At 42.4% G+C, this 253,531-nt stretch overlaps 1 protein-coding gene and 1 long non-coding RNA gene across 2 annotated transcripts; both read right to left on the reverse strand.

The window, feature by feature from the left end:
* Nucleotides 1-268: 268 nt before the first annotated feature.
* Nucleotides 269-160,922, reverse strand: LOC119647077. Its single transcript, XM_038047834.1, has 12 exons — nt 160,410-160,922; nt 129,048-129,072; nt 91,907-91,945; nt 73,608-73,658; nt 38,848-39,386; nt 30,551-30,634; nt 30,284-30,418; nt 13,182-13,292; nt 12,957-13,090; nt 4,763-4,952; nt 3,917-4,698; nt 269-3,855 (listed from the first exon to the last, which is right to left on the reverse strand). Exons 5-12 carry the CDS (start codon nt 39,065-39,067, stop codon nt 484-486), a joined length of 5,028 nt encoding a protein of 1,675 aa, XP_037903762.1. The 5' UTR covers nt 39,068-39,386; nt 73,608-73,658; nt 91,907-91,945; nt 129,048-129,072; nt 160,410-160,922; the 3' UTR covers nt 269-483.
* Nucleotides 160,923-181,024: 20,102 nt separating this feature from the next.
* Nucleotides 181,025-188,075, reverse strand: LOC119647194. The gene is made up of 3 exons (XR_005248809.1): nt 187,887-188,075; nt 181,406-181,566; nt 181,025-181,345 (listed from the first exon to the last, which is right to left on the reverse strand). It is a non-coding gene; the product is annotated as an uncharacterized LOC119647194 (long non-coding RNA).
* Nucleotides 188,076-253,531: the final 65,456 nt, after the last annotated feature.

A 253,531-nucleotide genomic window follows, 5' to 3' on the forward strand; every position in this document is an offset into this window, starting at 1 on the left:
TCACGCTGTTCCCAAGGCAGAGGTGAGACAGCGTCTAATAGGTTCCCGGTCTATATGCCAAAAGTTCCGCAATTTTTTGATGCCTCCATATCTGTTTCATCCAACATAACTTACTGACTTTTGAATGAGCTGTAATGAGGGTGATCCAGCCCGGAGAGTCTATAAGGGCAATACCTATGGTAGAAAAAGAAGACGAGGTAGACCCTGCCTAAGATGGAGCGATGGCGTAGGTCAGGACGCCAGACAGCTTTTAAGGATATCGCATTGGTGGACCTCGGCGCAAAACCGGGATGTCTGGAATTCCTTATTAAGGTAGACCTAGACCGCATACCGGTTGTTGCACCGTTGATGATGATGATGTAATGAGTTAGCACCCAAGCAGTATTAACGCCATCGAACGAAACCAAGAGATATCAGCAATATTTCAATTGATGCGCTGTATCAAACTAACTAAATAATTTCTGCCTCAACTTTCGCTTAATTTCAATGGGACTCATTCGGTCTCTGATTATATCGAATATTTTTAAATAAAACTGAATGCGTTTCGATGCTCTCCGCTCCTGATTCGCACATATCTTCAGTATTCCCTCCATCGTCTGAATCACTAAACGAGGTAGGACTCATATAAGGTTCATCATCACTCGAATAAACGCTAACCTCGATTGGACTCTTCAGATCAACTTGTATGTTATTATCGTTACTTTTAACAACAGTTGTAGGCACTTGTTGTCGCATACTACAGTGTTTCTTGGTTTTCGGGGTCTGAGGTCGTCGACGTGCCAAAAGCTGTCGACCCTGCATATCACTCGTTGTTTCTGGATTAGTGTTAATAATGTTTATACCATCAGAGCTACTATCCGATGGTAAGACTCCTAAACTATGCCTTTCATAGATATGCTCCGTATATGGTCTACATTCATCACCGCTTATATAGCCGCTATCCATTTCCTGCCTATAGTGCCCTCCACTGCTACCCTGTCTCATAAATATTCTATATGAATCCTGCGCGGTTGAATGTGATCGTGTAATTCCAAATTTACTTTGGTAAGACGTTTTGCGTAGATTATCCAGGCTTCCTCCTGAGGTTCTAGATCGCTTAATCCCTATTGTACTGGTATTAGTATTTTCATGAACCAAAGATGAAATTCCTTCATCACGATCGCGATCTATATACTCAGAGAAAACTGACTTATGATCGTATGGATCTTCGCAGTCTTTTGGTCCGTCTTTACCCAACGAATCGGGACCATTGAACTTTCCCCCGGTAGCCATGCTAACGAATTTCTTCCAGGCATTTTTCAAATCTTTGGATTTTTTCGCTCGATCGCGCAGTCCCATTGCGATTTGCATTCCGTTAGAGGGATGCGGAACCTCAACTCTATACACGCTTTGTATATTCAGAGAGGAATCACGATCGATTATCGGAGATTCAGTGCTGCGACTGCTGGAGTCCCGATGGTCTTCATTCGCCATGACTTGATTATTCTCAACAATTGTGTCCGGCACTGAATAAATATTGCTGTTGATACTATTGAAGTGATAAGTTTGGTATGACTTGTCATTTCCAATCTTAACAGATATAAAAGAATTGCTACTGCTTAAGCTCGGTTGTTTTTCCGGCTTTTGCTGATTGTACATGGCACTGTAGTCGATCTGAAGGATCCTATCGCCTCCAGAGTATTGTGAAGAAGAGACCTTCGGTTTCCTCGATGTATTCATCTTATCCGAATTTATTTGGGTATCTGAAACCCCAGTGATTTCAGTCGATTCACTATGATCGCTAATGGTGTCTGTTTGTTCAGGGGAAGGAGTATCTTCACGGTTGGTTCTTTTTGAATTCATGTCTCCACTGGAATCACTCGTGTTCCAACCCTCCAAGTTTTTTCGCATTAAAGTGTCCACCTTTTTAGGACTACGAGGAATATCGTAAAAATTATTATTATCCGCAGGGATTACATCGGGAGGTATGAGCTTCTTAAGCCGATCACTAACTATTTTTCGTTGACGCTTGGTATGCTTGGCGTCCAAGGTCAACAGACGCCCTGGTTCGTTAAAGTCCATTTTGAGCGACTGCGGTCTATTTGATTGCAGCTGGACTTTAGATTGGTAGATTTCACGGAGACTACCAAAGTTTTGCTTTGTAAGGTGATGATCATCTGTTTTTCCGGTTTTCACTGAATCCCAAAGTTGGCCGGAGCTACTTCGGAAGGAGCTACTTGATCGTAAAACAAGCTGCTCATTGCTGGATGATTTAGTAGTAAAATCAGGCAAGGACGTCATGTTTTCCAGGGAAGAGTAACTTACTTTATCGTTGCTGTTGACGAAGCTCTGTGACTTACTTAGATATTCAGTCCAGGCATTGAGGCTTCGGAAGCTTCCTGAATGTTGTTTCTTCGGCTTTCGATCGAGGGTGTCCGGTTCAAATTGATCACTATCTGTGGACACTTCATCACTATGCGGGTCATGGGCTACCTCAATAGTCATACTGCCTCGAAATGGTGTATCGTATTTGATCTTTGGTACTGAATCCTTTCTTTGTCGAGAATATTGCTCGTATTCACTAGCGATCATCTTCTTCGTATCACCATCCTTTCGAAATCCTTCTACTTTATCATAGACAGTGTGATGGACTTCAACTTCCTCCTCTAACGGCAACGCTGTGCTCAAGCTTGGACTAGGTTGCGAGCTGATATCCGAACTGTTGTTTGAATGAGGCGATGAGGAATTACATCCTTTTTTCAAAGACGACCCCCTTTCAAGACTGTCAGTTTCATAGTCAACAATCAAGTATTGAGGCGATCTTCTTCTGTAGATGGGAGAATCTGGCTGATATTGACGAAGCGACCGTCTGCTCATAGTGCTGTAATCCGGTGTTGGAACAAACGGACCACTTCCGGTACTATTATTATAAATGTCCTTCATTTTCTTACTGAAAGTACCATCGTAATCAGGCGTAGGGATGTTATATTGCTGTGCTGTAGTTTTTTCCGAAGCAGGAAAATTCCTTATGGAATAATCTTTAGCCAGTGCTTCGTAGACCATATCAGGCATATTTTGTATGCTTTTCAGCATTTCATAATGTCTATCCTTTCCTGGATTTGAGTATTGATCCAGGACTTCGACTTTTTTCTTTGATGATCTTGATCGTTTTGATGAAGACGTTCTGCTTCGGACCGAGAGTTGAGGTGATTCCAAGAACTTAGGATTGTTGTAAATCTCACTGCCACCAGTCTTTCTGAAACTATAAGGATCATCATCGCGTTTTGATGGTGAAACCGGTGATCCCGATTGACTTCCTCGAACACTAGAACTTTTTACATAAATAGGTCCTTCCGTAGTAACAGCAGGACTTTTCTGAACATGTGGTTTGAGTGAGTGGGAAATAATTTTCGGAGCAGTGAGCGGTAGCGGAGGTGGCACCTTCTTTTTAGGTTGCGGAGAGTCAATTGTTTCCTTCTCACTAACTTCCTCAATTTTATCAATCCTTTTATCGCTAGAGTTACATCCTCCAGTTGTGAGATCGTTGCTGCTTTCGTTGAAAGGAACTCCTTCCAGCCATTTCTGTATGCTTTCGTGTTTGTCGCCACAGTTGTCGCATTTTGTTGGTGTTTCAGGGTTGACACTACAGCCTGGACATCCAGAGCATACAAGACGACCAGAATTTTCAGTCTTAACTGACATGGTTCCCGTTTGAGGAGACATAGGTTTCGCACAAAGATCTGAATTGCTTCCTTGGTGCTCCTCTGGAATTATGTTTAATGATGGTTGGTATCGCTTGCTGGCCATTTTGTATTTTGCAATGGCTATGACTTCACGAATTTTTGTTAAAAATTCGATGGCTGCTGGCGGCGGAGACTGCAGGAGAAAAGTGTGTGACTTATATCTATCACAACATTAGAATCGAAAGTCGACTTACCATCAATAAATGTGGCTCAAAATAGGCTGGGTTAAAATATAACTTTTTCCTGACAGTACCATTAACGATTGCTTTCATAGTATCGAGCTTATCGTCTTGACTCGCCTCTTCGGTTATCGATACATTGGCTTCTGGAAGGCATTCATTTTCTTGGTTTCCAGACGATAAATCTGGGGAGTTGCTTTTGTCTTTGCCGTTGCTTTTATTATCGCCAGAAGGATGGACAATTGCTGAGGTCTGCAACTTGAATAAAAAAAAATTCCAGCATAACTTCCCATATATCTGAAAACATCTTACATTTTTAGTCCTGTCGCTTTTTTTACCATCATCACATTCGGAGTTTGAATTCGATCGATCACTTACGAATCCTGAATTATCACTCAAACTTGTGAAATGTCGTAGGAGAGGATTGTTTTTCACAATACCCATTTCGTCGTTGCCCATGCCATTCCCTCCTCCAAGAATTTGACTCCTGTTTGAACGTTGACTGTTTCGAGCTTCCGTTATTCCACTGTAGAAACTTTCTGTCCTTGAAAAGGGTACTCCATACGTGATTTGATCATTTTTTGGATTCTTGGAATCTGGTCCATGCTTGGCGTTATTCGCTTCGGCCAATTGTGTTTTCCGCTTTTTAACGTGGAGGTACAGAAATACTGATGCTATGTAGATGAGCCCAAGGATAAGGCTGCATATTCCAATAACAATGTATTCTTTGGTGTGGAAACCTTCAGGTGGTGCGGATAGGTTGGAGTTTTCAGATTGGAAAAGTACTTCAGGAACGTCTGAAAAGTGGTATAGATACGCACTTGACTAAATTTCAGACAAAAGGAAGTTGGCTGTACTCACTATTAAGATACCTTACAGGACTTCCGTTTACTCGGAATGCAACGCAAGGTGTGAACAGGTTTTTTGGAGTTAGTCCTAAGTGACCTGGTCCAGTGTGAGCGGCATGAGGAGCTGCCATATCTCGGCACATCATATGTACCAAGATGAGTCTTCCTTGCATCTTGTGTCGAAGATCGGATTCGCCCAACCACTGTAATGATAATAATAAATGCATAAATAACTAAATTATGGCGTGAAAGTTGCCAGAAGAGCATATTAAGAGCTAGTTGTTCTTTGTGACAAGATACCAAATTTTAGACCACGAGAAGATACCACCAAAAGAAAGATGGGCAATCTGTTTTTAGGGCAATCCATTTGCCAGGCATTTTTGAACCAATAAATGAGTTGTTGCCCTTTCTTTATGCATGACCTATCTTCTGATCAACACATATACCAACGTAAAGGTATCTGATCTGTATATGGGCATAGTTCTTCATTCAGAATTGCGCCGCGTTAGAGTGCCCCGACAATCGCGTTGAAATAAGTGCTGATCGAGGCTAGGAGGTACCGAGTAACGGAGGAAGAATATTTGTATTGGAATCCTGACCCTCATAATCTCATTCTTTTAATATCATTAGATGGTATCTTTGAGATGATAACTAGTTTCATTATTTTTGAAAGTAAATAGCCTTTGGCTAGTATAAAAAAAAAGTATGAACCCGTGCTTTTAATCCGAACCTGATATATATGGTTGCAATTCAGCCCTTGGTGGGGTATAGCACGTCAACCACACTTATGTATCATCATTCGCGGTTACCTGAAATGCGCTTTAGCACCCCCTGTTCAGCGAAAAGTGTCCTTGGCGCGACCATCTTGGGAGAGTGGATTCCACTGCATGGCGTAGCCCGCAATACGATTCTCGCCCTTCCTTAATGTGTGACCTATCCACTGCCATTTCCGTTTTCTGATCATAGTGCATACTAGTGGCAGACCTGTGTGTCGACCAACTTCTTCGTTTGAGATAATGTCAGGCCAGCGTACTACGATGATATGACGTAGATAAGTATTGACGAAAGCTTTGGAGATTTTAGGTAACAGAGATAATGTACTACGCAGCGCAGGACAAACATTAGCACAGAACAGTCTTAACTTAATCTTAGTGTTGACATAATTGCATTTCCAGATTTTAAACAGGGCAGCGAAAGCGGACTTAGTGCTGTTAATGCGTCAGGCAACATTTCGTTCGGTACTGTCGTCAAAATACTCTGGGATTTTATCTCGGTGCAGCATGTGACGTTTGGCGCCAGCATATGTCGTTCTAAGAATAGTTCTTAGTTTTTCCAGAATCTCTCTCCTGCGTAGAGCACTGAAGCGCGTCTTAGAAGAAAGCTACTCCATCACCAGGGGTAGCTTAACGATATTTAATAGGCTAGGGACGTAAAAAAATGGATGCATACCAGAGCCACTCGATCATTTAGAGAGAGTAGTAATCGCATACGAGGGCCTCTAAACTGGCTATAGAAGTGAAAGGGAATGAATGAAAAGTGAAATCCTTGGAACGAACGTTGTCTTTTCAACTTGATTCCTAGGATAATTAGTTGTTTAATAGAATTGAAAAGATAGCGATTTTTTATGGGGCTGAAGGCTAATCAGCATGCATGCTGGAGTAATTGCACGTGATATTGGAATGTGGAGTAGCGAAATAAGGAATACACGAAGTACCAGAACGCGATGTGGTAGAAATGTAGTCGTCTTGCTCGTAGAGTTGAAAATAGTGTCTTGTTGTTGACCTAGTGTTTCATTTATCAAAAATTAGGTCAGAAGTGATTCATTATGTTTCCAAATGCTCTTTTGCATAGCATACATAGTATTATTATAACGACGGGTGCGGTGGTCGATATGGTTGCATGTCAGCTTCTCGACCTCGTTGCCCCGGGTTCGAATCCCGATCCTTTTGGATATTTGTGTTCGTATTTGTGCTGTCCCGCCTTTATGGCGAGTCTTGCTTTGTGCTTTGTGTCCACTCCTTAATAGAAGTTTGGGGTATTTCTCATACTAAACCCTGGGAAGGATTACTATTCAAATCTGAAGAATGTCTGGAGTTCTTCTTAGCTTAATGTCATTCGCGTCAAAATATCTGGAGAGGCTGATTGAGCGGCACATGGGCGAGAAGATGCTAACGCCGTATCCGTTAAATGAAAACCTGCTCTCTATACCTTGCCCAACTGCCCAAAATTGGTTTATCAAGTTCAAAAATTGTATTTCGGCCTGAAGGACGCTGCTTAGACCGGAGGCCCATTGAGCTCGATAAAGGGCGATTGAATCACCTTATTTATGAGAGTGTGTGCGAAATGATAAGGGAATGCGCACAGTAGGTAGGATGTAGTAATTTAAGAGTAATTGAACATTTCCATTTCTTCTGATTGACGTTTCGTTCAATGTCGACACCTTGGATGGACGAGTTCTTCATACCGAGACTAGTTGATTTTGAGTGTAGAAGTACTGAGGAGCTTGTTGAGCAAAGGGAGTAGATCATAAACTACATAGATACATTGTATAAAAATTTGAAAAAAACGTCCATGACCTATCCAAAAACTCAATATAGAAGGCCTGATGAGACGATGTGGAAAGGTACGCGGAGTATTTCGTGGGCCTGGAATATAAAAATCTATCAAAAAAAGGGATAATATTCGGGTCAGCGTAATTTTCACCCCAGGCCTGTTTCTTTCCCATAATTTTCATCACGGGCCCAAATTTTCTCTCTATCGTCCTAAATATATGCGATCCAAATCCAAGACTGATGAGCGGCGTTGAGCAGCTCCTTTGATCATCTCAGAAATCGTTCAGAAATGTCGAACACGCAAGCGCAATCCTGACCACATTGCATCTTAGTGCAATATATTGCAAAGTTTATCCTGTCGGAAAGCAAGAAATCATACAGAAGTATTGTGGGTATTTCGACTGACCATAACTCACTAGTTAGGCATACGTTCAAAATAGAAGGATTACCAGGGGATACATATCCATCTTGCCCACTTCCCGGCTTCGGTCTAGTGGATAGTATCACGTTCGCTAATGGAAATCCTTTGGTACATACTCACGAATCTGGGCATTCTGTTAGACGGGGGTACCAAGCACAATGCACTACTAAAGTGTAAACACTCAGAGGGTTGGGACTCTCTCCCATTCACACATACGAACATACGGGGGAGGTAGGTTCTGAATGAAAATTCTGCGGTACTGGATAAACCCGGTTGAAAGGATGTTTTATTCAAACATCAAGGAAAGGTGTCGTTGCGATTATATTTAGAGAAAAGTTTTCTCTATTTGTTGCAGCATTGCAGTGTTTGTTGCCCATCAAGGATTCCGGTCTAATTTTTAACATGACCAAACACCAATTGACAGTATAAAGTATGTAAACTTTTGTATGAAGCCCTTAGGCTGAAGACGTGTTATTATAAAAATATTGTCTTCCTGGAAGTATCATAGCTGTCCTGTTTGTTAATGCGTAGAAACGGCAATCAGAATTTTTTTTCACCTTTTATTCAATATTAAAATTGTCTTAGCAAATATCTAGCTTGAACGAATAGTTATATAGTAGTATAGTTGGGTAGTTTCTGATAATGGATTCGTTAAAGAAATCATCAATTTTCACCCTCCGCACTCCTAGCCTTTCAACAAATGTAAAAAGTCAAGACTGGCGTCGAAAATCAAATCGAGACCTTTCATTTGGTCCGGATGGGACGCAAGTTTCACGTTTTTCCTCGGATGTCAGTTCGATTTTGGCGGTTGAGCTTTTTGCCGTGCTTCAGGCTTTCAGGATAGGTGAGGAGAAGGTTGCTACCATTATAGACTCTGTCCATACTGGTAAATAATTTAAACAAACTACACCTAGTGGGCAAAATTCATGCCCTTGCTTGTGATTCCCTTTTTAAGTCTTCAAATATTCACCCATTAACTGAACTCGCCCATGTAGATGCCCGTAAGGTTCTAGGCTCTAGTTTGGTCTACCCCTCGCTTGTGGATATTCTGAAGGCAATTCTGGAACACTAATATGGAGTTGGAGTTTGATTTTTTGGTGAAATCACGTGTCAAAGGACCATTTTTCATTAACATTCACACTGCTTTACCTATAATACAACCGGAGGCTACGCGATACTTTGGGTTCCAGACCATGCTGGGTTGGAAGGCAATGAGGTAGCGGACGAACTAGCCAAGAAGGGAGCAGGGACGCCTTTACACGGGCCAGAACCCTTCTGCGGAATCGGAAACGGTTTCATGGCTATGAATCTAAGAAATGAAGAGAGAGTTGAGGGAACTATACTGGGCGGGCCTACCAGGGATGGAGCAGTCCACGGTGCTTATTCGGGGCACCTGGGAGAACACTTAATACCAGATGCAAAGCTGAAAGATCTGGAAGTAGGGAACATACTAAAGTTCCTCACGGTTATAGGCCTGCTTGAGATACTATGATCAATAGGTACACTATAACCAGTAAAAGGGGCACAATAGTTCTTCAAGGAGCGGTGCGACTTTCCCTTAACAGAATAATAATAATAATCTGTTTGGATAGAGATCTTTCCATGATTGATGACCTTTTATACTTCTTGAAGAAGGTTCGACTCAGATGATAATACATATCGTTTCAGTTTCTTCGCGGTACGGCATTTCCTGCAATCCTTTTTCTTGTTTCATGCAATGATCTATCATTACCTCTCGGCGTTAGTCGTTAACGACTAAAAAGTACGTGTCCAGTTTGTTTAGGCAGGCTTTGATACGGTTAATAAATTAATAAAAGTTCATAAATTTGTGTTTGGCTGTTTTTGGTCATAAACGATAGTGTTATTTCTGGCAACATAAGCTAAGTGTCTGCCATCAGTCCTGTCGGTGTACTTCGTGGGTAGTATCAGACCCTGTTTGGACTGTTATCCTGTCGGGGTCACAGAGGATAAGCAAAAAACAACAACAACAACATTTGATACTCAATATGACTATATTAGGGGAAAAAAATTGACACCTCCCTTTTGTATGTATGAGGATCCCCTCCCCCTTAAACTTAATGTAGAAAGATATAACTTACTACATGTATGGGAGTTTACACGTCAGTTGGTATACCCGTTTCTGAGAAAAGTACGTGTGACAGATAGGCCGACTCCTCACTTCAAAGATGACCTTCGGCAGCGATCACCAGGCAATCATCTTTGAACTGAGGAGTGACAGGCCAGGGAAACAGGATATCTAAAGCCGAGAAGGGTATCAGGATGGTCCGCCAACGCATTAAACGTGGAAAACTTCTTGGGAGTGTGGATAGGCCAACCTACTAAGGCAGACGGTCCTACGGAGAGAGCTCTCTATGTCACACAATTCAAGAGGGAATGCTTATTACCCAGTAGAAGACCCAACTATTGGTGCAATAATGAATTGGGCAGCTTTCGATCAGCCTGTCACCGAGCCAGACGAACGGTTCAGAGGGCGGTAGCTAGAAGCGATCAGGGACAAAAGGAATATGATTACAAGGTAACTCGCAAACACCGGCAGACCATGTGCCCTACCCTCTTGTTGAAAATTATCCAGGGGTTATTCCCCCAGCAAGAAGAAATTTCTGAATGTGACGACAATTCGTGCAGTAACCACGGACGAGCTGTGGTAGATCTGCACCAGAATAGGTGACAACAAAGCTCCGAGCCGATACAAGCTCGCCATAAAAGAAGTAGCTGTGGGGATTAATTATAATTTCATCCAGTTTCTGACGGGGTATGGAGAATATTGCCAGTACGTCTACTGGATCAAATTGGACAATTCACCCAATTGTCCAAACTGCGAGGGAGTCCCGAAGGACCCAGAGCATTCTTTCACTCTCCGAGATTCAGGGACAAGAAAAGCCCAGAGAAAACCTATGATGAAGCACTGATACCGGTGGGTAGAATGCTAACATTGCAGGAGGATTGGGATACGATCAACTGATGATCGCATCAATCCAGAGCAAACTGCGAAAAGCGGAAGATGTGAGGAAGGCGCGGTTACGAACGTCGTGCATAGAAGACAGGAGAAATTGCTAAAGTGAGCTAGCTCCGCTCTGTGATGTAATACCTTTTGGTGGTTCCACGATCCAGGGGGAGCGGAAGGTGGTTTTAGTGGGTAAAAATCCTGAAATCCTGAAGATTTCCATCTCCTTACAAAAAAAAAAGACGCTTGAACCGGTCTTGTTTTGTAACCAAAACCTTAAACAAGTCGGGAAACCGGAAGCTGGACGCTTCAGGTACGAAACATGATAAGCTATGCTCTACATTATAGCCTACATTACTGCAAAATTTCGTGGTGTTAGGATGAACTTAAGGGGGATTTTGCAGCGAATTAATAAAAATTATAGTAATATACTATTAACTTTATTTGAACAGATATCGGTATGGAAGGTATTTCGGAGCCCAAGACCCATATAGTGGCAGCCTCCTGATTTTTTTTCAGATTTTTGGGTTGAGTAGTTTCTGAGAATGGCTCCCTTAAAGAAATGATCACTTTCAGCCCCCCGCACTCCCCACCTTTCCAACAAATGTCAAAATTAAGACCGGATTTGAAAAGTACTAACCAAGACTTTTATTTGATACCCCACATGACTATATTTGATGAAAAAAGTTTTTCACCCCACTTTTGCATGTATGGGGACACTGGACACTGTGGGGAAAATGCTAGAGCGGGTAATCTATAATAGATTACTCCCGGTTGTTGAGAGCCAAGGCGACCTTTCAGATCGGCAGTATGAGTTCCGTAAAGCCAGATCAACCATTGATGCCATCAAATTGGTTACTGGCTTAGCCGAAGATGCAATTCACGGAAAGGGTAGTACCAGCAAGTATTGCATGGAACCCTGGATGTGGAAAATGCATTCAATTCGGCCTCTAGCGAAGGTTTGTATTCCCCTTATCTCGCTGCTATCGACGGCAGTTATTTAACTGAAAGGAGGCTCTGGTATGACACTGATGACGGACCCCAGGAGTACGTTGTTTCATCACTAAGTGCCGGAAGAGAAATTACGCCTGTATTGGAATCGGGAATTATATCATCACTTCCAAGCCGACCATCAAATACTTGGGGGTTGTGATAGACAGGAAGCTCAGCTATAAGCAACACGTGCAGTATATTTGCGATAAATCATTCACTGCTATTATGGCCCTGGCGAGGATGATGCCGAACGTGGGAGGGCCACGGCATACCTCTAGGTTGCTTATAGCCAGGGTGGTGACCTCGATCATGCTCTCTGCAATCCCACTTTGGAGGGAGGCGTTGCAGATGTCAGGGAACGCTACCAAACTGAGTTCAGTCTACAGGAGGACAGCCCTGAGGGTATGCTCTGAATTCAGGACTGTCTCAGATGATGCAGCATTCGTCATCTCTGGAATGATGCCGATTAACATCTTGGCTGATGACATGGCAAACATATACAATGCGAAGCCGATCTCTCCCTTATCGCAGACGAACAACGCTGAGAGGGAGAGATCCATAAATAGATGGGAAGAGCGGTGGGAACGTTTGGGTCGGTGGACTCACTGACTCATTCCTGCCATCGAGGATTGGTTGGAGAGACGACACGGTGAGATTAATTATAATCTCATCCAGTTTCTTACGGGGCATGGAGGATATTGCCACTACCTGCACAGGTTTAAATTGAAGACCTCATCCGACTGTCCAAATTGCAGGGAGGGAGTCGGGGGTGGTTTTAGTCGGTAAAAGTCCCACACGTTGGTGTGTTCAGACCAGTGTCTTTTGAAGATTTCCTCCTCTTGACAAAAAAAAGGACAGACAGACAGAGAGTAAACCGATTTTAATAAGGTTTTGTTTTACACAAAAATAATAATAAAAAGGAGGTTTGGCAGATCAAATTTTTCAAAATATGAAAAAAATTGTTGAAATTTCCGAATTGGTTTTAAAAAAAATTATGCCAAAAATTCGGACTGTCTTAAAATTTTAAATTCTACGGATCCGATAATCGTCCAAACCTTCAAATCCCTTGTTTTCACAGGGTAGTATTTCCATGAGGTGGTTTGATGGGGTTCTTATTATATCTACGTGGGTTTAGGATTCAGTATACACTTTGGTTTTGAATTGACATTTTTATGGTACTTCAGACCTTCTCTACGCAACAGCTAAAGGAAATACCTCCTTCGCACTTAGGCATTGGAAATTTGTTCTTATTACTGCTATTATTTGTTTACTATACCTGTAAGAAAGTTCGACCCTCATCCCGAAATAATCTAAAAGGCACATCAGTATCCAGAGGGTTTCTTAGGTCTGACCATCCTTTTTGGGTGAGATATTGTGCACTTGTGACGGCACAAACCGGCGTCCTTACACCTGAAAAATTTCAAAAAAATTATATAAGCTCGTACATACGCTCTTACTTTCCAAAGATCATTCGTGGTCTTTTTATAAACAATTATCTTACCTGGAAAATTAATCTCTCTGCTAGGGTGAATGATCTGACCCCTCAATGGTAAGAAAACAAATGGAATCTTCTCGGAAGATGAGCCACTTACAAACGGAGACAATGTACACTCTGTAAAAGTTATGTAAAAAAACGGTAATAAAAACACATACCAAACAAAGACAATATGTATTTCGTAATATAATAGTAAAATGCAAATTTTAATAGTTAATTATGTTCTGCACCTGAGTCAGGTGAAAGTGAGCTTGGTAGAAATTTATATGTGAGATCTGCGGTTCAAAGTAGTCATTGTTACCCTCATTCATGAGCTTAAGAAATGACAAATGAGGATGATAACAAAACTGTGTTTGTTTCTATTGAAGAAAAGCATTTTTCCCGGGAAAACTTGCTCTGTCCGCCAGCTACCAAGCTGGGAGGAGTATGGCGGTCCGAAATTAACAAGTTTAATGAGTTTTCACTTTCCACTCAAAACACATCATCTCGGATCAGATAGGGAAGATACCTGCATGGGATGTGTTTCAATGAAATTCTGTAAAATGTGGAAATGTTGATGTTAACTAGGCATGGGTACAGGAAATTAAATAAAAGTTGATTGAGCGCCATTTTTCTAATGGCTGCACGTGGTATGCAGCTCTTATTGCATTGGTGAATGTTGATTATGTTATTGTTTTTCAATTTATGCTGTTCAATGAAAGTTTATACTCGTTCCGTAATCCAGTTAAGTGAAAGGCTTTTCTTCATATAATTTAGGCGAGACCATTTATTTCTATAGAATGCAATAACAATTTCATGAAAAATTCATTCAAAAATTCAAGAAAAATGTTACTTCCGTCTGCTACTTTCAGGAAGAACTAGATTTTTACATTTGCGATTGCTAAAGTGGTTACATTGTGTAATATTTTATGTGAAGTTTGATTTCTACTAAACTTGCTCTCTTGCTGTAATCAAAACCGAATTAAATACATTGGGTTGAATGGATTCAGACGCACAAAGATGCAAAGGAGTCTCATGAAGTCAAGAATAGCCGCAATGTCCATTTAACAGAGCAAAAACCATAAGTTGGCCGGACTGGATAAGACTCCAACCATTATCTTGAAAAGGTGCTCTGCAGCTATCAGATTTTCCTGTCCTTTCTGATAAACTACTTCTTGCTGTCCCAGATCTCGGCTGAACCAAAACCAAGTGGGCGAGGAGAATTTCCACAGTGGTGGCACCGGGAGACGCCGTATCGCATTGGCTTGCCGGCCGTGATGCAGTAGGCGAATGCTCCAAAGGTCTAATTACCCGAGTCTGCACGGGGACTCATCTGAAGTGGCAATCGTCACGAAACCTTACCAGGGGTATACTGGTACCATGGGAACCGGGATAGCCCTTGGACTCACATACTTCAGGAGAGTTCCTGTCGTATGTGCGTTCAACTCGGTTGTTTGCGGTTGGTCCCCTAGTGGGAGCTTCATGAGGGTTGTGGTTGCGTTCAACTTTCGGGTCTCAGCAACACGGGTGCCGTACTCCTTAGTTCGGTAGAGATTTAGGTAGGTCTTGCATCCGCCAGTATGAATGCTGAGCCATGCACTTGGTATAGACTGGTACCGTCGTAGCTTGCTCCGGCGGGGCTCTGATTGTGGTCACAAAATTAATTCGTGTCTTAAGAAGACCATGGGATTAAGTCCACGAGACAGGTACTCATGTTAAACCCCCTTGGACTCTCTCTCTCTCTCTCTGTTTTCCCAGATCGTACCGGGACCAAAAATGACTGGCGATCCTCTTCTTCATCACCGCCTGATTCTCCGGCAAAGTCTTCGTGTAGACCATTAAATTGCAAGCTCCCAGTACGCCAGGGGGCAGGTCATAATGTTGAACATGACCTTCTAGTTCTAAAAGTCGACATCTTTTCACATATTAAGATTCTCTTCTTGGCATAAGGAAAGCTATCAACATGATAAGGCAACTCGGACTAGTTCATATGCTAAGTACCATTATAAATGGGTATAAATGCCACACCATTTACACGCCAAGTCTTAGCTTCTAGATAGGTAACAACCCCATGTTTTAACATGGGGTTAAAAGCAATCGTCCTCCCTGTACACTAGCCGGCTGAAATCTCGCGAGGTTCCTTCCTCGCTTTTCCCAGCGAATATTGCTAAATCTGCACGTGGATCCAATCTAAGCAAAACCTTACAAAAGTTTTTTATTTATTCATAAAAGTAGACAATAGACAGAGAAAATCGAATTATACATTATCCCCAGAAGAAGAAGGAGAAAGCAAGAAACGTAATCAGTGCTTAAAACTATTGCTATACGAACCAGTGCGGTAGATAAAATCAGTAGATGAGGAAGAGTTGAATAGGGTCAAAGTGGAAAGAGGATCGAAATATAAAGTTTAGAATTGTAGGATCACGTCGTAACTATCAAGGTTGTGGCTGCTGTAGCGGAACCATCCAGGATGGAACTCAGATATGATAAAAATGATTTGCCAAGGAAGCTGGTGAGGATTTAAGCGAGTGGCCAGAGCCATAGAGAGAAATTGCGGGTCCGGGGTCAAAATCTTCGCACGGGACCTTAATAAAGTAATGCGTTGCGAGGCTGGATCAGCTTTTAACAGCGACTCATTACGGTTCTCTCCCTTCCTTGTTTTAGTCGTAGTTCTTTCTGCCTAAGGTGTTGGTGAATAGCTTGCAGTTCCTTTACAACCTGGTTTCAAGCATCCGTTGACTCCAGCATGAACTCCACAATGCTTTCGGGTGTTAAGCACCTGTCTACGACCGCCTCCATTCTTGTTCGGTGCGCGGTGACCCTGGGGCAATCAAATATGACATGCTCCGGATTCTCAGTCACGTTAAGACATTTTGGGCAGCATGGGGACTCGTCGTGTCTAAATCGATGTAAATAAGCACGATAATCTCCATGCCCACTGCAAAGTTCCTGATCGCCTGAAACCTGCCAAAGGCTAGTGATGATCTTTGTTCATGTCTGGATCAAGTCGACTCACACCTCTCAGTGGTTGCCCTGCATAACCATTAGACAACCGTGTGGTGAACAAACGAGAGCGACGTCCTAGCGCACACTCTAATACAGAGACCGCTGAATCTGGCAAGATGTGTAAATTGCACCCACTCATATGCAATGCAACCATTGTTTTGTTGCATTGCATATGAGTATATATCCGCAGGTGGCAGAACAGTTGTGCTGGAAAATTCACTCTCTCAGGAGGTTGGTTCTATGGATTATGCGGAGGATTTTGTATTGCATTTGATCGATCCTTTTAGTAGGAGTTCGAGTGTTACAAGATCCACGCAGATCAAAAACCCCTGCTGAACCAACATAAACAGCTCTACTACCAAATCCTATCTCCACCTCCATGTGGTGATCGCTGAGAGTTCTAGCTGCAGACAAAATGTACCAACTGGTCCCCCAGGTTGGGGGTTGGGTAGGGCTGACAACTCTACACGAAAAACCGATGTTACGAAGCCACGAAAGGAGCCTCGGACAGGATGGATTTCACAACGCATGGAACATGCGCTCCCTGTACACACCAAATGCTGCTGAGCAGCTAGCCGATACCCTGTCCCAATATAAGGCTGATGTAACAGCGTTGCAAGAGATGCGATGGACAGGGATCGGTTTCCTGGAGAAGAGCCGCTACACTATATATTATAGCAGCCATCGAGTAAACTAAGTGCTCGGAGTAGGTTCCGTAGTCAGCCAAAAAATGAAACCTGCTGTTATCGACGAAATTTAAGCGAAAAGCTATTCACTTTGCGTTTGCGATGCAAATTTAGAAATATAAGCCTCATAAACATTCACGCCCTTATAGAGGAGACTGCAGAGTCGGAGAAAGATACCTTCAACGAGGCAGTTGAGCGGACCCTCGAAGCCTGTCTCAAGTATGATATCAAAATCATACCTGGAAGTTTCAACATTCAAGTAGGGATGGAACCCGTATTCAGGCGATATGTCAGCTCGCATAGCTTACATAGAGATACCAATGATGACGGACTGCGGATTAGCTAGTTAGCAATATCGCACGAAATGGTTGTTGGAAGTACCTGGTTTGCGCGGAAAGTGGTCCAAAATCATACATGGGCTTCTCCAGACGGGACCACTTTCAACAAAATTGACTACATGCTGATTGAACGCCGGCACCAATCAGCCTTGATGAATGTCAGAACATATAGGGGGGCCAATATAGACTCGGATCATTATCTCGTTGGCATAGTGCTCCGGGCTCGAATTACAACACCACCCAGAATCCCCTCTGACAATCAGGTGGGAGTGAATACTGAAGCCATTCACATTACAGATCTCCGCAACACCTTTAAGGGGGAAATGGATGCCGCAACAACCGCAGTCAACAGAGATCCTGGAGATGAAACATCAACAAATGATCTTCACAATCACCTGAAGAATGTTATCATTGATACTTGGCCCCAGCCGCAAAAAAAGCCAGAACGGCTGCTAGCTACAGAACGGAAGAATGCAGTATACCGAGTAATGTTGCATTCTCAAAGAACGGGGGCACGCGCAGAGAGCGGAGAAGCGACTTCACAGACGGAAAAAGGAAGCCTGGGAGAACCAACAAGTCTGTGAACTCGAAAAGTATAGGAAGCAACCGAACTAGGCGTAGAAGTTTTATCAACAAGTCAGCAGAATGAAGCTTTATACACCTCGATGCTCACCCTGCCGAGGCAAAGAGGCAAATCTGATTTCCGACAGAATGGGTATATTGGAGCGATTGGTTGAGTACTTAGATGGCTACTGAACAAGCAGAACGACGGACAAATACTGCCACCACCAAGTAAGTTACACCATCTTCGCCTATGATAGCATAGCCAGGGTAAAACTGGACACGGCCATGAAAGAATTCAGTATCCCGACGAAATTGATAAGACTGACTAGGCTGACCCTGACCAATGGCGAGGCCAGATAAAAGCAACAGGATCACTCTTAAGACCATTCGACATCAATAACGATCTACGACAAGGGGATGCCCTATCTTGTGTCATCTTTAACCTGGATCTGGAGAAAGTGATCCGTGATGCTGAGGTAAATGCAAGAGATACGATCCACTGTAAGTCCACCCCACTACTGGCCTATGCTGAAAATATCAACATGGCGGGAAGAACGACCCGAGAAGTACAAACTGCTTTGATCTAGATCGAGCAGGCGGCGCGAGATCTTGGGCTGCACATCAATGAAGGCAAGACAAAATATATGGTAGCAACGTCAGCACCGAAAACCAACCAACAACATCAAACCGCACTGGTCAAACGGGAGGAATAAAGATGGGAGAATACAACTTTGAGACCGTTGACAATTTTTCCTGTCTAGGGTCGAAAATCACAACCGATAACAGCTACAATGATGAAATCCGCGCACGGTTGTTGTCAGCCAACATAGCCTATTTCAGCTTACAAAAACTGTTCCGCTGGAAACGTCTCACCATAGGGTACTGTACTGTACAAGACAATGATCTTTCCAGTCCTTATGTATTCCTCGGAGACTTGGGTTCTTAGCAAGAAAAATTGCGAACTCTTGGCCGCGTTCGAGAGAAGAATCCTCTGAAGAATTTTTGGCCCCCTTCATGAGGATGGACGACTCCGTAGCCTACATAACATCACCTTCAGGTTGTGGATAGAATCCGGGTCAATAGGTTACGATGGGCGGGTCACTTAATCTGTATGGATGAAGATGATCCCACCCGGAAAGTGTATAAGGGCAATATATATGATAGAAAAAGAAGATGAAGCAGACCCTGCCTGAGATGGAGAGATGGGGTAGTTCAGGACGCCAGGCAGCTTTTAGGGATATCGAATTGGTCGACCTAGGCGAAAAACCAGGATGTCTGAAGTTCTTTATTAAGGCAGGCCTAGACCGGATACCGATTGTTGTGCTGTTGATGATGATGATGATTTTGTAAGAAGAAAGAAGAAACCCTCGTTGTTATCAAGCGAGGTAAGTGGTCCATTAACCGTCCGATCCAGTTGCTGTCCCATACCATAAAGACGAATGTGTTCATCGTGACAACCGTATTCGCGAAATCGTTGAAATGACTGTGAATCAAGTCAGGTTTGTCATAAACTTCTACTGATGCAATATACGGTGCATGGTTACATTCCATTTCAGGATTTGGAGAAAACGTTCGAACTCATCTGGGAGGCTCTGCAACAGCACCTAGTGCCAGAAGAACTTGTACGTTGGATTAAATTGTAAGTTCAAAGTGTGGTTCATTAAGGAAGTGCCCTCTCACCATTGCTCTTTGTTGTTGATATGGACATTGTCACAAGAGACATCCAACGCCCTTCACGCTGCTTTATGCAGATGCAAAAATGATCTCGAGCAACTTATTCAAAAATGGAATGATCGCCTCATGCAACACGGTCTCAGATTAAATCTGAATAAAACTGAATTTTTGACGACTGATCCCCATGAAACAAGCACAATCACTATCAGTGGCAGTGATCTACCCAGAACTGGGGATTTTAAATCTCTCGGATCAAAGCTAACAGCCAAAGAACAACTGCGTTATGAAATTGTTGACGCATAGGCGCAACCTGGATGAAGTGACGATCCACAACTGTTGTTCTTTGTGATCGAGGTATTAACTAACGTCTCAAATCTAAAATTTACCTCAGTGTCGTCGGCCCGGTCACCCTCTACGGTTTTGAGTGTTGACCGACTATAAAAGACAATGAACGGCTTGATTACATCTGAAATAAGGGTATTCGTGATCGATATGGAATTGCAATCATGGTGGAAAAATTGCAAGAGAGATCTGCCTTCGATGGTATGGTCACGTAATTCGCGCTAACGAACATGGAAGCTGATGGTAAGTGACTAAGCCACCAGCAGAAACAATGGTGGGTTGATACGCAGGATAATAATTTGAAAGTCTCGAGACAGCATTCAGATCAGGCAGATAAAATAATATGGCGGAACCGATCACGACGAGCCGACTTCGCTTGTAAAAGGAACAAAGGCTAAAGAAAAAGACGATGATCGTTAAGTCAAGCGGGTTTACTTTAGCTTTAAGTATTGATAGCTGATGTGATTCCATAGTTGTTAGAAAGTATCCTTTACTGGCCCGATCATTTGCCGCTGGTACCCTCCTGAAAACTTTGTGCTGACTATGGTTAATGCCTAAATTGCGGGGAAAAGTCAATCGAATTTAGACAGGGATTTTACTTTCTTCCAACCGAGTATCGAAGCTCGATGCTTCTATCTGTGATGTGAATGTGAGGTTGTTGACAAACAACACTCTTTACCTATTTCAATTTTTTCCATGAGCGCTCGAACTAGGGCCCTTGTATAGGTTTCCACGAGAATCCTTTTCTCTACCAGGCTGTTATTAGGAGTATGCATCCCCGTCTACCACTTTCAATAATATCATCACCGTCGATAAACAGTTTTCGTTCTTAATCAGAACTTTGGTAAACCTACCAGCAGGGTCTTTGTGTTGAGATGTACGAGCTCAAAACCATTTTCATTTGTGGTTTAATAAAGGGAATAAATAAGGGGTTTGTATTTATTCCCCTTATTAAACCACACTCTATCCTATACTTCATGCTATGACAGGCTGTGCCCTTGAGCTTCGGGCGACCTTACTCGCGACCACCTAACAACCTCGCCAGTACGCGCGAACAAATTTCCAAACTAAAGTGTGGTATCGTTTATTCAAAAGTCAATGTTAGCATTCCTTCCGTTCCGTTTCCACCTCACCAAAGTCACCAAGATCATGCTTCCCAAGTACTTGTTTTCTGTCCCCCCGTCTCAATCTGGGTTGATATGATACCATTTTCCTCGTCTTGAGGTTGAGGATTCATTCAGAAAACCTTGGATGCGCTAGGTTCCTTATAAAAATCAGTCTTTTGGTTCTGGATGGGAGTTATGGGTCTGTACGTATTGTACAACTGTGATTGTTCTCAACCTGGAGCAAAATCTCGTAGTTAGAATCCTTTTTGGAGGCAGAAACATGTAGATAATAAAGGAGCTTAATAGAGTTCAATACGATTGGGCCGAATAATGAAAATAATGAAAATTTCATTCTCTTAGATCACTTAGGCCCATAATGTCCGGTGGTTATCTCCTCGACTTTGTTGTTTGTTGCTGTCCTTCCAGCAATCTTCACGACAACCAAGCAATACTTTGAATGAGGACCATAAATCTCGAAATCAAACTGGTCATATTCACAAGCAAATAGCCGAACAATGGCGTTAATTAAAACAACTTTTAGATTACACTAGGTATTGTCCGTATTGTAGCCAGTTCCAGTAGCCATTGTATGGTATCTTCAGCACGATTCCCATCGAGTATCACAATACCCGATCTGGCTGTAAGTATGTTTACAAGCTGGTTATTAACGATCTATGCGATCTCTTAATTAAACACGAATACGAGGGGAATGTCGGCGTTGCTAAAAGGGAAAGTATCTAATGGAAAACCGCTCGTTTAAGATATTAGCCTGCAAGTGATAAAAAAATCGACAGATACTCATAGAGTGATGAAAGTAATGGAATCTCGCTTCAATTAAACATTTATGAAGGAATATCGCTTGCAATGTATCACCGCGGTCATGACCTCCACGCCGGCATGAGGTTCGCACTGATTTTCACGAAAGAACAAAATCTTAGTCGATTCCAAGCACAAACGAACAAGATTTCGATTTCTTTTCGCGGCTTTTAATGCTGGCACAGTTTCAGATGAGTTTATTGAGATGACCCACATTTCCGTGGTTATGGATGATGCCATTAATCAATTAGTGCGGTCTGTGTATAATTTTGGAAATTAGAAATTCATTTTCGATGTACTGGTAACAGCGCAATTGAACAAATAATATAATTTATTGAATTATGGCAATTTATATTTCTGCACTGAAATTACAGCACATATGCGTGTTAACAGGTAGATTTGCGAAATAAATGATTCAACGCATTATTAAAAGTGTGTTGGCTGCAAATTTAAAAGTAATCAGAGTAAATGTTCGGATTTTTAAACAGCAGAGGAAACACACATTTTTGGAAGATTAGATGAGAAATTGGTTTTTATGAGGTAGAAATGAGGCTACTCATAAATCTACTATTGTTTGAACTACAAAGTTTCTGCAAAAGTATTCAGGAAATCAAAAAATGAGTGAAATGATTTGGAGCCGTGGTTTCTTTTCAGTGCAAAACAGGATTTGTCTTATGTTGGCAGTTATTTCATTTGGAATAACCGATTCAGTCCAATTTGCACCTTCCTGGTTGAAGAATTATTAATGCAAAATGAGTGGTCCCGTGTCGGAATTTTTGGGTTATAACATCTCTAGTTACACTGTCATGACCTCAGGGTAATACGATAAACTCCATTTGCTACGGGGTAAGATAGTTTGAGCCTGATTCTTATCACTTAGGACAGGTAAAAGCTAGTGTCAATACTCTCGGAATCGGACGTTTCAGTGTCCACGTTGAAAGGTGTGATTTTAAGAGGCATTGAGGTTCTGGCGGTTTAACATGAATACCTATCATGTAGGCACCATACCCCGGTTTTCTTCGGGCGCGGATTCATTTGCCCGCCCCGATGTGAGTAGCTGTAGTAGGTTTATACTGAATATAGGGAGTATTCATACTAGTGGATGCAGCCCCTTTTTAACACTGCCGCTATTAGAGGTACGGCTGTCAAGTGGTAAAGCCTAACCCTCTGTACATTGAGCTTACAAGAAGTTCTGCTTGCGATAAGGGAGTAACCGCAGTCATACTACCTATGTCTATACTGTAACCTACGCAGACAGAACGGGGATGGGATTGACTCATCTCTATCTGTACATACAGATGCAGGCATGGAGGGCGATCTTTAGAATGTCTAGAAGTACCAGTGAGGCGGGGAGTTGCCTAAATCGAAGAAAGATTGATATTCTTTGTGAGGGGAATCCCGAATTACTGATGCCAAGAAATAATATGACAACGTGGTTTCACTTTGATATGAAGTTTGAAAAACGTTGGAGCAGTAACAGGGCATGTTGGGAGAGCGTGGCAGTAATATACGGGTTAAACTTGCAACTGATTACCTGGTCATTTATCCCAGGAGAATATGATTTCAACCAATGGGTAAGCATTCCAGCATATTCCAGACGGAAATATACACCACAGATAGATCTGTCTCCATGAACCTCGAAAAGAACTATAGAGGGTAGAACACTGCTATTCTTACCAACAGCCAGGCTATTAAGGCACTTAAGTCTTACCAGGGTAAATTTCAAACTGGTCTGGGAATGCCTTAGCAGACTGAACACGCTCGGCTCGCGCAATAAGGTCTGTATATTCTGGGTTACAGGTGATATTGGGTTAGAGTAATAAGGCAGCGGACGAGCTCGCCATGGAAGGAGCAGTGACGTTGCTATACGGGCCATAGCCATTCTGTGGAGTCGGAAATGGGTTCATGGCTATTAAGCTAAAAAACGAAGAGCGACGGCTGCGGGAACTGTACTGGGCGAACTTATCAGGAATGAAATAGTCCATGGTGCTAATGGGGGCATACGAACGCAAGCTTTCGAAAGATTTTTGAAACCTCACCAAGAAGAGCTCCCGGATCATAGTCACTGGTCACTGCAAGCAAAATTATAACTTCGAGAAGAACGAAGCCTTGGAGAACCAACAGGTTTTTGAACTCGAAAAATACAGGGAGGAAACGCACAAGTTTCATTAACAAGTCAGCAGGATGAAGCCTTATGCACCTCGATGCTCATTCTGCCGAGATAAAGAGGGAAATCTGATTTCTGACAGGATGGGCATATTGGAGCCACAACAACCAGAACATCGGCGAGTTGGAGGTCCCGCCAACTGAAGACGATGGACAAATACTGGCACCACCAAGTATAGAAGAAACAATCCGTGCAATTGCTCGGCTTAAAAACCATAAGTCGCCTGGAGCCGATGGAATTACAGCCGAATTGGTTAAATATGGAGGTGACCAGCTACACCAAGTGGTTTATCAACTTGCGCTCAAGGTGTGGGACAACGAATCAATGCCTGACAACGGGCAAAGAGGCATTATCTGCCCCATACATAAATAGGGAGATATCAGGCAGTGTAGCAATTACAGAGGTATCACGTTGCAGAGTACCATCTATAAGATATTTTTCACTATTTTGCTATGTCGAATAGCTCCATATGCAGAGAACATCATTGGCCCATACTAAAGAGGCTTCACTCCAGACAAATCAGCATAATGTCAGATGGAATGTGGACATCAGTTGCACCATCTTTTCATCGACTTTAAAGTCGCCTATGATAGCATAGCAAGGGTAAAACTGTACACGATCATGAGAGAATTGGCTATCCTGACGAAATTAATAAGACTGGCTAGGTTGACCCTAGCCAATCTGCGAGGCCTGATAAAAGCAGCAGGATCACTCTCGAGACCATCCGACATCAACAATGGTCTAAGACAAGGGGATGCCCTATCATGCGTCCTCTTCAACCTGGCCCTGGAAGAAGTGATTTGCGATGCAGACGTAAATGCGGGAGGGACCATCATCTTCAAGTCCATCCAAATACTGGCCTACGCTGACGATATTGACATTATGAGAAGAATAAACCGAGTTCTACAATCCACCTTCATCCAGATCGAGCAGGCGGTACGAGATCTCGGGCTGCACATTAATGAAGGCAAGATGAAGTATATGGTGGGAACGTCAGGACCAAAAACCAAAGAACGAACAACGTCGAATCGTACTGGTGAAACGAAAGCAATAAGGATAGGAGACTACAACTTTGAAATCGTTGAAAATTTCTCCAATCTATGGTCGAAAATCACAACTGATAACAGCTATGTCGATGAAATCCGCGCACAGTTGTTGGCTGCTAATATATCCTATTTCAGCTTATAAAAACAGTTCCATTCGAAACCTCCCCCCATAGGGTACACTTACTCTACAAGACAATGATCTTAACAACACTCATGTAATCCTCGGAAACTTGGGTTTTTAGCAAGAAAAAATGCGAACTATTGGCCGTGTTCGAGAGAAGAATCCTCCGAAGAAATTTTGGCCTCCTACTTGGAATGGACGATTCCGTAGCCTACATAACGACGAAATCTATAAGCGATACCATGACCGTCAGGTTGTGGATAAAATCTGGCTCAACAGGTTGCGGGCCGGTCACTTAATCTGTATGGGTGAGGATGATCCAGCCCGCAAAGTTTATAAGGGCTATGGTAGAAAAAAAAAGACGAGGCAGACCCTGCCTGAGACAAAGCGATGGCGTAGGTCAGGACGCCAGACAACTTTTAGGGATATCGAATTGGTGGACCTCGGCGCAAAGCGGGATGTCTGGAGTTCCTTATTAAGGCGGGCCTAGAGCGGATAGCGGTTGTTCTGTCGAAATATCGTTGTTGGCAAAACAAAAGTCAACACTGGCGAATAGGAAAAACAAGTTTTATTATTTGAAACCCCTACCACGTTTAGCATGTCAGGTGTACACCAAATCCCTCATAACATTATCGAAAGCTTTCTCGAAATTAATGAAGAATAGGAGCAGACTGTTCTAAATGATTCGTAGGGTATTGATGTGATTATTGTAGGAGGATGGGGAGCGCTCTCTGCAGATTAAGTTTTCAAGATGTTCTTTGATGCGTCCCAGAGTTATTTTAGCTATAATCTTTGCGAGGCTATGGAATCTTAACCATCATTTCCTTCATCCACTCTCTCCTCCAGGATTTCCGTAGGTGTGAAAGTAGCAGATTTTCAAAAATTGCACGTACAGCAATTAGTGACTCCGCGGAGAGACCATCAAGCCCAGGGGCTTTACTCCGTTTGAGTGCATTGATGGCTGCAATGATTTCTCTTCTGTTTGGAGGATCAGTCCGTATCTGCATGTTACGGTGACTAGCCATTTCATCCACAAAAGGTGGAACTTCACTGGATGTGACATGGTTATTAATCCCGGTGAATTATTGCTTCCACCTTCTTCGTCTTCAGTTGCCCGTCATCATGGATGACCGTTAACATTCTTCATAGGACCTTTGAAACATTGGCTATCACATGCAAGTTCTATCGTGATGCGGTATATACTTCTGAAATCACTGCGATCATGCTAAATCTTCTGCTTCCGTCACGGCGCACACTATGTTGAACTTTCCGGGATTTCGCACTGCATTGAAGTTCGAGTACCTCACGTTCGCCGTAACTAACAGCGGTCAGCGGAGCCTTTAACCCCTTCTATTCATTGATCCGCTTCCAAAATTCCGCAATCAGTCAGATCTGATCACGTCCCTCCGGCACGTGTGGCGCCGAACTGTGTAGCACCTGAGACCGCTCATCCATATTCTCAGGCGGGGGTTACTCAATGTATCTGCATCTGCATCAAGAAGACAGCTGCCACTGTCGAAGAAGAGTTGGATCATACAAGCGGTCGATGTTGAGCTTAGGGGATCGGAGCTCTTCAACCCTGCAAGATGTGGCGGACGCAAGACCTCCTCTCGTAAGCAACCATCAGACGCCCGCCCCTCTTGTTACGCAAATCATGGAGACAACTCCTATATCTACTGCTGATCGATGAATGGTCAATCTGATTGCTCGTATGGAATCGATCAAATCAACTGACTTTATGGCTCTATGTAGGAACAATGTGCCACCAATGACGCGGTAGTGAAAGTTGCAGAAATTGAGGAACCCCGCCCCTCCATTACCGTTACGGATGCCAAGACCGTGTTTCCCACCGCATGTCCGAGAAATTTAGTGTCAGAGCCCAACATCATCCATCACGATCACGATGTGAACTTTGGGAAGCGTTTTCTGAGCTGCGTGTAATTTTTCATAGAAAGCATTCTTCTTCATTATATCGGAAATCGACACCGGCTTCCCAGCGCAAAAAAACCACATCGTTGCAAGATGGGAGGGAGCACTCTACAGGGTCCCACCATCTTACTTCGTTTAGTCCTATATTGTCTAGCTTAGATCGTGTAGCGATCGCGGCTTTGCGACGGGAGCGGAATTTCATTCGCCTCTTTCTGACTTAATTAGCTCAAATAATGCATTTCATAGTCTGCAATCACCCTAATGTTCGCCGCAGATTGCACATTATTGAATGCATTCGGGCGCGGACAGAGGGAAATGATTTGCTGCATCCGTAAGCTCACGCGCATGTTGCTGCAACATGAATTCAAGAGAGTTCAAGGCGAACATAGCAACATGGGGACCGGTTCTTGGGGGAACAGCTGAACTGGTGGGTGACAAGAGAAAGAAGTTTGGATGGAGGCAGAGGAGACAGCTGGAAGACAGAAGGTGAGATTGGAAAAATGTTCGCTCGAAAGCATCTGGAGAGGAAAAGTTTCGATTTTTTTCGCTGGGGGAGACAGCCGGGAAGACAACAGGTAACGTTCGGAAGATTTTTCGAGGAAGCATCTGGCGGTAAGGAGCAGCCTCCGTCCGGACTTTGGAAGCGCACTTTTTTCGAGATCGACAGAGGTAGGAGGGTAAAAAGGATTCGTTGGAGCAGAGGAAGTTGCGGATGGTTTTAAAGGCGCCGATGGAGTTGTTATCCGAGCGGGCGTGCCACGTAAACCTGAAAGGACTCGAAGTGATTGGTTCAACACCAATGCTAGTATCGTTCGCTATTTGCCTTCTGCTATTGCGGACAATTGTCCAAAGACATCAATCGTGATTATTACAACGCTTATGAACTCGTGTGTATCAATTGCCACAGAAGATCTAAAATCCCAAGGAAGGACTATATCCCCGTCGTCTCTACGGTGTTTCAATTTTGGATATTGCCCTTGCTCGAAAATTCATTTCGGATCCATGTAAATTTGATGTAAATACCGTTGTTATTCTGGCGATCGGTGGACATTCTGGGGTTACAATTATTCCGGTGATATCACAATGCAAAAGTGTCGTTTTCGCAGCCCGATCTTGAGAAAATCCCAGTGCGCAGCATAGATGATTTGAGGACTTCCTTCCTTTCTCGGGACATCCTATGAAATACTGGCTTGAAGATTTCAAGGAAGGGAGGGAACCTCAGGGGCCGGGCCTCAATCACGATCTGAGAAAAAACCATGATCGGGATTACCATCCATCTCCCACTCGATCGCGACACTCGGGTCCGGAGACTTACGGTTCAACGCGCGTGGTGGAGTCAATTTCGCCAACTCTTTAGGTTTCTGGGATAGCTCTTCCCTCTAGGTCATTTTCGGCTACTTAGGATGATCATCTGATCCTCCGATTCCCTCTAAGTTCATTACAATCGTTGAAATTCTCTCGAGTTGGAGACAGCGAGCATTCTGGAGACGCCCGATATCGTTGTTGAGGAGCGTGCACTCATTCCGATTTTTCGATAGCCTACCCGAGGCGTTGTTGACCTTTCGGTAGCGGTAAAGTTTCAAAATTTGTAAGTTGGTAGCCCACAGATTTCTATCACGTTTAGTCACCTTCTGAAGATTCTGTATTCTTAAGCCTCAAATTACAGGATGAAGGATAAGGAATAATTGTAGCCCAAGTCAAAAACTTGACTAGAATTTCAGGAGACAAGGTTTACTTTCTCTGAGAGTACCTTTATGATATGAAAGTGCATACACACCTAACAATATTGACTTCATATCCCTATGAAGAGGTGGCTTTGCAGAAAATCTTTAACGAATTATCATAGCTGTTGACTTAAAGGGCAGCAGTTACCGTAAACTACCATTCTGGCTCATCTGAGATTGCAGCTCTGATAATATTATGTGCCTCAACTTTTCAACCCTCTATGGTTTGTTGGTTTGATCTTCAAGTACTGGCACAACAAAATGTGATCTTGGAGCATTCATGACCTTTGAACTCCATTTATTTCCTTAATTCATCCCATATTTATTCAATAGCGAAGCATCTACTATAAACACTGAACAAAGATACTGTTTAAATGGAGGCTGGCCAATTGATCAAATGACCCACATGACCAACCTTAATGCGGCTATAAACTCCTAATTAATATTAATCGATTATGTCAAAACTTCTTTCAGCTACTACCTGGACAGGCTACCGAACAAGATTAGGTTTCCACGCACGCTTTTATCTAAAAACGCCCGCGGAACTGTGGCACGAGCCAGTAATTACGGGCAGGTGGTAAACTTTTAATGAATCATAGGCACAGGCATATTATCCGACAGTCCCCGTTCTGCCTCCAATTCCAAAAGATACATATGTATGTCCACAACTATTCGTTGGCCGTTGAAGATAAATCGGATACTTGTTTACCCTAATGCCGATCCAATTATATGCGTAACACCTGATGTCCGGTGCTTCATCTGGACAGGTAAGATGGTTTTGAGTTGATGTTGCCGTTGGTATCTAACGTGCAACCTCATCTTATTTGCATTTTAAAATCATTCGATTGCGACTGGACTTGAAGATGAGTAGATTTAGATAAAATTATCTAACTGTGCCAAAGGCTCCTATTGCAACTTGTTTTTGTAATATAATTATAACTTTTTCTGCTTAATGCATTTGCTCTGAGAAAGTGTTTAGATACCGTAATAATTTGACTGGAAAGTATTGGATATGAATAGGTGAAATTATGCTCATATCAAGCTATTAGATTCTGTAGATGTTAATCATAGATTTCTTTCACGGAAGTGCATCGACTTGTTCAGATTCCGGAAAGTAAGATTGCCAGGTATGCATCACGGAGCCTTTGCGTGCCGGGTTCCCTGGTTGGATGCGTATTGATAGTGAATCTTTATCTCCCTCTGGTGCTTAGGATTAAGTAGTGACGGAAAAAGTCTGTTTGTTAAAAGATCCATTCAACCGCGAGTTCAAATTCCGCCATTCTTACTTTGTTGCCAAAAGAATCTTTCTCTTATTTGCATCCTAACTGATTACAGATAAATAAATTGCTGACATGCTTCGCCACACCGCCTAAGGATTCATACAAGGTCCGGAGGTATTTCGTAACAACAAACGGTAATTGGCGGCATTTATAAAAAACACTCGAGCAGACCTTTAATGCAAAAATGCGCTGCATTCCGAAGTCAGTGTGTTACGTCTAATTCAACTGGCTAAGATGCAAAGAAAGAACTATTCAAACACCTATAATAGGGACAGGTCTACGTGCTGATCATATACTCATGTGTACAAAAGTAAGTTGGATAAAGCTTACCGTGTATATCATCAACACAAATCCCGAGGTCCTCGCGGTAGGTGTTCAAATGCTGAAGACATCGACACTGGCATTTTTCCATTTTGCCATTGCTGCCACTGTTGCTGTTGGTGAACTCGTGTCCGGGAAGTATCTCTGCAATGTTGGGTTTCGAGGACAAGCGGGAAGCAAAAAAGGAAAGATACGATTAAGTGAATTTTCACAGGTTGATTGCCGCTAACGACATCCATCCATCAGCTGTACCTACAAAAGGAGAAGATTACATACCTATTTCGCGTGAGGGTACAAATAGTCCTGCTGTTCCGCTGGATAGGCCCACGCAAGTGTCCATGGTACATGCCGGCAATAATTCTGTAAATGATAGAAATGAAATGAATAGATATGTAGATTTAACAATTGAAAGAAAAATGTCTTCGGCGTTGAAGATGCAGCCAGAAATGGAAGCCATGGGTGTGCTCAGACATTGAGAATCATGAATTATTGCATTAGGTGTCTGTCCCTGGGGGCTGGACATGTGTATTGACCATAGTAAAATGGATATAGCGGAGACCTACTGCATTTATGTGTATTAACTTAGGGGCATAGCGTGGACTTAAAAGACAGATACATGCACTATCCGGTGGTTGGATATTTTAACATTTTTGGTCCTAAATTGAAAAGGCATTGGTTGTCAGTTACCATATTTGGCTAACAATCAGCGAAAATTTTCTTTGGAGTGTGCGCACATTCCTCGATATTTGTATCAAAGGTTCCCGGAATATTCGTTTTTTCCCACTTGTGAAAGAATCCCAACATGAGTTTTCCAAGGCTGTCCTCTGTGACCGATACTGATTCTCTGTACACTGGGTGGCTTAGGCCATTTTGCTTTGATAAGAAAAGTACATTCACCGAGAGGGAAGAGCTAGCCCAGAAACCTAAAAAGTTGGTGAAATTGACCGTAAAGGTCCGTCCGCAAAGACTGAAGATCCATCAAAGTGCTCGGTTGACACGTTCTTGCACGCCTCTGTTTTTAGCCAGGCGGTTTTTAGGTGAGCGGGGGGGGGGTTCCTTTGAGCGCTTTGATGGAGTCTTTACGGGCGGACCTTCATGGTCAATTTCGCCAATTTTTTTAGGATAGCTCTTCTCTCTAGGTCATCTTCGGCCACTTAGGATGATCTTCTGATCCTCCTATTTCCCCTAGGTTCATTACAAATGGCGTCTAACGTGGGGCCCCAACATTTCCTGCATTCAGGCCTAATTTCTTATTTACAGGTTTTCTGAATCAGTGGAAGATAGCCTATTCCGGCTCACAACTTCGTTTGGTGGTGTCGGATAGAGAATCAATAGATTCTCATCTCAGTTCCCGGCTAGGCTCCACGAACACTTGCTTTCATATTTCTAGTTTTAGGTTTCACGCCTTTTCCCGGGAGGAAATAGTCCTAAGTCTCACTTTCCTTTCTCACCTTGTAACGTACACTTTCCTGCCCTATCCTTGGTAGAATACCGCAAGAGCTAGTCGTTTGTTGTGTTTGTCTATGAGACTTAATGTCTCGTAGATGATTGCCTTCCAGAAGTCTCGGGATATTCGGGTCTTTGCTACTATATACTGGAAGGTATTGACGTGCGACCTTCTGACAAGTTTCCTTCCCTACCTTTACGTGAAACGGCTATCTCTTCGCTTCAGAATTTGGAAAAAACTAAAGATTCTTTTTTCTTCGTAGGGATAAAATGACCGGTGAGATGAATGATGGAATACGGAGGTAGTCGACTATATGGTGTGTTGTTCTGTCCTCAATGATTCATCTTCACTTTGTTCTCTGACTTCAGACGAGGAAGATTGAATTCTTGCGATCTCTTTTGTTTGTTTTTTTATTTAATGCTCTGCGACGGGGTGCAACTTGATTGTTGTTTCTTCGTTAACAAGCACCGTGTATGGAAGTTTTCTGTACCCAGGCGAACTAATTTTTGAGGTTTGGATGGCATTTTGGCCATCCGAGATTTTTGCGGGAGTTGATTAAATAAATATTAAATATTTTTTTTATGGTTGGTTTTTTTTTCCATTTATTTAGATTTCCTTATTCCTGTTTGCTTGGTTTTCATTTCTTTTTCTTTCTGCCTTGAAAGTTTTGTTTGGTTTTTCTCGAGTGGAGAATTTTTCCCTTATTTTTCTTTGACATCAGCAGTATGTCTCATGGACGAGAACACCGGTCTCGCAACCATTATCGGCTTCCTTCCAAGCTACCTCCAGGTCAATGGAGCCCCGGTGAGCTTGACTTGCCAGCATGCCAGGTCCTGTGGGTTTGGTTAATCCTTCCACGCGTGATGCTAGAGCGACGAACGCATATATCGCTTCACGGGTTGAAGGATTGGTTCGAGAGCAATTTGACGATGACGATGACGATTCGCCTTATGGATGCCAGGCACGACCGCTTAATACCATGTCAACGGATCGTGTTTACATAATTTTGGCATCCTGGGACTTGGTTTATGATGGCACATCAAAAGCTTTGCCTATCCACCAGTTCCCCTTTCGTGTGGAGGGCTTGACCAACACAACCCTAGAGGGGGATTTCGGCTTGCTGTGTACTTATGTAAACACCCTACTCAGATATGGAGCAGCAGATTGGTATTGGCACTACCACCAGTCTGTCGGAAGAGTCGAGTGGACATCTTTTTGTGAGGCTCTTCGGCAACAGTTTAAGGATTCTCTAGATGACTGGAATCCTTAAACTGATGCGAGACCCAAAGCCTTTTGTTTCGGTTGCGGGTACCCTAACACTCATAAGCCCGTATGTCCAAATGTCGGGTTCCAGAACCCAGTCCTAGTCATCATAGCGTTCCTGCATCGGACGCACGTGACTGCGCAGACATTGCGACAACGTCTTCCACAGTAACTCCGAAAGTTATCATGTTGAAGCGGTCCGACAACTTAACTATGACTTACCCGGATTTGATCCCACCACTTATTATTTCAAGAAAACTGATGCTTTCGGTTTTGAGACCGTTGCACGTAAGACTGCAATAATACCAAGCGGCAAGATAACGGATCTTCGGAGTGGCAGAGATGGCAACGAAAAAGCCTAAGCGCTAATAATGCGGCATCGTCGTTTCTATTACTCTGCCGTTCTCATAAGTCGGCCCAGCAATGATATTCGCCCGTATGTGGATGTCAAGTCTTGGGTGAATTCTTGGTTTCAGGACTGATTGATACCGGAGCCACCGTAAGTTGCTTGGCTTCGGATTTCGCCCGGAAAATTATTAACGACGTTCGGTAATAGTGGGAGAGATTATGCATCGATCTCAGGACAGCCGACGGAACTAGCCACTCAACAGTAGGCAGAGTGTTGGCTGATATCACGTTTCGTGATCGGACGCAATCAATGTCGTTCCTCCTTATCCCGTTATTAACTCAAAATCTTTATCTTGGGGCTGATTTTGTGTGGGAGTTCGGACTTGCGCAGGACCTATTTGCACTTTTCATATGGTCCATCGAAAAAGCTGAGAACGTCAATCAACACCAGTTGGCGACACACCAGCGAGCAAGGCTCGACGCTGTCATTGGCAGTTTTCCGTCTTTCGAGTCGAAGGGCTTAGGACGTACAAGTGTAACGACACACGTCATCGATGTCGGGAATAATAAACCGATCAAACAGAGGCACTTCTCAGTCTCTCCCCCTCAACGGGATCTGTGGGTGGTATGAGAGATTTGTGCCAGATTACGATGCGCTGACTGCATCGTTGACAGACATACTTTAGAGGAAGCGTTAGTTCTGCTGGTCTGAGGAAGACATCTCGGCCTTCGACGCTCTGAAAGTAAGTCTCTCTTCGGCTCTAATCTTGCATAGCCCCGACTTTTCCAAGCCTTTTGCCATACATTGTTACGCAAGCCAACATCGCATGGGAGCGGTTCTGATGCAGAAGACAGAGAAGGGAGATGAAGTTCTTATAGCGTATATGTCGAAAAAGTTTACTCAGCCTCAGCGGAATTACACTGTCAGTGAGTAGGAATGTCTGGCAGCGATGGAGGCAGTACGCAAATTCCGAGCGTACATTGAAGGCACAACATTCGAACTGGTAACTGACCATGTTTCGCTCAAATGGCTAATGAACCAGTCTGACCTTGGGGACAGATGGGCATTGAAACTTGAAGAATTCTCATTCATCATCCAACACAGGAAAGGATCACAACATCTGGATTCTTTACTTCGAATGTATTCATCAGAGGAGATGGATGCTTTAGAGAGAAGTGGGAATCACCCAGACGTGGATTTCGATTCATCACATTTGCGGTCTGTAGACTATTTGCGACTTTTTGCGTTTTAGGGAGAATTCCAACAAACTCCCTGATCAGCAGGTGTGCGATGGATTGGTATACAAGCGAACCAATCATGTTTCAGGAGATGAACTGCAAGAACAACCGGCTTGGAAACTTTGGATTCCGGAGGAGCTGACGGCTGAGGTGATCAATCATCCTCCAAGTAAGAGAGACATATGAAAGGGGTTACAACTTGCTACCCCGAGCTCGTGAATTTCAGGTCGGAGATATCGTGTATAAGCGGCTCTTCAAGTTAAGCAATGCAGCAAAGCGGTATAATTCCAAACTGGATCTGAGGTTCGTGGAAGCGAAGGTCATCGGTAGAGTCGGAACAGTTCAATACGAGTTGGAGGACATGGAGGGTCGTAACCTGGGCGTCGTTCACGCGAAGGACCTCAAGGCCTAACTCACTGTCTGGATCTTTGGCTGCCTTTCCTCGTAGAGTACGCAGATACTCAGCCGCTTACCCAGCAGTGATTGTCTCACTGGTCTTCAACTGTTTTTCCTCGAGTGGGTATCGGAAACCCAGCCGCCTTGTATTGACCGCGGCTTCGCGACGGGAGGGGAATCTCATTCGCCTTTTTCTGAACTAATTTGCTCAAATAATGCATTCCATAATGTGCAATTACTCTAAAGTTCGCCGTAGATTGCACATTATTGAATGCATTCAGGCGAATTGATCTTGACAGAGGGGAATGATTTGCCACATCCGCATGTTGCTGCAACATGAACTCTCAGCGTTCAACAGAGTTCAAGGTGAGCGTAGCGGCATGGGACCGGTTCGTGGATGGATAGCTGATCAACGGCCGGTGGGATTTCAAAATTTGATTGTTTGCGCCGCAGCCGTAGAGAGTAGAGTTAGAGGTAATTCCGTGATCTCCCGAATTTCGGCTTGAGGCAAGGAGGAAGGTAATTTATATAAGACGAGAGTCGGATAACTCTGCAGATCGGAAGGAAAGTTGGCGGAAAAAAGGAATGATTGACGTAGAGGCGCAGTCGGAAGGTCGGGGAGTTGGTTTGTTGAGACAGCGGTGAAAAGTTTTGGATGTTATAACGACGTTGAATTTTGGGAATTTTGTGAATGGGGGTGAGGGGACAGGATAAAAAGCCACAGAAATCATAGTTTGCCAAGCGGACGTAATTCACGAACAGCAAAATGGTTGTCTAAGAGGAGCTTGCTTTGAGATAAACGTGAATTTCCTCAGTTTCTTGCGGGAACAATGGTTAAGTGATTTTGTGCTGAAATTTCAGTTTCGAGCCACGGAAGACGTTCCCCGTTGATTGTGCGACATCCATAGAAGACCGCATTTGTGGCTTCTAAAAATTTCTGGTCTCCTCTCCGCGTGTACGTCGCTGGGAGGACTCCCGGAAAGAAAATTAAGAAAGGAAAAACCAAAATACTTTCGGTATATTTTTTTGCATTCAATTCAGTAATATTTCTGTATACCTATTTTTTTCTTCTTTCGTTTCAGTTAAGAAATCTCCATATTAAACAGGAAGAAACGAAACAACAATAAATACACGCCAAGTTTTTTTTGCTTTAATTTCATTTTTTCGTTTTATATTTTTTTATTTTGATTTAATTTTTCTTTTGTAATTTGATTTAATTTCATTTTTCTTTTATAGATTTTTGGTGTTTTGATTTTATTTTATTTTTATATATTATTTTTTGCCTTGATTTGATTTCATTTCACTTTTATATTTTTATTTGATTGGATTTCTCATGAATATAACCTGAATTTGAGCTAATTTTTGTTTTATTTGAAGACTTCCTCCCTCTTTCTTTCTTCTTGACCCCCGCAAAACCTTATTACGGACATCCTCTAAATGATGGCCTGAGGATGTCAAGGATGGGAGGGAACCTCAGGGGCCGCGTTCCAATAACTATCTGAGGCAAAGTAAGCAATGATCGGGACTGTGATCCGTCGTGGATCTTCCCTCTAGATGGGGGGTCCGGGTCGCAGATTGAATCTCGCCCTTCACTAACGATACAGACGGTACGCCGCCGCTTTCAAGAGACAAAACCTCGTCAACAGGCATCAACTCATTATTCCTTTGACCGCGATGGCAGCCAGCCTTTCCGCAACATCGGGAAGTTAGAAAAATGCAACGAACAACAACTCAACTCGAATAAGACCAAGAACCCGCCGAAAGAAATGTTCTTTTTTTAAATCCTTAAGTGGAGGAAGAGGGGGCGGGGTTTGTTTATTTTGAAATGAATGCATAACATCCTAAGCATATTATGTCATAATTTCAAGTCGATCGGAATAAAATTGATGAAGTTAGGTGTATTTGAATGTTTGTTGCTCTAGGCTCGGTCCCTCAGTGCCCCAGTGTGCAAAATTTAAAATAGTTTTTTTGAAACTTGCTATTTTTGATGTCCGTGTACGCCATAACTCAAATTCGACTGCACCAATCGTTTTGAAATTTCCCACCATGCTTCTTCACGTAATTCTCCGGGTATCCCTCAGAGATTGTTTTTAAGGTTTTGTGTAAACACCAAACCTTATTAAAATTGGTTTACTGTCTGTCTGTCTGTCTGTCCGGTACATGCATTTTTTTGGAGACAATTATAGTGATTGACACCAAATTTGGTAGAATGGTAGGAACTGTGTACACTCATATAGTGAGTCACATCATTTTAACTCAAATTTAAGGAGAGGTCCCCATACAAGCAAAAGGGGGTGTACATTTTTTTTTATCAAATATAGTCATGTGGGGTGTCAAATTAAAGGTCTCAGTTAGTACTTTACGAAGCTGGCCTTAGTTTTGACATTTGTTGGAAAGGTGGAGATTGCGGGGGGTTGAAATTGATCATTTCTTTAACGAACCCATTCTCAGAAACTACTGAACCGAAAAATCTGCAAAAATGAAGAGGCTGCCACTGTATGGTGCCTAGGCTTCGAGGTACCTTCCTTACGGATACCTGTCCAAATAAAGTTAATAATAGTATATTACTATAATTTTTAGTAATTGGCAGGAAAACCCCCGTTAAGTTTACCTTACATCATAGAGCATAATGAAAATTGTGCTATTACTAATAAAGTTATAATAGATCAAAGCCGCCGCTTTAGTGCAAATTCAAGACTTTGAATATCACGTGAAAGTGGCTATTTTCACATTATATATATTACCTGCTACATACTAATGGGACAAAAGCACACTCAAATCTCTTTATAAAAGAAATACACCAAACCTTTTATACCTGAAACGTCTAGCTTCCAGTTTCCCGACTTGTTTCATTTTAAATTTGTTTAAATTAGCCGATTTTCAGCAAAGATCGGGTTTTTGGCTTCTAAGTGCTACGAAAAAATTGAAAATAGACCAATCAAAAAATCCTTCCGGGATTGCCTCGAGAGATATCTCCTTTAACGAATTCAATCTGATTTTTGTGTTTCAATTCAATTTTAAATTTCTTTGCATTAGAAATTTCGGGGAATATCGTTCGATTGTTTCATTATTATGTGGCGCAGCAGGATTGGCAGCATTCGAAATTTATTTCGAATGTTGCGAATGCGAGCATTTAGATGACGCCACCGGCGCTCTGCATGCGTTTTAGAACGTGCCACAGGAGCGACGGCCACCCAAAACGCAGAACCAGGTCGTCTAACGATTTTTGACCCCCTCAGCAGGCGCAACTGCCTCGTGGATACTGGCGCGGAGGTTTCGGTTCTTCCCGTACTCCGGCACCATCTATTGAGCGGAAAGAATTTGAACAACTTGTTTAATAGGTCATATGTGCATATGGTCCCTAAGCCAAACGGCGAATGGCACCCCTGTGGGGATTAGAGAAGGCGCACAGACTGTTCCTGACCGATATCCAATTATTATTATGGAAATTGATTAAATAAATTGGCACTACCTGCTCCCGCAGAAAAACCACAATTGTCTATGTTTAATCAAGCTATTGACAAAATTGTATGATGGCAATGATGACTATCGACTATTTAGGTGAAAGGAAATGAACTTCCATTGGCCAATTTTCAGGTATCTTCTACTTCTATTTCTACTGTAATTGTCTGGAACACCCTTTTATTCTTTTCTAATAAATATACTTAGTTCGTGATGTTTGCAATGTCGATATCAGCAAAATATCCAATTATGTTCATTTTCCTCTACAGTCGAGCCTAGTTATTCCGATAAGTTCTGTTGATAAACTTCATATAAGCCGTCTTATCTACAATGCAGATTCCTAGTTCTACACCACAATGTCTTCCTGGCTCACACATGCTATTTTAATGATAAATTATCTAAAAACATTTCCACTCACCGTTAGCTGTGAATATATCTCCTTCATGTTGCCTTGTAAGATTAACAATTTGCATTGTCTCTAAGCTTTCCAGTGTTCCATCGGCGAGTAAATGTGGCGTTGGGTCCGGCGACGCAGATACAACTCTTACCCAATTTGGCCAGGTGATAGTGAAGATTACCCATAAGAAAATTAATTGCGTTGGTCCAGCAGCAGAAGGAGCAGAGATGAGGGCCGGCATTGTGTTGGCTGAGTAGGCCAAGTCGGCGTTTGTCAGGGATTTTCGCAGTAGCAGTGCCCAAGGAATTTTTCACGGAAGATACCAGTATCCAAAAAAAGTAGATGCAGATGAAGAATGAAGTAGGCTTTTTCGAAGAGGAAGTGTGAGCATGCAGCAAGTGCATCGTAATCTACATAATTGGTTGCTCAAGGTTGTAGCAATCAATTCCATGTTATTGTTTCGTAATTTGATGACATCTCAATGGACCTGGCCATGCTACAGATGGGACGGGACGCTTACAGAACTTCCTCGGATGCTTCGTGGATTTCGGTATGGATTCCTGAAACGGGAAACAAAGGATAATAAAATGGTCAATGGCATGTACGAGTACTTCATGCAGAATAATGCTTATTTGTTAGTCCGCCTGGTTATATCTTACAATTTTTACAAAGGAGTCTCGCATTGGCAATCTTGCATAAAAACAAATTGCGTTTGCCACTTTGCTGCAGAATGCAAACATACATGACTCTGTGCATTCGAAATATGCAAATGGAAGTACCGTAAATTCTTTTGGAAGACTGCCATTTAGAGGCGTCCCCCGCAAAAAGAGATTTGTATTCGCAATGAAAGATAGGTTCTTGCATCACTGCCGGCTATTGGGGGAGGAGGATTGCATTTTGAGTAATACATTTTGGGTTAAGCATTTGAAGATACTTTTGAATAAACCATTTGGATATGGCTCGGTTTATGTAGATTTTTCAATGGTCGTGACCTTCTGCAAGAGTTCATGAAAATTAATGTATGGAGTTAGAACAATGAACCAATAATTCTTTAGGGCGACTTTAGGCGGATTAGATAAACCCAGCAATGATATATTCGTACTATGCGTCCATTGTAAACATTTTTACTACGTTATATTAGTATGTTTGTTACTGATATCTATAAACGTCATAGAAGCGCTTATTTGATTCTGTACAAGTTAACGGAAAAATTCGACTCATCGAAGGAGCTACTCTTTTATGCACATAATAAAGTTGTTGTTAAGCAACTTGAAGACGCTGTCATTTACGTCTAAGTAGGAAGAGCCCCATCAAATCATAACCTCGTCGAAAATAGACAACTTCAACTGTATGCCCGCGTGTGGCGTCTCGTTGTAACGGATATTGTAAATTGATTGACATTTAGTACAATAAATGTCCAATTATATCTACTGAGCACGTTTGCGATAGAATAATAAAAATAAACCAGACGAATGGGTAGCTTCTTTGGCGCCTTTCACTGCAGATTTTAAGTAACTACAGATCCATAATTTTTGATTAGTTTACTGGAGTTATAAAGTAATTGTAGTTGATTATTGATCAACGGTAGTTGCTTTCAGAATTTTATCTCCATTTGAAGAGATACCTATTTTCCTAAAGGTCTGTTCAAGCAAGTTTCGGATTCCAATTATTTATGATGCTTTGCAGTGTACTTAATTAAATTACTAACGATCCTACATCTTGACTGAGAAGGTTCCTTTTCGTGAATTTATATATGAGCTATGGGTAACAACATCCCTAGAGATAAGGACCGCGGGAGTTAACTCTGTTGTTCTTCTTATTAAGGAAAGCGAAGAGATGGGACCCAACACTGTGTCCCAGTGAATTCTTTAATCGGGTTATTCAGGAAGGAAGAACACCATCTGACAGGCAAGAAAGTACCACTGTTCCAATATGGAAAAAGAAAGGTATTCCAGCAGAATGTTCAAGTTACCGTCCGATCCGGTTACTTTCCAATACGATAAAGATTTTTGAACACATTCTTGACAATCGTATTCGCGAAATCGTTGAAATAACCATGAATCAAGCCAGATTTGTCAAAAACAGCGGGACTACTGACGCACTACACGCTGCGCGGTTACTTATGGAGAAACATCGTGAGAAACATTGCGTTTGACCGTGTGCCACACGAAATCATCTGGTATGCTTTACGACAACACTTAGTGCCAGAAGAACTCGTGCGCTGGGTTCAATTGCTCTACCACGATCCGAAAAGTAAAGTTCGAAGTATGGTGGGGGTATCAAAACCGCTTCGTGTCTCTGTTGGTGTTCATAAAGGAAGCGCCCTCTTACCATTCCTCTTTGTTCTTGTTATGGACACCGCCACACGGGATATCCAACGTCCAGTGCCCTACACACTGCTTTATACAGATGGTGTTTTCCTAGGATCATATAGCAAAAATGATCTCGAGCAACTTGCCCAAAAATGAAATGATCGTCTCAGATTCAACCTAAACAAAACTGAATTTTGGACGACCGATCCCCATGAAACAGGCCAAATCACTGTCAGCGGCGTCTTCGATGGTATGCTCATGTAATTCGTGCTAACGAGAATTCACTTGCCAAGATTGGGCTGAACATCGAACTCGATAGTAAACGACCAAATGGCAGGCTGAAACAACGGAGGTTTGATACGCTGCATGGGGATTTAAAAGCCTCAAGATTGCACCCAGATCAGGCATTCGATAGAGCTAAATGGCGAAACCGATCACGACGAGCCGGCCCTGCTTGCAAACGGGACGAAGGCTGAAGAAAAAGAAGAAGAAGCTAGTAGTCAGATGACTTCGTACCTCAAAGGGAACTTGAGACCATTATTGAACCGAAAACATGGTGGCAGAGAATTGTTTAGTTGGCAGTCTGAAGGCTGACTCTTGCGGGGGTCCAATACTGAGTACGTTAGGGCATACATCCACACTACCCAAAAAAGTCTGACTGCTTGCTTCACGTTTTGTGTAAAACAAAACCTTACGAAAATCGGTTCAATGTCTGTCTGTCTGGTTGTCACACGCACTTTTCCTAGCAAGGGCTGAGACGAACGTATCAACACCAAATTTAGTGAGAAGAGCAGAGTTGCAGTGAGGAACAGCGTTCTACGTTGAGTTTAAAAGGGGGGAGGGTGTAAAAAGGAGGGGTAATTTTATTCACTGAATATAATCATGTGGGGCATCAAATGAAAAGTATCGATTAGTAGTCTTCAAAGCTGTTATGTTTTTTTGATATTACATAAAAAGGGGGGACTGTGCGGGAAACTACCCTCCCGAAAATTCTGAAAAAAGTTACGAAATTGACACTATCCGGTACCTGGGGCTTGAAACAACCGCATAACGATAGTTAAATATAAATAAAATAAATAAATAGTATAACATTATTTATAAATTGTGTGGAAACCCCCAAATTGACTGCAGTCTAAGACTATCAGGATCACACTAAAATGAATAATCTGACATGCTAGGTGCATCAATATTGCGAGCTAGATACAAATGGGACAAATGTACATTCAAATATATAAGAAATACACAAAACCTTCCATACTTAAAGCGGCCAGCTTTCGGTTTGTCGACTTTTTTTTTGACTAATTTTGGATATGTAGATACATATAACTTCGATTTCTTAGTTGTTCCTTGATGTATTATCTCAAGTCAGATTATGGTTCTGTTCCATCATACGTTTGGTTATTGCCGACTCATTGTCCTTCGTAGTCAACGAAAGAAACAAATTGGAAGAAAATTTTCTCTTCTTGGGTAAAACTTTTATGTGATGTTACAAGTCTTGTTTTTCGGGAACCAACTATTTTTTTCATCAGGAGAAGAGAATATTTTGATAAAATGGACAGCTGGTTCCCGAAATACAGTGTTTGTGACTTCAAATAAAAACTGTAAGCAATAAGTTTAAATTTTCTCGAATTTATTTTTTTGTTGAACCCATTTTTTTGTACAGTTTCTCACACAATTCATGAGTCTTAACCCGCTCTTCGAATAAGTAGAGGGCTTCCTTCATAGGTTCCTTGGGAGCAACCCCTCTACATCGAAAGCCCTATCGTAATACTGTAGTAAACTATTTGTTACTGCACGTTTTCCTGTTTTTAGTCGGTGGCTTCCAAAGAAAGGTTATTTTTTCGGTCGCAATTATCCCTTTGATTTCATTGCCTTTTTTTTGCAAATTTTAAGAAAGTATTGGATTTAGGACAGAGAACGATTAGAAATTGTGAGTTCTGAGACTCTTATAATTACCAATATAGATAGAATACTGCGAAACTTGCCATCCTCACATTTTTTCTTACTTGATCATCATATGCATGCTTAGTCATAATGACAACCGCAGCAAGAAATCTCTTTGAGGTCCCCAAAGAATGGTACCCCCGTAGTTAGAACTGGACAGTCGCAAATTAAATGCCCCAGAGTTTCTCCCTCTTGTCCGCATCTTCGGCAATGCGAATTGTAAGGTATGCCGAGCTTGATGGCATGGTCCCTCCGCCCCCAAACTGTCTCCACAGATCTTTGATCCATCGGTGAAGAATACTGTGTCATAGCCTTGCAACAAGCAGCCGGTCTTCCACTTTGCCCTGGTTGCAAATTCCACAACAAAACTCTCGTGAAGTTCAGTACTATGTGGCATAGTACGTGGGGAATGCCCAGATTTCTCGAGGTACAACGTTTAGGAGGTTACTATGGCGTAGTATGACAATACTGCACACTACAACGTATTTAATGTGAAGGTCTAGGGAGAGGAGATGCAGAAGTACATTGAGAGCATCTGCCGGGTAGGACTGCAGAGTCCGGGTGGCACCTGCACACGTGGTTCTTTGAATGCTATTAAGCTCGTTCTATTGTAATTTTTGCTAGAAGCCTACAATAAAGCCGTACGTTAGGATGGAACGCACCACAGCTGTGTACATCCAGAGAACCCTCCTCGGCCGGAGGCTCCATTTCATTGCAAAGGTTCTCTTGCAGGCACATAAGGTTATACAGGCTTTCTTAACACTTAGTTCTATGTTCAATCTTCAATTTAGCTTTGGATCCAGGATTAAATTCAGATACTTTACATTCGAGGAAAGAACCAATCCTTGTTCATTCAGTCGCGGTAGGTGGAATTCAGGTACCCTAAGCTTGGTGGTGAATAGTATCAGTTCCGTTTTGGTCGGGTTTAAGCCGAGTACGCATCTTGCCGCCCACAGGCACACCTTTCTTACCGCTCCTTTCATCATGTCATTCATAATGGACGGACACATCCCTAATATCAATATCACCAAGTCATTGGCGAACGTCACAGCGTTCTCCCAGCTGTTGTCCAATATATGCAAAATTTTGTCCATCATCGTTAGCCAGAGCACCGGAGAAATGGTGCCACAATAGGGCGTACCTCTGCTCATAGGTCTGGTCAAGTGGTTGCCTCCTAGATCCGACTGGATTATCCTAGTCCTTAACATTCATGTAATCCAATGCGTGACATACCCCTCCTTTTCAATACTGTTCAAGGATTCCTTGATGGCATTGGTACTAATGCTGTTGAATGCTCCTTCTAGATCCAAGAAGACAGCTGGGGTATACTGCTTGTACTGCAGTGACCGCTCAACCGTGCCAATTACCTCGTGGAGAGCGGTTTATGTGGATTTTCCTTTGAGGTAGGCATACTGGGATTTGGAGAAAGGCGTTCACTCCATAATCACCTTTAAGTGGATGTTCAGGACGCACTCCAGCGTCTTCAACACGAAATGGATGAGGCTGATTGGTCGAAAGTCCTTCGTGCCTACCCACTTTCGGTATGAAAACTACTCGCACGTGTTTTCGAGACTGTGGCAGGTATCCCAAAGAGATACAGCTCCGCTAAATCTCGGCAAGCCACGGCATAACCCTTTTCCGCTGCTTGTGGCATGTGCATGACTGGCATTATGCAATTTGGACCCGAAGGCCCGCTTATGAATCAAACTGAGATATTGTCGATGATAATTGAGAATGACGCAATGACTTCTTGATATTTTATGAGACAAACTTGATACAAAGAACTGTAACGTGGTTGCTGACTACTTTAACCGATGGTAACGTTTGTGAAAAGGCAATGGCAGTTGGTGCCATGGGGTGAAGGGTATTGCACTGATAATGAAGGTGATGAGAGTATCGCTGATTTTGTTGACATTCATGAACGGGCGTTTGTAAATACAAAATATATTAAACAGTTTTGTCTTGTCTTCCTGAGCAATAAGACGCTGGTCCACTATATTTTCACAAGAGCAAAGTCATACCTTACAAAAATATCACACGTCCTGCTTTTGTCCGGCACACAATAGGGCAACATTAACTGTACTGATTGTTGAAGGCCAACACCATCGAAGCCAGTCTATTGAACATAAGTGTTCTGCGAATGAGAAGGATTCTATGTTGCTGACTGACTGGTGGGACATGCTGATGAATGGACGGAGTACTTCGTAAAGATGTTGTAGGAAGGATTAGTATATTCACCAATGCCGCGAACAAATCCACCATTTCAGACAATTTCAAATGTTATAATACCATAACAGATGTTGAAGAGTAGTGAAATCTGGAAGGCGAAGAGTTGGGATCCAACATTCTGGTTGGGTGAACTATCTGATTGCGTTACTGGCGAAGTAAGCGGGGTTTGTAAAGAACTGCGGAACTACTGACGGCATACACTTTGAGCGATTGTTTATGGTGGAACACCGTAGAGTATCACCATCTCCGTATTACTTTCCTGGATCTAGAGAAGGAGTTTGACCCCGTGCCATGAAAACTCAGAATTGAATCAACAACAGCTATGTTTGACGGTTTGCATAATTATTTACAAAAAAACTGGACAATTATTCACATAAAGCAGAATATATTTATTTCTTTTTGTTTCTACACAGAGACCTACAAATTAAGAACTTTAGAAAGACACATTCACTCAGCTGCATAAATGACAGGATTAGAGTTGGTACATGGGGAATTCGTACCCATGAAAAACCGATGTCTTCTTTCTAGCCTTGCTTCCATTTAGGTATTTCTTCAGCGATCCGTTCCGGCTTCTTTTTTCGTCCGTAAATCTCAGACAATGAACCAACACATGCCTCGATCTTCTGATAAGCGTCCGCGGATAATTCGGGTGGTTATGGAATCCAAAGCGGTGCAGATATTGTTTGTAGCAAGGAACCACCGTGGAAGGAGGAGCTGGCTAATGTGTAATGTGTTTTAAAGACATTAGAAGGTGAATCCTACTTACAGGGTTTCGACTCTGTGAGTTCACAATCGCTCCTGTTCACACAAGTGACGTAAATAATAGAATGGGTCGCATTACCAAAGCTTAGAACAATTTTTAACTGTCTTCTGATTAAGCTTCGATGGCGCTGCCCACTTAGCCTGACGTCAATTATTGCTCTTAAGTATTGTATTTCGTAGCTAAGTTGAAGATGATCAATTTCTACTTTGACAGACTTTTTCACTGTGATATGTATCGGGGTCATTGGACCCCTGCCCGCTTTCACTTCCTCTGACGCATAGATTCTCGTCTTTTCGTCACGTCTTCACTGTGATAAAACCCCCAATTAATATGCAAAGGCGACCAGCAAAGACAGCACATTACCCCGTCGCAGAGGCTTAGTGCCGAGTTTTCTGGTATCCCTGTTTTGATGATATACTTTTAGCAGTTTTCATCGTCATATACCACAAAGTCCTCTCCGAGATTCTTGACCATTTTCACCAAATATCCGAGAGCTTGAGAGTCAGGCAAGTCCCCGTCTCAATAGCTCCTGTGTCTGATTTGAATGTATTTTGACATCTGACCCCAACCCGTCTTCCGCTAGAAATCATCGCGTTCTTGCCAGGCTCGCACTATCTTTATTTCATCCATAAAGTCGCCAACGATGGATAATAGTGCCTTTTATGTGAATCTCTACATTTTCCCATTTTTTTCAAATTCAAATCAAATCAATCAGTAATCACCGCCAAATCGGGTAGCCTGAATTAAATTGGTTTAATGACGATATCGTTGAAGGATACGTTAGTCTCGAGCACCGTGTAAAATGTGCCTTTCCTAGATAACCTTGCCGTCTATACGTAACAGGGCGCCCACACACATGTTAGGCCCACTATAGATCCCAGGACTCTTTCTCCGAAAGTGCGCTCAACATCGCACCACGTTTAGGTCCTTGAATGCTTCGAGCAGAGCACACCTTCTAACCTTAATTATTCTGCTGTCTCGCCCAAAAGCTGACGCATCCTTAGGACGATCTAGGGCCTAGATGGATCTAAGGATCTGGAAAGTCAACCATTCTCTTCATAAACTTACCTGATTTGAATATAAAGAAGATGAAGGTAATTGACTGCCCTGACTGCCAAAGGAAAAGTTTAAACAGGAGGCTTGATTTTTCCGGAAATTCGGAAATAATTGTCAGGGAATGGTTGATAATCCTTTCACTTTCTGCAGTAATCGAAAAGATGCTTATGATGAAGGTGCTCAAAGAAGCCACTTCTCAAAGTGTTCTGTGCATTGCAATTACCGTAAAATCTTCCCACCAGGTATGACACTCATTTGCTGAAAACAAATATTAATAAATTTATTTTGACACGATTATTACACTTCTCAAATCCAACGACTTAATAGGCATTTATGTAAGTTGTATGTAAAACATGGAGAACTTGCTAATGCAAGCCTCATCGTATTACATAAATCTCTCAAGCCCCGCTGAACCTATAAATTCAAACGTATTGACTTTAAGTACCGCTGAATATGACAAGATTATCGAGTGTCTGACTACCTTCTCCGGACATTAATACTTGCCATTAATTAATTACGTATGTACATATATCGTAAAACCCTTAAACGGATCATTCCTGAGATAGCAACCGATATAGATGTTCTTTCACGTAAGTACCGTGCGCACTGCTATGTCGACAGCGTGATAACGATTCTCGGCTTACATAGTTGAAGATACAATGATGGCCATCCAGATAGTGTATGTAGATGGGATGGCGTCATCTAGAAAGAAAAGCAGCAATTTACCACTAAGGAAAACCATTTAGTACGATCCAGATTAAAAATTATCGATGAGTTACGGTCTTGTCGACTATCGTAGAACGTTTTCATTGCCTCCTTCGAGATATGGGAGTCGTTAGAATAAATGGCCCAAGAACCTGAAACACCTGCTCAGCGATGGACGTACGCAATGTTGGACAGCAAAGAAATGTGCACATGCATTGCAGTTAGAATATCTGTTACTCGATCAAGCTCCAGATATAAGATATTCTTTTGATAATAAATTTCTTGGGGTCTTTTTGAAGGAAGAGCAAGAAATAATGGTTAAGCGACAAAGTTGGGGCAATTGAAACGGTTGGTTTGCATGAAACAATGGAACTGGTTTTAGATAGATGGTTCTCTGATTTAGTGACGGGATATTGACGCGACCTGATTTAATTTAGATATACCCGTACACTCAAATTATGTAAGGGGTTTTCTGTGGTTCGTAATTCCGTCGAAAGTAATATAAGTGATGTTCCGATAATAGTACACATTGCTAATAACATATACTGTTAATATGGACCATTAATTCTTGGCATTTTCGGCTCATATTCTAGTATTTCCAGTCTTCAGTGACCTTCACCCTCTCTCTCAAGTTATCCGGATAATAAGCTGTAATCTCCGTGTACTGTCCTTTCCCTAATTTCTCCTGAAGGTACGAACATGTGGCTTGGAGAAGGGCCTTCCAGTATTGCAGAATACTGTGTTTAGATGAATAGTTGCAGGGAGGATAACATTCGTTCAATTGAAAATGTCGATAAAGTGGAACTACATAAGTTAATGAAACGATTCTGGAAACTAGAGAAATGAGAAAGTGATCATATACTGATCCTGTAAGAAAGGAATTGTAAAATTGTTTTTCTGGCAAGAGCCTCATTCACTTGAAGCATCTAGGAACATTTCAACGAAGCGCTTCCTCCAATTTGGAAAAAAGCCTCAGAGATGATTTTCAAAAGTCCATACACGAGTACCGGTAGCTTCGACATACACATATGCCGGTGATTTACCTGGAGACAATTCAATTTAATTCAATTCATTAAAATATGATTTCTAAGGCGCCAGAAGGCTATTATTAAAAATTAAGGTACTCCGAGGAGCTCAACATTCTTTTGGAACCGCGCGATAATGAATTAACTTTTATCACGGCGTACGTTACATTTCACGTCCCTGTAATAAAGGGGCTCAAGTGCATTATGTTCGCTGCCAATCGTAGTGGTAATAAGAACCTTCAGTTTCCCAAGCTCTTCAATTCGTTTTCCTATTCAGACCAGAGCCCCTGACGCCCTTTCGAGATGTGGTAACAACCTCACCACAAAGAAGGGCACTTCTGATGACGGCTCAGTGACCATCAATATCTCCCGGCGAGCTGTTCAAGATGTCTACCGTCAGCAATATAGTTTTCCCACTGTCGGGCAAAAACCAGGTCCCGTAAGCCAACCGTGTTGAGCTTCGTTCAATTGACAGCCATTTGACCCTTATAGTAGGCTTTGTTCTCGAAAAATATGACAATGACGAGGCGGTGGAAACTGATGAAAGGCAAAAAACCTGTCGCTATTATCGTTACGATCCTCAAAACTACGTTCGAGCAAGTTGTCATGAGAGCCTACCGTGGCATTCATATCTCCCATCAAGATCATAAAGTCCACTTTACGAAGCCCCGTCTGGATTGCATTGAATTGTGCACAGACAGCTTCATTTTCCTCTGCTTCGAAAGTCTCTGTTATTCAGTATTCTGTCTGATACCGAATAAAAATAAGCGCCTACCGGATGTAGCAAGCACTTTGCTGCAGGAGAGAAAGGAGTGCTCCCCAGAATCAAACCATCTAAATTCGCCTAGCCCCAGAATGTCCCGCTTGGACCAATGAAGTTTTCACTGAAGTTGGAGGAACGGAGCATTCTGGAGAGCCTCGATGCCGTCGTCGGGAAGTGCACATCCAAAATCCAGTCATAAACCATTGACGAAAACAAAAGGTAGTGGCCAAAAGATCCGAGGCATGGTAGCCGTTTCCAATCCATAATTGATTTCGAAATTTGCAGGTTTTTAGCCTTCAAATTTATATCCCTTTTAGCCGTTTTTTACGACAAGCAGGGAATATTTTGACTGAATTCTACAACCGCCAACTCACAAAGGAATCTCTACTTCAGCGGGACACCGAGTATCCACCGTAATAGAAAGTTCCATTCCATCCAGTCAAGGTGGAGTTGGTCTTCGCCTACTCCCTGAAATGCCACTCTTCGCTTCTCCTCTCTCAAACGGAATAGGGACACTCTATGGGGGAGTGCTAAAGGACAATGAATTTTGTTTATTTAAAGAGAAAAATGGTACGGAGGCAAGGGTATTTCAAAACATGCATTCGCAGATGCCTCTAAATAGACTAATGAAATACGCTGAGGAAAACCAGGCTGTACAGCTTATTCCAGAGTAGCACCACTAAAAAAGTCACTCTGCTCAGATTAGAGCTCTGTCTGAGCAAGCGACCTGCAGATTTTGTTCAGCGACTGAATCGCTATTTAAGGATATCTGACGAAGCATGTTTTTACTGGGGAAATTGAGAAATCGTCATACGGAAGCGATTTTATTCCGCATTTTCATAGAAAATTGAGTTGCATCCATTCAACAATTGTTCACATCGGAGGTGGAGGCATGTTAACTCCAAACAAAATCTGGAATACCTTGCAGCCAGAGGTATCGAAATGGAAAACGGAAAGCGATTGCGGTCATTGATTCTTTAAACCAATATTTCTTCATGGGACCTGCACATGAAGCAGGTGAAGTTAATATTGGCGGTGAAGACCGATCAACCTTCGTTAATTCATCGGAATGATTTTAGTAATCCTTTTCGTCGAATGCAGTGGATTGCGGGCTTATAGACTTCGATTGTGTATTAGTGTCATTTATTAACGCCAACGCTCTCGGGATTCATTTCAAAATCGGAGGTAAACAATCGTGACTTGACGAACGATTCGTTTAGGCGATTCATTGGAAGCAGATGAAACTTCATCGCTACTTATTGATCTATCGATTGCCTATTGATCCTTTTCTCTCGCCAAATCTGCCTCCTTCAGATGCTCGTTGAGGTGTGATTAACTCCTTTCTATAATAGCATTCCCGATGTACACTTTGTTGCAATGGGCGCAGGGAAATTTGTATATTTTTAGTTTAGCCATTTGGTCGATCCCAAAACAATTTGAAGGTAGGTATTCCTGCTACTGGAAGTGACGACCAAACCATGTCTTTACAGCCTTCGCTTTAGCAAAAGCGAGATTTGGTTACATTTCTATGTTATTCCTTAGTTGGGCTCTCGATAAGCAGGCAGTTTGGTGTGCGTATGTTGATGAAGGATTTATGTTTTTAACTATCAAAATGTAGATAGTCCAGTCGGTTTACCCGTTAAATTTGGGAATTTCTAGAATATGCTTGCATTCTTTACCAAAGCATCCGGTGGATCGTGTGGTTGAAGGTGGTGACCTTGTGCTGACGGGTATGATTAGATGCGTTGGGGATGCCTGGTTTGGTATCCGTCGGTTTTCCGTAGATCTCTAGTTTTATTAGTTTCTGTTTCTTCCTCAGTAATAGAGCGTAAAACGCTGCCTGTCCTTCTTTTTCTATTTCAAGGGCCTTCTATATTTTTTAATGTAGTCTGTTGGGAGAATTGAGAGTTTTTCAATGCCGTCTCTCCTAATAATGGCGTAAATATCATCACGGTATCTCTTCCAGAATCTTGGCCTCAGTCCTAGGTTACCATTTCATTCAGAAGAGATGAAACTTTACAGCATATTATAAGATTCATATTCATGTCGGCTTTTTGAAATAATGTATTTGAAGTCCACAACGCATATAACCGCGTTTGGCCACGTTTCTCCACAGGGTAGATGTGAGGGAGCATTTGAAGTCGTGATTTTTGTTTAAAAAGCTGCAAGGATCTCTAAAGGATCAAGTTGTAATCCGTTGTATGCTGACATGGTCTCGAAATCGGAAAGTGAAAATAGAGATTGAGCTCCGCGAAGGGAACCTCAAAAATGTTTACATTGCGTGTGCTATTAGAAGCGGTACGGTAGGCCATGGTGGCCAACGTGGAGCATCCCATTATCCCGGTAAACGATCTAAATAGAGCACATATATCTGTTCTGCGTTGTTGTAGGTATGGGCGATTGAAAGAGCGGAGACAGGTAGGTTTGTTCACGTAGGAAATTTCTTCTTCAAAAACATGGGTTTGGAGAATGTAGTAATCTGGTCTTAAGGATACTTCTAGTTAACGAACTAGAGAGTCTTTGGGAGGGTTGAACAGAGTCAAAATGAGAATAGAGGCTCAATGCAAAACCCAACAATTTGAGTGGTATTAAGACGGTGGCTGTTGAACCGACACTTATTGTTGAATGCTATGCTAAAGAGCATTACTTAAGTGAAGAGAGGAGGGATGTAGTTGTAAACGAATAGAACATCGAATAGTATTCCTCCACATTTAGTACCCACATATTAAAGACAGAGCCAGGCTGTCCCACAATAGCTCAGTGATACAGTCGGTTGGTCATTAGCCAAATAAGGATATGTGTGAGATAGGGAAAGTTAGTGAAGAAAAATAGAAGCATTAGGCTCCTCAAAATGAATACTTGTGCATCAAATCAATTTAATAATTAATATTAGAATTTATTTTCTAGGATTAGGACTGCAAAAATCAGGACAAAAATAGCTCTTACTTTTTTTGTTCTACGCACTGGAAATGATTGAGTGAGGTGAATTTGGATTTACCGAGTCCAAGGGTCGCGTTTACGTGTTGTTATTTAGTTATAATGTGAGCCAATAACCAAGTATTTTGGGGCAAGAGGAGAGGAGAGAGGTTGGGTGTTAATTCTGAAAAGGGAATATCTTTTCCTAGGCTCTTCATTATTCAATGCCCTTGTTAAAAAATATGTGAAGAGGAGGAAAATGTATTGATCGGATTTTAGTAGAAACAAATATATGAGACCATCACGGCTAGGGTCGTCAAGGTTGTCGATGAGGTACTTAACTAAGGGAAAGAGTGGGGTGGTATTGTAAACGGTATGAGGTAGATTGCAACCAGAAGGGAAAGAGAAAAAAGTGGAGGTAAGTTATGCGGCGAGGAAAAGTAATTGCCAATTGAGTAAGGCGAGTTAGCAGAGAAGCCGCAGGACGGACCAAAATAGTTTGAAGTTTTCACATAGCAATTGGGCTGCAAAACAGGTCAGATATTCCTTGCTAGATTCAGCTGTCAATAATTTGACCGGGGATCAAAGGGTTTTAAAGTGGACGAAGTTAGCATTTCAGACGAAGTTTTTTTATAAAATTAATTGGCGGTTGGGTAAGGGATAAGGATTCGGGAGATTAAGAATGAAACGGATCAAATGGAATAATATACAAAGTGTCATGTGCTTAGACGTACGTTAAGGGATTAAGGATGGGAGTTTCGATAATAATTGTTAGTGCTGATGTATGGAAGCTCCTACAGTTTTATTTTTAGAGTTCTACATAATAAAATGTAGGCCGATGGGGCCGGCAGGCAACGTGGAAATTTGTTCTTAGTTTACTGATTTGTTAAGGTGTGATTAAAACATCCTATGGACAAAATAAAGATTGGACATTGGCGTGGATATTGCGGAAATACATCGCCTTGAAGGAGGATTATATACGGTCGAGGATTCCATCCGACGTCAGCTTAATGCATGGGGATAAGCCGCCTTTGCTTTTGAGGTAATCGAGAATATCACCATAAGAAGTAGACCAAGCTATCTTGTTGCTTGCTTAGTGAAGTGACGAGCTTGGAATAATAGCAGGTGTAACTTACGGTTTTTGGATGAAGGCACCGGTGTGACGTTGGAGAGATCATGCATTTCAACATAACCAAGACGGTCCGTGGTGCTACGTAGCGTTTAACGTTTCGGTAGCTATTGGCCATTAAACTGTTTATCCTTTTTGGTCGCTTTTGATGACTGGCAGGAAATACTTTGAGCAAATGTAAGATGCATTGAGTTAATAGTGCCCCTTGAATTTGACTCCTACTCATTGAGAAGCCTGGGTGCTACACGACTAGAGAAATCTAAAGCGGCTTTGCCCTCTTCTTTACCTTAAAGGGCGTAGGGCTATCTCAGGCTAACGAATATGCAACAGAGATATCGGCAGAGGCGACTGTCAGCCACAAAGTCCTGCCGAAGGAAACAAGTGGGGATCGAAAGGTTTTGGGTGTTTATTATATAAAAATATTTGAGTGGACATTTATCCTAATGGTACCTAGCACGTAATGTATTTATGTTCATTTTCGCGTGCTACTAATATTCAAACTCTTAGAGTTTGCGCTGAAGCGACAACTTTGGCTTATTATGACTTTGTTAGAAATAGTGCGACTTCCCCCAAATTTGGTAAAATGATACTTTATTATGATGAACTTAAGGGAGGTTTTACAGTCAATTACTAAAAATTATTGTATTATGCTATTATTAAATTTATTTGAACCGATATTGCTACGGGGTATTTCAGAACTTTTTCACCTTATAATGGCAACTTCGTGATTTTTTTCCGATTTTACGGTAGGGTAGCTGAGAATGGGTCCATGAAAGAATTGATCAATTGCCGGCCCTCGCTCTACCCTCGCGTGCAATAAATAGTAAAACTGAGCAGCATTGAAAAGTACAAATCGAGACCTTTAATTTGATACGCCACGTGGCTATATTTGGTGAAAAAAAATCATCGAAGAACGATGTAATTCATGGGCGTTCACAGTTCGCACCTCTCCGCCAGGTTTGGTGCCAATCTCTATTGCCGTTTTTGCGAAAAATACGTGTGACAGACTGGTAGACAGACCGACGGACATATTGAATATTGAAGGTTAGAGAGGATATTGATGCCATTATTTTGGTTCTGGGACCATCGGAGCAGATATTGCAACAAGTGATAAGGAGGAAGTAATCCCTTTAAGCGAAGTGGACACATGCAACGCTCTCCACCCAGGTCCGTGATGATGGATGGATGACCAAGTATGGATAATGGCAAGGACTGTTCTCCACTGCAGTAGGTACCTATTGCTACTACAAGGATGGAACGAGTCACTCAAACAAATCCAAAGTGGAAAGTTATAGATGACGTAAAAAGGAGCAGAGAAGGAATGGAAGACACTGATGCAAATCTTCGAACCTTCGAATACCAGAAAAAAAAGCCGAGGGTTTAAAGAACCACAACGAAGCGAGTGCAACGCTTCGACTGGAAATCGACCTCACTAATGAAATCCCTGAAAATTGGAGCAAATGCTTGGATTAGTGTGAAGCTAAGGAAACAGCTAAAACCGTCCGGATGCAATTTTTATTGAAAGCAGAGGTTACCTCTCTTATGCTAAGATTCTGCGGACGGTCAAGGGAGATCCGACGCTAAACGGCCTGGGAGAGAATGTTACACCGATCTGAAGAACGCAGAAGGGAAAACTGCTTCTGGAGCTTCGGAAGACGTAGGAGAAAAGACGGTCAAGGTGAGGAGGTTCTGGTGTTGCACTTAATCCACGATATAACTGTGGAGTGCAGGGGCCTTGACGAGATCACAAAGAAGGAGGACATATGGAAAGAATTGGTGCCACAATTTGAAACTCCAGATGGTTATGTCGATGGAATAAATAACTTGCGGAAAGCATACAGTGGTACGCAGACGGCAATCATCAGCTTGCCATCTGTTTGCGCAAACAAGTTGTTAGTAAACGGCGAGATCAAGATCGGATAGGTTGTCTGTAGGATTCGGGAGAAAATATCTCCTGCCATGTGTTTTAAATGTCGGGAGTACGGTCATATCTTGCACAAGCAACCACGATGGATCTGACCGATATAGACGGAAAATGACCGCTGTCTAGGAAGGAACCAAAAGCAAAGAGTAAATTACGTTTATTGAGATAAACCTCAACCATTGTGAGGCCGCGCACGATCTTTTGAGCAAGTCAGCTCAATAGGTCGATGTGGACGTGACGGTTATTAGTGAATCATACAGATAAAATGATAACGCGGTATAGGTCACCGAAGAAAGTGGACAGTGCGCAATTTGGACGATACCCATTTGAAGAAATAACCGCAACTCCTGGTAATGGGTTTGTAAGAGTTAAAATTAACGGTGTTCATATCTATAGTTCCGCTACGTCAAGCACAGCAAGCGTGGAATACCGAGTGAGGAAGCAAGATTTCTAATAACAGGAGGCTGATATTGCTGAAGCTGTTTCTTTGTTGGATATTGTTCTTGTTAATATTGGAAGTACTTTTACCTTCCGTAAAGGAAGGATAGGTTCAGGGGTAGATATTACCTTCGTAAGCAGTGCGTTGATGAGTGACGTTACCTGGGGAGTTAGTGAACACTCCACGCATAGCGACCATAAACTATACTGTTTAGTATAATGGAGAGCAAGAGAGTGGTGCATCCTAGAGGCATGAAGTCATAGCGGACGGGGCGGTAGAGTTCAAAGACGTTTGGCGCTGAAATGCTTGCTGAGATAGTTCCACAGCGAGAGAAATTGTCAGAAACGTTGTCGTAGCCTATGATGCCTCTATGCCAAGGCGCAGAAAGAGCGCTCACAAATTACTGAAATAGTGGTGGAATGACCAGATCAGACGTCTGTCTGTGGTATGTCTGCAAATAAGAAGAAATTATCAATGCGCGAATGATTAGGAGGAAATTGTACAGGGAAAGTCGAGGTAAAACACCAGTATAAGAGAGCTGCGAAAGGTGGTCCGTGAAAGTAAAGGGAATGCCTTTAATGAAATCCGCGACGAGGCCGACATCAACTCGTAGCGAGGAACCTATTGAGCGGTAATGGCTATATTGAAAGGAGGCAGGGCAGGGCAGATTAAGTGCCCAGTTTCGTTGTGAAGAGTAGTGATCACTCAATTTCCACACCAAAGTAAATGTACTATTGCATTCGAAAGAGATCATTACCCAAAGGATATCCCAAATATAACAGAGAATGGGCTAACCGCATCCCGCACCCGAGCTGGAAGGAATACAGAACGTAGCGAAAGAAGTAAGACCGGGGTAGTTCATTTCCACTTTTAATGCCTTCCCGACTCAAGGGCAAATGCTGGTGCAGCTATCAAAGAGTGGTAAACCACGTGGTGAGCCATTGTCGTATCATTCCATTTGTTTACTGGACAATATGGGAAAATTGCTCGAGCGCATTATAAGCAATGGGCTGTTCCCAGTTGTAGAAGAAGCAGGAAACATGTTCACACAACAATACGGTTTTCACGTGGGCCGATCAACGGTGATTGATACTTTCAACTCAGCGCAATGGCAGCATATCCTTAAGTCAGCTGAATGTGAATCACTTTAACCATCAAGAATTGATCCATGGATAGGATGCTCCTCTATGATACCGATGACGTAAACCTAGTGGGATATTTGATAACCGACGAAGTGCTTCAATGATCGGTGCTGCACCCGTTACTATAGGAAGTGATACATGACCATATGCTACAAATCAAACTCTCGTGACAAACTAGCAAACTGAAAGCACTTTTACGGTCTCGTGTGGGATAGCAAGAAGAAAAAGGAGAAAATTACCTTCAGTATATAATCTGAGCGCGTTAAGAGTTGCTGGTGCTTTCTGAACAACGCAGATGAAGTAGCTTTCATCGTTGCGGGAATGGTGTCCATTTATATTTTAGTTGGAAAACACGCAGTGACTTGCCTCAGATCGACGACGGGAAGAGAGAACGCGCATAATCAGGGTGTGGTAGGAACGTTGGGATAATTACCACAAGGGGAGGTGGATGTACAGGCTGCTACCAAATATTCAGCTTTGGATTATGTGCAGCTATGGAGATGTCCAGTATCATTTGATTCAGTTTTCGACTGGGCATGGTGGATGCCGTAAGTATTTATGGTACATAGTTTTGCACGTGACAATTCTCCCTTTTGTCCTGATGTTTAAATAAATGCGAGAGCCAGGAGTGCATATTCTTTGTGTGTCCCAGATTTGTAATTGAGAGGGAAAAGCTTGAACTTCTTTTGACGAGACCCTTACAAATGAAGACGATGATTTCAGAAATGCTCGAATCCTTAAAAGGGTGGAATGCACTATAAGCGGTATTCAGCGGCAGGGAGGGAACAATTCTCACCGTGAGGGTAAGCCAGTAGGGCTTTTACCCGCCCCACGATGTAATGTTTCTAGACAGTTCCGTGGGGTATAGCGGGTGAGGAGGTAGTTTTTGTGAGTTAAAGTAGCACAGTGTGGCTTTCGATGCTTTTCACCTCTACTAAAAAAAAACTCGAATGCTCGGATTCACAGGGGCATCACTTTACTCTCCGCCGCGTTCAGAATGATGGAAAGTAGTAGTTTAAAATCGACCGTAATTTCAAAATGGGTATCAAAAAGCGAAATCAACCCCTGAGGACGTACGGCGGATGACGAATAAAACAACCGTGATTTGTTTCTATTATACGACGAACCAGAAGCCGTAATTCATATTGAAATTCGAATGCTGCAATGAGTTGGGCATGAACGACAGAAGAATTCCTAGGCTCCCATTCAAAGGCAAGGCGGAAGATAAACGACCATCCGGTAAATTCTGAAGTAAGTGGGAAGAATCAGTAAAAGATATTTTTGAAGTTGGAGGACTGTAGTATCATAGAAAAAGGAAGGAAGAAAAAGGAAATATTTGATCTAGAAAAAGAGAAGGAGACCCGGTCTCCACCATGAGTTCAGCTTCACGCTGAGCCTAATTGCTGACCTGTACAAAGGACAATGGTAGAATTACATGTTTGGCTTTGTAGGCGTAGGTTCGCTACGAGCATAGCAAAAGAAAGGATTGGGTGATGTACTGGATCGAAAAAGAGCAAAGTCGAAGACGGAATCTCTGTTTCAAATCTGAAAGTACAGATTATTAAAATTTAGCACGTATACCACATGAAGTCATTGAGAACACTGAGTAACGTGAAGGACCCGAAGTGGTTTACGAAGCTTCGTCGAGGTAGATCAACATTCCAGTATGACCCATTAATTTGTTTTAGGCAGTGGGGTGAGTGCAAATCTGGCAAGCACCATTACACTAAATGGATAGATGATCGAAACCCGTAGGTGTTAGGTTCGGCAATATAAAAATAAAAAAATGCTTCCTTGGCCTAATTAAAGGACATGCACTGATGTTAAAACTAACAGGTGAACCAAGGTCATCTCCATACGCCCTAAGGTGTTTTCAATCCTCAACTTGACAGTGTATTTTCATTTTAATATTTTTAAATAAATATTGGTTTCCAGTGTTAAATGAGTGAATGGTAAACTACCATATCATCTAAGCAATAGACAGCCCTACTGTGAGGTCCCCATTAAAAATTCTACTAATTAATTACTAATTGCCGCTTTGAAGGACCCAAGTGATGCAGACATTGTACTAAGAATAAGGCCGTAAATCGCATGTATGGAAACAAACAGGCAGAGTACAATGGAGATATTTGCCTTGGAAAGGATACAAGAATTTGAAAAAATATGTAGCATGTAGGATGTTAATATGGCCAAAGAATCCAATTCTAAGAGAGCAGTTGTTTACCTCCTGTGCATCCATACTGTCTATCTGTTACTGGTGGGTATTTTACATGGAATTCTGGTCAGCTTCAGAATCCAAGTAGTTTATCACGTTCCCAAGAGGTCGTTATTGGTGGTCTTGTTTACAACAATGTCACATTAGCTTACAAAGTGTGAGACTTATATGTCAACCAGGCTTCGGTATGCGCGATAAATGCTGCCTGTCCTTAATTATCTACTGGGAAAAAACATAGAAATCTTCTAATTACATCCTGCTCTCATCAAAAAGGTATGACATTCTCGAACCTGTTGAAACCGTACTGGATGTAGGATCGACAGGTTCACAGAGCACAGCTCGCTCGCATGAACGTTTACAGCTTATGACGGGTCCCAGTAGAAAATCATAATGGCCATAAGCCCAAATGGAACCAAGTGTGCACATAGCCGCCGCAATGTGGAAAATTGAGTAGATCCAGAAAAAAAAACTCCACTCATCTTTAATAGTCAAGTGTCGTTGGTTGAACAAGTTCTTCCAATAGTTATAACTTTAATTTGCTGGATTCCTAGAATATTGTGTAAAATCTTGTTCCACCAGCAGCGAGCATGGTCGTAGTCCTCGCGAACAAGGCGACCACAGCGCGGCGGAATGAGGAAAAACACATTCAGGCGACTTTTAAGTGATTACGGCAAAATGAGGAAAAAACAAGGAAAAACTGTAATGCACGTACAAGTTTGTAATAAAATGGAGAAAAACACTGAAACAAACAAATGAACAAATCTGTAATTCTAGGTGGATGGATGGCTAGCGTTCAGTGCCGATCTGCAGATGAAAGAAAATTGCTGTACACAGAAAACGGTTTTGTGGAAAAGCTGACTGGAAAATCCAGTAGAGCAGGAATTCAAATGGTAATTCGCAAGATTTAATAGAATTGATGGGCCTGGGATAAAGAGGAGCCAACATCCTAACAGTGGACTGTGAATGGTACAGGTCTCGCGAGCTCCAAGAGAAGAAACACGTACGTAACATTGAAATATGCCATTTTCCCGCGAAAATTGTGGGTACAGTGGATTGAGACGGGAATTTTACAGTTGAAAGATTCAAACTCCAACTTATCTAAAGATAGTTTCACCCGCTGAATATATGATCTTATAACTGAGTGCTGGACAAGTGACCTATCTACCACAAAGTCGAAGATTCTTTCTTAGGAAGTGGACAATTTCCTCTGGTACCCTCTGTAACTTCCTAGCAATCTGCAGCAAACTGGACTCTGTTCCTGCTCCAAACGCCAAGATAATTCCTCCGGAGATAAACGTACACCTATACGTGGATTTGATGCAATGAATAAACGATTATTATGCATGCATGCAATGCGGTAATGTGCCGCCTTTAGGACTGTAATCGCAGCTCTCTAAACTGCTCGCTATCTTCCCGTTCAACTGTGGATATCTTTAGGAGGCTCCGTGGTATCTTTGAAATTCTGTCTGTCGTAAATTTATGTAATTTAGACGCGATGTGCGCCAATAATGCATGGAATGGGCTCGTGCAAGACAGCGTAATGACCACCAAGCGGCCGAAATGCACTAAGGTTAAAGCTGATTAAGCATCTTTCTTTGAGCCATTCATTTTACGCGATAGTGGTAGCGCCAATATCTAATTTATATCACATTTGGATATGTTTGCTTGGACTTTCAACAGATTAATTAATTAGTAACTGGAGAGGGAGATTTGATTTATTTTGCGGAGCTGATGAATTGGAATGGCGGCCCGTTAAAGTTAATGGATGTGTTAAGTTTGAGCCTGATGAGGGCAGGTCCACATGGTTTATGATCGCCTTTACGGTATTAAGGAAGCAATAAATATTAGCACTAAGGACTTCGAGAAAAGTTGATTGTAGTTGATTGCGAGGTAATAACTTCAAATTGAAAGGAAACCGCAGTTGACATTAATTTGTTTCAAGTTTTATCTAATTATCTCGGATGTAGGTATCATTTATGGTTTGATTTTAGAATTACAGTCAACAGTCTATAGTATTACCGCAATGATTTGAATGTAGACGATTCCCATCAATCAAAGTGACGCCTACCTAACTGTTCTGCTGTAACTCAGAAAAGGTTACTCCATGCCGAGAAACTGCATGGGTGAAAACCATAGCTACCAAAAACATGCACAAAAGAGGGAAGAGAAGCAGAAAATGACTGACCTAAAAGTTGATTTCCAAAGGAGCTAATTATATAAGACTCAAGCTCTCGAAGAGTTTTGCCGGGGATGTGGTACCACATACTCACCTCAAAGGAGCAGAACATCTGAAAGAATTTTTCCTACCTTTTTTGCACTATTTTTGAAGGGAACTCATAACTGAGTGGAACACTAAAATTGCTTTCGGTTATGTTTGCGTTCATGTGAGAAGATTTGTAGGACCGAAGGATTGGTAGATCTTTCTTCTTGATAAACAACCTTTGATTTTAGATTTGGTCCTTGAAAAAAAAACCTCTTCACAACGGCCATCGAGAAGCTTTGGAGCGCCTTGATGCCATGAAAACGGTGCTCTCTGAGGGCCGTCTTAACCTATAGTGGTAAAAAAAGGTGTGCGGTATCCTGTTGTACATAGTATAGTTCTGTCAGTTGATGTGTAAAACGAGAAATGTTAGGCCACTGAATTTGGTAACACTGCGCACGGAAAGTACCTAACCATACCCCACTTCCGTCAGACTTTCAGGTTCCGAAGGTCAGTAGCGCGTGAACGACAGCACGAGGAATTCCGGTAACTAAGAAAAAAGAATCGCGATTATTGCTTTGCACCAATGTAGGAATGCACCGAAAAAGAGTCATAGTTTGTTAAAAGAGATGCCGGTAAATGAACAATTCGTTTTTAGGACATTTGCCCGATATCGGGAAACAGCTGATGGGATTGACAGGGAGTGGGAGGGGCGCCCGCGCTTCGCACCTCGCCTGAATGTCGTTCATGCTGCGCGTGACGGTGTTCGTCGCAATCCCCTCCATAAGTAAAAAAGAATGTCGGCGGAAATGGGCATTTCAACTCGAAGTATGCGTTGTATTTTACGAGAAGATCTCGGTCTCGGTGCGTACCGGTGATGCGTTAGCCATATGTTAACGCCAAAACTGAAAAAAATACGGCGACTCGATGCTCTTCTGTAAAGATTTCCTGGTAAAAAATATCGCAAAATTCTATTTTCTGATAAAAAAATTTTTACCATCGAGGAAAATTCAACCGACAAAATGATTGAGTATATGCTCACAATTGTTATGAAGTCAAAGAAAATGCTCCGCGAGTCCAACGTCGTCACCATCTAACTTCTGTCATAGTATGGTGGGGCGTCTCAATACGAGCGTGTACGAAAAGATGTTAGAGGATGTAGTCGAGCCATTGAGTGACTTTCTGTTCGCTGGAAAACCGTGGTGCTTCAAGCAGGACTCGGCCGCCGCAGTGGTTAGCGGCGCATGTTTCTGCCTTCATAATCACGGATGAATGGGCCTCAGGCAGCCCAGATTTGAATCCTCTAGACTACAGCTTTCGGGGTAAGTTAGAGGAGACTGCTTGCTATTGAACTTACACCGATTTGAAGAGTTTGAAGGCCAGCAGTGTGCGTGCAGCTCGAGAAAAGCCGCTTCATATCAGCGTGAAGCGATCGATGCATGGCCTCACAGACTTCGGGACTGTATTGCTGCTAGCGGCGGTCATTTTGAATAATTTTTTTTTTCGTTTGAAAGTTCTGTGTTACCCTTTTCTAATGGTGTATTTTTCGATTGATTTGGTTTATTACTTCGTGAGAAGTGAAGATTTGTTTGACTGACAGAACTTATATATGTATATCGGTCAGATACAGGAACACCCTTTTCGGGAATTTTGTTTGAAAAAGGGGGATTCCTAAGTGCCCCATCCACTTAATGGCGGACCGGATCAGTTGGAACGCAACTGCAAGTCATATTTTTTGCAACTTGGGTATTTGCCCAAGGGTTAGGGTTCCGTGAACCACAACCGAGGAAGTATGTTGCTTTCCAACTGGCGGGGTCTGCCAATAAGTGAAAGGCAGACTTAGGAATCCCTCCATTCTCAAACAAAATTCTAGTTTAGCTTCAGTCGGCTTAGGTCTGAATTTTATAAGGCGGTTTTGTCTTGATTGTAATTCATACACATGTTGTGTTTTTGAATTAATATAAGGGAGCAAATGCCAAGTTGCAACCACTTTGGTTACGCTGCTCCCAGGGTAGAGATGAGGCAGTATCTGATGAGTTGCCCCTGCTCTGGACGAAACCACAAGTCGTACCCTTTTCGAGGAGTCGATGACTAGGGGGAAATAAAATGAAGTTCGAAGCCGAAAATTGGCTGAGCGGAGCGTTGAAAACCCAGCCTGCCTGACTTGTCTAGAAATCAAAAACATATCCTTGGATAAGGCTGATTAAACAGCACTCGGTTACCAAAAATGGACTATGGAATATAGTATGCGGTCATAACCACGGTGTAATCACGTAATGCGACTATCGTCCAATCCCATCTTGCCATTATAACGCTTCAAACCCAGGGAAGGGGAAGGGTTTAAAGCGACGTGTCTAATACTACCCTTAATAACATTTAGACGAATGAGGGAAAGTGATAAAGAAAATATGTTAAGGTAAATGCTCGGCATAGCTAGGATAACTCTACCATACTAAATTCTATCTTACCATAACTTTTCGTCAAGAAGGCTGACAAAAGTCTTTCCAGTTTGGGGATAGATCAACCAAACAAATCTTTTTCTTTTCTTTTAGCCTTAGTCGATTCGTTTGAATGGAATTTGCCCCTTTAGGGTTGGGTGGAGTCAAGAGAAACTCAACTATCGTTGTTTTGTTGGGTTTTCGGGTGCTTTTGCATGGAATTGTATGTTCAGATCATACCTAACTAGCGAGTACGGATAACATGACCATCGCAGTGAAAATACTTCTCTCGCAATTTCTCCATGATGGAGCAATGCCTTAAAGATCGTGAATCTTCCCCTTTCGAGAGCACATATGAGCATAGCGAGTTATTTAACGTCTCCAAAACTCGGAGTCGTTGTACATTGTTTTTGGTGGACGACAATCACAAGCCCGTTTGAGAGAGGAGGGAGAGAGGCGGCGCAAACAGCATTTGCGGAAAGTTTTTTCACGCTATTGTTTCTTGAGGCAATCTGTCGCAGAAAGCCTTTAATTACTTATAAAAGCATACGAATAGTATGTTCTATGGAAAACTCAAGTTTACGAATGGCTTCATCGTTTTAAAGTGGCGGGGATTTTGAAATCGGTGACAAAAAGCCCCCCGGGCAGCCAAAAAAAGTTTTAAAATGCCGAATTAAAGGAAGCGCTTGCAGATCGAACAATCATTTTCAAGCGTTTACATGCACTTAGAATAATCCAGAAGGAAGAACATTGGGTGCCGTATGAGCTGAAACCGAGAGACGTGGACGTGTGTAAAGAGCTACTCGCCCGTCCAAAACGAAAAGGTTTCTTGCATCGTATTGAACGCCGTAGGCGGGAAACCATTGGATAGGCTATTTACGGGGATAGTACAATGGGCCTAACAATGGCCTGAGTGTTCGGAGTTGCGGTTGCCCCCAGTAAACTACACTAACTAACTGCATCGTATCATATTTGGCGACCAAAAAAGAATCTTCTACGATAACCCTGATGGTATAAAGTCGTGGGTAAATCCCGGTGAGCCATCGACTTCCACTCCAAGGCCGAATATTCACGCATCCAAGGACGAGAAGATCTCAGCTGATCTGCAGTGATCAATTGATGTGTTTGAAGCCAAGCATTGGAGAAAAGGCGGTCGCAATTTAAGCAGCCCGCAAGCAACGTCAACGTTTTCACCGTCAACTCAAAACAGCAATACGATGTCGTAATAACCGTTGGAGGGAAGCATTGCCCGTCGTGCTACTCGGCATTCGCTTGGCTTGGAAGAAAAACCTCGGCACAGCTGCGGTACAAATGGTCAACCAATACGCCCCCCCAGGTGAGTTTTTCGACTCACAGTCTAATAACGAGCAGGTATACATTTCTAATTTCGGCAATGATTTAAGACAGCGTTTCCAAATGTTACGTCTAGTTAATGAAAGTCAACATGACAGCAAAAAAGCCTTCATATTCAAAGACCTGGCGACAAAAAGCCATGTTTTCATCCCTCACGGTGGCCCAGAGAAAATAAGTTCTGTAACGGTTAAATTGTCGGACGTATGAACGCGCTTACGTGATAGTCGACGATATCGAAGACCAACAACCCCGGAAGCATTAGGCGCGGAAGTTTTACCAACAACTCAGCAGAATGAATCCTTATACACTTCGATGCTCATCCTGACGAGACAAAGAAGGAAATCTAATTACCGACAGAATGGGCATATTGGAGCGATGGGTTGAATACATGGATGAACTGCTCAACAATCAAAATATCGGCGAGTTGGAGTTCCCGCCAACTGAAGACGATGGACAAATACTGCCACCACCAAGTTTAGAAGAAACAGTCCGTGCAATACATCGGCTTAACCATAAGTCGCCAGCCAGGAGCCGATGAAATTACAGCCGAATTGGAAATATGGAGGCGACCAATTTCACCAACCAGTTCATCAACTGATGCTGAAAGTATGGGACAGCGAATCAATTCATTATCTGTCCCATACATAAAAAGGGGGATATAACGCAGTGCAGCAATTATAGAGCTATCACGTCGCTGAGTACCATCTATAAGAGATTCTCCTCTATCTTGCTAGGCCGGATAGCCCCATACGCTCAAAACATCATTGGCCCATACCAAGGAAAACTGTTGGAATATGGACATGAGTTGCACCATCTTTTCATCGACTTTAAAGCCGCCTATGTCAGCATAGGCAGCTTAGAACTGTAGACGGCCATGAGAGAATTCGATATCCCAACGAAATTGATAAGACTGACTAGGGTGACCCTGACCAATTTGCGAGGCCAGATAAAAGCAGCAGAATCATTTTCGAGACCGTTCAACATCCACAACGGTCTACTACAAGGGAATGCCCTCAAGAAAGTGATTCGAGATTTCGATGTAAATGCGATTGGCCTACACTGACGATATTGACGTCATAGGGAGAACAGCCTGAGATTTATAGGCTACCTTCATCCAGATGGAGCAGGCGGCGCGGAATCTTGGGCTGCACATTGATGATGGCAATACGAAGTACATCGTGGCAACGTCAGCGCCAAAACCGAAAGAACGAACAACATCGAATCGCACTAGTCAAACGAAAACAATGAATATTGGAGACTACAACTTTGACACCTCTGAAAATTTCTCCTATCTAGGGTCGAAAATCCTAACCGATAACAGCTAGGACTATGAAATCCGCGCACGGTTGTTGACTGCCAACAGAGCTTATTTCAGCTTACAAAAACTGTTCCACTCGAAACGTCTCACCATAGGGTCAAAGCTTTTACTGTACAAGACTAGGATCTTGCCAGTCCTTATGTAGTCCCTCGGAAACCTGGGTTCTTAGCAAAAAAATTGCAAACTCTTGACCGCGTTCGAGAGAAGAATCCTCCGATTCCGTAGCCTATATAACGACGACATTTCTGAGCAATACCACGACCGTCCGGTTGTCGATAAAATCCGGCTCAACAAGTTGAAGTGGGCGGGTCACTTAATCCGTATGGATGAGAATGATCCAGCTCGGAAAGCCTATAAGGTAGAAGCCTATATGGTAGAAAAAGAAGACAAGGCAAACCCTGTCTGAGATGGAGAGAAGACGTAGGTCAGGACGCCAGACAGCTTTTAGGGATATCGAATTGGTGGAGCTCGGCGCAAAACCAGGATGTCTGGAGTTCGTTATTAAGGCAGGTCTAGACCGGATACCCGTTGTTGTGCCATTGATGATGATGAATCGGAAGCCTCTGTGGCAATACCCACTCCCGAGAGAGACATTCGAAAAATTGTTCAAGCTTTAGTTAAACAGCTTGAAGTAGCAAACTAACCGAAATCTGGCAAATGGGTTACATTCCCTGATCGTTACCAGGCAGGCCTTCAGTAGTTCAACCATAACACCACAATAGATTCACAACGGGCGTCATGACACAGCCAGCTGAACCATCGTAATTACCTTGTACTCAGTCACCGGCAGGATAGTGCTGTGGCGGGGCTAATCATTTACACTTAGCTGGATTGAGAAACTCAGGTACTGCCAGAACTAATTTAATTACCTTTTTTCTCTACCGAAGTGCTCTACTTCCAAAAGAGGATTAAGTAAAACAGTCACTGGAAGGAAGGGAACCTCACGTGGTAATTCCCAAAGTTTGTTCTACCCTTTTATGCGTGAGGCTGGACAGGCCGGGGGGGAAACATTGGCGAATGAAATTAACTAGAGGAGGGTGGATCTGAGGTATGAGGGAGACAATGAACAATCTTTTGTTGGTAGCCACCAACGATAGTTATTCCCTAAGACTCCAAGGGATTTGATGGACATGGTCATAGGCGTAGTTTTTTTGGTTTAGGAATTTTCACTTAAGGGCTATACCTGTCGCACAGTCCCATTAAAAAGGAAATGATAATTATATTGTCAGGTATTCTCCTGGAATTTTTGTACAGTCAAACCATGCAGAAGTGCGCTATTCTTAAAACTTACGGGTTGCCCTAGGTGAATTTTCCGAACTACTCACCATTAGCCACGAACATCAGGGTTCTTCTAGGATGGTCTAACTGCTTGACAATTGGCGCTGGTATTAGGTCAAATCTGGGCAAAAATCGAGATTTTCCATCCATCCAAATTTGAATCTAGGCCTTCAAGTCTGCAAGTATTGCAACTCCCATTCCCATTCTTTCAATGGGATTTTATTACTATCCTTGCAATATCTCCAACCTACTTTTTCCTTCCACTCATCAATGTACTTCGGCTGTCTAAATGATTCAATGCTCTTCGTCACGCATCAGCCCGCCTTGTTTCCTTCCCCACTATCAAACCAAATTAATAGTAATTTACTTAAAGCACTCTGAAGGCCCAAATTATGGGCAGAGCGTTCTTAACCCAAAGTATGATACTTTAAATACATCTTATCATATCTAACCATAATCTTAACAGCGCAGACACACGACATCATTGTTTCCATCAAGAGGAGTTAAATTCATGGCATAATTTACACTAAATCATGACAACAATACCTGCTTGCATGGGTTATGGGGTATCCCATTACGGGCTCCATATTGAAGCCATGGATGCGTACGAACGTGTATGATAAGGAACTTATTCAAGACCTTGTTCGATGTTGAAAGGCGAATATTTGTGACCACGCGATAATTATTACCGCATATGTTGCCTGGTTGTAACGATCGGCTAATAGTAGGTAACGGAGATATCCCTTCATTTTGACTAGATCGTTTAGTTGGAGGAAGTTTCTCTTGACTCAGTAATATGTGTTGATTAGCACTTGGGATTTACGCTTCGCTAAGTTGGTACCATTCTGGGCTCAGCATGGCTGTTGATTACTTTTGGGGTAATAGTAACTATGACGGCAAATCGAATTGCTTTTTCAGTGTTTGCACCGCCTTTTTCAAATATAGAATTTCCTTGAGGCCATAAAAAACGGAACTGCCAAAGATAACTCCTTTGGCAATTTACTTAGAAACCTGAATGCAAATGAGAGGTCCCCTCAATCTCGCCTGTGCACGCTTTAGATCTCCGTCGTTTGCAGTTATCTCATTACACCAAAACGATGCCATATCGAATAATAGGAAGAAGCTACAGATCATAATGGATTCATAGAGGGATCGGCGAATGGGTCACTGCAGTCGTTCATGATGATGATGATGATAATGCATCCGGGCATCACTGCACTCTGTAGGAGTCATTGCGCTCCGATGCCATAATAGTCACGGACGAACTTGGAACAGATAGATCATCGTCGAGATTGATTACATCCAAGCATGGAATCATGTATCTTCATCACGGCATGGACGCGCTAGGAATATCAGCCTCGGCTACTGTTACCAGTCAGATCGTGTTAGCAATTATCATTCAGGTGATGAGCGACTTGGATACAACTTGGGCTGCTTGTTCTTGTACCTTTTTCATGTTCATTGCAGCCCTGACATTGGTAGGAAATTATTAGATTGACGTGGAAAGAGTTGCCGCTAGGTGATTGACAATATTTCTATTTACTAATAATTATGACGAAAGTAGGCACATTAGCTTACTGATTTGTAGGAATAAATTCGAATAATTAGGCAATTGTCGTTTGGTACAGAAATTAGGCTTACGCCTTTTCATATCTTATCCGAAAGCATCTGGTGGTCACAGGGTAGTATAAGTCCTAGGGAGAAATGTGGATTGGTACAAACGATGGAGTATAAAACCTGGGAAACGTCTGCTGAACAAACACCAACAGCTCTACTACCAAACCTTATCTCCACCTCCACGTGGTGACGCCTGGGAACTCTTTCTTAACCAAAAGCTGCAGACGGAAAAGGATGAAGGCGAGTCTCCCGCGCTTAGAATTGGGACAAATTGTACCAACTGGAGGGTTGGGGGTTGGGTAGAGTTGACAACCTTACATGGAAAACAACTTGTTAGGAAGCCACAACAGGAGCCTCGGACTGGACGGATAATATATTGACGAACCCGGCAACGACAAAGGAATAACGATTTGCGCATTTTCTAATGGAACATGCGCTCCCTGTACAGAGATGGAGCTGCCAAGCAGCTAGCCGATACCCTGTCCCAATATAGGACAGCGTAACAGCATTACATTAGATGCGTTGGACAGGGACCGGTTTCCTGGAGAAGAGTCGCTACACCATATATTATGGCGGCCATCGAGTAAACCATGTGCTCGGAGTAGGTTTCTTAGTCAGCCAAAAAATGAAACCTGCTGTTATCGGCTTTGAAAACATAAGCGAACGGTTATGCACTCTGCACTTGTGAGGCAAATTTAGAAATATAAGCCTTATTAACGTTCACCCCCCTACAGAGGAGACTGCAGAGTCGGAGAAGAACACCTTCGACGAGGCAGTAGAACGAACCCTCGCAGCCTGCCCCATATATGATATAAAAACCATACTTGGGGATTTTAACAGCCAAGTAGGGACGGAGCCCGTATTCAGGCGACACGTTGCTTACATCAAAATACAAATGCTAACGGGCTGCGGATTATCCAATTAGCAGTGTCATACGAAACGGTTGTTGGAAGTACTTGGTTTGGGCGGAAAGTGGACCAAAAACATACGTGGGCCTCTCCAGACGGGACCACTTTCAACCAAATTGACCACGTGTTGACCTCTCAGCCTTGATGAATGTCAGAATATATAGGGGGGCCAATATAACCTCGGATCACTATCGCGTTGGCATGGTGCTCCGACAATCAGGAGAGAGTTAATACAGAAGCCATCCACAGCACAGCCCTCCGCAACACCTATAAGAGAGAAAAGGATGCCGCAATAACGGCAGTCAATAGAGATAGAGAGATAGAGGCAAATCAGATTTTGTCTCTGCGGCAAACGATGGAAAAATTGGTGGAATATGGACATCAGTTGCATCATCTTTTCATCGACTTGAAAGCCGCGTATGATAGCATAGCCAGGGTAAAACTGTACACGTCAATGAGAGAATTCGGTGTCCCGACGAAATGGATAAGACTGACTAGGCTGACCCTGACCAATGTGCGAGGTCAGATAAAAGCAGCAGGATCACTCTCAAGACCATTTGACATCAACAACGGTCTACGACAAGGAGATTCCCTATCATGCGTCCTCTTTAATCTGGCCCTCGAGAAAGTGATTCGTGATGCTGAGCTAAATGCAAGAGGTACGATCCTCTTTACGTCTAAGATATTGACACCATGGGAAGAACCACCCGACACGTACAAACTGCCTTCATCCAGATCGAGCAGGTGGCACGAGACCTTGGGCGGCACATCAATGAAGGCGAGACAAAATATATGGTGGTAACGTCAGCACCGAAAACCAACCAACCAACAACATCAAACCACATTGGCCAACCGGGAGAATAAAGATAGGAGACAACAACTTGGAGACCGTTGATAGTTTCTCCTATCTAGGGTCGAAAATCACAACCGATAACAGCTACGATGATGAAATCCGCGCACGGTTGTTGTCAGCCAACAGAGCCTATTACATGACCGTCAGGTTGTGGATAAAATCCGGCTCAATAAGTTACGGTTGGCGGGTCACTTAATTCGTATGGATGAGGATGATCCAGCCCAAAAAGTCTATAAGGACGATATCTATGGTAGAAAAAGAAGACGAGGCAGACCCTGTCTAAGATGGAGCGATGGCGTAGGTCAGGATGCCAGAGAGCTTGTAGGGATATCGAATTGGTGGACCTCGGTGCAAAACCGGGATGTCTGCATTTCCTTATTAAGGCAGGCCTAGACCGGATACCGGTTGTTGGGCCGTTGATGATGATGATGAATCCATTTAAATTCACGGATGTTTGGTCCATACATCAACGCAGCTGTTCGTTTAAGATTTTTTCAGGCCAGAGTTTACGGACGACATGGCTGAGACAAGTGTTTAGGGAGTTTTAGAGCCTTTGAGTAACTGTGATGGCAATTTTCCATTTGCTGCCACATTAAACAGTATAAAGAGAATAATTACATACCCAGCTGAAAAAGCTCTCCTCCGCAATTTAGGGTATCAGTAGCAACTAGCGCAAATAATGTTGAACGCCAATGCGCTCTACCTTTTATTGGAAATTTCGTGGCCATCACTCGGTCCATTTTACCGAGTGTCGTGTAATTGATTGAATGCTGCTTTCCCTTGTCAAACGTCAATCTATCTATTTATATATGTGGACGAATTCGTCTCCGTTGAAGAATGACACTCTGACTAGATTGCTCAAGTACATGCGTTATTTAAAACTTCGTTTGCATGTGTCAATCTAGCACGCGAAGCAATGTCTTCTAGACTTTAGCGTCAATATTTTCATTTTCATAGATTATTACCCCGATTTGCCTCAGGTACTCATTCATAGCTGAGTCGACTGGTATCCAACATCCAGTCACGATAACAAATCCCTGTACCATCAGTGAGGTTCGAACCGCGACCTTCCGCTATGACAGCTCAGAACTCTAATCATTTCAGCATCCGGACACTACCGGAAACATTAAGTTGGGGAAAATAGCCAGATTTTACGGGAAAGGGACGCAAAGCGTTAAGCTGAAAAATGCATGACCCAAATGCCACAATCGTGAGGGAAGATTCGCGATGGATCACACCCTCAATCGATGTTTATCGTACCTCAGTTGTCAATAATGCGTAGCCATTTGGATTCCCTCTCTGCCTCTACCATTGATGGCAGAGATGCTCCTTGTGATTGATCATAGCCAATCTGGATAGTCATTTGGGTCGCCCTAATTCCTACGTCCAATATAAACGGACATTCGTTTGGTTTCTAGATTGTGAACCTGTAGAAGATACCCTCTCACGGCTCTTTGCTGCGCTTTGGTTATCGGAAGAAGATATATCAGTTTCTGAACTTTACTCCCGGCAAAACTCTACATGTCGCCTCATTTTCAAAGTTGCCAGTTACGCGTGGATTATTAAGCTTCTCCTCATGTTGACTATGGGGATTCTTATAACATATGGTTGCCATTTACCCTTTTGTGGGGTATATCGCGTCAACCACACCTCTACACCATTTCTCGCTGTTAGCTGAAATGCTCTTCAACTCTTAGCAGGACTTCCCGAGACGCCCGCACACCTCTTCAACTGTTCTGTGATAAGTGGTGACTCACTCGTTGGCCATCTTGGGAGGGTGGATTTCGCTGCATGGTGTAGCCACTGCCACTTCCGTCTTTCAATCACATCGCCTCTGGATGCCAGACTTGCGTGTCGGCCGAGTTAGGGCCCCATCTTCAGCTCTCTGGGAAAGGTCTCGGATTCTTAAGATTTCCGTACGAGTGAGTAAATCTGTTGTTTCAACCATTAAGGTCCTCCATAGGACAATTGAAAGATTTGCGAACTTTTTGTTAGCGGGGTGGAAAGTATTCTGTCGATTCATTTCTGTGAAAGATTCTATAAAATTCCATATTCTGCACGAATGCTAGCGTAAACAGAGCATTTTCTTGAAGACTTAAGTTGCCTTAAATATCCTTGAGGTAGAAGAAAAAAGGGTCAACTGGCAGCGTACAACATGGTTTGATTAATGCTACACTGCGCATCTTATTCTAATTCCATAACCATTACTGGTATTAATAAAATTTCCATAGCAATCACTGGTAAAGTTGCCTACCTTAAGTTCTTGTGCCAAACTATTCGTACATTCCCCTGCTGCCACACATTCCTGCAAAAAAAGTGAAAAAATAATTAACATCTAACTCTATATCTTATTTCAATGGCATATTTGTCTGAAAATTTCAAAGGAAAAATGCTGTTGAGAGCTTTTCTATGCAAGGATCCTTGCTTTCTTCCCCATTGGTGACCCAGTCCGAAAGTATAACTGGGTGGTAACCCATTCTTACTATAGATACATATGTATGTCGAACAATATCGATTGCAAGTGGCGCTTGCTTCATCCTCCATATTCCATGGTAGAAGACGCGTGCTGAAGGCGCAAGATCTAAATCGCACCGTTTCAAATGACGCATATCTTCTTAGGGACGTATCTTAAACGATCATCAACACAATAAGTATCTTTTCTTACACACTACTTTGGACCCCGTAAGTGACTTGTGATTTGAACGGGTTATGCGTTACTCACTTGTAAATTAGCAATGGTTAAATGAGCCGATAATTGTACACCTCAGATCCGTTTGCGGTTCATATTGTTTCAGAGATTTATTGTATCGAGTGCCGATGAGCCGTTATATTTAATGTCTCTAATTATTTTGATAACTACCTGTTGCTTGGAGTTTCGGTAATTAAGAGTTTTCTGGTACATGCTAGCCGTTGGATGCTGAACAGTGTTAAGAAAGAAAATAAGAATCAAAAGTGATTGATGCAACGTTAATGTGGGGATATGACGGTGAACAGATTAGGATGGCTTATTCTTATTTATCAAGTGGGCTTAAGATGGTCTCCCTGTTGTGGACGCAAATTAGTCATGCAATCTTTTAGTCAGCTTGAATAGAAGTTATTATGACTGATTTGTTACAATAGCCACATGTGTGTAGTTGGGTACTAGGAAGTGTTTATGTGAAAAGATTTTTTCCATTCTTGAACATACAATCCTGCCTTTAATTAAGGTCAATCTGTGTATTATGCTGGTTTTTAAGGAGGAGGCAACGATTAACAAAATTGCAGGGAAACAGTTTAATTTTCGTGAAATGGATTAATGATTTACGTTTTTACTAGGAACGTAATCTTCTAGATAGGGGTTAGATTATTCTGATGCATCCTTATGAACTGTTTATTATCAAGCAAGCGAGCCTTATGTATCATTCATCATCATCATCCGCGGCGCAACCGGTATCCGGTGTAGGCCTGCCTTAATAAGGAACTCCAGACACCCCGGTTTTGCGTCGAGGTCCAGCAATTTGATATCCCTAAAAGGTGTCTGGCGTTCTGGCGTACGCCATCCCTCCATCTCAGGGTCTGCCTCGTCTTCTTTTTCCCTGGAACGCCCTCATCCATACGAATTAAGTGACCCACCCACCGCAACCTGTTGAGCTGGATTTCATCGTGGTATCGCTCATAGATTTCATCGTTATGTAGGTTACGGAATTGTCCATCCTCATGTAGGGGGCCAAAAATTGTTCGGAGGGTTCTTCTCTCGAACGCGACCAAGAATTCGCAGTTTTTTTGCTAAGAACCCAGGTCTCCGAGGAATACACAAGAACTGGCAAGATCATAGTCTTGTACAGTAAGAGCTTTTACCCTATGGTGAGACCTTTCGAACGGAACAGTTTTTGTAAGCTGAAATAGGCTCTGTTGGCAGCCAACAACCGTGCGCGGATTTCATCGTCATAACTGTTATCGGTTGTGATTTTCGACCCCAGATGGGAGAAATTTTCAACGGTCTCAAAGTTGTAGTCTCCTATCTTCATTATTTTTATTGTAACCAGTGCGATTCGATGTTGTTCGTTCTTTGATTTTTGCCGCTGACATTGCGACCATACTTTGTCTTGCCATCATTAATTTGCAGCCCAAGATCTCGCGCCGCCTGCTCGATTTGGATGAAGGTAGATTGTACATTTCGGATTGTTCTTCCCATGATGTCAATATCGTCAGCGTAGGCTAGTAGTTGGGTGGACTTAAAGAGGATGGTGCCTCTCGCATTGACATCTGTATCGCGAATTATTTTTTCCAGGGTCCAGGTTAAAGAGGACGTATGATAGGGGATTCCCTTGTCATAGACCATTGTTGATATTGAATGGTCTCGAGAGTGATCCTGCTGCTTTTATCTGGCCTTGCACATTGGTCAGGGTCAGCCTAGTCAGTCTTATCGATTTCATCGGGATACCGAATTCTCTCATGGCCGTGTAGTGTTTTACTGTGGCTATGCTGTCATAGGAGGCTTTAAAGATGATTCAACTGATGGTCATATTCCAACAGTTTTTCATCGCTTGCCGCAGAGAGAAAATCTGATCTGTTGCGGGTTTGCTTGAAGTGAAGCCTCTTTGGTTTGGGTCAATGATATTCTCGGTGTATGGGGCTATTCGGCCTAGCAAAATAGCGAAGAATATCTTATAGATGGTACTCAGCAACGTGATACCGCTATAATTGCGGCACTGCGTGATATTCCCTTTTTATGTATAGGACAATTCGGCTGAAATTCCATCGGCTCCTGGCGGCTTACCGTTTTCAAGCACGGACTGTGATTATATAACATTGGCGACCTTCTGGCGGTCGGTTGTAATGCAAAAACATGCTATGAAATTGCTCCTATTACTGAACACTTTGTAGGGAATTCTCTTCAAAATCATACTGATAAATTAACAGAGACAAGGTGGGGTCGTGTACATTCTAAGGTGTTCGTAGGTGAAGGACTGAAGTATGCTTACATGTAAGGCTTCCATAATTTTTTTAAACGATTCTTAAAATTACCCGGGTCACATAGATTATAATGTTTCCCATAGCTAATAGTTGACTGGGAAAGGTTAACAATATGGTAATAAAAAGTTTATACAAGAGTTAACCTACAGATACGCCAACATTTAAACTTTGCTTGAGCAAGAATCGACAAGCATCCTAGGAACATCCCGAGAGTTGAGTTTCAAGTTCTCGTCCGTTGCTAAGAGATTCGGAACATAAATGTCTCCAAGAACGATTACCAATTTAGATAGTACAGAAATTGTTACTTTCAGGAAAATCTCGAACTGGATGGAAACCCATGTCGTCTGAATAGTCCTTATTAAAGGAATGATTTTCCTGCCCAGACACTTTGCGAAGACGTGCACAACTGATATTAATCGGTTCGATCAATGCAGAACATCCTGCAGAACATATGGCTAAAGAAGGAGTTCAACGGTGACCTCAAATGCAAGCTATGTGAAGGGGGCTCTTCGTCATTAACACATCAACAAACACCTCAAATCCAAAATCTATGTCGGGTCTTTCGCCCTGCCACCCTTTATAGTTCCAAATGTTAGGCAACCACCAATGGCAATCACGCCACCTCGCATTTATGGAACCCAAAATGTTGTACTGTGCTCCGTTAAACGGGATGAGGATATTTGCAATCAGTATGGGGTTGCAACCATCGCGAAGAGGATCTCAGAGAAATACCTTCGATGGTGTGGTCAGGCTTTATAATCATGATTCACCAGCTAAAATTGTCTGAACATTCAAATCTATGAAAAATGACCAAAGCGTTGGATGGTGATTTGAAATATTTTCGACTTGACCCGCTCCAAATTTACGGTCAACCTTATTGCCAAACGGAACGAAAGACAGAAGAAGAAGATCAAATATTGTGAAGTGGATTAGGGTCTGTTTGTATAGACAACAAGCTGGTTGGGAGCATCTTTATAATACTGCTACAGAATTCTTGGCTGGAAGTAGATTAGTGTAAACGGTGTGCGGTGAACAAACCAAACAAAACTGTGCGGGCCGAAATAATCAGGGTACATATGTGTACTTGATGCGATCTTAGATATATAAAACTGTGGAGATTTGATGACATGCTAGATCGGACAAAAAGCTGGGATGAGTGCTAATGATGGGAGGGTTGGCAAAATTGGGATTAGGATTAGTTACCCGTGTAGAAGACTACCCTACCTTGGGGATCGAAAAGCCGATTTTGGGATTGGAGTGTGAGGAGCAGTTGAGGGAACAGATGAGTTCGCAGCAGGTTATCTTCAGCGATCTTGATCTGAATGACCTGGGTAATGGGATGAAATTGGCTCTTGGTGAGGTATCACATGACGGGCTAGGACGACGTCGATGCGGGGGAATTGATAGGAGTTGTACCGGATTTGATTGGAGCTGTATTTGGACCGGTCTTCGTCTTTGAAGGTGTTTGAACAGTGCCTGAGAACTTTGCGCTCTTGGCGCCAGAATTGTTCCATTTGGAATGGGGAAGACCCGAACCAGCAAATAAAGCCGAAAATGAGGAGGGAATCGATAAGTTGTTTATGGCAAAACAATTCAACCTTCTGGGGCGTTGGGATATTGTATTTGATAATTGAGCATAGGGATCTGAAAGCACCGATTGCAATGAGTTACGTGGGACACATGGGAGTTCATGATCACCTCGAGATAAATGACTTTTTTGGCGGTTGGGATGGGGATGCTGTGGATTTTGATGGACATGGTAGAGATTTCCTTTCACAATTTCGTGTTAAGCGGAAGTTTCCATAAAATAGGACGGTTTCACATTTCTTGGGATCTAGTGACAGTTTTTATTTGGAGAAGTATTTGTGAAGCACGTCCAAATAAGGATTCAGGATAGCTTCACCTATCGAGATGTTTTTGGTGGAGGAATAGAGAATCAGGTCGTCCGCATATTGGAGGACTTGGGCGACGACGAACAAGGAGAGGAAGGCGGTAGAAAGGACTGATCTCTATGGGGTGCTAGGAGGATATGAGTAAAGTTCCGGATTGTGTGACTGTATGTGGACTTGGTATTTCCGTCCATGTAGGAAGTTAAGGTTTAGTTTGAAGAGGTGCAGATGAAAGTTTAGGACCCTGAAGAGCTTAAAGGCTAGTCGGTACTGCCAAACGGAGTTGAAAGGCTCCCTTAGATCGAGCAAACAGCCGCTTGTCGGGGGTTTCCGGTTAAGTCCCAAAAGAATGTCCGATTTCAGAATGTAGAGTGCGTGCTCCACCGAGTTTTTGCGTCAGTTGGCGAATTGGAAGTCAGGGATTGAGTTCTTGGCATCACAGTGCTCGTCTATGTACGATTTTATAGTCTGGTCAAAAATTTAGGCAGAGGCAGATAGGATCGAGATAGACATGAAGTTATTGGGATAAAGAACATTCTGACTTTTCTTGGGAATCCAGACAATGGGGACACTTTTCCAATCGGCGAAAAAGAGAGCGTTGTGGAGGCAATAGTTACTGATTGGATGCGTAAGGTGTATTTTTTGAGGACGATGGAAGATATTTAGTCGAATCCGGCGGAGTTTTTATTTTTTGATGCTCGCCGCATATTACACACATATTAAAGCTCATTTGGGGGTCAAGGAGTGGCTGGAAGAAGGACTTTGTGATGGGTTGTCGCGGTAGGAAGATTGGAGGTAGACTCGTTGACCTCGTCTTCAAAACGCTCGTCATGAACATGAAAAGTGCATCGGTGTGTCTGGAGGAAGTGACCTGCGAGGGTGTTCACTTAGGTTAGGGGTAGGTTTTTCTGAGTTCATTATATGTAGCAGGGTTTAGTTCGGAATTAGTGAGGGGGCTGCAGAGGTGGTAGATGTAGAGGGTCAGAACCCTCTCGTGTTGTAATGAGTTTGTGGCATATTCGTTGAAATCCTTTAGTGTATTGGCGAACTGTTAGGTCAATGGTATCGTTGTAGACCTGTTGAAGGAGAGTAGCACATATTGAAATTTGGATTTGAGGGTTGCATTTATACGTTTCCAGTTGGCTTGGAAGTCAGGGATTAAAGGGATAGGTGTGAGGCTCTATCGGGGAGGCGGATGTCGATGATTATGGCATCGTGATCGCTAATGCCTGGGACGGCTTCAAGCAAAGGGAACGTGTTGAGGTTGGTACTGTATGTAGCTTGTTGTTTGACAAAACGTGCAATTTATTAGGAGGTCTGGTTTAGTTGTGGATTAGACTTTAATTAGCGTTAAATTTTTAATGAAAATTTACTGGTAAATTAGCAAAGGTTACAGTAGTCGTCAAGTAATCGGCCTAGAATTAGCGATGAGTTGCAAAGGTTTATCTGTGAAACTGATATTTGAGCAAATATATATTGATACGTGGCTAAACTATTATAGTTTAGTATAATAGGTAACCCGAGGAAAAAAATTCTCAACATAATACGTCGCTTCTGGTCAGTATCGAAAAAAAAAATATAATTTGCCCAGCAGAATACCAAATTACTGGCGAAGTATTGAACTCACTGACCTTCGCTTGGATTGCAGCTAGAAAGAACCGCAACTTAAGCTAGCTATCAAGCGAAGTAAGAGAGAGTGTTTTAACGAATTCTACTTAAGGACATAGTTCTGTGTGGAAGCTGTGATAGAGTTGTTATGAGACGCAAAGACTACCTTTTTTAGCAGATCATGCCGAACAGCCGTCCTGGAAGTTATTGAAACGGGATCTGCGGTTTCGTCCAGGGTAGAGGCCACACATCAGACCCTGCCTCACTTCTGCCCAGGAAGCAGCATGATCGAAGTGCTGGTATTTGCTCCCTTATATTAACTCAAAAACATGACTTGTGTATGAAGTATATTTAGGACAAAGTTGCCGAATAATAAATCAGGCCTAAAGACGGTCGTTACCACCTCTTCCTCATTCGCTCCACCAGTGAGCGAATGGATACTCAAGAGCGGTGGACACTCTCGCCGACGTAGTCTTCAGGCGCTACTTGAAGATCAACTTGGCATTCATCATAGGTTCTAGAAATTTACTGACGAATTTTCAGTTGACTTCGTGACGGTTTCATTTCTATTTCATTTTGTCTTCAAAGTTTTGTTCGAAATCTAATGTAAAGCCTTGTTACCTTCAATTCTTTCACAAATTGCCCGTTGTCCCTCATCGGATATCCCAGGGTTTGAGAAGACGTTCTGTTGTTGTTGTTACCTTCAATTTGTTCGCAAATTGCCCGGTGTCCCTCTTCGGTTATCCGAGGGATTAAGAAGTCGTCCTGTTGTGTTACCTGAGGTACAACTACTTGATGTGACCCCACGAGTCAACTTCATTCCGACTTTGGGGATAGAACGCTATGGGTTCGTATTAACTGCAAGCCACAGCTGTCTTGTTGGCTCTTCCGTACGTCTTCCTTTAGGCTACTTTAGAGATCACAGCATTTTTGTTTCAGCTTTTGGTATTCTGACTCCCGCTGGCACTTTAGCAAAGCTTTCCCTCACACGCAAGCCCATCCCAACGTCGAGATTTCTAGTATTTGATTTTCCTCCTGTAGTGTAAATGCAGTATTGTAGCGTCAAATACTTGAGTTATATGTTGAGACAACAGACCCACTTTTTAAAGTGGCGGCCCCCTTAAGGCCGTGACTTCCGCTAGAGTCATTAAGAATGCCTTCCCCAGAAAAGTGATGGACGGTTTTAACTTGGATACCACATTTGCTATTTCGAAGGTCAAGAAAATTGCTTTTGTGGTTGTTATGAGTGTAGTACTCATTTACGTGCTAACGAGTGATTCACTTGTCAAGATTGGTCTGAACATCGAAGTCGATGGTAAACAATCAAAAGGCAGAACGAAACAACGGTGGCTTGATACGCTGGATGGGGATTTAAAAGCCTCGAGATTGCACCCAGATCAGGCATTCGATAGAGCCAAGCAGCGAAACCGATCAGAACCAGCCGACCCCGCTTGTGAACGGGACAAAGGCTGAAGAAAGAGAAGAAGGCTATTTCTATCACCAACAGAGCACTGAGGCATGCCAGAGCGTCTCCCTCGGAGGGTGGGCATGCATCCAATATTGAGTAGTATGATGCCCTGAACCGCAAAACTTTCAATTAGGATTTAGCTCTTGGCGGTTGTCAGTCTACTTTCCCACTCTAAGGCCGCTGTGCTGAATCCGCCATCAACTATTTTGAGGGTGTGATCTTTAGTGTTCAGTAAAAAACTATCTAACTTCTAACTTCTCCTCATACTGTGCCACTGATTCACTAGGAGAAGCTTCGTAGTTGAAGATGTGGACGTCGCTGATTTTGTCCCTGTAAAAGTGGGTCTCAAAAATACCATTACTTCCTTCCTCTTGCTCATGTAGCATCGCCAGGCTTTCCCCTCACTTAAGTACTGCAGCACGGCTTGCAAATTATCGCAGGCTTGTGCATGGAGTCGTATGAGGAGGTTGGGAAAAGTAACTCACAGAAAGTTTGGAGAAGACAAGATCAAGAGTATGATTTAAGTGATTTCTGAAAAGATTAAATTAGAGGGCGCGAAAGTGTTCACGGATAAAGGAAAAAAAGGAAGGATAGGAGGAGTTATTGGGAAGGGAAAGTCGCCGCAGAGGATGGAATGGTTAGAACTTCTGATAATCTGTCGAAGAATCTTCGTACAGGAAAGGTAGGCTGAGGCACGGAAAATATACATGAGATATGATAAAGAGACGTGCCTTTGATGGAATGACTCGTACGGTGTCATACCCCTAAATGGGAGAGGAGCAGGAAAATATGTTTTCGCCACAGAAAGGAGACTTAACAGTTATCACTGCATATCCGCCGGTTAACTTACCAAGTGCAGTGTAGTCTCTCCCCCAACAAAAGGCAGAGTAACCTGCGAGGAACTTGGATTCTACAAATCTGTCATTCATCCAGGATTCAGTAATGCAGACCCTTTACATTTTGGCAAGAATAGTCTTATATTTGGAAAGTCGTTCAAGGTTGGCGTAGCAGGCCGGCGGAATTCTTTCATAGATTCCTTGTAACCAAAAGGAGGATTAGGCAATGGCGTTGAAGTTGTGTGGATATGTCACTTTAAAGGCGGCTATCACTCGTTGGCTCCATAAGCTTCACATACGAAAGCGGTGACGGAGTTGAATTCACCTAGCTTCTGATGTATGTAGGTGGTGGAATAAGTCAACCTCGACACGAATATTTGTTGCGGTGGTAAGGCAACGTTCAGCAATAGGCCGCTGGAGTGACATGAGTCCGGAATGATGGCAGGTGTAACCTGCGGTTCAGCGGTGGCAAGCGTCGAAGGAGCGCTGGAGGTTCGGGTGACAGGATAATACCGATACAACCCAGTTGGGGTGAAGCAGAACGCAGGTGCTGGGTGACACGTAGTTAATATTTTTCTATGCAGTGCTACGAGTAATTTGGGAAAAGACACTACACAATATTTGCAAGGCCTACAGAAGGACTGCTTTGAAGTAAAGTGTATCCATGATGGGAATCCAGAATTGCAATGAAAAAGTATGGAAATGAATTAATTATTAAGTAAATGGGATCGCTCAAAGAAGGACAGTTAAGTCCTTGAGGGTTTAACGTGAGAATCTGTCTGGACGACTTAATCCCACGGTCTTCTTAAGACACGGATTGATTTTGTGACCACAATCAGAGCCCCGCTGTGACAAGCAACATTGGTACCAGTCTAGACCAAGTGCATGGCTTAGCATTCATACTGGTGGATGCAAGACTTACCTAAAATCAGAGCCCCTTGGTCGCAGCCAGTGTTCTAAAGGCGAAACATGTCCATGGTATATTGCCTCATGACGAGTTTTAATTTGGAGTTCAAGTTTCTCCGAAATTTAACCTCCATGCAACATAGGATTCTTCTGGTGTTTAGGTCACTCTCGTAATAGTTATGAGCTTGTTAGTGCAGGGAAATTTCAAGAGCAAAATACATCGCTATTTACAATAGATTTGGTGATAGTTTCTTATCAAATATGGGATAGTTTGAAAGCTATCTTTTCTTCTCCGGCGGGTATAGGATCAAGCATTTGCTTCATTCAGATGCGCTATATTTAACATGGGTCCGAATGGGCATGTATGCATCTAAGTCCAGCTGTACACTTTGTATAAAAATCAATCTTATATGCATGAATTATGTTTTACGAAGTTCTCATACGCATTTCGTGTCGTTCAGAATTTCTTGAAAAACCCTCCCAGCAATCAATCATTCTTACAAATATTTCACACATGCGCGTCCATTAACCATAACAAACACCAATTTATATAACAATTGAACTAGAAATTGTAAAATAATTACAATTCGAAAAAAATCAGGTATTCCTCCCAACGATACACCTTTTATCCAAACATTTAAGGGCTTTTTTAATGCAACTGTAATTTCACGAAAACATATTCAAGTACAGCGTGGGAATGGGTGCTCTATTTAAATTCGGATTTTTTTCACCATCCTCATTTCGAGTTCTTAAATTGTAAACCGGCTTCACACAGTTAATACCCAAATGAATTTCGTGAAGCACATTTCTGCCTTCTTAATTTCCATCATTACTTACTGAATCAGATGGTAACTTACGGTAATTCACGGCAGTAAGAAGTGATTAAAATTGTTTTTTATGCACATAAACCATAACAAAAGCGGACGGACTGTAAAAAGATTCAGATATGCACACGGTGAGTTCTAAGACCCTCAAGACTTTCTTCTAGTTGAAAAAGTAAATACGTAGATGCAGAGCACTCAATATATTACGGGCAAAGTATAATAAATTTTTGATCTGAACATGACTGACCACTACTGGACGCCAAGATACTTAGTTGCCTTAGGGAAGAGGTGCTCAACCTGATGGGCAGGAATGAATGCGTATCTAATAATCATAGCGTTTGGTGAGCTACCCGTGCTTGACTCGCCCATCGGCGTGAAGATCTGGTTGAAAACCGGCACCTCGTACACTCGGGGAGCATTGTGAGGATCGCCAGAAGAAAGGTTTAGGAATAGTCCAGTAATACGGTGCGCTGTAATTAAGTGCTGTATGATTATAATTGTTCACAGTGGCTGGTCATATTTATTATTATTTCAAGCTGACGTGACCGTTGCTGCAATAGAACATTCTCTGAACTGGCTCCGGAACCATAGATCGCAAAGGTGTTCGAGGCAATTATGAATCATTGCTAATAAGCAACTCTTCCATTTGATTCATATTCATCATGCTCATTTGCAAGTGAAACCAATCGTACCGAGAGAGAGCAGACTTTTGGACCGTTCGTACTTGGTCAGATCTGGTCTAGCGCAGCAGCCAAGAATAAGTGGCTGAAACGCGCATCTAACCATGACCTGAAGATCATCATCTTTACTCAATTAAGATTAAGAATTTGGCGGTAATGATATCTCCATGATACTGGAACGAGTAATACATGAAACATTGTTATTGAAAAAACATTCTGGGGAAATTTCTAAGCACATTAATGCGAAAACCTGTCTGTTAGGGGCTAAAAAACACGCATTTTGTTTACAGTAGTCACATATGCATTTATTGCCGACACAGGCTTGACTCTTCACTCGCTCCAACGGGTCACAACCTATTAAAGTTACTAACAGCCTTTCGTTTATGTCTAGTTTATTTATTACCACATTTCATAATAATGAACCGGAAACGAAGAGTGACTGCGAAAAACTGGATTGAATATTTGGGTTTGTAGGTTGTGCTGGCTTGCAAAATTCCCAGAACATTATTTCGGGTTTGGTATTGTGCTTTGTCGGTTGGTACTCAGATGGGGCTGGAGATAGAGTAAGCCAACTGCTGTGGATTTGCCAAGTTATTCTGGAATTACTTCACAGAAATAGTGTGGTGAGCCCTATTATAATGACATGCCTTACAGTTATCTGGTTTTTCATTTTTTTGAGTATATGACTTTGATGTATGTTGTTTGGCTCGGAAACTAATTTGGTTTCTTAAAAATAAATTGCTATTGTTGTCTGTGGTATACTTTCTTCCAAATATCAAACAAATTTAGCAAATTTTTGCTTCAAATTTCAGGTCTTAGAAGGGAGAAAGAGAGCAACACAAACGAAAGACTTAAGCCAGAAACCCTATTTAAGAAAACCTTCATATATTTGGTATTTGACAACTTATAATCATCAAATTGCTTAATTTTCTTAGAAATTAAATATTCAGAATCTAAATCTGTGGAAGAATGATTGACCTATAAAACCCATGGAATAATTGACCTATGAACTTCCAGTTTCAGCGTATGTTTTAGCCGGTCGTGCCACATGGGGGTGAGCATTGTCATGCACTTTGTCGTGCCTTTCCTCAGAGGCCGTTTTTCCTTCATTAATAATAATCGTTGGCGCAACAATCCAATTGAATCCTTCAGTGCCCGTCAAAAATGTATCAGTTGAGTTCGATATCGTTCGCCTGTAATGTTCTAATTCGGTAGTAAATTATACAAAGTTGGTCCCATGAAATACAATGCATAACCTTGGAGCCGTGAATATTGGGTCAGGCTGTCGATGTGCAAGCACGGAAGGGCAAATTCCATGATTTTCTGCATTTGGGATTATCATAGTGAACCCGTTTTTCGTCCCCAGTCACGGCACGGTGCAGAAATTCTTTCCGTTCTTGCCTTTGAAGCAACTGTTCACAAGCAAAGAAACGCCGTTCAAAGTCCTTTGGCTTCAACTCCACCTAATTTACTGGCTTGAACCGTTCCCATGGCTTTGAGGCGCTTGGAAATGCCTGGCTGAGTCACATGCAATAATTCCGGGTTCTTGGGTTTTTTTTTTGTTTTGGGGTAGGGTAGGTGAATGCATTTGCGCACACAGGGTTGGACTCCCGATTCGGTACGTTGTCGGACTACCAACTAAACACCTCCCCATCGTCAGAGAGCAAGCCTGGAACCGTTTGTTACATTACTTCGGGCTAGTCCCCGAACTCTCCCGTCTTGCGGTGCCTTCAAATCAGGGAATTCCTTTTACCAACTGGAGGGGAGAGGAGGAAGGGAATTGTCAGTTCAAGGAATGCCCTGCCAACCGGCTCCTCCATCGGTCGAGTTCTATCTTCTTAGCAACGAGAAGGGCCCGAACGTAATGGGCAACACGGTTCCACCTGTCAGCAGTCCTCAGCATCTATTCGACAATGTTGTCTGGAGAGAGATCCTGTGTTTAAATAGAGCTGCTGACGAACCCCATCTCACCTTCCACAAGAAAAAAAAGTGTGTTGGGCTTCGTCCATAACTCCATTGCAAAACACACAATCCGGAGAACGCGCCTTTCCAATCTTGTGCAGGTAAGACTGAAAAGTTCCATGCCCACTTAAAAATTGGGTAAGGAAATAGTCAGTCTCACCATGCTTCCGATTCAGCCATGCACCTAAGTTGCCGATGAGCTGCGCAGTCCATCTGCCTCTAGTTTCATTTTGCCAAGAGAGCTGCCACTCGTCTAGAGTGTACTGCCGTTCTTCGCGAGCAACCATCTCCCTTGGCTCATCTCCCTTGCGTTTGTATATGGCCTGACGCTCCCTAGCAAGGAGGGCAACGGGGATCACTCCCGCGATCACCATCACGGCCGGTTCAGGGACAGTGCGGTACACAGACGCCACCCGTAAAGCTCCCCGTCTCTGTACTTGCGCGAGGCATTTACGATATACCTCCTTCTTAAGAGCGCCAGCTCATACCTCTGGGGGTTCTTGGGCTTAGCACAAATCTTCGAAACTCGTAAAATCGTAACTCGTCATCTTCAAATACCTTTCCCCTTTCACCGCCATGCCAGTCTTTGACGTTGAAATCATCATTCTTGAAGCGTTGAAACCATTTACGATATGATTTTTCACTAATAGATGCCTTGCTAAGCGTATCTGAGAGCGTTTGATGAGCCTCAGCCGCAGATTTGTTTGAATTGAACGGGTAAAGTAAAACTTCCAGCAAATGACGAGAATGTGGCTCGTAAACTGATATTTTAAAGCGATTAAAAATATATGAAGCGAGTACAAAATGTTTTCCAAAAAAGTTGACTGACGGTTCCGTCCAGGGCAAAGGCAACTCATCAGACCCTGCCTTACCTCTGCCCTGGGAGCAGCGTGATCGAAAGTAATGACAAAAAAGTTGACTGACGGTTTCGTCCAGGGCAGACGCAACTCATCAAACCCTGCGTCACCTCTGCCGCGGGAGCAGCGTGACCGAAAGTAAGGACAGATGATAATTGCTCCATTTATCGTAAACATGTAATGAGTAAGAATTATATTGAAGTGAAATCCTTCATAAGGTCAGACCTAAACCTGAGCCCGCACCCACTTTATGACGGACCGGACCACTTGGGAAGCAACTTACTTCCTACCTTGTGGTCCATGGACTCCTCTTTTTTGGGTTAAACACCCAAGTCTTCTAAAAAAGTTGACTGACGGTTTCGTTTTGGAAAACTTGGGTGTTTAACCCAAAAAATAGGAGTCCCGGGACCACAAGAGAGGATGTAAGTTGCTTCCCCGCTGGTCCAGTCCACAATCAAGTGGGTGCGGACTCAGGACTCCCAGCATCCTTAACAAAAAAGTGCTGGAAGTGGTGCTTTCGACAGATATATAAAGTTGCCAAATGACACTTTAGACTCGACAGTCCTATTCACCACGTATCTCTAAAGCCATCAATTGAAAAACGGCGGAAGGAAACTGATACATCAAATAATATCGCATAATTTTCCATTGAACTATCGCCGGAAACTACCAGAGTGTGGTAATGTCTCCTGGTCTCGATTCGCATCACTGCAAGAGCATCGTTTGGTTATACTGATAATGTATTGATACTAGCGTATCTCTTCACAACTTTTGCAGCGTCGAGGTGGAACTGCAGAAAGCTAATCAGACGATCCCTAGCGTACAATTCCACGAATATGGATTCCTTAAACTGATAGACAATCTTGGTATTGTCGATCTAAATAAGTCCTCATATAGCGAGAACTTAGTCGAGTACGGTCCTGTAGTTCCTGCGCCTAACTTAGGTACCTATAGTAATATCATGGATGCAGCTGTAAAGGAAGCATAGTTCTACGTGAGAACGCTTGAAGAGTAGGGGAAAGGGACAGTTCCTTACGCAACTGATTAGTTTGGAGGTTGGCTAAGTCTTAATGGATGCTTTGTATGAAGCGTGAGTTGTTCTGGCTACGGACAAATATGTGGCAACCGTTTTTTTTCAAATTGGGAGGACAAGGAAAACAAACAAAAGACAAGGGAAATTTTTTTCCTCAAGTGCTTGGCGGGCAAGTCCTGCTCGCTCAATTTCTTGAACAAAATTTGAAGACATAAGTCGCTGCAAAATGACGCTAACATCATCCGAGACAGTGATAGCGGCGGATATTAATAATAATGTAATAACCTCAAAAACATTTAACTCTAACTAAATTCAGCTAATAGCTGGTAGAACTGGTGAATCCAATTCAAGTTCCCGCTATCAATCGGGACATGCATGCATACATAATAAAATACAACCCGGATAGGCATTACTTTTCATTTTAAGCTTTTTTATGATTTGACCGTTGTCCCCCGCTTTGCGCTACGCTCCAGCAATTCGATATCCCTAAAAATTGTCTGGCGTCCTGATCTAAGCCATCGCTCCATCTGAGACAGGGTCTGCCACGCTTTCTTCTTCTTTTTCTATTGTAGACATTGCCCTTATAGACTTTCCCGGCTGGATCATCTTTACCCATACGGATTAGGTGACCAGCCCACCGCAACCTGTTGAGCTGGATTTTATGCACAACTTGACGGTCGTGGTATTATAGATTTCATCGTTAAATAACCTACGAAATCGTCCGTTCTCTTGTAGAAAGTCGAAAGTCCTTCGGAGGATTGTTCTCTCGAACGCGACCAAGCATTCGCAATTTTTTTTGCTAAGAACCCCCCATCATAGTTTTGTACGCTAAGGGCTTTGACCCTTCAGTGAGACGTAGGGTCTCAGCCCTACACAACAGGACTTTGGGATCCAACAACCGTGCGCGGATTTCATCGTCATACCTGTTATCAGTTGTGATTTCCGACACTAGATAAGAGGAATTTTCAACGGTATCAAAATTTTAGTCTCCTATCTTAATTATTTTTGTTTGACGAGTGCGATTCGATGTTGTTCTTTCTCTGCTTTTTGGCGCTGACGTTGACACCATGTACTTCGTCTGGCTTTTATTAATATGCAGTTCAAGATCTCGCGCCGCCTGCTCGATTTTGATGAAGGTAGACTGTACATCTTGGGTTGTTCTTCCCATAACGTCAATATCGTCAGCGTAGGCAAGTAGCTAGGTGGACTTGAAGAGGATGGTGCCTCTTGCATTAACATCTGCATGGCGGACCACTTTCTCTAGGGCCAGGTTAAAGAGGGCGCATGATAGAGCATTCCCTTGGCTTAGCCGTTGTTGATTGGCCTCGAGAGTGATTCTGCTGCTTTTATCTGGCCTCGCACTTTGATCTTACTGTACAAGACAATGATTTTGCCAGTCCTAATGTATTCCTCGGAGGCTTGGGTTCGGGAATTGTGAATAATTATCGAGGCCCATATGTTATCCAAAATGATTTCCAGTTCATTTTTCTCCTGTAAATGCTTTCAAAAATATTTCCACCAATTTACATCCTTTTTAATATTTTTCAACCTAAACAAAATGACAGTCAGGGAATTCCAGGACGAATTTCAAAGTTTCACGGGACAAAACTCCTTTTTTGTCTGACTCACAACCACCACGTAGGAGGGCTAGGTATTTAATTGAATGTTGCGTTTTCCGCTTTTAGGATAGCTCTGCTTTCGTGGTTGACAATGATTAAGTCGGCCATTTTCGCCACGTCCAACTGCGACAACCATTACTTGTCTCAAAATGTAAGTATCATAAAGTGAAAAACTTACATTCTTAGTATGTATCTATTTAATCTAACAATACATAATACATGTTAACAGTAATTGAAAAGTTCCAATCAGCTGAAGCGGGGCTGAAAAAGAGAGACCGTCTTTATCCTTTCACCGAGGTTAAGCGTTATTGTGTATGGTTTGTTTTTGAAAGGGGGACCAAAAAAGGACAAGGACAAAAAATCTGCAAATTCAGTTGTGGGATTTCACGTTTTTAATATATTTGAATGTATAGGACTAATATATGAAATCTTTGAAGGTGGCACGTTTACTTGTGGTGAATGTGCTTCGGCGTTGAAGGTGATTTAGTTAAAAATAATTTATTTATTTATTTGATTAAGACAATATACAAGAAACGAATTCCTTGTTACATACTGCCTTCAGAGGGAAAAGCAAGTAAATGGCCAACCTAACGCTTAAAGCTGAAGAAAGGAAAGGACCCAAGCTGTAGGGTATTATTAGACGGGCATAACCTCGGAATCGGGGAGTGAAAGTAGATGTCGAGCTCCGCGAACAGTACTTCAAAAATGACCTCACTACGTGTATTACGAGAAGTGGTGCGGGAAATAATATCAGACTTGGCAGAGCAGTCCATCAGGGAATTACATGGTTTGAAAAGGGTACACATATCAAGGAAGATGTGGTGTTGCTGGAGGGCAGGGAGATTGAGGGTAGGGAGCCGAGATAGATAGTCAACCCGTGGAATGTTCTTTTTGAAAAAAAGGGTCCCGGTGAATTTACGTTGTACAACTTCAAGAGCGCGACAGTCATGGATGTTGATGGGGGACCAGACTACATAGCAATATTCAAGGATGTTTTTGACAAGGGAGTTGAAGAGTGTTAACAAGGGCGGAGTTGAGGCAGAGTCGAAGGAGGAACGTAGGATAAAACCAGACATTTTGGAAGCTGGATGATGCCAACGAAATGGGAATTAAACGAAGTTCGTCGTCAAATCTTACACTCTGGCCTTGGAAGGAGATCAGCAGCGAAAGGGGTTGTCTACTAAGAGAATAGGAAAAGGATGTTGGGGAGCCTTTAAGCATATCTAGTAGCATTTGCTGACATTCAGTGCCAGCTTGTTAACCAAACACCAACGGGCCAGAGTGTCAAGGTTGAACTGTAAGAGAGACTTCACAGTCCAGCCGAGAAAAAGCAAAGGCAAATAATTTAAGATCATCTTCGTAAAGCAAACACGAGAAGGTGACGATGGAGGTGAGGTCATTGATAAAAAACAGGAAGAATAAAATAGCCAAGTGATTAATTTCGAGGTGGGGGGAGGAAGTTGAATAGAGAGAGTTTGGAGAGGAGACCATTGCGTTCAACGCTATTAAAGGCTTTGGCGAACTCGGTATAAATAGTGCGGACCTCCTGTCGTGAATGAAAGCAATTTGCAACGAGGTTGGTAAAGACCAAAAGGTTTGAAGCAGTAGATCGGTGTTTCACAAAATCATGTTGTTCTATCGCAATAAGGTGACCGAAGTACGTCTCCAAACAGTCGATGACGTATCTCTCGAGGATTTTGGAGCAAGAGGAGAGATGGGGCGGTAGTTCATAGTAAGAGAAAGGTTTCCGCTCTTGATGATAGGGATGATAAGGCCCTCTTTCCAGAGATGGGGAAAGAAGCATACTTCTAGATTTTTATTGTAGATTATGCGCTGGGGGAGGGAAATATGAGGTTAGCAAGCCCATCGGGGTCAGGTTCGACATTGGTGTCAAAATTGCCTATGTTGTACTTACCAAAAGAAGTTGCATTTAAATCCCGAAATGGTGCAGCATCTGAAAAATGGAAAAAATACTTATTAGATTTGACGAGGTCTTTATTTTTTTGCTCCATTCATTATATTTTTAAGGGTAAAATTACCATTTTCGGCTGTTTTTTGTTTCAAAGTGGAATCATTGTATGTGATTCTTTCCGAATCAATAGTAAAGATACAAATATTTGTAATTTTATGAACGGAAAATTTGTTGGAAAATTTATTGAAGTTATTCTATTTTTAAAAATCTCCAGCTGTTTCTAAACCGTTTTAGTGCATTTAACATGGATTCAAAATGCCATGACAGCTATTTTCGTTCAATTATAGATATAAATATTTGCCAATCATACTTAATATATACAGTTTGGCAATTCATCTTAGCAGGAGACACGATTGATATTTGTTCAAAAACTTTATGAACATTTATGTGAATTTGGTGGTTAATATCACAAAGTCAACCAAATTGCATAGATATCAATTTATCATCTTTTACATGAAACCTCATCCTTGTCACGACATGAGTACATGGGTGGAGTATAAAACAAGTATAAAACGTCTTTGTTTCGGTGAAATCAATCCAGTGTCCATATTCGCTTAATCGACCTCGATGGAGGTATTTAAGTGAAGTCTGTGCAGCGTATGACCTTATTTTGTTACCAATAATGCTGGGCATAAAGTGGTGGCAATTGGTGAGCAATATGATGCGATGACAGCAATTTTCTTAAGAACAAACTTGAATAAACTACAATTTGAAGATGCGTTATTCCAACAAGATTATATTGTATGACATATGAATTATGGTTACCAAATCTTGGTGATTTCATAGTTTCTAGAAATTCTCCTTTATTGGCCACTAAGAAGCCATGATCTGACCCACTTTAAACACATCTATTGGGCACCTTTCATTGTAATGGTAATAATGATGATCCTGATCTATGATGAAGTCATTTAGGGCCATATTCTTTGATAATATTATTGTCAGAGATCTGATAGACATAAAACTGATGATAGTTTCCGGTTAAATAAAACTGATGATATATAATACCTCATTAGACCAGATTATTTTTCATTTAAATTTCAACAAAATATTGTGGCAATAACACTTTCTTTATTACCTAAAAATAGGTCTCAAAATGCGCTCTTTGCTTTTCTATTAATCAATAATATATATTAAATCAATAATACTACAACACAACCGAATATGCACATAACTAAATGCAACATCTACCTCAAAATAGAAACACTTTCTTGTTGCTTTATAGGAGCATTATACCAAAATTTACAACCAGCCTTCAACGCTTTCCCTATTCTGAATGCGTTTCCAAAACCAGTGATTCAACAGAGACCGTTCATTTTTTAGGAGGTCCGCCATTAGATACCGGGATCGTGCGTAATCAGATGATATTTAAATCAATTTGAATAATAAAATATATGGATTTGTGGAGACGCAATAAAAAAGGAAAACATATAGGTATTTCAGCGACATTTAAAAACTGGTTTCATTAGAATCTGTTGGAGAAACATAGATTCAAATTTGACCTAGATTTTTAGGTAATTTGATACTCTTCCATAAACAAGCAGTGGAGGTAGATATGGCTAGAAAAGTTGTTTCGACTACATGGAGATGGGTCCATACTGCACTAAATCTAGATTAATTACATTGTTCTTAGCTGTAAGAGAAGCTTTAATCAAGATCTTATCACAGCGGTCTATCACACAACAGACGAGCTAAGATAAAATTAAAATTCCAATGATAACAATCACATCTTCCAAAGGGTCTTCTCTCCATGGATAGATAAAATTAATTTTTCCCAAATTGAAAATGAAGGCACATGAACAGACAGCTTCGACGGTGCATCCGGTTCCGTCCTATCAGATGACATAGGGAGGGACCAAATGACATTCGTGAAAGCATGTCCCAAGCGGGAGGGATCGATCTTATATCAATGAAATTTCGCTCATTGCATTTATCTTATAGAAATCGGTGAAAAGGGGTATTGATCTCCCAAATCCACCCAACCCAACATGTTTATAAACCTGGGTAACACCAAGTTTTTATTAGGAGAATTATGCAACACGGTTCTTCCATCTTTTTCAAGAGAGTATGTGCCAGAAAGGACCTCGGTCTTATGAAACTAGTTTGTCTATTAACTTCGTACAATACTTCAGGATGGAAGGAAGAAAAGTACGCGATATGTCTTGAATTTCTCACTCCAAATCTAATGAAATTTAACAATCCTTATGGTAGTCCTTCTCCTTCTGTTCCAGCCTTCATTTCTTGGTGGTTGATCTTTTATTGATATCTTATCGGTGTGGTTAGGAGAGGCTTCTGGTGATAAGGAATATGAGACATTTTTGATGGGCCCGAGTATCAGCGCATTTTAATGTATGTCACCTTTTGCCGCACATTGGCTAGCAAGAAAGAGTGCGTCATCTTCTGTGGAAGCTGGTGGAAACACATGCGCGTCGACACGTCAGGAATTTGACAATAACTTACAATGGCTAGTGCAAGGCGAGGTTTGGGTTTACTACCCTCGTCCACGTCCAAGTTTGCTCTGCAGTCAACAAATTTAGAAGGTTGTGCAAAGCAACTGACTCGGAAGCTGTGTGCTTCGATTAGTCTAGCGGCTCCAGCTACGGGAAATTTCGACCGAAGTAGTCGTTGTAGGCATTAGCGCGGTCGTCGTAGGTAGCACTGGTGCGAACACTCCTTTTCAAAATGTTAGGCGATGACGACTTTACGGTTTCTTACCAAGGCTGAGGCAAATCGTCAGACATCAAGTGGATGCAGAGTTAGGACCCCGCAATTCTTAAAAAAAAATATGTTCAGCTCTGGCCAAGCTTTGCTCCAAAGTATGGGCGAATGTACGCTCAAAATAATTCGTAGCTATGTTGTGTTCTGCGAATTATATAAAGGAGCACTTAGTATCTGCGAGCCGGTTCCGTCACGCTACTCCCAGGGCAGAGGTGAGGCAGTGTCTGACGATTTGCCTCTGCCCTGGTAGGAAACCGTAAAGTCGTCATCGCTTAACATTTTGAAAGTTTGGGTGCTAAGCTCTAAACGAAGGGTCCGTGGACCAAAAAAAGGGGGGGGGGGTAAGTGGTCTCCCATTTGGTCCGGTCCGACATCAAGTGGATGCAAACTTAGGACCCCGAAATTCTTAAAAAAAATATGTTTCACTCCTTTTCACTTCTTTGGTATAGCGCCTTATTCCTTGTGCTCTCTGTATACTATGGTTACCTGGACACGATGGATATCTTGCGGCGTTTACGGCAATGCGGATCATCTAATCTCAGTGGTTTCAAACGCAAGGGCTTCGGTTGGCGAAATCAACCTTGGTTACACCTGTAGGTATCGATATCGTCCTCGAAGGGGATGAGATATTGCAGAACTCAGATTGCTCGACTGGTGACCCGTTTAACAAGAGACCCGATTTGACTGGGTCGTCTTTGACGGAGTATCAATAGCGTGATCTACCTTCTCACAGTCAGTTGTTGCATATTTTAGCAGTTATCAGTGGCTTTAACTGGATTACTTCGTTCACCGCTTTTGGTTATAGGAAAATCCAGGAAAATTGAAATCTAACCAATTCCATTTGAACTTTTTTCGATACCTAATAAATATTCAATGTTTCAACTAGTTAACCAAAAGTGTTTCGTTTTCTGGTAACCTTCCTTCTTCATCGAAAATTTTGCAAAAACTGTTGTTAATAATACTAATAATATATACTTTTAAATACTTTCTAAAACATTTCTATCAGCCCTAATGTATTTATTGCATAATTCGATATTTCGGGAACCGGTTGTAAGTTGCAAGCATTGAGGAAGGGTGCAACTGGCTCCTGAAATATTGTCTTTAATTAGTCTTCTTTTTCTGCGATGGCGCTACAACCCAAATCAAGCCTTGGCATACCGGATGCATCGCCTCGAATTATTTCGATTTCAAGGCCGCGTCCTTCAGTTAGAAAATCTTAGATTTGATCTGTAATCTGCGTCCACTGAGTCCTCCCAACGTTTCCTTGGCTTCTTTTTGGCCGGCTACCATCCGCTTCGCCTTTAAGCTCTTGTTTCGGAATTCTTCCCTCGTACATCTGTTCGATGTGGCCAGCTTATTGCAATTTCTGGATTTTGACTAGTGTCAAAGCCGGTGGGTCGTCAAATAATTCCTACAATGCATGATTGCATCTAATTCGTCAGGCATATCCTTTCATTTTAGCTCCGAAAATCTTTCGGAGGGGTTTTCTCTCAAAAGTACATCAAGGACATTTACATCAAGGTTCACGTCTCGCATCCGTGCAGAGGCATGGGACTTATTAATATGCTGTAGATGCATGTACTTTTCCCGATCTCATTATGGGGAGGACCGCATAATGATCTCGTTATGGGGAGGACCACATACAATCCTTCCACTTTTAGATTCCCTGTTTTTCGTGTCCGTCCTTCGAGAATAGTGCCTCTAGGTAGACGAATTGGTCCACTCATTCGAAATTATGCTCGCTCATTGCAATGTTCTGCATGCTCGCACCCGCCTTTCAAGTTTGGACCATGTATTTCGTTTTGGATTCATTGGCCCTGAGCCCAACTTCACTCCCTGCTGACTCGTGCTACTCGAATACTTCCTTGATACGAACCATCGATCTGGCAAGAATATCTATGCCATCTATGTACGCCGCCAGTTGCGCGGATTTTACTAGTAACATACCTCTGGTATCCACTGCGGCCACCTTCCTGACGACGTATTCGACCATCAAGTTAAAGAGTGTGAGCAGGGCACTATAGGAAAGCTTTGTGTCATTATATAGTCAGGAAAAACTAAAAGTTCAACACCAAAAATCGCTTAAGTTATGAAGGAGCATGAGGATCCAAGAAAAGCTCTAGCGTATGAGATTTCAGAAATTACAATGATTCTTAAATGTGGGGCGGACCAGACGCAGGTCCTCCGCAGGTCCATCCTCCAGCTAGTTATAAAAATGATACCATGCTCTTACCGACAAATCGAGGGAAATCTCTGTTGTGCGAAATTTTGTAAACACGAAAGGGATTTCACACTCTGTTAACCGAAGTTTATGGAGAAAAATGTGTCGCTGTTCAAGATGTCTGTAAATGTTGTACACAATTCAGGGATGGTCGCACGAAGGGAGGAGCGGAAGGCCATTAGTTTTAGATGAGATTTAAAAGGGTTGAGAGCATACTGCTTAGAGACCCATTAGCTAATGCTGTTGGGATTTGTGAGATTTCCAGCACCACAATTCACAAAACCTAAAAACTAGTCTATTAAAGTGTGTGTGCGCGGGTGTGAGGAGCGCTCATAGAAAACTATAAGCAGGAGCGTGTCAAATTTACCCATTAGTTTGTGTAATAATGAGTGGGAAACAATAAGGATCTATCGGACTCCATCGTAACGGGCGTCAAAATTTGGACATATCATTTCATTTGCGAATGGCGTTCCTCCACACGTGGAAGTTACAAAAGTTCAAATAAGTTCAGTCTACTAGCAAAGTCGTGGCAAGCGTCTTTTGGGAGAGGAAAGAGTCATTCTTGTCCGACTTTATGCCGCTTGGAACAACAATAAACTCTGACAGATACTGTGTCACACAAAAAAAACCGCTGGAAGGGAAGACTGTGCAAACGTGTAAGGCTGCACCATAACAAACCCTCGACCTTATGTCCCGGCTCAAACGCGGGAACTGCTAACAGATTTTGACTGGATTGTGATGGTTTTCGACAGCCCTAACCTAACTCCAAGTGATTTCCACAAAATTAAAGGAATTCTTGGGTAGAATGTGCTTAAACACCCAGAATAAAGTCAAGGAAAATCTTGCTCTATTTCTCAAAGGGTTGCAGCAGAATTTTAGGACATATGATATTCGAAAGTTGGTGCGTCGTATGCAAAAGTGATTGGATAAAAAAGGCAGTTAAATAAGCTTTTAAATTATATATATAATTAAAAAAATAAATAAAGTTGTTCAATTTGAAAACTACTCTTGACCTTATTTTGCCCTCATATATTGGAAATTTGAAAATCCACAGCGACCTCACAACTCAGATAATAATACAGCAGACCTTATTCCAGACAACGAAGTGTGAAGGGATGCTAGCACCCCACTCTAATTGCTTAGCCAAGAGCCTGTTTCAGCTGCTTAGTGTCAGCCGAACGAAAAATTGAACTAGATAAAAAACTGAAACAAAGAATCATGTAGACACCTCATAATTTTACATTGTAAAGCATAGAAGTGACGAGGAATACATCTCAAGCTTAGTTGTAAGATTTACAAACTTATTTTCTAGTTTCTATTTCAAAAAGATGCAATAATATAAATTAAATGTCCGTAAAGAAAAAAAATCAAGCCACTGATTGTTGGAGCCACTGGTCCTTGGGTCTTACTGAGAGCACCTCTTTTTACCCCCATCCTTCTTGCCAGGTTGCATTGCTTTCCGGGGCTCGCTAAGGTTCCTTTTTTCCTGATTTGTTACCTTAACTTCTCATGAATCAAAAAAGTTGACTGACGATTTCGTCCAGGGCAGAGGCAACTCATTTTTTTTTTAAAAAACTTGGGTGTTTAACATAAAAAAAGGAGTCCGTGGGCCACTAGAGAGGAAGTAAATTGGTTCCTAAGTGGTCCGGTCCGTCATCGAGTAGATGTGGACCAAGGACTCCCAACATCTTCAACAAAAAATTTTCATGAATATTTCGCAACTTTTTTTCGACTTGGTTCCGCTCTGTCGCCAGCATTATCAACCTAATATTTGAAGGTATTAAGCGGTTTTTTGCGACAACCTTCAATATTTTTGAGTGTACGGTAAACTTCTGGCAATCGAGTGCAACAGTTCTACATTATCAACCATAATAACAGATCTTGATCAGAATACTGAATCCTTGCCACTGAATTGACACATGATGATCTCTGTGTCCTCTGAAGAAGATAGAACATGATACCAGAAAGTTTAGTGGAAAATCTATTATTATTAGCAAAGTTATAGAGGATCAACGTCGCCTCTTTAGCGTGAATTTACCGCCCACAACGCCATCATACACAGCATGTCTACGTAGACATTAAGTGGATAGTCTAACATGCATATATGCTGTGAACCATGTATAAACCATTTTGCGAAGTTTGTTTTACTGTAGTATTATTTCCGCTTCAGTATTAGGCATCTTCTCAGCCTTGGTGAAGCAGCAGGTGGCTTAGTTCGCCTATATGACTCTAGGAAGAGCTCCCCAAGGATGAGAGAAGAGAGGAGGAAGAGAGACATGGGGTACTCTCTTGGTTTCAAACCCCGATCTTCAGAGAAATATGCAATGTTCATGGGTGATACCTCTTCTTTCTAGAGCAAACATTTCCTTCTGAGTCTTTCCACGCAACAATAGATTGTTCGTAACTTCTGCAGCATCCTTTCAAGAGAACATGCTGGTGTAAGCAATTCCTGTCGTTCCTCGGCCTCGAACGAAGTTTGCCCCTATCACAGTAAGATGGCGAGCTGCATTGGTTGGATTTCGTCGATTCCAGACACCACGACTCAAATGCAGGGTGTATTTTGCAGTAGCTTGAATTCCAAAATGATCAAATGGGGTTGTAGTTCTCATCATGGCTCTCCACATCTTGTGTGTACGAAGGTGCTCCTTATCAAGGTGACGCAGTGGATCAAGCCTCTCTAGGGTGGTTCTACGTTCCGTAAGTAGCAGAGTAGACTAACTGTGTGAAGATATTTCATTCTCTAATCTAGGGAAATCGGCGAAAAATGCAGCTTGCTATGTTAGTCGAGGTCTCTCAGTCACAGGGCATCTCGATCACTTTATTTAGCGGTAACTCCCCGTTTGGTTTACCTGACAGGTTATAACTCCCGACGCAGCGGTGGCAGCACCTTTTTCTGTGGAGTTGGAATAGACTAAACATGAGAAGAAGGCCGTAGTATCCATTGCTGTCCTCTAGATAATTATCGCTACATACCGAGTAATCAATTCATAAATGGACGATCAATAGGTGCTTCTAATGAGAGGACGACACCACTTGGTATTTTATCTCCCGTGCATGCTCCTAATCAGGCAGGATTATGGGAAGTGACGGCTGTGTCAGTCAGTCACTTGACTCGCCGGTTAGCAGATAATTACATTGGCTCGGGAAATTTTTTAGGTCCGCCGTTCAAAATTAGACTTGTTCCAATTTCATAGAAACAAGCTGCAAGGATAAATTTGTCTTTTCTGTGGCCAATCGCCTTCTTGGCCAATCAAATCTAGCAATACCAGAGCCCAAAGCCACGGATATCGCATTCAACAGTATTTTGGCAATACTCCAGGTTCGTAGGGATGTTATCATTATCAAGAGTACCTCATGTGGAGCCTCACCCTGGTAGCGAATAGTGTGCGCGGCTACTGTTGCGGTAAATTTAAATTATCTTTCACAACCGAAAAGTCTTCTCAATTTGGATCGGGTTTGCAACCTCATGGGATCATGGTAACCGAATAAAAAGGGCAGTAGGTAACGCATTTATTAAGATATATCACTCAGATTTCAGGTATGATTTTGTGTCTACAGAACTGGGTTATTCCCGCCAAACTTACTTATTTCCACGAACGTACTTCCCAAAATAATAAATCACGACTACTATCCTACTTCACGCAAAAAGATATCAAATCTGTGGAGCTATTAAGGTCTGAACTTCTTAATGGAAATGTTAAGGTTTTCGTCTGGAATCTCAGTGATAGTATGCGGCTAATTCCATTATTACTGTTCCGCAGATTTACGTAGTAGCAGACCAATAAAAACCAATTATTAAGGCAAACGAAATTTAGGCGTTCCAAAATTGATGGTAATATAAATCTGTTTTTATCGACTTTCTGCAAAAAAATTGGATCAGATGCGTGTGCGTGAATTTACCGGATTTATAGTTGTTAACGCCGAAATTTGTGCGTCTCTGAAAAAGTTGATTAAAGATGTAAATGCCAATTGTGTTAATTTGAATTCACTCTAATTTAATTTTCTTCGGAAAAAATTGTAAATTATGTTGATTAGGAATTCTATTGATTTTCATTTGGAAACAAACTTGTTGATGTTTTGGTAGGTCTAATCGTCAGTTGTGGTTTTACTGCGAGGCGAGAGTATCAGAGGTCAGAGTCTATTTTTTTAGATTATTGAAATAAACTATGCGTTCGAGAAAATGCTTGAAACGGTCTTCGTTACGGCGATGGTTTTTTGTGGCATTTGTAGCACTTTCTTGTTTGAAATCTCTAAGTCTCATAATTAGCAGAGCTAGATACATGTACATACTGTTCAGCGGCGTTGTCGATGTTTCTGTTACCAAAAACTTGTTGCTATCTTGCAAGCGTGGCGAAGGGTGGCATTCTCAAGAGAGTGAAGGTTCAACCTCATTGGACTTGGAAGGGTCAGAAGCAAATACGTTACGGAAAGCCTACGGTGGAGCTCAAACCGCCATCAACAGTCTACTAGTGGAGGCAGTACTAAAACTGTTGGCAGCAGGGAGAGTAATAATAGGCTGGGTTATGTGTCGTCTTAGAGAGCAGGTGCCGCTGAAACGGTGCCTTAAATGCCTTGGCTTAGGTCACATCGCGAAGACATGTTCCAGTGCCGATGACAGGTCGAAACAATATAGGAGATGCGGAGCGGAGGGCCATATCATCAAAGGCTGTGGAGCAGACCCAAATTGCCTACTGTGCAAAGAGAAGGAGGGGTTATACCATCGCCACATTGCAGGCAGCAACAGGTGCCCGGAATACAGAAGAGCTTTCATCACAAGTCGCAAATGAGGTTGATATAAATCAACCTTAATTACTACGAGGCGGCTCGGGATCTACTTTAGCAATCCATCCGCGAGAAAAATATCGACGTGGTCAGAAATAGTGAGCCATATCGAAATCACGGCGGTGGCATTTAGGTCAAGGATCAAACGGGCCAAGAAACGTTATGAAATTGTGGAGAACAAGCCTTCCAAGAAATAATGGAGAACACGGAGGAAGAATTTATCAGAGCGAAGGTGAAAGAAGTTCACATCTACAGCTGCTATGCTCCACCTAGCGTTATACTTTACGAGTATAAGCAAATGCTGAACTTGTTGGTTCTGGATGCAGGAGGACGTTGTCCGATAATCACAGCAGATGATCTTAATGCATGAGATCTTGAATGGGGCAGCCGGACAACGAGTGCTCGTGCCAATCGCGGAGCTAGACGAGGTGCTCGCGAATGTAGTAGCCTCATATACTTTCAGGGGAAGGGGACCTGACATAACATAGCTTTATTCAGAAGAGTTGCTTCGGAATTTAGTGAGGACTACGCTCGCAGTGATACCAGGCAATCTACATAGAGATCAAGGGCTTGAAGAAGAGCTCCCACAGATTACGGGGTGGCCTGCCGGGTTGGACGGCGAAAGCTTTCGAGGGGACACGTTTTCTGCGCACTTGAGCCTGATTGACACGGCCGTAGAAAACGCCACCCTGATTACCCAATGGATGTCGAAAGCATGCACTGCCAGTTACGTCCAAAAGGCGACTGTTCCTCAGTACGCAGACCAAATAATGGTGAAACAACGAAATAGTAAGATTTCGGGTCGCTCGTTTCCAGGCAGGGGGTTTCACCAAAGATTCACAGGAAAACTTGGTAGCGAAGATCGAGAGGGGACGCATAGACATTTGCGGGGCTGCTTAAAAGAAGTGATTCGCAAAAGTAAAAGGAACAGCTTCGAACGAGAGAGAAGATGCCGATTTAAACCTTTGGCGCAGGGCCTTCAGGATGGTAATGAGAAGACTGCCGAAGGCACCCCAGGTGACCTGTCCGCGTTTCCTGAAGCAGATTTTTATCACTCTATTTCCACGCCGCCAAGACATCGGAACACAAATGGTGACCCAGGTCAAAGAGTGCCTGATACCTCTAGTTACCGAGGATTAGCTCTGGGGAATATGTAGTAGGATTGGTGACAATAACGCCCCAGGTTTGGATAGCATCCCTAACCGAGCTCTGAAGCTGGCAGTGGAGAATAGGCTCGAACTTTTCGCTTCAAAGCTTGTCTAAAAGAAGGAATATTCCCCTCGCTGTGGAAGAAGCAAAAGCTGGTATTACTTCCCAAAACCCGGTAAGCCACCTGGAGATCCAGCATCATATCGTCCAATCTACAATTGGATACAATGGGGAAGATGATGGAAAGAGTTATATATAACGGACTTTTACCGATCATTGAAAGCGGCAGTGGCCTGTCACAGCGCCAGCACGGGTTTTGACGCGCTCACTCTACGGTGGATGCGATAAGCATGGTGGTGAGCCTGACGAAGGCCGTAGTGAATTCTGGTGGCTGCTATGCGGTGGTGGCGTTGAATGTTGAAAACGCATTAAATTCCGCTAACTGGGGCCAAATTGAAAAGGCATTGCCTGACATAGTGTTCCTGGATATTTGGAGTGTCTGGTGGAGAATTACCTCCCAGAGAGAACTCTCTGGTACGGGTGGACGATGGTCCCAAAGAATACATCGTCACAGCGGAGGTACCACAGGGCTCGGTACTGGGTCCTTTGCTGTGGAATGTCATACATGCTTGTGCTTCTCATCCCAGAGGAGGCTACGATTTTAGGCTTTGCCGATGACCTGGCTATATTTGTTGCAGCGAAACATCGAGAAGACGTGGAAGTTTACGTGACGGAGGTGGTGAAAAAGGTAAAAACCTGGCTAGAAGAGGCTAAATTAACCCTGGCGGATGAGAAAACGGAGGTGGGGTTAATGAACTATAGGAGAAGAAAAAACACCGTGAAGGTGGAAGTGGTGAATATATGGTGGTCTCTAAGCCGGCTGTCAAGTACCTAGGGGTGATAATTGACACCAAACTGAGCTTTAGGGAGCACCTGGAGTATTCATTTTAAAAGGCAGCTGGCGCCATCATGACATTTGCAAGAATGTTGCCGAATGTCAGTGGGCCGAAATACTGTAGAAGATTGCTTTTAACCGGAGTGGTACTATCCATTCTACTCTACGCGTCACCTGTGTTGGCGGAGGCGCTTAAAGGCGGATGCAGGTGAATTCGGTTTATCGTCTAATCGCTTTGAGGGTTTGGAGTGCCTTTAGAACCACATCAGATGAGGCAATACTGGTGGTGGCGGGCATGATTCCAGTCCATGCAAGACATATGGAGGAGTACACAGGACGTAGGGATACACTAAGTTCAGAGTCGTATGATCTCTGGCGACGCAGATGGGACGAGGCTTCGAGGGGCCGGTAAACGCACAAGCTTATTCCCAACATTATGGTATGCCTTGGGCGACAACACGGAGAAACCAACTACAACGTTACCCAGTTCCTCACGGAACACGGTGGTTGCTATAGGCAATATCTGCAGCGTTTTGGGTTGGATGACATTCCGAATTGCCCTAGATGCGTTGCAGAGCATGTCATTTTTCACTACCCAAGGTTCGCGATGGAAAGAAGTAGCCTGAACCAAGTGCTAGGAAAGAACATGAAGCCGGAGAAGTCAAAGGAAAACTGGCTTACGGTTTCCTCCGTAAATACAAATACGGAATGAGTTGGTGAAGGAAGAAAGGAGGAGGAAAGCTCAAAGGGCGAGAACCGTGAGTGCCTAAAGGCAAACTCATCCCGCAAAGTAATATCTAAATGGTGGCCCCGCGGGGCTGGGGCTGGAGAGATTGGCGATGGTTTTTAGTGGATGCGAATTCCACAGGCGTCGGCTGTGGTTCCGTAATTTGTGCGGCGGAGCTGGAGCGGACGTGTCTTCCTAAAATTTCCAAAACCATACATAACCACGTCAAAGACAAGATATAGCTTAAGTGGATCGATTATATCGATATAGTCACTATAAAAAAATGACAATAGGGGAAGCACTAAAGGAATTCCTGCGGTTTTTAGGATTTATTAAATTGAGAAGTTAGTGTAGTAGGTTGTGCAGAACCTTTTATTTTCAACAGTGGTTTTACCCATTACAATCAACAGCCAGGTGATCTTCAATGGAGCTACAACAAAACCTAATCATGAAGGAGTAAAAAGTAGCAAAACGAACTGTCAATAGTGAACATTAAAAAGAAATTACAAACGAAGTGTTTCTTAAACACAGAAACAGAAGGAATGTTCACATAACTATGCTGGCCCAAATTTTTAACTGTAACGATTAAAGTAGTAACCACTCTATTCTTGGTTTCAATAATTATTCAAGTCAACCCTGGTCGTAATGTGCAAAAGCTTCTAACTCAGCATTACGGTTGCATTTCGCATTAAAATTAAGAAACTATTATATTAAAAGTTTTAGAGCGCAAGCCAAATTACATTTTAGCCAGTATTTATAATGCACCCAGGTTTCACCCTCACACGAATCCTTCAGTCTTTGCCCAATCCCTAAGCAATAATCTCAGTAGACGATGAATGTAGGACACCACCTCAGAAAAAAACCATCAAAACGCCACCTGTTTCAACCAGTTTAACTAGATTGCTTCCAGTTGAAAACATGGAAGTCCACTTTTCGTACCTGCGCCTTCCATTGTTAATCCCGCGAGCTATGGCTTACTAAGAAGGCATTAGCTAAAGCGGTAAGCTATATTGAATAAGAAGAAGAAGAAGATACACGCCAGACTTCTAAACTGTCCAATTTCCACTAATTTCCTCTTAGACTTATAACCTGGTTCAAACTATGCAGAAGTGCAACATTCTGCAGTTGGGGGTTAGGTTGACTCGTGGGTATTTCCATTATGAAAATAATCCTGTTAGAGCAAGCTCATATTTTCAATTTACCAAGGTATTCCCATGCTAGCCTAGAATACATCTGGTTAGACCTAGGTGCATTGCAGTCAGTCGGTTAGGATTATAATATTTTGCCCTAAATTTTCTTCGAGGTCAAAGTAGACATATCTATCTACAGAGGATATTTCCTCCTGAAATAAGTTTGTATGCTTACCCATTGGTTCGAAGTACGTTTTACTTGGACCAATGACCGCTACGCCCACTTACTCTGCTATGAGGTCAGTATGCCAAATGAAACTTCATTGTCATCTCATCCATCTTCAAAAAAGCGACTATTCAGAAGCTTCCGGAATAGGGTGCCCTGGCCCTCATCTGTGTTATGTTTCAGACTTTCAACTTCGCAGGGGAGCGCTCCTTAAGTCTCTGGAATATGGGTTTTTTCGACTGGAAGCTAAAAGATCCGATCCGATCTTTAGGGAACTGTCTCTTCCTGTCTTTCTGTGAGTGATAATTGTCTCTAAATTTTGGCAGGCGCTTATTGATCCTTTCTCTGGTATGAAATGGGACATTGCCCTAGTCGTCGCCAATACTTTGCATTCGGTTAACTTTCTGAATCCAAGCAAGGAAGAGTTGTCGGTTGGAAACAAACGTATGTACCCTGAGGGTGTGCCAAATACTTTGTCCCCAACTTTAAACTTTCTGCCCATCTTCAACTCCCCAATTTCAAACAGCGAAAATTAGGAGAAGAAATGGTTGGTTGGATGGGCAACGGGGGTCGCAGCTAGGTTCTGGCTCCGCCCATCCCCATCTCGCCTTCTCATCTAGTTGTCAAATTCCAGACAAAGAAGAGTACATTTTCGGGTTATTCCCTTTTGATTTTGGCTAATTTTATTCTTCTATTCTACGATGGGGAGCGAGTATTTCGATGTTTTTCTTACTAGAGTGCATTTGGCATTTTACGTACAATTATGGAATTGTAATGGTACTTTGCCATCATTGAGTTCCCTGGAGATTTTGAAGTGTAATTTAGAGGAGTGTAGGGTCTTGAAAATTTTCAGTTTAGAGCTTCATGTCCCACTTAACTTTTATTTTTCATTTTCTCTTTCGACATAGATTCCTTTCCCTAAATTCTTTTTTTGTTTTTAATTTTTTGTTGGTCATAGGCTCATTTTTCCCTTTTTGTTGAGAAATTTAAAATTAAGAGATACTGAAATGTCTAAGAGGAGTTCCCTCCCTTCAATATTTACGGGACTATCCGTAAATTCACGGCTAATTTCGCAAAATTGTCAGATTTTTTGGAATAATTGTCCCTTCTAACTTGACTCCGATGATGATCTTTAGGCCATCGAAAAATTTAATTAGTCATTTCAAATTGGTCAAGAGTTTATCAACAAAAGCACTTCTGGCCGCTATCAAACGATTCACGTCAAAACGAGGGTTATGCTCAGAAATAGATAATGATCATGGAACTAATTTTGCGGGCACTAAAAACGAGCTTTGATATCAAGAATGGTGGTCTCCATTTCCCCAAAAATGGGGGTTCCCTTCAATTTATTTCCGCAGCAGCTTCTAACGTTCGTAGAATTTACGAAGCTACTATGTCAGATTGGGATTCCCAGCTGTTCATCCCACTATCATATCCTAAATCCGCATCCACTTCATGTCGGACCAGACTAAAATGGAGAGTAAGTTTTAGACCTTAGTATTCAAAAACCTACTAAGTCGACTGAGGGTTTCGGCCCAGGCAGCGGCAAATCAGCAGGCTCAGCGTCACCTCAGCCTTAGCACCGAATATGATGACAGATGGATGGTAGTCGCTAGTTTAAAAAAGTGGGAGTAGTTCTTTCCGTTTAGTCCGGTCCGGTTGGTGGGTACACGTGCTCCTGACTCAAACAATAATAATGATGGTATTGAGGGAGTGAGAGGGATGTTGCACCGCATCCTAGAAGAACTATTGTGCCCCTTTAAGAGTTATAGTATACCTATTGACTATTGCATGTCCGTCTAGCCTATAACTGACAGAACCTTAAGATGTTCTTCACTTCCAGATGTTTCAGCCTTTGGTAATAAGTATTCTCCCAGTTGCATTCCTAATTTACAATTCCAAGTCTTTTCAAACAGTGAATTTTGATGATTATTTAGTCCTTAAATGCCATTGAGTAACATTTGCACTGACAGGCGATTAGACATGAGTTGTAGTCGTTGGAATATGGAGGTTCCAAATTTCTACGATGACGATAGCACCTCCTTCGGCAAATATGATACATTCTACCCGAGTATAAACGCCATATACAAGTATAAAAAAATACGAAAAACAATAATCAAATATAAACCTGATGAAGGTAAACAACATCAAAAACTATCGATTATGTAAATTCAAATTTAGAATCTATTAAGATTAATGGACAATCTTTTCACTTCCTAGCAAAAAAGCAGGAGATGATGTACGAGTGTCTATTTGGATAATGCATGACTATAAACGGTGTTAGCTTCTATACTTTCCATGAAGGTCAAAATCTTGAGAGTTTGTTACATTGAATAAATTATGGCTTTTTGCGCTGTGGTTTCAGTTTTATCACTTTTTCAACACCGCCAAAGAAGCTGTAACTGCTACATTCCGACCATTATTGGCTTTTTGCTCATTTAGGGAGCAGATTGATATTTATGCCCACCATATGGGTAAAAAATTGCTACGCGTAATGATATTCAGTGAAAGTTTAATGCTTCCATTTATGAAGTTGACATTATGCATGATTTGGAGTAGCGAAAGTATTTGTTTTTCTTGTTTAGATAAATACAGTTGCCATAGACCTTATCTAGGACATGGTGCTTTGTTTTGGGTACAAGTGACACTGATATTTTTCATATTGCATATTCGGTAGATGTATGTATGTTAGTGGTGGAATAATGTTCCATTTTTATATGTAGGGCACAGCGCCTTAACTACTCCTAAACACTGTCGTTGTCGGCTCTTGACAATGTGGTTTAGCTTCGCCACGACTTTGTAAGAAGTTTGCATACTTCAGCCCTCTTCATTATCCAGAATTATAATATCAATGCCCATGATTCGAAAGGAATTTAAGTATATATCGTCAGTGCAGTTGAGAAGATTGGGAAAAGACTACATTTTCCATTAAACCTCTCCACGTTTTTCAGTTATAGCAGTATGAAGGACATCTCCGATAACGAGAAGGAAAAGTATTGATAAAACTTTGAGATTTTACCTCGATGCTCTGAGAACAGCTGTTAGTTTCTCTCAAATTCGCCTTCTGTGCAGAACATGACGTTGTCATATAAAAGGCTTACGACCTCCTGCAAGTATACAGTTCTAAAATTGCTTCTATTCGCCAGAGGTCTTGCTTCCCCTAGCAACATGGTGGTGGAATTGCTTTTACTATGGCTATGGAAATAGAGTTTTCACACGTCACGCTCACCTCCCACTTGCAGTCATCTACAGATCACTCCCCTCCTTACGTTCATCGATCCACGATGACCTTTCTGCCTTAGTCGGTTTTTGTGATGTCCTTTTGGAACATGATCGACCGAAGCAGATTTGTTCACTACTGGATGACAGCCAGAACCCAAAAACGCCTCGCATTGAATTTTGTGGCTAAAACTGTGATCGTCGGCTACCAGACGCTATAGTGATATGCAAGCAAAGATAAACAATCTTCAGATAATGATTTCTCCCAAAACCATTCCCCTTGCACATGTCTGGGTAAGGCGTTATCAGAACTCACCTTGGCCTTTAGATCACAGTCACGGCCATAATGTCTTCTTTAAAAAGCATCCTATAAGCTGTGCGTAGTTGTCCATAGAAAGCATTCCTCTCCACTATATCGAAAAACTTCACTGGTGCGTAGCATAGCATAATTCTGATGTTTTTACCCTCAACGGAAGCTTTGCAGTCAAGGTCCTGCCAGAAATCAACTCGCGCGTCAAGAGAGTGCAACAATTTGTGAGTTTCAGAGTGTATAACGTCAGTGCCGCAAGAAGGAGAAGAGTGTTGTGCAGCTGTTTTTGGTCAGGTTGGGGAAATTGGGCATTCTGGGGTTCTTCATACCATTGTCGAGGAGGCTGCATACATTCCAGAAACCAATGAAAAACTACTTTCGCTAGCCAAACATTATTATATGAGGTCAGTCTTTATTCAAAATGCTATTCACTTTGATAGTTGCTAGCGCACTGCGTGTCATTAATAAAGATGGTCAGCAACTTCAATGCGTACCTTCGAAAATTAAGCTTCTCATCTCCTTCTTCATTCAATTTTAGCTTCCACTCTGTGATTACGTTAACCCTCATCGGATGTTGGATGACAATATTCCCGCATATTAAATCGCAGTGGAATAAACAGGGACAAAATAGAGTAGACTTCGACACTTCTGAATTGGGGTTCCTGTTCCTGTTCCCCAAAAAAAACCTCGCACATTGTCCTTACAACTGGGAAAGTTTCGAGAAGCAGAAAAGTTGGAAGGTTGCCCATAACGATTTGGCTAGCAGCAAAAATTTGGATATAAACTCGATATATTTTCCACACCGGTTTCACCTTCAGATCACGTCCTAATTGAAAAAAGGACTGACCGAAGTGGTTCGTAAACGCTTCTTTATATAATGTGAGTGCCAATTATATTGAACGTAAGTACGTCCATGTTTCAAGTCAAAGTTTGACAGGATTATTTTTGTTTGGGATGGCCGGATGACCGCGACTAGAGTTTTTGTTTAAGGATTGAAGGATCCTAAGTCCGCATGAACCCCGTTTGACACTTGTGAACCGCTTCAGACACGCTATTTTCAGGGCAGAGGTGAGAAAGTGTCTGATGAGTTGCATCTACCCTGGTGCGAAACCATAACCCGTCTTCGTCTCTTTATTTTTGATCGTTTGAGTGCTAAGCCCGAAAAGAGGGGTCCGTAGAGCAAAACAAAAAAAAAAATGTGTGGAAATTGCTCCGAACTGGAGGAGGACACAAGAATCCCCAACAACACGTTGTTAGTTGAAGCTTGAGTCCCCCGCCCCCACCGGGGAAAACCACATGGGAGGACATTTTATAAGATTACAGCAGGTCGTCGTTTGAATTTGACGATCGGATGACACGGCAAGCGGCTCTAGTTGAGCAGTCCCACTATTGATGATGATAAATGTCTATCCCTTTAAATTATCTTTCGCGATTAGTAGGGAATACTTTCAGTGTATTCTGAAACTACAGCAGAATGGGAATCATAGTTCGATGAAAAGTTGCGAGGAACATCTGAAAGTTGCATAACAGGCCGCATTGTATATCAGAATCTATAATTTCTGGGAAAGGAATTCCGGAAAGCCTGCCGTAAACTTGGATCCGAGGAATAGCGCGAACAGTTTAAAAAATTGAGTCTCAATTGCAGGTAGTCATTTCAAAAAGCAAGCTCGGGCACTTCAGAAGATTGTGTAAGGGGGATGACCTTTGAGGTGGCATATATAAGGCAGTCCTGTGGAGAGAAAACGCTCATACCCGATCGCAAACCTTAATTTACAGCAGGATATAGTCACCATTTCTTTCGCCACTTTTCCTTTTTTCCGATATACATAGTTGCCATTCTAATCTATGAATTCAGGTAGACTCCAATGAAATTTCTGACGCAAACTTGTAAGAAGTAGTTGACGATGCGAGAAAAGTAAGTGAAAATTACAAGTTTGGATGGGATCCGCAACAAACTTTCATTTGTTTGCTTATCACGGCAGTGGCAGATCCACTCACTGAAGTCTCTGTAGTATGCCTGGAAAGATTTTTTATACAAAGTGCAAATAATAGAAGTTGGTACTTATTCCGAAGTCGAGTAACATACTTATATATATATATATATATATATATATATATATATATATATATATATATATATATATATATATGAAGATACCCTATGTGATAGAATCCAAACTGGATTAAGGGTTACTAGTGCCTGGTGCAGGAAGGTGGGACTGCGGATCAACCCAACCAAAACCACCATAGTACCATTCACTAGGAGGCGTAAGCTGGATCACCTGAAAGCCATAACATTACATGATATGGAGGTGAAACGAGAAACAGAGGTCAAATACTTGGGAATCACGCTAGACCAAAAATTACTCTGGAAGACACATGTCGGAAACACTTGTCGGAAAGCCACGAGGGATCTGATGACTTGCAGATCCATAGCAGGAAAAAAATGGGGTTGTAGCCCGAAGATACTACTTTGGATATATACTGCAATAGTAATACCAATGATTACCTATGGAGCGGTAATCTGGGCAGAAAGAACCCAACTCAGCAGACAAGCCAGAGAATTACATAAGCTCCAAAGGCTGGCTTGCGTGTGTATCAGTGGGGCAATGAGGACATGCCCAACGGCATCCCTGGAGGTCCTTCTGGGATTAACCCCTCTCCATCTGCACATACAGATGCAGGCAAGGAGATCAATATTCAGGATGGCCGGTAGCATGAGTGAGGCGGGGAGCTGTCTAAATCGAAGGAAGATTGATATCCTTTCTAGGCGGTATCCCGAATTACTGATACCGAGGGACAACATGACAACGAGGTTTCACTTCGATAAGAAGTTTGAAACACGTTGGAGTAACAAGACAAACTGGGAAAGCGGGGCTGTGACATACGGCTTAAACCAGCAACTGATTACTTGGTACACTGACGGATCCCTCACAGCAGAGGGAGCGGGTGCCGGTGTCATTGGTCCAAGGAAAATGTACTTTGAGCCAATGGGCAGGTACACTAGCATATTCCAGGCGGAAATTTACGCCATAGACAAATGTGCCTCCTTTAATCTGCAAAGGAACTACAGGGGGCAGAACATAGCTATTCTCACCGATAGCCAAGCAGCGATCAAGGCACTTAGGTCCAACCAGGTGAACTCTAAACTGGTATGGGAATGCCTTGAGAGACTGAATACACTCGGCTCGTCCAACAAGGTCTGGATACTTTGGGTTCCAGGCCATGCTGGGCTGGAAGGCAATGAGGCAGCGGATGAACTAGCCAAGAAGGGAGCAGGGAGGGATATCTACGGACACTGCCTGCAGGTTCTGTGAGGAGGAGGACGAAACCTCTATGCACGTCCTGGGACAGTGTCCGGCACTTGTGCAAAGTAGGTCGATACATCTGGGAGAACACTTAATACCAGATGCAAAGCTGAAACTTCTGGAAGTGGGGAACATACTAAAGTTCCTAACGGTTACTGGCCTGCTTGAGATACTATGATCAACAGGTACACTATAACCAGTAAAAGGGGCACAATAGTTCTTCAAGGACGCGGTGCGACTTTCCCTTAACAAAATAATAATAACATACTTATATGGTTCCGATTTAGTCCTTGGAGGGATATAGCGTGTCATCGACACCTATGAGACATCGCTCGCGGATACCCGAAATGCGCCGAGCACGCCTTTTTGCAATTTTCAGCCTACATGTTTGTCGTCCTTTATATACCATTATTATTTTCTTAAGGGAAAGTCCCGACATACGGCTTAAATCAGCAACTGATTACTTGGTACACTGACGGATCCCTTATCGGCAAACTATTCGAAAGGATAATTTTCAATAGACTTTTGTCGGTCATATAATATCAACACTTGACAAAATCAATGTAGAAACTTAAGTTGTAGAGGCTAGAATTGAAGCAAATAGATCTTGTGTAAAGATAGCTTCAGATATGTAGATCCATTTAATTCGAAAATATCTGTCGAGCGAATAGTCAATAAGACTGACTAGGCTGACCCTGACCAATGTGCGAGGCCAGATAAAAGCAGCAGGATCACTCTCAAGACCATTCGACATCAACAACGGTCTACGACAAGGGGATGCGCTATCATGCGTCCTCTTTAACCTGGCCCTCGAGAAAGTGATCCATGATGCTGAGGTGAATGCAAGAGGTACGATCCTCTTCAAGTCCACCCAACTACTGGCCTATGCTGACGATATCGACATCATGGGAAGAACCACCCGAGACGTTGAAACTGCCTTCATCTAGATCGAGCAGGCGGCGCGAGATCTTGGGCTGCACATCAATGTAGGCAAGACAAAATATATGGTGACAACGTCAGCACCGAAGACGAATCAACCAACAACATCAAACCGCACTGGTCAAACACAAACACGAACAAGAATAAGGATAGGGGAATACAACTTTGAGACCGTTGACAATTTCTCCTATCTAGGGTCGAAAATCACAACCGATAACAACTACGATGATGAAATCCGCGCACGGTTGTTGTCAGCCAACAGAGCCTATTTCAGCTTACAAAGACTGTTCCGCTCGAAACGTCTCACCATAGGGTCAAAGCTCTTACTGTACAAGACTATGATCTTGCCAGTCCTCATGTATTCCTCGGAAACTTGGGTTCTTAGCAAGAAACTCTTGGCCGCGTTCGAGAGAGGAATCCTCCGAAGAATTTTTGGCCCCCTACATGAGGATGGACGATTCCGTAGCCTACACAATGACGAAATCTATGAGCGATACCATGACCGTCCGGTTGTGGATAAAATCCGGCTCAATAGGTTACGGTGGGCGGGTCACTTAATCCATATGGATGAAGATGATCCCACCCGGAAAGTCTATAAGGGCAATATCTATGGCAGGAAAAGTAGACGAGGCAGACCCTGCCTAAGATGGAGCAATGGCGTGGGCCAGGACGCCAGACAGCTTTTAGGGATATCGAATTGGTGGACTTCGGCGCAAAACCGGGATGTCTGGAGTTCCTTATTAAGGCAGGCCTAGACCGGATACCGGTTGTTGCGCCGTTGATGATGATGATGAATAGTCAATCTCTTTAGTTTGGTTAAAACTTGAGCCCTTCGTATGCTATTCCCTAAGAATCCGTCTGCCCTCGAATCAATAGTAGTATCGCTGTACTTAGTGAACCATAGTTTAGGTAGATTTGGGCTTCGGGTAATGGTGAATCCTTGCGAATATGCTAAAAGTTCTTTCTCTGGTAAGCCGCAAATGTAAAATCTGCTCGAGTTTTTGTCGGTTAGGAGAATCGGGAGAGATTTTCATTTTTAAAAAATGTTTATTTGGGGACTGTGACCTTTCTTAATATCTGTACTCCCATCTCCACAGAGTTCAGAATATTTTCCTTTGTCTTCGATATCGTGACTTGACTGAATTGATATGATCGGATATTGGCAAAGAAAATTAAGTTTTCATGTCTCCACCAAGGGCGGTAAAACTTTGCCAAAGACGATGCTGAACTCACTCGAAGAAGGAGGAACAACGGATCACTACAATTTGAATGGTCATGTAACACCGAGACGTCTCAGGGAATAGGTGAAGCCTAGTATTCGCAAAGTATTTCCTGCTTGTCGTAAAATGTAACGAAATGTAACGAATACGGGCTAGCAATTTGCAGATTTCGAAATCCTCTTGCTATGAAAATAGCATCCATATCTAGGATAAGGGTGGACCTATTGATAACGACCTTTGGCTATCGTATCAAGAAATGGTTTTCGGAATGTGTATCGAAGGCTCCCGAAGTTTTCATTTTTCCAATTTGAGGTAGAGTTTCAGCGTTACAAGGTGGACATTCTGAGGTAAGTAAGGTTAGTTGCTGGAATTCTGAACAGCACCCCCGTGAATCTAGTATTGGATTGATGCTTACGACAACCACAAGCCGCTCATATTCTTGACTGCGAGATTCCGCTCCAGAATGAGGAACATTTCAATGGTACAATGTTATGCGCCAACGAAGTTTTCCGTTATAGAGGAGAAGGGAGTTTTCAATATGCAATTGACTGCAGTCTAGGAGCGGCCTTCAAAAGGTAACATTGTGATTGTGGTGGACGATCTGATTGCAAAGGTGGGCTCTGAGACCATAACGAGAAAGGTGGGAGGTTTGTGGATTTCTGAAGTTTCCACTACCTCAACATTTGTGCCACATTTTTTCGTGCATTGGCGTTGCCGTAAGGTTCGTTTCAACCGAGCCGAGCCGAATAATCAAGTAAACCACATTTCCGTTAACAAGAGATTTGGGAGCTGTCTTCTGGATGGGGGTAACAAGGGAGATGTTGACGTGGGCATCGGAAGGGATCGTTATCTAACAGCTGTTTGCATTCGCTTGCGCGTTGCACCTGTCGTTTCTCGCAGGGCTCTTGAGTTTTGACACCTCCCCTTCAATGCCGAATACTTATATGATCCAGTTGTCGTTTAGCAGTGGGAGAGCTATTCTACTGATCGGACGGCTGCTGCTTGAATTGTAGGTACCACCAGATATGCGGAACTATGAAGCGGATCGATGAAGAGACTAAAGGTCCTATTGTGAGTGGCGATGTGAGCATGATGTGCTGGAGAAACTGTATTATTGCGCTGGTCAGGGAAGCAGAAACTGTCGCAAATAGTAAATGATTTCAGAACCGTATAGTGAACCACAAAAGAACTTCTAGGTGATCATAAATCTTTTGATGGCCCTGTGAAGAACGTTAACGTTCGACTTCTCATTCATGATAATGAACAGTTGAATAGGTGGAAGGAGGAGGAGTTCATCATTGTTTTCAACCGTATCACATCCGAGATCTTTTCCAGAGAGTGGAGGGAGGAGATTCCGAAAGAAGCCACCGATCTTGAGTGAGACAATTGGACTGATATCTGCGTGCTCCCTGCCGTCGCAAAGGTAATAGTATATAATTGATTAGACAATTTGATCGACAGAAAGTACGCAGGTTTGTGCTCTAAATCCCCCTCCATTGACGACATGAACTACCTGAGGTTAATTTTTGAATAGCATTGCGGAGTTCAGATCTTCACAGCAAACGTTCTTCGGAAAGGCTTTGGTTGCTCTACACAGGAGGACAGTCCAAAAGAACTAATAATTATTATCAGGGCGACATATGAAGGTGTCAAATGCCTCGTGTTGTGTCGAAGCAAAATCTCAGGAATGCGAGGTCCAAAGCGGGGACCTAACGTCAACGTAATCATTTCTTGTTGTTAACGTCACCGTCATTCATGCTACCTTGTTTGGAGGTCGTGGAGAGGTTCAATGGACATAGCCAAATGGCTCTGGGTTTGGAAAGAGAGGCAACTAGAAGAACTTAGGATAAACACCAACAAAACTAAAGTTCTCGGTCTGCCTGGAACTCGCACTCTCTCTATCTATATTAATGGGCAGAACAATAATTGTGTTGTTCAATTTGTTTGCCTGGAAAGTTTCGCTTCTGTCGACAGCGGAAACCAACTTTATGTCATTCGACACATTGACAGGGCTGCACCCACCTTGATTGCTTTGTCTAAAATCTGAAAATGCATGCCAAGATAAAGTTGAAACTTTTCTATGCTAATCTTCTGTGTGTGTTGTTATACGGCAGCAGCACATGAAGAGTGACCACCACTGTTACCCGAAGGTCGTCAAGCCTTCGTAAACAGTTGTCTGCGTCGTGTTATTGGGGTACTCTGGAAGAAAGTACTTCGTTGACAGTCGAAGTGGCCGTGGGTAGATCACATATTGAGAGAGGTTGGCAACTGCATTGCTGACTATGTTAGTGCAGTGGAACTATTCCAGGATGAGCGAAGACTGGGTAGCTCCAAAAAAAGCTTAGCACAGAACAGTGAAATTGTGGTGCAAGCTTCTGGGGAAGTCTTGGGTTGAGCTGGAGCACCGCAAACCGTGAGCGGTTGCATGTAGGCTTGGTTGACATGCTGTGTTCCATTTAGGTGTAACTGGCGATCGTATTCGCCAGCCTTGATCAACTTTCTTTTTCTGAAGCATTACTATCATCCACGGTTAAGGTTTCTACGGACGACTGCTACTATAGGAAATTCCTTGCAAAATTTATAGGTTGATTTGTTGGCGAGGGTAAACAACCACCAGTTCTTTCCGTTTCTGTTGATTTACCAAATGTTATTTGATAGCTTTCGTTGGAACAGAAGGGGAGATAGATAATATTTGATATGATATAATTGGATTGAATAGGGAATTTTTTGGTTTCACCAACCGCTGATCGCTGCCAACGGTAATGTTTGGAAATTGGAGTTCCTATAAACTGTTGTAACCGTTTTTGGTGGGCGTTATTTTACTTTATATTAGGCATGGTGTTTGTCGGGTTACCCCATCTAATTTGGTAAATTATTACTTTTTTTAAAATTTAACTTCTATCTGCGGGTACCAACGCGTATATGGGGGTGAGCACAGAGCATCTGTTCATTGGGACTTTAGCTGCGTATTGGATTTTTGCAGATTATTTCGTCAAGAATAATTTCCAAAATTATTGCCCCAAAAAAGTAATACAACCGATGATGAATAACTCAGTCGAATAAATCCTAATTTTAACTTGGGACCTTAAAATATTGAGATTTCAATTGATTTACTTCTTGCGCTAGTTACTTTCAAATGTTTGTTAATCTTGCCTGTGCGTCTAGACATTTTTTAACAACCGCAGTATTATGATCAGATCAGTTCATTTTTATAAATGCAGGGCCAACACCTGTTTTGCTATTTTTAATTACATGATTGACTTTCTGTGCTAGTTTCAATCAAAACCACAATTAGATTCCAGACTTCATCTATTTTCAACACTCTAAGCTGTATTAAAAGAGTGTTAAGTTCTCTAGAATGTTCCATTAATCTACAATTGAAAACCATTTCCGCTGTGAAGGCATATTAGTTAAAGATACTAATTTCCTAAAAAAAAAGCGTAGTCTTCTTCTCAAAAATTCATAGGAGATATAAAAGCATGTATGTACTTGGAAGAACCCATGAATAAATCTTAATCACAACATACATTAGAAGCATCATTCAGTGCAAGATTTTTTTATGAATGAACATTCTTCGCTTTCTGGGTGGTACACACCTACTGATACCTCCAAATGCTCGTCCATTAAATCCCATAATGATGATAATGTTCAAACAATAGGTTTTCGTGTAATCAAGTAATTCGTTTATATGGTTTCATTACGGGAGCCCCAATTAACAATCTCCCATAATTACCTTCCTAAATAGAATTAGTACTAAGCAAACTATTATCCTTATCCGTAGAGGCTACTGGCATTAAACTGAAACGGCTCAAAGCAAGGTCTAAAAAAATTGGCAACTTCAACTTTTAGAAAAAATTAGCAAAAATCAACCTCATTCGCTTGCCTTGAATGAGAAGCTGAAACAAAGTTAAATTTAATTGGAGCATTTAGTTAATGTTGTAGCCAAATGAGTAATTTACCTTCCAAAGTAGCTAAATCTTGAGCATTGATTATTTTTTCAATGTTATTTACAATTATTAGAGTTGAGGATGATAGTAGTCAGTCAGGTGAGATGCACATTAGGTTCTCAATTCTTGAGAAAAACTATTGTAATTTTCACAAGTTCTTGAGAAGTCTTGAGAACATTCAAGATTAAATGGAGATGATTACCATCTTTACGTTCTCTTACTGTTTATTTGATTAATTTTTTTTGCACGAATTGATTCACCCTCCGCTCTTGGGAATAAATTTTGACTGTTTCGTGTTACGTGCAACTTAGCATAAATGGAATTACGTGTCCCGTTGAGTCTTATGGTGTAAGTTTCCACTTTGCTTCACTCTGAAGAAAGTGCGTCAATTGATAAAAGCAAGCTGAGGTTTTTCATTGCCTGTATTAGGTCCTAAGGACAAGGACAACATTTATCATTGAGGCTTACTGAAAGCAAATACTCGCCAAAGTGAGACATCACTTACCAAAGGATTAAATTCCCGATTCGAATCGAATATGCACTAACGAACTTAACTAAAGATATAATTGGTAACCCCTTTAAGGGAAGAAACTCATTGTGGCGATCGTAGCCACAGTGCGGTATCTCAAATATTTTCAGACAGTTTAGGGAAGTAAAATCAATTTGACTATTGTAGTGTCCGCGTCTGAACGGCGGGTGGAGTTCTTTCTACACCTTCTGCAAAGACGGTCAAAAAAAAAGAGAATTCATCCGCTAATAAATAATATTCTGCCTTTTTCTTCCATTTTTAACACCGCTTACCTCTCCTAATATACTTCTCACAATTTTTCCCTCCTCGACATTTATTTAAATCAATCATAGAAATTTTTAAAACAAAAATTACTCATTTAATTTCATCTATCAATCATCATCATTGGCGCAACAACTGGTATCCGGTCTAGGCCTGCTTTAATAAGGAACTCCAGACATCCCGGTTTTGCGTCGAGGTCCACCAACTCCATATCCCTAAAAGCTGTCTGGCGTCCTGGCCTACGCCATCGCTCCATCTTAGGCAGGGTCTGCCTCGTCTTCTTTTTCTACCATAGATATTGCCCTTATAGACTTTCCGGGTGGGATCATCCTCATCCATACGGATTAAGGGACCCGCCCACCGTAACCTGTTGAGCCGGATTTTATCCACAACCGGACGGTCATGGTATCGCTCAGACATTTAGTCGTTATGTAGGCTACGGAATCGTCCATCCTCATGTAAGGGGCGAAAAATTCTTCGGAGGATTCTCCTCTCGAACGCGGCCAAGAGTTCGCAATTTTTCTTGCTAAGAACCCAAGTTTCCGAGGAATACATGAGGACTGGCAAGATCATAGTCTTGTATAATAAGAGCTTTGACCCTATGGTGAGACGTTTCGAGCGGAGCTGCTTTTGTAAGCTGAAATAGGCTCTGTTGGCTGACAACAACCGTGCGCGGATTTCATCATCGTAACTGTTATTGGTTGTGATTTTCGACCCTAGAAAGGAGAAATTGTCAACGGTCTCAAAGTTGTATTCTCCTATCCTTATTCTTCCTGTTTGACCAGTGCGGTTTGATGTTGTTGGTTGATTCGTCTTCCGTGCTGACGTTGCCACCTTATATTTTGTCTTGCCTTCATTGATGTGCAACCCAAGATCTCGCACCAATCGCCGCCTGTTCGATCTGGATGAAGGCAGTTTGTACGTATCGGGTTGTTCTTCTCATGATGTCGATATCGTCAGCATAGGCCAGTAGTTGGGTGGACTTAAAGAGGATTGTACCTCTTGCATTTACTTCAGCATCACGGATCACTTTCTCGAGGGCCAGGCTAAAGAGGACGCATGATAGGGCATCCCTTTGTCGTAGACCGTTGTTGATGTCGAATGGTCTCGCGAGTGATCCTGCTGCTTTTCTCTGGCCTCGCACATTGGTCAGAGTCAGCCTAGTCTATCAATACCTCTCACTAAAAACATTTATGAATTTATATGCAAATTGTCAATCTATATATAATGACAAGGTGAATATTGCTTAACCGGTCAAAAGAGAAGATCGACCTTGGTTCCTTTGTTTGGAATGCGGGCCTAGCGGCTGTTCTGGTGGAGGCGAGTTGGAATGCATTTTTGCTGCATAGACTAGCGGAACAGGAGACCGGCTGATGAATTTACAGCTGACGAGCTTCATTCGTGCATTAACTCTCGAAAAGAAAAGTACATCAATAACGAAGCCCTTTGTAACATCTGCTTTAGAATAGAGGATTTCAAGTGCCAGTGATTGCTAACAGAGTTGATCTGAGGGAAACATGGAAAGAAATTACGTGCGTCATGATTTCGGATGTTAACATTGATCTTTTCTTAACTCTTCCTGGTGGCGGGAAGAGCTCAGTGCGCGGAAGTAAGAGCGAAAGATTCGCTTGATTTTCCGCACTCGTGATTGTGCAGCTGGCCAAGGTGGCCTTCGCCTTCTTGACGTTGCTCGGCTGTTCCGTGTATGGGGCGGTCCGCCCTCGCTCCGTCCAGGATCAGTACAGCCACAGAAGTAATCATCGGCACGGAACGACTAGCGACGAACAGTTCAGTTCTTCTAACCCCATCCAACGGTGTTGGTAGCTGGGTTGCTTTGATTCCACTAAGGCTCAGAATTACACCCCTTTGTCCGAAAAGACATTGGAAGTTTATTATGAACCGGATTTACGTTAATTCCCGGTTAACGAGCCGCCGATCCAGATGAAAATATCCCAGGCGGAAGAATTAACACACGTTAGTGTGTAGATGTTTATTGTAGTCAACATAAAAGTTCAAAGTAAGCACCCCCACCAATATCCAACAATTTCTTTTTTGAAAGAAAAACACGGAATTTTAAGAAAGTAGAAAGTTGAGGTTTGAGGTTGGTTGAGGGGTTGCGAAATTTTTGTTAGAATTCTTTTACAACGTAATATACATATTATTATTTTCTTTGTTTTTATTTTATTACTTTTATTTAAAATTTTTATTGCAAATTATTTCGGATCCTTTTTTTACAGGATTTATTTTACTAATTACTATTTGATTAATTTTTTTTTTTTCCTGAGTTATCACAATCTCGGCAGATGCCGGATTTTGCCTAATACTAGCATTAAGTGCCAATAATATACGCTCCATGACTGTCGTCAAAAACTTTATTAGTTTCGGATGAATGCGATACAGATGTAGGATATCGATTAGCCAGTTATGCGGAACGCTATCAAAAGCCTTGGCATAATCGATATAGCAACTAAAGAGGATTCTTTGGCCTCTAGTTGCTTGTCCTACAACTACCAAATCGATAATGAGTTGCTCTTTGCAACCCCTTGGCCCAACTCGGCAGCCCTTCTGCTCTTCGGACAGAATGTTGTTAGTCTCGAGGTGGGCATTGACCCTTCCACTAACAATGGACGTGATGAATTTGTAGAGGGTTGGTAAGCAAGTAATCGGTTTTGTGTCTGCGCGGTACTGCACTGTGTCCTAAGGTAGGTAATGCCCGCAGTGAGGAAGGATGGAAATTCCTCCGCCCGACTCATGACCTCATTTATATTGCGTGCCAACCGACTGTGTACGCTGGTAAATTTCTTATACCTGAAATTCTGCACCCAATCCAGACCTGGACCCCTCCAGTTCTTCGAGCTGTTTATGGCTCGTCGAACTTCCTCTTCGGTAACATCCGCAAAATTCATGCCAGGCGTATTGACATGACGGGTGTCTTCGGCGGTGATCCACTCAGCATGCTGGGCGAGTAACCCGCAAAGTCCACCCAAATATTCTTTCGCTTCCGTACTGTATCGTCTGGACGATTTGTTGGGATTCGTTGAGAGATCTGAAAAAGCTTCGCTGGTTCCTCGCGTATGTTGCATTCTGGACACGTCTGGAATAACTTTCGCCATACCGTCGTAACCGACTGCATATGACAGAAAGTTTCTACTTTAGTGTGTCCAGAATTTCAACTACGGGTGTCTCACTGGGGATGGCATAGTTCCGGTAAACTCTCTGAACTTTATTTCTCACTCGTCTGCTAGCATTGCCAGTGCTGATCTGAATCAGTCTAGCAATGTCCTGCCTTAGTGAGTCCCGCCGAAGTTTCAGACGAATTTTCCATGGTGGATCTCTTTGGTCACTCAAACCAATAACACGAAAGCGAATCTTCTGACCGTGCAGTCTGATAGCCGCAACTACATCACAATACACAAGTGATTCTAGTTGCAGCAGCGACATATCAGCACACAGCCGAGATGCAATCTCATCACTGATTTGAGATAGAATTCGCGGAGTTGCTGGAGATGCATAGAGCCTGGGAGTACCTGGTCTATGCAAAGGATCCATTTCCAAGAATTCTATACACACTCTTCGGAATTCACCCCGAACCTCAGCGGAAACCTCAGCTGGACGGTGGAGAAGAGTGCTTCGGCGAGTACTGAAGAGTGATAGAAGCGCTCAAATGACCCCGGCCACACATTCCCGAGCCTGGCTAGCACAGAGGCGTGCAAGCAACTGTCGAGAGAGCGTTTGATGGAACTTCATTATTTGCGGGTAGACCTTTACGATCAACGTAGCCAATTTCTTTTAGGTATTGGGATAGCTCTTCACTCTAGGTCGTCTTTGGTCACTCATGATGATGGTCTGATCATTTCAAAAAAGATTAGTCATTACAAATAAACGTCTTGATATCACGGAAGGAGGGAACCTCAGGGGTTGTGCCTCAATAAACATCTGAGGTAGAAAAAACTGGGATCGGAACTGTGATCTGTCGTGGATTGAAGCACTGAAAGGACCCAACTCCCACATTCCCGAGCCCGGCTAGACCAGGGGCGTGTAAGCACGTGTCCACCGAGCGCTCCGATGACATCACCTTAGTAGGTGTGTGATCACATCACTTTTCAAGAAAAATGATATTACGAAGTAATATTACAGGCATTTCAATAACCATATTCATATACGTGATGTTGTATCACCAACATCACATATTACTCTCGGCAGCCTATACTATCAAATACTACTTATCACTAGAATGATCCATATTTCCCTGCATTTTATCACATTTGCAGCGCAATGAAAGAAGAATGAACTTTCTTACATGTGAAAGAGGAAAAGAAAAAAATTCCCATGTATATAATAAGACATTCTTATATATAAGGAACAGAGAATAAGCAGTCGCCCAAATTTGATTAATAAAAGTTAGGTGTAAGTAAGTAAGTACCAGACCATTTTTTCAGGTTACGGCGAGTCAAGAGAAAAGTGAATAGCAAAACTAACAGATTCGTAAACAATAGTCGGCCACGGCATTCGGCAACGTCACTAGTGCAGTTTATTATATCGAACGGTACATAAGAGTGATGTCATACATCGGCACAGGCATAACAAAATATTGCTTATCAAAGAGTAATATCATCATCACTTTCCTATTTGGCGGCGAGAAATGATTTTGTGTTGTTAAGTGATGTGATGTTTGGTGATATTTTGATGTTAAGTGATGCTTCAAATTCATATCTACAAATTTGACAGCTGTCAGAAGGATATGGATTAAAAGGAATTTCATCATCATCAACGGCGCAACAACCGGTATCCGGTCTAGGCCTGCCTTAATAAGGAACTTGGATGACCGCAAAGTGAAGTTGATCGAAATAGCCGATGCTCTGAAGATATCAAAGGAATATGTTTAGGTATGCGAAAGCTCTGTTCAAAGCGGGTGCCGCGCAAGCTCACAATCGACCAAAAACAACAACGAGTTGCCGAGCAGTGATTGAAGCTCTGCCTCCATAAAAAACCCAAATTTATGTGTCGATATGTGACAATGAACGAAACATCCATTATTTCACTCCGCTCCTTTCCATGCCATAATCCACCAATAGTTCACCGTGCCCCTCAGTGCTGAAAGATTTACCAAAGAAAAAGAGTATATAATCGATATTGGAGTGACGAACGGCTTCCAACAGTCGATCATTGAGAAACTCATGTGGAAAAAGACGAAATGGCAAGAAATAAGGACAAAGACATTGCTCGTTTATAACTCGGAAGGGAAAAGAAGAATAGGGGTCACATACTCTGCGGCTTTGTCGGAACTGATAAAAACGATGAAACTCAAAAACAGGCTGAGAACCTCCAAGGACCGCAGATTAAAACATGATTCCAGTGGGATATACAAAGTAACATTTCTAGATTGTGAGAAGTGCTACATAGGACAAATTAAAATACTGGTTTGGGTATCCTGGGCACAGCATGAGAGAGAAGCGGAAACGACCAGGAGAGAGGAAAAGAAGAGCAAAACGCTGAAATCAATGACACCACGGCACATGATTGAAGACAGACATATCATCACATGGGACAACGTAGAAGTCATCAAGGAATGCGGACAGAGGAAGCTGGACGCGCTAGAGAGCTTGGTGATCCTAAGGGAACAGATTGAACCACGGTACGCGCAACGTGCAATCGGAACTGCTGAGAAAGGTGACAACGGTGACCCCGGGCAACATTAGTGTCTCCAGGATCTCTAATTAAGTGATGGGGTAGCAATTATAAGATCCAAATGTTAAAACTTAATATTTATAGGGTAGATTAGAAATTTTAATCTTATTTGATTAGGTACTGAAGAACTTGTGCTCAAAATACATGTATAATTTATTCCGTTTCAGGAAAAAATCAATTGCTTTTTATTTTATTTAAATTATTTTAGAAACTGTGGACAAAAGTGACAAAATTGATATTATTGGAGCCCTTGAAGGATAAAATCACGGAAAAACGAAATCACGAAAAAAGTGCTGTTTTATCAAGACAATGCATCTTGTGACAAATAAATGAAAACGTTAGCATAAATTGGGCTCCGAATTGCTTTTTCATCCACTCTATTCTCCAGATCTGTCCCCCGGGAATTTTTTCCTGTTCTCAGATCTCAAGAGAATGCTCGCTGGAAGGAAATTTAGTGCCAATGAAGAGATGGTCGCCGAAACTGAGGCTCTTTAGCAGCGTATTGTATGACCGCGTTTTACCACACTCGAAGGCAACCATATTGAATAATAAAATCAAATTTTATCAACATTTTTTTTTTCATATGTTAGACTAGCGAGCCCTGTTCAGCTCACTTGCTAGAATTTGTGAATCACTCGTAATGGAAAGGCTGATAAATGGTGGATGATATATAATATGGGTGTCAAAAGCCGCTATGTCGGGCATGGCGCATCAATAATACTTACACGGTATCACTGTCAATTCCTGGCAATGTGCTTCAACTCCCGTCATGATTTTCCGAGAAGTTTGTATTTTCCCTCCACTGTTCTATACCATATACTTCTAGGGCAACCGAATTCTTTCATGGTGAGCGAATTCGCAAGAATCAAACAGCCGAATTGGCTACTTAGCATGGTTGTCTTTAATAATAATAATCGTTGGCGCAACAACCCAATTGAATATGAACCTTTAAGGTGTTAGAGCAGTTCATTCAAGACCGTAATGGTTCACTACAAGATTTCTTTACCCTATAGGAGGTAATGTGGTTAGCAATGCGCTTGCCCGAAATTATTGTCCTGATTCGACTCAGGTACTCATTTACAGCTGAGTCGACTGGTATCTAACGTCAAATCACGATACAAATTCTACTGCCGCCAGTAAGATTTGAACCGCTCCCTTCCGCACGACAGCCTTTTGCTCCAGCCACTCAGTTACCCGGACATTGTTGTCTTTAGGCGCGAATAGATGTGAAGGAATCTGAAGGGATAAAGGTAAATTTCCATTGTCCGTCAAAAAGGGAGTATAAGAATCTTAGTAGGGTTTTTAAAGAGGCACTAGCTCCTAAACTTTTCTTGGAGAAAATTGTAAGATTGGTCAGTAAGGGAAGAACTAGAGATGACCATGCATTTCATATGCAACTGTTCGTTGTTCTTAGACTTGAACCCAAAATATCTCAAAATGTGCGCACTCTACAGTGGGCCCATTATGCCACCTACAATTATTTGCTTAAATTAAGGAGATATCAGCGAGTTGAGATGAGAGTAAGAAATTCAAATAGTCATAGTTGACACACATGAAGCGAACGGGCGAAAGAAAACACCTTTGGTTTAATGATCTAGAAGCAGATGTCGGGAAACTCTCTCAATCTTGCTGAACTTACTAGCTTAGCGGTATGGAAGCACGTGATAAGCATGAGGTTGACAGATCTACCCGATCATATCTATTGAATGTCCGATTGTGAAACTTTTCTCTACCTCCTATGCACCCTCGGAGGCTTAAGCCGATTATAGATACCAACAATTAAGGTGATAGATTCTGCAGTGGAAGGACCAAGCCTGGTCGAACGCGGGCTATGAGAAGTAAAAGTATCGCAGCTATTGTTGGGTTATTTCCACAGACGCCAGCATTCTAAACAGACATTTATCCATACTATTATAAGAAAAAATGGAGGAATAAGAGTATAAGTACAAAATAAAAGATTTGGGCAAAACTAACAACATGACATACCCAATTCTTGAATTATTATTGAAATTAATCGAATTTGTTAGATTGTAATGGTCATGGAGCAATGGAAAAATTATGCCTAAAATATATACATGTGTACATCTATATTTAAATAAATCTAATAAATGTGTCAAATACGTAAAGTATTCCATCCTATTATTGTATCACATGTAATCCTCTAATAGGCTCCCATTATCTTTAAAGATTCAATCTATTTATCTCCATGGATAATATATAATAATATTTCACTGGAGAAAAGAAGAAATCATTACGATCAATAGATGCTGTGGAAGTGATTAGCAGCATCTTATTCTGCAAGGTAATCATTACTCTAAGTGTTGCGGCAGGTGTAAGGCATTCGTAGGTTCTGCAGTTATTGTAGCCTCCACAGTTGTAAGAGATGAGCATCTTTTAGATTTACTGCCGTTGCTGGCGTTTATTATACTTAAGTAAGTGCTAAGCAGAATGTAACGAAGATGCTTACAATTGCTATTTAGAAAAGTTAAATGAAAATTAGAATAAATGGAAGTGCTAATATTCTCTTATGTTTATGGTATTGTTGGCACTAAGGAAATTGACGGAACAAAAGGTTAACTGTTCTGGGTAAGAACCACTGTGGAGGGCCGTTGGAAATTCTTGTTTTATGAATGTATCCTTAATTCAATTTTGTTTATGATAGTGTAAGCAAAGATTAAAGGGAGATTGGGCGACCATTGTTAGCTTTGAAAATTGAAATAATAATTCCGGCATATCCGGGATGGCGTTTTGAAAAAGTTAATTAAGGTTTTGTTTGTAAAACAAAACCTTATTAAAATCGGTTTACTGTCTGTCTGTCTGTCCGTCTGTCTGTCTGTCTGTCTGTCTGTCTGTCTGTCCGTCACACGCATTTTTCTCGGAGATGGTTATAGCGATTGACACCAAATTTGGTAGAAAGGTGGGAACAGTGAACGCTCACGCATACAGTGAATTACATCCTGTTACGTCGAATTTAAGGGGAGGTCCCCATACATGCAAAAGGGGGGTGTAAAATTTTTTTTCATCAAATATAGTCATGTGGGGTATCAAATTAAAGGTCTCGGTTAGTACTTTTCGAAGCCGGTATTAATTTTGACTTTTGTTGAAAAGGTGGGGAGTGCGGGGGGTTGAAAGTGGTCATTTTTTTAACGAACGCATTCTCAGGAACTACCCAACCGAAAAATCTGGAAAAAATCAGGGGGCTGCCACTATATGGTGCCTAGGCTCCGAAATACCTTTCATAACGATACCTGCTCAAATAAAGTTAATAATAGTATATTACTATAATTTTTAGTAATTGACAGGAAAACCCCCCTTAAGTTCACCCTAGGATCACAAAATTTTGCAACAATGTAGGCTATAGTATAGATCATGATTCTGCCAAATTTGGTGAAAATCGCACTATCACTATCAAAGTTATACTAGTTCAAATCTGTCGCTCCTCTGCAAATTCGAGACTATGAATGTCAACATCACTTGAAAGTGGTTATTTCACATAATATATGCATATTTTACTTGCTACATGCTAATGGGACAAATGCACACCAAAATCTCTTTATAAAAGAAATACACAAAACCTTTCATACCTGAAGCGTCTAGCTTCCGGTTTCCCGACTTGTTTTTAAGTTAATTACATGATGCAGCTGAACTCTTCCTATTTTAACTAAATTCGAAAAAGTATTCTAGAATACAAATTAAAATTATTTCCTGATTTTTTTAAAAGTTTTTAAGATTCGTTAAGTTTAAAATAGTTTTGAATAATCTGAAAGAAATATGGTTATGTGACAGCAGTCAGCTACTTTATACCGTCCAGAACATACCTTTATTACAGAATTGATGCTGAATCTGAAAAGAAAAGAAAGATCCAACATGAGTAATGTAAAAGTAAGTTGAAAACCGGAAGCTGAATAATACGAATATGAAAGTTTTGTACACATATCAAGAACGGAATTGTCGGAAGTTTGGCCAAACGAGCATTTTTCCGGACGAGACCGTAAGTCGTCTCTTTCCTTTTTGAAAAACTTGGGTGCGGATCAAAAAATGGAAAGAAATTGCTCTCTTGCTGGTTCGAAACGACATGAACCCCAAATCCTTAAACAGCCAAGGTTAGGCCTGAACAATGCGGGCATTGCCATTATTATAATTGGCGCTAATGTTGTATTTGCGAATGTTTATGAGGGCGCAATCAATATCCAAGATCCACTTTGGTCACTCTGTTCCCAAGCAGAGGTGTAGCAATAATCGCACCTCGTTTGTTGCTCTTTGCCAACCAGAAACGTAGGGTTATACCTCACGTTCAAAAAATTAGCGAATATTGACCGTGCAGGTATGATCGTAGTTAAGCTTACCAGAAGTCAGGAATGACATCTGCTTGCATGCCACTGCCGCAGATTTGGCCGCAGGAATCTAAAAAACGAAACCATGGAAACGTTATTGAACAAAATTGGAGGATCAGAAAATTTCGTTCATTTTGCGTTCAATATTTTTTATTGAATCACCACAGATACTATATTTCGGGAACCATTTATTCACCAATGCGAAATAGAATACATTCTGAAGTATTGATCTTGAATGATCGCATCGGGAAACCATACGAATCTATTGTTGGTGAATTCAATTCAGGTATGTTTCCCTGTCACACACAACCAATAACAGCTACGATAATGAAATCCGCACACGGTTGTTTGCCAACAGAGCCTATTTCAGCTTACAAAAACTGTTTCGCTCGAAACGTCTCAACATATGGTCAAAGCTCATACTGTACAAGACTATGATCTTGCCAGTCCTCATGTATTCCCCGAAGACTTGGGTTCTTAGCAAGAAGAATTGCGAACTCTTGGCCGCGTTCGGGAGAAGAATCCTCCGAAGAATTTTTGGCACACTACATGAGGATGTACGATTCCGTAGCCTACATAACGACGAAATCTATGAGCGATACCATGACCGTCATTTTGTGAATAAAATCCGGCTGAATAGGTTACGGTGGGCGCGTCACTTAATCCGTGCGGGTGAGGATGATTCAGCCCGGAAATTCTATAAGGGCAATATCTATGGTAGAAAAAGCAGACGAGGCAGACCCTGCCTGATATAGAGCGATGGCGTAGATCAGGACGCCAGACAGCTTTCAGGGAAATCAAATTAGTGGACTTCGGCGAAAAACCGGGGTGTCTGGAGTTCCTTATTAAGGCAGACCTAGACCGGATACCGGTTGTTGCGCCATGGATGATGATGATATTTCCCTGTATCTTAAATGGACTGTAACTAGCATGACATTGTTTCCATCGTTGGTGGGGTATTTATTTTTCGGAAATGCCAATATTTCAGGAGCAACTTATTCGATTGAACAGTGCTGGTCACATTAAGAACTTAGAAACACCCAAATTTTTTTACCGAGAATTCAAAGCATATGATTTGTTTCGTCCGGGGCTGATCAAGATTTTGCCGATGGTTCTCCTGTGAGTTTTGATACCTACTGGGCGACCATAACGTGGTAGTCCAAAATACATAACTGATCGAATTAAGGCAGTTTAGTGAAAGTTATTCGCAGCAGGCTGGTGTTGACTCTTTACTTGATACCGCTTTGATCAGTTTCCCGTCTCTTTCTAGGGTACGGTGACCACCAAACATCAATTTCTTGATATAGGCTGTAACTCACTGTATGCGTGAGCGTTACAGTTACAATTTGGTGTCAATCGCTGCTACAGTCTCCGAGAACAATGCATGTGACGGACCAACAGACAGACGGTAATTCCAAGCCAAACAAACCTTTGAGTGAAGCTTCGTCCTACAGGCCGATATGCCTTCCAAATGATACTGGCAAACTATTCGAGCGAGTAATCTGTAACAGATTACTTCCAATTGCCGAAAAGATGGCGGTCTCCCCGAGAATCAGTTCGGTTTTCGAAAGAGGAGGTCTACAACAGAGACAGTTGTCCTAGTAGCTAACACAGCTAAGATCGCACTTGACGAGGACAAATGTTGTGCAGTGATCACATTCGATGTGAAGAACGCCTTCAATGCCGCTAGATGGGGCAAGATACTTGAGTCCCTAATCAACTTAAGCGTGGCGAAGAACCTGGTGCGTACCGTTGCCGACTTCCTAATTGATAGTTCTGTGCTGCGAATCAGATGAAAAAATGAAATTATACCAAACGACATGCGGAGTTTCACAAGGGTCTGTCCTAGGGCCACTCTTGTCGATTATTATGTATAACGGAGTACTGACGCTAGACCTTCCTACTGGTGTGGCCTCCATTGGTTTCGCGGACGATATTGGAGTGACGGCTGTTGCACGCCTTCTCGATGAAGTCTAGCTTTATGCAAATGAAGCAGTCTATGAAATTAAATCATGGAGAATGCTGGTCTACAGTTCGCAGAACATAAGATGGAAGTAGAACTTATTACCAAACGGAGAAAGTGCACTTCCATGAAGATCAAAGTTGAAACCCAACAATTCATTCCAAGCCTGCACTTAAGTATTTAGGCGTAATGATTGACCAGAGGTTGAACTTCAGATTGCATGTGGAGGGTGCAGCAACCAAGGCATATAACATCGGAGCGCTGGTTGCAAGAATGCTACCAAACACAGGTGGCCTAAGGTCGAGCAGTCGACTCCTTATTTCGAAGGTGGTCAGTTTGATCCTACTGTATGTAGCACCAGTATGGGCAGATGCACTGAAAAATACAGCTAATACGAGAAAGATTGGAGCTGCGCATCGCATAAGTGTACTCCGAACATGTTGAGCTTACAGAACAATGAAGCCGCTTTCGCAATAGCAGGAATGGTCCCGATTGAGATTTTAGCGAAAGAAAGACAACGACTTTACGATCGAACGTATCTCACCGGATAGTCTCTTGCTCGTCGGCGAGAGTTCACACGAACTGAAACTGTCGCGGAATGGCAAGAGAAGTGGGACGAGTCAGAAAAAGGCTGCTGGACTCACAAAATCATATGGGATATCCGGAAATGGATTGAGCGACCCCACGGCGGGGTAGGTTTCGACCTAACTCAATTTTTGAGCGGACACGGAGGTTATCGAGCATATCTGTATCGATTTAAGCATGATGTTTCGCCACGTTTTTTCCATTGCCCAAGATTCGAAGCCCAAAGGGCTACATTATAAGCTACAACCGGGGAGCACTTTAAACACGAAGATATAATGGAACTTATGGTGAAAGCAAAGGGGATATGGACCGAAGTCGAAAAAATGATTGCAGCAATCGGAAAGAAGCTTAGGCAGGAAGAAGTCATCCGAAAGTATGAACGCGAAAGAAACACGAATGTTAACACGAGCCCAGAACAAATTCTTATCCAGCCCCGCGATGCAATACTAAATGGGAGTCCCGCGGGGAGAGTGGAAGAAGGAGGAGGTGGTTTTAATGGGTAAGAGTCCCACATAATCGCGTGGCAGGAGCCTGCGGTGGCTTTCGAAGCTTTCCACCTTCTATAGGCAAAAATAAAAAACAGACAGTAAACCGATTTTAATAAAAATGGGATCAAGTTTGAAAGCGTAAAGGGGGGGGGGGTGAGATAAAGACTATGGAGAAAAGTAGGATAAGACCGCGAGAGAAAAGGCTTGCGGAGAAAACTGAGCCTTGTGAGATTCCAACTGGATTAGTTTAACTGAAGTATGTTGCTGCTGAACTTATGCTTGGGGTTGCTGCCCTTCTTGGAAGTTAAGGACGCGCCTGAAGTGGTGCGGATGGAAGGGAAGCGTCTTTCCAAAGGTGAAGAAAGTAGCAGTGGTTGGGAAACCCATCGAGACCAGGTCCGATATTGATTGTCAAGGTTACCACTGAAGAACTCAACCGCGGAAGGAATAAGAAGAAGAGCGTTGAGCGACTCAAAATATTCTCTACATAGAAAGTGCACAGAGGGCAAGTGGCGAGGAAGCAAATACGAAAAGAAGTATAATAAAAGTAGAGCACATCAGAGGATTGTTGTAAAGGTGGAACAGCAGTGCTCTAACCACTGAGGTGTCCGACCAAATACTAGCCAATATATTATGTTCAAATTGACAATTCATCCCAACAGCAACAGTGTAAATTTCATCCCGTATGCAACTAGCTTTTCGTCTTTTTAGCCAAATTGAGGTAAATCCCCTTTATCCCTCTAAGCGAATTCACGCTTTACTTACAACGATGTTGGGAAGAAAGGATTTAATTCGTGTGGGACTTTCCAACTTAGTGACGATATATCCAATATGTTCATTAAGAGCTTTACTAGAATTCGAAAACTGATCAGCAATTAAAGCAGATTAAAATGTTGACCATGGTTCGGTTGATAACTTATCTATTACGGACCAAGCTTGCAACAGGAAAAAGTTACGAACTCGATCCAGATAAGGTGACTCCGCTGGCTACGGAGCTAGGTATTATATAGGACAACGGTTGTAGATTTATTTTTTCTAGGCATGTTTTTCAACAATTCCTTGCTCCCACATTCTGTTCACTTGTTCAAAACGGAGTCAGGACGTAAGGGTTTACACTAAGCTCAGGGGTAGGACCGTTCAGGTTAAAAAGCTTTCTCACAGCCAATTGTGGATACACTTATATTCACGGGCACAGATACATCTTCCGTGTTAACAGATTGCTCCAATTGCCGATCTGCCTTGACCTGCGGTTCTTTGTCGGATTTAAGTTGAGAAGTTTAATGGCAACAACCTTGTTAATTTTTTCAGTAGCCATTGGGTCTTAATTAAGATGTGTACCGGATTTCGGATACATTCTCTGATCAGATTCAAAGTGGAGCTCATTTTAGGAACTTGCACGCGCGCCTTTACATCGCATGACGCCCCCATTGTAGCCAAGTTACAAAAAAGAAAATGGTTTGTTGAAAAAGTTACTCACTAAAGGGTTATATGCCGCATTAAATATAATTGTTAATTTTCGATATATAAAAAAAAAAAGAAATTCCCCAGCTCACGTTTTCTTAGCTTGAACTGAATAATTAGCTGATTTGGTTTTTACTTTGAAAAGCGTACACAAATGTGCATCCCGAGGAAATTTGTAAAGAAAGCGGCTCACTTTGTGGGATCAAGAAATGTGGGGTCAAAAACAGTTTGATATAATTTAGCCCCATGGACGTACATGAATCTATAAGTGATTAACAAGTGTACATCAAGTAGATCTTGGAGGCGGCTATCTTTTAATTGAACTATTCATGAAAATCGAGTAATTATAAAAAAATTGACCGTTTGAAGGTGGAACATTCTTAGTCTGTTTCGCTTTGTTTCCATTTCTTTTTGGACAGATACTGCGTCCACTATTCAACTGGAGCATAATCATCTTTTTAAAATTACTATATTTCCTCATATTTAGTTCAATTAGCAGCGAATATTCTTTAAATTACCGAAAAAAATTCCAAAATGTATAATAAGAGAAATCTTCAATAACAAATAGATAATTTTTTAATATCTTCAACGTGAGTTCCAAACAATAGCTCGGCAGGTTGTGCTGACATACATTAATCAGCGTGTGTGCATATGGAATATTGAGCGCTGTATCTGCCTATGCGATAATTTCTTTATGTTTTTTTATCCGAAATGAATTCAGATTACTTTTTACGGCTCCGTCTTACAATCGAGAGCTATTCTTCTTTCTGGAAAACACTGAAATTTGAGGTAATTCATTGTAGCAAGCGAACTGGACTTGGCAAAGTTCAACAACAGCAGCCTCTTTCTGGTAAACTCGTAAAAAATTGGTAATCTCAATTCCGATGTAAATTTTTAATGCTGTCTATAGGTAAAATGGATAATACCTAAATATGCTGTAAAAAGCATTCGGCTTTATTCCAGAAATTACATATTTATGTATTTTCATGTAAATTTTCTTTGAATGTGCTGATTTGAGAGAAAAACAATGCCAAAGTGAAAATTATGTATTCGAGATGATTTCACTCAAAGAAAGTCAAAGTAGAATCGTTCGGAATTAGTGCCAGCCAAAGATAAAGCAATTTCTTTTAATCCATAACGATTTGCGGCAAAAAACGCGTCTCTCTGTCCAAATAATGGCCCAGAATCATCTTCATGTCAGAAACTAGGACATGTGTGCAGATCAAATAGTATCTTAACATTTTTCCTGTACCTACTACATGGGATTACTGCTGCAAGTCGCTTTACCATCAAAGCAGCTCTCCATATCCAGGTTGGCTTATTGTACCTTTTCTGATGAGATCAGGAGCAGAACCCTATCTTCTCCGATGACTTTCTCGTATGTTAAGCTGACGACGGTAGCCCCCCCCCCCGCGCATGTAGCTTTTTTTTTTTAAGGTGACGTAGCGCTACGACCTCGTCGTGGTTTTTTTTAACGCAAATCTTTCGAAAGGAACAAAGTATCCATACCCCCGCCTACCTTGCCAACAGGATTGAATCGTTTAGTGTCTGTCTTTCGTTGTGACTTTCATCAACTTTAAGTATTTCTTCATACAAGTTCATTTATTCCTTCTTGTGTAAATTTTCCCTGCCCCCTTGCCTGTGCGAGTAATTTTCACCTCTCTATTCATCAATGTGTGTATTTAATCTTCCTATGTTCACCTTGTCTCCTGGCCAGACCGTCGATCCCTCCATTTCTCTCTTACTTTGTGCATCTTGGACATGGACACCTGTGCTCTTTCTAATTTACATCTGCCTTATTTTTTCCAATTTCCATATCCTCCTGATGTTTGTCATCCGGGTATAAAATTCAATAAATAAATCTCTCGCCAACTCCCAAGTTGCGCGTAACTTTGATAAGTTTAACTTTCAAAAGACCAATTTCGATGGTCTGAATTCAAATCTGGTGACTATCAACAAAGATTTCTTCGCCAATCCCCTCACATGCGACATCCACTTTTACACCGTTCTTAGGCACTCTTCTCCCCTGAGAAACATAAAAAGTTCCTTCTGCAATTTGAAGAAACCAAGCTAATTTCGTCTTGTTTCGAAGCTCTGCGAACCTCTGTAAACTTACGGATAATGAAGTGCAGAAAGGAGTACTTGGCTAGTCTAGGGGCCGCACTGGCATGCAGGGACTTGAAGTAATTGTGATTAATGGAAATTGAGCTTGGTTACCGTGACGAAACTGAGCCAGATCGGAGGGGCTTGTTTTTGGGGGTTTCTGCTCGAAGCGATTTGTCAAACCTAGCGGATTTCTGAGATCTGAGAAAGACTTTTTATTCTGGACAACGAAGCATTCGATACAATAATACAAAACTGATAAATCGATGCCCTTCCTCTGGTGCATTTGCTATTAATTCTATAGGTTCATTTTAACGTTTTACGTATGGTTATGCCTAATTGTCCGGTCCTAATTAGAAAAACTTAATCAACTTTTTCGTCTGTCTGCTATACATCCAATTAAGCGGGAAGGACAATGTCCTTCATCACTGTTGAGTAGTTTGAGTCTTCTCGTCATATCCCCAAACTTTCCCATCTTTCTAGTGTATTTTTGCGTCACAAAACCTTATTAAAATTGGTTCATTGCCTGTCCGTCGGTCTTTTCTGAGTTAATCCCTATGTGTGAGATATTTACCCTCTAGAACCTTTTGAAGTTTCCTCCCTGCCTGTGTAATACCAGTTAGGTATTAGATCACAAAGCGGAGTTAGTTCACTTTAACTAGGTCTCTTTTCTTCTATTTACCATTCGTAATCGCGTTTTCTTAAACTCTTCCGCTTTTTGCAGTTTACACGGGGCGCTGCGATCATCGAGTTGACCACATCCAAATCCTCCTGCTAGCATTCTTGGTACAACATTTTCCGGTGGTAGCACTTCACCTAGAGTCTATATCATAGTCTTAGTAATCAGGTGAAGTGTTAATTTTAAATTGGTAGAGATACTGACGGTATCCTCCATCCTCCGTGATATTTTCCCGTGCTTCTCTCGGTTCTTTAAGTCAATCCGCAATAGTAGGGATTAACCTGCGTGTCCAATAACCCTTTTTTGAGCATCTATGATCATATCTACTTATTGAGTTCTCCGTTTCGATTTTTTTTCGCTTGGGATAAAGAAGAGATGAACTGGGCATTACATATGTTCGTCAAATAATAATAATCGTTGGCGCAACAATCCATATTAGATCAGGGTCTTGAAGTGTGTCAGAGCACTTCATTCAGGACCGTAACGGTGCACTACAGTAACACTGTAGGAGGCAGCATGGTGAGCATTGCGCTCGACCGAGACTGTTACCCTGATTTAGCTGAGGTACTCATTCAAAGTTTACTACTTACCACTTACTACTTGAGTCGACTGGTATCCGACGCCAAATCACGATACAAATTCCACTGCCACCAGTGAGATTTGAACCGGGACCTTTCGTACGACAGCCTTGTGTTCTAACCACTCAGCTTTCCGGACATTCGTTCGTCATATCATTTGCCAAAATGCAAGTGGGCGTCGTTCCTCAGATGACAAACGTCACATCTTCCAGGAGGCAGCACATCTCCTTCGGCAGACCGGCCTTAGTTTATTCAGCATCGTTCCCCAAACTGAGGCTGCATACACCAGGATATACTCTACATGCTGTTTAATACTGAGTTTTGCATCCATCATCGCTCCGAAGAATGATGACCGTTTTGAAAGTGATATGAATTCTGATTTTGATTCGAGCATAATTTCTCATACGGAGGGCGGCTTCCATTTTTTCCTCGACTCCAATCCTTAACAGCACTGGTAACTTCGCGTGAGTATAATTCAGCGTTTTCGAGACTCTTTGCGATCATAACCAGTGCTATGTCATCGGCGTAACCTACCCACTCTAACATTTTTCCCCTGTGTAGAAGATATATGGGTCAATTGGAAGATGGAGTTCTCCCCCCTCCCTCGCCGGTCCCCGCTTCGGGGCATATATACTTCGAATAACTTAGCGAACATGTGCGGTCTGGATTGCACTGCGACCTTAAGGGCCTAATTCGGAACCCGGGGGCTTATTGTCGTTTACCCTACCGAAGATTTCTATCAGTTCATCTCTCTCTTCTTCAGGGAATAACCCATTGGTTATTTTCAACAAGAGAGTAGGATGCATGGGACGGCAATGCGGGGTTACGTTTGTTGGGTGGTTAGCTTAAGGTTTTACCGGGTTTCTCTTTTTGTCCCTGGTCGATCCTATTGCCCACCATCACCATTTTTCCACCAGTAGTTTGGTCTTCTACTGGGCAACGTCCATTTTCTGGGTACATATATATATATGTATATATATATATCACATGTTTTGGTGACGCATTGCGTTATGTAGAGAGCCCTATTCGGATCTTTATAAAGATGCTTGTGTTATTAGGCAGCTCTTACCATACCGCCATGAATGTTTGCTCATCCACTGCTTCTGCAGATCAATTTGACGTTCTTTTTGCTCTTAGCTTTAGGTGTACGGGTCTCCTACTCGGTAACTCCCTCAATAGTCACCTGGTGGTCGCTGTAAGTCCTCATAAATTTGCCAGGGCATATTACATTGGCCGATACTGTATAAAACTGAGCAAAAGCTTCTAATAGACTGTTCTCCCACACTAAACGATAATCACCTTTGAACTTCATCCCCTTGCATTGAGAACGAGGCTGCCTAGAAAGCCTTCAAATTCAAAGAATGTGCAACTTGGACTACACAAGGCCATTGGCCGGCTGAATAGTGATATATTGTATGGCGAGCGCATATTCACATCGCCGCTTCACTAGTCAGATCTGTGACCCTTTCACACGTTTTTATAGGGTTTGCCTATGATGGCAATTTCTATCGCCGATTCGTAAGTCATGTGCGCAGGCAAATTCATAGCAGTATTCAAACTGAGTCTGCTGAGGGAATTAGATTCAATTTCTAGGAGAATCCATGTAGCCTAGTTGTATGACATTTCGTTTTAACGAAATTTATTTGTGCTATCGTTCATGAAAATTACTTCTTTTATCTTACTCGATGGATCTTCATTTAGAAATATTAATTGCAAAGTTTGTTGGCTGTTTAAGCGCAATCCGGATGAAGTGGCGAAGATCTTCCTGCATCAAGCGCGCACTCACTAAGATCGGCTTGAACATCCAAGTCAATAGGAAACGACCCAAATTGATTGGAACAATGCTGGCTTGATATGCTATATGATGATTTAAGAACAATGACAAATCGTATTTCGAAGTGCTAATCCCACCACAGGAAGAAGTCCGCCAGCTTTTCAGAATGAGTTAAAGAATTCGGAGTTTAAATTTCTTAACTATATATGGTTGGCTTTCACCTCATAGTAGAGTATAGTGCGTCAACCACAACTACGCGCCATCGTTCGTAGTTAGCCGAAATACCCTTCCGCATTCCCGACTACTTCCCGATATGCTCGTCCTCTACTCTTCTGCCCCAAGTGCCCTTGGAGTAACCCACCCTTCGGCCATCTTAGAAGATTGGGTTCCACTATATGACGCAGCTCGCCATGCAATTGTCGCCCCTCCTCAATGTCTGACCTATCCACTGCCAATTCCGTCTTCCGATTACATCGCATACGAGTGCACGCTTGTGCGCAGACCAGGTTCTTTGCTTGAGATAGCGTCAGGCCGGCGAATTCTGATGATACGACGCAAACAGGTATTGACGAAAACTTGGAGCTTTTGAATAATAGTGGGTTTCACTTTCCAATGTAGCAACACAGAAAGAACACTAGTACAGAACAGTCTTAACTTGATCTTGGTGCTGAGATAACTGCATTTCCGGGTTCAAGACAAGTAGCGCTGTTGATGCGTCGGGCAACATCCAGTTCGGTGCCACCGTTCGCAGAAACTACGCTTCCTAGATATATAAATTCATCGTCGCATTCGATTCTCTCTTCATAGGGAGAATGCGATGACCAATTACACTGAAAACCTTGGTTTTGTTGATGTTTATTTTCAGTCCAATTCTCTTATCTTTCTTTCCAAATCAAGAGCCATTAGGGTCAAGGTCCATGACTCGGTGAGGGAGCAAACCGATGTCATCAGAGTAGTCGAAGCGCATGAGGAAAGATGTCATAGTCCATTGAGTTCCTCCGCGTCCTCTGGATAAGGTAGTATGAAGAACGTCAATCATAACATTAAGAAATAATATCGGTGACAGGATGCAACCCTAGCAGACCCTTATTTGACATATTGCGTACCAGAGCAGGGCTGCCGTCACTTTCGTTGGCCGATATTGTATCAAATTGAGTGAATGCTTCCTCCAGTCGAGTGCCCACGCATTAAAGTAACCGATAATTACCTTTGGACTTCAACCCCTTGCATTGAAAACGAGGCTGTCTAGCCATATTTCAAATTCAGATAATGTGAAACTTGGTGAGACGTAGCAGTATTTCACGTATGCCCCACATATTTGGCCTAGGCAAAGCCACTGGCCGACTGAATCGTGTTATATTGTATGCCGAGCGCATACCAGCCAGTCGGATCTGTGATTCGTTTACCATCGTTATCGTTTCGGTTGGATACCCTTATGGTGGCGATTTTTATCTCGGATTCGTAAGTAATGTGCGCAAGGAAAATGTGAGCAATGGTGCAATTGAGGTTTATTTGAATAAACCTCATTTTCCCATTGAAAGGAAAAAGGGCGCTCAGGAAGGCGTAATATGTTCATAGCAGTACTCAAACTGGGTCTATTGAGGGAATTAGGTGGAATTTCAGAAAAATCTACATAGCATAGATTTTGGCTGTTATTGCTATTATCACATTCAATTTCAAAAAAATTTGTTTGTTTCATCGTTCTTGCAAATTACTTCCTTTAGCTTGACGGACCTTTATTAAGAAATATTAATTGGGAAGTTCGTCAGCTTTTCAAGCACAACCTATACAAAATGGCGCTTCATGATCGAAGCATCAATGAACGCCTAAAATTCTGTCGCGAAGTCACTTATTACAATCGGGCTGGACATCCAAGTCGATAGAAAGTGACCCAAGAAGAAGAAGATTTAAAAACTTCTTGAAACCAATCAAAACCAAGCCTAAGACCGAAAAAAATGGCGAAGTCTATTTCGACGTGCCAACCCCACTACCGAACAGGACAAAGGCTAAAACAGAAGAAAACCACCAAAATTTCAGAATGCCTTATGAAACTCGGAATTGAAACTTCTTAATTGGGGTAGGTGATTTGTTTGTTTTCTACTGACGAAAAGGACTAGTGAGGGGCTAGAATTTATTATTCCAAATATATAAATAAAAAGTGTAAAACAAAACCTTATTAAAATTTTTTCATTGCCTGGTTGTCTGTCTCTCACACGTGCTTTTCTTTCGCACTTCCCAGGTCGGAAACTGTGAAGTGCCACATATGCAGTGAGTCACATCCAATGTCGTTAGAAACAAGATGACCAGCCTCGGAAAACAGTGAGGTCTACCTCAGTCGACGGGGCAGGACGGGCCGCGGTCCTGTCGAATAGTGGGCAAGGGTTCTTGACGCATGAACGGCGTCAAGACGTAAGTAAGTTAGTCCGAGCAAAAGAAATACGTATATACATGCTAAATATTGGTACCCTACTTGAAAAGACAAAGGAACTCGCAAGAGCCCTTCGAAAAAGGTACATTGATATCTGCGCTCTGCAAGAAACTCGATGGTCTGGTGCCAAAAGCTGCGACTTAGAACACGAACGCGGTAAAAACGGCTATAAACTTCTCTATTTTGGTACACACACTCAATACGGTGTTGGTGTTGCCATCTCAGAGGGTTTCTGTGATGCTATTAAAGAAGTCGAACGATTTGATGATCGGCTCATAAAGCTCACATTATATCAGCTGATCGAACTATTCACTTCTTCACCGCGTACGCACCACAGACAGGTCGACCTGACGCCAAGAAAAATGCCTTCTGGAAACTTCTCGATGCAAAAACCTACAAGGTGTCTGCTTATGACTATATTATCATTGCTGGTGACCTTAATGGTCATGTGGGTGAAAAGACAGACGGTAACAGGTGCAACTGGGGATAGTATGGTCACGTAATCCGCGCCAACGAGAATTCACTTGCCAAGATTGGTCTGAACATCGAAGTCGTTGGTAAGCGACGAAAAGACCGGCGGAAACAACGGTAGCTTGATACGCTGGATGGAGATTCAAAAGCCTCGCCATTGCATCCAGATCAGACATTTGATAGAACCAAATGGCGAAACTGATCACGACGACTCGACTTCATTTATGGACGGGACAAAGGCTGAAGAAAAGGTGGAGGTGACGAACACTTCCTATTGAGCTAGGTGATACCACAAAATTATTGAATTGGGAGCACTCAATCGACGAATCGATGATACTGCGTGGCGGGGATTAAGGCCTTTAAGCCCTTGTGAGAGGCTTTTAAATTGAAATGTATTAAGGGGGAGAAACCACATTTGGCGATTTTCAGATTGGATTTTTTTATTGCATAGATTGTTTACTTAGCTATCCTAGAAAATACAGCATAGATTTCGAAGCGAAATTCGTATCCCTTTAGATTTTATGAGCATGAAACCGAGCACTTACTATGTAGTCACTTTATGTATTCATAAATACTTGACATCAGCCCTTTCTACGAGTGCATTTGTTGCAACTGCATTTTTTTTGGTAATTAAAGTGAGAAATGTCTTCATATCCCAACGGTGACTTTTCGAATATTTTCTTTTCAAACCCGTTTTTCTCAAAATGACATTTTTCACATTTTCGGGAAGTCTAACTTAAAAAGCAAAAATCTAATCATTACGAAATTTGGGGGATGATTCCTTATAAAATTGCCAACAAGATGAACCAATATTTGGGATGATCTCATTTTTTAAAGGTGCGCTGTTTGTAAAAAGGTGGCGAAAATTGATTTTTTTTTTGCTAAAGCTACAACATTTTAGGTTTTGATTATTTTCACCTGCATTCAGATTAATATTCTTAGAAAATTAGTTAGTAATGTAAAACTAAAAGCTTTTTGATTTCAGATAAGAAAATGGAATCGCTACACGTCCCACATTTGGCGAACTCTAGTTATCACCTTCAGCGGAATAATGTCGCGTAACTTTTTTATTCTTAGTTCAAATTGTTTAAATTTGATTGAATTGCAATTATTTTTTCCTACTAAAAAAACATTCAAAAACATACGTAAGAAAAGGCCTTTTAATGTGTTTTCTCCCCTTAAATGATTTCATGGATGTGAAAGTCATATTGTCTTTGAAACTTCCCCACTGCGGAACACGGCCATTCAACTGAGAAATCTAGATGCAAACCTTGCTGGAAGCCACTTAGAAATTCACTCTATCTCCGTTGACCAATAAGAGATAAAAGATACTCAAAGCATATGAATGCAGATGCGTTGTTACAACAACAAAAAGTCCTTAATCCAAGTTGCGCACTCATTAACAATGCCTACAATAGCAAGATCAAACTATCATCAACAAAACATTTCTTTTATATTATTTTCATATCTAAATCTATAGCCTTAATTGGGGAAAAGACAGATTGAAAAAAATGCAGTCTATGAATAATGAAACTCGTTTTATAAAACAAAACCCAAAAAGGTTGAATTTTTGACTAAAAAACTAGAAATGCGTGTTCGGATTATTCCAAAACTCGAAAACCAGTCATGCAGTCATCTTAGTAATCTGGATTCAGATATCACGTCTCGTCTCGGATTCTTTACAATTGATTGCAACAAAGAATTCATTTTTGCTTTTTCGAAAGTTTTTTTTAACCGATTATGAGATGCAAAATTATGACGGAGCTGTGGGTCATCAGAAATTCGATGCAAATTGGATGCTACTCGTAACAGTATTGAATTTCAACTGGGGTTTTGGTTGCACGAATTGAATCTAAACGACTGGATACGGGTGAAATTATCTATGAATATAACGCTTTTGTGTTCATAACTATGATGGACGGCTGTTACCATCATAACTTCTTCAGATTAGCATTGAGGGAAGATGTATGGTCAGGGGTCAGGCTTGAGAGGAGAATGGTCCAATGACGCAGCTGCACCAATAGTTATACTTCTATTGTCTAGAGCTCCATATGTTATATCCAATATAAAAATAGATACTTTCTCTAGAAAATTCATTGGAATAATATTTTTGAAGTCTTAAAACATTAGGAAAAGTGTTTATTTGTCCATGCAGCAATCGGTCTCACGGTCAGTATTTCTTTTCAAGAAACCGATTGATACTTTCCATTAAGTCTATGCATATGAAAAGACGAATCTTTTCTGAATTTTTAGTTTTTGTTTAGACTAGATAATATGAAATTTTAAGTAATTGACGTCACTAAATATCACCATAGTCCATCCTCCTTACAAATCTCAGATGCCTTGTCAAAGAACTCCTCATTTTTGAGGCGAAGTTGGACGAAACAGAAATAATTTTTTTAAGGATTGAGGAAGCTCTACGTCCAGATAAAATTGTTGACGTTTTGGTTAAATTGTAGAGAAACTTTCTTCCACATTTTGCTTTACAGGCTCCTCCTTGACTCTGGCTTAGACGAAATATTTCAGCTCTGACCTAAAGTATGGGCGTACGTTTTGACGGTTTGACGTTTAAAGATTTTAATCAAATTTCGTGTCAATTGATACAACTGATTCCGAATAAATCAAATGACAGATAAGGATTGAACCAATTTTACTAAGATTTAGTTTTATACAACCCCTTAAAAATGGAGCCAATTAGTAACTTGAGAGGACGCTTGGACCAGAAATTCTCTCCACCTGGATGACACGCTCAAGAAAGAGCACCTTTCCTGGTGGTCGCTAGTGCCTCCGATTGATTTGCGCCTATATCGCATGTAGCGCTCCTTTTGCGCTGAACTTCTTAATTGCGGTAGAGGTGTTAGATGGGTCTCGCATCTGCTGGTATGAATGCTGAGCGAAGATCCATCGTTTCTAAAGAGGCAGTGAATCAATAGAATAAGCACCAAAGTAGCTTTAGCTTGGCAAGAAGGAGATCTTATGGCCTCTGAGGAAATCTAGTGTTCGTTTAATGTTTTAGCTGCTTCGATTATAACCTTTTGACCAGAAAAATGATTACAATTATTTAAGTTGATGTATTCCGTATTTAAAAAAACTATTGGCACATTTTTGAAAACCATCGAGGTGCGCTCGAGAGAGTGCATACATATGTTATGGAAAGGGCACATTATGCCTGTCAAAAACAGTTAATGACACGAAGGCTCTTACAAAAATGTTGCCGGATATCCGGAGCGAGCCGGAGCGATTAAAATACCTCGGGTCAATGCTATCTGCCAATGGAGAACTGCTTAATGAAATTGCTTCACGCATTAATGCAACCTAGATGAAGTCTTCTTTTTTTTCTTCAGCCTTTCTCCCGTTCGCCTGTGAGCCTTTCTCCCGTTCACAAGCGGGGTCGGCTCGGCATGATCGGTTTCGCTATTTGGCTCTATCGAATGCCTGATCTGGGTGCAATTTCGAGGTTTTTAAATCCTGGATGAAGTGGCATTTCACAATTGGTGTTCTTCGTGATCGACGTATCAGCGAACCCATCAAATCTAAAATTTATCGCAATGTCCTCCGTCCTATCGTTCTCTATGATTCTGAGTGTTGGCCGGCTATAAAAGACAATGAACCGCGTCTTGCGGGTATGGAGACGAAGATTTTGTGTTGGACTAGTGGCGTGACACGTTTTGATCACATCCGAAATAAGGATATCTGCGATCGATATGGGGTTGAACCGATTGCGAAAAAACTGCGAGAGAGGCGTCTTCGATGGTAGGGTCATGTATTATAATTCGTGCTAACGAGAATTCACTTGCCAAGATTGGTTTGAGCGAAGTCGATAGTAAGCGACCAAAAGGCCGATAGAAACCTATCATTGGATAGATACGTAATCCACCTTCAGCCACTGTTGTGAATTAGCTGTCATTGGGAAGGGCAGAAGGCGTTTCGTTTGATTTTTCCGCTTACTTTAGTCATTTTTTGTGGCTGAAAATTGGGGCAGTTTGTTGTCATTAAAATATTACCAGCTGTTTGGAGCTTCAATAAAGCTAAGACTTTTTTTCGGTTGACACCTGGTGACGTAGGTGGCTAGTCTATATGATTTGGTTTCATTACTTAAAAAAAACATTAACATTTTAAAGAAACTCCATTAAAGCAGGTTTATATAATTGCATAATCTATGCTGTGCCCAAAATTGACGCAGAAAATCAATTAGCCGAGAAGCATCCACAATCATGAACTCAGGCAGTGGCTTTAATATAACCCAGGAGCTAGTCTAATTTAATAGAGGAGCCGTAGCTTCGAACAGTTACTCCTTTGTTAGGCCCATTCCCGTAAATCGCTTATTAAATGGTTTTCCGCTTACGGTGTTCACAGGCTTTTGCGAATTTGGGAACATTCGCCAGAAGCAGAGAATGCGCAAATTCTTCATTGAAGAAACGCTTACTGAGGTGTCTTCATCTGAGGAGGTTGGCAGCTGCATATGAAGTGCAGGATCGTTCTTCCTCCTCCTAACATTGCCTGTGTATAGCCAAAACCACCACCCCAGCCCTTTTCCATATGGTAGTTTAAGGAGCAGTGTCCCGCTAAAAGTTTACTAGAGTTTTCATGTCCCAGCTTTTAAGAGACACCAAATATGCCGCTCTAGCGGATTCCTTAACAAGGATTTTCTCCTGCCGGCAAGAATTCAAATTTCTCCGCTCGGCTATGAGAATCCTTGTAATTTCATTCTTCGGAGTAGATTTGACATTGGATGCTCGAATGCTAAAAGCTGGTTCTGACCCCACCATTGTAGATCCAGACCCATGGTGAGTGAGTCTGCCAGTTTCCTCATTACCAGTAATATTTCAATGCTCCGGCAATCATATCAGGAATGTTCCGCTAAGTCGGGCAAGTTTCAGCGGTACCTGATGGCAACTTCATACCAACTGACGTGATATGTCGTTGCTGTGTAGTGCTGATAATCTGCCCGAATATCGGAAAAGATTTGAATGGTGCGATCCCTCTATTTTTGCCTAAGATATTCTTTTGCTGTCAAGGAAATGGCGTAAATCCCCGCCTGAAATATGGTCATCATTTTTCTATGGGGTCGGATCCAAAATCGGGTTACTTGAGGACATCCTTGGTTGGCCGGAATCTGGTAGTTCTGATGTGTTTTTCAAGGAAATTCTAGATGGCGGTCCAATGGTATCGAGTCTATATGCGTCGTTGGCCGCTTTCCGTTTTGCCTCCAAATGAATGGAGGGTAGATTTAGGAAAACTTCGAGTACCGCAGTCGGCACTCGTTGCGCCAGTAATAATTAGGCAACCGAGCTTCTGAATCTGCATTAGTCGCTTCCTGCTGTTAGCAAAGTTCAGTCTTGGCCACCGGACGAAGCATGCATGCAGAATGGGTTTTATATGGATGTATACATCCAATGAATTCATTGCAGTGAAAGTCGCCAGGCCTTATCTATAGCCTAGTCCTACAAAACTAGAGCAATTTGCAAGATTTCTGATATTGTTCCTGAATATGGTACTTCCACGTTAGTTGGTTGTCGAGATGTACTCCTAAATACATGATCGTTTCTACCAGTTGGATTTCCGCCCCTGCTAAGGTGGATAGGGTAATAGGTACCCCACCTGACGTTCCTAGTCAACATAACTAGTCTAGTCATCTTAGCTTTCACCGCGGGTCCATTGCGGAAGCACCAACTGTGAATTTTAATTAGAATTCCATTCTAGCGGTCACATATAATGTTCGCGGGTGGTTCCTTTCACTTTTCTGTGGCAATTCATTTAATGAAACAATTTTTTTCGAGTTGATATTTTCTTGTACCTACTATAGTCTTGTTTAGTATCTGCTTTTCTAAGAGTAATGGTTTTTTCAAAGTATGTGGCGTTCTTATGGTCGAGTATAAACCTTCTGTAAAAATTGAATATGTCCAAATATGCTCAGAACTGCTTTACGTTAGTTAGTTGCAGGTATGACTGGATCGGTTTGATTTGGATTGACAACCTGGTATCCTAAGAAGTTGATCTGGTGATGACCAAAACGCATTTGCTTGGATTCACCACTGCTCCATATTGTTTCAACCTTTCGAGTAGAATTCTTGAATGGTTGGTGAGCTGAATGAAAATGAAGCGACTAATACGTTATTATTGTAGGTATAGCAAAAGTCCAAACGTCTCAAAGCCCCGAATCGTTGGAAAGTTTGCGTAGCATTTCGTGGGCCGAATGTCGTAAACGGAGACTCGTAAAGGACGAACGTTGTTGTGATGGCAGTTTTTCGTTTGTTTTCTTCAGCTACCGGGATCTGGTTAAAAGCTCTATTTGGTCTGTTGTTAAAAATACATTTTTGCATAAGAGTGTTTGGGAGGAATCTTCGATGTGTCCAACTGGGTACTTATCCACGCAAGTCCGACCGTTGAGTTCGCCTTAGGCACCATATGCAGGGGTGAGGTCCACGGACTTCTTGGTAGACGCGCCAATCCTAGCTGGATCATAAAATTTCTTTTCTGGGATGTTCAGCTTGTCTCAAGCTAATCATCTAAAGCAACTGGTTGCTGGTGTTGTGACTATATTATGTTTAGTTCAGCGGCACACTGGAAACTCCTGTAGGATATCATAATAAGTTCCTTCAGCAATTGTTCTAATGCTCGGAATTCACAAGGTCATTGAAATTTTCAGTATGAAAAAAGGCATATATCAGCATCTGCATCTATGAGGGACCATACTCTCGTATTTTTGTCGAACATAAACAGGCGTCATGAAGGGGATGTTTACCACCTTTAATTCCATTAATTCCATTTGGTGGCTTCGGCATGAAACTTTCAGTGGTATCAGCATATAACTTCGGGGCGAAGACGTTTGGACCTGGGCTGTGAACACGATCGAGAATGTGAACGTCGACGTTTACGTTTCTGAAGGAATTCACGAGGTGACACTCCTGTTTCACTGTGCGTAGCTCCATAGGCTGCAAGTAAACTTGGTAATTGTGGGATTAGCTGCCTGGTTTCCATTGCTGAAGGCGAGGATGTTGTTGTATCTGATATTACTTCCGTGATACGCCGTAACCTTATCAGGTATATCAGTTTGTAGTCGTCATAATCGGTTGAAAAGAAGATGGCAGGCGTCTTAACCGCAGCGAATTTGGAACTGATATACCTCCGAAACACTGCTGGCGGCGGAGGAAATGGGAAGGTTTCTCGTCCCCCATGTAAGGGTTCCCCGCGAGCTGTCATATGATCTCCTCCTGGCTGGCCCACAACCGTTATATTAATTGCTCTCGTAAGCAGCTCTATAAGCTATCTATCATCGACTCTGTAATTATGTCGCGGACTTTGATGACACATCGTGGCGTGTGGTTTATGGACCTGCAATAATGAGGGAAGGAAAAGTGCGAAAATGAGACTTTAAAAAATATCGCACAAATGGGCACAATGAAGAGCGAAGTGGGAGGCCTACTATTCACATCAGAGCGAAGCTACGGGGGATTTACCTGTACTCGGGTTGACAAATGATGGCTATGGTTTATGAGGATGAAATATGTCATTTTCGTTAATTTCGTTGGTCAATAATTACACCCAGCGTATCTTGTGAAACGCTAAACAAATTGAGATGTTGGTATCCCAAATCTACGAGCGGGAAACTGTCGTCCGTCGTATTGTTCCTTCACGACAACGTGCATTCTATCATTGTCTCAATCAAGAAGAGGATTGAAGATTTTCGTTGAGAGCTTTTATAACACCCTCTAAACAGTCTCGACCTTGCATTTAGGCACTTTTCCTTTCTTGTCAACCAAGGGTTGAAAATGACAAAAAACTCAAGGATGCGGTCTTCTCCTCGGACACCACCTTGTCGTGGTGGGGGAGTTTGTGGTAGTTTACTACTACACTAAGGATGTCCAAAAACACCTGAAGATGGAAACAAAGGATTATAACTCTCCAAGTGGTAAGAAGTCACAGACTTCGAATCCTCCCGTGACTTTAAGAAATCAGGTCGTGACGAGGCACGGATTTTGAAGCCTCACCTAATTTATTTTCTCCCACAGAGAAATCTGTGGAAGACAGGCTCTCCACTTCAATGGAAAACCAACGCCCGGTGTTTACGGCGCATTCAGTCAAAAAGGATAAGTACAACAACCCCTTTAATGAGAGGCACTGGAAACCTGACTACAGCCGGCCTGTCGGTGACGCTGTTGCCTAACTCTTCTAAAATACGCCACAAAGAAGAAGGGACTGCAGGCTTGCCTGTCAGAACCTAGAAAGGCTAGAGCCGACTAATTCGATTGGATCTATGGGGAAACAATGGACATGGGGGGCACAGAACATTGGAAGAGTTATTGGGAGAACTGAATCCAGTTTTCGGAATACATTCTGATTCTCGTATCTCATACATTTGTTTGATATAAGATATGAATTATCTTGAAACGAAAGGGTTCACCCTGACCAGAAAAGTTTAAGCAAAACCCGTACTCACCGTCGGTGGAAAAATGATGGTTATGATTTTTGGGGATGAAACAGGTCATTTTGGTTAATTTCGTGGCACGTGGGTTGATAAGTACAGTTGACGTATATTGAAAAACAAATTTAGATGTGGTATCCAATCTCGACGATGATGAATTAATTCCTTTTTTAAAAAGGTAAAGGTCTCATAGTTTGTTTTTTTTTGGTTTTAAAGCAGGAAAACCAGATCAACGGTTGGACCCCATTATTGTAAAATATTGATAACATGTTTTCTAAAAATAATGAACTTGTTGGAATAGGATGGTTTTAATCTATTCAAATCTAGAGATATCAGTGGATTAATATTCAGTTACATTAAAAATATGTCTCCTCTCATTAGTTCGGCATTTCATTGAACTGGAACTTTATGTTTCCATCTAATGATATTTAACGATAAGTTCGCCTCAAATACTTAACATCACGCCACGCTCACATAACCTCCGCTAGGTGATATTACAACTAACTAAAATTTATGTGAATATATTGTAAATAAATAACTTCATGGTTCCAAGTTAATTTCCAAATTATGAAAATTCAATTGCAAACAGCTCCTTTGAATATTCATACCGACAAACAATTTTCGAAATGAATTCCAAACTTTCGTAATTTTCACGTCTTGTTTTTGTCTTTTCAAAGTTGTAAATGGGAATGAGTGTTGTGTTGAACTTTTGGAAAATGCATGCACAACGGTTGGGAAAATGATTCAGTTTTTTTTAACTGTACCGAAAGAGATTGCAAGTAGCTGCAGATTGCAAGCAGAAAAAGATACACTGTAACGAATAATCTGTTTATGATCATACTATTAGATATGTGTACACATTTCATGTTTTTATCTAAATTGTAGTTGCAAATTCATTTTAGATTGGTAGCAAATTTAATGGCTTCGTATTATGTTAGATAATGAACGCCTGCGAGTGTTTTTTCTTGAAATGATATAATTAAGGATGGAACATTATTCCAAAGTGAAATTGGGCGGTGTTGCTTGTGTTTTCGTGGTAATGGTCGAAAAAAAAGAAAAGAAAAAAAAGTTATAATATTTGAGCCACCGCTTGTTATGTAAAATTGTCTAATGAGAGATATTTCAATTAACTGCACTTTAATCAAGTTTTCGACACTTGACTCCAGTTGACCTAATGTAAACGAATCGAATATGTGCACACATATATCTCTTTGAGGTGCAATTGCTTCAATGAAATCAGGTTTTGAGACTCATAATTTTTAAATAGTTTAGTGACTTTCCATGAGCTTGGACTGAGTTGAAAAATTACATTTATTTTATTATTTTGACTCCAGATCAAGATAAAGGTTGCTTACAATTTATCCCTAGTTTCTGCAAATCATTATCACTAAATCCTCCAGTGTGTCTTTATGTAGAAAAATAACTGAGCGATTCCATCAGGCTGGCAATGAACCAAATGAGATACATTTTAATTGTCGGATTCTCTCTAATCCTGATACTGTTTTTAATGACCCACTGAATTTACCCCATCTTTATCAGCAGCAAATATAAGTTACCATACCTAAGAATTTTTATCAAGTCTGGGGAGTCTTTAGCTTAACTACTGACAGTTAGAACCATCGAGGGTCGTAAATTTTGTTTTAGAGTATTTTAAGAAGCTACGCCCACTTTAGATCGGTTCCTTTGATGGAGTAGGTTTCTCTGAGCCAAAGATCAGTTAATTAATGTATTTTTTCATGAACTTATTTTGAATAAATTCTTCATAAACTGATCTTCGTCAATGATGTTACAAATCGGTCGTTGACCTCCAGCAATGTCCTCCTCCACCTGTCTCAATTTGGCGACTGTATTCTCCTGTCTGCTGGATTTATGAATAATATCTTCTTTGCAACAGTAGAGGAACTTGCTGTGCAACACAACTACATCTGTCAGGAAGTGAGATACTTTGGTGGATGAAAGCACGGTCTGGGGACGATAATTTTGAGGTAAGGCATCATGTGTTTGGTAGCCGACAATCGTAGCTTTTCTTACTTTTACTCTACAGATAATGAGGAAAAAGAACAGTAGCGGAAAATCAAGAGGAAAGAAAAGGAAGAAATGGATTTCCACCATTAACTTTCAATGAGAAAAATCAAACTTAAAAATCCGTGAATTTAGAGAGTTAGAGACGTTTATAACTAAAGGCAAAAAAGAGCCACTAAACACCCAGTTGGACACATAAATTGCGTATATCTTTTACAATTTGAAGAATCCTAAAAATCCAAATGATTGCTAATGATAAAGGTCAAAATGATTATGAGAAGCTTGAATGCCATAAGTCAATTGTAAGTGACCAAACTACAATTGAACGTATAATCCTAAATCGTTTACTATTAAACGTAGCTACTGTATCCAGAGTTAGTTGCGCCCATACATATAACCACACCACCGTTCGCGGTTAGCTGAAATTTCCTTTAGCTCTCCGCACGACTTTCCGAGACACCGGCATTCCTCCTCTACTGTTCTGTGCAAAGTGCCTTTAGGGTGACCCACCAATCGGCTATTTTGGGAGTGTTGGTTCGACTGCATGTCGTCCCCGCAATACATTGCGGCACCTCGTTAACGAGTGACGTATCCAATCCCACTTCCGTCTTGCCATCACAGTGCATACAAATGCCAGGCCTGTGCGCCGGGATAATTCTTTTTCGATAATACGACGCAGACAGGTGTTGACGAAGATTTGGAGCCTTTGCGTAACAGCGGACTTCACCCTCCATGCCCTACTCCCACATAGCAACACAGAAAGAACACTAGTACAGAATAATCTCAACCTGACCTTAGCGTTGCATTTCCTGATTTTAGAGACAGCAACGAAAACGGATCTAGAGCTGTTAATGCGTCGGACAACATTCAGTTCAGTGCTACCGCCCGCATAACCTACGATTCTTAGATATACACATTGACCGATGCTTTCGATACTCTTCCAATTAATGCAGGTAGGGAGAATGTGATGCCCGATCAGAATAAAAACCTTGATTTTGCTGGTGTTTATATTTAGTCCAATACTATTTGTTTTTCGTTCCAAATCCAGAGCTAATCGGCCAAAGTCCATGGCCAAGTGAGAGAGCAAAAAGTTGTGATCAGCTCAGTCGAGGTGTTTGAGGCAAGATCTCATAGCCCATCAAATTCCTCGACATCTCCCGGACAAGATAGCATGAAGAATGTCACCGATAACAAGAAGAAATAATATCGGTGACAGGATGCAACTCTGACGGATTCGAGATTAGATCTCAAAATTATCCAAGGTTTCCTCGGTGCAACACGTCATTATTTACCACTTTGACATTGGCCATTAATTTCTCCAGAATGCCTTTCTTTCGTAGAGCACTCCAAATACACTCCCTGTTCACGCTATCGAAAGCTTTCTCGAAATCGATGAAGAGCAGGTGCAGCGAAGATCTAAACTATGCGCACTGTTCCAAAATGACCTGTAGGGTCTTGATGTGGTCAATGCAGGGATTAACAGAACGGAGACTAGCATGCCCACTGTCGATCAACCATTCTAGATGTTCTTTGGTGCATTTCAGGATTATTTTAGCCATTATTCTTGCGATGGCGGGAAGGTGTATCTGCTCCAATTGTCGCACTCAACACGGGTGGCCTCCTTTGGAATCTTCACCATAATCCCTTTCTTCCACTTTTCAGGAAAGTTCCCAGAGCAGCAAGCACCGGCTTTACTTCGTTTCAGTGCATTGATGACCGAAATGATTTCTCTTCTACTTGGAGGAGCAGTCCGTATCCACATGTTACGATGACTAGCCATTTTATCTACAAGAGGACGAACTTCACTGGATGTATAATAATTCGGTTAAATCCGTAATGAAGTGTTCTTTCCGCTTCTTCAGTTACTCACCCTCGTAGATGAGAAGTCGAACATTGATTTCCTTCATAGGACCATTGAAATATTTGCGACCACATATACGCTCTTTCATGATGCGATATACGGTTCTGCAATCATTGCGTTCTACGGCATCTTCCCGTTATCTGACCAGGGCAATAGCAAATTCTCTCCTGTTAAAGCGCGGTCAATAGAGCCTTCATCTCCTTCCAGCACATCTTATGACGCCATTTGGAGACACGTCCCACGACCTGTATAGCACCCGAGAGAAGAGAATTTTTTATGGCGGCTCAATGCGCATCGATCTTCCCAGCTGTCCGATCAGCAAGATAGCTCACTCACTGTCGAGCGATATGTCGGTCATACAAGCGGTCGATGTTGAACTTAACCCTGCGAGAAGTGGTGGATGTAACACACAAACGAACGTAAACGGTCTTCAGATGGTGATACCTTTCGACGCTGATGACGCTCTCTTGTCACGCACATCCTAAATCTATTATTGACCGCAAAGTGTCGATCTGATTGCTCGTACGGTGTCGATCAGTTGAAATCCAATTGACCTTATGGCAGGCTCTGTGCTCGAACAATATGTCACTAATGACGAGGTGGAAGTTGCAGAAATCCGGGAAAATCCCACCTTTATCATCACGGTAACCAAAACCATGCTTCCACCACGACCATGCATAGGAACCCTCCCCTGAACTGTGTTTAATTGCTCGTAGAAAGCGTACTTCTCTATTACCTTTGAGTTCTCCGTTGGTGCATAACATCGTCCAATTGTGATGCTGTTTAACCTGGACCGGAACCTTGCAGTTAGAAATCTGTCAGAAAGTGGCTCCCAGCTCAATATAGCGGGCCTTGCGGTAGAAGTTAGAAGCAATCCGACAAAGATTCGCGTCTATTACCACTTGGCTTTCCACAGTACAAAAGTACATTGCCATAAGTATGCCAAATGGAAAGAAGTACTCTCCAGAGCCCCTTCACCTTGCTTCTCTTAGGCCCAGAATGTCCAGCTTATATCTTTGGAATTCACCCCCAATTTGGAGAAAGCGAACATTCTGAGGACTGTGCCAGTAGCGGTGTGATGAGACCGGGTTTTTTAACGAATGTCACCAGTTCGTAGGTTAGGCTATAGAAATGAATGCACCTCCAAGCACTTCGTTCGCCGTTCTATCACTCAGGGCCTCTCAGTCTATTCAAACAATTTGCTGTTTACCACCTAGATTTTATTTATTTTGAGGACAGTGCCCAGTTTAAAGGGCTGCTAGGATTTATTGACCTTCCTAGGAATAAAAAGCGTGTCGGTCTACATAGCTGTGTTAAGTTCTTTCATAAAAAGTTTCACTGGGTGTCAAGACTTCAAATTTTTTCGTTTCCGTGAATCTCTGCGACCTCACCCTTCAGATGAGCCTTGGCAACAGATAACATCAGAAGTTGAATGTGTACTTTTGTACTCATATCACTCACTCGTCAATGCCAGGAAAGATAAATCTACAAACCTGGAGGGTTTTAGGTTGGTGTTCGAACTGGACCAAAAGAGTTTGAAGGTGCTCAGGGATAATCACCATATGATCTAAGTGTGCTTCTAGCGATTAAATTATTTGAAATAATTAAGACTTGCCGTTTCGTTTCCCTAGCAATATTTATTAACCTTGCAAATATCGATATTTCTGGGACTTATAGTACTGATTAAGAGAAGGGAAATGGTTCCTGAAATATCGGTTTTTGCAAGGTTGATAAATAATACTAGTAAAAATTACAGGTAAGTCTTAATTATTTCAAATACCATATAGTGCTCCACTTTTCCCTGAGAAGATTGAAATTCAATCCGAATATATGGTGAGATAATTGTGTTCCTAGGACTTACGGTCATTTTTTAATATTAGATTAACGGCGAAAGGAAAAACGTCATAGTTGTCTTTGCGTACTTACTATATCATTCCTTATGTCGTCCAGCGCCGCGAGAACTAGGGGATCTGGTAGCATATGCTGAATCACGTGGTCTCGCACTGTGATGTAATCGCTGACGATATTTGTTGCAGGAGTAAGCAAATAAAATCCCAGAAGAGAAAAGCTATTTGATTTCATCACTTCAGCAGATTTCATTGCTGCAAATGTAGGTTGCGTCCCTGAGGTGAACTGAAAACATCCGGGAGAACAGGTGACAGAAGTAAAAGGTGAAGAGTGGGCGATTTCTGCTTGACTGTGCGACTTTCTAAAAATTCCAGGTACCACCAGTGGCGATGGTTTTGCTCAAACTTTAATTAATCTATTCTATGCTAACGCAGGTGATCATCGTTACCTAACAATCAACTAAGGAGGTGTGCTATCGCTGCTTCTGTGATCGACTCATTACTATGCCAACTGCAAAATCTGCCAATACATTCTCAAGCTTATGCTAGGTCGGGATCTGGGGATGGCTTCTAGATATATGCAACGTGTCGTTAATTGGAGTGATAGCTGGTACCCTAGCAATGGACTTTCAGTAAATCACAACAAAATCACGCTGGCATCATTCACAAAAAGGAGAAAACTGGACGGACTTTGCCTCCCAGAGGTACAACCCTTCAACTCTCCGAAAGGGTGAAATATCTGAAAGTTATTCTAGACAAAAAACTTCCTTAGAAGAAACATTTGGCCCCAGAGCTCATTTCGATTCTTAACTTCCCTCAGTTCACTAATCGTTTTCTTGAATTCCCAGCCGATTTGGAATTATCAATTTTTCCTTTGATTACTCTTTTTGGTATTCTTGGGTAGTCGGCTATTCTTTCAATGTGGGCTCCATTGGAACTTACGCAATTTTATCACCTTAGTGGTTTATGAGTCGTCCCTGATGCAGCCCACTAGTGTACGATCCATCATACACCATTCTTTCGATCTGCCTTCTTGGAACCCTGAGACAAAGTTGAAGACAAGAGTCACAAACTAAGGCGATACGCCAAGGAGATCTGCAGACGAGAACGAAAGTTCAATAACAACAAAATTTTAACACTTGATGGCAACTTGCTACGTACGAGTAGCATTTAGCACAGTGAAATAGAGGAGAGGTTTTATACAGCGAACCACCCTCTGTAGATCTGAATATCATCAGTGACGCGACTCAAATAAAAGCAAGATGGGTTCGCCATTTTCAAGGCCTCTTGAACCCAATGACGAGACATTTCCACCCTTTTGTCATGGCAGATGACGCAAACGGCGAACAAGTAGCGACTCTGTACGAAATAGAGGCAGCTTTCCTTAAATTAAAATCACATAAAGTTCCCGGAATCGATGGCACCCCAGTTGCACTTTTAAAAGAAAGAGAATGTAATCGAACAACGGCTGAGTTCTCTCAGTCAAACAAGGTGGCTTCCGATCCAGACGATTGACAACGGACCAGATATTCGTAGTTAAGCAAGTGCTTGAAAAGTGCTGAAAATATGACATCGATGTGCACCAATTGTTCGTTGACTTCTGTCAAGCGCATGATAGTGTAAATCGTAATGCTCTGTACAGAGTAATGATCGAGCTAAAAGTCCCATCGAAGCTAGTTCCGCTAGTGAAAGCCACAATGATTATCAACGAAAGCCAGGTAAAATCCAAAATGAACTGACACAAGCTTTCCTATAGTGTCAACACTTAAGCAAGGAGATGGTCTAGCTTCCACTCTCTTTAACTTCGTGCTCGAATACGCGGTCAGGAACAGGTGGTCTCTGTTGATACCACAGGTACCTTACTGGTACAATCCGCGTAACTATTGGTCTACACAGACGATGTGGATCGATGCTTCGTTCGAAAGAAGCGTTCGAGCAGTTCGAGTCAGCAGGAACTGATGTGGGGCTCAGGGTAAATAAATTCAAAACGAAGTACATGACCCAAACTCGAAAGACGACTGCTAGTATGCAGAATATTGCAATGGGCGAGCAGCATTTCGAACAGGTTGACAAATTCGTCTACCTAGGAGCCCTACTCTTGCAGGATGGAAATGAAAAACACTAAATCCAGAGGCGAATTATTACTGCTCATAAAGCATTTTATGCGGTTCTCTCAATAGTGAGATCGATATTAATTCGTCCGGGGCTACTGTATGGGTACGAAACCTTGACCTTGACCCAAATGTCGGAAAAACAGAATAACATCTTCGAGAAAAAAGTCCCCCGAAAGGTTTTCGTAACCTTAAAGGAAGAAAATGCCTGGCGAATTAGATACAGCATCTGCACTAGTCAAAATCCGGTCACATCGAACGAATGCACGAGGGAAGGATCCCGAAACGTGTGCTGAAAGGTAGAGCTGATGGTAGCCGCCCAAAAGGGAAACCAAGGAAACGTCGAGAGAACACAGATGACGCAGGTTGCAGATCAATTCTAAGATTTTCTAACTGGAGGACGCGGTCCTTGGATCGATTTAATTGGAGAGGATGCATGCAAAAGCAAAGAATTTCACAATTTTACAAAAAAAGTGCAACACGAGGAGAAGGGAGTGGAATACTTCTCTTGGATTGGTATAAGTCCTATTTTCTGCGAAGGTAATAAATTTACTTTCATATTGTAAAGAAAGCATGACATGATGAAGGGTCTTTTAGCAGGATAATGACGCAAAATTCGCAGTTGGTCAAACAAATTTTGGAGTTAAATAATTTTGAGACTGAAAGTTGTGGGCTGAAATCTGGCTAGACAAATCTGCGTCAATTATGGAAATACATATGTGAAAAAAGCTTGGAACCGAGTTCCAGTCGAAACCTGCCTGTCCTTAATTCGTAACACGGCAAATAAAGTAAGAAAAGGCAATCAAAACAAGGACCAGGATGGTTACTAGCAAAGACAAAACAAGTCGGGAAACCGAAAGCTCGGCGCTTCAGGTATTTTGCTTATTCTGTGAGTATATTTGAGTGCAGAACTGTCCCATTTGTACGTACCCCATTATGAATATGAACTTCAGACTACACACATCAGTGTGATACTGATATTTAGTTGCAGTAAATTTACTGAGTAAAGTCAACTTTGAGCTACTGTAACTTTGTTAGTAATAGAATGATTTTGATCAAACTTGGAGATAACATGTTTCCTATTACTTTTATAACTCTGGGATGAACTGGGGGTTTTTATTCAATTTTCCCAAAAATATGGTATACACATATATTATTAACTTAATTTGAGCAGATATCGATATTGAGAGTATTTTGAGACCTAGACACCATATAAATTTTTCTGGTGGGTAGTTTCTGAGAATGGGTCCGTTAAAGAAATCATCACCTTCCACCCCTCTCACTGCTCGCCTTTCTAACACATATTAAAACTAGGACCGGCTTCGAAAAGCACTGATCGAGACCTTTCATTTGATACCCAACATGACTATATTTGGTGAAAAAGAATTTTACACCCCACATTTGCATGTATGGGGACCACTCCTAAATCTCAACGTAAAAGGATATCACTCACTGCATATCTGGGCGTTCCCACCTTCTCACCAAACTTCGTGTCAATCGGTATACCCGTTCTTGAGAAGAATGCGTGTGACAGACAGACAGACAGACATCCCAAGGTTGGACTTAAGGCGTAATGATACACCAGAGGTTAAACTTCAGATTGCATGTAGGATTACAGCAACCAAGGCAAACAAAACCTTAAAAAGACATTAAAAGATATAATAGCATCTCCTCACTTTACCACTTTGAATATTAAAGTTTTTTTTGGATATTTTAGAAGAATTTTCTGCAATGTTAACTGAAAGAAACTCATGTATCTATTATTTCTGTCACATGTGTGTAATAAATAGATAATTCCTAAAGGGTGAGTTTCCTAACGTATGTATGTTCGTTTATGCAATACCAATCTACATGGTTTCCACGACCCGGCTAATCATGTAAGCCGCTGCATTTTGAATTAAAAAAAGAATAATCTCAATAAATACCTCATCGCCATTATAAGTTTTTCAAATCCAATTTTCCCCCCAATTCTAACAGTACATCTCTATCTCATACTGTACAGAACAATTAGAAAGCCACAATATGAAGATACTTCCAAAATACACATTACCTTTCCGATTCGATACGATTATCTCTGCTTTATTATAAAGAACGGCAACTGTTTAGCGTTAATCACTCCACAATCAATACCGATTTCGGCAGCAGGAATACGATTCACACACACAATCCGAACACAGCGAATAATGCTTCCACATAATAGGCGATTTTTTTCTACACCAGTTAACGGTTTAATTACAATTTTGAAAAAATCGCAAAAAAAAAATATTTGATTCACCTGGTCTGGCCTACATTTCCAAATAATTATATCTCGATATGGACATATGGAGTTAGATATGGAAGCGAAGATATCTGAACACCCGGCAGTGGCTAATATTGAATTGAAATTCAAAAGATCGCGATAATTGAAAGTCCGATAGTTAGTGAAACTGTGTTTGCAAATAAGCCACTTAAGATTCACCGTAAACACTTTAAGATGAAGATGTTTCTTAGAAGATAGTCGAAAAGGTGGAAAAGATGCAGACGGACACGGATTCACATAGCACTTAGCACTGTCAGTATAAGACACGAGTATCCTTGATGACGCCTTGTCGAAATATTGGGGCAATATATTGCCTATGTAACGAACGCTATATCTTTAGTAATCGGTTGCATTTTTGAAAAAAAAAATTGAAGATATCGCGAACAGTATCTGATTTTTTCTATAATTTAAGGTCCTTCAGTGTATATGAACCACCCTCAGTTGCCACAAATATCTTTTAAACACTTTAGATACTGCTAAGAACGTTAAAGATATATTCTTAAGTCACACTATCGTAACAACAATTCTTCTAGTGGCCGCGAACCGACACACCAAACCACGCGTCCATCAAGGTCGCCGTCGAAGAACTAAATGCAATAGTGCAAACTGTTAAAAACTTTTTCCTATCATGCCGAGTCCATCCATCCTAACCAGCCGCGATCTTTTGGAAGCGATATGAAGAAGATACTCTGTCGAAGATTTCAGAGCTCCCAGAGCGTTAAAAGGTGTACGATGCGCCGAAGCCCCAAACCACTGCCCAAGACAGGCAAGTCTCTCTCGCGAGTCTAATTTGAAGAAGATAGTGAAAAAGCTATGCCTCAAAAGCTAATAGATACGAAAAGAAGACAGAGAAATGGAGGGATTTTCGTGAACGAGATAATCTATGGACATGAACTCAATAGTGGTAGCCGCATGGAGGCAAAGAGGAAGTGGAAAAAGCAGAAGATTCGTCTATCAAATACTCGAGCAAGATCGCAAGATGCACGGCAAGAAAGCTAATCTAGCATTCAGACCAGCTTCAGACACACACGTTCCACATGTGTAGCGCACTCGTGCAGACCGGAAGATAATAGTGGAATCATCGCATCTTGGCGAATTGTTGTTAAGATACTCTAGGACGGCAGCGCGAGATGGAAATAGTATGCAAATTAACGCTCGCGATAGTATGGAATTTAAAGACTAACTCGATTTGGCTTTGATGAGGAACTTCGGTCTGCGCACGATGTCTTCCTGGAGGTCTGCGCGATTTGCATTGACCCAAAAATTATAGTGAGCCAATGGGGTCATCTTATGTGACTGTAATTTTGCATTGGCCTCATAAATACATAGGAAAGGGTATCCGATTACGCTTGAGGAAGTATCTATGAGATGGAAGCAGGAAAGAACTTATGAAGTTTGTGTTAGTTGTTGTTATCAGAAATGCGATTTGGAAAACTTATAATATCTTTGAAGAATCCTTAGTTGAAGAAAGAATAGAGTTCGAAAATCCGATCAAGTATGAAGAGGTTCACAACGAAGAATGCAGAGGCTCAGACAGGAGCTGCATAAAGCAGAGTCGAGCTAACAACTCTCGAAATAACGAGCCGATGGGTTTGCTTTGGGTTGCCTATGTACATTCGGTAACATTTTCGCCAACAATATAGTAACCTCAGATGCTTTCGTTACTAAGCCTTCAAGATGTGGCTTGAAGTTTAGGTTTTTCTCAACCATGATTCCTAGGTAATTGAGCTTTCATTGCCAATGTATGGTTTATTTATCAATCCTAATTTTTATCGATCTTTTCTTCCTTCGTTTGATGATTGGAACTGCCTCGGTTTTATGCCCCGCAATCTCAATCTCTTTAATATCTTGTGCTACAATAATCACTCCGATATCATCTGTGAAGCCAATAATGGTCACTCCTTCGGGTAGCTGTAGCGTTAACAGTCTGCCGGATATCATTATCCACAGGAGACAACCGAGGACCAATCCCACAGTTTGTTCCACGCTTTTCAGGTCCATCGTCCGAATCGTAGCACAACTTCTATGGCGATGCGCACTAAATAACCTCAATGACTTAGCACCATTTTGCTGCTTCTTCCTTGCTTGTCGTGAAAGGCGACTAAAAGTTATCGAAATTTGTGGACTAGCAACCGAAATGCCATCAACGTCTCGGATAAGATTGGAAGCCTCCCCTGAACTACATGTCATTGCTCGTAGAAAGCATCCTTCTCCACTATATCGGAAGTCTCGTTGGTGCATAGTATTGTACAATTGTGATGCTCCTGAATTTGAACCAGAATCGTCTGCTACCACTTCGCTTTCCAGAGTACAAAAGCACCTTGCCGCAAAAGGGGAGAGACTACTCCCCAGACTCCCACCGTCTTACTTATAAGGAAGACGTGTATTCTTAAGCCCCACCTCACAGGGCAGATATTAAAGGACTTTTTCTTGGTACATATTAGGTAGATTCATTTATTAGGAAATAGATGACATCATCTGCTCTGCTTCCTTATTCTTTGCTTCTAGTGACGATAGTTTCAGATTGGTAATCATTAACTTTATTCTCGAGCTATCTCGTTTCGTAGAATGCGAGCATTTTATTGTTTTCATGGGACACTCTTGGAGAAGTTTTCACAATGAACTCGTTCAATAAAGGACCTGTGCCGAAATCGCTACTGTTTAATCCGTCCAATCCGAGGTTGTTTTCTGAGTTCAAAGGTAATATTGCTTTTTTGGGGAGGCATTGCTAGAATTTTGCCTAATCTCTAACCTAAAAGCCCGCCTTTTATTGTTTTTTCCTTTTGGGACGTGGAAACTTCCTTTCACCGTCATTAATCTGTTGTTTCAACAGTTAAATAACTCCATCCGCCTGAGCAGGGGTCAAGTTAAAACGCGGAAATTATTGGAGATATTTTCAGTGGGCTTCTAACAGGAAAGGCGGTGATAACTTACAGTTCCTTTCAGAGCGGAGGCAATTCATCAAAGCTGCCTCACCTCTATTGTAAGAGCAGCGTAACCAAAGTGATCCCTTCTTTTTGGGCTTAGCACTCAAGTTTTCCAAAATAAGCTAATCTAGTTTCGCCTAAGCTTAGGCCAGATTCGAACTAAGGATCATAGAATCCTTAAACAAAAATTTCACAGATCATCCGTTGTTAAGGGAACTTCCTTGAAGAACTATTGTGCCCCTTTTACTGACTATAATGTATCTATTAACTATAGTATGTCAAGCAAACCTATAGCCGTCAGGGATTTTAATACAGTTCCTACCTTCAAGTATTTCAACTTTGCAAGTATTCTCCTCGTAGGTTCTTCTTGGTCAGGTTTAAACAGTCCTTTGTGCGCTTGGTTTTGTGTCCCCACCGTAAGCACCCTGGACTGGTCCATTCCTAGTAGGTTCGCCCAGTGTAGTTCCGTCAACTGTTCCTATTCATAACCACGAACTTGGCTCCAATTCCACAGAGAAGTTCTGGCTCGTATAGAGGCATCCTTGCTCCCTTTCTGGCCAGTTCGTCTGCTACCCCATTGCCTTTCAACCCAACATGGGTAACCCAGAGTATTCCAGACATTATTGGGCGAGCCGAGCGTATTCCCATATCAGTTTAAAGTTCACCTGGTTGGACCCAAGTGCCTTGATCGTCGCTTGGTTGTCAGTCGAAATAGCAATGTTCTGCTCGCTGTAGTTCCTTTGGAAATTAATGGAGAACATCTATCTATGGCATATATTTCCTTGGACCAATGACCCCGGCACCTGCTTTTTCTGTGGGGGATCCGTCAGTGTACCAGTTGAAGTCGTATATCACAGCCACGCTCTCTCAGTGTGCTTTGTTGCTCCAACGTGTTTCAAACTTCTTATCAAAGTGTAGCCTAGTTGTAATGTTATCCCTTGGTGCCAATAATTCGGGGTACCGCTTAGAAAGAATATTAATTTTCCTTCGGTTTAGGCAGCTCCCCACCTCACTGATTCTCTCGACCATCCTGAACATTGCCCTCCTTGCTTGTGTCTGTATGTGCAAATGGAGAGGGGTTAATTCCAGAAAGACCTCCGGGGATGCCATTAGGTATGTCCATTGTTCCATACTTTTCAGGTCCATCGACCGAATCCTAGCACAACAACCATTCTAGGAGAAATTCTATGACGATGCGCACCAAATATTTCAAAGCCTCTCACTTAGCTAAAGCCTCAATTACTTAGCACCATCTTGCTCAATACTTCTCCCTTGCTTTGTCGTGAGAGGCGACTAAAAGGGATTGCAATTTGTGGGCTAGCAACCTCCAAAACTTTGAAACCTGATTGCTATCGAAATGTCAATAACGCTTCGGATAGGGACTGGCCTCAAGCCAAAGACTTTTGGTTATCGAAAAGGGACTATGGTTTTTTGGAAAGTACGTATGCTCCTCGACAATGGTAGCGAGGATCCTGAGAATACTCGTTTTCTCGAACTTGAACAGTAATTTCAACGACGTAAGCTGGACATTCTGGGCCTAAGCGAGGTAAGGTGATGGGACTCTCGAGAGTATTTCTCTTCTCGCGCTTATAGCATTGTGCTTTTGTATTGTGGAATGCCGAGTGGTAGCAGACGTGCATCCTTGTTGGGTTGTTTCTGACGGCTACATGGTGTCCTCGCTTGACTTGGAAACCGATTTCTGCCAGACCTCTAACTGCAAGATTCCGGTACAAGTTAAAGAGCATCACAATTGTACAATGCTACGCATCAACGGAGACTTCCGATATAGTGGAGAAGGATGCTTTTTACGAGCGATTAAATGCAGGTCAAAGAAGGCTTGCTAAAGGTAATATTTTGACCATGATGGGTGATCAGAGTGCCGTGGGAAACACGGGCTTGGCGACCGCAACGGCAATGATAAGAGGTTCGTGGATTTTTGCAACTTCCATCGCCACATTACTCGAGTACAGACCGTGCCATAAGGTCAGTTGGGTTTCAACTGACCGACGTCGTACGAGCAATCATCTGGCTGACAGGGGAATCATGGAAGCGGATTGATGAACGGAAAGAGTTGAAGGGGGGTGTTCAAACTACAGTACTGAGTGAAATCCTGAGAAATTGAGCGTAGTGTACACCGTGACATGGGAGAATTTGTTCTTGCGCTGATCAGGGAAGCGGAAGATGCCGCAAATCTCAATAATTTCATAAACGTATACCGCATCGCAAAAGAGCTTGCATGTAGTCGCAAATCTTTCGATGGTCCTGTAAAGGACGTCAACGTTCGACTTCGACTGAAGAGGTGGAAAAGATACTTTACCATGGCTTTTACCCGTATCACATCCCGTAAGGTTCCTCCTCCTGCGGCTAATTATCGTAAGATGCAGATACGGACTGTTCCTCCAAGCAGAACAGAAATCATTTCGGCCATTAATGCTGTCAAACGGACAGTCCCTTCGCAGAGGTGTTTATCCCTGCACTTGCAGTTATTACAAATCTGTTGCTTCCACTCGTACAGAAATCTCTGGAGGGCGATACCTTTCCCAGAGAGTGGAAGAAGGAGATGACCGTTAAAATTCCAAAGAACACCCGTTTTGACTGTGACAGTGGGAAGGGTATCAGCGTTCTCTCAGCCGTCACAAAGATACTACCTAAAATAACACAGGGACGCATCAAAGAATATCTCGAAAGCTTGATGGACAAAGCAAGCTGGTTTTCGTTCCGCATCCTTCTGCATTGACAACATCAACACCTTACGGATCATTTTGGATAAGTGCGCACAGTTCAGGTCTTCGCTTCACCTGCTATTCATCGACTTCGAGAAAGCTTTCGATAGCGTGAACAGGGAGTGTATCTGGAGGTGTTTCGGAAAAACTAATGGCTATTATCATGTAGCGACATATGAAGGCAAAACAAAATATATGGTGGCAACGTCAGCACCAAAAACCAACCAACCAACAACATCAAATCACACTGGTCAAACGGAAAGAATAAAGATAGGAGGCTACAACTTTGAGACCGTTAATAATTTCTCCTATCTAGGCTCGAAAATCACAACCGATAACAGCTACGATGATGAAATCCGCGCACGGTTGTTGTTAGCCAACAGAGCCTATTTCAGCTTACAAAAACTGTTCCGCTCGAAACGTCTCACCATAGGGTCAAAGCTCTTACTGTACAAGACAATGATCTTGCCAGTCCTCATGTATTCCTCGGAGACTTGGGTTCTTAGCAAGAAGAATTGTGAACTCTTGGCCGCGTTCGAGAGAAGAATCCTCGGGAGAATTTTTGGCTCCCTACATGAGGATGGACGATTCCGGAGCCTCTGTCACAAAAAATTGTTGAGCTATACCACTACCGTCAGGTTGTGGATAAAATCGAACTTAATAGGTTGCGATGGGCGGGTCACTTAATCCGTATGGATGAGGATGATCCAGGTGGGAAAGTCTATAAGGGCAATATCTATGGTAGAAAAAGAAGACGAAGCAGACCCTGCCTAAGATGGAGCGATGGCGTAGTTCAGTACACCAGACAGCTTTGAGGGATATCGAATTGGTGGACCTCGGCGCAAAACCGGGATGTGTGGAGTCCCTTATTAAGGCAGGCCTAGACCGGATACCGGTTGTTGCGCTGTTGATGATGATGATGACATATGATGGCACAAAATGTCGAGGTAAAATTTTGGCGGAATTTGAGGTTCAAAAAGGCAGGAGGGTTCCATTCAATCACCGATTTCTTCTTGTTATCGGGGACGTTCTTCATCTTGCTTTGCCTGGAGGACGTGAAGGAATTCAATGGACGATGACATCTTTCCTCAAATACCTAGACTATGCTGATGATATCTGTTTACTCTCTCGATGCGTCATGGACCTTAGCTAAATCGCTCTGCATTTGGAAAGGGGACTGAGTAGAGTTGAACTCAAGATAAACACGAACAAAACCAAAGTTCTCAGTTTGATGGGTGATTGTACTCTCCCTACGTGCATTAATGGACAAATCACCGAAGACATTGATCAATTTGGATATATAGGAAGCCGGATTTCTGCAGACGGTAGCATCGAACTGGATAGTGCCCTACCCATTAAGAGGGCTAGATTCGCCCTCGCCAACACCAAGACCAAGTTGCGACTGCTCTGCCCTAGTGTTCTTTCTGGGTTGCTATATGGGACGAGCGCATGGAAAGGGAACTCCAAAGTTACCGAAAAGCTCAAAGCTTTCGTTAATACCTATATGCGTCGTATCATCGGAGTACGCCGAAACGATACTATCTCAAATGAAAAACTTGGTCTGCGCACAGGCTTGGTACTCGTATGCTATGTGATCGGAAAGGGAAGTGGCAGTGGATAGGTCACACATTAAGGAGGAGCAGCGGCAATTGCTTTGCGGGCAAGGCATGCAATGTAATCCACTCTTCCAAGATGGCCAACGAGTGGGGCGCCCCAAGGGAACTTGGCGTGCTTGCCAGGGTCTCGAGAAGTCCTGGGGTTGACGCGAAGAGGTAAATGGCAACCAAATATGTAATATGAGACCTGAATAATTGGAATTAGATGCTTCTATTCATATCTGCTTATGTTTTCTAAGAACATGGAGGCATTTGTTATTGTTCAGGATGTAGCCAGTGACTTTCACCGACAACCTCACTCGACAGCCTCACTGTGACTTTTATTTAAGGTTTACCTAAAATATAATAATAATAGTAAGGATTAACGCACTGCACGTCATCGACATCACACTGGCATCCCCTGATATCGCGGGTCTGGTCGGAGAGTATCAAAAGATATCACACTCTTGGACCACAAGCGCATTGATTCTACTCTATTTCGAAATCCGCTGAAAAAAAATTCGGCGATGTATAAAATAGAACTGGGCGCCCGAGTCGCGCCCCTGGGAGGCGCCTCAAATCAATTGGTGAATTGAAAAGATAGTCCAGATGATACAATTAGAATAGGAGAGGCTTTCGACGAAAGATTCACACTCAGATGCCATGGTGGAACTCGGATTTGGCGAAACAAAGGAGCATGACAAGCGTGCTCCTCAGCCGAGCTCTAAGGTTAGATTCAGCCGCTGGCTGGATTTAGTATAAAGAGGCGCCGAAAGCTCTAAAGAAGAGCATAAGATTGGCTAAACACATCTACCAGAGAGGAGAACCCACGGAGGCGGAATGCTGAGCTCAGGGCAAAAATTAAAAAGGCCATGTTCGAAAAAAAATACGTTTTGGATACGTCTTGGCCGCATTCATGGGATCGAGGGTGCCTTCAATTATGCCTCTTTCGTGGCAATTTGTGACAGCATAGAATTGAACGGCTGTTAATCAGTACGATCTTTCACATGCTGGAGTGACGAAAAATCCACATGTTGGTCGGCCAGAAGTCAATTGAAGCAAGATATCTTAGGAGCTGTCCACAGGGAAGGTTCTCTCCCCTTTGTTATGGATCCTGAAATCGACACATTGCTATGGATCTTAGAAGTCCAAAAGTTTCCGCACATGCATTTGCGGACGATCTAGCCTCAATAATTACCGGCAAGTTTGCAAACGTAGTGTGTGACCGCTTGAGTGCAACTCTGCATGAAATCTACAGTTGGGGCCCGCGCAATGGATTGACGGTGAACGTTAGGTAGACTGGAGTAGTTATATTCACTAGGAACGTTAGGTGGGGCACCTATACGCTACCCAACTTAGCAGGGATGAAAATTCAGCTGATACAAACAGTCAAATATTTAGGAGTACACTTCGACTCCAATCTAACGTGGAACCATCATATGCAGGAACAATATCAGAAATTCTGCAGATTGCTTTAGTGTTGTAGGGCTGCGATAGGTAAGACCTGGAGAATTTCGCCGCAACAGATTCATTGCATGCATACATCCATAGTAAAACCCATTTAGATGTGTGCAAGCATCGTGTGGTGGCGGAGGAAGTTGCTAACTCTGATTCAGGGGCTCCATTGCCTAAATATTACTGGACCAATAAGTACTACGCCTAGCTATCCTAAATCTATACCCTCCCCCTCTTCCTCTATCAATTTGGAATTGAAACGGAAAGGAGCCAACTGCGCATGTAGGCTCGATACCATTGGAGCGTAGAAACGTGGCCCATTATTTGGTCCTGCGTTCATCTGAAAATTCCTTGACAAGCATCCAGTAGCTGCCGTCCGATGATATGGTTTCTAGATTCGTCTTTGAAAAGACATACACTGTCGTAATCACCAAAAAAAGAGAAGAATGGTCGATAAATGGCCACGAGTCTTTTCAGAATATAGACTTAATTATCTGAACCGACGGGTCAGTTACGGAAGACTGATCAAGGACAGAGTTGTTCTACGATAATTCGATTATTGAACTGGCGCGCCCCTCGGAAATATGATGACTGGTCCAGGTGGAGCTATATGCCATTTCATTGGCAGCAGGATGTCAGGCAGCATTATCAGCACAAATCAACAACGACATATCAAGCCAGTCGGTGTGGAGTTATCAACGGGTCCTGCTAAAACTTGGCCGACTCAACGAAACATTTCTGATGTGGGAGCCAGGGCACTCAAACATCGCTGGCAATGAGGAGGCTGGTAGACTGGCTCGCCAAAGGTCTGGATCCACAATGATGGGACCAGAGCCAGCTTTTGGCATCCGGCCATCCACTGTCAAGTTTACCCTGAAGGGTGAAATTGCAAGGATTCATGCAGCCCAGTGGAGAAATTTGAACTCTTGCCGGCAAGCGAAAATCCTTATGAATGAACCTGGGGCCGCTAGAGCAGCATTTTTGTTCTCCCTTAAGAAGTAAGACACGGAAACTCTAGTAGGGCTTTTAATGGGACACTGCTCCTTAAACTACAATGTGGAAAAGATCGGGGTGGTGGTTTCGGCTATGTGCATATGCATATGATGAAGAGACGGTCCTGCATTACATATGCGGCTCCCCGGCCTCCTCAGACCTCAGACGGTTGGAGAGCTACACCCCCCAGGTTCAGCATCGATTGCTCATATGATGCAGCTGCCGAAACGGGGAGAACTATCTTACTGTTCAAAGGGCGGATGCACTGAGTAGCTCGCCTGAGAATGTCGATGAGCATTCAATCACCATCTACAAATTTTCTTCCATCAAGTGTTACGCAAATTTACGAAATTGTTATTCCTGGAAGTTTACGTAGTGTGCGCTGTGATAAAAAGGAATTTGTAATTACGCGATGGTTTCTGAAGTGTATACCACATCACGAAAGAATTTGCATGAGGTCGCAAATCTTTCGATGGACCGGTGAAGGACGTTAACGGCCGACTTGTCATCCACATTGACGATGAGCTGAAGAGGTGGAAGGAACATTTCACCACAACTCTTAACCATACCACATGTGAGGTTCCACCTCTTGGGGGTAGGAACTGCTCCTTCCAACAGAAGAAATCTTCTCGGCATCAATAAAGCCGCTGGACTTGACGGACTTCCAGCAGAGTTATTCATCGATGCTCCAAAACGGAGTCTTTCATAGTTGCATCTTCTCATCGATAATATTTCTTCGTGTTGTCGGCGACGTTCTTTATTTTGCCTTGTCCGGAGGACGTGGAGGGCTTTAATGAACCATGGCATCTTTCCTCAAACAACTCGACTACGCAGACGAAATCTGTTTCTTTTTTCATCGATCTTGGCTCTGAAAGGATGCAAGCGTCTGGGAAGTCCTTAGAGAGTTGAAGCTCATTTTGACGCGAAGAGCGTGGGGGGTGGGAACGCCATCGATTAATTATTCAACCTCAAAATATTCGTAGCAAAATGGATGCAGTGGGTGTTTAACGTCTCCGCTGTGTCTCCACAATGTAATATGTGGCCTGAATGATTAGAACAAGGTGTTTATTTTCTTAGCTGCCATTAAGCTGTACAATAGTGTACACTTGAGACATTTGTCATTGGTTAGGATGGAACCAGGGACAATCCTCGACAACCTGCCTGATTATGACTTTTATTTAAGATTGCCTATGAATGAATCCTGTCCACCTGCACTGTTTCAAGTTGGCGTCTTCCCATTTCATTATTAGTTGCTTGCCATCTATACTTTTGTTGTAATTGTTGTACTTTATGGCTACGTTATACCGAAAGCAGTTTTGCAATTAAACTTCGTTTATAATGCTTCCCATATTGCACAAATTCATACGAGGTGGTACCGTTACTGATAAACCATTTTATTTCCACTTCAATTACTTAATCCCATTGGCTAATATCAGGCAAAACGATGTCCAATTCCGGGAGATCTAAAACTAGTTCCATAATTATCTCGACTATTAGCCGCTGCTGTGCAATCAATAAAAACCTGTGAACATTCTTGTAAATGCTAATTACAACGGTGGCTGGTGACAATCCCAATTAGCATTTTGCATATGGATACGCGACTTACTACATCACGCTGTTGGCATTACCTAACAGGAAGGTCGTGCATTGGAAGGCAGCAAATGAAGCGCGCCTATCATCATTTAATATAACGGAAGGTAAACGATTTTTTACGACCTTAGCCGCGTGAGGATTCTATATTTGCAACTGCATCTAAAAGCGTGAATTAAGTGAGGCTTCGCCTATTTCGTAATTGAGTGCATAAGTCAGTGGTTGGCATGATACGAGCGAAATGAGAGCTGTTCATGTGGAACAAATTAAGCGATAAAGTATCATTACGGGGAAGGTGGTATCTTTTGGGCTTAGGAAGAGCGGAACCAACGCGGCTCAATTTGTCTCAAAAGTTTGGATTGGATGAGTAATTGTTATGCATCTAGTGCTAGAGTCAAACCATTTGTGGCGTCGAAAAGATAGAGTGGAAGCGGAGCAGGGGTTCGTAGAAAGCTTCTTGTTTGCCATAAAGTACAAACGCTAAAAAAAACTCGATGGAAGAAGCGATTAGATATGGGAAAAACATGTTACACGACTATCGAAGGCCTTTCAACTTCTGAGTGCCGAGCTTGGCCTTAGAAGCAGATTCTCTAAACAGAAGCACTTGCTGGAGAAAAAGAAACCACCTCGGTTTGTCTACAAAGTCTCACTCGTCTCTATTATGGTTAGGAACACTTAAAAAATCGATTTCATAATTAATTACTCCTTACTTAGGTATTTACACAGACTTCATCCTTTTAAGCCGAAAATCGTCAATCCGGTTTTCACTGCGCCTTGGCTCTCTGGACCAAAACAAGAGCAGCGTTTTTCCACCTGAGCGAAAACGCTACATGCCCTCGCCTATGTGTACCACCTGAGTGGAATGCTTGTTTGATGTAACGCATCACTAGACGTTGATCGAATTATTAAGAAAGTCGTTGCGATTAAAAAATCATACCAACAAGACAAACAACATCTTTTGCAGCATCTACGGCATTACTAATGCTCATTGCAGCGGGATACCTTTCTTGTGCCGTGCGTAGTGTTCCAAGCAGACAATTTCCCTGAGCGTCTCCGCGGCCGACAGGTAAGAAGTCGCGGCGGAATGGACCAAAGCTATCAGATGAATGTGCATCTCCATTGTTGGGCAAGAAGACGGTACGCAAGTAATGTGTGCGCTGCGCAAAATAGGAAACTTGCACTTGGAGGAGCGATCGATTGGAAAATTTTCATATTGGCTGATTCTGCGAGGACGGGGGGATTCTGCGAAGACGGGAGTAGTGACGCTGGGTAAGGACCACGGTGGAAACTAGTTGCTCTTGTGCTTTTTCCAATCAATTTTACAGTTGTAACGAAAAATTTATTCTGTTGCATTTGAGCTAATGGGAACCATTAGAATATAATCGAAGGAATGTTGGGGAGCTCGGAATGCTTATTGATGACTTCAACGGATTCCCAGTTCTGAAGCAGACGACCGAGCGGATTTTATCTTTTGCAAGGTAGGTTGGGAAGATGGTCTATCTCACATCTTGCCATTGAGTTACGCTTCCTAAATTTTTCGTACTGATAAATAAAATTTGGTTACCTGGTAAGTAAATAAGTACTCAAAGAGGAGGACATGCTACTCTGGATAATCGATAAAATTCACGGCATTGCGGCAAGGTATCTGCACTGCGTTGAAAGAGGAATTCAATCTTAACAATATAAAATAAAGTGCCTGTGGACAAACTTCTCCTCGGGCACCAACTTGTCGTGGTGGGGGAGCCTGAATTAGTCTACTACTACACTAAGGGTATCCAAAACATGAATATGGAAACGAAGGATTTAAACTCTCCAAGTGGTAAGAAGCTACAGACTTCGAATCCACCCGCGACCAGGAGCACTCATTGGAGGCTTCACCACATTCATACCCCCTATAGATAAGTCTGTGGAAGGCATGCTTTCCGACTCAGTGGAAACCTTGCATTTAGTGCCTACGGCGAAGTTAGCCAGAAAGGAAAGTACGGTAACTCTCAATTCGCAAGAAACTGGAAATCCGACTATGCCCGGTCCGTCCGCGGTTCTACAGCCCAAATCTACCCGCAAATGGAAGAGGAACGCTTGGCAGAAGGGAACTTCGGCCACAAAGGAGGGGGGACTACAGGTTGAATCCTGCCTGTCAGAATCTTCTCTTCCACCCTTACCGGAAAGAGCGGAAGAAGGGGAAGCTGGTGACGTGGACGCTACTGGTTTAAAGTCGGTAAGTGGAAATGAATCCAAGCGGCCCGGACACCGTGAACCTGGAAAGGCCCCAAGCCGACGGCAGAAGAGAGCACTGCGAAAGAAGATGAAGCACCTTGGGAATGAGGACATGGACTTGGGTGTACTACTAGGTGCGGTAACGTCGAGAGAAATCGAACTGGAAACCTCGGTCAGATCCACACTGAACGCACTAGACTCTTCTGTCAGCGGTAATCCGCGCAAGAAACATAATACCAACACACCTGCTGTGGCCAACGCTTTATTGTGCTCCGCACAAGGGCTTACATCCACGCGTCCCGCGGGGATTAGGACCGGTGTGCCGGGAGGTGATCAAATCAGCGAGAGAGATCTCAATAAAGTTGGTCCCTCCCATAGGAATATGGACACGAAGACGGAAAGGAAGAGGACGTATGCGCAAGCCGTAACCTCAGTTCTGACTGCTGCCGTGGGAGTTCGTCCCTCTGACATTTTGCTTTCTTCTGGGAATGCCTGTGGAAAAAAAGGCTGGAGCCTGGTACGAAGCCACGATTTAACAATCAAGGTCTTCGCGAAGGGTTTCTCCATTCGGAGGGCAATTCCGGCTTTGAGTTCTGACGGTTGGCCCAAGTTCATTATTATGAACATCGAGCTACGCAGAAAAGAACATGTCTGACGTTGGTTACCGGACCTTCGAAGGAAGGCAGAGAACATCATTCGCATTTTGGGTGAACAGAATCCGTGTATGGACTTTGGACACTGGAAGGTAAATTCTATAAATGCCAGGAAGAACAAATCAAAAAATGTGGAGGGTTTCAACTTGGTATTCGAACTGAGTCGAAAAGAGTCCGAACGTGCTCAGGGGAAGTTACCATATTGAGCTCCACTTTTTCCTAGATAGATTGAAATTCAGTCATATCAGGAAACTGTAGAGCATCATCTCCATTTTGAGAGCGAAGAACAATGATGGTGTTCAATTCACAAAAGGCTGAGTATATTCCATGCGCTTTTCCACAATGCAGCTGCGCGGGTAGGATAGTGAATACAGTGGCAGAACCTTTGTATGAATGTTTGCACTGACGAAGGCACTACAGAGTGGATTTTACCTGCTAGCAACTTCACCATTTAGGGAACAGGTGGAAGAAAGGGAAGCCAGAGACGTGATCGAAACTGACCTGATGCCAATTTGTGTGATCGGATCTATGCAAATCAGACACTGCAAGCCAGTGAAGGTGTTAAGTGGAAAACAGACGAATACTCTGCATGATGAGATGAGACCTTTCATGGATGAGGACATGGGAACTGTTGTATCACAAAGTGAGGCTATTCTCAGAGAAATCAAACACGGAGATCAAGTCTCTGGCGGCATGGTGTGGGGGAAACTCGCTACACGCCATTTCTAACTATTTTTCATTGCACATTAAACTAAGTTTATGTCGAAAAACATAAAGATTGGTCAAACTAACCTCCAGCATGCCAAAACCTTCTCCTATCTGCTGGCAGCGAGGCTAAAAAGGCTGGATTCGATCGATTCGATTTAATAGAATCTGTGCATTGGATCAGTAAAGGGGGCTAGGATCTTTTATTGCGAACAATATATAAGACCGAGAGCTTCTGTCCTGATGTCAAGACGGTTAGAGCCAGCCATTCTGAGACAGCTCTGTTCCCAGGACCTAGCTACGGTCATCGTATAACTCCGCCATGCTATTAATATACTATGCTTGTCCCAAGCCCAGATAAATGATGAGGATTTGATGCAACGTACTTTGTATCCTCAGTAAAACCAAAATAAAATGCTGAGATAAGGGAAAGAGATAAATTAAGTATAGTTGGAGTTATTCGCCCTGCAATAAACCCGATGATCTGACTGATGCCAAAAGCTGTGACATACAAAAATGGCTATAAACTTCTCTATTTTGGTAGCTCACACACTCAATAAGGTGTTGGCATTGCCATCTCAGAGGGTTTCCGTGATGCCATTAAAGAAATCGAACGATTTGATGATCAGCTGATGAAACTTACCATTATATCAGCTGATCGCACTATTCACTTCTTCACCGAGAGAGAGGTCGACCTGATCCCGAGAAAGATGCCTTCTGGCAACTTCTCGATCCAAAGACTTGTCACGTGCCTGCTGATGACTATATCATCATTGCCGGCGATCTTAATGGTCATATGGGTGAAAAAGCAGACAGTAACAGGTACCATGGGAGAAAAGAGTTCAGAGCGCGCAATGAGGGTGACGAGCGTATAATCGATTTTGCGGACACCCATGGTTTTGTAGTTATGAATACAATTTATAGTGGGAACAGTAAAATGTAAATCGACGATATTCTCATAAAACGCACCATCATTGATGGCAAAGCCCCATCGCACCTCAACATCCGCCGTTGATTGCCGTTCTGCGAATTAAGCCACCGATAAAACAGCGTGAACCTGTCGCGCATCAAATAGTGGCGTTTTGGTGAGAAGAAAGAAGAAATGATTTCATTTACGCGATTACCAATCATTACAAATGTGGAAGAATCGTGGAACCAAATGAAAGACACGATCTATAAAGCGGCCTCTGCAACCCTCGAGGTCACCAAGTACATCATACGAGGTACTTAGCTTTGGAATGATGATGTGGAAATTAAGGTCCATGAGAAAAGGTAGGCACACAAGTTTCTCGACGATAAAACGCTGGCCAATTGGCAAATTTATAAGAATGCCAACCGGTAGCAAAGAAAGTGATCGCTTTCACCCGAGAGCCCCATTATAAAAACCTTTACGATAAACTGAACACTTGGGGCGTAAAATTTTTCCAGCAAAAGTTTGGCAACCTTCACTTACGTTTTTCTTCGAGTGGACTGGGTTCGCAAATCGCTAGTACCGCTATACTTCAGATCACGTAAGATCCTGAGCAGAATATCCTAAGCCTATTCTAATCCCTAACCTAAGGCAGGCCTAGGCAGTTGTTTATCTTAGGAACTCCAGACATTCCGGTTTTGTGCCGAGGTCGATATCTTTAAAACTTGTCTGGCGTCCTGGCCTATGTCATCGTTTCATCTCAGGCAGGCTTTGCCGCATCTTCTTTTTCTACCAGAGATATTGCCCTTATAGACTTTCCGGACTGGATTATCTTCACTGGTATGGATTAAATGACCTGGCCACCGCAACCTATTGAGCCGGATTTTATCTGCAAGGAGACGGTCGTGGTATCCCTTTTGCCGTTATATAGGCTACGGAATCGCATACCCTATTATACGGGACCAACAATTCTTCTTCTCTAGAACACTGTTAAGAGTTCGCAATTTTTGTTTGCTAAGAACCGAAGTCTCCGAAAAATACATGAGGATTGTTAAGATCCTTGTCTTGTAGAGTAAGTGTACCCTATGGGGGAAGGTTTCGAATGGAGCAGTTTTTGTACGCTGAAATTGACTCTGTTGGTTGTCAACAACCATGCGCGGATTTGATTGTCATAGCTACGATCGGTTGCCGGATTTTGACCCTAAATAGAAGAAAGTATCAACCGTCTCATAGTTGTAGCCTTTTATCTTTACTTTTCTCATTTGGTCAGTGCTATTTTATGTTGTTGGTTCTTTGGCTGTTTGTGTTGACGTTGCCACCATATATTTCAACTGCACGTTATAGTCATCGGATTTATTGTTAGTAGCCTTAAATCTAAAGTTTTATATTTACGGCACGAAGGTCATGCAATCTACTCTGGGCCCTAAAAGAAACTGCAAACGGTTAATACTATGTAAACGCATCTATCATCCTCCTATCCTCTGTATCAATGAAGTCGCTATTCGGGAGCGAGTCACCCCTCTTTTCTTTTTCTCAATAAAATGGGGAAATTGTGATACTAAGCCTTTAATTTACCCACGCTTTCGGGACAAGAAGCTAAGACTGGCTATAGGAAAAAAATATGTAGCAGGCGATAATGTCACGTCCCATATTATTTCTTTTCTTTTATCGGTCAGGTTTTTCGTCTGTGCCTTGTCCCGAGGACGTAGAGGAGTTTAATGAATCACATCTGTTGCCCTCTCACCAGGTCATGAAATGTTGCTGGATTTGGAAAGAAGTAAGTAGATTTGGACTAGAGATAAACACCAACAAACCAAGGTTCTGAGTCTAACAGGTCATCCCACCCTCCTTATCTGCGTTATGGGGTAGAAAGTCGAAGATGTTGATCAATTTGTATATCTAGGAAGAGTCAGTTCTGCCAACTTTAGCATTGAACTGAATGTCGCCCGATGCATTAACAGATACAATAAATCAGCTTTCACTGTGTTGTCTGAAATCTGGAAATGCAGTTATGTCAACACTAAGATCAAGTGCAGATTATTCTGCGCTCCAAGCCTCCGTGAAACTTGCGCCATATCATCGAAATACGCTGGCTTGATATTATTTTGAATAAGGAACTTGGTGGGCGCAATGGAACGTACTGTTTGAAGCAGACTTCCGTGTGGATCGTCCCAAGAACACTTGGCGGCGAACAGTGGAGGAGGAGTGCCGGCGTCTCGGAGAGTACTGCGAGGAACGGAAGCTCATTTCAGTGGACGGGTAGGCTGGGGCGTAGGTGTGGTTGATTCGCTATACCTCACTAAGGGGTGTATAGCGACGATATGTGTAGGCGATAATATGTGATCATTCAGTATTAATTATGTGATCATAAGGTATTAACTTGGGGAAATGTACAACGGTACTTTGAAGCATTACCACAAAGAAAATCGAACAACTCCTTAAAAATAAGAACTAAAAATCGAAAGATTCTTTGGAAGCAGATCCATTGAGAGAGGCAGGAGAAGGGTAATGATTCCTCCAAACTCGGAGTTTTCTTGGGCAGAAGAATAGACAGAGTGGTAAAATTAGATTGTTGGTGTGTGTCGGAGTGATGCCGACGTTTGGGAAGAGATCAGGCGCTCACGAGGCTGATGCAAAAATTTGAAGAGATGATCGTCATAAAAATGACATATTCTAATTGTGAGTTGGCTATGGAGTAAAAAAATGGGTTCATTTCCCGCACGTCACGAAGGTAAACATCGGGAAATTCGTCGAAACTCCTGGAGCAGGTAGAGCAGCTCAACTTGATAACGGCAGCCTGTGGAGCCTCCACACCACACAAAGTACCTAACCGTGGCAAGGCTTTTACGTATTGTTAGACAGAGTGTCATAAGCCCCCGCGTTTGGCAAAACTTTTAAGCGCCCGGGAGGAAGCGTGCACCACAATGCCAGAGTACAGACCAGCTTAAAAGAGACTCCACAGCGCGATAAACAAAGCATAGTTTGCTGCTGGTAGGATTTTGTCCACAGGATTTGGCACTCGGTCATAAATTTGTCACCCGGAAAATAGGGACTCCGCGAAACTCTGCATACGAGTACTTAATAATGATCGGGACAGAATTGTACCAGGATTATTCGCTAAATATTCCATACGGGTTTATGACAACGCGGAAAGGGGGGGGGGGGGTATTCTAAGGTCGGACCTCTGGAACGCTTTCTACGATAGTCTGCTAAGGCTCGATATGACAGAAGAGGTCTGTTATGCGGATGATGTTGCGGCACTTATTGCCGGACACACTTACGCGACGGCTAAGCAGATGGATGGCTGTTCATGGTTTCAGACTTGCGCTGATGGTAGTCATCATGACCAAAAACAGAATCCCGACCCTGTGTCCCATATAGATCAGCGAGTAGATTATAGAGCCAAAACCAACGCTTAAGTACCTTGGGTTAACGTTCTACTAGTGGATGGTTTTTTTTCTTCAGCAAATTAAAGAAGCAGTGGACAATGCTGCAACTAGAGGCTCAGCCTTGAATCGACTCATGACGAATGTTGGGGGCACTACGTCTTTCAGGAGACTTCTTCTTATTTGTGTAACGCAGTCTGTTCTATACTATGGCAAGGAGGTATGACTTGATATCCTCGGCAAAGAACTGTATCGCACTATCTCAGAACTAGTTGTAGTGGAAATTATGAGACTACAATTGTCCTCCTTGCTAGCGAGTGTAAAACCCGCACAAGTGTATGGGGAAAGCCCTAGAGGAGGTGGTAGCTCGTGAAAAATGGTAATGTACACTAAATGAGTGACAACTCCCTTCACAAAAGGAGTTAAAAGGCATATGGACTGCGCGCCTATTCGATAATTTAGATCCGTGGTTGAATCAAAAGCATGGTGATGTTGATTATTTCCTAACAAACTCTAAGTGGGTACGGAAGATTTCAGTTTTATCTGCACAAGATTGAGAAAGTATGATCCCTTGACTATGCGACGATAGAACGGTGGGCGACACCGTAACAGCTTTATGCAGACAGCTTTCTCCAGACAACTTAACAGAGAGATGCTGGCGCATCACCCGTCGTATATTACGATCTGATTTTTCCTGTTATGGTGAAGATTGATTGTTATGTGGGCGAATAGAATGGCAAAGGGTTCATTCAACTAAAAACTCCTCCCCCCTCTGATTACGGGGAGTGAATAGTTGGAAGTCCGACGGCGTACCGTTACGAGAGTACAACATTCTGTGCGTAAACGCATGCGACGACCCTGCCCCCAAAAAATCCGGACTCATATGGTCGCATGTGATATTTCACAATTTTCCGATAAATTAAATTGGTCTGTTAGTTTGTCTTATCTTTGGAAGCCTTTTTGGGCGTCACCTCTTAGAAGGATTCTAGGAGCATTAACGTTACGAACCTTGAAAATTGATTTAATATTGGACTAATTTAGTCATAAAACATTACTCCAGATTCTGCTGTTTGCTTTTTTTAGCCTGAGGTCCCGTTTTTACTTGAAGCTTTATTAATATTAATTTCCATTCGAAATTACATCTAAAAGAACACTCCTATTTATCTTTTTTCAAATGTTCCGCATTTTTTTATTAATAATCACACGTCCATACGTTTCTCAACTGGTATTAATGATCATAGATTACTCGCAGAAGGAGCTGCAACAGTTTTCTAAGTACAACAATTATGTAAATCCAGTTTGACCACCTGCAGCCGTTCCTGGCTAAGAATTCACGCAACACTGCTGCTATCTTTTGCATAAAGGTTTTTTCACTGCATCTCGATATCAGGTGAATAGTGATGCTCGCTGTCCATGGCGAATCTCCTAACTGTGCTTCCAGATCCTAAGGCACTAATGCATAGGAATTTATCACTTAAAGGTATCAATTTATCGTCGGTTATGTCCTGGGTTAATAGTGGAGACGTAAGGTAACTAGAAATGTTATTTAATATTGTCAGTGCTTTATATGTGGATATATTTACGGGAAATTACATGGTGATCATATTTGTTGGTTCTGATAAAATGCCTTGCGCCGACTGTTAATTGCACCGCATATCATGGGGGATAGAATTCAGTTAATTTTGGTCCAACGCTGCTGGAGTTTTGTCGTTAGTTTTATGTCGCAAAATATCTGGGACGAAAATTCTTAGATCCTAGAAATGCATAGAATTCGTAACTCACAAGAGTGGATGAAAAATGTTTATAGAGCGCTTCAATTTATGGAGGGCTAAGCCTTATATATGAGGGTCAAGCTTTGAGATAGATTATTCTCCCATGGAATTTGAGGGATACCGGGTGCTAAAAGATTTGCGGTCACCCCTTTTTGCTTGCAAGTTATAATTTGCATGAAAGGCATAGGGGCTGAAAAATAAAGCAAAGCAGAGAGAAGTAGTGAAACATTTTGATTGGTTTCCTTTTTGAGAGTAGGGAGTACTTTTTGACCGGTGTTTATTATCGGCCCGAGGTCCTTATTGGCCAAGTAATTCAATAAGCTCTGCAGACGTCACTAATATCCTCCAACTTGCAGTGTTGTCAAAGAATTTTACTCTCTTTGAATTTACCGGTAACTTTCAGAACTCAAATAGCATCCGAAGCGCTGATTTTGCAGGACTCATCAGATTCATGTTTAGGTAGAAGAAATTTGTAGATGATATGCTCTCCACGTTGGTTGAGTATATCAGATGCAGTCACTGCAAGAGGAGGTACAACAACTCCCATAATGATAAAAATAAACCCCCGAAGAGACATGGGTGTTACAACGCTATCAGGTAGAGAAATCACACACAAGAGTGGAACAATCGGCGGAAGTTGGGAACAAACTGGTAATCCAGGTTAGACCGAAAGGGATACGCCAGCGTCTCCAATCAGTCGCAGTTTTTCTTCACACGTAAGACTACATTTATGTCAAAAAACATAAGGGATGGTTAAATTAATTCGCCTCTGTCAGCTACAGTCATCTTACAGTGCCAGGTTAATGGCAAGGTGTAGATTCTTGATTGGTAATTCTCGACATTCTTCGCTGACACAAGAACCAAAGGATCTATTAACGTATGCATCGTTCATTATGACGAGGTTTAGTGAAGTAATTGACCTAATAAAAATGTTAGTGTTGTTAGAGACTGGGAGTTGCTAGATGAAATCTCACTGTTAGTTTGACTACTAACGGTTAATACAAAGATGGCAGCAAAGCAAAACGGATTAGGTGGTCTTTAAAAATCAATTTTAAATGGGGTTCTGATGGCAACAAATGACGTATAAACAAAGATTTTGATGATAATTCTGACTCTGATGGAAACTTTTTCTTGAGTTCTTTCGTTGCAACCTCTCTACCAAACTTCATGTCAATATGCAACATATGCAGCCAGATAGACAGGCAAACAGACAAACAGTAGGATAGACACACACATAGCAGCAGCAGATGTTCATCGGCAACTATGGTAGGTTAAAGAAGTGCTGAAAATAAGGAGGAAAGGTCCTATATTCAAGGGGTGCAAAGTTGACATTGAGTATGTGCATTGCAAAGAAAAAGCCACGTCGACTTTCAGCACCTCCTGGGCGGTAGCAAGTGCCCACTATTTAGGAGAGTCTTAGATGCGATGTAGAAATGAGGTTGATACAAATCCGTCTGAAGGATTATAAGACAGCACATGACCCTCGCAGTTCATCTATAAGAAGGGAGCCCAAGCGGCCATGATCAGTGAGCCTTACCCCAACAATAACAGTGGGCCTTGGGTCACAGATGTAACTAGTGAGGTCGTAGTATGGATTTGTGGAAATCAAATCATCCAAGAAGTGATGGAGTTTCCGCTAGTTGAATGTTTCAAAGCAAAAATAACTGGTATTTACATATACAATTGTTATATGCTCCACCAAGCACGACAATCTCACGGTACGACGAAATGCTAGATGCCAGTTTTGGGCGCAAGAAGAAACCCTAAAATCATAGCGAGTCATTTCAAAGTATAGGCTGTGAATTGAGGCAATCGAACTACTAACACTAGGGGTCGTATTTCACTCGAGGCTTTCGGAACTAAATTGGTATAAAAACCGCAAATGTATTAATTTTTTGAGAGACATACTCAGGGTCAATGACCGATTTGACATATATAAGTAAACATTGGCGAAGAGAATGATTTGATCGGCGAAAAGTTTCAAAAGGGAATGCATTCATTGAGATGTTTTTGAGAGGGCATGATCCCAATGGCACCTTTCAGAAAAGATGGTATAAATGATTAGAACGCGAGAGCAGTTTTCAAGATAGGTGCTCAAACAATTGATGGAACGAGAAAATGGAGAAGTTGCGGATTGCATACTTTCAAGCAAAAAGCGTGTGCAAACATTCTAGAGGAAGATCAGACTTAGGTTCATACGCGATCTGTTGACATAGACTTGAACATGCTAAGAGAAGGGAACAGAGTACACAATTGTTATGAAGAAAATGGTAGGCAGGGGCAAACACTTTTGCTATCCTGCCCGCAATCTTGATATATTCCGCGGTACAGAGGGGAGTGCAGGACATATAGATAAGCGTTGAACACCTTCGACATATCAGCGATATTTGAGAAAGAATTTGAGATTGCCGACGAAATGGTGATAATAGAGCTCTCCGTTTGGATGCCGTGCTCAATAGAGGCTTCAAACTCGCTGTTAAGATTAGACCTGACTGGTTTCTCAGTCTTTTTGAGGCTTGCATGGTAGAAGAAATTTCTCTGCTCAATGAGAAAGTCAAAAACTAGTTTTTCTATCGAATCCTGATAGGTAACACACTATATGGCCTTAATTACTTGATCGAGCTACTCGAAAGTTACCGCTTGGGAAGGACACTTTGGTACGATACGGATGAGGGGCCTAAGTAGGACGCCGTCCTGACAGAAGTACTACGGGGTTGAGTCCCCTCCTGTGGGATGTAATATAAAATGAAGCCCTTGTCCATCCGATGTTGAAGGAAGCCACTATAATTGTTTTTGCTAAAGGCAAATGATGGATTGAAAGGAGATCGCTGCCCGACTAAGGCGCTTTCAACACCCACCGCATTTGCCCAAGAGGGACGACCACAGAAGGTACTCTGAGAGCAAGAAATTGACCCATTCAAGAGAAGCTCCTTAATTCTTCGATCTCCACTAAATTCACAGAAGGCAAAATATAGAATGCGCAGAAGGAGCAATCCGGCCAAGACTCATCGAGAAAAAAGCCCCGACCCAGAGGAACTAACTTTCAAGTAACTTGGAGCAAAAATAATTGAACTGTCCGAGTTTATCATTAGGGTCGCAGGAGAAGGAAAGAGGTCCAAAGCAAAGCCAAAACCTGCCATTCCAACAGTATCATAGGCGATTCAAGTGACACCGAACCGTAGTGTTAGCGACCTGCCAGCAAAGAAAAGAGTCCGAGAGAAAGATGGTGATCTTCTAGGAAATCAGCAAGTGCCTAAGAGGAAAAACGTACAAAAGGAGCTCCGAAGAACGGTATTAAAAGCACGGAAGGCCTATGCCCCAAGTGCAGGGGGAACGAAAATGGTTGATGGACGAATGTCGTTAATAAAAAGGCGAAGAAAAAAGCAAAACTGCGAACTCGTCTAGAGGCAATCGTTATCTCCAGTAAGGGCAATTTGTCTTGTTTGAGCTAAAAAATCTAGTTTGGGCAAAACAGCCGGCTTTCGCACTCAAGTGAGAAGAACGCGCTTGGGGGGAATGTCACAATTTGAGCCTAAAGCATGAGATCTACATACAACATGCAAAGATCTTGACGGAGTCACATCAAGAGAAGAAATATGCACTGCGTTAAAAGAACAACTTAAGTTGTTGGAACTGTAAGGAGCTTCCTTCGTCAGTTTGAGAAAATGTAATACCCCAACATACAACAATGCGACTATCAGTGAAGGCAGCGCAGAGATTATAGTCAGCCAGAAAGGTTTGAATTGGATGGGATGTCTGAACTACCAATAAGTAACTCCCGAAATACGTATATACGAGTAATAAAAATATATTGTAGTAGGAAAACGTACATAGTTTCGTTAAGAGGGAATGCTTTAAAGAGATCTGCTCGGGAGCAGATGAAAATCTATGGGGAGCGCCTACAAAATTGTGATGGGACAGTTGCGAGGACGGCCATCTCCATAGACCACGTGCCCTATTCTCTTGTTGAAAATCATCCAGGGGGGTATTTCCCCAACAAGAGAGGGGTACCGGCACATTTCAGAGATCTCTGAATGTGACGGCAATTCCTGTAGTGACCACGGACGAGCTGTAGGAGATCCGCAGCAGAATAGGTGATAAGCAAGCTCCGGGCGTGAACGGTGTGGCGAACAGAGCCTTAAACTCGTCGTAAAATCCAAACCGGGCATGTTCGCTGAATTGTTCGAAACGTGCATGTCCGAGGGGCACGTTCAGTTGATTTGCATGACTTTGTGCCGTTTCACATGGGTGTATTTCCGCATAGTTCTCAAATTTATGAGTTGATTTACATAATATTAATTCATTTGTACTTATTATGTTAGTGAAAAATTCCATTTGGTGATGGTGTAGCCACCTGTGTATTTAGATCCATTTTTCTGACCTTCCTCATCAATAATTTATATTGATGAAATAGCTCCGTTTGGATTACGGGGTTTTCCTGACCCGAGGTTCCCTCAGGAGTCCGGAGTTAGGTCAATTATGCAATTTCTTGGGAACCCGCATAGTTTTCATCATGAACCTGGTTTTCCCTCTCTACGATCCTGTGGATAAACCTTGCTACCTTGAAAGCGCCGGAACACCTGCAAATCCGCATGACCTAAAGTTCGATTGTTCTAGTTTCAGGGAAGAAAGGGAGTCATCAAGAGGTCTCCTGAAGAACATAGGGCTCCATACTTTAAAACAAGAGGTGTTGGATTTTGAGCGCAATGCGATCACCGCAACTGTGATATTGGGGATACTATAAAAAGGATTGAAACGGTTGTTTCATTTGCCGAGGGCAAGATCAACCCGCAACAACATCAATGCGTTGCTTATATGAGGGCCTTTTTGGCGAAGCAATGCTTTCTGGTCGTTCTACAGGGCAAACCAGAAGGAAAGTGGGGATGGAGGGGGGAAGTAGTTTCTAGTATTTATGATTGCGGCCTCCTTTCGAACCTAAGGCCTAGGTGAGATCGCAAAATTGTCGAAATTGTCACCGAAACTACCTTGGCGATTGCTCCTTTTTCAGAATGCAATGTACTGAAGAACTGAATAGTTGGTTCCCGAAATACAATATCTGCAAGCAACAAAAATTGTTTCCGCCAAAAACGGAGCAAACATTCTTTTACTCCAAATTTGATAACTAGTTCAGTATTTCTTGCTTTACCCGGGAGTCTATTAAAGAAGTACCAGCTGAGAGGAGCATCGCGAAGACCACCCATTCCCGTCCCTTACCGCAGAGAACGTGGAAAAAGTCGAAGATGTCTTGATAGCTTGATGAGTGACAATCATGTATGTAGGCGAGGTCACAAGGACTTCATATGGTCAAAGAATCCTTGAGGACACAAAATGTTAACCGGCGTGCAGAAGAAAAAACGAACCGCAATTTGAATAGAAAATCTGGAAAAGTTCTAATCGGATTGGCGAGCTTTTTGTCATCTTTCGAGACCGTAGGTGAGACCTGAATTCACCAATTTGATCCTGTAACGAAACAACAATTCATGACTGAACGAGCCGTATCACCGAGGCCCAAGAACTCAAACCGTTGAAGTCGGCGGCAATGGTGATGCCATCCATTTTCTGGGATGCTGAAGGAATAATTATGGTGCAATACTTAGCCCACTACTGTAGAACATTATGTATAATGATGTAGTTAACTTTCCGATTCCGGAGGAGACCACGGTGGTCGGTTATGCCGATGATACAGCGTTGGTTGTAGTCTCAAAGCATCTAGAGGATGCTGACTTATACTCTTGCGAATGGTGGGCTGGCACTTGCCATCAAATACAAGTACTTGAACACCACGTTCAATATCCACGACGAATATGACCCTTCCAGGAATAATGCTGAACGTTGGAGGGCCACGGTATACTTGCAGACTACGTATTGTCAGGGTGGTGAGCTCGATCTTGCTTTATGCCACCCCTATTTGGAGAAAGGCATTTTGCATATCATGTAATGCTCATAAACTAAGTCCAGACTACAGGAGGATAGTCCCAAAGGTGTGTTCTTCTTTCGGAATCGCCTCTGATGAACCTCTGCAGGTTAAATTTGGATAATTCGCCCAATTGTCAAAACTGCGAGGGAGTCCCCGAGGACCCAGAGCACATATTCTTCCACTGTCCGAGATTCAGGTACGACAGGGGAAATCTGATACCGGAAAATGTGGTGAGGAGAATGTTAAAATTGCTGGGGATGCCGATACGATTAACTCAATGATCGTATCAATCCAGGGCAAACTACAAAATCGGAAGAGGTAAGGAAGGCGCGGTTACAAACGTCGCGCTAGAGAAGTGAACTAACTCCGCTCCATGATGTAATACCTTATGGTGGATCCACGAGACAGGAGGGAGAGTCGGCAGTGGTTTTCATGGTTAAAAATCCCACACTCGGTCGTGTCCAGGCCAGAGTCTTTTGAAGATTTCCACCTCCTTACAACAAAAAAAAAAGATGGACAGACAGTAAACTGATTTTAATAAGGTTTTGATTCATACAAAACTCAAAATGTCATACTTCAGTTTAAAACAAATTTGTTATTAAAAGTTTTGAATTGTTAATCAAATGTTGCTATTTGATTAATGAAATTTACACTGGAAATTTAAAATCTGATCCAAGAACACGATTTTAACGAATTCCATTGAATTGTCAATATTTCGAAAACCATAAACTTTTTAGTAAGGGCATTTGATATTTTGCTAGCTCCTTATAAGTTGCTTTAACAGCCCTTTAAGTATTATCGTTGACTTTTTTGACATCCAGTATAAGTGGAACCATCGTGTACCCAAATATTGTGTTGCCACTGCTAATTGAACTAAATGAGGACGCAACTATGAAACCCGCTGAGTAGTCGGAATTAATTAGGTCGACTGCGTGTATTTTCTAGGCAATATGGAAGCAGCCGAAAGGAATGCCACAGAACCACGCTAAGATGTGAAAACGGTAGACATTACAGACTCCCCGTCTATGTCCCTCGCGATGGTGTGGATTATCCAATTTTCCTGAAAGTATTGAACTCAGATTAAAAATTATTATTTGAAACTGTTAGGATGAAGACCGTGCCCTGGAGGGAACAGTTAGTTAGTTTAGGTAACTGGGGGGAGCCGCAGCTCCGAGCACTCAGGCCATTGTTAGGCCCATTGTACTATCCCCGTAAGTTGCCTATTCAATGACTTCCCGCCTACGGTGTTCGCAGGCTTTAGCGAATCTTAGAACATTCTCCCGAGGCAGAGAGTGTACAGATTCTTCATTGAAGAAAACCTTGCCAAGGTGTCTTCGTCTGAGATCTGAGGATGCCGGGCAGCTGCAAAAAAGTGCAGGGCCGTCTCCTCCTCCTCCTCATATTGGCTGCACACAGCCGAAACTACTACCCCAATCTTTTCCATATGATAAGGGGCAGTGTCCCGTCAAAAGCCCTACTAGGGTTTTCATGTCCCACTTCTTAAGGGACAACAAAAATGCCGCTCTAGTGGCCCTAGGCTCCTTCACAAGGCTTTTCGCTTGCCGACAAGAGTCCAAATTTCTCCACTCGGTTGCGTGAATCCTTGCAATTTCACCCTTCAGAGTAGACTTGACAGTAGATGGTCGGATTCCAAGAGCTCGTTCTGGCCCCAATATTGTGGATCCAGACCCTCTGCGAGCCAGTCTGTCAGCCTCCTCATTACCGGCGATGTTAGAGTGCCTCGGCACCCACATCAGGAATGTTTCGTTCAGTCGGACATCTTCAGCAGCACCTGATGACAACTCTACACCAACTGGCGTGATATGTTGTTGCCATTTAGTGCTGATAATGCCGCCCGACTGTCGGAACAGATTCGAATGGTGCGACCCCTCCATTTTTGTCGCAGATATCCTTCTGCTGCCAATGAAATGGCATATATCTCCGCCTGGAATATGGTCGTCATTTTTCCGAAGGGTTGGGCCAGTTCTATAATCGGATTCTCCGAGAACACTCCTGCGCCCGATCTATCCTCCATGACTGACCCGTCGGTGAACATTATTAGGTCTCTAATCTGAAAAGACTCATGGCCACTTGTCGACCATTCTTCTCTTTCGGTGATTACGACAGTGTATGTCTTTTCAAAGACGAATCTGGAAACCATATGATCGGTCGGCATCAGGACTAGCCGATGTTTTTCAAGAAATTTCCAGATAGACGCATGACCGTTTGATTGGCGCCTTTCCACGCACCGATGGTATCGAGCCTATATGCGTCATTGGCCGCTTCCCGTTTCACCTCCAAGTGAATGGGGGGTAAATTTAGGATAGCCATTAGGAGTGCTACAGTGTGCGTAGTACTCCCTCTCCTATTCCTACAGCACCAGAGCAATCTGCAGCATTTCTGATATTGTTCCTGGATGTGATGCTTCCACGTTAACTTGGAGTCGAAATTTACTTCTAAGTACTTAACTGTTTGCGCCAGCTAGATTTCGGCCCCTGCTAAGGTGGGTAGCGTATAGCTGCCCCACCTGACGTTCCTAGTGAACATAACTAGTCTAGTCTTCCTAGCGTTCACCGTGAGTCCATTGCGGAGGCACCAGCTGTGGATTACATGCAGAGTTGCATTCAAGCGGTCACATACTGTGTCCGCAAACTTGCCGGTAATTATTACGGCTAGGTCGTTCGCAAATGCTTGCGCGAAGACTTTTTTGTCCTCCAGGAGCCACAGCAGGGTATACATTACCAAGAGCCATAACAGTGGAGAGAGAACCCCTCCCTGTGGGCAGCCCCTGAGACATCCTGCTTCAATAGACGTCTGGTCGACCGATATGTGGATTTTTCTCCACTCTAGCATGTGAAGGATCCAACTGATAAGCAGCGGTTCGATTCCATGCTGTCTTGCCGCATCACAAATTGCCGCGAATGAGGCATAATTGAAGGCACCTTCGATGTCCATGAATGCGCCTAAGGCGTATTCTTTTTCGGACATGGCCTTTTCAATTTTTGCCGTAAGTTGATGGGGTGCTGTCTCCGTGGATTTGCCTTTCTGGTAGGCGTGTTGCCTATGGTGAAGTCGCCACTTAGGAATGTGTGTATCCCTTATGAACCGAGCTACTGGTCTTTCTGCCCTGGAGGGGATAACTGTCTCCCGAAATCCGGGTCACGGAAATAAAATGGAAATTTCTTCTATTTTTTAACATTTAATACCTGAAAACTACTCGATATCAGTTAGAAGTCTAACCCTAACCGGGATATTTTCTTAATTTTCACAACAATGTCAGCGTTATTTCACTAACAAAAATATTTATGAGTAAGTAACTCAATCAAAATTTCCATAGATTGAAGAATAATAGAGATAAGTTACATTCTACCTCTATAGGAACACCATAGCTACTTTCCCAATTCATCTGAATAAATTAGTTTGTAACCATATACACATCCATTCTGTAATAACAAAGCTATCTAAGGCTTAAGACTAAGATTTCCTATTGTATTGCCTAAACGAAAACCAAACAGAGAATGGGAGAACTTTCCGGTAAGGTTTGTAATCAAGTTGACAGTTTTAAAGTTCATGAATTCTCTTTATATCACAATCTAGAAGGTATGCAGATGTGGATCCACCTGGCCCGTAACATGAGAGGGAATCTCATGCCATAGTTTCGGAATTGATGCCACAAATTCCACGGCAAAAAATATGTAACATTGTAATGGTAATGGGCGTTAAGTATAGTGTTTCCCGTTTCTTAGAAATTGGTCACCACTTTACAGTTTTCAAAAGAAGGAACAAGACCTAACGCGGTTCAGAGATCTCAAAATTTAGAAGGTTCTTCTCCGATGATTTTCAGATAACTTTCAATCAACCACAGTACCACACGGTTGTGCTTGAACAATACGAGATGCAACCTAAGGATTATCACCAGCAAAGTAACCGCTTTTCAACCATTCAAATTTTCCCATCTGAATAAAAATTTATGGATATATTGCCACCACATTATCCCATTGCTTCAGATCTCGTCTTCAGTGCGTTGCCTTGAGCGGGGAGTGCATCTAATCGTAACTAACCGACAATCTTTCTAGACACGTCTTTATTGTTGACGGGGGGCTCATTTATTTTGAAAAGAGCTTAATAACGGCCCCAGCGTATAAAAATTGGATTAAATCCCAATCTCATCTAAAAGGTCCAGTTCAAGCGTGTAACAATGTGACGAATTTAACACTTAGCTGGTTTGTTAGCCCCTCAGGGCCACAGGTTGTTAGGTTTGTTTGTACAATGCTAGCAAGTGTTTTACGGATTATGGAATAATGGAATGTGATTTACTTTCATGAGAAAACACCTCCGTTGGAGATTATTAGGCTCAGGTATTAACTGTATTTAACACTCATTTACCATCTGGAACCCGTTCTTTTTATTTGGAAGAGAATTTCCATGGTAAATTAGTTCTAGTTCATCAGCTACTGGAGGGTCCAACTACATCAGGTGGGAGCAAAAGGTACTGCTTCTGTAATAAATACATTTGAAGAATTAGCAAGAGAGCGAATCATTTGTTCTGCCTGAAGGGAAGGGAAGGCAACTGATGTAAGGCGTTAGGGCCTTAATTATGATAAAAAGGTTACTGGTATACTGTACACTTGCCAATATAGAATAAAGGAGTTAAGGGGGTCATCCGATTTTTTTTTTGCATCAATTGTATCTAGATCTAGTGTAGAATATATGGGCAAAGTGACTTTTTGATATTCGGAGTCGTTCGGAAATTATAGTGTTAAATACGTAATAAGTCACATGCCAGATTTATGTCGATCACCGTAATAAAGCGCGTATTTATCGGTCCGAATGACGTTCGAATGACTTCACTAAAAGGACAAGAATTAAAGTCAAGGCTGTACATATGTTTCTTGAAGAAATCTAAGGTTTATGAATTAGATATAGCAGCTTAATGATCAAATAAGATTTTATGGCTAAAAATCACATTCTACTTTTTAAATCTCGAGACTGCATATTGAAAAACGGCTGCCAACATAGCTCAAAATCTATCCAACGAAATTCTTCGAAATTTTTATATGTGTACTTTTTTTTTTGGTGTAGGGTAGGTGAATGCATTTACGCACACAGTGTTGGACTCCCGGATCGGTACGTCTTCAGACAACCAACTAAACACCTCCCCATTGTCAGAGAGCTAGCCCGGAACCGTTTGTCACATTACTTCGGGCTAGTCCCCGAACTTTCCCGCCTTGCGGAGCCTTCAAATCAGGGAATTCCTTTCACCAACGGGAGGGTAGAGGAGAAAGGGAGCTATCAGTTCGAGGAACCCCCTGCCATCCGGTCGAGTTCTATCTTCTTAGTAACGGGAAGGGCCCGAACGTAATGGACAACACGGTTCCACCTGTCAGCAGTCCTCAGCATCTCTTCAACAATGTTGTCTGGAGAGAGATCCTCTGTGTTTAGATAGAGCTACTGACGAATCCCATCCCACCTTCCACAACAAAAAAAGTGTGGTGGGCGTCGTCCACAACTCCATTGCAAAATAGACAATCCGGAGAACGCGCCTTTCCAGTCTTGTGCAGGTAAGACTGAAAACTTCCATGCCCACTTAAAAATTGGGTAAGGAAATAGTCACTCTCACCATGCTTCCGATTCAGCCACGCACCTATGTTGCCGATGAGCCGCGCAGTCCATCTGCCTCTAGTTTCATTTTGCCACGAGAGCCGCCACTCGTCTAGAGTCCGTTGCCGTTCTTCGCGAGCAACCACCTCCCTTGGCTCATCTCCCTTGCGTTTATATATGGCCTGACGCTCCTTAGCAAGAATGGCAACGGGGATCACTCCCGCCATCACCATCACGGCCGGATCAGAGAGTGCGGTACGCAGACCCTACCCGCAAAGCTCCCCGTCTCTGTACCTCTGCGTCGTAGAGCAGGACAGACTGCGTTGAACTCATCAGGAGACTCGTCTGCTATATTTGCCATTAGTCTACTAAACTCCAGCTGCAGCCTTCCTCGCTGCTCCTTTGATTTGCTCAGAAAAGCTCATCTTTGAGTCAAGGGTCAACCCGAGTTACTTTATCGCTGATTTTGACTCGATTATCGACTCGCCGAACGATATGGGTGGGAATTCTCTTTTTAGTCAGGATTATTACTTCGGTTTTTTCCAGGGCAAGGTGGAAATCATGAGTAGTCATCCATCCGCTTATGCATGTTGCTGCAACATGAGCTGAACAGAGTCCAAGGCACCGTAAGGGGTGGGGAAGCGGTTCTGGCGAGAGGTCGAAGGCCTGGTGAGTTTTGATTTTTGGCGGGTGGATTGGAGCGGGAATTGAAGCGGGAATCGTTACGAGGAATGAATTAAGTTAAGTTAAGGACAGTGTGAGTCTCTACCTTATAAACTCGTGTGTATCAGTTGCCACAGAAGTGCTAAAATCCAAAGGAAAGGACTAACCTCGTCGTCTCCCCGGTGTTTCATTTTTGGATATTGTCCTTGCTCAAATTTCATTTCGGATCCATGTAAGGTTGATGTGAATACCGTTGTTATTCCGGTGATCGATGCACATTCTGGAGTTACAATTGTTCCGGTGATATCACAATGCAAACCAAAAGTGTCATTTTCGCAGCCCGATCTTGAAAATCCCCGCGCGCCGTATATGCAGAAGCCACCGAACTCGAAAAGGTTTCTTTTTATTTGAAAAAACTAAGCAGATGAAATGGTCAATTGTAAATTTTGTTTTAAAATTCACTTTGTAATGCTCTGAATATTTTCTTTTTAGCGCGGAATCATCCTCAACGTAGCTACACACCACGCCGAGCTCGGAGTGATTGCATGTGAACATTTTTTTTTAAAATTATTTTTGTTTGGAGCTAATTTTTTTCCTTTAGTTTTTTTATTATTTTTTTTCTTTCTACTTTCTTTGATTTTGATTAATTTTTTTTTTATTTATTTTTTTTTATTATTTACAATTTTTCTTTTATTTTTATGTATTTATTTTTTTAGAGTAAATAGTACATCATGATTTTTGAATAATTTTTGATTGATTTGAGGGCTTCCTCCCTCTCTCTTCCTCCTCGATCCCACAAAACCTGCAAGGGACATCCTCTAAAAGACGAAATTGCCTGAGGATGTCAAGGAAGGGTTGGAACCCCAGGGGCTGCCCCTCATTCAAGATCTGAGGCAAGAGAGGCAATAATCGGGACTTTGATCCGTCGTGGATGTTCCCCCCCCCCCCCCCTTGATGGCGGCACTCGGGTCCGGAGACTTACGGCTCCACGCGCGGTCGAGCCGTTTTTAAACACAAAACCTTATTAAAATCGGTTTACCGTCTGTCTGTCTGTCTGCCTGTCGGTCACACGCATTTTTCTCGGAGACGGTTGTAGCGATTGGCGCCAAATTTGGTAGAAATGTGGGAACTGTGAACGCTCACGCATATAGTGAGTTACATAGTTTTACGTCGAATTTAAGGGGGGTCCCCATACATGCGATTAATGCTTTTCAAGGCCAGTCTTAATTTTGACATTTGTTGAAAACGTGGGGAGTGCGGGGGGTTGAAAGCGATCATTTTTTTTAACGAACCCATTCTTAGAGACTACCCAACTGAAAAATCTGAAAAAAATCAGGGGGCTGCCACTATATGGTGCCTAGGTTCCGAAATACCCTCCATATCGATACCTGTTCAAATAAAGTTAATAATAGGACATTGCTATAACTTTTAGTAATTGACAGGAAACCCCACCCCCCTTCAGTTCACCTTAAAATCACAAAATTTTTCAGCAATGTAGGCTACAGCATAGAGCATGATCCTGCCAAATCGCATTATTACTAACAAAGTTATACTAAGTCAAAACTGTCGCTCCTCTGCAAATTCAAGACTATGAATGTCAATATCACTTGAAAGTGGATATTTTCACATAATATATGCATATTTTACGTGCTACATGATAATGGGACAAATGCACCCTCAAATCTCTTTATAAAAAAAATACACAAAACCTTTCATACCTAAAGCGTCTAGCTTCCGTTTTCACGACATGTTTTTTTTTATTTTCCAATTTTAGCCCGCGTTCTGGTTGTTAGGCTGTCGCGAATTCCTTGTGTTATCTATTTTGAAATCCGGTGCGGACCCACGTATATAGACACGTTGGTTTTGTATTCATGACAAATGAGGGATCAAAGAGCTCAAAGGACCCCCTCCCCCATATTCCCGAGCCTGGCTAGCACAGAGGGGTGCAAGAACGTGTCGACCGAGCACTTTGATGGAGGTTCAATCTTCGCGGGTGGACCTTCACGGTCAATTTCGCCAACTCTTTTGGTTTCTAGGATAGCTCTGCCCTCTAGATCATTGTCGGCCACTAAGGATGATCGTATGATCCTCCTGCTTCCCTGAAGATCATTACACCCTCTAGTGTGGCAGCAGAAAAACACCTTTTTATGGAGGTGGGTGTGTAAATTGCTCTGTATTTCAATAATGAACTATGCCATCAGGCTGGAAAAATTACGACGCATGCTCAAGATATTAGCAAATATTGTATATAGTGAAAAATTCGTATTTCTGTCTTTATCCAGTTCTTCACAAAAAATTTCTAAAAAAAGCGAAAAAAACGGCCTTCACACGGGATGACCCCCTTAAGAACAAACAGTCTCTAAACAGATTACTGAGCTTTGGAGCACCTTTAAAAAGCAATACTATGGTAATATACCCTCTCGGACTGTGAAAATGTTTCTTTTATCGTTGACAGTGGCGGTTTCACTAATCACAACGAACATGAATGGAATCTTGTTAATATGGAAACCCCCTTCGTATTGCCTGTTCTTATTAAGGTTTTCTGTAAAACAAAACTTTATTAAAATCGGTTTACTGTCTATCTGTCTGTCTATCTGTCCGTCACACGCATTTTTCTCGGAGACGGTTATAGCGATTGACACCAAATTTGGTAAAAAGGTAGGAACTGTGAACGCTCACGCATACAGTGATACATCCTTTTAGTCGAATTGGGGGGGGGGGGGGGGGGTCCCCATACATGCAAGAGGGCGGTGTAAATTTTTTTTTCATCAAAAATGGTCACGTGGGGCATCAAATGAAAGGTCTCGGTTAGTACTTTCCAAAGCCGGTCTTAGTTTTGACATTTGTTGAAAAGGTGGGGAGTACAGGGGGTTGAAAGTGATCATTTCTCAGAAACTATACCAACGAAAAATCAGGAGTCAGCCACTATATGGTGCCTAGGCGCCGAAATACCTTCCATACCGATATCTGTTCAAATATAGTTAATAATAGGACATTGCTATAACTTTTAGTAATTGACAGGAAAACCCTCCTTAAGTTTATCCCAGAAGAATGAAATTTTGCAGCAATATTGGCTACAGCACAGAGCATGATTCTACCGAATTTGGTGAAAATATCACTATTACTAACAAAGTTATAATAGGTCAAAGCTGTCCCTTCTGTGCAAATTTAAGACTTCGCAAGTCAATATCACTTGAAAGTGGATATTTTCACAGAATATATGCATATATTACGTGCTACGTAATAATGCGACAAATGCACTCTCAAATCTGTTTATAAAAAAAATATATATAACCTTTCATACCTGAAGCGTCTAGCTTCCGGTTTCCCGACTTGTTATGAAATATGTCAATGAGAAATTCTGCCAAGTGTGCGCGCTGTCATCAGGCTCACTGCTGAAGGTAAAACACTGACTGAATTTTTTTTAAATGTCAAAATTATTGCTGTTGCAAATCAAACCAACAGATTTACACCAGTTGAAGGAGGAGTTGAATGAGGAAGTTGAAGGCAAAGCCAATGCTCTTGACGGTAAGAAGGAAGTCCTTTCATTTTGAATGATAAGTTTTTGTGGAGAATTGAGCAAACCGTCTATGAAGATGGCGGGCATGAAGCAGTACACTGCAGGATAGACTGACGCGGAATATATTGTAGCTCCCTGGGGCTAACCTGTCTCTCTCTGAGGGTGGTATGCCTTTTTTCGAGGGTGATTTCTTATTATCCTCGAGCAAACCTCTTGTCTACTAAGACCATCAGAGATTGGTGTTCGACACACCCTGTATAAGGTGTTCCTACTATTAACAAAAACGCTACGGATCTAGACTAGGGAGTCGAAAAACACCCTCCCCCCCATCCAGGGTATCATCCGAACCATGCCCATTGACAGTATTCGAACGTCGCCTTAGTGAGTGAGTTTGACCTTACCATGTTACGGGAGGCTATGACACGACGGATCTTCTAGTTCCATACTCGTAACAACCAAATCAGTACACGAATGAGAATAAAAAAAGCTAAGACCAAATAAGCGTGACTTCGTACCGCACCCAAGCTGGCCCATAAGGCACGTCTGAGATCAGTACATCGGACGTCAGGAAGAAGAGAGTTCTCGATGACGCAGGTAATAAACGGTCAAAGGGCAGTAGAGGTCCCAGGGCGAAACATGGATTGGTACCCACGATGGAGTATAAAAGTTAGGAAACGCTTGATGAATCAACACCAACAGCTCTACTACCAAATCCTACCTCCACTTCCACGTGGTTGCTGCGGAGAGTCCTTTCTTAATAAAAAACTCTAGACGGAGAAGGATGAAGACGAGTCTCCCGCGCCTAAAAACGAGACAAAATGTGCCAACTGATCCTCCAGGATGGGGGCTGGGTAGGACCGACAACCCTAAATGGAAAACCAAAGTTACGAAGCCACGGAAGGAACCTGGGAAAAGATGGATTTCAAAACGACGGCAACGACAACGGAATACCGGCTTGCCCATTTTCTCATGGGACGTATTCTTCTTGTACAGACCGAATGCTACTCAGCGGCTAGCCGATGCCCAGTCCCAATATAACGCTGCTGTACCAGCGTTGCAAGAGATGCGATGGACAGGGACCAGTTTCCTGGAGGAGAGCCTTTACATCATATATTATAGCGGCCATCCAGTAAACCATGTCGTCGGAGTAGATTTCTTAGTCACGATGACCATTTTCGTAGTTCTTCATTTGAGATTTGACCGGCTAGAGAGCTCGTCCTACTAAGATTTTGATTTCGGTTAAGTTTTCTAGAAGTAAACACGAATTAGTTCGCTGCATAGATGAAAACGACATTGAAAATATGTGTGCTTATGACCTCCAAATTGATATCGGATAAAATTCTTAAAAAATATTCACCCTGATATAAAAACATAACGGAATACTATCTTTTATACCCGCAAAAGAAGAATTTCAACGAGAAAAACATTGAACACATGTGAGGCTGCCCAACGGTGACATTGTAATCAGAACGGAGATTTCAAATGGCAAGTAGAATCCATACCTTGTCTAAAAATATAACGTTGAGACATGATCTGAGCGAGTTTAATTGTTACTGAGAAAGCTGTAATTTGGCGGTGTAGAGATGGCTAGAATGACAAAACGGGTTTACGAAGGAGGGAAGGATCAGCTAGTCCAAAAACTTGAAAAGAAATGAAGCTGACTGTATAAGTCCATCATCATTTAAATGCAGCCTTATTAAAATATTCCGTGACACGCGTTTTCACAATTTTGTGCTAACCAGGTTTGGGAATATGGGGTGGAGAGGTCGTTTAGGAAGGGTCCTTCATTTAATTCACTAGGACCACACCAGGGAAGGAAATATAGAAAGGTGAATATCGTACGAAATTATGTTGAAAATGCGCAGTTTAAAAGTCGATTGGCATCCGACATCCAATTACAATACAAATCCCTCTGCAACCAGTATGATTTGAATTGCGACCTTCCGTGTAGACAGCCTATCGCTCTAATTACTGAGCCATCCGACAGTTCTTTATTACTCCCGATTAAAATTGAAAAATTGAATTTGGTACAGATTCCAACCCTGAACTAAACCTGCCTATTTTCTACGAAATCTAAAAGAAGACTCGCAGCACTGCAAATCCACTGCTCGAGATGGCAGGCCAGCTGTATTCCTCCAAAAAACTAGTTGCCTTCCATTACACTTAAGTCACTCAGCGTGAACGAGTTATTTATATACTAGGCAAAAGCAAAGGGCAGTTTCGTAATCTCGTTGACTTAAATGTTTCTATATTAGTAGAGGGGCAATGCTTAGAAAGAATCCATGTAATTGCGCGGTAGTGTGGGCATGTGAATGGCATGGAAATACTAATGACAATACGAAAATGTTCAATGGTTATTTTAGTTTTTAGGTTAAATAATAATATAATTAAGAAATAGGATTTAGGGTTGCGGAAGGTTTCCAGTTTGAGGTTTCGAGTGACAGCGGTCAAGAAAAATTAAAATGATAATTTCAAAACGAACATTTTGATTCACGTTAATTATTATTAAGGTGAAGTCGTAACAAGACGTAGAAAATTGAATATGGGATAATAGAAATTACGAAAGATGTTATGTAATGGAGAAAGAATTAAATAAATTTCTGCAGCAGCTCGACTCGAGGCAATAGCGAAACAAAATGATTTGCGGGTCGAGAAACAGTGGATACTACAAAGCTTTAAGTTTTACAAGTTTGTTTTGGGGTGGCAAATCGAACCAATTGGGGAGAAACTTTCTCTCTAATAGGTTCTCTTTTGGTCTCTCAGCCTCTCTGTTTATGGTAGCAACCAATTTTTAAGTTCGAAAAATTGTATGGTGGTCCAAAACCTGAGTCACCGGCAACAATTATTAAGTCAGGTGTTCCGTTTCATCAGCTTTAGATATAGAAATTTTTCCTGGATGTGTCCAATGCAAGGGAAGCGAGGGGAGTGATAGCCGAAATTTCTAGGGCAGACACCTGCTAAGAAGAGACTGGTTGCCATTCTAGATCCTCCAGCCATTCTAATCAACTCTTGTTATTATGATCAACTACTTATGCTGTGTAGACTGCAAGCTAGTTGTTAATTGGACCAGATATTGGGTTTCGAAATGGAATATAAGGATTTAGCTAATTTATGAAATGCTTTGGCTCAGAATCCGATGGCCATCAATATGATAAGAGAAATTAAAATCATAAATTACACTTTCATGAAACTTGTCTATCGAGCTAATCATCCCGCGAGTAAGATAAATGGATTCTATCTTTTTGTTTAGGGGTATTTGTGGCCAATGTTAATTCTAAAAGCTTATTAATTAGTACGAACACCATTAATTATTTAGTGTTGTAGGCAAGATCAATGTCCGAATAGGAAAAAAACCATCGATAGGAAAACTATCTGCATATGAACCTGATTAGCTTTTCCATTGCATAACAATAAACGCTCACGTAGGTAAGGTCCGGGATCAAACAAAACTAGGAGGTTAGCTATCCGTTAACTCACGGGCACTGAGTACAGTAAAAATATCAATTTTAATCCAGTAACTAGCTGTACTCTTATGCATTACCACCGAATAATATATTTACCGAAACCATGACCTGGAGTCAGAAAAACATCCAGAGTACGTTCAGATTTTTAACCGATTCCCCTCGTATCTTCAGCACCAAATCAGCCTCATCCAATATCTGCCCCGAACCTGCTGGTTCCGAAACATTCACTTTATTAATCAAATCACTGAAATGATTGGCAGGCGATAAATTACAGACAAGTCAAACATCATAATTCATCTGGGCATCATCATCGTCTAATCTCCTCAGAGTGATGAGAATAATTAGCGTCGTTTATGGCACTTGTTGTCAATTGAGCGTGGGTCGCACCTGGGGCCGGGTGCAGGTGAGGTAGCACCTCGAGCTGGAGTCGCTCGACGGACGGACAATCCAGGCGGGCCCACGACATGACTTCACGATTTGCTCTTCATCTCGATCTGGGCTTATTTCGAAATAGCTCTGATGGTGCCTTGAATCTGATCCCTCGAAAGCAATTGCACCCATAAGCGATCTTCTCACCTTTTTACAAATAAGATGTCAGATTACAACGGATGAGATTTGTTCACAAGAACCTCGCGTTTTTGTTGTCTTGGGTTTTTGTGAGGTAAGCAACGAGCAGGTTACGCGACAGGGGATCTGAAATCGGCTGGAATTTAATTGATTTGTCTGGCGAGAAGTTTTTCTGAAGTGATGGCAGTTTTAGCATTTTTGCTTGCTTTTTTGAACATATTCTAATAAAATGTAGTTATTTTATTAGTTACGCACCCATAGCTTGCTGAAAATCAGTTGGAAGAACTTTACCTCAGCAAACTACATTAAAGAGTAGCGTTTTTCGTATTAGTCTGTGCGATGGAGCTGAAACTCTACATACTGCATAAAATTGAGCAAACTGCAAAATTTTCATGTTTACAAAATTGTATCCACCTTGCAGAGTCAGAGAAGCCCCGGCGGTAGTATAGGTCCCAGGCGGCCGAAACGTGGATTGGTACCCGCAATGGAGCATAACACTTTGGAAACCCCTGCTGAGTCAACGCCAAAAGCTCTACTACCAAACCCTATTTCCGACTCCACGTGCTGGTGGCTGGGACTTCTTTCTTAATAGAACAATGAAGACGGAGCAGGATGAAAGCAAGTCTCCCGCACTTAAAAACGGGACAAATTGTAGCAACACGACCTCTAGGCTAGGGGTTGGGTAGGGCTGACAACCCTACACGGAAAAGTGAACTTACGAAGCACGACAGAAGCCTCGGATAGGATGGATTCTAAAACGATGAACCCGGCAACGACAACGGAATAAGGTTTTGGGCACAACGTTGCAAGAGATGTAATGGATAGGGATGGGTTTCATAGAGAAGAGCCACTACACCATATATTATAGCAGCCATCCAGTAAACCATGTACTCGGAGTAGGTCTCTTAGTCAGCCAAAAATGAAACCTGCTGTTATCGGCTTTGAAAATATATGCAAACGACTCTGTGCTTGCGAGGCAAATTTAGAAATATAAGCCTAATTAACGTTCACGTCCCTACAGCGAAGACTGCAGAGTCGGAGAAGGATACCTTCTACGAGGTAGTTGAGTGGACTCTCAAAGCCTGTCCCAAGTATGATATCAAAATCATACTTTGAGATTTCAACAGTCAAGTAGGCTCCCATAGCTTACATAGGGATACGAATGATAACGGACTGTTGATTATTCAGTTAGCAGTATCGCATGAAATGGTTGTTGGAAGTTCCTGGTTTGCGCGGCAAGCAGTCGAGAAATATACGTGGGCTTCTCCTGACGCGACCACTTTCAACCAAATTGACCACGCGTTGATTGAACGCCGCCATCTCTCAACTTTGATGAATATCAGAACATACAGGAGGGCCAATATAGACTCGGATCACTATCTCGTGGGTATGGTACTTCGAGCTCCAATTACAACACCACCTGCAATCCCCTCTGACAATTAGGTGAGAGTGAATACTGAAGACAATTCACAACACAGCCCTCTGTAACACCTAATGGATGTCGCAATAACCGAAGCGAACAGATGTCCTGGGGATGAAACATCAACAAATGATCATCACAATCACCTGAAGAACATTATCATTGATACGCCCACAAAGATACTTGGTCCTAGCCGCAAGAAAAGTCGGTTCGACGATGAACTAGCAACGGAACGGAAGAATGCTGCATACCGAGCAATGTTGCATTCTCACAGAAGGCGGACAAGCGCAGGGACTTATTTTCAACTCTGACGAGCGGAGAAGCGACTTCACAAACGAAAGAAGGAAGCCTGGGAGAACCAACAGGTCTGTGAACTCGATTAGTATAGGGAGCAACCGTACCAGGCGCGAAAATTTTACCAACAAGTCAGCAGAGTGAAGCCTCAATGCTCATCGTGCCGAGACAAAGAGGGAAATCTGATTTCCAACAGAATGGGCATATTGGAGCGATGGGTTGAGTATTTTGATGAACTGTCCAACAACCAAAATATCGGCGAGTCGGAGGTCTCGCCAACTGAAGACGAGGGACAAATGTTGCCACCAAGCCTAAAAAAACAGTCCGTGCAATCCACCGGCGTAAAAATTATAAGTCGCCAGGAGTCGATGGAATTTCAGCCGAATTGGTTAAATATGAAGGCGACCGATTACACCAAGTGGCTCATCAACTACAGAGAATTAAAGCATAACGACTGGTAACGAGGCATTATCTGTCCCATACGTAAAAACGGGGATATCACGCAGTGTAGCAATTATAGAGGTATCACGTTGTTGGGTACCATTTATAAGATATTCTCCGCTATCTTGCTAGGCTGGATAGCCCCATACGCCCAGAACATCATGGGGTCATACCAAAGAGGCTTCACTTCAGGTTGTTGACAGCCAACAGAGCTTATTTCAGCGTACAAAAGCTGCTTCGCTCGAAACGTCTTACCATAGGGTCAAAGCTCTAGAGAATAATCCTCCGAAAAATTTGTGGCCGCCTAGATGGGGATGGTCGATTCCGTAGCCTACATAACGACGAAATCTTTGAGCGATAATACGACCTTCAGATTGTGAATAAAATCTAGCTCAGTAGGTTGCGGTGGGCAGGTTACCTAATCCATATGGGTGAGGATGATCCAGCCCGGTAGGAAAAGAAGACGAGGCAGAGCCTGTTTGAGATGGAGCAATGGCGTAAGTGAGGACGCCAGACAGCTTTAGGGATATCGAATTGGTGGACCACGGTGCAAAATCGGAGTATCTGGAGTTCCTTATTAAGGCAGGCCTAGACCGGATACCGTTTGTTGCGTCGTTTATGATGATGATGATTTAGGGCTACGCCAGATTTCTTGCCTGTGGTACCGGTAATATCTAGACACCCATTTCTTTCCAATGTGGATAGTTTACAACGAAAATTATTTTGTTTCACCCCGACACTATGAGTGCATAAGCAAATGTATATTCACATTACTACCTGAGGCCTAAGTCCCAATGTCGAGGTAAAGGTCTGCTTACACAACCTAGAAGCTGTGGGAGCTTGTTTCATATTTACTTCTAAATGTTTGTTCCAAAGAAGCTTCTTGTTCAGAATAAGTCCTAGATATTTCACTTCTTTGGAGAGTTGAAGGGTTGTACCCCACATATCTGGAGGGCAAATATCATTCACTTTCTCCCTTTTTGTAAATAATGCCATTATGGTTTTATTTGGATTTACTGAAAGTCCATTCCTAGGGCACCAACTGTCAGTTAAATCAACGGCGCATTGTGTTCTTCTACACACTATTCCGCGATCTCGAGCAACAATTTGCATAGCGACGTCATCCGCATAGGCTTGAAGGTCTATTGGCAGATTTTGCAGTTCGCATAATAGTGGTTCCATTAACATACCCTAGAAAAGTGGCGAAAAAAAACTTGCTTGGAGATTGCTGTCAGGTAGCGATCAACACTCACTTCAGTACACAGCAATTTCTGCGTTCGCAAAGCGTAGATCCACTTCATTAAAGTTTCGTCAACACCATGCTGTCTGGAGGCATGAACGGTCTTTTGAAAAGGCACATAGTCAACCAGTCTCTCCACATTTCACATTTCAAATTAGGCTGAGTTCTTTGCATTTGAGAGTTATCTTTCTCAGGCTTGAGTATGAAAACTGTCTTAACCTTCTCGCAAGAGAGCCCGGAGTAAGACATCCTCGAAAAGTATCTCTTGGATTTTGTTCTAAGTGCTCTATAGCCTCCTTTAGCATCGTTCAATAGATGTCATTTATGCCAGGTGCTTTAAACTATTCAAAGGAAGCTGCTATTTCCACTTTTTCATTGGTGACAATCGCTCTCGCAATGTCCCAATTTCATATGCAATACCTTCAGTTTCTCTCCCTCCCACTTGTGATAACTGTTCTCTGGAAGAGTGTACTTCCAAGAGAGCCTGTACGGACTCAACTGTGAAGTTCGTAAAAGTTCCCTCCAGTGTTCTAAGAGAGTCCAACTTTGCCGACTCATCACTTTTGAGGACTCTAGATAGCCTTGAAGTCTTTTTTTCGCCTTCCATTCCCTAAAAGCATGCTCTAAAAGTTTCTCGTTTCCAACACTTATCCGGCTTTTTATATTCATGGTATCACTTCCGGGAAATTCAATTAATCTCCATTCTTATTGCTTATTGGAACTATTTTATTGCGTTGGCCTGGGGAAATAGGACAATCCTCTTCAAAACACTCGAAAGGTGTGCAGTTCAGAGTTTCCAATTGATCTTCTATCGGCAAAGAAGTCTTTAGTTGCCTAGGGAGTTCCACTTTGTTGCCAAGAAATTCATTGAACTTTGTCCAATCCGTTTTACTAGAAATCCGTCTTTGTATTACAGACTGTTCACCCGCAATAGTCAGACTAAATTCAAAGTAACGATGATCTGACAGTGAGACTTCATCTAGCACCCGCCAGTCTCTAATCAACTCTAACAACTTTGTCGTGCAGATTGTTAGGTCAATTACTTCACTTCTTCTTTCCCCGCGAATTCAAGGAGGCAACATACGTTCGCGGTCATCAGTCCAGTTGCAGCGATAAAATTAAACAGTTTCTCCGTTATAGGATACCCTAACAGTCCTGCTACTTTACCTACCTTTCTGGCAGAATATATGGAGAGGCTTTGCAGGTTAATTTGACTAAAATTTATGTTTGTAGACATAAGTATCCAAGTGTCCGTCACCAAGCTTCAGGGTTGAACATACCCGTTGAACTTTTCGGTCATTTTGTCATTCAGCAAAACATGATATTACAAAATATCAACTTCGATTTGGTTTCTTTGGAGAAGTACTGAGAAGTACTTATTTGATTAAAAAGGTACTGAAAAACAAGAAAAGTACTAAAGTACTAATGAACTCCAGAAGGTACTAAATTTAGAACTTTTGGTACTAGAAAGTCAACACTGCTACGTACTTCTGTAGTGTCCTGTTGCGGTCTTGAATGACGTTGTCTAACATTCTTCAAGGCCAGGCAGGTTTAACATAAAAAAAAACAGTGACACGTATCCGAATAGCTCAGTGGTTAGAGCACTGGGTTGTCATACGGAAGGCCGCGGTTCAAATCTCGCTGGTGACAGTGGGACTTGTATCATGACTTGACGTCGGATACTAGTCGACTCAGCTGTGAATGAGTACCTGAAACAAATCAGGGTAATAATCTCGGGCGAGCGCAATGCTGACCACATTGCCTCCTACAGTATACTGTAGTGTACCGTTACGGTGTTGAATGAAGTGCTCTCTCTCTCTTCAAGGCCCTGATCCAATATGGATTGTTGTGCCAACGATTATTATTATTAGTGACACGTATTCCCAGAATACAATTCTCATAAACTGCAGCCATGGTGGAATTTCAGGTGATCTATTTATAGCTATATCTGGGAATGGAATGGTATGCCGGTTTTTTTGTTTAAAACGTGATTTGCGCTAGGATCTGTCTAATCTGAACGGTTTACATGAAGACTGAATCAACCACATCCATCGGGTAAAAATCTCTACCTGCATTACGCTGAGGCTACAGTATTTCGCTTGATTTCAATGTCAAACTCAGTAGGAGTAATTAATTGGTTACGATTTCTTTCTTTTCTTTTTTCCTCCAAAATCCATTCCCTTTGCGCCAGAACGACAAATAGCATTCCAAAAATGCCACTGCGTCCTAAACTTCAATCCTTTCAAGGACCAAAAGCCGAGCGCAATCTATTATTTTCAAATTCACTTGATTCGTGATCACTACTATCATGGGAGGGTCTGAGCTTGAAAATGGCATATAGGTTGGGGGAACTGGGTGCCAGGAAAATTGATGAAATTTGGAGGAATCTTGGGAAAAAATTTAAACGCTTATATCTGCCTTAATATTGAGAATTTCGAGAAAAGGAGCTTAATTCGTGATCACTACTATCGGGGGAGGGTCTGATTTTCGGTTCGGCTTCCTCAGCTGCCCCTGCTAATTTTTCGAAGCCGCCCCAGAACCCAACTTTCCTCTTTAGCGGGGTGACCAACGACAGCTGCCTCGAATTTTTATATAAATTTTATGCAGCCGCACGGACTCAAACCAGCCTCATTGCAACAACGAAATCCCAATAGAAACAATTTGCATTCGCATGCCTTAGCCAGAAGAAACGCATTTAACAAAATGCATCATAAACAGACCTATGTTAAAAGAATAAAAAAAAGGTTAATGATCGCTTTCGAAATATTAGAAAATGGCTATATTAAAAGTTTGAAATATTTAAACGAATTTTAGGGTTTCGGGGGAAATTAAAAGATTTTCTAAATAAAATTATGAAAAACAACATAAAGATTATCATTTTAAAAATTATTTTTTTTTTATATAAGTGAATGGATTGGAATTTGATTGGAGCTATCGCAATAGTTAAAGGGGTCATTCCGTGTGAAGGCCTTTTTTTGGTTTTTCTTAGAATGTTTGTGTGAAGAACTGGATAAAGATACAAATACGAATTTTTCACCATAGATTTAGTAATATCTTGAGCGTGCATAGTAATTTTCAACCCAATAGCGTAGTTCGTTATTGAAATACAGAGCAATTTATACACCCACCTCCAAAAAAAGGTGTTTGTCTGCTGCCACGCTAGAGGGCACTGCGATCATCTGAAGGAAAAAAGTAAACAGCATTTTAACGTGCAGACTTAACTACAATCCGCAAACTAGGATTATTAAAAAATATTAAAAGCTACATTTTTGTTGCCTTGTTAAACTTGTTTTTGTGAATTTTGGGGTTTTTTCAGGGCTTCTTCTATGAATAAAAAAGAAATTACCGAATGAATTAATTATCCTAGTTTGCGGACCGTAGAAATATGTTCTGAATAAGTCGTGAAAATTTCAAAGAATTTCGTTGAATAGATTTTGGGCTATGGTGGTAGCAGATTTTCAATATGCAATTTCGAGAATTACGCATTTAAAAAGTAGAATGTGATTTGTAGCCATAAAATTTTAACCGATCATATTCTATAGCTAGTCCATAAACCTTAGATTTAGATCATGAAACACATGTACAGCCTTGGATTCAATTCTTGTCCTTTTAGTGAAGTCATTCGAACGTCATTCGGACCGATAAATTCGCACTTTATTGCGGCGATCGACATAAATTTGGCATGTGATTTATTACGTATTTAACACTGTAATTTCCGAACGACTCCAAATATCAAAAAAATCACTTTACCCATATATTCTACACTATATATTCCGCGGATCCGACACACGAGATGACTCCCTTAAAAACTGAAAATAATATTTCTGATCATGGTTCATTTTCGTTTTTCCCTCCAAAATCCACTCTCACTCACCAGGTGCTCAGAGGTAGCGGTGAGGAAGACGGGTAACCTTGTCGACTGAACCAAAACCAAGTGGCCGAGGAGAACCTCCATAGTGGTGGCACCAAGAGTCGCTGTATTCACTTTGACTTGCCGGCCGTGATGCAGTAGGCGAATGCTCCAAAGGCCTAATCAGGGCGATGAGACCGAGTCTGCGCGGGGACTCATCTGAAGTGGCAATTAGTCACGAAACCTTACCAGGGGTATACTAGTACCATTGGAACCGGTATAGCCACTGGGCTCACATACTTCGGAAGAATTCCTGTTGTATGCGGTTGGCCCCCTAGTGGGAGCTTCATGGGGGTTGTGGTTATGTTCAAGCGAACAGAGACCTTCGGGCCTCGGCGTGATGTTGCGTTTCAACACGGGTGCCGTACTCTTTAGTTCGGTAGAGATTTAGATGGGTCTTGCATCCATCCACCAGTATGAATGCGGAGCCATGCACTCGAATTTTTCCATAAATTTTATGTAGCTGCCCTTACTCAAACGGGCCAATGGAATCCACACAGAAACAATGTGCATTCGGGTGCATTTCACCTTAGCCAGAACAAGCGTTTGAAATGCATTTAATAATATGCAGCGTGAACAGATCTCAGTAAAAGCGACAACAAAAAGTTTAATGATCGTTGAATTTTAGGATTTTGGAGGAAGTTAAAAGGCGATAGGATTTTGTAAATAAAATTATGAAAAGGAACATTAGGACGATCATCTTAAAAATTGCTTTTCGCATATAAGTGAATGTTGTACTTAAGAAATCGGAAGGATTTATTGCAAAAGTTAAGGTGTGCTAAAATCTATGCATATCAACAAATGAATTTTCTCGGTTTACCACTGAATAAAGCGAACGAAATGATGCAATATTGTAATATCTTCCAAAAATTCAATCTTGATAGCCCTGAAACTATCAAAAAAGAGAATCACATCCGCAAAAGCATGAAACTGAACCCTCCGCTAGTCGCAAATGCCGCTAAAAGCTGCTTCTCCACAAAAATAATCACACCCAGATTATCACCTGCTTTTTTGCAACTCCCCAACATGTTGTTAGACCCAAGCAATTATATGATGTAATTTGACGATTAAAACATTAACTCATAAGAAGTCTAGTCAGCTCGAAAAAACGTACAAACGGCGAACAGTTACTGGACATGTTCATCACAATTTCTTCATTATTGTTATGTTTGCGATTTTCCAATACAACAATCAATTTGCAATGTCGGGATGTCGACGTTCAACACTGACTAGTCATGGCGGCCAGAGAGGAATTGGGAGACATTCGCGTGTTTCAATTTAGATTAGAATTGAAGCTATAACTGGACAATGTACAGTTTATGCAATGAGTATCTGTGCCATTTCTAACTGAAAGAGTCAAGTCCCATCAACAAGGAAGGTAACATGATATCCGATAGATGCAAGAATCTATTCGACATGTTCCACAGGTGTTGCGATACATCTTGTTCTTAGCACATGGGCCGAAGTCCATGACTCAGATCATAAGAAAGTGTTTAAGATACTTCTAAGCAAACAAACTGAATTATGTGTACGAGTACATATTGAAATTTCAATTTCTGTGTTGCGCTGTCTTCATCAAACGATCCGAGAAAATTATGGAGGGAAGAGAACAAAAAACAAAATTGCTCCGAGGAAAATCGGGTTCGTTGTCTTCCCTGATTGCACGATAAAGTTGTTGCAAGCTACATGTGAGGACGATCAGGGGAGTTAACACATGTGCCATTTTCTATTTCAATTTATGTATCTTGGTTTGGAGTTATGGCTGAATGAATTGCAAGCACAGTTAATTTCTAACCAGCGGTCACCATATTTTACTCTTTGAAGTGCATCCATGGATTATGCGAATCAATTTAAAGGAAATTATCTTCCAATGTATGTACTTTGCGTCTTGTTAGAGTCCCGTACAAAGTTGTCTAGAATTCACTCAATGTAGGCTTAGAAGTGACGAAAACTGAAAAGGGCAGGAAGCTTTAGTCTTTCATATGTAGGTGGTACTGGGACCTTGATAAGATCCTGCTGTGGCAGTGTGTGCAGGAATCACAATGTTGTCATGACTTCTGATTGCTTCTTGGCCATCCCATCAACTATTCTTTTCGCTTCACCCATTATATGGATGGAAGTGGAAATCTTAAGAAGACACTGCTTTGACTCTTTCCAGTAGTGCGTGGAATCCTCACCTACTAAAACCACCCCTACTTTTCCGCCCACATCCCCGTGGGACAACCGTGAAGATTACTTCACCAGGTGAGCTCTGGTTTACGCCAGTACGTTTAGGCCACGCGTCCGACGTGTGTCCCGGGCTCGATCCAGTTCTTGTAGTTTTCATGTATTGTAGCCAATACTGGGTGCACTACGCTCCAATTTGGCTTTGGCCTCAACATCTCCTTCACGGGGCTATAGGGTCCGATAACCACGTTGAGGGCGTCGTTTAAGCTATCTTTTTCAATCGCGAATCTTTGGCAATGCAGCATAACATGCTCCGAGTCCTCGAATGTAGCGGCGCATTTAGGACAGTTTGGCAACTCGTGCAATCCGAAGCGATGCAGGTACTTTCTGTATCCTTTCTGTATCTCGCGGTTTTTCCACGATCGGTGCAACCCCATATCGATCGCGTATATCGTCATTTCGGATGTGATCAAAACGTGTCACGCCACCAGTCCAATACAACATTTCGTCTCCATTCCCGCAAGAGGTCGTTAATTGACTTTTATAGTCGGCCAACACTCATAACCATAGAGAGCGACAGGACGGACGACATTGCGTTAAATTTTAGATTTCACACGTTCGCTGATAGGTCGATCACAAAGAACACCAGTTGTGGAACGCCACTTCATCCAGGTTGCGTTAATGCGCGAAGCAATTTCATAACGTAGTTCTCCATTGGCTGATAGCATTGACCGAAGGTACTTAAATCGCTCAGTTCTGGGCAGATCATTGCCGTTGAAAGTGATTGTGACTGTTTATTCAGATTTAGTCTGAGATTCTATTGCATCAGGCGATCATTCCATTAGGACAAGTTGCTCGAAATAATTTTTGCTGTTACATACTAGGAAAACATCATTTGCATTAAGCAGCTAGATGTCTCGTGTGACGGTGGCCATAACAAGAATAAAGAGGAGTGGTCAAAAGGCGCTTTCTTGATGAACACCAACTAAGATACGAAGCGGTTTTAATACACCCGCCATACTTCGAACTTTACTTTTCGGATCGTTGTAGAGCTATTTAACCCAGCGCACCAGTTCTTCTGGCACTAAGTGCATACCAGATGAGTTTGTGTGGTGCACGGTCAATTGCTTTCTACAGATCCAGAAATGCAATGTAAAGAAGGCGATGCTTTTCACGGTGTTTCTCCATGAGTAAGCGCAAAGCGTGTATTGCGTCAGTAGCTCCACAGTTTTTGACAAATCCGGTTTGATTCAGTTTTTTGAATGATTTCGCGAATAAGGTTGTCAAGAATGCGTTCAGAAATATTCATGGTATGGGACAGCAACCGGAACGGATAATAACTTGAATATGCTGCTGAATTACCTTTCTTCTTCCATATTGAAACTGTGGTGCTTTCTTACCAGCCAAATGGTATTCTACCTTCCTCAATGCCCCCAATATCCCGTGTTGGGCCCCAGTTATTTGCTTCCCAGGTTAGCTTCTGTAGTTTTCCCCGATTTCATTCGTTTGATTGCTTCCTCGACTCCAGCGGCGGTTTGCTCACGGAATTGCCACCGTTTAATTCTCGACGGCCAGTGCTGTTGTAGATTCCCGTCCATTAAGTTTTTGCATTCCTTCTTTGTTCGTCCGACATATACTTGTAGTCTTCGCAGGAAATTTTGTATGTCTCGGACTTGCTATTTGGTGGAGGGGGCTTCTCGTTTATCCCAGGAAAGCTGGCAGTGTCTGCTGCTGAAAACGATGTCCAAACTATGTTGCCTCAGTTTCCATAAAAATGAAACGAAGGTTTGTTTCATTTCCTATGCTAATGAACGTGGTCTCGAGATGGCACGTTTGTATCTATCGGTTCCCTATAGATTTCCTTGTCTAATTTGTTTTCTCCTCAATAACAGATTTAAGAATGGGAGTTTACCTTCTTATTCCATCTCTAGGGTAGATTCGCTATTGGGATGCAGTCTAAGTCAAGTGTATTTTCGACTTTTCCGATAGTTACGCAGATGTCATCCACATACCCCTTCCAAGATCTTAAAGAGGGCGAAGCTGTTTTTAGCTCTTTGTAATACTTGCCCCAAAAGGTGAAGTAGATTCTGACCAGCGCCATATATTAATTTGCCTCACCTTTCCATTGTGGACCTTCTTGTTTTTGATGTAGCGAATCCTCTACTGAAGCGGTAGCTTCTTGGACGGGACACTAGGAGAAGAGCCTTGGAGGACCACCGACCAAGTTTCAAACTTTTTTTCCATAATCTGGAATTCCTTCACTAACTATTGGGCTATTTGATGTATGGGAAATATTTCCGCGGAAATGGTTTCATTCACCTCCTTACGTGGTTTACGAATCTTCGGGAGCTTGTTGGTCCTACGAAGTACTAGGTTTGGGACTCTCTCTCTCTATTTATATATTTATTTCCGCCTATCGGGAATGGGAAGAGAAATATTTGCTATATCTCGTACGGCAAAATTTAGTTCGTTGTTCAGGATTTTTAACTCTTGTTCTGTGAAGAAATGTGAGGATTGATTCACCATCGAGTTGTCGGTCTGATGCATGTAAGGTCCAGGCACAGTCTTCTTCTTATTATCTTTTTGTATACTAGGAGTTTTTCTTTCCTGTGTATGCAGATGGTTTTCAAAATTGGCAGCACCGAGTAGAAAGCTCTGTATCCAAACTAAATTAGGCATTTTAATTCATTAAGTTCATTCCATTTTTAGTCAATTGAACAGCTGAGTATATAAAGTTGTCTAGATTTTTAAAGTTCGTTATATTTTGTCTAGTGTAATGTTTTAACAGGTCTTATAGAGCATAACAGCTGAGGAAATCTGCGCACGATTGTTGGCAGCCAACAGCCTATTTCAGCTTACAAAAACTGTTCTGCTCGAAACCTCTCACCATAGGGTCAAAGCTCTTACTATAAAAGGCTATGATCTTGCCAGTCCTCATGTATTCCTCGGAGACTTAGGTTCTTAGCAAGAAGAATTGTGAACTCTTGGCCGCGTTCGAGAGAAGAATCCTCCGAAGAATTTTTGGCCCCCTACATGAGGATGGACGATTCTGTAGCCTACATAACGATGAAATCTATGAGCAATACAATGACCGTCAGGCTGTGGATAAAATCCGGCTCAATAGGTTACGATGGGTGGGTCACTTAATCCGTGTAGATGAGGAAGATCCAGCCCGGAAAATCTATAAGGGCAATATCTATGGTAGAAAAAGAAGACGAGGCAGACTCTGCCTAAGATGGAGCGATGGCGTCGTTCAGGACGCCAGACAGCTTTTAGGGATATCAAATTGGTGGACCTCGGCGCAAAACCGGGATATCTGCAGTTCCTTACTAAGGCAGGCCTAGACCGGATACCAGTTGTTGCGCCGTTGATGATGATATAGAGCAGTGTGCCTTTTGTTTCCGCTGACCACTTTCGTGTAACCTACTCCAGTACCAGACTGAACAGCAACCCAACGTTTTTTTCAACGGAATCTCTTGGGCTACTTTTGGTTCTGACCTGCACTGTCCAGTGCAAAATTGTCATTTGGGCAAGGTTGACTAGTTCCCAAGACAAGCTTTACTTTGTACAGCACATTTCGGTCAATGCCTGCTTCAAGTCCACGAGTATTTGATGGGCATCGATCCTGAATTCGCAGCATTTTTCTAGCATCTCTTTGACCGTAAATAACCTGCCAATTGTCGATCATCTAGTCCGAAAAGCTCCTTGGTATTCACCAATCGTCTTTGTCGGCGTACGGTCTAATGTGCAAGTAGTGAGATGTGAAGTTGAGTGTTGATTGCTTTTGTGGGATCTGTTTCTGATGGAAAGCATCGAATTATGGATAGTTTTATGGTCTATGGACAGCCTGATTTGATGAGTTCTGGTGATGACAACTATGCTTCAATGTTCCCATTATGTTAAACTATAATTTTGTATGTGTTACCTGTAGGCCTCGTTCTTCTTGCCAAGCGGTTCCTGGCATTCATTGTCAAACCAATCATTTCTCCGTCGCCGGGAATCATATCCAACCACATCTTCCACTTTTGTTTTAATAGCATATTTTAAGTTACACCAGGTCTTATCTATAGGCCCCGTGAGACTATGGAAAATAGGACCTGATCCTTCTTTCCGTTTGACCTTGTTCTACCGCTATTAAATCATTTTTTAACTGCCCCGAATCGATATTTCAAAGTGGGTTGATTTTTATCCCCCGGGCTTTTGAAATTATGCACCTGTAGACGTTTTTTACCATGTAGTGGTCGAAGTGGTAGTTCGCCCCTCGACATGATCTCACGTCAATGATGTTATATGATCACCTTTTCATAATGACAACCTAGTCTATCTGGTTGGAAGTAATGCCAACTGGGGACCCCTATGGCTTTTTGTGAATGCGCTTGTGTGGGAAGCTTTTCGATTTTATGATTAAATTTCTACTATCTACAAAGTCAAATCAATGAGACGTTGGTCGTTGTCATTTGATATATCATGGACACTGTGCCCGCCCTCCCTTCTCCGTTCGTTACTCGATGTGTTTCCTCTTTTGCAAAAACCTGGCGGGGCAGGATCAGTTATGAACTGCGGCTCATGTCGTTATTCACTACTTTCCTCCGAAACTCCCCTTTCCTCAGTAGATTGCGAATCGCCCTCATTAATTTTCCCACCACCCTTCAAGTTTTTTCAGAGGCTAGCATTTCATCCACAGTGTTCTTGAGTGACAACCGCGCCCTGTCGTCAATTTCCGCCTCCAATCTGTGTGCGGCGAACCTCGAGCAATTAAAAACAAGATGCCCCGCATCCTTCGGAACTATCTCGCATGTTGGGCACTATGGGTAGTCGGCATACCCAAAACGATAACGGTATGCACGGTACCCTCCGTCACCGCTTAGGAATTGAGTTGGATCGTAGCTAACTTCACCGTGCCTTCGTTTGATCCATTTTGAGACACGTGGAATAGTCGTATTGGTCCAGCGTCCTTTATTTGAATTATCCCATCTATCAATCCGAAATTGCGTCACTTGGTGCCAATTACAGACGATAGGTCCAAAACTCGCCGATTCCATCTGACGGGTCATAGAGGCGTCGACTTGGGGACCATGCCTACTATCACATATGCTGCTTCATTTAATGATGTATGGTAAGCGCACGATGTTCTCAATGCACTAAATCGATATGGGACTGCGATTTTCCTTCTATTTGCTTCTTGCTTTAGTGCCGATGCCGAGACTAGACCTGCATAAAGCAAGATGGAGGTGACCACTCTTGTGATAAGAAGTCGACGACTTTGCCTATAACTACCTACATTCGGTAACATTCTTGCCAACAATGTAGCAATTCCGGAAACCTTGGTAATTAAATTCTCAATATCGAACTTGGATTTTACTCTTTCATCAACCATGACTCCTTGGCATTTGAGCGTTGGTTGCGAATGTATTATGTGTTCGCCAATTCTCAACTTTATTGACGTTTGCTTCCTTGGCGTGGTGATCAAAACTACTTCGGTTTTATGCTCTGTGAGCCTCAGAGAAACGTCTTCTAGCCAAGACCTTATTTCGAAAATTGCCTCGTTTGACGAACCTCGATCTTCTCAATGTCTTGTGCCACGATAGTCACTTCAATGTCGTTTGGGAAGCCAATGATTGTCACTCCATTGGGCAATTGCAACTTCAAAATTCCATCATACATAATTATCCACAGGAGAGGACCGAGGACTGATCCTTGTGGAACCCCGCAGGTTGTTCTATATGTATCTGAGAACTGCCTATCTGAGAGGTCACCCTCCTTTTTTGTGATCGGTAGAAGTCTATTGTAGACGACTCGTTCAAAAAGTTTACCGCCGCAGGCATATAGCCCTATGAGATGAAGGATCACTCAAAGGTTTATTTGGGTTAGGAATTAGTACAAGCTTCTGTTTCCTCCACTTTTTCAGGAAAATGCCTTCTTTGAGATACGTTGTAAATGTTTCAGCGAACCACCTCGGGAATGTTTTAACGGCCACTACCGGAGTTTTATTTGAAATTTCATCTAAGAAAGGGAGCTTTATTTTTCACGTCCGTCTGTTTGTCACATCTATTTTTCTCGAATTTAAGGGGGTCACCATACATGCAAAATAATAATAATAATCTTTGACACAACAATCCATATTGGATCAGGGCCTTGAAGTGTGTTAAAGCACTTCATTCAAGACCGTAACGGTACACTACAGTACACTGTAGGAGGCAATGTGGTAATTTTTTTTTCACTAAATAAAGTCATGTGAAGTAACAAATGAAAGATCTCGGTTAATTTCTGAAGTCGACCTTAGTTTTGATATATGTAGGAAACATGGGGAGTGAGGGTCGAAAGTGAGCATTTCTTTCATGGATCCATTCTCAGAAACTACTCAACCAAACAACCACGATAAAAGTGACTCCAAACTCATGTTTCCCTGCTTACTTCTAAATTTTCAGGCGAATTTCTTTTTAGCCGATGGGCGTCTACTTGGAGATGGCAAAGATTTTCAATAATGGCGGTTGTGGTTCATTTAATTGGTTGATAGGATAGGTGCTACGTATGATAAAAAATTTTCTGTTGCTCAGCACTTTAGAATGAATCGGTGCATCAAGTTTATATAAATTTGAGGATATCTGTGGTATAATTCCCTAGTAAAGGATCAAGTCGCTTCAGGCAAAATTGGTCGCATACATTTTCGCACCGTAGTAGGCGGATCAACGAAGTAGTCAGTCGTCTCATCCATGAGAGGCAAAGGTTCGTTTGCTACTACTGGAATAAGAACCAATTGAAGTAAAAACAATTTGCACAAATTATGTATACTTCCTTAGATTGAACCACGGTCGAAACTAATTAATTAACCTTCTATCAAAATGGACTCCATTATTTTTTTCTGCTCCAGTCAACCAAATAATTGCAAATGTCTTAATAAGCGAAAAGATCATTTCAAGACTTCTTAACGCCCTCGGCATAAATAAGGTCAGAGTATCAAATTATACTAACAAAACGAGAGAGTTTCGTAGCCTCACGTACATTCGTCTTCAGCATCTTTTCAACAACTCAATTCCTCCTGTGCGTTCACCTTTAACACGGCAACGTTATAACCTAATTCCCCGCGCATTATGCTTAATATATTTAATAATATTCAGATGAAAGATACAATGGATACTCACCTCACTCTGAAATTATTATTCATTTTGATCTCGCCTTGCACAAATAATCGGTTGTATCTAATAGATAATTACCGGGTTCCAATCATAACAGCAAATAGTCTTGGATTGCTATCAATTTGCACTTTGGAATTTGATAAATTGCCGGACGAAAGTGGCAATTTGTGGCATGATTATCTATCATTCATGTAATTTGGATTGTTTATAAAGTTATCTTTCTATCGACCGTAATAGCAACTTTATCTGAACGAATTTCGAAATGTGGTGAACGCATATTAAGTGAAGCTATTGCGAAAGGCAGTGGAGGAAGAGGCCAATATTGCATCAGAGTTTGTTTCCAAGATATAGCAATTTATGAAGATGGATATATATGGAAGCATGGCAATGAGGTCTGCCGGTGTATATTATCTGATTATGTGATCTTTCATTGGAATAATGGAATTCGATTAAGATTCGACAGGAAAGTCCGTTTTTGCGGAAACGGAGTCAAATTTATTTATTTTTATTTTAAACCCATATTAATTAAGAAACAGCAAAACAAAATAAATTTGTGAGCCAAAGATGTAGGAAGCTTTCTTCAAATTAAATATTTTAAATTTTCATCTCTTTGTTGTTCTTGTTCGAATTGCATTTCAAAAGTCAAGATGGCAAATGGTATACGAGGTTCGTAAGCGTCCTAAATGCATACAGAACCTGCAGACAGTTTCCGTAGATATCCCACTATGATTCGGAGGTTCTTCTTGGTGAGGTTTAAGCAATTCTTTGTGCGCTTGGATTCGTATCACCCAATAAGCACCCTGGACTCCATTCCTGGTAGGCCCGCCCAGTATAGTTCCTCTTCATTTTTTAATATCACAGCCATGAACCCGTTTCCAATTCCACAGAAGGGTTCTGGCCCGTGTAAAAGCGTCCCTGCTCCTTTCTTGGCTAGTTCATCCGCTGTCTCATTGCTTTCCAAACCAAAATGGCCTGGAACCTAGAGTATCCTGACTTTCCTGACTTTATTATCCGAGTTTGGAATGTGGTCGTGTGCTTACCCATCGGCTCAAAGTACATTTTCCATGGACTAATGACCTCATCATGCGCTCCCTCTGCTGTGAGGGATCCGTCAGTGTACCAAGTAATCAGTTGCTGGTTTAAGCCGTATGTCACAACCACCATCATCATCATCAACGGCGCAACAACCGGTATCCGGTCTAGGCCTGCCTTAATAAGGAACTCCAGACATCCCGGTTTTGCGCCGAGGTCCACCAATTCGATATCCCTAAAAGCTGTCTGGCGTCCTGGCCCACGCCATCGCTCCATCTTAGGCAGGGTCTGCCTCGTCTTCTTTTCCTACCATAGATATTGCCCTTATAGACTTTCCGGGTGGGATCATCTTCATCCATACGGATTAAGTGACCCGCCCACCGTAACCTATTGAGCCGGATTTTAACCACAACCGGACGGTCATGGTATCGCTCATAGATTTCGTCATTGTGTAGGCTACGGAATCGTCCATCCTCATGTAGGGGGCCAAAAATTCTTCGGAGGATTCTTCTCTCGAACGCGGCCAAGAGTTCGCAATTTTTCTTGCTAAGAACCCAAGTTTCCGAGTAATACATGAGGACTGGCAAGATCATAGTCTTGTACAGTAAGAGCTTTGACCCTATGGTGAGACGTTTCGAGCGGAACAGTCTTTGTAAGCTGAAGTAGGCTCTGTTGGCTGACAACAACCGTGCGCGGATTTCATCATCGTAGTTGTTATCGGTTGTGATTTTCGACCCTAGATAGGAGAAATTGTCAACGGTCTCAAAGTTGTATTCCCCTATCCTTATTCTTGTTCGTGCTTGTGTTTGACCAGTGCGGTTTGATGTTGTTGGTTGATTCGTCTTCGGTGCTGATGTTACCACCATGTATTTTGTCTTGCCTTCATTGATGTGCAGCCCAAGATCTCGCGCCGCCTGCTCGATCTGGATGAAGGCAGTTTGAACGTCTCGGGTGGTTCTTCCCATGATGTCGATATCGTCAGCATAGGCCAGCAGTTGGGTGGACTTGAAGAGGATCGTACCTCTTGCATTCACCTCAGCATCACGGATCACTTTCTCGAGGGCCAGGTTAAAGAGGACGCATGATAGCGCATCCCCTTGTCGTAGACCGTTGTTGATGTCGAATGGTCTTGAGAGTGATCCTGCTGCTTTTATCTGGCCTCGCACATTGGTCAGGGTCAGCCTAGTCAGTCTTATTAATTTCGTCGGGATACCGAATTCTCTCATGGCCGTGTACAGTTTTACCCTGGCTATGCTATCATAGGCGGCTTTAAAGTCGATGAACAGATGGTGCAACTGTTGTCCATATTCCAACAGTTTTTCCATCGCCTGCCGCAGAGAGAAAATCTGATCTGTTGCTGATTTGCCTGGAGTGAAGCCTCTTTGGTATGGGCCAATGATGTTCTGGGCGTATGGGGCTATCCGGCCTAGCAAGATAGTGGAGAATATCTTATAGATGGTACTCAGCAACGTGATACCTCTATAATTGCTGCACTGTGTGATATCTCCCTTTTTGTGTATGACACAGATTATGCCTCGCTGCCAATCGTCAGGCATTGATTCGCTGTCCCATACCTTGAGCACAAGTTGATGAACCACTTGGTGTAACTGGTCGCCTCCATATTTAACCAATTCGGCTGTAATTCCATCGGCTCCTGGCGACTTATGATTTTTTAGCCGATGAATTGCACGGGCTGTTTCTCCTAAACTTGGTGGTGGCAGTATTTGTCCGTTGTCTTCAGTTGGCGGGACCTCCAACTCGCCGATGTTCTGGTTGTTCAGTAGCTCATCAAAGTACTCAATCCATCGCTCTAATATGCCCATTCTGTCGGAAATCAGATTTCCCTCTTTGTCTCGGCAGGATGAGCATCGAGGTGTATAAGGCTTCATCCTGCTGACTTGTTGGTAAAACTTCCGCGCCTGGTGCGGTTGCTCCCTGTACTTTTCTAGTTCACAGACTTGTTGGTTCTCCCAGGCTTCCTTTTTCCGTCTGTGAAGTCGCTTCTCCGCTCGACGGAGTTCGTGATAAGTCTCTGCGCGTGCCCGCGTTCTTTGAGAATGCAACATTACTCGGTATGCGGCATTCTTCCGTTCCGTTGCTAGCTTACATTCATAGTCAAACCAGCCGTTCCGACTCCTTTTGCGGCTGGGGCCAAGTATATTTGTGGCCGTATCCATGATAACGTTCTTCAGGTGGTTGTGAAGATCATTAGTTGATGCTTCATCTCCAGGTCCTCTATTGACTGCGGTTATTGCGGCATCCATTTCCCTCTTATAGGTGTCGCGGAGGGTTGTGTTGTGGATGGCTTCAGTGTTCACTCTCACCTGATTGTCAGAGGGGATTCCAGGTGGTATTGTTATTCGAGCTCGGAGCACCATGCCAACGAGATAGTGATCCGAGTCTATATTGGCCCCCCTATATGTTCTGACATTCATCAAGGCTGAGAGGTGGCGGCGTTCGATCAACACGTGGTCAATTTGGTTGAAAATGGTCCCATCTGGAGAGGCCCACGTATGTTTGTGGACCGCTTTCCGCGCAAACCAGGTACTTCCAACAACCATTTCGTGTGACCCTGCTAATTGAATAGTCCGCAGTCCGTTATCATTTGTTTTTTCGTGTAAGCTATGGGAGCCAACGTATCGCCTGAATACGGGCTCCTTCCCTACTTGGCTGTTAAAATCCCCAAGTATGATTTTGATATCATATCTGGGACAGGCTTCGAGGGCTCTTTCTACTGCCTCGTAGAAGGTATCCTTCTCCGACTCTGCAGTCTCCTCTGTAGGAGCGTGAACGTTTATGAGGCTTATATTTCTAAACTTGCCTCGCAAGCGCAGAGTGCATAGCCGTTCGCTTATACTTTCAAAGCCGATAACAGCAGGTTTCATTTTTTGGCTGACTAAGAAACCTACTCCGAGCACATGGTTTACTGGATGGCCGCTATAATATATGGTGTAGTGGCTCTTCTCCAGGAAACCGGTCCCTGTCCATCGCATCTCTTGCAACGCTGTTACATCAGCCCTATATTGGGACAGGGTATCGGCTAGCTGCTTATCAGCTTCATCTCTGTACAGGGAGCGCACGTTCCATGAGAAAATGCGCAAATCGTTGTTCCTTTGTCGTTGCCGGGTCCGTCGTTTTAACATCCGTCCTATCCGAGGCTCCTGTTGTGGCTTCGTAACAGGTTGTTTTCCGTGTAGGGTTGTCAGCCCTACCCAACCCCCAACCTGGAGGACCAGTTGGTACAATTTGTCCCGTTTTTAGGCGCGGGAGACTCGCCTTCATCCTTCTCCGTCTGCAGCTTTTCGTCAAGAAAGAGCTCCCAGCGGTCACAACGTGGAGGTGGAGATAGGGTTTGGTAGTAGAGCTGTTGGTGTTGGTTCAGCAGGCATTTCCCAGGTTTTATGCTCCATCGTGGGTACCAATCCACGTTTCGCCCCGGGACCTATACTACCCACAACCACGCTCCTCCAATTTGCCTTTCAAGACATTGGAGTACCAATGTGTTTTAAGCTTCTTATCGAAGTGAAACCTCGTTGTCATGTTATCCCTTGGTATCAGTAATTCGGGATACCGCCAAGAAAAAATATCAATCTTCCTTCGATTTATGCAGCTCACCGGCCATCCTGAATATTGCCCGCCTTGACTGCATTTGTTTATGCAGATGGCGAGGGGTTAACCCCAGAAGGCAATGTCCTCATTGCCTCACTGATACACATGCAAGCCAGTCTTTGGAGTTTCTGTAACTCCCTGCTTGTGTGCTGAGTTCAGTTCTTTCTGTGCAGATTACGGCCCCATAGGTAATCATTGCAGTGTATATCCAAAAAAGTATCTTCGAGGTGCAACCCTATTTTTTTCCTGCTACCTACAAGTCATCAGAGTCCTCGTCCGACAAGCGTCTCCGACATGCGTCTTTCAGAGTAATTTTTGGATTATCGTAATTCCCAAATATTTGACCTCTGTTTCTCGTTTCACCCCCATATCATGTAACCTTATGACTCTCAGGTGATCAAGCTTACGTTTTCTAGTGAATGGTACTGGTGGTGATTATGGCTGGATTGATACACAATCCTGCCTTCCTGCACCAGGCACTAGTATTCCTTAATTCAGTTTGGATTCTACTATATAGAGGTATTCTCATATTTGCCCCTACAGATTAAAACAATGTCGTCCGCGTAACCCTGGAGCTGTATTCCAGTATTTGTTAGCATGCCCTGGAGTTCGTCGACCACCATACTCCACATAAGTGGCGATATTACCCCACCCTGTGGACAACCTTGAGCAGTATTCATGGTAATAGAATTTGCACCTGTCGGTATTTCTATTTGCCTCCTCTCTAGCATTTTGCCATCCAGAAAGTCAGGATGTTTCCCATTTCCTTGTGACTCAGGGCATGCTCGAATGCTCCATCGATATCCAAAAACGCACAGAGTGCACCCCGTAGCACATCCGTCAGCTGATAGTGTAAAGGGTTTAGGGTGAAAAAGATCCTTTTTACCCGCTTTCGGAATAAATACCACTTTTGTCCGCATCCATGCCCATGATCTCTAGGCCTCTCTCAATTAGTGCTGGGAAGATGCCATCAATTTCGGGTGATTTCAGTGGTTTAAAAGCTCCCACTGCCCACCTTACCACAGCTTCCGAGCTTCCCCCTTTTGCTAGTTTGCGGTTCTCCTTTCTTCCCCTTTTATTCATTGTTGAGGTGTAAGGCAGAATGTTGTCGCCAGCCGCCGTGAGGTAGGGCCCCAGGAAATGAGTTCTGACAAGCAGATATTCTCTGTCCTTATTTTCATTTTATTTCATTTTCGGTAGATATCTCATCTTCCTTCCTCAAACAAACAGAAGATGTTTCCCTGTCTTTGATTACAGGTTTGTACAGCCTGGTTGCTTCTGTGATTTGTCTGATCCCTTCACAGATTTGCCTGAAGCTGTTCGGTTTTGCTTCCTTGATCGCGTTGGTTTACGCAATCAGAACATTTTTGTACCTCTGCCAGTCCCCGGTTTGTTTGGCGCGGTTGAAGAATTTTGGTACCTCTGTTCTCATTCTGGCCAGGTTTCTGTTCCACCATGGTACATCCCTTGATGACTTAACTGTCTTAACCGGATAGCTGGCCTTATAAGCGTCAATGACGACTGTGTTGAGGTCTTCCACCACTATTTCCAGTTCCAGTTCGCTCTTGATGCCACCGCCCCCTTGAAGGTAAGCCATGTTGTTTCTCGGATGCGTTGTACAGGAATCCCAATCCGTTCTCCTGGGATTCCTTATTATTCTTTTTACTTCGGAGTTACCCTCAATGTGTATTCTGTGATCAAACATAGAGGGCTCATTCGACACCCTCCAATTCCTGACAAGCCTATTCATTTGAGTATTTCATAGAGTGAGGTCTAGTACTCCTTTCCTAGTGCTCGTCACATATGTTGGAGTGTTCTCTGTGTTATATATTTCTAACTTATTGCTAAGAATAAATTCAAGAAGGTACACACCTCTTCGATTGGTGTCGCTGCTTCCCCAGACTTTGTGATGGGCGTTGGCATCGCAGCCGAAGAGACACTGGTAACGCCCTCTTCTCACAGTTCTTCACCAGTTTACGATTAGCTCCAGTGAAACCCGGATGTCATCTCCTGGGAAATATCCCGATGCCACTACTGCCTCTCGAGTAATCCTCTCGGCTTCCAGTGAGATAGCTACAAGGTTCTCGGTAGCATATATTTTAAATTACATTTAAGATTAAATTACATTTAAGATTTATACAAGCTCTTAGTCTTTCGCAAGAGGAGTCCCAAATTAGCTGCATGCTTCCTCCTTGCAGACCGCGAATCTGCCCCCGATACACTCAGGGCTCCTGAGCCAACACTATTCCAATGTTCTTCTTGGAAGTTGCGCTTGCAATGACCGCAGATGCAGCTTTCCCATGGTGGAGGTTTATCTGTGCTATCTTAGTGCTGGACATTGGCTTCACTATTGTTGGCAGCTCTTCTTCCTTCAGGGCAGCAGGTCTACTTCCCTGGCTGCTTGAGTCCTATCCGTTTTATGGTTTTCGAGAGTTCTTCAGGGACCCCGGTATGCTTTTCACCCGGTGTCTCCTCCGAGGTGTTTTTCTTCTGCTTTTCCCTGAGTACTTGCATAGGTATATTGCCAAATCGATAGTTAATATGGTAACTCCGATGTTTGATTCGGTCATCTACCCCGATCGTGAGGAATCTACCCTTGCCCTCCATCTTACTTCTTAAGACTCTCTATAGTCGCGTATGGAGATCCTCATTCTGAGCGATTAGGATGAGATCTTCCGTCTCTATTGTTGTGGCTTTCGGGAGAAACACTATCACCATGTTTGTTCCTGGTATATCATCCCCAGCATATGTTGACAATTTTGCTCTCTCCCACACTGATAATTTAGGAACTATGATCCTAAGCCACTCTGCAGTGTCTTCGTCGTGTAGTCCACCAGTGTATGACCTGGTCGAAAGCGTATCCCGGTAAACACAAGTTTCACAGTCCATCCTTTCCGCATCTGCCTGACGATAAAATCTTCGATAGTTTCCTGTTCCACACAAGTGAGTGTTTGCTTGGGAAATATTTTTGGCAGTATGGCCGGTCGAATGCCCTTGATCTCACTAGCATAGCTAATAGCTGGCTTCTTGATCCCTGCCTTCACACCTAACCCGCCCAGGTTTTCTCCCCCTTGGGTTCAGGTTTGGATTTTTGGGAGCATTACCTTCACGCGGGCTAATCTTCGCTGCTCCGTGCTTTCTTGGCTCCGATAAAGATGGCTTAGGCTTGTCCTAAGCAGAAACACATCGCCTCAGAGGAGAGACAGCTGACTCTCAAAGAGAGATGGGTGGCCCCAGTGAACTATATTCCGCGTCAGTCTATCCTGCATTGCACTTCTTGACCCCGGAAGGCACTTTACTTGGCGTGGAATTTGTCATGAAAGTCGGTGTTTGGGATGGCTGAAATGACTACAACTTTGATTATGCGGCCGATTGTCATTGTGATGCTGTTGCTTCCTTGAAGTTCTATCTGGATTACCATCAGCATTTGTCAGTCACCTACCTACCTTTTTAAGAGTCAGCCAAGGCAAACCGCCTTTCCAGTACCTTTCTTTCATAGTCTTCCAGTTTCTGTCATCGATTAGAGACACAAGGATCGCATTATTCATAGTCCACAGGCGGAGTCTTCGACTTAACGTAGTTTGTCCCAGGATTTTTTTTCTTAGATGTTATTGATCAAACGGTGCTAGCTTCGCAACATTTGCTGCTTGATTCCCTGAAGGTAGTTTTGGGTGCATCCTCTGACGAGCCGTTATAGCCTCCTCAGTTTCATTTGGCACCAAGTTTCATTATCGACTCGGATGTGCGGCGACGAATCGGGTAATGTACTCCTTAAATAGGTTTTGCTCTTTCAATTTTTTGGGCCGGAGCCTTCTTCCCCTTCTGGGTTCCAAACATCCAGAGTCTGAATCTGAGTTGATCCAGCCATGGGGTTTTTTACACAGGAGGTTGCGATTGGGTCTCATTTTGGCCTTGGACCTCACATAGATTTTTTGGTACTCTGTTCTCCTCGGCGTCGGAAGTGGATTTCATGATTTCAGCATGTTGCTGCCTCGGTTCTTTATTGTTTTTAGATGGTCGGTCTTTGGTTCCATAAGCACAATGGTAGCTAACTCCAGACTAAGTCTTTTTCAATCTTTATGTTGAAGTTGCCAAGTACAATCTTCACCACGTTTGAGGGGAACGAATCGAATACTGACTTAGGACGATTACAGAATATGTCTTTTATTGAGTCCTCCTTGTCCTGTGTTGGAGAATATACGATGAATAGCCAAATCTTGAAAAATTTACTTTTCACTCGATGCACTCCAATTCTTTCTTGATGGGTCTGAAGTTCATGCTCCTGCAGTCGAAATTCTTCTGGGCCACAAACGCCATCCGGTATTCTCGTGCCCCAAACTTTGTTCCGCGTTTAAAATTAGTATGTACTCCAGACTCAAGTACCTCACTGCTTAATAATTCTGTCTCTTGGAATGCCTTGTACCTGAACTTTTTGGCTTGTTTGACCAGAGCGCGTTTAAATAGACAGCGCACATTCTAGGTTCCAAACTCGTGGTCATTATCTCATTACTGCAGACGTGGTTGTATTTCTAATCTAATGCAAGGTTCAAGGTTCCGCGAACAGGTTGTCCAGGTGGCATCCTTGAGGGGCAGTAGACTCATCTCTATTCCATGGCGGTGAGAGCTTGCCGTTCACTCCCTCTCAGAGGGTAGGGTTGAAAGTAGGATTTGGTAGTGGGGTTGGGGGTGTTGCATCACCGTGAATCCCTCAAATATTTGTTGAGGATTGCCGTATTCTCCTGAGATGCATACCACTTCTTTTCTCTTGCCGATCTCTCGGTAACCACGGAGGAAGGTATCAGTAATAAAATAGCAGTGGTTACTCAAGTGCTCTATGATGAATGCCTAATTACTTGCCCCAAAACCAACATTTTGTCAAAGTGCTGACAGCATATTCCATGGAAGTGAAAAATTTGATCCGAGTCATCAATGGGGTCTTCATTTGAATTCATTTAATTAATGATGAAAACAGGAAATTTCATTATAAAGGCAAGACCATTTGAAAAATTGACCGCCCTTGGCGAAGAATATAGCTACTTTCCTTGGTGCACCTGTTCTTACCAAAGACGAAGGAAAAACCATAGAGTCAACGCCCGTATCGAAGTTAGTGTTGAATTAAAAAAAACAATTTCAAGGTGAAGTTTCTCCGCTATTCATACCTCCAAAAAGGCCTCAACCGTGCAATTTAGTTATGGGATAATATTTCCCGAAATTTCATATTCTCAACTAATAAATTTCTGAATTTTTTACTTTACTTTTTGATTTATCTGAAATGCTTAGCTTTTAATTAATTCGTAGAGTATTGCACCCGGTTCTATTCCCCGTTCATTCTTAATTAATTCGTTTCTAAATATAGAAAAGTTTGATGTATTGAAAAATATAAATTACAGATGAAATTGAAAAATTTGCACCACCCGGAAAGAGATGGGGAAAAAACCCAGTGCATATTGACCCCATCACCTAAAGTAGCAGAGGAGCAGAAGAAGATGCTACCTTCCAACTTCACCTGTTTGTCAGAGACAAATAAGTTTCCTAACTTAAGTCGACGGAGGCTCATTACGGAGCCCGCTACCCTAGAGATGATCAGAGATAAGTACATTTACCATATGCCTACCTGTTGGTATTCCAAGATACATGGTAGTTAGCTTAAAAGCAAGAGCCATTAGTCCATCGCTTTTTTAGCCCCTATTGAATTGTTTCTTGTGCTTTAGATGAGCGGAAAGCAAAACATTGCATAACTCCTCGGAGATACCAAATTCTGCATGGGCGCAAACCGAAAATCTATTTCAATTTAAAATATTTGCAGGTGCGTGGATGGTCATTAATTATGAATTCTCCTTTGTGGATCTGATGTTAAATGGGTTGTGTGCTAAGCCTCTCATTAAGATTGAGAAATCCGCAATTTGATATACTGTAAAACTGAAGGAAATGCGAAATGCTAAGAATAAATATTGGCTCAAATGATTTCGGGACTTTTGGATACGATGGAACCGCATATTTGCCCTAGAAATTTTTTTCGCTTGCATCATAAGATATTTGCACTTGATTGCTCTATAACTGGGAGATATGTAGCATTAGTAGCATGATGGCAATTTAAATCAATATTTATTTTATAATGTTATTATCACGGCAAAGGAGGTTGAGAAAAAGAAGAGACTTTCGTCCCTCTTTCTCATCGAAAAAGTACTGATTGTTTAGATTGAAACGAGTCTAAATTCTCTGGTACAGTATGAGAGCTCTGGAAACTAGCTTCCCGGCGCCAATTTTCGCTTTTGCTATAGACAACATTATTTCGAAATCTGTATCTGGAACACTAAGCTCTCCAGATACAGCAATGCGCTGGCTGTGTCTCTCAGGCCGTTGCTGAAAGATCAATTTTGTGCATCTCGTTTAGGTTTGATGAAAGAAATAAGTAATTCCTGTAATATCGAAATTCAAAATAATACTAACGGCACCTACTATTTAATTTATAATGGGGACTTTCCAAGGGTACCAACCACGCTGTCGGTCTCAGGCTTCTCCTTCGAGAGAACGAGTGAGAGTCACCATAGTCTAAATACTGTGCGACACCTGAGCGCTTCAGTGAATTGGCGTGGGCCAACCCACTACTAGCAAATGGTACATGCAGATGGGAAGTCGGTGAACCGCTCAGGAAGTTTGTTGTGAAAGGCAACTAAAAGGGGTAAAGATTTCTGGGCTAGCAATCTGCAAATCTTGAAGTTAATTCTTCGGAAATAGCTACGACACCTCGGAATCGAACTGATTTTTCCACGACGACAGTTTGTTTTTGCTGACCTCTCGACGACGGTATCGAGTGTACCCAGAATGTTCACTTACTCCAACTTCAGGGAGAACTTCAATAATAGAGGTTGGACATTCTGGAGTTAATCAACTTAAGTTGGTTGAACCTGAGGAACACACCTCTCCATCCTGTGGCATTCTGCTGTTATATTATGGCAAGTATGTCGGAAGTAAGCGTGAATCTGCTGTCGGAAAAATGCTATATCAGACAGAAATAACAGAATACTAACATCTTAATAGTGCAGTGTTAGGTACAAACAGAGGTTTCCTGTGCAGAGGGAAAGGAGGCTTTCTAAGAAAAATTCAATGTATTCCAAGAGAGAATTGCTAAAAGGGACATTATGATTGTGACGGGAGATCTGAATGCCAAAGTGAGTTCTGATGACACCTTTCTTCAATATGAGACGGACTTCCAAGGGACTGTAACGAGAATAGTGGGACGTTTGAGGCTTTCACCAGTTTCAACCGCCTTGCAACAGTGCCTGGCATAAGGTCAGCAACGTACCTCTAATCAGATCGACAGTGCCAACATAAATTTCAAGTGAGACTGCCTCTCTTCGCGTACGTATCGCGTCTGTGTTTTCTCGTAGGGGCTGGGTGCATCGATACTCAAAGCTTAACACGGTTCGCTTAATAAACCCGCCTGTCGTTCGACAGTTGTAAAATTATACTGGTGATCGAACGGCAGACATCTTGAACAGCTCGTCCGAGAAAACTGATGAGAACAGGGCCGCCACAAAAGTGCTCCTCCCTCCAGGACAAATGAAGTTGTTGGCCACGTCGCGAGGAGGCGTCATAAAATCTGCCAACTACCGTGGCATGGAAGCGGATCGAAGAGCGTAGGAAACTAAAGGACCTTATTGATGCTGTGAGTGGGGCGAACATGAAGTACTTGAGTTCTAGGGCCGTGGAAAATCTGCCGAAGAGAGGTAGCGTGCGCCATGGCAAAAAGGAATTCCACTAGTCAAGCAGAAGCTCTCGTAAATATTTACAAGTTCGTTATCGTATACGGCATCATGGAAGGAGTTGCACGTGGTTGCAAGTCTTTCGACGGTGCTGCATTAACGGCATGCTCCTCATGCACGACGAAAAGTAGCTTAAGAGATGGAGAGAACATTTCAAAACGTTTCTCAACCGTATAACATCTCGTTAAGTTCCATCTGTTGTAGGCAAAAGGGAAATTCCCTCGGCCATCAATACGGTCAAGGGGGACAAGACCACTGGGCGTGATGGTTGCTCCGCGTTGAGATTCCGAAGAAGGGAAACCCTCTTGGGTGCGACAACTGGAGGGGGCTTCATCCGTCGCATTGATAATAGCCTGGGACGCATTAAGGAACATGTCAAAAATAAGATCGACAGAGCAAGCTGACTTCCGCTCTTAATATTCGGGCATTGACTTGATCAAGACTTCACCTGTTTTTCATTGATTTCGAGAAGGCTTCGCTGGCTTTTGACAACGTCAGTAGGAAATGTATGCGGAGAGCATTCCGCAGGAGGGGAAGTTCGAAGAAGCGAACTGCTGCAGTCAGCGCTAGACATGACAATGCGAAATGCCCCGTGTAAAATCTTAGACGAATTTAAGGTCGAAAGCGGAATTTGCAGAATTTCTTTCTGTCGGCGATATTATTCCTTCTTGTTATTGGTGATGGACGTAAATAGATGATCACATCTTTCCTCAAACACGTAACTACATTCATTTCATCTGACTAAATGGCTCTGCACTTCGAAAGAGAGGCAAACAAAATCGGACTAAAAATAAACACCAACAAAACAAAAGTTCTCAGTTTGGCTGGTTATCGCACTTATTCTATCTTTATTAAGGGGCTCAACATCGAGGGTGTTGATCAATTTGTCTATCTTGGTAGCGTTCTTTCTACTGATGATGATACCAAGCATGATGTCACCCGATGTATCAGCAGTATTACATCTGTCTTTGCTGTTTTGTCTAAAATTTGCAAACGCAGAGACATCAACACCAATATCAAGCTGAAGTTGTTGTGCCCTAACGTCCTCTCCATGCTGTTATATGGAAACTGCGCACGGAATGTTATCCCCGCTTTTATTCAAAAGGTGTAAACTTTCGTTAACACCTGTCTACACCGTCTTATCGGTGTACTTATGCATCAGAAAATCTCCAACGATTACCGAAATCGGCTTGCGGATCAGTTACCAGTTACCAATGTGTTGATTAAAGGATCAAGTGACAGTCTGTAGGGTAAACTTTAAGGAAAGGCGACGAATGCATTATTGGTGCTTTTCGACGAACTAGAAACGATGATCCGTAGCCGTGATGGGCGCCCAATGCTCCATTTACGATATATTGGCGACCATATAGCTACCAAATTGCCGTCATTTTGGTCACCTAGACTGAAACTATAGTTCGTGAGACTCAGTTGATTAGTGTTTCTACTGTAACAGAGCGGAAGGAGTTGCATTAACTGAGGGCCATTTGCTTTCCCTGGAAAGTTAACAATTTCTGACACCGGCCGAGGTACTCGTCTTGAACCCGGAATTTATCGTGGCATGATATGTGCCATTTCTACTACGCGCGGAATTCGTGCTCGCTAGTGTTGATTCTCCTGCTGTTGGGCTATGTAGTCGAAAAATTTGGAAACCTAATGCCGGTAGGAGCAGTAGTGGGCAGCGTCTAGCAACCAAGCCGCCCTCATGTTGAAGATAACTCTATGGGCCTCCTCCTTGGTACCGATATCGATATTTCCCACTTACTCAAAGACATAACGCCAGTAATCCTAAATCGTCGATTTATGATCTCCACGCAGCGAATAGCACAAAAATAAACACTTTCGGATAACAGCTTTTGTCAGTAAATTTAAGGTTCCAGCACATTCGCCTTGGAAGCTTTATTATTGATACTGACTTCATTCGCTTATTGACATTCATAATCAGTGTACAATCAATCCTTCAGATTGCGGAACACCGAGAGGATTACGGGTAGCTAGTAGTATGCCAACAGCCGCCGCGGTCGTTAGTCAAGTGCGGCAATTGCGGTTCATCAAGTAGCCCTTGGCCAACGCCGTTTCTCATTGTTCCTGAAAATGGCTGTTTCTGGCGGCCTCGATCGGTACCCAATGAAGTTCTTACAGGATAAGCAGGGAAACAGATCTTCATCAAAATAGACTCGGTGACCTATCTGATTCCGATTGCCAATAGTGACACCCACAAAATAGCTGCTATCACCCCGTTCGGTTTGGACAAGGCTGTACTGATAACAATCGCGTTATCAGGCGCCACACAATCCTCCCAGGAACTTGTGGGTGAGACATTATACATCACGAGTAGTCTCTACCTATATCGTTTGAATGATTTTACTGCCGGGATGTATGATGCAAGTGAAACGCACAGGAAGTGAAGCTATTCGATCACACCATCAACTAGAATGGAATTCAACCCTCCGCGCCGTGCGGAAGGGTGCACGGTGTTTTCTCTCGCCAGGTTATTTTCAAAGGCTTTCGACGGTTCTGCGGATTATAGGACTACCATTGGCGTTTCATTCTTACTGCAGCGAGTCTGCTTGCCCCGCCCTGCAACATGATCCCTTTCCAATTGAAGAATTACAGCGCGGTAATCAACTGGGCTGACTCTACCATCCGGTCTTTCAACGGATATCACGAAAGCACGAAAGCGCCATTTTGTTGGTCTACTACAAGTCAAACGGGCCTTTTGCCTTGGCTATTGTATGTGACCATACAATCAAAAGTAGGGTGATTAGTGGTTGCTGTTCGCCTATTTTCAATGGAAAACGTCGGAGACCAAGCGAAACAACAGCGGGTACCACCCCTTGATATACAATAGTATCCTGCATCTTAAACAGGACCACGAAACACTTGTTTTTGAATTTTCTTCAAAAATCTACCAAATCAACTGTTTGTCAGATTCGAAACCTTGGATGGTTGGGGAAGAGATATTTCAGGCACAAGACTTTGACTCGAAAGAGCTAGCTGACGAGCAATCTTGTTACCTCGTACTGCCGTAGCTGCTGGTTCGCGTTAAACCTCACAGCTGATACCATCAAAGATCCCTAAGATCCCTCTTGATTCGCAGGCTGGAGGTTCCTAAAAGTATGAGGACATCAGTTTTCGACGTTTTTCATCGCCATCCGTACACTGTGCACTCGTCTGCATATTTTCGACCGCAACACCCGTATCAAGTCTCTGGTCGACTTACGTTCTCAGCAACTTGAGAGCCAGTCTCTTACTCTTCAGTCAATATTTCACGGCGTTCAGTACATAAACACTAACACTGAATTCAGGCCTGCAACGCCCGTACTACTGGCAGTTCACCACTGCAGACGTGAAATCAGTGATCATCAGCGAACACTCCTTGGTTTAACTCGGCCTCCTCATTGACATCCGAGGGAAAAAGTTACAGCATTCTTTAGCTGGGTTTAGTTCATTCGGCCAGGTGAAAGTCACTTCAATTCAAAGCGTTTCCATTATTTCGAAAGTTAGTACAATTTTGGGACAATACGGCTCTCCCAAAATAAATCGAGGACGTTTGCTTCCACAGAACAGAGCCACGTCTTTTGCCTACCTACCAGCTAATCACGTAATTCACACAACCGGCCCCGATTTTCGAACGCCCACGCAGGCTTGTCGGACAGCATCTTGAGGGCTGTTGTCTCAAAGTAAAATGGCGCAAGGCGACTACAGGCGTCTGAGCCCTTGCACGACTGCGGACCATTACCTGCTACCTATTATCAAAAATCTGCTGCAGAAAATGAGAGGCAAGGTCTTTTACATGAACAACCTCTGTAAAATTTTTCGTGTTCCAAAGACGTCATAATTTCCTTCGAATTCACCCTATGGGTTCTGAAAACGTAGCCCATTCGCTTCAACGCACCACGGACCATTTCTTTTGGGAATGTCTGCCCGTTCGGTGCTACTTCATGACATATTTGTGGTCACGAATAACCATGTGGCATTGAATGACTACGATCAACATCGACATCTTCGACAACTTCTTCCCACCCTGTCTGTCACGAGACTACGTATCTACGTGGATCCTGGCATTCTGGGCAGGAATGAAGTAGAATACCTTCGCTACACAATTTCTTCAAAGAGCATTAGACTTCTTTCGCGCAAGTTCCAAGCTGTCGAGGACTTTCCAAGGCCAAAGGCAGCCGCCGAGTTACGCCAATTCCTGGAAATGCTCAATTTCTATTATTCGTGCATTCCGAGGACGGCTGCTAAAGGGTTCAATTCTGAAAGAGCTTCTTAAGAACTACCCGCCAAGAATAAGAAATTCCGCTTAGTCTGGATGGCGAAAGTAGACGCTGCATTTTGAAGCAGCAAAATTGCACTCATTGACGCGAACACAACCTTGTCACCAAACGCCACTCTAGCCCAAAGGACGCGTCAAATATCGACTTCGGTAAATCCCTCAAACATAAATTCTTACGCGATACCTGGTGTTCTCTGTGTTTCTTTTCCAAGAGACTATCAAACACCACAAAACGTTACAGCGTCTTCGATCGAGAGCTGCTCATTTTCTTTGATGCAATTGACCACTTCCAACGCTTTCTGGAAGGCCGCTCCTTTACAGTTTTGACCGACCATCGATTACTGGTTTTTTTTTTTTTGAGGAGGTGGAAATCACGGGCCTGGGCACGCCAGCGTGTGGAATTTTTACCCATAAAAACCACCCCCGACTGCCCCCAAGCCCCGTGGAACCACCGTACGGTATTACATCAGGGGGCGGAGTCAGCTCACTCTAGCTTGGTCCCCTTTCATCTCTACGCGGCGTACGTAACCGCGCTTTTCTAGTCTCGTCTGCCTTTCGCAGTTTGCTCTGGATAGATACGACCATGGAGTTGATCGCATCCCAGTCTTCCTGACATGCTGACATTCTTCGCACCAGATTCTCTGGTACAAGCACCTCTCCTAGAGTCTTCTCCAGGTTTTTCTTTTCCTTCACAAACCTTGGTCAGTGGAAGAATACATGCTCTGGGTCCTCTGGGACTTCGTCGCAGTTTGGACAATCGGGCGAGGCATCTAGTTTAAACCTGAACAGGTACTGGCGATATCCTCCATGCCCCGTGAGAAAATGAGTAAGATTATAATTAATTTCACCGTGCCGTCTCTCCAACCACCCCTTGATGGCAGGGATGAGCCTGTCTGTCCACAGACCCTTTCCCGAGCGTTCACCACGCTCTTGCCATCTATTTAGAGATCTCTCCCTTTCGGCGTTCTTCGTCTGCGATAAAGGAGAGATAGACTTCGCATTATATATATTCCTCATCTCATCTGCCAAGATATCAATGGGCATCATTCCAGAAATGACGAATTCTGCATCATCTGACACAGTCCTGAATGCCGAGCACACTCTTAGGACTGTTCTTCTATAGACTGAACTCAGTTTGTTAGCATTAAATGCTACATGCAATGCCTTTTCCCAAACTGGAGCTGCATAGAGCAGGATCGAACACACTACCCTAGCTATACGCAACCTGGAAGCATGTCGTAGTCCTCCCATGTTCGCCATCATCCTTCCCAGGACCACACTTGCAGTGGATGCTTTATCATAAACATATTGCACGTGTTGCTATAGCTAAGTTTCCCGTCTATCATCACTCCCAAGTATTTGATGGCAGGCTTAGAAGTGACGATATGATTCCCAATTGCAGACCGTACAGCAACGCTTAGAGAAGGTCTCGCCCAGACAAGTGCATCAATGGGACTGTTCCCTGAAGCATCAGGTAGTCGTCAAGTTCGTCAAGAAAAGGGACCACGAACTAGAGGACGCCCTTTCGTGCATGTGCGCCATCGCTATATCATTTACGTTCAATCTCAAAGTTCAAGTAAATAGGGGATCTATCATCTAGTCGGAAATCCCAGACTGGCTCTCCATCGATTAGACATCGACGGCCACCCCATCATTTACGGCCCTTTAAGATACGTTAGGCAGCACCTACTAGCCACACTTCGTAGGAATGTTTTCGATGTGCCTCACAACCTGGTGCACCTCAGATGTGCCAGACAAACGATTTTACCCTATTCACATTGATATTCTGAAGTTAAAGCAGTTCCAAGAGATGCAGTGTTGCTTAACGATTATCGACTGATTTTCCATAATTGTGGCCAGAGCCCTATATTCACAATGGATTTGTGTACCCGGTTTGCCGCTCACGCTTACCTGGGACCAAGACGCGCAATTTCAAATAGAGATCTTCACCAAACTGACCAAGCTCTTCGGCGCAAACTGGATCCGAACAACCTTGTATTACCCCCAATCGAAAGACATGAGCGCTTCCATCGGACACTCAAGGCCGCACTTCCATCGAAACACCTTCAACGACCCTTTCAATTCTTAAGCAAAAAGATGAAATTGTTTGTCCTGTTTAATATTTAAAAATTAGTAAAAATCCTACCCTTTACATAACGATGAACAAAAATATGTGGCTCAGAAATTTTCCCAATAAGCAATTACTTCCTAAATCTGTTTTCACGAAAACTCCAGCAGATACCTTTCTCACTTGGAAGGCATGGAACCAAACTAGAATACCCAATCTGTGTGGTGTGATCAGTTTTTGTGATATATTTGTAGAGAAGGAGTATCAATCAATGATCAATTTTGAACTATCCATGCCCTTATCTTGGACTGAGAGATACTCAGTAGATAGCAATAGGACTCCTAACCAAGTATTGTGATTCTATTTCATCCTGATTTCTTATTCTCTGCGGGGAAAATTAGGTTTCTATCTTAAGATTTACCTATTATAGCTTAACCGTGTTTCCAGTTTATTAGAACAGATGCATGCAGACGTCTCATTTACAGAAACGATTCCGACAAAAATCTGCATAAATCAAATTTAACATCCAAAACAAAAATCAAAAAATCAATCAGAAGGTCAGACCATCAGAAGAATGCATAATATCTGAATCACACTCCCATCATTAGAAAGGAGGTTGGATGTCATGCAAATGCGATGAAAGTAACAACTCCCGCATTTGCATCTTATCTAGCCCGATGCTAATCGACGCCATATTTGACCAAATTATTCCGAGACTGGCCTTTTTTATGCCTTTCGTTCCAAACCTAATTCAAAATTAATGTCAAAAGTGATCAAAATTTTATATTTGATCTCGAAAAAATTCGAAAACCCCATCTGAAATGCAAATTTGCATTCGTGGAGAAAGTTGTCTTGCACCATTTTAGCGCGAAAACTAATTCTTCAGAATCGAAGTTTTATAGGAAATGGATCCAAACAGATGACCTTAAAAACTATTTTATAAGATATAGTCTTTGAATTTATAATCAAACCAATTATAATATGTAAAACGGAAAAAATTGCAGAAGAAGATTTTGCTATATGAGGACAGCATCTGTAAAACTATTGTTCAGACAAAATTTGATTTTGGGGAGTCATAAATATTCAAACTTTTCGAAGATGGAACCAGGACCGACAGTCTGGCATTTGATCGAGTCAAGAGTGAAACTTTTATGCCGAACGATGTAAATTGATGTAAATAGAGCAAGAATCCGATATTGCCTATTCTTGTTTTAACAACATCAGCAGATTTTTATTTGCTCCGCATCTTCATCTCGCATTCCTGCATCGCATATACTGGATCATTCGTCTAACCAAATAAGCTCTTAGTATTCTTTTAGTCATCTCAAATGCTTGGAGATTCCGTCTGACCTCCTTCGAATAAATACCATTAAGTGATGCTGGATACAGTTTTAAGTATGGGTTGGAACTCTTCATTTGCTTGGCAAGTAGCAACAGATGCCCGAGTATTTTAGTTTTAATTGACGAAATAGGCTTTATTGATCTTTTCGTGGTCTGATGCTTCTTTAAAAAATTTAAATACTAAATGAAGCTTTTTCCAGATAAATCGATGTACCCACCGAGACCAGCTACAGATTCAGGTTTTTTTTTTATTCTTGATATCCAAACGAAATTATGCTTACCGCTAGAATCCATTCAAAGGAGACTATAGTTGGTTTCGCGACAACGAATTAGCGTTGTAATTATTTGATATGAAAATTCCCGAGCCACCTCAATATTTTACGGTTGTTTGGTTTCATAATACATGTGATGCTGCGACTTCTGTTTTAATGACTTTAATTGCAGAATTTTGCGATACCAAAGGCTTGAAATAAAACCCACGATCCAATGATTTTATTGCCTGACCAACGACCTCACCGTGGACATTAATATGTGTATTACATGTTACGCTACATTTAAAAGCATGTATGGTAATAATACATATAATAATCGTAACATTGCTCAGTGAAATAAGCACGAGATGTGGAAGCCATATATTAAACGATTTGTGAAGAATGGAGATAAAAAATATGAAGTAAATTCAAGTACTTGCAGTAAAATTAACTTCCAGGGTTTATTCTGAATAAATATTAAACCCTAAAGTTGGATTTAGCTGCATGTTTTATACTTCAAGGAAGTTAAGGACAAACATGGAAGCAGATTGTTCACTTTTCGAAATGGTTCACGACACATTTTCGATTTTATTGAAAAAGAACGCCCATAAAGAACGAAAGACTTAGGCCAGAAACTTGAATATGAACTAAAAGTTAAGTATCATTTCGATATAAAACATTACTTATATTTAATAAATGGTCCACGAAGTCGATGAAATTTTGAAAAATAATTGGATGCATGTGAATATAGTCTAACATTGTTGCCAACAGCAATAAACTAAGGAATGGTAGCTAGCTAGATTGCACCCGTTTGTTATATGGATCCCTTAACCACGAAAAATTGAAACTGCATAGTAGAGAAGTCGCTCTTTCTTATTGTGTGTCCTATCTGCTCCCAAGATTGCCACGTGATACATAACTTTTACACAGGTATCTTATCTGGGCGGTGAAACAATTATTCTTCAAGAGTTTATAGTATCCCGCAGCTTTGCAGCATCCGCATCATTTCTTTTGTTTTGTCCTGTCACGAGCTGATTTTTCTTTTCACCTGCTTGGCTCCGCTTCCATTTGAATATTCTCAAAGTTAATACAGAAATTTTCAAAATTGCAAAAATGATCAGAAACATTTTTAAGATTTTATGTAAAACAAAACTTGATTAAAATCGATTGTCTGTCTGTCTTTCTTTTATACCATTTTTCGCATCCTCCTTGTGCTCTCCGCTTTGCCAAGTTCTGCTTATATCTTTTCACTTGCGATGTTCACCGTACACCAGTTTCCTTAGACTTCAGCAATTTTCCGACGCGGGCCTATGCTGATTTTCAGAGTGTCTTTCAGGCTTCTCCGCTTTGAGTAAACTCGTGGACGGTGGAACATAACAAACTCCGGGTCCTCAAGTGTACAACCGCATTCAGGATAAAATGGAGAATCCCCCAACCTGAATAAGTGCTCATACTGACAGGAATTGCATCAAATGGTAGTTAATCACGCCGTGTCGTCTCTGGATTCATTCTCCAATACGGGGAATCAAAGTGTGGGTCCAGCAATCCCTCTGCGAGTCATCGCACTATTGCTGCCACTTTTCCAGCAACCCTCGCCTTGCCGCCTTTCAGTATTCTGTATCCTTTTCAGGTAGATTCAACCTCCTTTTCTCGTATAGTCAGGATGCCCCACTTGTCAGAATGCCAATCGGGGTCATTCCCGTGATAGTAAACGCTGCCTCGAATGATATTTCTCTGAAAGCGTTGGACATCCTTTGCGCCACTAAGCGGTAAGGCATATTTACTCTCCTCCGATTATCCTCACACGGTAGTGCTTCCTCTTAAACTGGTGCCGCGTATAAAAGTGTGGAGTAAACCACTCCTGCCACAAGTAATCTACGACTGTATGTTGGATTAGGCATAGTCCAGGTGCCCTTTAAAAGTGATTTTAGTGTCAAATATCACCTCCAGGTATTTGGTATCCGACTTTGACTGTCTGTGTTTAGCTGTTTTTCGGCGGGAATTTTTGGGATGTGGAGACTCTTGCAGGAATCTAGTCTCCTAACACCGTTCACTTTCTTCAAAATATTGGCGTTGTCCAACGGCTAGATTCCTACTGGAGTCTCCACATCTAGAAAATTCCTCCCCACCTCCCCGAAAAAGGCTAAACATGGACATGGGGAACAATTTTTCCATCTTGGTGTAACTTTTAAGGAAGACTAAGAGAATAATAGAAACTTAATTAAAATATTATAATCACAGGAATAGCTATAAAACCCCAATTTGCGAAGGGCATTTTTCAGAAGATAAAACACTGAAGAAGGGTATAGTTGGTCCCCGAAGTTAGTAATCGTATATATTACCAAATATTTTTTAGCTAATAAAAAGGAAAAGGCAATCTTTCATTTTAAGACTTGAGCAATTATTTCCTAATTCAAACCAAACATTTACGGAGTCGATTGTTGAAGCATTTTCGCTTGCTCGTCCATATAGCTTGCTTAAGCTTAGCTTGCAAATTTGCACATATTTGCCGTTTTTGATCAAAGTCTGGTTTTCCTTTAGACCGTTGGCAGAACCTTCTAACTTGAAAACATGCAGCCCGTAATTCCACGATTTCTTCATTCCACCGACTTTACATCATTTCATCATTTGCTCTGAATACATTCTCTTCAAACTTTTTCACGGACCAGCGCGGCATGGCCCATATTCGATATGGAGGAAAACTGGTGGTCACTATGAGTATAAAGCTCACTCACGAACCAGGCCTTTCTCCTCTCCAATGTAGTACTCACATATCTCTGGTCAACCCTTTCCCACGAAAGGTGGACACATTTCCCGTATTCGCATAGCTCCGCGAAAACCAGTAGCAGGATACCGCCACTGGTAGTTCGACTGCCTGAATCTTGGTGTTTCAACTTCTTGCATTCGAGGCTATCATTCCCATAAATTCTGCTTCACTATATATGTAGGTGCAAGCTATTTTTGTCCTGATGAATCCAACTTCTGGGAACTCCATCACTGTTTGAAAGACTTGGTTTCTTTATAGTGGCTTGCGACACATCAAACCAAGTGGCGTAGCTGCAGTAAACAGTGGCAGGTCATCGACACAATCGATAAGCACCAAAACCTTCCGGAAAAGGTCACAAAAATATCAGCCCCTTCATTTTTTCGCCTAGAAATTGGAATTGTCGAGGCTCTGGCGACAGATATCTGACACGCAGCACCACGTTGCCTAACAATTTACACTCCATTGAGCCGCCGCCGCTACCTAATACATACAGGCGCTGAAGATTCTACAGCACAGACTATATAACATAAGAATACAATACAAGAATACAATATAATAAAATATATAATTCATAACGACCGGAGGTGAAAGCAAAACACCCGCGGAATATTTATATTATTTACATAGTCCCGCCAAGGAACAAATGGCAGAATTGAGCACGGCCACAGCTAACTGGCATCCCGCAGCCACCAGTACCAGGATTTCTCTTTTTCATCCCGCTTAATATCGATTGCTCTCGCTCTGGAGTATCTTCAGTCGAATCCCGGAGTCCCCACTGTCAAGTTCGGGGGGTATTCCATTCTTTTGTCCGTGGCCCGTCTATGTATATGATACATAACCGGATCACCGGCAGAATCCAGAATTAGACCATTCCTGTCAAGATACACGAACGCTTCGGGAGGAATGAAGCCTACCGTGAGAGTTTTTTCAAAATACCCATTATTTGGGTAGAACGGCTGCGAAACCCAAGCATTCTCGTCATGCGAAGCAGATCGTACTATATGATTCCGAATCAATCTAATGATAACTGTGTCGATTCTCGGCACAGCAGCAGCCTCATGCATCACCTCATTAGTTACATAATGCTCATAGTTTGACGAAGCAGTCCTATTAAGCCCCGTGCGAGCACGCAGACATTTCCTTTCAAAGATCCTTATTTTCTCCATTTGGCTAGCACTCAAATTAAACCAGATAGCACACCCGTAGGTAAGCACCGGTCTAACCAAAGTAAGATAGCAGATAATCTTAACCTTCCGGCTAAGATGTGGAGCATAAAAGAGTCTTCGAAGAGACATGAATGCCTTGCGAGCGCTTTCTAGCGCGACTTTAACGTGCTCGTTAAATTGGTGACGCTCGTCAAGACGCACACCCAGGTATCTAACGCACTTCTTATGAGGAATGCGCTCAAAACTATCCTCATTCGCGACAATATGAAAATCTCTCCAATTCCTTTTCAAGTTCCTAGTGGCGTACGCCAAGGAATTTCGAAACAGAATCGTTTCACACTTTTGCGCATTGATTTTCATCCGCCAACAGTTCGTGAAAAAGTTAATATCATTGTAAGGATAATCTAGTTCCCGATGTTTTGTCACGTCGTCAGATGAAGATTGATTTTCCAGGAATAGAGGAGGCGCAAAAGGACGACCCTCAGGATCAAACATTCGTTTAGGAAGTTTCCGATCTTCTGTTCAACGTCTAGTATATAATGTGAGAAGTTGGACAAGGGACCAAGGCTCTATATCCCAACCGATTTTCCCAAGGAGTTATTTCGCACTGATTCGAAAAACGAATCGGCTAGTCGCCGTAAAACTACAAAACATCTGCACAGTTTGAGATATTTCAGTGGCCTGAAACTATACCACTGAAAGACATTGCTGGACAATCTTGTGCCGACTTGATTGTAAGCTTCGGTGTGCTCGCAATTGCAATCAGTTACCAGGGAATGGAGTTCAAGCCCCCCCCCCCGCCCTTTTCTCAGAACTAGGCAAATTGCTCGGCCTTAAACGTAACCGGATAACCGCGTACCACCCGCAGTTGCATAGCATGCTGGAAAGATGGCACAGGATACTAAAAGCCACTTCAATCGCCTAAAGCGACTCTTATTGGCTGCAAGTCCTGCCATTCGTCCCGTAGGCAGCCAATTGCCAGGAATTTTGGCATTAAGTCGAGCCTTTGCCCCGCGACAAATCTCGACTACATGGGACATTGGTGATCTTTGAGCTCTTGCGAAATTGATCCGATGTGGATCTCATTTTTAGTCCATGATCTTATATAGCATCAGATTCCGTTATTGCTTCGACTTTGCGACCCTAACAACATTTTTTTTGCCTTGTCAATGAGCAATTAGACGGCAGAATCCATTTAATAATATGCAATATTCCTTCGTTTTCTCTCCTCCTAACACTCCTTAGATTTCCCAATTTATTACTTTAAATTTACTCATTCCCATCTCAACATTCCAATTTCAACTTTCAACTATAAAAACAAAAACTGGCTCCAAACTCCAAGAATTATATTTTATTTTAATTTACCAAATAGCGCAAGCCAATATTAAACGGTGATAATGTATATTCACCTCATTTGTATGTGCCTACAAAAGTTTGGAACGTTGCTGTTGCTTTCTGAACGTAAGGTTCTAACATAGCGAAGGGATCACCGGGCTGTTGAGTGCATGCTCTAACCGTTCTTTTGTTTCTGAGCGAGGCATGGGGTGTTGTTGCTATCGTTGAGCCGCATGAACTGCTAAGTTCAAGTTTAGGGGAACGGCTGATCGGGGAGGCAGCTGATGAGCGGGAGATGGGATGGAGGATCGTTTGTGCTTTGCGGAGGAGAATGATCGCGAGGAGTTCTGCTGTATTGAAAAATGAAACGAAAACCAATTTAAAATTTGAAAATGACAGGATCACATGATTTGCGCCTGAATGTTTTATATATATATATTTTTTTATTAACACTTTTTTATTTTTATTTTTATATATTTTTTATTAACGCAAGTAAAGAGAAAAGTAAGAAAAATCAGTAGCGATCATTCCTCTTTTCAAACTCTAAAAGGAAAAGGTGTTTTAGTGATCCTTGCCGATCGCATCACTCGTTTCCGGAGTTTTGCGAATCCACGCACGCGGACGAGCTGTCTTTTTTTAATTTTTGAATTTCAGGTTTAGCTCGCATTTTAGTTATTCCAATTGGTGCACGTGACCTGCTTGTCTTGGCAGGATCCAGTGCGGACCTATGAACCGGAAAAGTGATGTAAATTTTGGTATAATGACACGTGAGGGAAGTGTTGAAAAGTCCCCCCACACATTTCCGAGCTGGGCTATCATAGAGGCGTGCAAGAACTTGGCGATGGAACTCTTCGATAGAACTTTAATATTTTCGGGTGGACTTTATGATCAATTAGGTTTTTGGGATAGCTCTCCCCTCTTCGCCGTCTGCGGCTCTTCAATCGCAATCTCAATTAGCCATTACAATGCTAAAGTAGCCAGAGGCACTGCAGTATATCGACGGCCGGGAGCCCGCTTGCCCATTCCCAAAAACCGCCGGTACTTCGTTTCTGAAGCCCTACACCGTAAATAAACTTTCCTTCAGCTCCTCTATATTTGGTTTGATTTCTGCGTATCCTTTCCATAGCCAATTTTTATTTGCGGGTGGGCGTTTGCTCACCACCTGGCCTGCGTATAAGAGTGCTCATGCGCGCACATCTCGTGCGTACATGTACATCCGCCAAGCGCTCCCTTATCCTGTCGAAGGGAGGCGCTGGTGGGAGATTTGACAACTCCACACAGGTGTCCTTTTATATACGAAAGCAAAAAAATATTACATTTTTAGAATTGACAATTCTGAACATTCCAAAAATGTTCTAAAGTCAGCAACGGCAAAGAATGTCGGATGATCAGTGTACCTTTGAGATTTAATTTTCAATGGGTATTTGTAATTCACTCCATTATGTTCACAAGCAAAATTTACAAAGTCATATCATTCTTTTTTTTTCAATGGCATGACAGGCCAAAGAATTAAAAGGAGAATATGTCCGCTTCAATTTCTGATGACGAATCTGATTCTAATATGAGTTTTGACGGAATGATCGTATCGTTGGAAATTACCAAATCATAACGAGATAATCACCAAATAAACAGTTAAATCAGCTAGTAGGCGCCATACTGGTTCCTCTAATTTTCCACATTTAATTTGAAACTAAGCAAAAACTCAAAGGAAACACATCATGGTCATGGTCAAAAGCCAACATATCAAATCTGACCCCCAAACAAAAGACTTAAGCGAGTAACCTGATTTAATCAAACATTATTTCGTGTAGTACTTACGTAACATTTTTATATTAATTAAGATAGACAAAATGTGGTACATTATAGAATCGAATCTAACAGTCATTTTAGTCCGCAGTAGTGAGGACTAATTTCAATTTGAATGTTACGCAGAACTCGTGCAAAGAAGTGGCTACTTTGATCTACTTTGCTCTAGCAATTCGCCCCAACCCATCGCGCACTGGGGTTTTAGGTACGAGGTCTTGATATTATCACAGAACTAATTCCAGGGTATTCTTGAAAGAGCGTGGTCTGCTGGTTAGCGCAGGTCTGATTCCTTCGTTTTTCTATGCACCACCTGTCGTTCAATAAAAACCACAAACATGGACCAAAGATTTGCAAATGAGATATTTCCAATGTTAATTTGAAACATCTTATCCGATCAGTATAATGACTGTGGCTGCATTCCGATTCTGAACCAGTTCTCGACAAAAATTGGATTTCCAGAACATTTTGTTTACCAACCGAAGCGGAAGGAGAGAATTAGCAAAACCGTAACCATAACTCAATAAATCCCCAGATTTGCTTTGAATCTCATTTTAATAAATAATTAATTTTATTGAAGTAGATGACCAACATTATCTTGAATAAACTTGAAATTAAGGTAACATTCACATCTTTTATTATTTTATGGTGTCATAACTTCCAAGAGTCAGTCCCATGACATAATCTGAACAATTTTTCCCTTTAAGCTTTACAACCCGTGAAATTGTTGACTAACATGTGTGTATGTTTATTTTCATAACTAGCTAATTCAACTAAAAAAAACATTAGCATAGCAATAAATCTCGAATTTTAGGTCGCACTGAACAAAGTTTTATGTCATTCTAAGCTAAACAAAATGGCAAATGTGGCATAAATTTTCGCATAAATCCAGTGTAAAACTCTTTCCGAATCTTTCCAAACGACACAGCATCAGACCAGAGAAGGAAATAAGGTCGAATGGCAGCCAGATATGCTGTGCATCCGACAATCCAGAGTTAGTAGATGCAAGATAACATCTTCCCACGTTAGATAGATAGCGTGTCTTTAGATATTTTTCCCCTTGGTCAGCTCTTCAAAGACTTATCAATAAATCTTTTTGGTCTTTTCACCAGAAATGGCGCTTCCACTTTTACTTGATTCTCTATGCGCAAGAATCAGTTTTATCTAATTTTTTATCCGCTTCCATTCTAGATTGCCCTGTTTCGATTTTTCTGTGGAATCAGGTAAAGTGGTCAAATGCCGGGAGTTCGGAAATTTGTCACTGTTTAATGCGAAAGATGGACGCTGATGGGCTACTCATTGGCTCGAGGACAATATGTAATTAAAGTAAAAGTATATTTCTGTGTTTTTATTTGTTCTTTGGACTTGATGCAGATTTCTTGAATTGATTATAGTTCAAAAAAGGTTGCAAAAAGATATAGTTGAAGGCAAGAAAGCGGGTCACTTAATCGGTCTATTATTTGACCTGCTAATGATGAGTAAATTACCATGTATGGATGCTAAGAGCTGTTGGCTGTACGATGGTCGTTTATCTGTAGCAGCCAACCTTCTTTCGAACTATGTTAGATCATCTTTCATTGTACCTATGCTTCAATAACAATTAAAAAGGCTTTCCATCTATAAGACAACCTTTTTGCGTTTCAAAACGTAGATAACTCTTCCAACTTTTGCCTATCGTTTTTTTAACGTATTAGCTCAAAGACTAATTCTGTCAAAGATTGTTCAATTTTAGTTTACATTGGAAGAGCGAGAAATAATTTTAATCCCTGGATGATTAAAAAATATCAAAAGATACTTCATTAACACATCATCATCATCAACGGCGCAACAACCGGTATCCGGTCTAGGCCTGCCTTAATAAGGAACTCCAGACATCCCGGTTTTGCGCCGAGCTCCACCAATTCGATATTCCCAAAAGCTGTCTGGCGTCCGGGCCTACGCCATCGCTCCATCTTAGGCAGGGTCTGCCTCGTCTTCTTTTTCTACCATAGATATTGCCCTTATAGACTTTCCCACCTGGATCATCCTCATCCATACGGATTAAGTGACCCGTCCATCGTAACCAATTGAGCTGGATTTTATCCACAACCGGACGGTCATGGTATCGCTCATAGATTTCGTCATTGTGTAGGCTACGGAATCGCCAATCCTCATGTAGGGGGCCAAAAATTCTTCGGAGGATTCTTCTCTCGAACGCGGCCAAGAGTTCATAATTTTCTTGCTGAGAACCCAAGTTTCCAAGGAATACATGAGGACTGGCAAGATCATAGTCTTGTACAGTAAGAGCTTTGAGCCTATGGTGAAACGTTTCGAGCGGAACAGTCTTTGTAAGCTCATTGACACATAATCACTTAAAAATAAGTTGTTTACCTTCAAGGTATTATCTGCATCTTCTGCAGTTCACCAGAATATAAGGCTCCTCAAATTTAAGCAATCCCCCATAAATTGCGAAGTTCCATAACCATATTTCTGACGCCCCCGCTCTCTTTCGTGAACGAAGCCTCACTGATAACGCCTCGGTGACTAAGCTTGACATTAGCATGTTACCTTGCCAAACTCCTGGAAACTAAATGAACGTACTAACAAAAAAAAAACAAGTCGGGAAACCGGAAGCTGAACGCTTCAGGTACGAAAGGTTTTGTGTATTTCTTAGTACGTAGCACGTAATATATCCATATATTATGTGAGAGTATCCACTTTCGGGTGATATTGACATTCATTATATTATAACTTTGTTAGTAATAGTGCGATTTCCACCAAACTTGGTAAGATCATGCTCTACATTATAGCCTATACCACTGCAAAATTTCATGGTACTAGGATGCACTTAAGGGGGGTTTCTAACCAATTACAAAAAAATATAGTAATATACTATTATTAACTTTATTTAAACAGATATCGGCATGGAAGGTATTTTGGAGCCCAGGCACCATATAGTGGCAGCCTTCTGATTTTTTTGAGATTTTTCGGTTTGGTAGTTTCTGAGAATGGCCCCCTTAAAGAAGTAATCACTTTCAACCCCCGGGCTCCCCACCCTTCCAACGAATGTCAAAACTAAGATCGGCTTTGGAAAGTACTAATCGAGACCTTTAATTTGATACCCCACATGACTATATTTGATGAAAAAAATTTTTACACCCCCCTTTTGCATGTATGGGGACCCGCCCTTAAATTCGACGTAAAACGATATAATTCACTGTATGCGTGAGCGTTCCCAGTTCCCACCTTTCTACCAAATTTAGTGTCAATCACTATAACCGTCTCCGAGAAAAATGCGTGTGACGGGCAGACAGACAGACAGACAGACAGACAGACAGACAGACGGACAGACAGACAGACAGACTGTGGAACATCATGTACAACGATGTACTTAATCTTCCCCTTCCGGAGGAAGCCACAGTGGTGGGTTACGCTGACAACATAGCACTGGTTGTTGTCGCAAAGCATATTGAAGATGCTGAGTTATACTCAAGCGAGGCAATCAGTGCTGTCAAATGCTGGTTGGAGAGCTCTGGTTTGACGCTTGCGGAGGAAAAAACAGAAGCGGTCCTCATCACGAAGCGCCGGAAGAGAAATTACGCCTGTGTTAGAATCGGGAATCATATCATCACTTCCAAGTCGACCATCAAATACTTGGGGGTGGTGGTAGACAGGAAGCTCAGCTATAAGCAACACTTACAGTATGTTTGTGATAAATCATCCACTGCTAGTATGGCCCTGGCGAGGATGATGCCGAACGTGGGAGGGCCATGGCATACCTCTAGGTTGCTTATAGCCAGGGTGGTGACCTCGATCATGCTCTATGCGACCCCAGTTTGGAGGGAGGCGTTGTGGATGTCAGGGAATGCTACCAAACTGAGTTCAGTCTACAGGAGGACAGCCCTGAGGGTATGCTCTGCCTTCAGGACTGTCTCAGATGATGCAGCATTCGTCATCTCTGGAATGATGCCGATTGACATCTTGGCAGATGAGATGGCGAATATATACAATGCAAAGCCAACCTCTTCCTCATCGCGGACGAAGAACGCTGAGAGGGAGAGATCCATAAATAGATGTCAAGAGCGGTGGGAACGCTCGGAAAAGGGCCGGTGGACGCACAGGCTCATTCCTGCCATCAAGGAGTGGTTGGAGAGACGACACGGTGAGATTAATTATAATCTCACCCAATTTCTCAGGGGCACGGAGGATATCTCCAATACCTTCACAGGTTTAAATTGGAGACCTCACCCGATTGTCCAAATTGCAATTGAGTCCCAGAGGACCCAGAGCATGTATTCTTCCACTGTCCGAGATTTGTGGAAGAAAGGTGGAATCTAGAGGAGACTCTAGGAGAGGTGCTGGTACCAGAAAATCTGGTACCGAAAATGCTAGCACATCAAGAGAATTGGGATGCGGTCAACTCCATGATCGCATCTATTCAAGATAAATTGCGAAAGGCAGAGGAAAGGAGAAAAGCGCGGTCACGTGCGCCGCGTATAGAAGAAAGGTGACAAAGCTAGAGTGAGCTGACTCCGCCCCGTGATGTAATACCTTATGGTGGTTCCGCGGGGCAGGGAGGGAGTCGGGGGTGGTTTTAGTGGGTAAAAATCCCACACGCTGGTGTGTCCAGACCAATGTCTTTTTGAAGATTTCCACCTCCTCAACAAAAAAAAAAAGACAGACAGACAGACAGTAAACCGATTTTAATAAGGTTTTGTGTTTACACAAAACCTTAAAAACACCAGACAAGCGGGAACTCTTCCATCAAGGAGAAGCATATCTCAACGAGGTGATAAAATCTAAGAAGGGATAAGTTGGGAGGTTAAACAGTGAAGCAAGGGTCAAAATTGTCCTACCAGGCAGACTATAATCAAATGAGGTCCTCTATCAGGAGGTAGGGACCAACAAAACCATGTCCAAGGTCAGTATAGCAAACGTGAGAAGGAGACAGGCCTCAGTCACATAAATGTTAAATAGTATCTCTGCTGTCTGTCTAAAACTAAAAGAGGCCTTCGATAAGGCTCCAGATAGACCGAGGCCTTCAACAGCGGGACCAAGAAGGAGGGCAACAGCGGAAATCAACTCGCAAGGGAGGAATGCTGAAACAAGAAACCCAATTTCGAACAGAAGAAGGAAAAAATTCCGGGGAGATCAGTGATGATTTCGCCGTTAGGTTTGCTAGTGTGGTGAAGAGCATCCAGCTGGCTATACAGCCGAAATTATTTCCGTTGCAAATACTCCCTACTGAAGAATAGGAAATCATCAAAGACGTTATGTGCAGGGAATGGAGTGCAGAGCTCGTGTTCACCGTCACACGCTTTCGACTAGGTCTTATACTGGTAGACTGCGCCAGAAAAGATACCACGGCCTGGATTAGGACTCTAAATTGCCAGGCTGGAACGGAGTAGTACTGTTGACATATGCTGAGAATGATACACCAGAGGCCTATATGGTGACAGTTTACCTTCCCAAAGCTGGCGCGGTGGAGACGGAGAATCATCTGGGTCACTTAGTTCCTCGGAATTCACACGCGATCAAGGAGAGTATTTAGAAGCAAATTGTATCCTGTTAATTGGGACTTATGAATAAAATTAAAGTCTTCCGTACTTGTCGTAAGAGGCGATTAATCGGGATAGAAATTTGTAGGCCAGCACCTGCAAATTTGGAAACTTTGCTGCTGACTGACGTCATGGCAACGACCCGGCTATCAAAAACGCCCTATGATTGGTTTCTGGAATGTGCGCATGCTCCTCAATAACGATAGTGCGGGTCCTCAGGATGCTCGCTTTCTCAAACTTGGGTGGGATATAAGTGATACAAGCTGGCTATTCAGGCCTAAAGCGAAGTATGATCTTCAGATTCTGGAGAGTACTCTCTCTGTTGCCACACGTATGGACTTTGTACTCTGGAAAGCCAAGCCTAGCAAATCTAGGCGAGGGGGCGGGGGTTCTGACATATTTCTAACTGCAAGATTCCGGTCTAGGCTAAGGAGCATCACAATTGTACAATACTACGCACCAACGGAGCCTTCCTGCGGAGTACGGAAGGGTGTTTTCTCGGTACGCAGCTCAGGGGAGGCTTCCTAGATGGGATCTGACAAGGTGTTCATCTAGGAAGCCTCCCCCAGACATCTGATGGGGATACATGGACTTGGTGACTGCAGCGTAATGGTGAGAACTTCGTGGATTTCTGCAATTTGCACCCCAAGACGGACTATTCCTGTAAACAGAATAGAAATCATTTCAGCTGCACCTGCAGTTACTACTGATCCACTCGTACAGAAATCTTGGGAATCCGAGACGTTTCCCAGAGAGTGAAAGAAGAAATAATCGTTAAGATACCAAAAAAGCGGACTCGGTAGCTGCGTATCTACGTGTTCGTTGACGTTGCAAAGATAATAGGTAAAATAAGTTTAGAACACATCAAAGAACATTCCGAAAGCTTGATCGACGGAGAGCCGACTGGTTTCCACTCGGGATCCTCCTGCATTGACCACGTCAACATCCAACGGATCATTTCGGAATAGTGCGCGGAGCTTGGATTTTCGCTGCATCTGCTCTTCATCGATTTCGAGAATGCTTTCGATAGCGTGAACAGGAAGGGTGTCTGGACTGCTCTAAGCAGGAGGGTTATTCCGGAGAAACTAGTGGCTATTTTCAGACCGACATATGGTGGCGCAAAATGTCACGTGCTGCACCGAGGCAAAATCTCGAAGGGAAAGCTCATCTGTGACATCGACGTGGGCCTAGTTGAATATTTTATAACCGGCGGTATGCCTCAAGGATCAGTTTTAGGCTGACTGCATTACAAGGTGATGTATGACCATATGCTGCGCTTCAAATTTCCGTGATAAGCTACCCTTATCGGCTATGCAGAAGACGTCACGATTATTATAATAGACAAACACTAGGATGATGTGGCATGTGAGTATAGGTTAGGTTGATCAAGGATTGATTGGTATCACATGGACTAGAGTGGAACACAAAATTGAGGTTGTACTGGTCAGCAGTCGTAAACTGAAAGAAATCCTACGGTTTCGTGTGGAACAGCATGTGATAGAGTCCACGCCTTTCACCAAATAACTCGGGGTTATACTGAATCATCGAATGACCTTCAAGGAAGAGTTGAGCTACGCGAGCGAGAAAATAGGTTAATTCGCGTGATACCCAATATTGAAGGATCCAAACCACCGAAGAGGCTGGTGCAAGCCAGAGTAAGTTCATCCATTTTACTGTACGCAGCACCAGTTTGGATAAAATCCAGGATATAGGAGAAAATTATCTTCAGTATATCGTCTGAGTGCGCCAAGAATCGCTAGCACATTCCAAGCAACGTCAGATGAAGCAGCTTCCATAGTGGCGGGAATGGTGGCCAATGATATTTTGGCAGAGGAAATGCAAATATCATACAGCTGGAAAGCATGCAGTGACTCTAATGCCGCAGATCAACGACGGGAGGAGAGAACGCGCAGGGTATGGCAGGAATGTTAGGCCACAAGGAGAGGTGGACGCACAGACTAACTCCAAATACCCAGCTTTGGATTATATGCAGCCATGAAGATGTCCACTACCACTTGACTTAGTTTCCGAGTGGGCATAGTGGATACCTTAGGTATTTACATCGTTTTAGACTTGACGATTCTCCCTTCGGTCCTGTGTGTCTAAACGAATACGAGGACCTGGACTACATACTCTTCGTATATCCGAGATTTGCAAATGAGAGGAAACAGCTTCAACTCCTCGTAACAAGAGCCTTGCAAGTGGAAACGATCATTCTGCAAATGCTCAAATCCAAAGAAGTGTGAAATGCATTTAGTGTCACGATAAGCTGTATTCAGGGGAGCTTCGAACGGTAGAGGGCTTACCAAAAAGCAACAGGGAGGGAACAATTTCCACCGTAGGAGTAAACCACTAAAGCTTTAACCAGTCCACTATGTAATGTCTCTAAATAGTTCCGTTGTTTTGCAAACACAACCTTAAAAAGGGGGTCTTAAAAAGAAGGGCATACTGTAAACCGATTCTAATTTGGTTTATTTTTTTTTTTAACAGGAACTTAAAAACACAGTCATCCAATACTAATCTTTGAATCCACCAGTATCACTGTGGCATCGAACAGATCACAGAAGCAACCAGCCTTTACAAGGCTGTAGCCAAAGACGGGGGAATATCCTCTGTCTGTTTGAAAAAGGAAGATGCGACATTTACCGAGAATGAGG

This window comes from Hermetia illucens, chromosome 1, assembly GCF_905115235.1.
Source record: "Hermetia illucens chromosome 1, iHerIll2.2.curated.20191125, whole genome shotgun sequence".
NCBI classification, from domain to species: domain Eukaryota; kingdom Metazoa; phylum Arthropoda; class Insecta; order Diptera; family Stratiomyidae; genus Hermetia; species Hermetia illucens.

Coding starts and splice junctions, on each gene's coding strand:
- LOC119647077 (XM_038047834.1), bottom strand. CDS start 39,067: ATGCCGGCCCTCATCTCTGCTCCTTCTGCTGCTGGACCAACGCAATTA. Junction 4,953..12,956: donor AGGGTCGAACTTTCTTACAG/GTATAGTAAACA, acceptor TTATCATTACAG/TGGTTGGGCGAATCCGATCT. Junction 4,699..4,762: donor TCCTGTAAGGTATCTTAATA/GTGAGTACAGCC, acceptor ACCACTTTTCAG/ACGTTCCTGAAGTACTTTTC.